Raw genomic sequence first — 230,244 nt, forward strand, 5'->3', positions numbered from 1 at the left:
CCTCTAACCTCCTTCTAAGCGCAAGCTGTATCGATGTCGAAGAAGGGCACTACGATTCAGTCAAATGTTTGCAAAAAAGGCTACCTTTGATTTCTATAACTTGCTTCAGGATTTTTATATTGTTTACAATTCGTTTACTAAATATAATGCTATAGTTATTTTACTGAACATTCGGCTAATTTCAGTGTAGAATCTACAAAATAAGGTGCCAGAAAACTCAACAAAGTGCTCGAAGAGAACATCGATCGGATGCGAGATGAATTTACAGAAAGACACACTATCAGTAATTTTGTATGTATGAAACCACTCTCAGTTATACATTAACATATTCCATGGGTATGTATATTAACAAATGCACATTGGTTCTAAAACTATACACGATTTCACCATGTATATTCAAAGCAAGGGAAGAACCATGTCGGTTCGCATCGTCACCCCTTATTTTATGGTATATTGGTTATCTAATATGTTTATTTTGTCATTTTATTTACTAATGTAACTTCATGTTTTAAACTTACTATTATTATTGTTTCGTTCAACAGGGTATTATCTGCCGAATGCCATACGCGGCTGGATTTCTAGACGGAATACAATACTGGGGTGACGATTAGGGATGGCAGTGGGGCCGGGCGGGGCGGGGGACAAGGTTTCCACCCCCGCCCCGCCTCAAAATTTATCCTCCACCCCTGCCCCGCCTCCGCGGCGGGGATGGATTTGATCCTCCACCCTCGCCTCCATCCCCGTTTCATACCCTTCATCCCCGGTCCAAACGAGGATGAGGCGGGGCGGGGATATTGCGGGGAAAAGTGGTTGGGGTAGGGTTGGGGCGGGGATTAGGCGCGGATCGTGGCGGGGACGGGGCGGGGCAGGGAAAAGTGCATGTCCACCCCGCCCCGCCTCCGCGGCGGGGATGGATTTTATCCTCCACCCCCGCCTCCATCCCCGTTTCATACCCTTCATCCCTGGTCCAAACAGGACGAGGCAGGGTGGGGCTCCGCTTTCCCCCGGTCCACTGCCATCCCTAGTGACGATGACCAAATGACAAACTTTTTTTCAAGTGAAAAGGTTTGTGACCATATCGATTTATAAGATGTTAAATCTATTTAAGATCCTATTTTGATTATTAATATCGATTTTAAGCTATCAATAGAAATTTGCATATTGATTTAATATATTGTTTTGATTTTTAATATCGATTTCTATGGTGATTCTAAATATCAATTTTTAAGATATTGTTTAGATTCTTAATATCGATTTCTATGTTGATTCTTAATATCGATTTAGGATATTGTTTTGATTCTCAATATTGATTTAAGATATTGCTCTGAATCTTAATATTGATTTCTATGTTGATTCTTAATATCGATTTAAGATATTATTTTGATTCTTAATATTGATTTCTCTACTGATTCTTAATATCTATTTTTAAGCTATCAATAGGAATTTTCATAGCAATTTAAGAATCTGTTCTGATTCAATGTTGTTTTCTAATATCAATTTTAGATATTGGTTTGATTCTTAATATTGATTTATATGTTGATTCTTAACATCGATTTTTATGGTATCAGTATGCATTTCTATATCCATTTTTTAAGATATTTTATAATCGATTTGCAGATATTGATTCCTATATTATGACAATCGGAAAAGCATTGGGTCTTATATGTGTTGGATATACGAGAACAAAAATTATGGCTATACAACTCCTTGGACTATGACATTGGTGTAGACCGTGACATTGTGCATTTGGTAAGTTTTTATCTTTAAGATTACCGTATCTTATACCGTGGCCTAGAATTTACTTGCTTTTGCATAAACCACAGGTTGGATTTTTCAAAGACATGTTGGGTGTCGACATTGGCCCGTGGAGGCTTCACATCGCAGAGGATGCTCCTTTACAAAATAATGGCGTCGATTGTGGTGTTTTTGTAATGAAGTATATTGAAGCAATATACTATGGACGAGCACCAAAATTCACCGTTGTATGTTGTACACTTAAACATTATTTATTAACCTATATTATTGATTACTACATTTTTATATTGTTCTCATTTTCGTTTTTTTTTATGATGATATATCTAGATTCCACAAAGAACTATGCGAGGAATTAAAAGATTTTCTAGTTGAGGATGATACGAAAACCTAGACTGCAAGATTACCTAGAAAGCTATGAAGGATGCGAGGCCTCCAGGAGTAAGAGGAAGTCATTTTAAACGTCTACCTGTTCTCAAGGATAACATGAAGATGGTTACGTTCTATTGTTGAGAGAGAGAGCAATTTTTGGTTCAACTTTCAATTTCCAAATTTTTTATGTATAAACATTTATAACAAATTTTGTAAGACTGTGTACAAAATTCACATTGATCCATAAACCAAAATCACGAACCTGGCACACGTGTGTTGAACACGCAAATCGCCACCTCAAGTGCCCAAATCACAATAATGTAAATTCCGCAACAATTTAAGATATTATATCGATTTTTGTGAGATATTGTTTTGTTTGTCAATATCGATTTGTAATATATTATGTTGAATTACCGTATATAGATTTGTAAGATATTATGTATTTTCTAGTGTCGATTTGTGAAATATTGTTTGTTTGTTAATATCGATCTGTAATATATTATGTTCAATTGCTGTATATCGATGTGTAAGATATTATGTATTTTATAGTGTCGATTTTTATGATATTTGTAGTATGATTTCTATTATAGAATTACGAAGAATTATAACATTACAACACAGAATTATCGATTTACAACAAAGAATTATAGAATTACAACAAAGAATTATCGATTTACAACAAAGAATTATCGATTTACAACAAAGAATTATAAAATGCTAAATATTACAACGATTTGTAAGATATGAAAGTTAAATGCTACAACTATTTTGAACCTGAAAAATCCACACGTGATTCCTGTGTTGCGTTGCTCACTTTTGAATTGAACAGTGCATGTCATGAAACATAACAATATCAGACACTACATTAAGTTCAACAAGAAATGCTAATATCCTCCCAAATTTGCTATATACCAAAAGACTTGTCATACTCATGCCATCGTTCCACTCAAACAGATCGGGTGGATTGCAGGTTATAACATTATAGTGCACGTCTGTATGGTATTGCTGCATGTTGGAAATTACACAAGTAAGATATTGATAGGTTGCACGTAATATAATTTACATGGGAACCAATATACTGTATTACATACCTGTTCATGCGAAGTGCTTGGTTGCTTAGGGGTTGGTTGTTTCTTAGACATTTTCTTGCCAACCAATTCAAGTGCACCCTTTATTCTCCGACGACAGCAATCAGAGACATGTTTCCTTTTGATACCCTTCGCTAGGTGAATATTTCCATCATAATCTACAACATTTACTCCTGACTTGTCGAAGATGATGTTTACGCTTCGGTGCAACTTCTCACAAGAGTCAGAGGAAGCATGATTTTTACCTACGTTGTTTGATCCTGTTTTCCTAAATTAGTCTTCACGAGTTGCAATTGACTCATGGTAAATTAATTGCACTTTTTCAAGTAATTCTCTTGACACTTTTCTTATACATACATAGGCTTCTTCGCTTTTCGATGTCAAATCTACAACATGCATAAGTGACCTACATAGTTGTTAGTAACGAGAGACTATCTGACACTTCTCATCAATACTAGATGGACTGACATTATTTGTCTCTAGCAGTTCAATATTTGCTTGTCTCGTCCATCTTCGCATTATATATGACTCAAGTATTTCTTGTATCTTCTCTTGATTAAGTGTCTTTAATGTATGATGACATAAAATACCTTTGAATTCAAACATTTTGTACGTACATTCAATTGTTCTGTTGTCAACATTGTACGTAACATGTGCTTCTTGCCTTTTTGGATACTCTTCACCATCCTATACAACATGGTATTTGTGCACATTTTCATATTGCATACGTCCTTCTATGTTGTAATTCATGACCTGTATAACCTCCTTCTTAATCTATTCAAATACAGTTAGTGTATACAGATTTGCAGGTGGCGTCAATATTTTCATGCCCAAAGTTACAGGGTGGGTGTTGAAGCATTTCACATCTTGTTCAAGCTCATTCTGTCTAAGATCGTCTACAAATAATTCATACTGTTCCATGAAATAAAACATTACTAAACATGAATACAATGCTTTTTTTAGTGTGGCGTGCATAGATTCAACTCTTAGTGTGCTTATCATACCTGCACAAAAGTATTGTCTTCCATATGCCAATGCCCACTTCTCTTTGTCTGCATATAAATGTTGTAACCACACACAGTCTTAAAGGTCGTACATCTGAATCATTTGCTCCTAATCAGACATAAAGATGACCTCGTCTATGCTCTCAAATACACACTGTCTAAACTTTTTATCAAACCCTGTCTTCTGATTAAAAATGTGTCCTATGTTCTTTGCTGTATTTTGAAAGATATGCGACAAACATAGGCGATGATGTGCATATAACTGTACATGAGACACTGCATCTGCAATTGCATGATCACCATATGTAAGTACAACTCCATGGTGCTTCCCATTCATTGCCTGTGTAAATACTCTGAACAACCACTCAAAGGTTTCCTTAGTCTGGTCATACAAAAAAAGCGTCACCTAATATACAACTCCGTGAGTGATGGGTCACTCTGACAAACTGCGCAAATGGCCACTATTATGTATTAATGTTCACTGTCGTATAAAAAATAAGCACATTATTGAAGCATTCATAATCCACTCTTGACTTTGAATCTACCCAAAACATATTCACAACATACTCATCTTCATCCAGTTACATTGTACTAAAGAAACGAGGGTCAATATTTGATTTTTTCTATAGGTAATCAACCAAAGAACATATTCCTCCATTCTTCATGTTTTCTGACATCTTCCTTCTCAAGTGGTTTTGTAGATCCATAGGTGTGAATGATACATTCTCGCGACCACCATCTACGTGTACACATGAATTGTATGTCTTCCTTGGTGCAATGCTAGTGGTATCAACTATTTCAGCAATTACAGCATGCACTTCAGTTACTTTACAACGTGACCTTAATATAGGAGTCATAAATGAAGCGGCTAATTCATGGTTATGATCATTGATTAAAGTACGAACTATATATTTCTCATTCGAAAGTCTTCTTAACACCATTATCGCTGGACGACCGCATCTTGAATCTCGCTTGCTCCTTGTTGGATTTTCACTTGACTTCTTCCAACCTTTCTTGGAACAAACATATGCCTTTTTCACCACGACACCCTGTGCATTTTTTGCCCAAGAATACCTTCTAACACTGAAGCCAAGTTTTAAGGCATAATCATTATAAAATTTGTATGCAGTTTCCTCATTATTAAACTGCATTCCCTCTACGGGAACAGAGTCAAGTGTACTACCATGTAAACTTGAGGTGCCTACACCTTTGTCAAGTGCTCTGTCATGATCGTCTACCTCATTATCGATTTGCATTTCGTCTGCTGGAATATTCAAGTCAAGAGTGACTCCAATGCCTGCACCTTTCTTATCATGTGCATCATAAGTGCACATATTCAATTCTTCAGGTGCATCAATAGTACGGATGTTTGTTGCTCCATGTCTTCCCAATGATTGAGATACATCATCTTCACTGCAACTAGCTGATATGCTCAACACTGTCATGTGCAAAATATCAATTTGCGTTAGCCAGCGCATACGTTTACTACGATTTATTCAAGATACATATAACAATGACTACTGATTAGTTAAGCATAATAGCTTACAAATCGATATTAACAAACAACACCATATCTAACAAATCGATACTTGAAAACACATAATATCTTACAAATCGATATACGATAATTCAGCATAATATATTACAAATCGATAGTAACAAACAAAACAATATCTCACAAATTGACAGTAGAAAACACATAATATCTTACAAATCAATTTACGACAATTCAGCATAATATATTTCAAATCGATATTAACAAACAAAACAATATCTCACAAATCGACAATAGAAAACACATAATATCTTACAAATCGATATACGACAATTCAGCATAATATATTACAAATCGATATACGACAATTCAGCATAATATATTACAAATCGATATTAACAAACAAAACAATATCTCATAAATCGACAATAGAAAACACATAATATTTTATAAATCGATATACGATAATTCAACATAATATATTACAAATCGATATTAACAAACAAAACAATATCTCACAAATCGTCACTATAAAACACATAATAGCTTACAAATTGATATACGACAATTCAACATAATATTACAAATCGATATCAACAAACAAAACAATATTTCACAAATTGAAACTAGAGAACACATAATATCTTACAAATCGATATACAAAAATTCAACATAATATATTAGAAATGAAACAATATCTCACAAAACAATATACATGTTACTACAACCGCAATTTATGCTACATTGCATATACTGAGTGAATAGACGATACCAGATGGGGTAGAGGCCCTTGCTCGCATCTATAACCAAGCATTCTTGTCAACAGGTCCCAGCGTCTTACAAATGTCTTCAAGTTTTCAACCGTTGAAACGATAAAATCTAACTGGAATAACAAAATGCCTTAATGACACTCATGATGACATACGTTCTTCAACAATAGCACGATGACATGGAAAGGTACTCATGACGCTTTAATGGCACTTGTTGGAATGTTTGTGCTTTATTATTTTTTTCCATATTACCTAACGAAAATGAAGAAAAAGAGAAGACTGTAAAAAGAGATGGCCGACAAATCCTCCTTGACGCCCACCAATGATCGAACCAGTCGTTCGATTTATAGTTATCTCCACGAGGTAGGAACGAACGAAAAAAAGTTTTCTATAGGAACGAACTAGGAAAAGTTTTATATCTAACAAGTGCCTTTCTTTGCTTCTCCCTCTCCTCCTCCTCTTTCTTTTGCCATTGTTTTTAGCTTGTGCTACAACAAAGGCGGAACATGCAAATGTATATACGGGGAGCGGGAGGACATTTTCGTTCAACACATATCTATCTTATGGAAGGACATTTTTGTCAAAAGCATATCTACCTTTTTTATATGTTATTTTATTATAAAGTCATCGTGGGCAACATTGGCATATGAATTATCGCGGGTCCCAAGATATTCCTCCGTACACACAGGAACACACGAATTTGTGTTTCGGGAAGAACACACAACACCCTCACAGGACTTATCCTCAAACTCCCCTTTCTATGTTTTTTCACGTACGCTCTCATTTTTTCCTATGTTTTTTTGAAGAATTACTTTTAAGCCCTTGTCTTGTGGAGGCTTCGTTTGACTCAACTTACAAGTAAAATTGACAAACCACCTGCAGTTTCCCATGGTGAAGGTTAGGGTGTCAACCGGTCGGGTTTGGTTCGGACCCAGGTAGAAGCATACTTGGACCAGCTTTTCGGGTGTGGTATGGGTTCAGACTCGAGTTTAATCAGGTTCACATAAAAAAAACCATTCCCGGACCCAATAAGAACTACATGAACCAAACCCAGACCGTATCCGGTAAAACCATATTTTTTTTATCATTTTTACATTAAAAATTTATGGGTCTTAATCGAAACTCGGATCAGGGGCCTGGTATAAAATTTCACAAACTATGCCTGGGTCCATGTTTTAATTGGATCTTTCAGGTTCAGACCCGAGTCTTAATCGGCATACCCGGACCCTATAGGGTTTGGTTTGGGTAAATCAGGCCCGTTGACACCCCTAGTGAAGGTTCCTGCTAGGTGCGTAAGTAGGCTGTCAGCATGGTTTGAATCCTTAGGATGGTCAAATCTTGACTAAAAGGTTGAAGGTTAGGACCAATCTTAGTTTACAGCTCCCCAGAACCTTCGGGCTAGCTTGGATCAATCATGAGTCATAGGGATGCCAATGAATCAGATTTTATCCCATATTCTACCAAACTCAATTCCGTTTAGTTGCATTCGATAAGTGAGAACCAAATCCAATTATAATCGGACGAGTGTTGTTTTGATTTTTAGCTATTGAATCCTAAAAAACCAGCTTGGATCAATCATGAGTCATAGGGATGTCAATGAATCATATTTTTTCCAATATTTAACCAAATTCAATTCCCTTTAGTTGCATTTGATAAGTGAGAACCATATTCAATTATAATCGGATGAGGATGTGGATTTGATTTTTTGCTACTGAATCTGAAAATCATCCGAATTTGGTGAATATCCCAATCTGTTTAATGAGCTTTTTCACTATCAGCTTCGATTTCAAATCCATTTAGCCAATATTCGATTAGTCCGATACGGTATTGGTAATATCCGACCATTTACATCCTTAATGTGCCATCTAGTGCAACTGTGAAATGGAACCTGATTTTTGCAGTTTTGCACCACTAGTTGGTTGGATATTAGTTGGTCTGATACATTTGCGAGACCGCTACCTGTGTGTTTATTGGGTGTCTTCGTAGCTTAATATCTTTACTAGAACACAAAGTGTCCAAAAAGTTTGTCTATTTTTGTGTGGGTTTGCATGATTTATACACAACACCAATCAGATGCACGCGAGCGAGCACACATACTGCAATTTTACTTAATGGTGTGCGTTTGAATTATCAGCTGGATCGGAATTTAAGCAAAAGGCCTGACCTTTTCTCCTAACCATATTTGTGGCATCATTCTAAAGTCTGTTTGCTTTTTATAACATACATTCTCAATTACCAACTTGTTTGTCTTTCAAGTCCAATGGATAGGCCTCACCTTTTTCTTCTAATCAAATTTGGAATGCATATTACTAATACTTGCTCATTATTTTATTGTATCAATAATTGTAATTATATTTAATAGCTCTTCAATAATTAATTTTAAAGGCCACCCACTTGTTAAGAAAAAAAAACGAAGAGGGAGATCAGCGTGAAAAATATCGCAAGATTTATGAAAATATCATGATAATATCGCAAGAAATTGCCTCAAAGTTTAAAACGGCAATTTCTCGCAAGATTTACAAAATATAGCAAGATTTATGAAAAAACATAAAGTACTGTGATTTAAACACGATATTTATGGTTTTAACGGCTATTTATCACAAAAAAAATCATGTATTTTTATTTTTAATTAAATTTTTATTAATATTTTCTTAAAAAGTATTTTTATTGCTTTTTTAATTAGTTTTTTAATTATTTTTAAATTATTTTTTTATTGCCAAAATTTTGCCAAAAAATGCGAGATTTATGGTTTTTTTTCAATTTCTCACGAGTTTTTGAATAACGAGAAATTGCCGATAAATACGTTTGTCACTGTGAGGGTGATATATAAGCTTCAAACGTACATACCCACAATGAGTAGTTTCTATGTTTTTTCTCCACAGTTTCCCAATCTGTTGGAGCACATGAGATGATGGCATTTGCCTTTATGACACATGGCTTGGAAGTAAATTAAATATTCATACTCCTTCAAAGTTATGTCGTCAGTATCGATCCGTAACTATTGTATCGGCAGAAAATCGATTGCATCAGTCTTGAATCAGCTATTTTTTAATAAATATAAAAATTACTTAAAATTATTTTTAATATTTTTTTATTAACTTTAACACGTGTAACGTTATGATTGATAATTGATACACAATATTTTTTAAATTTATCTTTTGACCGATTCAAAACATTCACTTGAGTATCCGTATCGGCAGATTCACCTTGGCCAAACGATACAGAGCCGATACTGATACTGACAACATTGCAAACACTAGAATAACAGGGAAATACGCGTGACAAGTAGGGATGGGCATCAGGCCGGCCGGCCCGTTAATGAACCAAGTCGTTGGCCGGGTCAGTCCGGCCTGTTAATGGACCGGGTCATTTGACCCGGTTCTTAACAGGCTCGGGTTTGAAGAGAAGCCTGTGGCCCCGCCCATTAGCTCAACCGGCCAATGTGAAGCGGGTCCGGTTGGGTCTATTTGGGCATGATTCAAACCCATTTATAGGTTATTTTTTAATAAAATTAATACATTAATTCTTAGAATACCAAAAAACATGAATTATGTGAAAAAACATAAAATTAATAACTAGTAATAGTTATTCATTCTTAAAATTAACAAAAAATGAATTAAAAGTAATAGTTAATTTTATAAAAAAATATATTATTAAAAAATTTAATAAATAACTCAGGCCCATTGGGCCGACCCGGTAGCCCGTGGGCCAGGCCCGGCCCACTTATATAATGGGTTGGGTTTTGGCTCAGTACCTAACGGGCCCAAGCCTAAAATCATGGCCCAAACCCGACCCATGACAGGATGGGTCAGCGTGGCCCATCGGGTCGGCTGGGCCAGTTGCCCACCCCTAGTGACAAAAAACACTGACTCAATGCATGAACATGTTAGAGAAAGAGAGAGAAGTTCAAGTAACTAAAGTTTTAAGTCTTGGTATCGCATGTGGTAAGCGGGGTCTTGTGCAAAACTGAAGGCCCAGGTTCTAATCCCTCTACCACATAGGGCTTAAGAGACATCTGGTAGGGTCTGCCTAACCCAAGCTTGCCTTTCAAAAAAAAAAAAGTTTCGAGTCTTTAGACGAAGGGTCAGTCTATGAACATTGTTCTTCATTTGGAAGTGGTTGTGGAAGTCAAAGTTGGTGGTTATAAAAGTTTGAAGAAAATAAAAACATTTTGTTGTTAGACAGAACTAGAAAAGTTGGTGGTTATAATGGGGATGACTGAAGTTGATAATTCCTGGGCACCTTTTGCAACTCTTTTCCCACAAAGCAAAGCAGACGCCCCGATCAAAAATGGTGATGCTTACCAAATACGCATAGGCCATCCTGAAGCTCTTAACCATCTAGGCATACTGGCTTTCCCTTGGGAGGCTTCAGCCTCTGTGACCACAACAAAGCTATCTAGAACCAATGGTGGGCTCTCCTTGTCTGGTAGGAGCAGTATTGTTTCTAGCAAAATCAAACATCCACTATGTCATCCCTATATATCTTCATAAACCTTCTTTGGGATTTCATTGATGCAAGTTGTTTTGATCAAATCCAACTCTACAAATGTGATCTACATAATTCATTTAATGAAAATCAACATGTAACTGGCAAAAATGGGACATGTGCAGCATTTTTTGACGATTAAAATATAGATAGACGGTTGACAAAAAGCAAAATTTTGTGATTTAAAAAATCATATTTTTTGTTGAAAAAATAAGATCTAAATCGACCATGCTGAATTCATCTAGGTCAGATTTGATCAAAACGACTTGCACCATAAGATTTAATAGGGGTACGAAGATGAAGGATGACATAGGGGATGAGTAAAAACGAAATTGTAAGATAAGGGTTTGGTAATAAAAAAAGATGCCCTACTAACCTCTTGCTCAGATTCACAGGGTCCGATTAGCATATCAAACATGGTATGCTTTATGAAATTTCGTATCAGACTGGGTCAGACCGTGTTCTGATTAACATCAGCATTTTCTTAATTTAAAACCATAAAAAATATTATTTTGTTTGGTCTATGTTATCATTATATATGTTTTTTCTTGTGGTATGTCCAGTTGGACCCTAAACCTGTACCAACGCCTCATAATTGGATTGGAGTTCTGAAGCGCCTGGCCCACTGATGGTCCAGCCCCTTGACACATGGTAGGTTAAGCATGGTACTTACTTAAGGTGTCAAGATTTAAGAAGAGCATTGATGGCATCTTTGAAATTATTAACAACATAAAAAGCACAGGTACTTTTAAAATATATGTAGTGTTTGGGAAAATTTACTTTCATTTTCCAAATAAAATGCACAAACCTTTTTCTGTTACATTTTTAAAATTTCAAAACAAATGACTTAATACCCTCAACTGCATATTTTGAAAAAGGATAATGCTTTTGATGGTATTTTGGTTGTTTCTTTCCGTTAGAACTTGGAATACTCCTAACATATTAATATAAAAGGTTTAAAAATAGATCAACTTTGAGCTCGCACACACACACACACAAGACATATATGAGTAATGTATATGTTCCATATCATTTGTATCTGGAAAGAGCAGTAACCCCAATCCTCCTCCCTCTAGAACCCCAACCCTTCCGGGGATTTTCGTAAAAGTTGTTCGTTTCACCTCGTGTAAGTATCCTTCTCCTCCACTTCTCGGGTTAGTTATTAAGGTGAGTTACATACAATATATCTATTATTTTTTTTATTTTTTTTTGTTTCTTTACAACATAGTTTCTTCTTCTTTTTGTTTTGATGTTGTTGTGAACTTATTAAATATATTTTAGTGTTGTGGATGTTACCTTATGTAAACATATAATATTTGTCACCAGATTTACCGTTTAGGATTTATGATTTTTAGGAATTTTTGCATATAGTTATTTATTTTTATCTGGTGTCTATCAACATTAGCATATAAAAATGAAGGCTATATGATTGATATCACTTGCAAAAGTCAGCACCAATATGTATAATGGAGTTTGTCTTTAAGTAGCATGTTGTCACATAAAGAGAGGCACAATGAAGATATTGGCATGTTAATTCTTCATTTGAATAATCTTTCCTGAAATTTGACTATGAATCTTTTTCATGAATGACAATTTTTTTTTTTTGTAGTTGATTATGCATGGATTCCTAGAGCTTGCAACTAGGATATTATTTTCATGCTAATACATATGCATGATCTTTAAATTAAGCATGAGTTCATCTGCTTGCAGCAGATAACAATTTTTGCTACCAGTCCATTTTACTTTCTAGTTCATAGTTTATTGAATGTATCAAATTCAATTATTCCTAAGAAAACTATGCATGTCCATAATTTAGGTTGTTATTATGACGCCCAAAAAAATTGGAAGATTTTTTTTAAAGATATTAAACCTTTGAAAACCGCAAAAGTCTTTTCGAATATTTCAAAAAATAATTTTCAAACTCGACTGCGACATAGATATAAAATCAAACCGTTCAAAACATTTATAATACACACTTAATTCTATTTTTATTTATTTCATAAATGAAATTCAGAGTTACAAAAACAACCAAACTTATACAGAAGAAGTCAAATCCAGTTCATCCTAAAAATTGAAATCATCGTACTCCAACAATCCTCCGTCTATGCACATGGTTTGAAAATATAAAGAAACTGGGTGTGAGACACATCATGTCTCTGTATAATTCTGTAGACTCTTATCAGGTCCTTAGAATGTCAATCTCATTATTATAAAATCACAATAGGTTACTTACCTCCTTACGTAACCATGAATCATCATACGATAATTCAAAATGTAATACATATATTTTTATATATAGACTTCAGCACACAAATTGCATATACCTATATACGTGATCACACAAACTCTATTTGTATTTTATATGTAGATCAAAGGACACAATACAAGCATACATTAATAAATATATATCAAACAACTCATGTGTACGGGTAGCCTGTGCATACTCTTACATACAATCAATCAAGAATACAATGATGCAATTTATCTGATTCAGACATGCATTCATATAATTATTGAATTTAGGCATAGAATTATAATAACACTCATTTCAACATACAATTACACTCATATAGAATTTAAGCACACAACCATGCTCACATTAAATTCAATATGCATTTATGCATAAAATGAAATTCAATTTTGCAATAATGACTTACCGCATGACCACATTTCTTTTATCTTTTAATTACATTGATTTTGTCTTATATGTTGCAACCATTTCATATTAATTTCATCTCGTTACCTCAGAGCACTACTCCTGGCAGACTATTGGCACTCAAGCCTTGCAAGGGAGTGTTCATTCAACGGTCACATCTGTCTAATGTTGGTACTGCAATTTGTAAGAGATTCCTTCACAAGTGGTCATTTCTACTCCATGACATTGTAAAAGATTATATGTTTGTTTTCAAAGGTGTGATCTTTATACTCTGGTCTACAACAACAAAATAGGAGTTTCTCGTATACCAGTTGCTATCTGTTGGAGATCAATGGGAAAAATCTTATTTAGGAAAAGTTTTGTTTTTTTTCCTCTTGTTTTCATTAACAATTAAGTTTTTAGATTGCTTGTAATGTATGCTCAATGATGGGAGCTAGGGCTTTAGAGTGGATTCTTCATTGAGTTAGTTCTCATTCAAATTTGTTTTATGGGGAACTTAATTGCACCCCAGTGCTAGAATCTTTTGTTAGTTGCCAATTAAGAAAGTATTTCTTTATCTCTCTAACCATTTCTTTTAATCCAATTTTATTTATTTATTTACTTATTTCATAGAGACCTTTTCTTTGATGGCTTGGGAGGAAGAAAAAGGTAAGTAATACTAAGAAAAATCTTAAATCTATTGAATCCTTGATTGTAAATTTTGAAGTGTGAAGGTTGAAAAAGTTCCTGGGTAAATAGATCGAGTACGTAGAATTATCAATCTTGGTGTATCCGGTTATCATTAACCTCAAAGAGTATAAGAGGATCGCACCAGAGTATGAGACATGTCATCACATCATCCCTTGAAGTGACAAATGGTAGTGCACTACTAAAGTATACAACTGTCACTCAAACCCTGCCATGTGTATCAGAGTGTAAGGTCTCCTTAAACCGCTGTGGAAGAGGAAAGTTTCACATGTGACCCTTTAGGACTGCCTAAGTCCAAGTTTGTCAGGAACGACTTACAACTATGTTTGTTAATTCCCACGAGGTCGGTGCAGTGCAGGTTCACATTTGACCCACTTGCTCGACCTCAATAGTATGAGTCAATGTCACCCTATCTTCCTGGCGTGACTATTAAGTGCAACTTTTCTTATTTTTTTAGAACATTTTCTCAATGATGAGATTTAACAAAGTAACATGCATGCTAGGCATTATCAAAACAATAGTTACACTCGGGTCAATACCTTTAAATTTCATGCTATTTAATAATGCATCTCATGCATATCATATTGCCACAATTGCAATTTAAGTACAAATATAAAAAATCTAAAGTTTCAATACTGAATGAGCATATTAGGTCAATACCCATCAATTCATTATATTTAATCATGCACATCACAATTTAGGCATATTTGTCTTACGTACAAGCTTTAAAAATACAAATAGCGAACCTCGCATTCAAAACAATCATTTGAGTCAATACCCATCACTTATGCTTTTGAAAGTGTACATTGCACAAAATAACATGAATTGTGAGATCTTCACACTCAAAACAATCATTTGGGTTAACATTCAATACAATCATATCTTTCAAACATGCAACACTTATATGATCCATCATTTGCCACATTTGCAAATGTCTAATACAATTCAAAGTTTCACATATGGAACCATCATAAGGGTCAATACCCATTACGTTCATGAAATTCCAATACATATCATATATATCACACTACATTAGTCCTTTTGACAAATATCAAACATGAATGGCAAATCTTTGTCTTCAGAGAAATTATTTGAGGTCGAGACCCCTTAATTTCACAATAAGCACTCACATAATATTCATAAATATAACATCTACTCATTTTTGCACGACCTATCCTAAGCAAATACCTTCTAATGCATGTAACGTGCCCTATGCAATTAATATCTAATACATGCATCCATACATTTCGTCGCATTTCATACATCATCCCACATTACATACATTTATTTAATCTCATTTCACCCATCCCTGCACACAATCTTATGCAATTACCTTCTAATGCGTGTAAACATTCTTATGCAATTAAAATTCTAATGCATGCACCATACATTTCGTAAAAAAACCCAATAAATCATTCATGCATTAAAATATGCACATGTATGCCAACTGCATACATATGTCTCACATCATATATTTGTTTATGCACATATATCATTGTATACATACTCATCATATTCATATAATCATATATATGCACAATTGCATGTGCACTCATCACATCGGACAAAATAGCCGTACATATACCATAAAGCCATAGGTACCTATCGCATCAAGCATGTGTATGCATGTCTTACTTGCGCGTGTGATGCAAACTCAACATTTTTTTTTTGCAAAAAAACCTTTTAATGATGCTGCTAACAGTTTCAATTTTGCTGGGACCTTTAGCGATGCTTCAAAACGTCACTAAGGCATCCAGCGGGGGCACATTTGGTATTAATATTTTGACTTTTAGCTGTGTTTTGAATTGCCACTAAATGTCTCAACGGAATTGGGACCTTTAGCGGCGCTTCAAAAGCACCGCTGAAAGTGTTTTTTGCACATTTTTACGCAAAAAAAGATGAGCATCCATTGCGCGCGCGATGGATGCTCAACATGGTTGCATTTTCATTAAGCACGGATGGGATTTGGCACCTCTCTCTCTCTCTTTCTCTATATATATATATATGTGCACACACTTATAATATGTACTATATTTACATGCAATCTAGTTGAAAAATCATAGCTAGATGCAAGTTGTATCCACTCAATCTCACCTCATTGGGTGTATTTAGCATGGTTTGTTTTGCATGAAACACACCTTGGATCATATTTCCTTTTTATATAAAAATATTATGTTTGGGCCATGCAATTTTGGTATATCATGGGCTATTGATTTTTAAGTCCTTAAAAAAATGCTTACATGTTGCAATATAAATATATCTGTGTGTGTAGAGAGAGAGAGAAAAATGGTAGCTGCCTACAACCTTCTTAGCGAGACCCGGGCAGATGCATGTCCCGCTCGCTAATTTTTCCTCCCACCCAAATGGTGATCGCAACCACAATTAAAATTCATTTTAACAACTTTTCAATGTGCAACCATCAAATCACTGTCAGTCGCATGCAGCCCATCTTTGTTTAGCTGGGAAGGTATATGTAGCTATCACCTCTCTCTCTCTCTCTCTCTCTCTCTCTCTCTCTCTCTATATATATATATATATATATATATATATATATATATATATATATATATATATATATATATATATATATATATATATATATATATATATATATATATATATATATATGAGAAATTTTCAAATGCCCCCAAACCTTTGGGTCTAATTCATGCGCACACCAAAAGTTTAAGAGTTTGCAAATTCACAACAAAGTTTTTATTTGGGTTAATTGAATTTCCCGAATCATGAATTAAAGTTCTTGAGTTAACACTAACTCATGTTTTAAATTTATCATTTTACCTTAGTAACTCTTGAGATAAATTACTAATTTTCCTCTATTATAGAAGTCTGAACAAAGTTTGTCTATTGAGCTGTCAACAAAATATATTTAATGTAAAAAATCTATTAATTATAATGATACTAGAACTCTTGACCTCCCCAATATATAACATAAACACTAATCACTACACCAATTAAGCATTTATTGAATGTTTTTAGAAAAAATCTATATAACCATGTTTAAATTTCAACAACCCAATCAATCCAATAATAACCCAACTCATTGATAGCATAACCGGGTCCATGTTTGGTATGCATGAAGTTTCTTCCAAACAGGGACTTGGTTGTGCTATCAGTTGGATGGGTGATTGTTATGTTGATTGACTTTAGGGTTAACGGGTCAAATACCCCCACCTATCACGGTATACCCGAATTTGACCAAATAATAAAATTTTGGGTTTAGGTTTTCTGGATCACAAAAATGGAATCCCAAACAATTTCATAAATATATTTTCATTAAAAATACATGTAAAATACTCAGGTCAGGTACCCAAAAAAATCATGTCCCAAACCTGGTATTGCTTACCTTGGGTTCAAATTGACTTGAATATTTTTTGGGTTGGTGATTTTCATGCCCATACCCAAGAATTTGGGTTCGGATTTGGTTGGGTAGCTGATACAAACCCAACCTGTTGACAACCCACAATTGGATGGTTGAAATTTAAATGTGGTTATATAAAAGTTTTGCTAATGATTAGTCATTTGGTGTAGTGTATAGTGTTTTGTTTTATATCGGGGAGGCCAAGAGTTTGAGTATCATTGCAATAGTTGACCTTTTTACAGTAAATACATTTTATTGACCGCCCTACATCAAAATTTGTTTAGACTTCTGAAATAAGGGTAAATTAGTAATTCATCTCATGAGTAATAAGGGTAAAATGGTAAATTTAAAATATGAGTTAGTATTAACCCAAATTAAACCCAATGTTAATTCATGATTGAAAAAATTTGATTAACCAAGTAAAAATTTTGGTGTGAATTTGCAAACTTTTAAACTTTTGGTGTGCGCATGAATTAGACACAAAAGTTTGAAGAGTATTTTAAAATTTCTCTCTCTATATATAAGGTAAATATTGGGTACTAATGAAGGTAAGAAACTAATAAGTAGAAATCACTCTTTTCTTTAAAAAAATCTATTTTTTTTAGATCAAATGCTACAGATATGATTTACATGGTTTGTTTAATGGAAAACTTGTTTTGAATCATGTGATTATGATAAGCAATTTGGTTTTAAAAGGGATCCAAAAACAATGGCCCATAATGTGCCAAAAATTCATAACTCAAAAGAGCACATTTTTACATTAGACAAGCATGATCTAAGGCTTGATCCTTAGCAAACAAACTATGTTGAATACATCTATATGGTTAGATTGAGTTGATACAACTTTCACCTATGATTTGTAGCTCATTAGTTCCTTACCAACATGCATGTTTTGTCTTTCCAAAAATTCTCCTAAGTTTGTAAATATATCATAACTCTAAAACAATGTTGAACAATTTAGTAATTTTGTTCTTTCATATATTCATTTTCTTTGCCTTGTTCTTCTTCTTATTTTCCACAAAGATTTGATGGATTCTAGTCCACTTGATCAAGATAGCATACTTTCATCGAATGATCAACAAAAGAAACAATTTTATTGGTTATATTCTCATGCATAGGGAATCTCATGGTAGTATCAATGTAGAACATTGAATTCTTGAAGGTGAATTGCCTAAAGATCCAATTCCAACAATGGTTTCTATATTAAAAAAGGAACATCCATGATTCTTTACCACTGCCTCCAAAGAGTCACGAGCTTCTTAAAGACAAGAATCAACACATTTCTTGGCTTATTTACACAAGCGAAATACCCAATTTCAAATTTCATCATTCCATCTGATTCACTTATTTCTTAGACTATCTCACACTCTTCTTCTATTTAATGACAAAAGGGCATACTTTTATGATAAAAACCCATTTAAAGACAAGTGCTCGAATGACAATTCTTTGAGAATTGAGTCGTTCGGGTCCTCCATGCGCCCCTGGCAAAAATAAAGTCATAGTTGCCTGGCTACCTTAGTGTGTTGAGTGTGATGGCCTCAATGTGATCTGTCTCAGTGCACTCTGAGCAGTTGCTTTGCTCCACACTCTCTTGATGTTGCCAAAAAAAATCAAGCTTGTGTCTGTTCGGTAATCATCCAAGCATGTTCGGCAATGCTTGCAAACTTCTTTCGACTTGTCATTATTGGAGGGAGGTGGCTGCTCTATTTGGATAACTTTTCTCGGATACCAACCTGTTACACCCTCTATAATCTTTGATGTAGATGGCTTAAAAGAGAAAATGAAAGGTATGTTAGGATTTTCATCAAACGAATATTACAATTTGAGTCTGACAAACTCAAGAAGATTGAACCTACAATTTTTGGATTGTGAGACCTATGAAACATGTATTAGGAGTGTTGAACCCTTGGAGGTTTGTAGCAGGCTGAGATAGAGTCCTCCATGTTCTGGAGCTTGAACACATGATATGCAATTTAAAGACATCAACTAGCTCACCAGAGAAGTAGAATGCATGATACGGGGCATCGAAGGTGCTTGGGCTCTTTCAAAGGATAGATCGACCAACCCTTGGGGGTCTGGTCCTCACACGAACTTGAGATGAACAGAGAAAGAGAGAAGAGAAGATAAACTTATTATTTTCTTAGGTTTTTTGTTGTTATTTATTTATTTTTATTTTTAAACTCCCAAGATTTTTTCAAGATTTATCAATTTTTGAAAATCTATTCAAAAAATTACCTTTAACAATATAAGTGACTAATTTCACGGACATGATAGTGACACTTTATTTGTCATCCATTTTTACAAGGGTGAGAGAGAGAACATGAAAGAACATATAGATATAGAGGACACAAAAACACCATCACTCCACTACAGACTTAAAGTAGAAGCACCACCAATCTAGCACCACCAATGAATCACACAAACACTTGAATTTGAATCTTCAAGTGCAAAACCACGATCACGCAAACATCAACAAGGAGCTTCGCACCACCAAGGTCTGATACCATGTAATGAAATACATGCCTTCACTCATGAACCAAATGTCCATCAAGAAGCCAAATGGACAAATACATATGTGTCACTAAGGACACACTCACAAAACCCACAAAGGGATTCTTTACAAGAAGACAACAAAAAGTAAAAAATATGTTTCCGCTTGAATATGCAAAATACAAGTGTTACAAATGATAAGGGGGTGAACCCCTTTTTATATACAACAAGAGAGGACTAAAGAGCTAGCTCCAACAACTCGATTTGTAGCCATTGGACTAGCTCCAACGGCTAGTCAAACTAGTCAACTTAATGTTCACTAGGCAACAAAATAAAGAAAAACTAAAAAATAAAGAAAAGAAAAGAAAATAAAAGAAAAGAAAAGAAAGAAAGAAAAATATTTATAGTGATTTACAATAAATTCAATTATATATACATATAATAATATATATACACATATGTATATATGTATATAATACATATACATACATATATATTATATATATAGTATATACAATTTAACACTTTTCACATGCTTCATCTATTCTTCTTATATGTTTTTCCATTCTATTTTTATGTTTTTAATGTGTTTCTTCTCACGCTTTTCACTCACTTCCATGTGATTTATCTAAATTGATAGTCATCATTTTTACATTTTGTTAAAAATTTAATTCTTACACTAAAAAATCATGAAATTTAAGAAGTCGCTTTTATTTTAGTTTTTTTTTTCATGTTCCATTTTGATTCCCCGTTAAATTCTTATATTGTTCTTTTATTCCTCATTTCCAGCTTCCTATACATTTTTAAATGCATCGCTTCTCGCTTTTGCTTCACGTATTGTTTCTCGCTTCCGCTTCCTATTATGGCAAGTTCAGCCATTTTTAATAGTCAAACTGAGTTGTAGGAAAACCCGAGTTCAAATACAAAAAAGGGAGTCACTTACTTTTGGGTCTGTATCCAGAAATATCGAATCATTTGTATTATTTAATCTGTTTGAATGATAACTTATCTCTGGTTCACCTTTTGGTTATGCATTTTAGATTTTTTCCTTTGTTTTGTATATTCTACGTCCTCTGAATCTTGTCCTTTTTTTAGGCACGGCTTGCTTTTTGTAAGTTCATGGTAATGCCATCAACTTTGCTTATTTTAGATGAATCAACCAACCATCCTGACATACCATCAAAGGAGATGCTTGAGGTAGACTTATCACACTTTTTACATCAGTTTGTTTTCCTTGCTTGTTTGAGTTTTGTGTATAAATCAACTCTACTTTGAATATATTTGTAATATTTCCATGGTTTCTATAGGAGGCAATAACAGAGTACAAGGTCTCTGCGATTATAGTTTCCCATGATCAGTATTTTACAAAGCAGATAGTTAATAGAGTAATAGAGGTTAAGGATGGAAAACTTGAAGACTATGCAGGGGATTATAATGTAAGTGCAGTCTCACCATTTTCAGCTTTTCATAATTCCAACTTATCATCCAAGATTGTGTTTGTTAATTTGATGTCGTTGCATGGAATAATCAATGTACTCGCATTTGGTGATTTATGTATTTTTATTTAGCAACAATAGCACCACATTCAGAGTATAGATGTGATCATCGTTAATTCCTTTCTTGCTATTAGTTTACAAGACAAACTTATACTAAGATGCATTTGCTTCTAGAGAAACTGAAGCTAACACGTGCTATATTTCATGCATGAAAAAACCATTCCCCTCAAATGAATACTTATGGGGTTTGACCTCCCTAGACAAACTGTTATGCTGGAAGAATCTGAATCATCAGTTGCACACAAGTTTTTGCAACTAAAATGTTGATAATAAATCACAAACGTTTATCTTGACAGTGGTGGAGGAAACTCTTAGAATTGTCAAAATTAGGTTTGAATTAGGAAGTTCTTTTGCACAACCTTCTTCATGCTCTATCTGGTTTTCTGAACAGAAGTGTACGAGGGTTGTAACATAGATCTGGATAAGGAAATTGGAGATACTGTAGTTGCATGGTTCATTATATATATAGTCAACTTGTTTTTTCTCACCACTATGTCTTGTGATTTCTGTGACATGCAACATAATACATATTTGCACCTAGTTTAATTTTTGTTTGCTAAGGTAATCTGGTAGCTACTTTTGCTGTTACAGTATTACTTTGAGAAAAACCTTGAGGCTCAACAAAAGGAACTTGAGCGGGAAGCTGAGCTGGAGGAGAAGTCTCCTAAAGTGAAGACAAAATCTAAAATGTCCAAGGTTACTCTCCGATAGGCTATCTGATAAGTAACAATTTGATGTCATGAAAATATCTGCAGGCTGAAAAAGAAACAAAGAACGATGGCATTCCAGCAAGCAAAAGCCAAATCGAAAGGACTTAAGAATGCAAAACGGTGGAACTAACATATAATCTGATGTCTTCAATATTCAATTGTCATTATAATTATTCACCATTTGCAATTATATGTCCCCGTACGTACATGTTGTAAAGTTGTATGAATAGAAAAATATGAAAATGACTGTACTGTATGACTAATTTGACTCAATTTCCTAAAAATTCTATAAACTTTTATATTTCTCCCGATGTCCAAAATCACAAATATTCAACATCGTTAGGATCTTTTTATCCTTCACAACTGCGAATTGAAGCCTTATTGCGATAAAATTATACCACTCGTCGGTTAGTTTCAACTCTAACTTAAATTCAGATTTGCGTATTTTTTTATGTAGAATTTATGAACTCGTATAAATTTGTTTATGAATTTTTGGTGAAACTAAAACCACCAAAATCGTAAATATCGTACTCTTTTTCATATACGTCAATATTTCACATAAATATATTTATGAAATACCTATCACAAATACTCTATTTTTTTGCATATACTTTCTGAAATGGCATAAATTTATGTGTGAAACTTCACGTAAAGGGAAACAACAAAATCACAAATATTTTACTTAAATCTTTGTGATTTTTTATTATATATATTTTTTCTTAAAATTTGTAGAGTTCTTGAGACATATATATACTTGTTTTTTATGCGAGGATTTTTTCTTTTTCTTTGTATTTACAAAGAACTTCTTTGTACAACCGTTGCAATGATTTCTGTGTAATTTGGGTTTGCATTTCGAGGAGGTTTACAATATCATATTTGTGATCAACTTTCTCATCTATAGGTTCAAAAGGTGAATTTCATACAATATATACATGTGTATCCTCATGTGTATTTTTGTTTAATATGACAACCTATAATCAAGGGTGTGAACGGATTCAGCTCGCGATTATTAAATATTCTCATGCGTATTTGTGTTTGCTTGTTGCTATGGATGTTTCTTGTATATTTTTTTGTGTTGTCATCGACTTTCTCAATCATCGAATTTATCGTTTAGGGTTTATTGTGTTTACATTTTTTCATAGAAATTATATTATTGTAGATGATTTATGATGATTTGCTTGTCCTTTAGTTAGTATTTGTTGTTCTTGTGTTGGTGTAAAGGGATTAGGGTTCATTGTGCACATGCATTAAAAGGGCTAAAGTACATTATCGTGGTTGTTGTCGGCAGTCAATGATGGCATCTTAAAAGGCTAAAGCACACTACCGTAGGTTTGATTACACTAATTGGAAATCTATAGTGGTCTCCAAAAATATTATCATTAAGGAATTTACGGCTTTGATGCCTCATAAAACTGAATATGTGGCAGACTTATTGACCCTTCGGTATAGTTATTCTCCAAACTTAAACCACCAAGAAATATGGATAGATGTTGAGGAGGTGGATGATATCAAATTGATGTTAGTTAGTGATGATGTTTACTTTGAAGTATGCAAAGTTAATCAATGTGTAATTAAACAAAGAGTAGTTGATCAATGGAATGATATGAATCTCGTAGAGAATTTACATGTATCTTAGGCATCATCTATTGAGCTGAGTCCTTTGCTAATTATCCAACTATCCCAAATAGTGGATGATATTGATGGTGTACATGATCAACAAATCACTAGAAAAGATATGAAATCACATGGGTAAAGAAGTGTCAGTGATCTTCATCGCAATAATTTAAATGACATGCAACCTTCCTAGGCATACAACAATGCTAGGTACATGTAATTTTGATGTAATTTATGGTTGAGATGTTGGTGTGATGAATGTGATATTTTGATGGTTAATCTTGAATATTGGAAATGCAGGAATGTTGCATGCATGAAAGCAAATAAAGTGATAGATATGATGAATTTTAATTTAGTTTGTGCAATCGAACAATTAATTAAAGGTAGCAGCGATCACGTTGACAGTGAAGAAGCAGGTGATATCGATGATAATGAGTATACCATGTCAATAAGAGGTGATGAAGGCATTGATGACAGTGAACAAATAATGGCAGGTGAAAGCGATGCACCAATGGCATTTGAGAATGTGATCCCTTGGTTCTCGTTCAATGGGTTCTCATACAATGATATCCAATTGCAAATCATTGAAGCAGAGACATGATTTGTATGAGCAATTATATAATAAAAGGCTTAATGGTTATGAACAATTTCAATGACTAACAACAAACTCAAATGATCTCAAAATTATTTTGGGCAAAAGGTTTAATGGTTTTAGGTCTTATAACAGTTCAATGTACGATGCATAGACCGACATTCCACAGTTCGATGTACGATGCATGAACTGACTTCATTGGCTTTTGTTGTTGTGCTACAATAATTGGAGATAACGTGGGTGTGAATCCCTTCAACATAGTCTTTTTCTTATTGGCCATATTGTATTAATGAATTGATTCAAATTTTCCTACAATAAAAACACAAGGAATATTAAACAAGCATTGCAAAAAACAAATAAACTATTTGTGTTTCAAAAAGCATTTAAAAAAAGGAAAACATTATGCTCATCTGAAATATTGAAAAAGTATTTCATTTAAAAAAAATACAAAACAAAAGGGAACAATGAACCCTATGAAGGGTTGCGGTAGGCCTGTGTATAACTGTTTAGTTATACACTGCCGGTCCCAAGCCCGGATAAAGGAGGAGGGTTGCGGTAGGACTGTGACAGCCAACATAAAAACTTAGTCATACCCTATGAAAATGAACCAATATGAGAATTTCGTTGGGGCGTTTCCTACTGAGTGACACACTGTACTCTCTAGGCCCGGAGGCAGTGATAAATGGGCAAGGGTTGCTAGGTCGTCGCTCAGAAGCGACGCGTCACACCGGCCCCCGGGTGTGGTGTCAAATAGGCAAGGGTTCCCTCACTTTGTTGGACGGGTAGGGGTAAAGAAGTTAGTCCAAGACCATAAAATTAGGTTAGCCACTTGGAACATAGGGTCTTTAACTGGTAAGTTGGTAGAGTTAGTAGATGTTATGTGTAGGAGAAAGATTGATATTTTATGTCTACAAGAGACCAAATGGATAGGTGAGAAAGCAAAAGTGATAGAACCTTGGGGATATAAGATTTGGTATACAGGAATAAATAGGAATATGAATGGAGTAGGGATTGTTATGAGTCGTCAATTTATAGATAATGTAGTTGAGGTCCGTAGGAAGGGTGATAGAATTTTACTTATTAAATTAGTATTAGGTACGGATATTATTAATATTATTAGTGTTTATGCACCTCAAGTAGGTTTAGATGATTCCATTAAGCATCAATTTTGGGAAGATTTAGATGGAGTAGTACAAGGGATATCTTATGAAGAAAAGCTTTTCATCGGCGGTGACCTTAATGGACATGTAGGCATTAGTAGGGATGGATTTGAGAGTATCCATGGAGGCTATGGTAAGGATTTTAGATTTTTGTTTGTCCTATGATATGATCTTAGCAAACACTTGGTTTAGGAAGAGGGAGTCTCACCTAGTAACATTTAAAAGTGGGGTTAATACGAGTCAGATAGATTTTTTCCTACTTAGAAAGAGAGATAGAGGTTGTTGCATCGATTGTAAGGTTATACCGAGAGAAAGTGTAGCTACACAACATAGAGTCTTAATTAGACAATGCTGCAAAAGGGATAGACATAGGATAGATCCTAGAATTAAGTGGTGGGCACTGAAAGGAGCTAAACAAGGAATGTTTGTAGAGCAGGTAGTTAAGGAAGTTGATTGGTGTCTCGAGGAGGATTCAAAATCAATGTGGAATAAGATAGCGGGTGGCATGAGAAAAGTGGCTAAAAAGGTATTGAGTGAGTCTAAAGGCGGTGCACCACTAGGTAAGGATACATCATGGTGGAACGAGGATGTCAAATTAGCTATTAAGGTTAAAAGAGAGTGTTATAGAAATCTAAGTAAGAGTCGTGATAATGAGAATTTGGAGAAGTATATGATAGCAAAGAAGGAAGCTAAAAAAGTAGTTCAAAACGCGAGGGCTAAGGTATATAAGGAGGTTTATGACAAGTTGGATACCAAAGACGGCGAGAAGGATATTTATAGGCTTGCAAAGATGAAAGATAGGAAATCAAGGGATTTGGGTATGGTTAGATGAATCAAAGATGAAACACAAAGGGTTTTAGTCAAAGATGAGGAGATTAAGGAGAGATGGAAAGATTATTTTGATAAGCTATTTAATGATAGTCATGCTCAGGATCTTGGAGACTTCTCCATTCCTTTTCATGAGATAAATCGTGACTTCATGCGCAAGATTCAAAAGAAAGAAATTACAGAGGCTTTGAAGAAAATGAAATCAAGAAGGGCAGTTGGCCCAGATGGTATACCTATCGAGGCTTGGAAATGCTTGGGAGAGAAAGGTTTAGAATGGTTGACAAATCTTTTTAACTTGATTTGGCAAACAAATAAGATGCCTAATGAGTGGAGGAAGAGTACTTTGGTGCCTTTATATAAGAATAAGGGTGATATACAAGATTGCACAAACTATCGTGGTATAAAACTCATGAGTCATACTATGAAACTTTGGGAGAGGGTGATTGAGTCTAGGTTGAGGAAGGTTGTCATGATATCGGAGAATCAATTTGGTTTTATGCCTGAAAGATCAACTATGGAAGCTATACATCTTCTTAGACAACTTATTGAAAGATATAGAGAGAGAAACAAAGATTTGCATATGGTTTTTATTGATTTAGAGAAGGCATACGATAGAGTACCTAGGGACGTTCTCTGATGGACAATGATGAAGAGAGGTATTTCTCTCAAGTACATTAGTATAATTAAAGATATGTATGAAGGAGTAGTAACCAATGTCCGCACTTGTGGAGGGGTGACAACCAATTTTCCGATAACAGTTGGGTTACATCAAGGATCTGCTTTAAGCCCTTTTCTATTTGCGATAGTGATGGATGAGCTTACGAGATCAATTCAAGAAAATGTGTCGTGGTGTATGTTGTTTGCTGATGATATTGTTTTGATTGATGAGTCTAGAGCTGGGGTTAATGCTAAGTTAGAATTATGGAGACAGACATTGGAAGCTAGATGTTTTAAGTTGAGTAAGAGTAAGACTGAATATATGGAATGTCGGTTTAGTAAGCAACAAAGTAGTGATGGGAGTGTAGTGAAGCTTGGTGAGCAAGAAATACCGGTGAATGATTATTTCAAATATTTGGGATCCATCATTCAAAAGTATGGAAAAATTGATGGAGATGTAAATCATAGGATAAAGGTTGGGTGGATGAAATGGAAAAGTGCAACTGGAGTGCTGCGCGATTGTAGAATGCCATTGCGGTTGAAGGGAAAGTTTTATAGGACGACTATTAGGCCCGCTTTACTATATGGTACGGAATGTTGGGCTGCCAAGAGACATCATATTCAAAAAATGAGTGTAGCTGAGATGCGGATGCTTAGATGAATGTGTGGAAATACAATAAAAGATAAGATTCGGAACGTGGAGATACGTAAGAAGGTAGGTGTTGCACCCATTGAAAATAAGATGTGAGAGAATCGTTTACGGTGGTTTGGACATATTCGACGAAGGCCTAATGATGCTCCAGTTAGAAGGTTGGAGAAATGGGAAAATATATTAGTTAAAAGAGGTCGGGGTAGGCCTAGGAAGACTTGGATGGAGATGATAGGAAAGGATATGAATGCTTTGAACCTCACCGAGGACATGGCATTGGATAGAAATGATTGGAGGAAAATGATTCATGTGGAAGACCCAAAATGAATTTCTTTTTTTGGTTCATATCGCTGACCCCAGTTGTTTTGGGATGAAGGCGTAGTAGTAGTTGTTGTTGTTGTTGTTGTAAAAGGGAACAATGTTTTATTCAACCCTTAAACAAAAGGGAACATTGTGCTTACCGAAAAAACACGTCATCGATGGTTCAACAGTGATGAAGTGCCTCCTATAAATAGTTGTCGAAAGAGAGAAAGATTAGGGACCATTGGTTGGGGACAAAAGACAAAAAAACCTTGATTATGCAAAAATAAGCAGGTTGGGGATCACAACAAGTTTATATATGATTCGACAAATCCATAAAAAATAAAAATTATCGTATATTTATAATAATTTTGCAAATATTTAATTATGATAATTGTGATTTAAGGCGATAAATCTCCAAATATTAAGAAAATTGCATATAATAAAAAATTTATAAATATTTAAGTACGATAATTATGATAAAAGGTGATAAATCTGCAAATATTAAGAAAATCGCATATATTAAAAAATTTGCAAATATTTAAGTAGGATATTTGTAATTTTGTTGTTTCCCTTTAAGTGAAGTTTCACACATAAATTTATGCTATTTCGAAACATATATGCGAAAAAGTATGATATTTGCTAGATGTGTTTCACAAATACATTTATGTGAAATATTGATGTATATGTAAAAGAGCATGATATTTGTGATTTTGGTGGTTTTAGTTTCACTGAAAATTTGCAAATAAATTTTTGCGAATTTGTGAGTTTTGTATAAAAAAATATGTGATTCTGAATTTAAGTGGGAGTTGGACCTAGCCGATAAGCAGTACAATTTTATCGCAATAAGGCCTCAATTCGCGGTTGTGAAAGATAAAAGGGTTCTAACGATGTCGGTTATTTGCAATTTTAGACATCGAGAAAATATAAAAAATTGTAGGGTTTTTAAAAAATCAGGTCCAATTGTCCGTGCAGTACGATCATTTTCCATAGAAAAATTAGAAGACAAAGAAATCTTGTTTCATATGGGAGCAAAGAAGTTGGGGGAGGGTTGGGTTGGATCATGAATGAACTTTACTTCCAAATGGCATCCAAGTTTTTGTTCATTTTGTCAAAATTACATCCATATTTTTTATTATCAAAACAGAATATACATAAGCATCAATGTATACTCCCTAGGATTGTCTAGAGATCAGTTAACTTCTTCTCTTCATCAGACACCTCATTGTTTGATGCCCTCTCTTCCTCCCCCTCAGCCATCTCTTTGGCCTACTATAAACAGACTTTCTTATCTCGCATTTATACAATTTTATCATACGCTTTTTGTAAATAGATATATTAATCTTAAAAAAGGTTATTAATAAACAACTAACAATAACTTACATAAAAAATATGACATACAACGTACCTGTCTGAAATTTAATTCTTCACCTAAACCCAAGTATTGCAAGTACATTAGGATGAATATTCTACAACCATACTTGTAACAATCATATACCAAGCCAAGAACAAGTATATATACGAATTAAGTTAACAAACATGTGAAAAGTAATTATGTGTTTGCTTGCTTAGGAATATCTTGCACAACAATGGTCATCCAATCAATGTAAATGTCAAAGCCAAACGAATTTGCAATACAACATTTGACCTGAAGAATACTTGAGAAAAAATATATATTATTGAATAAATAATATTATCATACCATATCTTTAATATTTTGATCAGCAAGATTTGTAGAACCCATGGAATTGTACAACCTAAACTTCTTCACATTCATATATATTTTCCAAATAACCTAATGATAATCGCCCCAGTTGACATGAATCAAGATATGCAACATAAATTGAGTTTAAGGTCATTGTACAGTTGAAAATTTATGTTACTTAAACATAAATGTTAAGTATCTCTTGTCACATTCACATAATGGATATGACAATTGATCTGTCTCAAAGCAATTGCAAGCCCCTTCTCGATGTTTTAGAATTTAGAGCATTTGATATGAATTTCAATGTTTATCAATTAGTTTCTATTAGACGGTAGAAAAACAACAAAAGCATCACTTTCAAGACTCAGAGAAACATGGAGTACAATAAATGGTCTTTGGCAGTCTACATCTTGCTTGCATTTTCTTCATGTAGTACTTTTCGATTCTCTTTATAAATCTTTCTAGGTGCTACATTATTAAAATAAATTATGCATTCATATTAGATTTAAATGAGTCCATATACAAACATAACAAACTACCAAACATGTGATATATTCACTTCACTGACCAACAATGTTTCTTCTCTGAACAAAAGTATTTCACTATATTTTAGTTATTTCATACATTCTTCATTCTCATCACCCTGCTTTTATCGCTAATGAAAATTGAATATCAACATGTACATGTAAGTACCATTGATTGTATACACATATAACTTGGGATGTTAATATCTATAACTCAAATACCTCAATTGTGTCCTTTCTTGAGGGTGACGTTGGGGCTGGTGACTTGATATTGTAGGCCTTTCATGTGTCACATTTATACATTGTACATTTCATAAGATATCTAAGATATATACAACAGACATAAGACATTGAATCAGTTCATTGAAAAACATTATAAATTACAAAGAAGCAATTCATTAAAAATCACTAGCTAAATACTTTCTCAAAGTATGTTGGCTATCTAATTTTGAAGAACACTTATATCAGAGGATCATTGATTTTTTTGTATATTCGATTTTATGAGACATCAATGCTACAAATTCTTTATAGTTGCTCTTTTTAGAAACCAATATAGATCTTTAAATAAGTTGATTGATGCTACAACAAAATATCTCTGCCCTTTTAGAAGTCATCATAATGACCTACACCAACCACACAACTTATCATTCAATTAACAACAACCACACAAAAAACCAACAACCCACAATAGCCCCTGTAACCTCTATTCAATGCTTGTGCACAATCAACCCCAACCACATCTAACTAATTGAATGCTTATGTGCAGTCAACCCTAACCCCAATACACCAAGACAAAACCATCGAATATTAAGTGCATGACAAGCAAATAGACAAACAATTTTTCATGGGGTTACCAAGACCTTGCAAAAGGTAATGAAGGATATGATTCAGCAAGTGAGGGAGCAAGTGATTCTCACTCTTACGCACTTATAAAACCCTCTGGCAACTAGATGGAGGCACCTATGACACTGAGACCCTCTTCTAAGAAGGTGAATAAAGGTTAACATCCAAAGTATCTTCCAAGACAAATGGTATATGGGGTACATGATACACACTTCGACAGGTAATATAGAGAAGCATGTTTTTTTATGATGGATGAATGGTCAGCATGATAAAAAATCCTAAAGAATGAGGGAGTGAAATGAAAAGTTATCGTAGAAACAACTTGAATGGACATCTACCATTGAGTATTATAAGCCTTAGAAGGAAGATATCCAAGAGATGAGTTGTCTATAGATCTGTTACATACTTTGTACAATTTTGATAGGGTTAACATTACCTATATTTGCTGTAAAACTCACTTTTTGATTAAAAACCTAGAAAAATTAGCGAGAGAGGGAATGACTAATATTTGAAAAGATCAACCTCCAAACCGGCACCTATTGTCAGAAGGGTGAGTTTTTATATACAAATCACAGCAGGTATTTTATCAATGAATATGTAGGGGTCTGCCTAACCCCAGTTTGACTATCAAAAAAGAAATCAACAACAAATATATATATATATGCAAAAAAACCTAAACATAGTAAACCCTAAATGGTAAATCTGGTGTCAAATATTAAATAAAACATAGGGTTACATAAATAAAACATTCATAACAGGAAACATACACTATTAACTGCTCATATTTATAGAAAAAAAAGTTCAAAAACAATGGTAATCGCCGGAATGAAGCGAAAAAACTAACCCGAGAAATTGATGAGCATTGGAATGAAGCGAAAAAACTTTCACAAGAATCGCCGCAAAGGTATAAGGAAAAAGGTTAAGGTTACCGCTAATTTCACATACAAACATTAAAAAAAATAGACACAAACGTCTATATATATACAGGTAAATTTGCATGCTAAAACAAAATCTCGCATCACTTAAAGTCCATAAATGTTGTGAACTTTTCATGAATTCCACATCGAAAGTAGACTTTCGCAATCACCAACGCGAAACTCTTTACGATATTTGCGAGAAAGGAATTTTTGCAAGTGTCATGGAATTCATAATTCTGCATGGGGTTGTGAACTAAGCGAGGAGGAATTTTGCATGGGGGGTTGCAAGGCGGAGAAGATTCACACCTTCATTATGTGAATCTACTTTTTTCGATGTAATGTAGTCATTTTTGCAACTTATATTGTGCAAAATTCATGATTTTTGCTGAAATATCGTGTTGATTTCAGTTTTAGTGAGATTTAGCGAGATCGGAAGAGCATTGTGATGTAACACGCAGAAATCGGGAGATCCGCTCATGCTAAGGCTAAAAAGGTCTTAAAAAAGTCGAGAACTTGTGAAATTGGACATCGGGCAGATTTAAAATTTTGTGAGGCAATTGAGAAAACATGTCAAATTTGCCGTACGATCATTTTTTGGGCAAATTATTATCGATGTATGCAGGTTTGGTTCTAGTAAATCAGTTTTATCATCCTGTGTAATGTTTTATAGAATGGGACATAATCGTCACCATCACCACAAGGTGTGAAAACCTCATAAAGAAGGTGGGTTGGTTGTTAGCATATTGATGAAATGAATGGTGCTTTGATTTTTTTTTGTTCAAGGAAAAAAAAAATCAAAGCACTATTGAAAGCTGGCTTGGTAAGTAGCTGCTAAGATATCAAATCCATGGGTGAGTCTGGTTTTGATTAAGAGGGTGGGTACCTTGTGGTTCTATTGGAGACGTGATGGGATGTCGTAGTGATGGAAAAGTGTTCTAAAAGAGTGTTAGTATTTTAGTAGTAGCAGCGAAGTGGGAAAATGGAGATGGAAAGTTGGTAGACCTTTGGTGTGTGCATTATCCACTTATTAAAATTTTGGACGAGCCGTTGAGTATTCCTCTCCTGGAGAAGTTACAGGATGCTAAAGTGGCTAGTCAGGTTTTGTTTAGGACTTCTCATTTCAATAGGTGATAAAGATTGCACCCGTGGTGACTGCACAACCTTGCAACACTAATCAGAAGGATGAGCTTCGATGGACTATGGGAGGGGTCTTTTTCTACCAAGCAAGCTTGGGAAGCTGCCTGTTAGAAGGGAGATGAATTTAGTGTTCATAATTTGATATAGCATAGGCGTCAAATTCCAAGGGCATCCTTAACTCTGTGTTTGTAGTTGAAGATAGATTTCTTACCAGTTGAGTTTTCAAATGCCTAGCAGATGCCCAATGTGTCACACAGGAAGAAACAATTACTCATCTTATGCTTTAATGTCCGCTGCTGTTACTATCTGGAGGAGATCAGTGAGGCATTTTGGTCACAGGAAAATTCCATCTTCCAGTGTTGGGGGGGAAGCTTTGGTTTGGTGGGGCAGTCAAGTTTTCAAAGAAAAGAACAATTATTGTGCTTGGCTGATGATATTTCAAATCATTCATAAAATCTGGGGGATTAAGAATCGTTTGGTGGTCGATGGATGTAAGATGAGACAATATGATGTTATTCCTTTTATTCTTAACGAGATACACACAAACGTTCTCAGAATATGTCAGACAGAATTCAGCCATTCAAAGGAGTTGGCGTCATTCAAAGGAGGTGCACTCTGATGGAAGAATGGTCTATGTTCAGTATTTTTAAAGTCGATTGGCAAGTTGATTTCTCAACTAGAGACCGCCAGGGTGTTCAAATTGCATTAGGTTGGATTGCAAGGAAAGATGAGGTATCTAGAGAATGGGACGATTGCCCTCGATTATGGGCCATATTCCTACATCAGGCGAGGTTAGCATTGAGTCATCTCTTTGAGACATTGTTACTGCCATCAATAGGCTTTTGGAAGGTCGATGTGCCCTGAAGTTGACGAGGGTAAACCATCTGTTTGAGTTCCAACACATTGTGATTTTGTCGAGAAAGCTTGTAATTTTCATGTCTGTAATCTCGCTAGAATGTGTTGTTCAGCACTAGGGTTTGGAAAGATAAGCCTCCAAACTGGCTCCCCAACCAAGAAGACGTGTAAAGTCTTACCTTATGTAGTGTAACTGGTAGAGTTCAGCCTATCCCCAGCTTGCTAATAAAAAAAAAACTAAAGCAGACCTCACCTGCTCACTATTCAATACTAGAAATGTCAAGCCTCACTTGTGTATCTCTACTGCGCACTTTCTAATTTCGATTTACAGTAGATCAAGGCAAAATAAAATGGACGGTTGGCAAACTCAGTCGGTCGTGACTCAGCCGAGTGACCTTGAGTCAGACACCCAGCAAGTCAACAACCAAGCTTGACTCAAATTTTTCCCAACACTACAGGATTTCTACAATCACTCGTTTGGCATCCAGTTAACCCTGGACTTGCAAGCCTAGAAAGGCATAGTAATATCGCACGCGAGAGACAGATTGCATTGATAACTTTAGAAAAATGAATGAAATGATTATACAAATTTTTTTCTTGGGAACGACCATTAACAGAATAGACACATGCTACATCAGACCCAAAAATATCACAAAAAATTGGCCTTACTTTCTATAAATTAGATGACAGGAAACCATCTGAACTATTTCAGTTACAAAAATTAAAGACGACCTTAAAAAGTACTTTTTATGATGATGAGGAAACCTCGACCAGAACTGGCCCACTAAATGGGCCTGCCTCCCTGTGAGGTAAACCTCGGGTGGGGTCACTGAGACCCAAGCTCTTACAAAGCCCACCAGATAAAGGCACTCTCACACCCAGTGGGAGTTGAACCTGGGACGAAGGGCTCATCTTTCTCCTCAGGCCAGCTGCAACTCGGACCACCCAGGCAGGTACCGGCATTTAATTCTCCAGGTTAGTTGCTGTCACCAAAGCCAAATGGTGATCTTCTCCTGCTGCCACCTTCTCCGTATTGCTCATTCCACTTACGCAATTCGTTCATGCTCGTAGCATCATATGCCACTGAAGCTCCAACCTACAAAACCAACAGATTGTACCAGTAAATTTCAAGGGTTTCTTCTCTCAAAATCTAGCATCACCCTGCAGATGAAAACCATTTGCATTGTCCGACAAATTGGGTTGAATCCGTCACCTGGATACTGAGTACGAGTGTCAGAGGCAGAAACAGGAACAAAGTGTCAGACACACTGAACTTTGAAAAACTAGATATTCTGATACGTCTGTGACATATATAATGATCTGTCTACTGGAGCTCTTTTTTAATATTTTGGTTACATCTACAACCCAAATGGAAGCCAAGTGTTTCATGGTTCAAAAATGCAAAATCTTATCTCAATCATCATTTGTCAGGGCTCTTCACAGTAAGCTCCTTCACTTGGGCAGGACATGTTCATGTCACTATCCCGGATCAAGGCATGAGTCAGATGGAAGAGTTTTTTAGATGTAGTATCATATCCCCAAGGACTCAGGTCAATGGAATCTTTATGCCCAAAACCCCAATTCTAGTAGTCATTTATTCAATATATATAGGGAAGGGGGGATCGCCCAACCAAAGAAAGGTCCAAAATCTACAACCAATGATAATAGACTGTTTCTTCTCTAACGATCAACTTTTTCATTGACCGGACTTTACATATTGGATTTTTATCATTCATTTAGTGAGCGGTATGTTTTGGATTATGAATTTTCGATGTTTAGATGCATTTTTGAAAGCGCTAAAAATCAACTGCCCACAATACTTTGTATTGTAAAGTTTTAAATGTATTGTGAGCCATTGATTTTTCACGTTTTGAAAAATATGCCTATATGTAAAGTCTTCGTGTAAAGCATATTTCTTACTAAATAAATTATAAAGAACAAAATATACGAGGTCCGTTCGATGAAATGCTCAAGCATTGAAGGGGAGCTGTCCGATCGTCGTCGGTTGTAGATTTTGAACCTTCCTTTGGTTGGACAGTCCCCCTACTCTATATATACATATATAGCTAGAAAAGTGGTTAGCAGCTACCACCTCTCTCTCTCTCTCTACATTATATATATATATATATATATATATATATATATATATATATAGAGAGAGAGAGAGAGAGAAAGAGAGAGAGAGACCCAATACTTAACACGCTAAGTCAAATATGTCCAGTAATGCAGGATGCTTAAGTTCGAAAATAGCCATGTCTAAGCTATGTCAAGAAGTGTGGATGTCAGTATCCCCGGTGTCAGACATGGCTATGTCTGGACACAGATATGTCAGACCTCTAGGAGTGTCAAGTAACAAAGGGCCAAATGAAGCTTAAATATCCATCATATACCATTCTACTATTAGTAGTGGTACTCAGAAATGGGATTCAAACCTGCCATAACCCATTTTATTCATTTTAGAGTCCAGACAATGTGTGGTTAATAAACGATTAAAAATGTATAATGTCAAGTATATACTTGTCAATTATTCATTATTAATTAACCATACATCTTTCATGTGATTTTACACAGATACACTTGTACATACATACCTACCCCCTTCCCCCAAACATCCACAATATATATATATATATATATATATAGAGAGAGAGAGAGAGAGAGAGAGGAGTAGGTGCCTACCGCAAGATAACGGGGCTTTTCGGAGTGTTTTTCGCAAATCTGACCTTGCAGATGCGTTCATCATGGTCGATTTGCTAGAAAATGACACTTAGATTGTGTTTTCTTCATAAAACATGATTTTTTCAGCATGGATATTTATGAAAATTGTAGAAGGTCGATTTTCAAAACTTATAAAAGCTTACCCACGTGTCTGAATTGGATGATCAAGCATGTAAAAGACGTCTATGGTCAGATTTGAGAAAATATGAAAAGGACCCTTCGGAAGCCCAGTAGGCACGGATCACTGTAGGCAGCTATATATATAAAGTCTTTGGTATGCACGTCCACATTGTGTCTGAGTAGAAACTCATAGGTGACACTTGTTTTGACTTAATCTGTCACCATAGATATGATCTACATGTTTTATTTATTAAGAATCAGCATTTTGATCATGTTTATTTGACAAAAGACTATATACACTTTTTAGCCGAAAAAATTACAGCCTTTGAATATTTGATTTGCTGGAAAAACCTGCTCATACATCAGAATCTAGTGATCTAAGGGCTGATACTAAATAAAACATGTAACTCACATCTACGGTGTCAGGTTGAGTCGAAATAAGTTGCAACTATGAGTTTCGACTCACTGAGACCGTATGGGTGTGCAGTTCCATACCTTCACTAGTACCAAATATAAACCCCAACTATATATATATATATATATATATATAGAGAGAGAGAGAGAGAGAGAGAGTAGGTGGTAGCTGGCCACCACTTTTCGAGCCTACCGTCTACTGGGCTTTTGAAGGGTTTTAGTTTTCCTTAAATATGACGATACAAATGTGTTCTACATGCTTGATTTATAGAAACTGACTCTTGCATTGTCCGATTCCGACATGCAGGTAGGTTTTTATAAGATTTAAAAATCGACAGTTTAAAATTCTCATAAATATTCAAGGCATAAAAAATCATGTTTTTTTATCGAAGAAAACATGATCCAAGTGTCATCTCCTAGCAAATTAACATGCCAAATACATCTACAGGGTTAGATTTGCGAAAAACAACCCAAAAACGCCTGTTTGCAAGTGGTAGGCCAGTAAAGTGGTAGGCAGCTACCATTTGTCTTTATATATATATATATATATATATATATATATATATAGGGGTGGCAAAACCTGACCCGACCTGCCAACCCGCCTCTTAGGCGGGTTCGGGTTGGGCTTAAGCCAACCCGTTTAATAAACGGGTCGACCCGCCTAACCCGTTTATTAAACGGGTCGGGTTCGGGCTGGGGGTATGCCAACCCGCCAACCCGGCTGACCCGTTTAATAAACGGGTTAGGCGGGCTGGTCAACCGCCTGCCAACCCGACCCGCCAACCTGACCCACGAACATGAGAACCCGTTTACCCGACCCAACCCATTTATTAAATGGGTTGGCAGGTCGTGTCGGGTTACCCGTTTATTAAACGGGCCGGGTTCGTGTTTGCCACAGCCGACCCGTTTAATAAACGGGTCAGGTTCGGGTTGAGGTATGCTGACCCACCAACCCGCCAACCCGACACGATTGCCACCCCTATATATATATATATATATTCCCTTGTACCATTGTTTTAGAAATTTTTGTGTCATACCTTTCGCACCCATGTTGTACCCCTTACACCCTACCTATGCGACACAAATAAAACCATGCACAGTTAAATTAAGTAACAAATCTTTTTCTTTACAAATTTATATGAATTTCTATATTTGGATCTTGTCTAGAAACACAAAAACAAGGCCCAGGTCCAACTAGCAGCCTTACCTGGCATGTTTGACCATGTAAGTATATCAAATTTTCTTGGATAAATCTAAAACTGATTGACATTCAGCCAGAATTAGGTCAGAGTGGGTGAAACGGGTCATGTTCAGAGTCCTGCCAAACTGTATCAGTTGCAAACCACATGTGCTCTTGCTGATCGAATATATTTCCCCATATAGTAGAAAATTATAGAAGAGCACAAGCATGCTCTTTCAAACATGCACACATAAATGCACGAGAAAGTGAGAGAGAGAGAGGGTTGTTTTGATTTTCTACCTTTGATTTTGCTTGAATGAAGTCATCCAAGTTGAGTGGCCTTAAAACTGGTGGTATGCTGTTTTTACCACACTGCAAATGAACCATTCAAATGTATCATTCTCGAGAAATGTTAACAAAAGCACATTACTATATCATAATAGCTCATTGGTATGTCTAATGAACATAGGTATCAAACTATGATGAATTTCAGATACATCCACAGGGTGTATTTTACAGCTAGAGCTCCGTATCAGTCACTACAAAGCACAAAGTATAATATGTTTATCACAAAATCTGATTTACCTAGCAGCGAGTTACAAAAACTTGAAAAACATTAGATGGATAGAAAAAAGAAATTCTAGGATTCCGAAAGATATATCGATTACAACTTCATGCAACACTCCACATTAATAGCTCGTGCTAGATAAAATTTTAAATAATACTTCTCTTCAGATAACTCACACCTTCAATTATAATACAAAGTTACAGATGAATAAACAGACTCGACACATACACCTATGTACAACTGTGGAAGCCCATACCTGGCGAGAAACATCACTCACATGCTATATTTGCAAGAAAAAGGTTCACGTGAAGGATAATTGTTGGTTTAAAGATGATCCAAATTAAAACATTGAAGTAAATATTGTTCAAAACAAACACCAGGCAGTTGCTCAAGATCAAAATTCCAATCAAAGACAGCATAGTAACAATCAATCGGGAAGCAAAAAGGATTCTCTTAGTGCTGCACTTGTTGGTCTTAATATCAAGAGAGTGAAGGTTATTGGCACATCGATTCTAGAGCAGCCACTCATACAACAGGTGACGTGGGTAAGTGTCCGAAATTAATTCCATATTTTGGTAGGAATAGTGGTCATTGGAGATGGAGCTCACAAACCAATTCCTCGTGTTGGTAGTGTTTAAATTCTTTTGTCAAATTCTAGATCATTATCATTGTCCAATGTTTTGTGTGTCCCTAACATTAAGAAAAATTTAATTTTTGTTTCTGAATTTGTTGATGATACAAATGCCTATATTGTATTTACTTCATTTTTTGTGTATGTGAAGGATCTTCTTACGAAAAAGACATTCGCATAGGGAAAACGGTGTGGGAACATGTACATCATCAAGGAAGATACTCATCCTTCAGAGTCATCCATTTGTATTCTAGCTTCAAAGCTAGTCTGTCTTGATGTTTCTGTTTTTGATGTTGTAAAATCCTTAGTTGTCAAAAGCACTAGTCGGAGCCTAGGCAGAAGACCCTTAAAAGGACTAGTCGAAGGCTAGGCTAGACTAGTTGGCCTAGGTGAGACCAAAGAAATAAAACACCAAGAAAAATAAAAAATTTACAATAAATAGTTAAATTTAGTAACAAACATATGATTGTAACTATGGATGAAGTGTGTAATTCAGTGTAACATGTCGCAAAATTCATGAAATTACATAATATTAAACATATACCAAAACTTAGGGCACACCATCCGATTACTTTATATACATACATATATATATATATATATATATATATATATATATATATATATATATATATATAGATAGATAGATAGACAGAGAGAAAATGAGGATTATTCTGCACCTGTTTCATTAGGTCACTGTTAGGACCCTCCAAAAAATCATAGTTTTTAGATGTTTTATACTCTATCTTAACCGTTAGATGTGTTTATGATTGTTGCTGAATGGAGAACATGTAATGGATTAAGCATCTTTATGCTCAGAATCATCGGTTGATATCATACTAAAATTTTATGATAAAATGTTATCATTTTTTACATCAAATCAATTTGAAACAAAACCTATGTCACATGGGTGCGGGTGCGGGAATGCGGCACTTCCAAAAAACCCGGGTGCGGGGGTGCGGCAGGGGCAAAAATGTAAATATATATATATATACCCCCGACGCGAGTCCCTTTCCAAACTAGAGAAACTTTTTTCGTAGAGAGTTTTTCTAAAAATAAGTTTTTTGATAAGAAATATTCCTCAACAAGAGTGGAGAGGAATGTTTTCTAACGAGAGAAAATTTATTTTTACGCTCTCCATCACCACCCTCTTCTTCCACTCATTTTTTTCACATTTTCCCACTCCAAATAATACAAAATTTTTAAAATGCACAGAGGATGAAGAAATGAGCCCATTAAAAAAAACTGACGCTAATATCAAAATTAGGGTTCCAAGGATAGTGCAATCGGATTAGATCCAATCAGACGTCTGTTTGCACCCAATGTGTCAGAAACGGATCTCAAACTAAATCCAAATGTGAAATCTTATCATATTCGAACAAATGTATTCACATTTCACACCTTATTTTGGACTTCATTCCATCAGACATTTACACAGATGTTGGCTTAATCTAATCCATTTATAATCCCTACATGACTGCATCTGCATAAAAAATGACTGACTCCAAGCAATCTTACCGGATCTAGTATCATTGTAGAAAATACAGATCCAGACACAACCCTACTGCATCTGCATAAAAAATGACTGACTCCAAGCAATCTTACCGGATCTAGTATCATTGTAGAAAATACAGATCCAGACACAACCCTACTTTATTGGACCTCATTTATATCCGGATCAGATCGATAATCTGATCTGCATTGGACCTGTTTGCGCCCCTCGTGAATAAATGCCCCCACTGGTCCAGAAGCTTCACCTCATTCATTTCTGGAAGAAGCTAAAAGGCTGAAACCCTCAACCCTCTCTCTCTCTCTCTCTCTCTCTCTCTCGTCTTCATTGGATCAAAAGAGAGAAGCCCTAACCCTAACCTCAACCCCTTTCTCTATGGTTTTCCTTCTCCTCCATGTGAGTTGAACCAGAGGAGAATCCTTAACCCTTTCCCTGGGAGACACGTTCATTTGCATTCAGAGAGAAGTTAAGCCCTGATTCCTATCTGTAAGGAGGAGGAGGAGAGATGGCTCTGGCTTTCGACGAGTTCGGGAGGCCGTTCCTGATCATCAAAGTCCAGGATGGGAAGAACCGGTTGAGGGGCCTCGAGGCTCAGAAGGCAAACATTGTTGCAGGCAAGGCGGTCGCCCGCATCCTCCGGACGTCGCTCAGCCCCAAGGAGATGGACAAAATGCTCCAGTCCCCCGACGGAGACGTTACCATCAGTAATGCTTCCCTCCCTCTTCCATGTCTCCTTTAAAAAAAAATCCAAAAAAATGGACCGACATGACCCTGGGTGCGGTCAACGCACCCAGGGTCGGGTTGACCGCACCCGCGTCGAGTCGCGTCGACGCGGGTGCGGCACCCTGCTAGCCGAATCCCTGTGACATAGAACAAAACTTGTTTCAAAATAAATAAGTATTGATAAACACATCTAATGGTTCAAAATGAGCATAAAACACCTAAAACTTTGATATTTGGAGGGTCTTAATGGTGACGTAAAGAAAAAAGGGATAAGATGAACCGCGTTCTCACATATATATGAGTTAATCTAACATTCAACTAGTTGTGTTTAGCATTATATGATTCAACCTTATTAAAATGACTAAAAAACCATTAATTACTTTTATGGGCATTAGAGGTCTTTTGAACTTGCAAAGAACTAATAAGTCAATAACCTTTTCCAAAAAAGTAACTTTATGAGTATCGAAGTTACCTTTTCTATCTCAAAAAGTAACAATATATTTTTAAAAATGCCTTCTTTTAACCCTATATATAAATAGATAGATAGATAACTAAAAAAACAATTATATATACACATGTATGTGTGCCAAAAACACATGCACACATGTAAACAACAAAAATAAAAAGAAAAAGATAAAAAGGGAGAAAAGGGAAGAAAAAAAAATAGTGGAGAGGCGAGATGAGGAAGAAGAATAAAAAAATAAGAAGAAAAAAAGGAAAAAAAAGGGGGAAAAGGAAGAAGAGGAAGAAAAAGAGAAGCTGGAGGGGTGAAAGGAGGAAGAAGAAAAAGAGAAGAAATAAATAAATAAATAAATAAAAAAGTAAAAAATAAAAGCAAAAGAAGAACAGGAGAGAACAAAAAAAGAAAGCTTTTGGGGCAGTTGGAAAAAAAAAGGAGACAAAAAAAAGTAATGACAACCATGTCCTACAGCTTAGGCAGAGACAACCTAAGAAGCCTAGGTCAAAAAACATGGTCCTACCACCTAGACCCATAACCCTAGGCGGTGGCCCTACACCTAGCCGCTTAGGCACAAATTTTGACAACTAAGGTAGAGTCCAATAAAGCTACAATATGGTATTATTATCTTGCCCATTGTACTTGTGGTTTTGCTGAGAGACGGTGTCTGATGGGCTAATTCCCAAATTCAATTTATGTAATAAAGAGTCTATATGTCCTAGTTGTCATATTTGTAAGATTCAAGCTTGTTACTCCTGGATTTATTTCATAAAAAATAAATATGATGTGTTTAATATCTTTCATAAATTCTATGCCTCCATTAAAGTTCATCCACTTCTATTGTTCAATTCCAAACTAATGGTGGAGGTGAGTTTCCATCAACGGAATTCACTAAATTCCTACACGAAAATAGGATTAATCACTAGATGTCTTGCCCACAAAAACGTCAACAAAATGGTTTGTCTAAAAGAAAACATAAGACATATTGAGACTGCATTGTCCATGATCGATATAGTGGATTCCTTATTTTCTAATGGGAAGAGACTTTTCATATTGTTGTACTGTGTGATCAATAGGTTTCCCATGTGTATTCCTAATAATAAGTCTCCCTATTATGTGTTGTTTCGGAAACATTCTGATTACGATTTTTTGAAGGCATATGGCTGCATATATTATGTTCATGTAGATAAAAGTCATAAAAGTAAGTTTGATGATAAGGCCATAGCATGCAGATTTATTAGGTATGCCAATTGTTATGATGTTTACAAATATTATGATCCTTTCAAGAGATGCATTAGTATTTCTAGAAATGTGGTGTTTGATAAGAATTCTTTTCAGAATGTTTCCTTAGATGTAATGCAAGAGAAAGCAGACAAGGTTGAAGTTTACCAACCATGGCTGAGTGCAGAATTGTTTTTTGATGTTCCTTCATCTCTTGATGATCAAGATGTCACCCATAATCAGCATGGCTCCTCAAAGGGACAGCAAGGTGAAGATGAAGTTACAACCTCGGCTATCGACCAACGAGATATAGCACTGCAGGGAGGCTCCAGGTATAGTCAAGTTTATGTAAGGCATGGCAGTAATGTTCGTGATGGACAACAACAAGATGGACATTTAAATCATCAATCAAGTGTTGTTAGTGAGGAACAAAGTTTGAGAAGGTCTTCAAGAGTTCGTCATCTAATTGATATATGGTTTAGTTATGAAAGTTTCAGACTTGATCATCAAGTGTTTATTGCAGAATTTGAAAAACAACAAGAACCAAGGTATTTTGCATAAGCATGTAAGAGTAACAAATGGATAGAAGCCATGAATGCGGAAATGAAAGCTTTGAATGAATGTCAGACATGAAAAAATGTGAGAAGGCCAAAGGACAAAATGTTGTTGGTTCAAAATGGGTATTCAAAAAAAAATACAAACCAGATGAAAGCATTGAAAGATATAAAACATCTCTCATGGCAAAAGGTTTTACTCAAGAAGTATGGATTGAATTTCAAATAAACCTTTAGACTAGTCCCATTATAAAGATGTGAACCATAAAAATTATATCATCCCTTGCTTTAGACTATGGCTGACCTTTGAATCAACTTGAAGTGAAGAATGTCTTTCTTCAAGGGAGCCTTAAAGAAGAAGCATACATGGAGCAATCGTTAGGTTTCAGTGAAAAGGATCCGATGTCACAAGTTTACTGTAACGCCCCAAAATTTCAAACTTGCGAACCTTTCAGAAAACAAGCAAGAGACTAGAAGAAAATCTCTTTCCTTTCTGAGTTTATTTATGCAATCAGCGGAAGACTATTCTTTTGTTAAATTTAGAAAGGCAAGCTGACAACTTTGGGCACGTTAGCTAAAATAACCAAAAAGTATAAAATTCGGATAACCAAAGGAAAACATGTGACAAACCCAAAAACGTCCAAGACGCGAGCTAAGAACAGGAAAAAGAAAATCTTGAAGCCATCTTACCATCGCCCGTGGTGTACCTAATCATCACCTATACCCATAGAATGTGTTAGTTTCGCAAAAAACTAGTAGGTGCATAAGAGAGACTACAGAAAACTGAATTAAGTACATTTAATTCAGTATGCTAAGCAGTTTAAAGCAGATAAACAGTTAAACAGGTAAGTCGTTTCAAACAAGCAGTTCAAAGCAAGTAAGCAGTGCAACTATCAAAACGTAGCATGACGATTCATTTGATCGTAAGTTGTACTACCACGCAACTAGCTTGTTCTCGTTCCTTGAACGAGGTCTTTGTATTTAATCAGGGTGTCGTTTGTCGCTCTCACTACTTCTAACAAACTCTTTGTCCTGAATAACCTTATTCTACTTCCAACTTACAAGGCCTTACGCGGCCAACTGTTACATATTATTACTCACTTAAGGCGTCATACTTTCTCAGAAAAAGCCCACCCTTCTATAGAAGGTCCAAAATATGATCTAAATCAATAAAGATCTGATTCTCACATCTGAGTCCTGCATGTAATCATGCTAAAACAGAAAGCCAAAATTATAGATTCATAACTGGCTATCTCAATCAATCTCAGAAGATCCTCACAGCTCACCATAACTTTTTATGGTAATAAAAAATCACAAGTTCCACGTCGGATCGCTAGGTCTGGGAAAATGTATGACCTCACAAGGAATTATCGCCCTAGATGGTATACCTGGTCTTGGACAACACACTTCCTCACATGAGTTCACCGTCTTTGCGGCTACCCGCTATTGGACAATGTACATCCTCACAGAGATTCTACCGCTCTAGTCGGATCGCCAGATCTTGGACATACATACTCTCACAAAGAATCCCTTGGGAACCCGGTCCTCAACAAATGTCATATTCAATGAAAATTATTATGATACACGCATCAACACAAATGACCGCTCTCAAGGTCGATAGTAACTATTAAAATTAACAAGATCAACGTCGGATCACCTGCTCTGAAAAATGTAAAACCTCACAAGGAATTACCGTCCTAGATGGTATACCTGGTCTTGGACAATACACTTCCTCACAGGAGTTCACCGTCTTTGCGGCTACCCGCTCTTGGATAGTGTACATCCTCACAGAGAATCTACCACTCTAATCGATTACCAGATCTTGATCATACACGCCCTCGCAGATACTCTTTTGGAGATCAGGTCCTCAACAGATACCATACCCAGTGATACATGCATCAATACAATTGACTGCTCCGAATAATTGACCGCTCTTAGGGTCAGTAGCCACCAATATGGGCAAAAACATGTATACCAACAATATGCATCGTATCACTTCACATGGTAAAACAAATCACAAGATCACAGGTTCCTCCAATAAGGTTCCATGAACCATGAACATTTATCGCATGCTTTTAACATTTCTTATCACGTGGCATATCAATCACATTATACAGAAGCATATAATACTACGCATCGTATCATTGCCACAAGGAACATTGCATTCCTCAAATAGGACCTCAAAGCATGCGTAAACAACACATGAGAACATGCAGATTACATAATATGAATCAACTAAACATCAACATATGTAACTCCTACGTAGTTCAATAAATTTACAAAGGATTCAAGTTATATATTCATGTAAGACAATTCAGATCATTGCATCATCATATGCATTCACAATTCTTATCTCAAAGCACATCGCATCCGACCTTTCTAGTGTGTAACTCAAACACATATCTTCAAGACATTTCAATCATGTTACACAGGTATGCTATATTCACTTAGGCAATCAACGCAATTCTCTGCAATAAAACTATGTAGGTGTGATGTATTATTCACCTAAATAGTCTAAACTAATTATACGAATCTCAGAGACACCAAAGTCATACGTAATTTCATTGATAAGCTTTTACTTGACGAAAATACGTATCCAAAACACACGAAAGTCTTATGACCCATCAACCAGTGTAAACAGACTTATGTTTCAATATTACTGGTCTGCGGGTACGCGCAGGCAAAATGTAGAAACAACTGAGACTAGTTCGGGTGTCTGTTATTCTATGTATTTTTAATAACCTGAATAGCTAGTTGAGTCCGCTCTTAAGGGGACGACTTTAGCTAAGAGAGGATTCTCCAAAGGCAGGTAAGCAGTGCCACGTATGCATCCAACTTCTGCAGAAGTGTTGAGCTAACTTTTGTAACCCCTTTCCCCTAACTCTAATGACTGGGGAGGCCGGATCTTTGCCCATAGGGTGGTTGTTAACAACCTGTCCATTGAAGTTTTTGTACTGCTCTGTCCTCTCCCTTGACAGACAACAAGAAGCGAATGAGTGTGTTAGGTGTTGCTTAACTAACGACCCATTCTATGTTGTGGTCTTTAAACCACTCGAGCATCTTGCCAGTGAAGGCGAATAGTCATCATTTTATGTGATTACAACATTGTGCATTTAGCACTATTCGAGGTCGCACGACCATCTCATCCAATCATCGCAGTACTAGTGTGTAGTGCACGACTACAAGTACTTTAGGATGAAAGGGGTATAGTTCATCAATAAGAACCTCAACAAAAGTGTTTCACAAAGCTGTAATGTTTCTCAAACTTTACTTTTGACATTCTGTATCTTTTGAAACAACCAACTGCTTGTGCCAACATTTGGAATGTGATTTTCTAGAATCTCATCCACTATCGGGGTATCTACATGCCTCGCATGACTCGATACCGGCCTCGATAGACGGGATACAGGTTTCTCAACAGAACCCCCGCTAAGAGGTTCGCTCAAGCCCCAATTCGGGGTTACCCGAGATATGTCGAATAGACGAACAAAACCGCCCAAAGCACATTCTTTCAAATACTTTGATTTGGGCACTCTTTGATGCTTTTGCGCAGCTCCCTAAAATCTCAAGTCTACTTTGCAGGACTGCGTACTCAAAGAGCCAGGATCCTTGCGAGGTATCCCTCTCCTTAGACGAGGATGTATCACCAAGCTCTCGACTCAACTCTTATCGCAAGAGGGAGAGGGGTAAATGCTTTTGCATCCTCCACGAGAATGCCTTTATAGCACATGCAAAGAGCAAAAACCTGAGCATCATCTGCAATGACAAGACAATAACAAAACATTTGCAAAAGCAAGAGCCTGGGCGCAAAGCACGACGACAGAGAAAAGATAAGACAGAAAGTAAAGGACAAGGATCGTGAAACCACGACCTTGAGTTAAATGCGTACTCGTATAAATATATATATATATATATATGCATATATATTTATTTAATTGTCCCCTTTAGTTAATTGAACTCAATTCAATTATCCAAGTTCTCCGTGCAATCTTCCCCTACCTTGGGGAGTTGCGAGCTTGTTGACGTCCGCAGGTGTAGGCGATTGACGGCTCGAGCCGCGGAGCGCGAGTGGGATCCGTCGTACGAGCTGCAAAAGCGACAGTCTTAACAAGCTAACAAAAAAAAAAACAAAAGGTCAGGGGCACTGCCGCTGACCTAACGTGAAGAAAACAGAGGCAGGGGCATCGTGCCCTTGTGCACCTGCTATCAGCGCAAGAAGCAGGGGCTGCGATTCCCTGCTGACCTGCTGTCAGCAAACTACGAGGAGGCAGGGGGTTGCACCCCTGCCCTCAGAAAGCGAGGGTAGGCAGGGTTGCACCCCTGCCTAACAAAGTAGAAGAGAGGCAGAGGCAAAGCCCCTGCCTGTCAACAACGAAGGGGAGGCAGGGGGCTTCACCTCTGCCTGACAAACATGCAAAGAGGCAGGGGCTGATGAATACGCAAACAGGTAGGGGGCGAAGCCCCTGCCTGACGCTAGAGAAGAGGGAGGCAGGGGGCCTTGCCCCTGCTTGTCGAAAAACAACGGAGGCAAGGGCGATGCCCCTGCCTAAAGAGAGAAAAGGGCGCAGGGAGGGGGCTCGACCCCTCCCCTGAACAACGAGGGTGCAGGGAGGGGGCTCGACCCCTCCCCTGGCCAATAGAGAGAGCAGGAAGACTGAGGAGAAGGGCTCAACCCCCCCCCCCTCATTGCGATAAGGAGAAACAGGGAGGGGGTCGAGCCCCTCCCTCGTAACCCATACCACAAGGAGACAAAGAGGGGGCTCAGCCCCTCCTTGGCGAAAAAAGTAAGCAGGGAGGGAGCCGAGCCCCTCCCTCGTAACCTGTACAACATGAAGACAGGGAGGGGACTCGACCCTTCCCTGACGAAAAAGGGAAACAGGGAGGGGGTCGAGCCCCTCCCCTTCACCTCGCACCACAGGGAGACAGGGAGGGGGCTCTGGCCCTCCCCGACGAAAAAGGGAAAGAGGGAGGATCGGGGGCAGGGGCTTTGTCCCTACCTACCGAGAAAACTCAGGTGGCAGGGGCAGCCGACCTGCCAAAAAGCGAGGCAGAGGCCAATAAGTCCCTGTCGAAAGCCTTATCACAGGCGACAGGGGGTGTCACCCCTGCCAACCTGCCGGAACATTAAAGGCAGGGGCTAAAACCCCTGCCGACCGACTAAAAGGAGGCGACACCCCTACCGTCCCGCTGAAAGATGTCAGGCAGGGGCTTTATCCCCAGCCGACCGGCCTAATACAGACGGTAGGGGAGCGTCGCCCCTACCGTCCTGCCAAAGAAGAGAAAGGGGAAACGAAGAAGACATCATAGGAGAGTCAGGGGTTACCTGAACCAACCGCAGAAAAGGGGCCACCGCCGGTGGTTTGCTGGCGTACGCAGGGGGAGTGATGGAAGATTGCAAGGAGGCGATGGGGATATCACCGGCGTCGAGCTCCGGCGTACGCAGGAAAGAGGCGGAGAGGGCGAGTGAATGCCCCCGACGTCGGGCTCCGACGACTGTCGTGGATACCGAAGGTGGTCGGCTCTGACGGTGAGGTCCGACGAGAGAGGGGAAAGAAGGTGAGTATCGGGGAGAGAGAACGAGAGAGCAGAGGGGAAATGAGAGGGGGAGCGACGATGGTGGACGCGTGGGGGAGGGGCTCGTCGACTGTCCCTCCCCTTGCGTGTTTTATCTTTAAAACACGCAGGTGGTGGGCAGTGAGGCGGTGCCCGACCGCCTCTCCTTTTAGATCCAGGTCGGGTCCAAATCTGGATCCGACCCGATTCCAACAACAATTTTTTTTTCTCGAGGGTTTTACATTTACAGATTGAAAAGATCCATATATGGGTTGAAACAATCCTCAAGATCTTAGTTTGAAAGTTTCTCTCATGAAATTCAAAGGCATGGTTTCAAAAGGTTAGTGTCAGATTACTCATTGTCTATGTGGATGACATCATAGTCATGGGGAGTTATGAAGCCCATATTCCAGAAATCAAGAATCTCCTTAGCAAAAGATTTTAGATGAAAGATTTAGGGAGATTGAAATATTTTCTTGGTGTAGAGGTTGATTATAAAGGAGACAGACTTATGTTGACGCAACACAAATATACTCTTGATTTATTGGCCAAGATAGAATGATGGACTGTAAGCCTTCACTGACTCTCGATACCCTTAATCAATGGTGTATCGTATTGTATCATACAATATAGTATGATATGTATCGTTACTATTATGTTTTTCAATATAATACACTCTCATATCACGATGCGAGTGTGTATTGTATCTATATCGGATGTATCATACGATAAAGCCCTGTATCGCACCGTATGATACACCTTCAAAGCACTTTAAAAAGGGTTGAATCGTATTTTTTATTTTTTTGGTTTTAAAGACCTCTTGAGAGCTGACTTCCTCATTTGTGTAGAGGCCATTAGAGGAAAACCCATGCACCCTAGGAACCGTGAAAGCGATTTAGGAGCCGATACAAGGGAGAGAGTTTGTGGTTGCTAAAGTAACACTACATTTCCACCCTTTTTCACTCAAGAAAGTGACTTAAGGTAAAAAATCCCTATCATTTGCTTCTTATTGAGTTTTTTAAGAGGAAGATGGCATTGAATGACCCGACATGGCAATGTGGCACTCAAGTAATAAGTGGGAACTAATTGAAAATCGAGTGCAAGTTTTACAATAATACTTTCTCTGGTGGTATCTTTGATTGCAGTATCATTTAGCCGAAACAATAACAATGTTGCCCCATGCACTTCAAGGAATTTGTCGGAGGTCGTGAAATGGCAATGCCACCAGTTGCTTACCACTTTGAGAGAACAAAAAGCAAAACAAGGAGATAAATGAAGAAAAAATGGGGTATACGTAACCATGGGATGATGTTTATGATATAGATGATGAGCTTCGTACAACCCCTAACATAGCATCAAAAGTAGGAAGCTCTGGAGCGAAGGGTTAGTGTGACTGGTGCTAGCAGCAGTGATGTGAGTAGAAAGAGAAGAGGAGGGAGTTCCTCTATAAGAGGTAGAGTTGGAGGCCTTATTCTGAGGTTTTTCTTTCCGAGGTCTGCCCCTGGGTCGCAGCCCGACATTCTCATTGCTATGACCCCAAAATATTTAGTCGGGCAGGTGAGTGTCGCAGTTGAGAGATGGTTTTAGGATACCCGCATTCCTTTCAATGCGGAAATCATTTCATTTTCAAGTCATGGCGGATGCCATAACCAATATCGGGTCTGGATATAAAATGCTTTCATATCATGATTTGAGAGGAAAATTTCTAGATATTAATATGAGTGGAGTGAGAAGTTAAATTATGATGAGATGAAGCAATCATGGCAGATGAGTGGACTGACAGAAAGACAAGAACCATGATAAATTTTCTTGTTTATTGCTTGAAATGAACTATGTTTTTAAAATCTACAGATCTGCTTGATATACCTAAAATAGAAGATGTGTTGTTCAGGGTGTTTGATGAGGTTGTGGAAGAGGTTAAGCCTGAAAATATAGTTCAATTTATCAATGATAATGCAACAAATTATAGGGGTAGTAGATAAAGAATTGACAGAAAATTATGGGACATTCTTTTGGATCCCGTGTTGCCCACTGCCAAGAAATTACAAAGTTTATTTACAATCATGCATAGATTTTGAACATGATGAGAAAGTACATTGATGGTGTTGAGTCGATTTATGGTGCAATTACAAGATTTGCTATAAACTTTTTGGCAGTGCAAAGCCTAGTAAAAAAATAAAAGTGCATTTTAAAAATATTTTCAGCAGCTGAGTGGAATGCATATCCCAATGCAACAAAAAGAAAGTCAAAAGAAATTGTGGATATTGTATTTAGAAGTGAATGATAGGACCAGTGTTATCAAAAATGTGCTTTGAGGTGCAAAAGGCGTGCCTCGCCTTGAGGCGCGGCCCTCTGTGCCTCAAGGTGCAAGCTTGAGGCGCAAATTATTATTTTTTTTTTTTGTAAAACAAAATTTCTAAGACATAATCAACAAGATTTTTGTAGGTTAATCTCATATATTTTTCAGTTATTTCAGTTATGTAATCAGTTTCTTAGTATATTTTAACTTTTGTTGGTTAATCTCATATATTTTTCAGTTATGTAATGAGTTTTTTAGTTACTTTTATATGTAAAACTCATATTTTTTAGAATGATCTCATATATTTTAACTTTTGCAGGTTAAGCTCATATATTTTCCAGTTATTTCAGTTATGTAATCAGTTTCTTAGTATATTTTAACTTTTGTTGGTTAATCTCATATATTTTTCAGTTATGTAATCAGTTTTTAGTTACTTTTATATGTTAATCTCATATTTTTTAGTACTTATTTAAGATTTTCTTCTTATTGGTTGTTATTTCATCAATAAAGCATTTCTTTATTTATTTGTATTTTAGATATTTTTTTAAAGTTTTCAAAAAAAAAATTGAGGCTTATGCTTCGCCTCGATTTTTGGTAGAGCGCCTCGCTACGCCTCAACACTTTTCACAACATTGGATGGGACTCTTGCTTGAAATTGTTGAGAATCATCATACCTTTGGTGAAAGTACTTAGATTGGTTGAAAGTGAAGACAGACCATGGTTTATCTCTATGACGCCATGGATAGGGCAAAAGAGGTCGTTAGAGATAATTTGAATAGGAAGAAAAAACACTACAAATCTATATGACGCATCATAGTCAACCTCTTTATGTTGTAGCATATTATTTAAATCTTGCATTTATATACTCCTCTATATTTAAATTGGACAAGGAAGTGAACAAGGGAATTTTGGATCGCATCGAGAGGTTCATCCTTGGTCATTGCATCCAAGATAAAATTCACTAAAAAATGGATATTACAATGCAATGCATGATATGGGGAGAACTGCAGTAGTGTGAAACCGTTCCACAATGCGTCCAGTTAATTTATTTTGTCCATTTTAATTTTATTTTGTTATTTATTTATAATGTTTTGTTTCTATTATCGTTTTCTCATTTTTTTTTGTATTTTTAGACATGTGGTGGACTAGATCTGGAAGTGATGTTCCACATTTGAGAGCTTTTGCCATTTGCATTCTTATTCAAACATGTAGTGTAAGTAGATGCGAAAGAAACTAAAGTATCTTTGAGCAAATCCATATAAAAAGAAGAAATAGATTATAGCATAAATGACTCAATGACCTCGTCAACGTTCACTACAACTTGCGGCTAAGGCATAAGTATATAAAATTATCAAGTTTATTTATCATTTTCATGTATTTATTTAAAGTTTTTTTCTTGTAATATAAAACCCAACCAGTGTTATTAAAAACGCGCCTCAAGGTGCAAAAAGCGCGCCTCGCATCAAGGCGAGGGCCTTTGTGCCTTGAGGCGCAGGCTTGAAACACAATACCCTTGAGGCGTGCGCCTCATAGGCCTTGAGGCGAGGCGCGCCTCGGACTGAGGCGTACACGCCTCGATTTATTTGGTCAAATGAGGGTCAAAACCCTCATTCGACCAAAAAATTAGGGCTTAAAGAAAGCCCTACGACCCCTTTATGTGTTTTTATTTTTTTTCTCACCCCTATCTCTGTTTTTTTCTCACAGACTTCTCTCCCTCACGGCTCTCACAGGCTCACAACATTCTCTCTCGCATGGTGGAGCCCCGAAACAGGTATGTATTTTTTTTTGCTCTCTCGTTCTCCTCTTCTTCTTCTTGTCTCTTGTCTCGTCTCTCGCGTGATACAAAAAAATGCACAGATTTTGTCTCTCTTTTTGCCGTAGTTCATGCACAGAAAATGCATTCAACTATTCTAATTTATTCTTTTTGTTTTCAGTTAATGTGTTCTGCGTTTTCAATACACCTCTGAATGTGCTCTGCGTTTTCAAGATGCTTCCGAGTATGCTTTGCGTTTTCAATACACATCCAAAGGTGTTCTGCGTTTTCAATACACCTCTGAATGTGCTCGGCATTCTCAATATGCATCTGAAAATAAAAGAAAAACAAAAGATTAGTGCACTTTGCTATGAGGCGTGATTTTATTTATTTTTGTCAGGATGATTCTGTGCCAAATACATTCCATCGTGTATCTGCTAGGGGGTCCTGCATTTTCTTTTATGTACAGAAACATGGTGTTGCATTAAAAAATGTTTGTCTTTTATGTTTCATTAGATGGTTAATTTTTTTGTATGTTAATGGATACGATCACTGTAGCTGCGTGTTTTTGCTTTTGCTGGAAATCTGCAAATACACCTGATATGCATTTCCAGCATTGGGGAAATTTTTGATACGCGTGTTTGACAGTGAAAAAGATATAATATGTTGAAATCGTCGTATCTACGTGTTTTTGTTTTTAATGAAAATCTGCAAATACACCTGATATGAAAATCTGCAAATTTGAGATTTTTTTTTGTTGGTTGCTGCTTCATCAATAAAGCATTTCTTATTTATTTATAATTTTAGATAATTTTTATAGTTTTTTTTAAGTTTTAATAAAAAAATTTTTTTGAGGCTTACGCTTTGCGTCTCGAGGCTTACGCCTCGCCTCAGATTTTGGTGGAGCGCCTCACTACGCCTCAACGCTTTTCACAACACTGAACCCAACTAATTTCAATTTTTTCATGTTATTTTTTAGGCAAATTGATAAAGTATCATCAAGGAGGCATAAAGAGCAATTTGATCCCATCAGTTTAGATCATTTTGATGTATTGAATGCATGGGTTCAAGAAGAACCATTTTAAATGAAGAGGATATTTAGTACACCAACATGGAAGGAGCACGGGAGGTAGATGGTAAAAAGCCTACATATATTGGGGATGATATGAACGTGGATGATGAACAAGGAGGAAGAAAAGCAAAAGAGGAAGATGATGATGATGATGATGATTAAAATCATAAACATTTGCTTCTGTTTATATTTTGGAAAAGCTTGGTTATGTAAAACTTAAATATTCACAAACTTGGTTATTTTGTTTTTTATGTATTATGAAATTATGAGTCGAGTGACATGTTCTTAATTGCATGATATTTCATAGCTTGCATGGTTCTTATAAGATATGCATGCATTATTATCTTTTATTATTTGATCTTTGATGACGTCTTAATATAAATGCTTGATATGTGATTCTATGTTTGTATCATGTGCAATTCATCATTGTTTCATGTGTTATGAATTTTTAAGATTTTCTTGAATTTTTTTATTTTTGATTTTTTATTGAAAATTCTAATTTTTTACGATACAATACTATCCTATTTTGGGCCCGATCAATATGGGCTACGATATGCTTTTTACAACCTTACTCTTAATTGTAAACTAAGCACATATGATGGAGAAATTTATGAGGATCCCACCATGTACAGGAGTATAATAGGAATGCTTCAACTCCTTACTGTTACCAATCCTAATATAGTTTATGCAGTGAATCAAGTCTCTCAATTTATGAACGTAGACAAAACACATGGAGGCGGTTGACAGGAACCTTAAGTATTTGAAGGGGACAATCGAAAATGGGCTGGTTTACATAAGATCTCAAAATGGATATATGATTTTTGTTATGGCATTCTCTGGTGCAAATTGGGCACGAGATCCAAATGAAAGAAAATCAGTTTCTGGTTATTGTGTGTATGTTGGTAGAAATATTGTATCCTGGAGTAGATCTAGCAAAGAGGCTGAATATAGATCTTTGGCTGTAGCCACATCAGAAGTGACATGGATCCGTCATTTGTTGAATGAGATAGGAGAGAATATCAAGATCTATACTATATTGTGATAACCAAAGTGCAATCAAGATTCCGTTGAATCCAGTTCAGCATGGAAAGATAAAACACATTGAGATAAACCAACACTTCCATCAGACAAAAGATAGAGGATGTTGAATTGGAGACGAGATTTGTTGGGATGGAAGATCAAATTGCAGACATCTTTACAATAGGGCTCACCAAGCAAAGATTCTAGTTATTGAAATCCAAGTTGTCCATGCATATAAACCATCTACAACTTGAGAGAGGCAGTTAGATTGGATGTATATTGTTGATAAATGTTGGTGCATGTGTGTTTTACTTTTATTTCATAGTGAATAGTGCAACATAAGTGCTTCCTTGTAATTCTTTATATCGTTTCAACCCCTTATGCTTATTGGAGGTAATGTTGTAATTTCTCATAAAATCATAGTATAGATAGAGGAAATCTAAGGGACGTCCCACATTGGGAAATCGTCTAATTTCTGCCCTAACTCTCTCTTTCATTGTTCTCTATCTTGTGTGGCTGAGCTTTGGGAATACATTGGTTGATATTAAAATCTAAGAATTATCAACTTTGATATGAACAGAACTAAATTGAACCACCATAAACAGAATAAAATTGGTTGTCGACAACCTTCGGGGAGTCCATGGATACCTGGTTTTAGTGAACCAAATGATCAGTTCGATGTAAATTTCAGACCTGGATATCAGCCAGGATCATGTCAAGTTGCTCAAGCACAACATTCTTTTCCATGCCACCAGGTTTCAATAGACAGTAAAATTTTATTGGCTTCAGAAACAATTCCTCAAAAATGAAACTGGCGGCTTACCTTTTTTTCTTCTTCTAAAAGTTCTTGAACAGGCCTATATGCTGCAGCAATGCAAAGGTTCTGCCAAAAAATCATAGCTACAATGTTATGCGCCCATGCCAACATATCAAATACCTTAAAACTATTGCTCCTTACCTTCAAATCACTTCCAGAATAACCTTCAGTGGCGTTGGCAAGTTCATCAAATTTGAAGTTGCTGTCTAAATTTTCTCGAGTAAGAAATATTCTTAGAATTTTCATCCGATTTTCAGCATCTGGTAGATCCACATATATCCTACATGTAGAAATAAGCACATGCCTTCAATGAGAAAAGTACCGAAAAACAAAGTAAACAATCAAGGAAAGAATCTTTGACTCGAACTTTACCTTCTTGGCAAGCGTCGTATTACTGCATCATCAAGGTCAAATGGCCGATTTGTAGCACCTAGAATTAGGATTCTCTGGGTATCTTTGGATCTTAGCCCATCCCAAGCAGCCATAAACTCATTACGCATTCTTCTTGTTGCTTCATGCTCAAAAGCACCACCACGGGCTCCAAGCAGACTATCAACCTACAAAATCAAAATTAAGAAGAGAAATGTCTAAGGAACTGATAAAGACTACAATAACAAAGAACCATGCAAATCTCTTCACCAATGATGGAAACCATGCTAGATACAGAAAAATTAGCAACTAAACCATCCAGTTTACCAATAAACTTGTCTCATTTTACCTCATCCACAAAAATGATGACTGGTGCGAGCCTACTTGCAAATGAGAAAAGGGCCTTTGTGAGCTTTTCAGCATCTCCAAACCACTGTAGAAAGGATTAATTATCATGCATACACTCATACCCACAAACTAACAGGCAGATACAAGAGCTTGCATGCACATGTGCACACACTCAATCTCCGAACAGAGAATCCATGGGATACAATCTGCTTAGAAATATAGGGAAGTTCCAGAGATACAGACGTGACCAAATTACACTATAAGAAAGGAAAATTTGAGAAATCATCTCAAATTGTCAAAGCATAAATTATTTGATGAAAACAATCAACAAGAACAACATATGATTGACAAAATGGCATAGATATCATGGTTTGAAGAAAACTTTAAGCATGTAAAAGGAAATTTAGTTAGGGTTAGGCACTAAACTTGGTTCTTCAACAGCAAATTGTGCTAACTTTCATGCCTCCAAATATGTAACAATACAGTGATTATGTATTTTTAGGAGTTATCATTTTAGTTCATATAATAATAGGAGAAAAAAAACATTTTTCCCAACCATATACACCCAAAACACATATGGTGCTATTTTGAAACATTTATCATTCCTGAAGGACATGCATAACAAACATTTATCATTCCTACATAGGAAATGCAATTACTAGGACACAAGGATCTTGATTGCTATGTACAGGAATCTTAAGTCTCAGAGGCACAAGAATCCTAATTCCCTGATATCATGTTCGGGGGAATGACTGTAAAAGTTCATATTTTTTCCAACAATACTTAAATGAGATGATGGCATAGTTTGTACATTGTAAAATGATAGAGAAGATGCAACCAACTCTACATGAAACATTGAAGCATCTGTAACATCGTCTGAACAGTTTGACTAGGTTCAATTGAATCATTTTTAATTTTAAAAATTGAAAGCTCCCTAAATGATCATATATCAGTGGATACAACACCATGCATGACAACTCATTTATAACAATCATTTATGAGGCATCATTTATGTGAATTTGACGTTCCAAATCAAAACTACACCGTCACATTGAATCTGATACAATGGTCTAAGCTGATGTGAAAGATGTTCCATGTAGAGCTGGTTGTGCAGTCCTCCTTCCCTATATACATATATGTACATATACCATCATAATATGAATCTATTCTGTTACTGCTTCATAAACTTGTCTTTTAGGTGCATGCGTAGAACTACGGAACTCTGCCCAGCTTTCAAGATCTTTGTTTTTATTGTTCAAAAGTGTGATATAATAGATAACTTGTGTTACCAGAAATATTGTATAATGTATGTACTAACTGAATGTATGTATTAATTGTTGCACAACTTTACTTATCATCTAAATTTCCAGTGTCTAAAAGCACACTATTCCTAAATGTCACTGTTACTTGAAGTATTTCATATAAAATTGTTGTTTGAAATGTTATGATAAATGAAGAATTACATGTTATTCTTCTAAATTAAGTCTAGAGATCTAATTCGCTAATATAGTTATTAATTGTGAACCCCATTTTTTAAAACTTCTCTTCTTACCTCCATCAATTTACAGAAATCTTATATGCTTTGCAAATGATGGCAATGTGTCACTTCCTAAATAATTCCCAATAATCAATAACCAATTCTAATTCTTATATTGATTCTTGCTTTTGATTCCCTGGCATACTTAAGAGTATGATCATCAAATGACCTAGTCATCACATATAAATCATATCTTCTTAGCTCCATTTCCATCTAAATGAAGCCTTCCCATGTTTAAGCCATAACTCATCTCACTCCCCTTATTCACATTCATAGCTACTTTACATAGAGAATGAACCCAAAAATGACCTGTCATCATATTCAAATAATATTTCTTCAGATCCATTCCACATTAGTAATGTCTTCTCCATGACTTTCTAAGTTACGCAATAACATCAACATACGTAATTATTATAAAGTATTGCATTGGTTGAGAACCTAATGCATAACTAAGATATCTTCCTTTTTTTTATTCCAAACACTTGATATTTTTCTTACCCACACGTCTACACATTCTTAGTGCACACTAACAATTTTAACATACACAAACAACTTAGGTTACCTTGACATGGATACAAGTGTCAGCATCGAAAACAAGTAAAGAATGTTGAGTGCATTAAGACTTAGAAAACTAGGGCTGTGTTTGGATCTATTTTTATTTATTTTTTACATACATAAAGTTAAGCACATTTTATAAAGAAGAATGTTGCCTTATTTTTAAGTGAATGTTTGGATCATCAACTGTTTAAATTATAATGAAGAAGAAAGGAATAGTGGGTAGTGAATCTGTAATAAACCGAAAAAAAAAATTATTTGACTTGGATTCGGGTCGGATCTGGACCCGACCCGGACCCAACTGAGGCACCACCTCTCTTCTAAAAGACGAGGCCGAAGGGGAGGGGAGGTTCTCGAAGCCCCCTTCCACCCCTTCTGCTCTCGTCTCTCTCTCCTTTTCGTCAGTTGCCTCGACTGCCATCGTCGGCAGGCACAGCCACCGGCAACAGCATCGCCGGACCCCCCCTCGTCGGCGACAATCGCTCCTCTCCCTGTTGTGACCCCCCCCCCCCTCCGACGCTGCCGCCGCCGGCGGCGGCGACCACCAGGTACGCGCCTTCTCCTTTGCTCCCCCTCTTTCGTTCGTCTTTCTCTCTCTCCCTCTTTCCCCCTCGTTTCTTCGTTACGCAGGGAGGGGAGGGTCGAACCATCTCCCTGCCTCCTGTTACGGCAGAGGAGGGGCTCGGCCCCCTCCTCTCTGTGCCCTCTGTCAAGGCAGGGGAGGGGCCGAGCCCTCCTCCCTGCCTCCGATTACGGCAGGGGAGGGGTCGAGCCCCTCCTCTCTGTCCCCTCTGTCACGGCAGGGGAGGGGCCGAACCCCTCCTCCCTGCCTCTTGTTACGGCAGAGGAGGGGCTCGGCCCCCTCCTCTCTGCTCCCTATTAGGCAGGGGAGGGGTTGAGCCCCCTCCTTGCTCTCTGTTATCTTTCGTTCGGTAGGGGAGGGGCTGAGCCCCCTCCCTGCTTCGTGATACGGTAAGGGAGGGGCTGAGCCCTCTCCCTGCTCTTTGTTTTGACAGGGGAGGGGGTTGAGCCCCTCCCTGATTCTTGTTACTGCAGGGGAGGGGTTGAGCCCCCTCCCTGCTCTTTGTTGTGGCAGGGGAGGCGGCCGAGCCCTCCCTGTGCCTCTCTTCTCGTTAGGCAGGGGCATCGCCCCTGCCTTCGCTGTTTTTCGGCAGGCCGGAGCAAGCCCCTTCGCCTCGCTTTTCCCTGGCATCAGGCGGGTCTCCGTTCGTTGTTGAAAGGCAAGGTGCGACCTCCTGCTTCCCCCTTAGTGGCTTGCAGGGAAGGGCCTCACTTCTTTGCTCTTCTGGCAAGCAGGGCGACGCCTCGGCATTCCTCGTGCCTTCATAAGGCAGGGGCGCAACCCTGCCTCCCCGTTGTTTGCTGACAGCATGTCAGCAGGGGCTCGTGGCCTTGTCCCTGCTCTTTGCGCTTATAGCAGGTGTGCATGTGCACGATGCCCCAGCTTCTGCTTCCCTTACGTCAGGACAACGTCAGTGCCCCTGACTTCCTATTTTGGTATTGCTTAATAAGATCGTTACTTTTGATGCTAGTACGACGGATCCCGCTCGCGCTCCGCGACCCGAGCCGCCAATCACGTACATCCGCGGACGACAGAAAGCTTGCAACTCTCAAAGGTAGGGGAAGATTGCACAAAAGACTTGGACAATTGAATTGAGTTCAATTAACTAAAAAGGACAATTAAATAAATATATATGCATATATATCATATATATTTATATGAGTACGCATTTAACTCAAGGATGCGGTTTCGCGATCCTTGTCCTTTACTTTGCCGTCGTGCATTACGCAAAGGTTCTGCGTTGCACTCCTGCTTACGGTCTTTACTTTGCCGTTGCACGTTGTGCCGGGGGTTTGCGTTGCACTTCTGCTTACCACCTTTACTTTGCCGTCGCGCTTTGTGCCTAGGCTCTTGCCTTTGCATATGTGTTGGTATTGCCTTGCTATTGCAGATGACGTACAGGTTCTTGCTCTTTGCGTATGCCTTAAAGGCACTCGTGGAGGATACAAGGGGCATTTACCCCTCTCCCTCTTGCGACAAGAGTTCTGTAAGGAGCGAGCAACACATCCTCGTCTAAGGAGAGGGATACCTCGGAAGGATCCTGGCTCTTCGTGTGTGCAGTCCTGCAGAGTCGACTTGAGATTTCAGGGAGCTGCGCAAAAGCATCAAAGACTGCTCCAAATCGAAGCATTTTGAAGGATGTGACTAGCTGGTTCTGCTCACCTTTTTGGCATATCTCGGGTGATCCCGAATTGAGGGTTCGAGCGAACTTCTTAGCGGGTGCTTTGTTGAGAAACCTGTATCCCGTCTATCGAGGCCGGTATCGAGTCATGCAAGACATGTAGATACCCCGATAGCGGATGTGATTCGAGATAATCACATGCATAATGTTGACACAAGGTACTGTTGTTTTAAAAGATAGAGTAAAGTTGATAAACTTTTCATCTTTGTGAAACACTCCTGTTGAGGCTTTTATTGACGAGCTATACCCCCTTCATCCTAGAGTACTTGTAGTCGTGCACGACACGTCTAGTACTGCGATGATCGGATGAGACGGTCGTGCGACCTCGAACAACGCTAAATACAAAATGTTGTAATCACCTAAATGGCCTCACATTCACCTTCACAGGCAAGATGCTTGAGTGGTTTAAATACCACAGCATAGAATGGGTCGTTAGTTAAGCAACCCCTAACGTACCTATTCGCTTCTTTGTGTCTGTCAAGGGAGAGGACAGAGCGGTACAAACTCCAATGGACAGGTTGTTAACAACCACCCTACGGGCAAAGAAGGAAGCTATTAAGGTTAAAAGAGAGTGTTATAGAAATCTAAGTAAGAGTCGAGATAATGAGAATTTGGAGAAGTATATGATAGCAAAGAAGGAAGCTAAAAAAGTAGTTCGAAACGCGAGGGATAAGGTATATAAGGAGGTTTATGACAAGTTGGATACCAAAGAGGGCGAGAAGGATATTTATAGGCTTGCAAAGATGAGAGATAAGAAATCGAGGGATCTGGGTATGGTTAGATGTATCAAAGATGAAACACAAAGGGTTTTAGTCAAAGATGAGGAGATATGAAGAGATTATTTTGATAAGCTATTTAATGGAAGTCATGCTTAGGATCTTGGAGACTTCTCCATTTCTTTTCATGAGATGAATCGTGACTTCAAGCGCAAGATTCAAAAGAAAAATATTGCAGAGGCTTTGAAGAAAATGAAATCAAGAAGGGCAGTTGGCCTAGATGGTATACCTATCGAGGCTTGGAAATGCTTGGGAGAGAAAGGTTTAGAATGGTTGACAAATTTTTTTAACAAGATTTGGCGGACAAATAAGATGCCTAATGAGTGGAGGAAGAGTACTTTGGTGCTTCTGTATAAGAATAAGGGTGATATACAAGATTGCACAAACTATCGTGGTATAAAACTCATGAGTCATACTATGAAACTTTGGGAGAGGGTGATTGAGTCTAGGTTGAGGAAGGTTGTCATGATATCAGAGAATCAATTTGGTTTTATGCCTGGAAGATCAACTATGAAAGCTATACATCTTCTTAGACAACTTATTAAGAGATATAGAGAAAGGAACAAAGATTTGCATATGGTTTTTATTGATTTGGAGAAGGCATACGATAGAGTACCTAGGGACGTTCTCTGGTGGACAATGATGAAGAAAGGTGTTTCTCTCAAGTACATTAGTATAATTAAAGATATGTATAAAGGAGTAGTAACCAATGTCCGCACTTGTGGAGGGGTGACAACCAATTTAACGGTTGGGTTACATCAAGGATTTGTTTTAAGCCATTTCCTATTTGCTATAGTGATGGATGAGCTTACGAGATCAATTCAAGAAAATGTGTCGTGGTGTATGTTGTTTGCTAATGATATTGTTTTGATTGATGAGTCTAGAGTTGGGGTTAATGCTAAGTTAGAATTATGGAGACAGACGTTGGAAGCAAGAGGTTTTAAGTTGAGTAAGAGTAAGACAGAATATATGGAATGTCGGTTTAGTAAGCAATGAAGTAGTGATGGGAGTATAGTGAAGCTTGGTGAGCAAGAAATACTGGTGGATGATTGTTTCAAATATTTGGGATCTATCACATTCAAAAGTATGGAGAAATTGATGGAGATGTAAATCATAGGATAAAGGTTGGGTGGATGAAATGGAAAAGTGCAACCGAAGTGTTGTGCGATCGTAGAATGCCATTGCGGTTGAAAGGAAAGTTTTATAGGACGACTATTAAGCTCGCTTTGCTATATGGTATGGAATGTTAGGCTGCCAAGAGACATCATATTCAAAAAACGAGTGTAGCTGAGATGTGTATGCTTAGATGGATGTGTGGAAATACAATAAAAGATAAGATTCGGAACGAGGAGATACGTAAGAAGGTAGGCGTTGCACCCATTGAAAATAAGATGAGAGAGAATCGTTTACGGTGGTTTGGACATATTCAACGAAGGCCTAATGATGCTCCAGTTAGAAGGATGGAGAAATGGGAAAATATATATAGTTAAAAGAGGTCGGGGTAGGCCTAGGAAGACTTGGATGGAGATGATAGGAAAGGATATAAATGCTTTGAACCTCACCGAGGACATGGCATTTGATAGAAATGATTGGTGGAGAAGGATTCATGTGGAAGACCCAGAATGATTTTCTTTTTTTGTTTATATCGCCGACCCCAATTGTTCTGGGATGAAGGCGTGGTTGTTGTTGTTGTTGTATTATTATTATTATTATTATTATTATTATTATTATTATTATTATATATATATGTTACACTTTACATTTTAACAAGATCTACACCTACATCCTCTCTTGCTAAAATTTTCCATGCCTATAATTCCACTCAAGGTAATCAAGTTGACTCTAACGCATTTCTTAAGAGTTGGATATAGATTCAGGAGCTACAAACCACATTATAGGCGAGAAGAGCCCTTTCATGTATTATATATCCTTTCCCATAAAGTATCCCATAAAACTAATTGATGGCTCCACCACTCCCATGATTGGGAAGGGTAGAATCAAGATACCATCCATTACCTTATCCTTAGTTTTTCATGTGTCATATTTTCCAGTAAATATTCTTTCAGTGAGTTTCCATGACAAAGTCTTTAAATTGTGTTATAACCTATGTCACATGGGTGCGGGTGCGGGTGCGGGGATTCGGCACTTCCAAAAAACCCGGGTGCGGGGGTGCGGCAGGGGCAAAAATGTAATATATATATATATGTATATATATATATATAAGGAGGGTCCGGGGAAAGGGGAAAAAATCTGTATAAAAAACAAAAAGAGGCAAAAGCAAACCCTGAAAGGTTGAGTTTTCCGGTTTTAATGGTCAGATGTGTAAGTATGGTTAAGAAGCTAACATTTAAGCAGTTAAGTTGTTCTTATATATATATATATATATATATATATATATATATATATATATATATATATATATATATATATATATATATATATATATACTAGTTCCAAATCCAGATCTACATCATCAAATCCTTCTGGATTCAAAATCGGATCAACTGTAATCCAATCTGTATCCAACCTACTTTCCCCCCTACTGCAAGGCGTTTTTCAATTGGTGGCCCAGGTCATGGATTGCATGTCAGCATACAGGTTTAAGTTGGATATTGGACTGGTGTGGGTTTGTTTTTTGTTCGGATCTGGCATCTGAGTCAAGATCAGTTACACCATATTGGAGTTGGTTATTTCCCGGATCAGGTGCGAATTGAAACCATAGTGACCCACGACTTGTGAACGGGTCACGTATGAATATGACCCAACACCAACTAAGATCGGATTCAGTAGGGCACAAAAAGATGCAGACTGGCACAGATAGACACTCACATTGGCGTTCACACAAAACCCTGAACCCTCTCTCTCTCTCAGTCTCTCTCTCTCTGAAAATCCATGGCATCCTTCCCAGAAAACCCTGACTAACGGCAAAAATTCGACGAGAACATGGCCGAAAAACGGTCATCTACATTCCTCTTCGTCGTTGCCTTCTTCCTCACCGTCTCGTCTCTTAGATCGACCTCCAGGGCGTCGACAACAGAAAACACAGCGGTCCACACCACACCCCAACCTATCGTCGGCATTCTCCTCCAGATTCCGAAAAGGGAACAACGATACACTCGAGAAGACCTTCGGTCGAGCTCGAATCCCTCCAGAGATCGGAGGTTGTAGAAAACTGGACCGAAATGACCCTGGGTGCGGTCAACGCACCCAGGGTCGGGTTGACCTCACCCGGTGCCGCACCCGCGTTGAGTCGCGTCGACGCAGGTGCGTCACCCTGCTAGCCGAATCCCTGTTACATAGGTTATAACCTTCTTCCCTTATCATTGTGTGTTTCAATACATGAAGACAAAGAAAACATTTGGTCATGGTAATGAGAGAGGAGGCCTCTATATTTTGGATGAACCTAGCGTCTTGATGTTTGTCAAAGGACCAATGTGTCTCATGCCATAGAGGATGTTAGATTGTCGCATAGTAGGTTAGGAAACTTACCTTTGTCAAAAATGAGAATGGTTGTCCTGATGTAATTAGTGTAGGAAGCGACTTAACCTTGGATTGTGATGTATGTCAAAGGGCTAAAGATCATAGGACTTCTTTTCTTCCCAATAGTGAGTATAGGAGTTGTAGACCCTTTGAGGTTTTGCATTCTAATGTATGGGGTCCATCCCCAGTCATGTGTTATGAAGGGCATTGTTGTTTTGTATCTTTTGTCGATGACTATATTAGAATGTCAATCATTTACTTAATGAAAACCAAGGATGAAGTCTCTTCCATTTTTCCCAGTGCATAAATTATTGGAGAGACAATATCATGTTTCTATCAAGACATTACTATCAAACAATGGAGGGGAATATAGCTCTCAATAACTTAGAGACTACCTAATAAAGCATGGTATTGAACCCCAAACAACTTGTCCTTATACCCCTCAACATAATGGGGTAGCTGAAAGGAAGAACCATCATCTCGAGGTGGCTATATCCTTATTGTTTGATAAGAATGTTGCCAAGGACTACCGGGGTGATGCAGTCTTAATGTCTGCCTATGTAATTACCAGGATGCCAAGTGACTCATTAGGAGGAAAATACCCTATAGAGATACTTGATCCCAAGACCAAAAGGTTTCATGTCACATCAAGAATATTTGATGTACTTGATATGTTCATGTTTTGCCCAGCCTAGGGTGAAGTTGGATCCTCGCGCTATTAGATGCATACTTTTGGGTTATTCTCCAATCAAAAATGCAATAAGTGTTATGACCCTCTTAAAAGAAGAAACTATGTTACCATGGATATACCATTTTTTTTAAACCAAGTCCTATTATGATAGAAAGGGGGAGACTAACAAAGAGAAAGTTGAGTGTAGCCCATTCTTAATACTTACTCCCTTAGTTGTTGGAGAAGACCACAAGGAATGTTTAGAAAATGAAAACGCTGTTAGGATGAGGACCTATTCAAGAGGGGAGAGAAATGTTGTGATGCCTGACTCAAATCATTGTCATGATTGAAGAAACTTCTCAGGATTTAAAGCCAAGAGAACATGACATTGAGATTTTGAAACCCGTAACCCTTCATCAAATTTGGACTTACCTACTGCCCTCAGGAAAAGTAAAAGATTGTGCATCTCACATCCTTTGTGCAATTTTGTCACTTATACTATACATCTCAAGCTTACCAAGAGTATGTAGCAAACTCCCAATCTAATCCAATCCCTAAGAATTGTTAAAATGTAAAATTGTAAAAAAAATATATATATATATATAATAATATTATTATATTATTATATATATATAAATAAAATATTTTTCTTTTCCTTTTTTTGTAATTTTATGTTTTTCTTTTAGTCGTCTAGTTCAGTTTGAACTAGACTGACTTTGCTAGTCAAGTTTCAGTCCAGACTTGACTAGCAATAGAGTCGTTGGACACAGTCCAACGGCTCTATTGAGTCCCCTCTCCCTGCAGTGTATATATAGGGGTGCAGCCCCTCTTGTAATGTATTCCCAAATGCTTCTTAAGCATTTAGGTGTTTTCATATCAATAAAGATTATTTTATTTCCTATTTGTTTCCTATTATACCCCTTTTAAGGGTTATGATTTAGTGTCTTTCTAGACACTTTCTTTGTGAATCTAAGTTCGTGATTCGAAGATCCTCATTTCATTTCATGGTATCAAAGCCGCAGAAGTATTAGATCTTGAAGAAAAGCTGCCTCAGTTTCCGTGCCCATTTGCAAAAGTATTCGCCACTTGAAGAGAAGTGTTGTATCACTTCACTGGGGAAGATTTCACATCTTGTTGTTTTGTATTTCTTTCTTTTTACTCATTTCTTTTTTTGTTTCTTTTCTATCCCTACTCTTTCTCTCTCCTTGTAATTGATGGATGACAATGATAAAGTCACCATCGTGCTTATGAAATTAAGCGATACGAACTATGTAACATGGGCTTCAATCATGAAGCACTATATATGGGGAAAAGACCTATGGGGGATTGTGGATGGTTCTGATTCAGAACCTAAACTATCTCTTACTAAAAAGGAGGGAGATAAAGAGGTTCCTCTATCAGAAGAAGAGAAAATTAAGGTTCTTGCCTCTTACGAGAAGAAATGGAAATAATGGAGAATATCTCATGCGAAGATAATGTCATGGCTTATCAATAGCGTTGACATTAAAAAATGCTCAAGTCTTGCCAAGTTTGATCATGCCGATAAGGCATGGGAATACCTTAAGAATATGTATTCCCTTAAAGATATTGCACACTATTAGAATATGAAATATGGATTGGATATGGATCCGGTACCGGATCCATATCCATCCACGAGTTTTACTTTAGTTGTATTATAATGTAACATGTGTTACTTATAAGGGGCAATTTTGTCCCTGTAAATTATAATTGTAACCTATACTAATAAAGGCACGAGTGCAGCAACCGAGACATCAAGGGCTGCCGACTTCTCAAGAAAGGTTCTCTCTCTCTCTCTCTCTCTCTCTCTCTCTCTCTCTCTCTCACGTGTTTTCACATGGTATCAAAGCGCGCTGTATTCCTGGGTGAAAAAGGATCTTCTTCCTCAGCGACGTGAACAACCAAATCTGTCCACGTGCACTAGCCAAGACTGCTGCAGCAAAAGCCGAGTTTTCAGAACTCGTGAATCTGCCTTCCTCAGCAACGTGAATCAGTTCACGTAAATCAGCAAAAGTCGAGTTTTCAGAACTCGTGAATCTGCCTTCCTCAGCAACGTGAATCAGTTCACGTAAATCAGCCACATTCCTGTCATAAGCCTACAAATGGATTCTTCAGGCAGTTCTAGTCTTTTCTCCAACTTCCTGGGGCAACTGGTTTCGGAAAAACTGAATACAAATAACTATCTGACTTGGAAAAGGCAGATTACCCCTTTTATTCGCAGTCAAGATCTTTCAGGTCACTTAGATGGCTCCACCCAAATACCTCCGGAATTTGTCACCACCGAAGAAAAAGGAGATGGAGCAATGTCAAGCACCATCCGCAATCCTGTATTTACTGCTTGGATGAAACGTGATCAGGCTCTCGTCACATATATCACTTTCACACTGTCGCAAGAAGTTTTGGTTTCTATCCCTGATGATTGCACATCTAAAGTATTGTGGGAAACTTTAGCTCAAACCTACTCTCAGATATCAGAGGCTAAGGTGCTATTTCTCAAGCGTGAATTTCAGCTTTTAAAGAAGGGAGCTATGACCATTATTGAATTTTTAAATCAAGTCAAAAGCATCACAGATCAATTAGCCCTTGTTGGATATCCAGTGTCCGATAAAGAAAAGGTGCAACAAACACTGAATGCCCTGGGATCAGAGTATCATGTACTTGTCACTTCTTTATTATGTTTGCCTTCGTTGCCCAGTTTTGAGGAATTACGCGCTAAACTCTTCCAATACGAGATGTCTTTGAAAAGCATAAATGATGCTTCAGCAGGGCAATCATCTATGCATGAGATTCTTGTCACAGGGATGTTCGCTGATCGTACACGGGGAGGGCGTGGCAGAGGCAAGGGAAATCCAATTCAGGGTGGACGTGGGATACTACCTACACCAAATTCTAATGCCAATTTTTCAAAGAATGTTCCCACATGCTATCAGTGCAACAAGCGAGGTCATATCAAGGCCAACTGCTGGTTCAACCCACAAAATCGGAATAGAATGCAAAACACCAGAAATGTTGGTGCATCAGGAACTGCAGGTACGTTCCGAGTCAGTGAGGATGCTAAGGATCTCCTTCTATCTGCTATAGCCAACTTGAATCTGAAGCAAAATGATGATGAAATATGGTATGTTGACTCTTGGGCAGCAACCCATGTCACTGGTAATACAGGTAAGTTCTCTACTATGACTCCCTATTTTGGAAAATCTAATATCGTGACCGGAGATGGGACTCACCACCCTATTTCGAACATAGGCAATGTCATCATTCCTTTGTCTAAGTCATCCATTCCTTTATCTGATGTTGTTCATGCACCAAATATAAAGAAAAATATTGTATCTGTTTACAAGCTTGTTGATTCTACCAATTCTTCTGTGGAATTTACTCATACTTCTGTCTTTGTCAAGGATCTTCAAACGAAGGAGATGTTCGCTAAAGGAGAGCGACGTGGAGACATGTATGTCTTTAATGAAGATCCAGCCTCCAGTGTCCTGAAGCCCCAGCCTGATCTCGTCCTCAAAAGTGTCCTAAGTACATCCAAATGTAATAAGTCAGATCTCTGGCATTCTCTTCTTGGTCATTGTAGTCAAGTCTTTATTGAAAAGTTAGTGTCCAATGGTCTTCTTTCGGAGTCTGTTTCACCTTTATTGAGAAATAAAATATGTCCCAGTTGTCAGGTCTGCAAAAGTCATGTACTTCCCTTTCATCAAATAAATAAAAGAGCTTCTATACCTTTTGAGATAATATGTTCAGATGTTTGGGGCCCAGCTCCTAATCCTTCCTCTTCTGGAAGTAAATATTATGTATCCTTTATTGACAGCTTCTCTCGTTTTACATGGATATTTTTTATGAAACACAAATCAAAGGTTTTTTCCATTTTCCGTCACTTTCATGCCTATGTTAAAAATCAATTCTCTCAAAATATCCAAATTCTCCAATGTGATGGGGGTGGTGAGTATTCCTCTAAAGAATTTTTAGATTTTCTTCAAGATAATGGGATGCATCGTAGAGTTTTTTGCCCGTACACACCACAACAAAATGGAGTCGATGAACGTAAACACAGACATATTGTGGAAAGTGCAATGAGTATGATGCATGAGAGTAACTTACCCATTAGTCTTTGGTCTGAAGCCTTTCACACTGCCACTCATGTGATAAACCGCCTTCCCATGCCTATTCTTGAAAATCAATCTCCCTATTATGTTCTCTTTGGTGCACATCCCGATTATAATGAGTTACGAGTTTTTGGATGCACATGTTATGTTCATATTGACAAATCCATGAGAACTAAATTCCAAGACAAAGCCTCTATATGCCAATTTGTAGGTTATGCAGATGAACAAAAGGGTTACAGATGCTATGATCCTGCCAATAAGAAGATCAGAATTTCCAGAAATGTTGTTTTTGATGAAAATAATTTTCTAGGAAAAGAAACAGGTGCCAATCGTGAACCTACTGGTTCAGTTGCTAATTGGTATGATCCATGGCTTAGTGTTGAACTTATTTCACATGCTGCCGAGCATACTATTCTGCCTCCCGAAAGCATACATGGTGAGACAGTTTCAGATGATGCATCACAAGCAGAGTGTCTAAGATACAAAGGAAATGTGTATACCAGGAGATCTAGAGAGCAAACAAATGTATCTACTGAAGAACACATTGCATTGTCTAATGACAGAGAAACACCAAGAAGATCAGGCAGGATAAGGCATCCTATTGAAAAGTGGGTTAGTTATGACAACTTTTGTATGGACTTTCAGATCTTTCTATCCCAGATTGAAAAACACGATGAACCACTTGGTTTTCATCAAGCTATCCAATCCAACAAATGGATTGAAGCGATGAATGAGGAGATCGAGGCACTTCATGAATGTCGAACATGGGAGATAGTTGGCCGTCCTCCAGATAAAAATGTTGTTGGTTCCAAATGGGTTTATAAAATTAAATATAAACCGGATGGTAGCATTGAACGGTACAAGGCGCGTCTTGTGGCCAAGGGTTTCACTCAAGAATATGGTCAGGATTATGATGAGACATTTAGCCCAGTGGTGAGAATGGGAACTATTCGCATTATACTTGGCCTGGCAATTGAACATGGGTGGATCCTCAGTCAGCTTGATGTTAAGAATGCATTCCTTCATGGGGACTTAAAGGAAGAAGTCTATATGGAGCAGCCTCAAGGTTATGCAGAGGGAAGCCCAAAAGAATATGTATGCAAGTTAACCAGAGCTTTGTATGGATTGAAGCAAGCTTCTAGGTCATGGTTTGAAAGTTTTTCCTTAGAAATCCATAAACATGGTTTCTTTCGTTCCCAACTTGATCATTCTCTGTTCATATATAGGAACGGTACCACTGTGGTTTTCTTACTCATATATGTTGATGATATTGTTATCACTGGTAATGCTCCAGACCACATTCAGCGAATTAAAGTTCTATTGAGTATGCGGTTCAAAATGAAAGACCTTGGGGAGCTGAGATATTTTCTTGGAGTAGAGGTAGATAGACAAGGTGATAAAATGTCATTAACTCAACATAAATACACTCTTGATCTTCTGGCTAAAGCAGGAATGACAGATTGTAAACCTCTACCCACACCCAGTGTTGTTAACCAAAGGCTCAGTATTTGTGATGGTGAGTTATATCCTGATGCAGTCAAGTATCGGAGTTTAGTAGGTATGTTACAATACCTTACCTTCACTAGACCAGACATTGTGTATTCTGTCAATCAAGTATCTCAATTCATGCATGAACCAAAGACTGGTCACATGGATGCTGTCAAACGCATCCTTCGCTATCTCAAAGGAACGGTGGGTGATGGACTCACATACACTCAGTCTTCATGGAAATCACCAAAACGTGACATACTTGCCTATACAGATGCAGACTGGGCAGGGGATCCAGATGAGAGACGGTCTGTTTCAGGATACTGTGTTTTCATTGGGAGAAATCTTGTCTCATGGAGTAACAGAAAACAGAAGGTTGTGGCAAGATCTAGCACAGAGGCAGAGTACAGATCTATGGCAGCTACCACAGCAGAAGTGACCTGGATTAGGCATCTTCTTATAGAGATGGGAGAGGATATCTCAAATTCGACACTTATGTGTGATAATAAAAGTGCTATACAAATTGCATTCAATCCTGTTCATCACAGTCGGACTAAACATATTGAAATCAATCAACATTTCATCAGACAAAAGATAGCCGACAAAGAGATTGAACCAGTTTATGTGCCTTCAGAAGACCAAGTTGCCGATATGTTTACAAAAGGTCTTACAAGTCATCGCTTCTAGTATCTGAAGAACAAGTTGCACATGGTTCAACCCCATGCACAACTTGAGGGAGGGTATTAGAATATGGAATATGGATTGGATATGGATCCGGTACCGGATCCATATCCATCCACGAGTTTTACTTTAGTTGTATTATAATGTAACATGTGTTACTTATAAGGGGCAATTTTGTCCCTGTAAATTATAATTGTAACCCTATACTAATAAAGGCACGAGTGCAGCAACCGAGACATCAAGGGCTGCCGACTTCTCAAGAAAGGTTCTCTTTCTCTCTCTCTCTCTCTCTCACGTGTTTTCACACACACGTATGCAACCTCCAAGAAAAAGATTGAATGATGACCCAAGGAGACAAAACTATTCGTGAATATTACAATGAGTTGTCCGAACTTTGAGAAGAACTTTCACTTTTAGAACCAAAGTGGCATTATGCCGAAAACATCGAGCTTCGTCAGAAACAACTCGATGCTGAGCATTTTTACCAGTTTATAACTGGATTAAGGCCGGAATTTGAAACCACTAAATCGGCCCTCCTTTACCGGGGAAAAATTCCTTCTATTGTTGAAACTATTGAAGAATTAACAATGGAAGAGAACTGCCCCTGGAAAGGCTCTTCTAAAGCTGAAGATGATTCTGTTCTAGCTGTGTCTAGAACAGGGAACCATGTTCGATCTTATAGATCTCCTCACTTTAACCGATAGAATAGTGACTATGATAAGAAGAGGGTTATTTGTCATCATTGTCATGAGCCGGGACACTACAGACCACAATGTCCCAAACTCAAGGAGCTAAGAGAGAAAAGAGCTGCAATTGCTAGATCAGAGTCCAAAGATCAGGATGCACCAGTTTCAATGGCACAACTAATGGAGATTCTTCAGTCTCTCATCAAAGGTGCTTCTTCTTCATCTGAAGCCTCAACCGGCGTTGCAGCCTCATCTTTTTCCGATCCAGGTAACATTTCTTGGCTCCTTGGCTCCTTGACTCCGATGCATCTTTTCACATGACCCCAAATAATCAAAGTCTATCTGAATGTGTTCAAAATAAAACAAGTGTGTCAAAGGTTTTTACAGCCGATGGGACTTCCCTTGAAATAGAAAGAATAAGAAATTTTGAAAAGATTTATAAAACAAAAAATTTTCTATCCCAGAAATTAGATATGTTCCAAAATTAAATTTAAATCTTCTATCTGTGTCTCAAATTTCTGACTATGGATGTAATATTTCATTTTTTTCTCATGGTTGTTGGGTACAGGATCATCAGTCAGGAAAGCTGAGTGGAGAAGGCCATAGAGAAGGAGGACTCTATTACATAGATTTTTTGGAAATGCCGAAGAATGTTTTTGGCTATAATATTCAGAAATTTGAGTTGGAGCTGTGGCATAAGAGACTTGGTCACCCACATATAGCTAAAATCCAATATTTTCCAAATCTAGGAAAATTTTGTAACTCTGAATCATTTAATTGTAAAGATTATATTCTTGGCAAAATGAAAAGATTACCATTTCAGAACAGAACCTTTTTCTCTTCAAGACCACTTGAATTAGTGCATTCGGATGTTTGGGATCCTGCACCCGTGATTTCTAGAGGATTTGCTTACTATGTTATTTTTGTCGATGATTTTTTCCGACATACGTGGATTTACTTTCTTAAACATAAGTCTGAAGTATTTTCACACTTTCAAATTTTTCATAATATGGTCAAAAACAAGTTTCAAAATAATATTTCTATCTTTCGCACAGATTCAGGAGAGTTTTTATCTACTGATTTTAAAAATTATCTTAAATTACATGGCATCACACATCAAAAATCTTGCCCCTATACTCCTCAATAGAATGGACTGGATGAACGAAAACATCGTCATATTATGGAAACCACTAGGACATTATTAATAGCAAATCAAGTCTCGAAAGATTATTGGGCAGAATTTGCCTTAACTGTCACATATCTGTGAGAAATCAGATGTGGGAGTCACCTTACTATCGTAGCAAGAGATAGAGAGAGAGGTAAGAGGGAAGAGAGAAAAAAAAATGTTGGGCGGCAATAATGTCTTCTCCCCTTTCCATTGATATTTATATGTTGTACGAGTGGTACAATACAGTACAATAGTACAATACAGTATGTTGTACAATATAGTACAATACAGTACAATAGTACAATACAGTACAGTATGCTATACAATACAGTACAGTAGTACAATACAGTACAGTATGCTGTACAAGTGGTACAATACAGTACAGAAATATATTCATTTACATATACATATTTAACAGCCTCCCTCAAGTTGAGGATGATCTTCAATCATGCTCAACTTGCCCTTAAGTAACCAAAATTGATGACTAACCAATCCTTTGGTGAAGATGTCTGCTACTTGGTCTTCTGATCTGACATACGAAGCCTTAATTTCTTCTGTTTCAATCTTTTGTCTAACAAAATGTTGATCAATCTCAATGTGCTTCGTGCGACAATGATGAATAGGGTTAAAAGAAATATTAATGGCACTTTGATTATCACATAAAAGCAGAGAGGAAGAGATAGGTTCATTCAACTCTTGAAGAAGATGCCGTACCCAAGTGACATCAGCTGTCCCTGCTGCCATTGCCCTGTACTCTGCCTCAGTGCTGGATTTAGCAATGGCCTTTTGTTTCTTACTACTCCAAGTGACAATATTTGGGCCAATAAAAACACAATATCCTGAAACCGACCTACGCTCATCAGGGTCCCCACCCCAATCTGCATCACAATATGTAAGTAAACGGTGTCCTGTAGTGAAGCTTTCATCTTTGTGATAGAGCAATCCATCTCCAATAGTCCCTTTCAGATATCTGAGAATACGCTTAATACATTCCATATGACAATCAGTGGGAGCATGCATAAACTGAGATGCTTGATTTACAGCATAAGCAATGTCAGGTCTTGTAAATGTAAGATATTGCAACATACCAACAATGCGGCGATATAAAGTGGAATCATGATATAATTGGCCTTCTTTTGCACTAAACTTATGATTTAAGACAGATGGGGTGCTGAGAGGTTTACAATTAATCATACCAGTGGTGTGAAGAATGTCAAGAGTATACTTGTGTTGACTTAGAGTGAGTCGATCATCTTGTCTATCAACTTCAACTCCCAAGAAGTATCGCAATGGGCCTAAGTCCTTCATCTTGAATTTGGCCATGAGTAAAGACTTGACCAAGGCAATATGTGCATCATCACTCCCAGTGATAATGATGTCATCAACATATATAAGAACCCAAGTAGTAACATGATCATTCTTATACATAAATAAAGAATGATCAAGTATACTCTTAGAAAAGCCATGCTGCTGAATTTCCATGGAGAAACTCTCAAACCAAAACCGAGATGCCTGTTTTAAACCATAAAGAGACCTTCTCAATTTACAAACCCATGTAGCCGCATCATGTTCACTATATCCAGGAGGTTGCTCCATATACACCTCTTCCTTCAAGTCCCCATGTAGGAACGCATTCTTGACATCCAACTGGCTAAGAGACCAACCATGCTGAAGTGCCAAAGTGAGGATCACACGAATGGTGCCAATTTTGACAACAGGGCTAAAAGTTTCCTCATAATCTTGCCCATATTGTTGTGTGAATCCGCGTGCAACAAGGCGAGCTTTATATCTTTCAATGCTACCATCTGGTTTACGCTTGATCTTGTAAACCCATTTGGAACCAACAACATTTCTATCAACAGGTCGAGGAACAATATCCCATGTATGACATTCATGAAGTGCTGCCATTTCTTCGTTCATAGCTTCAACCCAAGCTCGAGAATGGGCTGCCTGATGGAAAGTAGACGGCTCTTTCTCTTTGGCCACATTGGTTAGAAACAACTGAAAGTCAAGAGAAAAATTGTTGTAACTAACCCAACGATGGATAGGATGCCTTTCACGTGTGGATCGTCGAAGAGGGGGAGCCTCGTGAGATGGAGTTGAAGGGGCTCCTCGACGGGCATAAACCAAACCTGAAAACCGTGAAGGTGCATCCTGGATGATGGAGTTGTCTGCTTCAAACTGAATTGGTTCATCAACAACAGGATCTCTGATAGAGTCATATAGCAAAGTATCACAAAGTCATGGATCATAAGTAGTTTGCTCATATACCTGAGAAGTATCACAAGTGCTGAAATGGTCATCATCAAAAACAACATTTCTAGACACCTTAATCTTACCCAAAATAGGATCATAACATCTATATCCTTTATACCCATCGGCATATCCCAGAAATCTGCACTGAACTGCTCTGTCCTGAAACTTGTTACGTAAAGAATGATCCACATGGACATAACAAATGCATCCGAAAGCATGCAAATCATCATAAGAAGGGTGAGAACCGTGAAGCAAATAATAAGGAGGCTGATCTCCTAATAATTCCATAGGCAACCTGTTAATGATATGCACTGCAGTGTGAAAGGCCTCAGTCCAAAGAGAGAAAGAAATATCAATATTGTGCATCATACTTAACGCGGTTTCAACAATATGCCGATGCTTACGTTCTGCTACTCCATTCTGTTGTGGAGTGTAAGGACAAGAGGAGTTACGTGTGATGCCATGGTCCTTTAAATATTCACTAAAATCATGAGATATGTATTCTCCACCACCATCACACTGGAAATAAGTGATATTTGAATTGAAAAGGTTCTGAACAAGAGCATGGAATTGTTTGAAAAGTTTGAACACTTCAGATTTAGATTTCATAAAGTAAATCCAAGTGTAACGAGTGAAAGAGTCAAGAAATAACACATAATAACGAGAGCCAGATAGAGATGAAACAGGAGCTGGGCCCCAAACATCAGAGTGAATAATTTCAAATGGCTTGGAAGCTCTTTTATTGATACTTTGAAAGGGAAGTACATGACTCTTGCAGACATTACAACTAGGACACTTATGATCTAATTTGACTTTGGGAATAAAACCCTGAGAAGACAATTTGTCAAGGAACCCTTGACTACAATGACCTAACCGACGATGCCAAGAAACTGGCTTATTACATTGCATAACAGAAGAAGACTGACTCAAATAAGCAGGAAAAGATGGAGACACGGTAGATGACGTCTTCAAAGTCCCGGGGGCTGCTTCGAAGACGTACATGTTTCCGCGTCGTTCACCCTTAGCGAGCATCTTCTTGGTTCGAAGGTCCTTAAGACAAACAGAAGACGGAGTAAATTCCATGGATGAATTTGTTTCATCAACCAATTTAGAAACAGATAAAATGTTTTTCTCAATGGCAGGAGTGAGTAAGACATTTTTCAATGGTAGTGTAGATTGTGACAAAGATAGAGATGCATTTCCAGTATGAGAAATAGGGTGGTGGGAACCATCTCCCGTGACAATAGTGCCAGTGCCAATATAAGGAACCATGTTGGAAAGTTTACCTGCATCAGAAGTAACATGTGCGGCTGCTCCAGAATCAATATACCAAACTCCATCATCATTCTGACGCAAATTCATGTTGTTAAATGCAGTCATCAGAATTTGTTGCACATCATGTGGCAACCCTGCACTCTGTCCCTGATCAGTACCCTGATGTGCTCGAAAATTTCCCTGCGGCTGCCCCTGAAACTGTCTAACATTCATCTGTCCAGCTCTTGGTCCTGGCCTCCCTGCCTTGTTGCGATTCTGTGGGTTGTGCCAACAATCTGCTTTCACATGGCCACGCTTGTTGCAATGGAAGCAAGTAGGGACACGGGTACCTCTAGTGGCAGGTGGAGCAGTAGGAGTAGGAAGGAGTCCTCCACGGCCCATATGAGCAGCAGGTGGACAAAATGAGGTAGACCCAGATGTAAACATGACAGGATGAGGATCATCAATAAGATGATCTTGAGTCAAACTAACTTCATACTGTAGGAGTTTGGCCTGTAAATCCTCAAAGCATGGAAGTGTAGAGGCAACCTGTAATGCAGTGCAAAACATACGATATTGGGGCCCAAGGCTTCCCAATACCTGCTGAACAACATCTCTGTCAGAAACAGGATATCCAATAGCGGCCAACTGATCAATGATAATTTTGATATCCCCTAGAAATTCAGTAATGGTCTTAGTTCCCTTTCGCATAGATTGGAACTGTCATTTCAGTTGAAGTGCACGTGATTCAGAAACCTGTGAATAAGAGTGAGCAAGATGTCTCCATAGTTCTGCAGCAGTAAAATGGTCAGAGATAGTTTGTAATATACGATCAGATAACGTGGCAGTCAAATAGGCAACCACAGATTGGTCCTTCTGAAACCAAACATCATACGCAGGATTTGGAATAGCAATGCAACTCACCTTCCCATCATTACCAGTTACCTCTTGCGTAATAGTCATAGGTGGGGCGGGTGATCCCCCATCCAGATGCCCGGAAAGACCATGACTTCGGATAAACGGCAGAATTTGGCGTTTCCAAAGTAAGTAGTTATCATGAGTTAATTTGTGAGAAACAAGTTGAGAAAGAAATTCGGGGCTGATTTTAAAATCCATAAGGAAGAAGATCAAAGATGAATCAAACAGCACGACAGAAATTTGTAGGTTGTACGGACAGAACCGTACGGACAGAAATTTTTGAGTTTTGGAAATCACGATTTTTTTTTTTTAGTTAATCGTGCAGAATGTACGATTTATCAACTATATTGCAAGAAATAGATAAGAAATCACAAGAAGTTTGAGAAAAGAGGCACTTTTGAGAAATGAGGGTTCCCAAATTTGGGGAAAACAGAAATTAGGGTTAATAAAATTGGGGATAACAGAATATGTAAGAAGGAAAAGATGCACGATATGAGGAAATGAAGAAACGACGTCGAAATATAGTGATTCAACGGAGAAACAACAGAGAAAAGATGAGAAAAAAAAAAACACTTTCCTTGAGAACGCCCAAAAACGCACGTCAAGGTCCTTAGGGGCCTTCCAGATGATCGTGATTACCACGCCCTTTGCTCTGATACCATGTGAGAAATCAGATGTGGGAGTCACCTTACTATCGTAGCAAGAGATAGAGAGAGAGGTAAGAGGGAAGAGAGAAAAAAAAAATGTTGGGCGGCAATAATGTCTTCTCCCCTTTCCATTGATATTTATATGTTGTACGAGTGGTACAATACAGTACAATAGTACAATACAGTACAGTATGTTGTACAATACAGTACAATACAGTACAATACAGCACAATAGTACAATACAGTACAGTATGTTGTACAATACAGTACAATACAGTACAATACAATAGTACAATACAGTACAGTATGTTGTACAAGTGGTACAATACAGTATAGAAATATATTCATTTACATATACATATTTAACACTATCTCATTAATAGGATGCCATCCTCCTCTTTACAAAATATCACTCCCATTGAAAAACTTATGAAAGTCTCTACAGACTACTCTAGACTAAGAATCTTTGGGTGCAAATGTTTCATATTTACCGACAAAAATGATAAACTTTCCCCTCATGCAATTCTATGTGCTTTTCTAGGATATGCTGAAAATCAGAAAGGTTATAAATGTTTTGACTTCAAAAATAATAGACTATATGTGTCTAGAAATGTTTCCTTTCTTGAAAAAGAGAGTTTCTTTGATTTTGAAAAACAGTATTCATTTTTGTTAGATCTAACATCAACACCTGATGAATATGATCTTGACTGTAACTTTGATGATGATCGAAGAATTGTTGATTTTGATCATAATGTTGATGATGAAGAAGTTCATAGGGATACTAGTATTCAATATTTCAGGAGACAAGAGTCTAATGCTCCATGTGCACTTGAAAAGTATTCTAACATTCCAACTAGACGATCATCTTGAGTCTCGAGGCCTCCAGGAAAGTTTGTGTCATACGAGTCCTCACCTACGTATAGGGCAGTTATTGCATTAATTCACTCATATGAATAACCATCCACATATTTCCAAGCAAGAAATGATATCAAATGGATAGAAGTCATCAAAGTTGAATTAGATGCACTAGAAAAGGCTTCTACATGGACTATTCAAGATCTTCCTCCAGAAAAGAAAACTATAGGATGTCGATGGGTCTATAAAATTAAAACCAAGAGTGATGGTACTCTCGAAAGATATAAAGCCCGATTAGTAATCAAAGGTTATGCTCAAGAATATGGCATTGATTATGAAGAAACCTTTGCTCCTGTGGCTCTTATGACAACTGTTAGAACCTTAGTTGTGTTAGTCTCTATTAAGAAATGGTTCATTTTTCAAATGGATGTCAAAAATGCCTTTGTAAATGGAAAGCTAGTTGAAGAAGTATACATGGAACCCCCTACTGGTTTAAGTATTCCTAAAGATAAGGTCCTTCGTTTAGAAAAAGCCCTTTATGGTCTTAAACAAGGGCCAAAGCCTGGTATGATGGGTTTAGTCGTGTTATGATCGATTTTGGTTTTCAATTTTGTTTAACTGACACTGCTTTGTTTGTTAAGAATTTTGATGCAGGAATCATTATGCTTCTTCTTTATATGGATGATATGATCAGCACCGGAAGCGATAAACAGGGAGTTGAAACGATCAAAACACTTCTTAAATCTCATTTTGAAATGACAGATTTAGGCTTATTAAGATGTTTTTTTAGGCATTAAAGTTGCTTATTCTCCTAGAGGATATTTATTATCTTAAACTAAATTTGTTTTTGATATTGTTTCCAGGTCTGGTATTACTGATGATAAGAAAGTTGATACTCTAGAAGTAGTAAATGTTAAAATGAAGATTGATGATGGAGAACTCCTTGCATATCCAACTCTTTACAGACAACTTATCGGGGCATTTTCCTATCTATCCATTACCAGACCAGATATAGCACATGTTGTTTACACAGCAAGTCAATTTCAACATGCCCCCACTTTTGTTCATATGGGAGCAGTCATGCGTATTATCAGATACATCAAGTCCTCCCTTTCACGAGGACTTTTCTTATCATTTTCATCTTCCCTTGATTTAATTGTATATACTGATGCTGATTGGGGAGGAGATCCCAATAACAGACACTCAACCACTGATTTTTGCGTTTTTTTAGGTGAATCGTTGATTTCGTGGAGGTGTAAAAAGCAGCATAAGGTATCTCTCTCATCCACCGAAGATGAATACAGAGTCATAACAACCACGACCATGGAAGTAGTTTGGCTCTGACGACTGTTTGCTGAAATGGGAGCTGAAACAACAAAAGCTTCACAGATGTATTGTGACAACAAAAGTGCGATCTACACTGCTAGTAACCGAACATTTCACGAACGCACCAAAAATATCGAAATGGATTGTCACTACGTCAGAGAGAAATATCTACACAGGACAATTGATCTGCCATATGTTACTTCAGAATATCAGTTAGCAGACTTCTTTACAAAGCCTCTTGCTGCTCCCCGATTCCACTTTCTCTTAGACAAACTTTCGCTCATTATACTGTAAGTTTGAGGAGGAGTGTTAAAATGTAAAATTGTAAATATATATATATATAATATTATTATTATTATATATATAAATAAAATATTTTTTCTTTTCCTTTTTTGTAATTTATGTTTTTCTTTTAGTCGTCTAGTTCAGTTTGAACTAGACTGACTTTGCTAGTCAAGTCTCAGTCCAGACTTGACTAGCAATAGAGTCGTTGGACACGGTCCAACGGCTCTATTTAGAGTCGTTGGACTGTGTCTAACGACTCTATTGAGTCCCCTCTCCCTGCAGTGTGTATATAGGGGTGCATCCCCTCTTGTAATGTATTCCCAAATGCTCTTTAAGCATTTAGGTGTTTTCATATCAATAAAGATTATTTTATTTCCTATTTGTTTCCTATTATACCCTTTTTAAGGGTTATGATTTAGTGTCTTTCTAGACACTTTCTTTGTGAATCTAAGTTCATGATTTGAAGATCCTCATTTCATTTCAAGAATGTGGAAGAGGCAATGAGCTATTCTATGTGGAGAGAGGCCATGTCTCAAGAGATGGATGCATTGGACAAAAACCAAACACAAGAGGTAGTATCATTACCAAAAGGAAGGACCTCAGTTGGATGCAAGTGGGTGTACACACTCAAATATAAGGCAAATGGATCCATTGAGAGGTACAAGGCACGCTTAATAGCTAAAGGGTACAACCAATCCTATGGTGTAGATTATCAAGAAATCTTTGCCCCTATTGCTAAATTGACATCTATTAAAGTTCTAATTAGCTTGACAACTCATAAAGGATGGGAACTACACCAACTTGATGTAAAGAATGCACTCCTTAAGGAATCTTGAATGAAGAGATATATATGAGTTTTCCTCCGGGATTCAGCTTATCCAGCAAAAAGAATGAAGTGTGCAAACTGAAAAAAACCATATATGGACTAAAGCACTCGCCTAAAGCTTGGTTCAAGAGATTTAGTACAACTATCACTCAGTTTGGGTATATTAGAAGTACTTGTGTTCATACTCTTTTTATCAAAGATGAGAAGAAACAGTCAATTTTAACTGTTTATGTTGATGATATTATAATTATAGGAGATGATAAAGAAAATACTCAGAAGCTCAAAAGATACCTGCATGAGGCATTTGACCTTGGCCCCTTGCCTTATTTCTTGGGAATTGAAGTGCCGAGATCTATGTTACTTGGACACTGACACGGATGTCAGTGTTGAACATGGGAAGAAGTGTCGGACGCAGCAAGTCTTAAAAAACTACGTACTTGGAAATGGCTACACACGAGAGAGAGAGAGAGAGAGAGATGAAAACAATATCATAAAATATAAAATGCACATTCCTTTAAATGCAAAAAGTCAAAACAAGGAGTGTGAGATGCTTGATGTGTGATGGATACTTCCTAGGTAAGTATCTTCCAACTCCAAAATACTCAACACTACTTTAACAAGTGTCCACAAAGTTGAACGTCAGTGTCTATGAACGCCTGTGTCACGTGATTAATCTGAAGACCGTGTAGCATATGAGTTGAGTGCTAGACAAGCCTTGAGGAGGAGTGATACGCAAGAGGTGCCAAGAAGCACCAACAAGCAATGCAATCCGAAAGGGATGAAGGCACAATGTCCAAGAAGCAAATTTTATTGAGAGGCAAGCCAAGCAACACCTACAAGATATGGCACAATTGCACAATGGACGGTCTTGAAGAGTGAGTTTTCGAGAAGAGCTCTACCTACCAACTTAGTTGTCAAAAGCGCTAGTCGGAGCCTCAGCGGAAGACCCCTAAAAGGGCTAGTCGAGGCCTAGGCGAATCTAGTCAACCTAGGCAGGACCAGAAAAATAAAACATCAAGAAAAGCAAAAATATTACAATAAATAGTTAAATTTAGTAACAAACATATGATTGTAACTATGGATGAAGTGTGTCATTCAGTGTAACATGTCGCAAAATTCATGAAATTGCATAATATTGAACACACACCAAAACTTTGGGCGCACCATCTAATTACTCTATATATATATATAGATAGATAGATATATAGAGAGAGAATGGGGATTATTTGTTAAAATATGTTATTCTTACATATATATATATATAAAAGTATATATATAATAGGTAATACCCCTCTAGGGTATTTTTGTCTTTTCACTCATACGTAATAGATGTTGCCCATTAGGGGCAGCCTTGCCTTTTTTATTTTTTCCTTTTTTCTCTTTAAATTTGTATGTAAGGGCACTAAGGTCAATGGACCTTAGAGCCCTTGGGAGCTCTCCAACAACTCTATGAGGCCTATTATAGCCTATTTAAACGGCTCCATGGCCCCTCTCCATGTATGTTATTCTTTAGCATTTTAATAAATTATTTGTATTTATTTTGTGCTATTTTGCTCTTTGTGAGTGATTTGTATTAGCCCTTTGTGGCTTATTGTATTTTGCGCATTAGTAGCTTTTGTGTTGGTGCACACTTTGTTCTCTATAGCCCTTTAGTGGCATTGTTTTTGTGGAACATTTTATTTTTATTACATTATCCTTCCCCTGTTTCATTAGGTCACTATTAGGACCCTCCAAAAGTCATAGTTGCTAGATGTCTTATGCTCGATCTAAACCGTTAGATGTGTTTATAATTGTTGTTGAATAGAGAACATGCAATTGATTAGGCATCTTTATGCCTATATGTGTATTTTAAAGAGGTAAAAAAATCATCGGTTGATATCATATTAAAATTTCATGATAAAATGTTCACATTTTTACATCAAATCAATTTGAAACAAAGCGTGTTTCTCAATAAATAAGTATTGATAAACACACGTAATGGTTCGAATTGAGCATAAAACACAAAATACTTTGATATTTGGAGGGTCTTAACAGTGGCGTAAAGAAAACGGGAACAAGATGAACCTCGTTCTCATATATAACAGATTTTATATATGTGTGTGTTAAAAACACATTCAAACATGTAAACAACAAAACTAAAAAAGAAAGAAAAAAGAAAAAAAGGGAAAAAAGGAAGAAGAAAAAATAAGAGATGGGAGGGGTGAGAGGAGGAAGGAAAAAAAAAAGGGGGGTAAAGGAAGAAGAAGAGAAGAAGGAGGGCCGAAAAGAGAAGGAAGAAAAAATAAGAAGGTGAAAAAGAGGAGCAAAAAGAAGAAGAAAAGAGAACAAAAAATAAAGCTTTTAGGGTGAGAAGAAGAAGAAAAAGAAAAACATGGAGACAAAAAAATTAAAAAAGAATAACAACCATGTCCATGCGGCCTAGGCTTGGACAACCTAGGTGTAGCGTAGGTGAAAAAATAGGACTCCACTGCCTAGACCCATAAGCCTAGCTGGTGGCTATGGGCCTAGCTCGCCTAGCCGGTGCTTAGGCACTGCTTTTGATAACTAAGCTTACCAATGAGTTTCCCTCTATAGGTATTAAAGGTGTTACCCCTCCATGAATAAAAGAAACCTGAAAAAACACCAGGGGAACCATAAAAAATTCCAAAGGATGTTCTCCCTCGTCATGGGTGGGAGCATGTACGTTGCAAGTAGCTCATGGGCACCACTTCTCCTCCTAGGCTAATTACAAGGCAAAAATGGCCCATTGAGCCACGCAAGGCTTTCGGTTGACTAATACAAGGGATACAGAAACACAAAATAACCCAGTTACAATGTGCCACGGTTAGGCACTCATGTGCACAACAAAGTGCAGAACTTGAATATATGGTTACGGAACAAGGTATCTATGAAAGTTTGTGGTTAAGATCACTACTTTTAGAGTTGAAATTGAGCTTAATTCACCTAGTTCTTTATTTTGTGACAATAAAGCAGCTATCCAAGTAGCACCAAATCTGGTTTATCATGAGAGTACTAAACATATTGAGATGGATTGTCATTTTATAAGAGAGAAAGTTGAAGCAAAGTTGTTCCCCCTTTGCCACATTCACACTTAATTTCAACTATAAGAAATTTTAACCAAGGGTGTAAATCAAGGCCGTTAGTCAAGGAAGCGGTAGCGGGAAGCGAAAGCAGGAAGCGAGGCACTTCTAAAATTTTAGGAAGCACGGAACAACTTAGAAGCGAATCGAGAATCGTCTCTGAAGCGAGTAGAGAAGTGAACTGAAAGCGAACTAGGAATCGAACCAGAAGCGAACCAGAATTCAAAAAAGAAACGAAAAGGAAAGTGACCTAGGATTTGAGTGGAAAGCGAAAGGGAAGTGAAAATGTAATTATATTTTTTCTAATTTACCAAAATAGAAGATTTATATTATCATTGACAAAATAAAATATGGGAAGATAACATTAAAGTTGATCTATTAATCTCAAAATTGAATTATGTGCAACCATTTAATATATGCATCCTGTTGCAAGCATTTAATAAATAATACATCAAGAAAATTCATATTTCATATTTTTGTTGCAACCATTTAACAAATGCATCACGTTGCAAGCATTTAATAAATAAATTCATCAAGAAAAAATCATAATAAACCCACAGAGGTCGTTGGAGCTTGCTAGAATTCATTGGAAGTCTGGGACTCTAGAACAAGAGAGGTTAGGGTTTGGGAATTGAAAATCCCAAACCATACTCGGTTTTCGTTTTCCATATTTCATGATATTTCAAAATGATCATTTTACCCTTCTAAAAAAACTAAATTTCTTTTATTGTTTGGGTAAAAAAAATTTATTAAAGGTTAACCTAAAATTCTCCAAGCCCCCCAAAAAGGAAGGCTATTGGAAAGTGAGCTTCCCAATAAATAGAAAGCATGCTTCCCCTTTAATGGGAAGTGTGCCTCCCATTTAAAAGGGATGTTTCCCTCCGCGTTTCAGAAGCACTGCACTTCCAAAGAACGTTCTGGGGAGCGTGCTTCCCAAGCCCTATAGGCGCTTTCGATAACCTTGGTGTAAACAAATCATGATTGCAAGATATTAGCAGAAAGTTGGGGATGTTTGATATATTTTCCCCAACTTGAGGGGGAGTGTTTAAGGAGTTATATTTTTATAAAGGGCATAGTTGTCTTTATTTCTAAATTTGTGTAAATTGGGCTTTACTTTTGCTTATAAGGGAATTTTGGTCAAAGCCTTTATACTTTGTAAATGATGTGTATAAGTTGCAAAAGAAATGAATGAAAGGTGCTTTTACCCCTGGTCTTCTCTCTCTTCCTTCATCGCCTCTACTTTCCTCCTCTTCATCTCTACCCATCTCTTTCTTTTACAACATCAGCACCTCAAATAAGCTTAAAGGGGACTAGAATGGTGACATGAGAAGAACCAATAGGTTGTAAGAGTGATGATACTAATGATTATGGCAGCAGTCATAATGGTGGTAGTGATGATGGTAATGGTCTTAGTTGCAACGCTAGGCACAGCCTAGGCGGTGAGCCCCTAAAAAGGCCTAGGTGGTACCCCAAATTAAAAAACATAATAAGAAACATGTATACTGCATAAAATCAATCAACAATAAGCGTAAAATTAATGTTTAAAAAAAACATGGGTCGGATCCGGGTCGGGTTCGAACCCGACCCGGATCCGAACCCGGTACTCGGTCTTCCCCACCCCACCCCCACCCCCACCCCCCGAGCTTTATTTAAAGAGGGCTCGGGTTAGGGTTTCTCAAGAGAAACCCTAACCCCACACCCTTCCTGTCTGCCGTCGCAGCCCCTTCGCCACCTCTCTCCGTCCGACCTCCAGCCGTTGACCGACAACCTTCTGTAATGAAGTATGCGGAAGAATCAAGAATGCAAATGCATTGACAATGTCCAACAATGGACTTGGCGCAAAGGCACACAAAGAGGTAATCCACTAAGGGATAATACGAAGAGGCCTTACAAGAAGGCTACACATAAAAAGACATACTCTTTTTATTAAAGGAGGAGCTCTTAAGAACATACATTAGCACAAGGGGGAGTACCCTTATTTATACACTCAAAGGACCACAAGGGAGCTCCCAATAGAGTCATTGGGAGCCCCCAACGGTCACATTTGTGACCGTTGGGGGCCCCAACGACTCTATGGCGGTGGGCCCTATGTGGCTTAAAATAAAGAAATTAAAAAGGAAAAAAATACATAAAAAAGAAGAAAATACATACCCCTATCAGGTATTATGTGAAAAGACCATAATACCCTTATTGGGTATTATGGTGTACAAAGAGGAATATATATATATATATATATATATATATATATTAACACCCCCCCCCTCAAACTTTACAGGGAGATGACTAAAAGTTTGCCAAGGAGAAACAAGAAGCAGGGAGCAGGAAGCGCTTTAGTAAAAAAGTCTGCAAGCTGATATTCAGATGTGACATATGGCAGTGTAACTGTTCCACGAAGATACTCATCACGAACATAGTGGCAGTCCATTTCTATGTGTTTGGTCCGCTCATGGAATGTGTGATTGCTGGCAATATAGATGGCACTTTTATTGTCACAGAAAAGCTTTGAGGCACCAAAATTTCAACTGCCATATCTTGAAGAAGGCTTTGAAGCCACACAAGTTCCATTGTAGTAGTTGTCATAGCCCAGTACTAAGCCTCAGCAAAAGATAATGAGACTTTCTGTTGTTTCTTGCATCTCCAAGCAATTAGAGAATCACTTAAAAAAACACAAAAACCAATAGTTGAAATTCTATCATTTGGGTTTCCTCTTCAATCAACATCAAGCAAATTTAATGAAGAGTGAGGATAGAAATAACCCTTTAATTAGAGTGTTTTTGATGTAGCGAATGATCCGAAGAACGACACTCATATGCACAGCTGTAGGAGCACGCTAAAATTGGCAAGCATAGTGAACAGCATGAGCGATGTCAGGTCTAGTGATAGTCAAATAGGTGAGAGATCCAATGAGCTGTCTGTAGGGTGTAGGATCTTCCAGTAGAACCCCATCCTCCAATCGTAGTTTAGCATTGATAACCTCTAGAGTCTTCACCTTTTTATCATCCGAAATTCCAGATTTGGAACATATATCTGCAGCAAGCTTCATCTGTGATAATATATACCCTCAGGGAGAGTATGCAACTTCAATGCCAAGGAAATATTTGAGAAAACCTAAATCAGACATATCAAAATTATCTTTTAACATATTTTTAACATTAATAATACCAATTTCATCATTGTCTGTGATGATCATATCATCAACATACAATAAGAGAATTACAATACTACAACCTGCACATTTAACAAAGAGAGCAGTGTCAGTATAACATGAACGAAATCCCAACTTAATCATGATAGCACTAAATCTATCATACCAAGCCTTAGGGGTTTGTTTAAGGCCATATAAAGCTTTTAATAGTTTAAGAGTTTGACCTTATTCAACAGTAATTTTCGGTGGAGAATCCATATATACTTCTTCATTTAATTGGCCATTAAGAAAGGCAATTTTAACATCTGGGGCAAAAGTCTCCTTATAGTCAATGACATATTCTTGTGAGTATCCCTTAGCTACTAATCTTGCTTTAGAGCATTCTAAGGAACCATCACTTTTTGTCTTAACTTTGTAAACCCAACGACATCCAATAGCTTTTTATTTGGAGGAAGTTAAACTATTTCCCAAGTTTTAGCCTTTTTTAAAGCATCTAGTTTTACCCTCATTGCTTCAATCCAATGTGATATATTTTTTGCTTGATTGTAATGCGAGGACTCATAGTAAGAATGTAAGGCTATTAGACAAGCTCTACAATTAGGTGAGAGAGATATGACTCATAGTAAGAATGTAAGGCTATTAGACAAGCTCTACAATTAGGTGAGAGAGATTCATATGAGACAAACATATTAGGTGAAATTGATTCTCTAGAGGATCGCCTAAGGAAAGTTTCTTTTAGAAGTTCGTTAAGTCGCGAGAATTTTTCTAAAGCACTAATAGGTTTCTCTTGCTCACGCCGGGTGTAAACATGGAGATTGTCACTATGAGTTGGTGGTATTTCAGTATTATGTGTATCTTCACCATTATGTGCATTTTCTAATATTTTCGAATGACTTAAAGAGTCATTATTTATATCTTTTAAAAGATCACATATATTTAATTTCATTTTGTTTAATATTTCAAATCCATTCTCATCTTCTAAAAAGGTCACATCTTTTGAGACATATAGCTTATTGTTTTTATAGTCAAAGCATCTATAGCCCTTTTGATTTTCACCATATCCTAAAAATACACATTCAATTGCCTTTGGTGATAATTTATCTCTTTTATGTAAAAGAACAAAGTATTTACATCCAAAAATATGAAGACGATTGGAATCGAGTGTTATTTTAAAAAGTTTTTCATAAGGAGAGATGTTATTTAATTTTGAGGACGACATTCGATTGATTAAGTGGAGGTTAACACGGCTTCGGCCCAAAAAATTTAGGAATATTTTTAGAAATAAGTAATGATCTAGTGGTTTCGAAAATATGCCTATGTTTTCTTTTCGCTAGACGGTTTTGTTGAAGAGTTCTTGAACATGATCTTTGATGACAAATGCCATGTTGTTTTAAATATGTTTGTAATTCATTTGGCAAATATTCTCCACCGGAGTCAGATCTAAGAATGGATATGTGACTTTGAAATTGGTTTTGAATTTTTGCACAAAATTCTTTAAAATAGTTAAAGACTTCTGATTTAAGATTAAGAAAATAGATCCATACATATCTAGTATAATCATCAATAAACGTCACATAGTATGAATAACCACCTTTAGATAGAACCGGAGATGGTCCCCACACATCTGAATGCACCAATTCAAAAGGTCTTGTTGAAATAAAGGTTCTCGTAGGAAATTGAATAAACTTCATTTTTCCAAAATGCAATCTTTGCAATTGATATATTTTTCTTTACAAAATTTGTTTCCAAAAGAAAAAAAATACATTTTAGAATAACTTGCATGTCCAAGTCTTTTATGCTATGTTTCAATACTTTTAACTTGGACATAAGTACAAAAAGAGTTCGTAGGGAGCGTCAAGTGATCCATATAGTAAAGATCTCCCTTTCTATGGCCTTGCCCAATCCGCTTCCAGGACTGGAGATCCTGCACAAAGCACCCTTGAGATGAGAAAGATATTTCACATCCATGGTCGGCAATTAAAAAAACGAAAAAAGGTTGAGATTTAGTTTAGGAACTATTCTTACTTTTGGAACAAAGAAATTTTGAAAAAATTTAGGATCTAAAGTTCCAATGCCATTTATTTTGAGAAAAGTTCCATCGGCCGTAGAGACACAAGATATTTTTGAATTGGTGCATACATTGGTTAAAGCACTTTCACGGAGAGTCATGTGAAAAGAAGCTCTGAAATATAAAATCCAAGAATACGTACCGGGAGGTGACGAAGAAGCAATGGCGGCACCGAAGGTGGAGGAAGTAGCCTTTATGATTTGTTGAAGAGCCATGAATATTTGACCAAGTGTGTCCTTGAGATCCACGTTTTTGCCTTCATCTTCTTTAGTAGAGGATTCCTCAACGAAAACCACCTTAGGCTTGAAAGTCTCATTCAATTTTGGGCATGCAGGTTTGATATGTCTCGGCTCATAACAATGATGACATATAATCATCTTCCTTCCACCATTCCCTTGCTTTCCAAAATGAAGAGGTTTGTAGGTTTTAACATGATTGTCGGGTTTAGATACGGCAAGAACTCCATCCACACTTTTACTCATGCCATGCCGAGTCTCTTCTTGAGTAATTTCGGCAATGGCATCCTCTAATGGAAGAAGAGTGGATCTATGCAGGAGTGAGGATCTTACTTGTTCAAATTCGGGATGAAGCCCAAATAAAAATTGAAACAATCTATCTTATTCCATTTGTTTTTGTCTAAGCTCCACATCCTCCATAGCCACCCATTTAGGCTCTAAAAGAGCCAATTCATCCCACAACGTGTTTAGAGCACTATAGTAATGTTGGATGCTCATATCCCCTTGTTTCGTAGTTCTAACTGTAATGCCCCAAAAATCCAGGACTTGTAACTTTTAGAATAGTTTAGAAAGCTTTGAAATCACACAATTATCAGTCTAAATAGTACTTCAGCGAATAAATGATATTTTTAAAACAACAAGTCGATGGACCTTGAGCGCATTACAGCGTAAACTTTCCTTCACCGAATTCCGCACAACTATTGAAATCAAATGGTTTTAAAATGCAATTTCAATTATTGCGAATTTGGTTGTTGAAACCAAGAAGAAGATTACTAAAACAGTTTTAGTAACTCAAGGTTTAATAAAAAGAGAAATTTTGAAATACACTTTATACCAAATTTACCAATATGTCCTCAGGAGCGAAACGTTAGGGAAAGAGCTCTATCTTGATCTCATCATGCCATCGCAGACTGTAATACCTATCCATTACCTTCCCATAAAATGGGTCAGTTTCACTAAAAACTGGTATGTGCACATACAAGACAATATAGAACATAGTTAAGCAGAATAATTTAATATGTCAAGTAGACAGGCAATTATATAGCAATTTAATTTCAACATATTCATGGAACAACTATCATGAGCACAATGCGAAAATTACTACAAGCATTTCACTGGCACAAGTAGGCTAACTATTACAAGCAAAGAACTGCCTAAGAAATTTAACTAGCAAAATACAATGATACATCAACCACACACACAATTCCATAAGTATTTAACATGTTGCATACTATAACCTTCATACGTGCATAATTCAACAAATTGTGTGATCGAATTTAAATTGTGTTTCGATATTAACTGGCCAAGTGGGTACGCACAAGGCACGACTCTAGAAACAGCCTAAACTGATCCGGGGGTTTATTATGTTGTGTATTTTATGATAACCCGGATAGCTGACTGAGTCCGCGCCTAAGGGGACGGTCAGTGACCAAGAGAGAAATCCCCAAAGCAGCATAAACAATGGATGCATCCCGAACATGGAGAGCTACCACCTAGGATAATTATGGTAGTCCCCTTCCCCTAACTCCGATGACTGAGGAAGCCGAGTCTTTTGCTCGTAACTGTCATTAATGGCTTGTCCATCGAAGTTTTTGTACCTTCTCATCCTCTCTCCAGACAAGAGTCAGCGGTTCGAATGAGTACATCAGGGTTAGTTAACTGAAAACCCATTCTACGTACTCTGGTCTTTTGACCAAACTCGAGTATCTTGTCGGTGAAGGCAAAATCATCACCTATTTAGGTGATCTTAGCATTTTGTTATTTGCACTCGTCGAGGTTGTCATAACCTACTCATCCAATCATCGCAACGTAAGAAGACGTACTTGTCAAAAAGTACGGTCGGACTTGTCAAAAGTACGACTACGATGAAAGGGAAATGGTTCCACAAAAGAAACCCCAACATATATTATTTACAAAAGAATTAATACAACACAGTTGGCCAAGATAAGTCTTGAATTCATTTCAACAATATTTTGCATATTTCATGATGCAAGGTCGTCTCGGATCTCTCGTCCGATCAACAAAGTACTTAACATGCTTTGTATGTCTAAAAGTACACTATACTGAAAAAGGGAGGTGTGTGGGCTTCTCAAAAGGAACACCCAACACACAACTTCATAACGATCCAAAGAATATAAGAGTGCTCATTTGGCACGATTCATCCTTAAAAGCCACAATGCCACATCGAGTCATTCACACAAGGCACATCACTATCAATCTTGCATCCAAAATTTATCTTAATATCGACATGATTTGCACAACACGCGACACTAGGTTTAATAAATGAAGAATGGGTCCCTTCAACAGAACCCCACTCATTCATAGGCTCATGCCCCTGATCGGGGTTATTCGAATTGGGTCGCAATTCAAATTGGGGTTATAAAACATTTCTCCCAAGTGTGGACTTGGGAGAGCCCAAATGTGACTTCGCAATCCTGCGAGACTTTAAAACTTAACTTTGCAAAAGTTGTGCAATTTGAAGAGCACTAGGTTGGCAGAAAGAAACTCGCTTTTAAAGAACTGCAATGCACAAGCACAACTTCTATTGTTTTGAAAACAAGTGATAACAGGATAGGCACAAGACTACATTTATGTAAGTACATATTTACTATAAATGTGAGCATATGCAGGTTATAACATGACAACAAGCAACTCTCGACTTGCGATGTCGCACATCGAGGGAAAAGCACATAAGTAATACACGAGGTACCAAAATCATGCCTTGGCCACTTAGATAGGCAAACCCATAAGGTCATAAGTAATACATGAGACACGAAGTCGTACCTCAGTCAAAGGAAACATGCAGGCAAAAACGTATGCAAGCAAACAAGAGCATAGGTATTGCACGAAGTACGTAACCACACCTCAAACTCATAAGCAACTATGCAAAATAATGATCGAAGAATGAAATTCTACCTCGACCCATGAGCATACAAACAAGATAATACGTAATGCAGAAGCAATATAACTCTAAGCATACTTAGCATGGGCATCTTAATTATTTTAACTTAAATAGGTTCATCTATTGCCCTTTATGCGACTTTACCTTACATCGAAATGTTATGAGGTTGCGTCGCTAAGAGCGTTTGAGAGTATAGGCGATGCGGGGGCTCGGGTCGCGGGGTACGAGTGGAATCTACAGGAAACCCAATGTTAGTATGAAAGTGACCAAAGAAGGGGCAGGGAGTAGGAGGCCAGGCTCGACTCACAGGCCAAGCATATCCTTGATCTTCAAGGAGGCTACGAGGAGTGGTGGGCTCGGCTGTCAGGCCGAGCCCGACACTAGGTTGTAGGGTACCCAATTCAGGGAGGGAGGCAGAAGAGGGAGACAGAGAGGGGCAGAGCATCACCCCTGCCGACCAAGCCAAAGGCGACAGGGGCCTTGCCACTGCCTGCCGATGAAAGACACAAAGGGCAGGGGCGAAGCCCCTGCCGAGAAGGTAAAGGTGGCAGGGGCTTGTCCCCTGCCGATCTATCGAAAAGAGGCGACAGGGCCATCGCCCTGTCGGCCTGTCAGAGAAAACGAAAGGTAGCAGGGGCTCGGCCCCTGCCGAGCTATCGAAAGAAGGGTCCAGGCGACAGGGGTTCGGCCCCTGCCAGCCTGTCGGAGGGCGAATGAAAAAGAAATCGACAGAGGCAAAGCCCCTGCCAGACCAAGGGAAAGCATGGCGTTGGGGTCGCAGCCGTCCGTAGGGAGCCGATGGCATCGGGGGTTGCGAGGTTGGGACGCCAGCGAAAGGGGCTCCGGCGAGCTGCGCAGGACCGAGGGTGAGAACCCAAAGAGAAGGAGCAAAATGAGGGAACGAGAGAGAGAGAGATTGGGTTACCTGAGGGGGATGGCACGGTCGCCGGCAACGGCTTGCCGGAGGGGAGAGGGTTGCGGCTCATGAGGGGGGCAAGGACAGGGAGGCTGTCACCCTAAGCTGGGCGCCGGTGACGGCGATGGTTGGGATGTACCACCGAGAGGGAAGAGACGGTGGCCAACGACAGGTGGTTGCCTGCGTTGGTCTCGGCAAAGAGAAGAAGAGGGTGGAAGGAAAGGAGCATCGACGGAGATGGGGGTTCTCGCGATCGTCAAGGTGTCTGCCAAACACAGGGAGGAAGAAGACAGAGGGGATGGAGGGCGTACCTGGAAGAGGAGTGGCGTCGCTGCCGGTGTCAGGCTTCCTTGTGAGGTCGCCGGGGACGGCGATTGGAAAAAAGGAGGTAGCAGCGTCGGGGCTTGCTGGAAATCGCAATGAGATAGAGAGAGACGTTGGGAGGAGAGGAGGAGGAGGAGAAGAAGGGGGCACGTCCACCCTCCCCTCCTGGGATGCTCTTAAAGAGCTCAGGGGCGATCTTCGGGGAAACCCTAAAGGGGTTTCCTTATCCTGCCGAGGGGGTGGAGCGGCGTGGGCAGGGCGCGGCGCACAGGGGAGGGTTTTATTTTAAAACCCTCACCCTGCATCGGGTTTTAAAACCCTAACGAGGGCGGGCCTGGGTCGGGTCCCGACCCGACCCGGGTCCGAGATTTTTTTTTTTTAACATGGGTTTTACACTAACTTTCTCTTGCAAAAAATCAGCTCTTGCAAGATCTTTTTGGGTATACATACCCTTCATAAAAAACCAAACTTCATTGGCTCAGCGAAATTTAGCAATATTTACACATACCTTGAGTTCAATGTTGTTCATAAACCATGCTAGGATTTTTGCATGGTTGCTTTCCCAATCTTCCATTTGTGGTTGATGGTCTTCAATTGCTTTGAGGAAAGCATCTCCATCAAGAGCTTTTTCTTGACCTCCTTCATTCTTAGTGAGCTCAAGTTGAGGTTTCGGAACGGACCCCATTACATAACCCCAAAGTTTTTTTCCTTTGAGGTTATTCTCCATTGTGGATGCCCACATCATGTAATTTTTGCCATTTAGCTTGAATGACAGGTCGATCTTGGCCTCCATTGCTCCAATAAGAAAGTATGAGAATAAAGAAGAGAGAGAGTCACGACTTCACCTTACAAGAGTCGAGTGGCTCTGATACCATGTAATGAAGTATGCGGAAGAATCAAGAATGCAAATGCATTCACAATGTCCAATAATGGACTTGGCACAAATGCACACAAAGAGGCAATCCACTAAGGGATAATACGAAGAGGCCTTACAAGAAGGCTACACATAAAAAGATATACTCTTTTTATTAAAGGAAGAGCTCTTAAGAACATACATTAGCACAAGGGGGAGTACCCCTATTTATACACTCAAGGGACCACAAGGGGGCTCCCAATAGAGTCGTTGGGGGCCCCAATGACTCTATGGTGGGGCCCCCTATGTGGCTTAAAATAAAGGCATTAAAAAAGAAAAAAAAGAAAAAGAAATACAGAAAAAAGGAAAGAAGAAAATACATACCCCTATCGGGTATTATGGTGTACAAAGAGGAATATATATGTACCGATACATATGTTAACACCTTCACCCCTCTCGCTGCTCCCCCTCTCTCCCGCTTCGGTTCACCGGGCACCCAACCGCCTCCCTTGTCTTCTTTGGTTCGCCGGCGGAGACCCGACGTCGGCGACACCCTCCTCCTTCTGACCACCTCTAAGGTAAACCCTCTCTCTCTGTCTTCCCTCGTTGACTATGTCTTCTTCGTCGTCCTCGACTTCTTCTTCTCCCTGTTTGCACAGTGAAGGGGCCGAGCCCCTCCCTGCCTCCCCGTTCCTTCTGTATGCAGAGGAGGGGTCGAGCCCTCCCCTCTGTGTCTCTTCCCCCTCCCCTCTTCGTCCTCTCCTTCGTTGCCGGCAGGCAGGGCCTGTCGGCCCTCCTTTTTGCGGGACAGGCAGAGGTGAAGCCCTGCCACTGAAGAGGTTCGGCAAGGGCTTGCCCTTGCCCCTCCTTTTCGCATCAGACAGGGGGATCGGCCCCCTGTCTCAAGCCCGGCTCGCAGGGAAGGACCAAACCCCCCCTCCCTGTGCCTCTTATTTGGCAGAGGAGGGGTCGGCCCCTCCTGTGCCTTTTAGTTCGCAGAGGAGGGTTCTGTTTGCTTCGACAGGCGAGGCGGGGCCCGTCCTGTCAGCCAAGCACCTCTTCCCCCCGCCTTCTCTTGTGCCGGCAGGCATGCCTGCCCTCCCGATCGGACAAGGCCTCTTCCCCTATGACAGGCAGGTAGGGCAAGGCGCTGCCTCCTTGCTTTTAGTCCAATAGGGGGCCTCACCCCTGCCACTTGCTCGCTCCAACTCTGACAGGAGCGACGCCCCTGCCAGGTGCTTTATAACCTGGGGAGCAGGTAGGGGTGTTATCCCTGCCGCTCCTTCTCCACGGCAGACAGGGGTTTCCCCTGTCTCTACCACCCTATATCCAAGGTAGGGGTCGGGCCCCCTGCCTTCGCGTCTTCAAGCAGGGGTTGGGCCCCCTGCCTTCGCGCTTTCCGGACATGTCTTCTTCCTTGCCTTTTCGATAATATGTTAACTTGTAACTTTGCAGCTTACGCAACGGAGTCCACTCGTGCCCCATGGCCCGAGAACATCGTCACCTATGCTTGTAGGCGCCCGCAGCCTCGCAACTCCCCAAAGTAGGGAAAAGTCGCGCAAAGGACGATAAAGGACTAAAATAACACAATATGAACTAAAAATCTAAAAATGGAAAAGGACAAATATATATGTATATGTATATGTATATCTATATACGTACGCTTTTAACTCAAGGATGCAGTTTCGCGATCCTTGTCCTTTTACTTTCTTTTCTTTACACTTTCGATCGTTGTCGCGCTTTTACGTGCACAGGCGCCTTTCTGCATTTAAATTCTTGTCATTACTTTCATGTCTTTACGCTTTCTGTCGCCGTCGCGCTTTTATGTGCACAAGCGCCTTCCTGCATTTAAATTCCTGTTGTTACTTTCTTGTTTTTACGCTTTCTGTTGATGTCACGCTTGATGTGCATAGGCTTTACCTTCACACTTTTGTTTTCTGTTGTTTTTTCGTTCCTTGCCGCCGCCGCGCAATTCGTGATCGTGCCCTTGTGGCTCCTTCCGCACATTGCCTCGCAAGGCGTGCAGGAGCACCTACCAACTTTGCTCTTTTCAGTAAAGATACGAAGTTGGGTATAGGTGCTTTAGTCTCGAGAAAAGGGTTCCCGTGCGGGGCTTCGGCTTTTCGAGAGTGTGGATGTTCAAAGCAAAGCTGGAGCACCCTAGCTCCTTGCTCCACTCCGAGTTGATGCACTTCAGAGTGTTTTGTTGGATCCAGAGCGATTCTAAGACTTGCATGATACTTTCTGTTTCGCAATATGTTAAGCATGCTAAAAACTACTTGTTGTACATTATGCTCATGTGAAGCACTGTGTTGGGTTCTCCTTGAGAGACCCATACCCTATCATCGTAATCATCCACTTAGATGGATGATTCTACGATGAGTAGGATGAGAGGTCGTAGAGAACCTCGAATGTGCGGGACGCACTTAATGAAACACATACAGTATGGTTACAATTCGCCTTCACAAGCAAGATACTCGAGTGGGTCTAACAGACGAGAGCATGTAAAATGGGGTGGTGGTTAAGAAACCCCCGTCATGCCCATTTGCCTCCTACAGTTCATTAAGAGAGAGGAATGATGGTACAAAAACTCAGATGGACAGGTCATTCACGACCACCCCACAGGCAAATGACTTGGCTTCCCCAGTCATCAGAGTTAGGAGAAAGGGACCCATGATTATCCTAGGTGGTAGATCCCAGGTAGTTCTACAGAAGTAGGATATATCCATGGCCACGAATGCCCTCGAGGACTTCGCTCTTGGTCACTAACCGTCCTCTTGGGGAGCAGACTCAGTCAGCCATCCGGGTTATCTAAAATACATGGTATAATAAACCCCCGGATCGGTCTCAATTGTTTCTACGTTTCGTGTCTGTGCGTACCCACAGGCTAGCTAATATCGAAACAATAAATATATTGTTCACACTTTTGATCACTTATGAGATGTATGATTTGTTTATGCTTAACTGTAGTAGTTAGTCACTCTTTGCATGCGGAATCAATTATCCATGTTAGTTCATCCCTGCTTATGATATCAATTGATTGTGCTAATATAACTTATTTTCTGTATAGCTAGTTGTTCTTGCTTTCATAGTTGTAAATTATCTTAAACTGCTTATTATATGGTTATTTCAGTTTCTTATTGTCTTACTTGCGTACCTACTAGTTTTTGTTGACTAACCCATTTTATGGGCAGGTGACGATTAAGCAGTCTACTTGACGGCGATGACGCGATGCGAGATTACTCGAGGCCTCACTCTCCTGCTCACAGTTTTTGAGTCTTGGGTCCTTGATAGAGTTTTGGAGTTTTGTCTTGGAAAGAATCCCCAAACTTTTGTACAAATGATAGTTACTAATGAATATATTTTGATCTCACTTTTTGTCTTGTAAAAATGCTTTTGATAGTGGTTTGAGCAAGGATTTTTGTGCTAACGTGTCCAAAGTTGTCAATTTGTTCTATTTTCAAAATAAATCATTTTTGTTGATTCTTTAAAAATAAAAACCCTGAAAAACCTTTTTATTTTCTACGTAGTTTTCAAAGATTTGCAAGTTTGAAATTTTGGGGCGTTATAATAAGCAATAGACAAATAATATGTCAAGCAATTATATTACATAACCTTAACCTGCTCAAACAAATTAAGGATAAATTAACAATTGAATAAACAAATCATACAACTAACAATGTTAATAAACAATACACAAAAAATAAAATCATGTATACAAAAAAAATAAAAACAATAGAGATAATATAAGCAATAGACAAATAATGTCTTATTCTTCTTCTTCTCAACAATAGACATAATACAAGCAATAGACAAATAATGTCTTCTTCTTCTTCTTCTTCTTCTCAACAGAAGACATAATACAATCAATAGACAAATAACATGTTTTTTCCTTCTTCTTCTTGTTCTTCTCGAAAAAGAAGAAAATAAATGATGTCTTCAAAAAAAATCTTCAAAAAAACAAAACTTAAGCGGCCCCAGTCTAGGCGGTGCCTAAGCAATAATATAGGGCCCCACGGCCCAAACTTGGTCGCCCAGTCGATGGGGTTGTGCCGAGGTCGCCTAGGCGGCACCTCCTTTGGTAGTGATAATGGTGATGGTGGAGAAGTGGTGGTGGTGGTGGAGAAGTGATGGTGATGGGGGTGATGGGGCAGAATTGAAGAAAATGCCCCTATTTTTGGAAAAGAGGTTGGAATTTATAAAAAAGCTATTAAAAAAGTAAAAGTAAATGATCCAAACACCAAAACTTGCTATTTAGAATAAGTATGAATGGCAAGGAGCACTTTATGAAGTGATCCAAACAGGAGGTAGGTAATAGTCAAGGCTACATCACACACACACACACATACACACAGAGAGAGAGAGAGAGAGAGAAACATGCTTTTCCTTTGAAGACAGAAAGGATTTCAAGAAACTACAAAACAAGAAGGAAACTTTTCAGACACAGCAGCATTGCAAATGCTTTTGTCAGTAAAAATGCTATCTGAAATATACCCATCATGAAAATTGTTTTAATTGCACAACTGTGTCATTGAATTGATACATAAATACCACGAACCATCTAGAAGCTCAATATAGCCTGGCGATAAAGCCATTAATGCAATCAACAGGAAACATCAAGAAAATAAAAATATAAAAGAAATAAAGTTTTAGCAAGAGATGATAGCTCATCATTTTATGTAACCTTTTCCACTGGAGCTATTTTCTAGCATAACTAGCTAGAATTCCCATTCCCATGTTTTTGTCACATCAGATTGATTTGTTGTTCTATCTATGAATATTTTTGTCCTAATACAACAAAGAGAGTTCAGAAAAGAAACTATGACGCATCAAGACATCTGTATGAATAGCAGAAAATTTGAAACTAGACAAGAAAAATCAATAGCTCAGACCACCAGTCAGAATCCAAGACACTTGCAATAACTTTTTCCCCAAGGAAAATGGAGTTAAACCATGCAAACAAGAGCTCCTTTAAAAGAGAAAACAGAACTTATCCAGATAATGTCGCATTTCAGGAACACTCTCACAACCAATATTAGCTAGTAGGAGCACACTTCAAATAAGGGAATCTAGAAACGCTGGCCATTTTCAATCTGGGAGGAGATCTGTTACACCCCAGATCAATTTGATTTATCAAAGAAGAACCAGTTAAAGTTAGCCAACCTTTGATGTAAGGGTGGAACCAGTTATGCTGATGAAATTTGCTCCTGCTTCAGTGGCAAGTGCCTTTGCAAGAAGAGTTTTCCCCGTACCAGGAGGACCAAAAAGCAATATCCCTTTGCATGGCTGCCAACAATTCCAAACAATTTGAAACCAATCAAGTCATTACAATAAGAGCAGCAGCGAGAAAGAGCAACAGTGACTACCAACAAACAAAAATTACTCGCAAGAGGTTTCCATGTGAAAATAGCTCAGGCCGACGCATTGGAAGGATAACAAGCTCATTTAATGTCTTCTTTACATCTTCAAGTGCACCAATATCATCAAACTTCACTCCAATCTCATCTGCAGGGACCACCGCAGAAATGAAATTGCTCTCATACTCATCCTTCACAAGGTTCTGTCATTGATGCACACATTCTAAACATTAGTGCTGCTAAACTACAACAGCAACTGACAAATCAGCATCCAGTTTACCTTTAAACTTTGTGATGGCTTCCTAGATGCTGATTCTTGCTCTCTGAGTCTTGATACGGCTATATCCAGGCTACAAGAAAAATTAATGTGATTATTTCTAGTTAGTGGAACAGAAGCAAAAGATACAGCATAACACGTAGCTTGCAACCTTATACAAGGTATTGATAGCCTTTCGCCCTTTATAGAAGGAAGCAAGCAGCCTGACAAGTAATGATTTCTAGCCCAGCCAACAACCTTTTCTGCTTCTGCAGGCAGAATGAAACAGCATTACATCTTAAAACAATAACTATCATGCAATGAAGGAATCTTCAAGAGAGCAATATCACAATGCCACTAATGACAAACATACAAAGGCCACTAAGGGAAATACCACAATCCACTAAGAGCACTCACAAAGCAACTAAAGGAAAGTGCTCATAATTAAAATAATTAAAAAAATTTATTAATCATAAAATGCACAAAAATATGCATAATGTACAAGAGGGACTAAGTCCCATATAAATACAAAAGAATGGAGAAGACTAGCCATTAGAGCTTTATAACAGCTAGTACAAATAGCTGTTAGGTAGCTCTAACAAAAGTGCCTCTAGTAGGCAGCAGAACACCAAAAGAAAAATAAAATAAAAATAAAACCAATATACAAAAGAAGAAAACCTATAAAGAAAAAGTCATACAAAAAAAGACATACAAAAGACAAAGAACAAAACAACACAACGACAACAAGACTTGATTAACCCAACATTTTTCTAATATTCTAACAGCACCAGCACCAGCACCAGCACCCACACACAATGCAGTAAAAATTGGCAACTAGGTGCCGACTAGTTGCCTAGTCGCCCTAGGCGTTGGGTCACCACCTAGTCCAAGGCACTTAGGTGCCCTGGACTTAAAAGTTCCTGATTGTTCCGACAAGTCCCCACCTAGGATGCCTAGGCGCAGACTAGTCCACACCTAGGCCTAAACTTGCTTTCCTTTTTTTACCATTTTATATACATATATATATATAGAGAGAGAGAGAGAGTGCTTCAATGGTGGTATTGTATAAGGTTGCCAAACTATGAAGTGGAAGCGAGAAGCGAGGCATTTTAAAATTTATAGGAAGCGGGAAGCGAAGTATCAATTTAAAAGTGAAATATGAATAAAAAATAAAGTAATATGGTAACTAAATAGGAATTGAACAAGAAACAAATAAAAACTAAAATAAAATTGATCATTCTTATATTTCATGATTTTTCAGTAAGAGTTAATTTTTTGTTAAAATCTAACAATGATGGTTACCAATTTAAAGAAAGTACATGGGAAGTGACTGAAAGCGTGAGAGGAAATACATGAAAAATATAAAAAGAAACGTGAGAAAAGTATATAGGAAGCATAGGTCATGCATGTGTGAAGCATAGAAGAAGCATGGGGGAATCTAGATTCTTATGAAGTTTTGGAAGCGAGGAGTATCGTGCTTCCGAAACGAGTTTCCGAGAAGCGAGCTTCCCACCTACCTAAGAAGCTTCTCGTAACTCTGGTACTGTACCACCATAGCTTATGTTCGTACATACTTGATTTACATAGATTTAAGTTCCAAAATCAAAATCTAACCGTAGGATCTAGATCCACCAAACAAGGGAACATGTGTATCCAGAATTATTTTAGTATTTTGTCGCCCCATTGGGATGAATTGGCACTTCTTGAGCCAAAATGAGTGACTCTCAAAGATGTTGAGATTAGAAGAGAGCCAATTTAGAAGGAACACTTTTTTCAATTCCTTCATGGTCTAAGACTGAAATTTGAACAAGTGAGGTCCTCTCTCCTTCATAGAACCGAGGTTATACTTCTTGAAGATGCTTTTGCCGAGGTATGCCAAAAGGAAGCTCGCCTTGGCATGACCAATAAGAATAATGATGTTTTGGTCATTACGAGGCCGGGTTCCAATGTAAGGGCCTATAAGCCCCGTCACTTTGTAAAACAAAATAACTATAATAGCGGATCCAACTATAATAATGGATATAAGAAGGATGATATTTATCACTATTGCAATGAACCGGGACATATTAGACCAGTATGTCCAAAGCTTAAAGGCAAAATCGCTTCCGTTGGAGAACACACCTAAGAAAGAAGAATCAAGCAAAAATGGAGGAGATATTAAAGACACTCTTAGTCAAAATTTGGAGGCACTTCAACAACTTCTCAAATCATCTTTCACTTTGGGTGCCGCCATTGCATCTTTTTTATCTCCTCTAAGTATGTGGATTATTGACTCGAGTGTCTCCTTTCATATGATACCTCGTTAGAATTCTCTCTCCGAAGTTTGTATTAATTTTATTTCATCTTACATTTCAACGGCCGATGGAACTTCTTTGAAAATAAATAGTATTGATACACTTGACTCAAAAAAATCTCAAAAATTTCTTACTCCAAAAATAAGGGATGTTCCAAAATTGAATTTAAATCTTTTTCATCTCTCAAATTTTTAATCATGGTTGCAAAATTTCTTTTTCATCTCAAGATTGCACCATGCAGGATCTCCAGTAAGGTAAGCTGATTGGTCAAGGCCACAAGAGAGGCGATATTTACTTTATGGATTTTTGTATCTCTTTCACCAAAGTCATTTTTCTAATTATGTACAAGACAAAAGTATTGATACTTGGCATAAGAGACTTGGGCACCCTAGTTTTTCGAAGATGTATCTCCATCCTTTTTTGGAAAATATTTGTAATAAAAAAGATATATTTGCAAAGATTGCATATTTTGAAAAAATGAAAGTTATTCCCTTTCCTCATAGAACTTTTATTTTTACTCGACCTTTTGAATTAGTGCATTCAAATATATGGGGCTCTTCACAGGTCATATCAAAAGGAGGTTACTCCTATAATGCTATTTTCGTTGATGATTTCGCTAGATACACATCGATTTATTTTCTAAATCTTAAATCTGAGGTGTTCTCTTTTTTTAAAGAGTTTCATATAATGGTTAAAAATCAATTTCTTAGCAACATATCCATAGATCGGATTCGGGAGGGGAGTATATGTCAAATTATTTTCAAAGGTACTTGAAACAAAATGAAATTTGTCATCAAAGATATTGTCCTAGAACTCCGCAATAAAATGGGTTAGCGAAAAGAAAGCATATACATATAATAGAAACCACTAGAACTCTTCTAATTTCAAGGGACATTCTAAAAAAAATTGGGCCAAAGCCGTTTTAACCTCAACTTACTTAATAAATAGAACTTTTTCGTCTTCGTTGCAAAATGTCTCCCCATTTGAAAAGCTCTTTAAAATGACTCAGTTTTAAAAGACTAAGAATCTTTGGTTGTAAGCGTTATATGCTTACTCATAAAAATGATAAACTATCTCCAAAAGTCATTGAATGTGTTTTCTTGGGCTATGGTGAAAATAAAAAGGGTATTGATGTTTTGATCCAATAAATAACAAGCTCTATGTTTCTAAAGATGTCACCTTTCTTGAAAATGAAAATGGGTTTGATAGCAAAGGACCTAAAGAAGAAATTTTCCAATTAGATGTTAAAAATGTTTTTTTAAATGAAGAACTTGGCGAGGAAGTTTACATGGACTGCCCTCCATGTTACTTTCAATGAAAAAAAAATTTAAACTTAAAAAGACCTTGTATGGTCTTAAACAAGCCCCTAAGGCTTGGTATAATAAATTTAGTATGTTTTGATTAATTTGGGATTTATCACTTGTTATACTAACATTGCTCTCTTTGTCAAGAAAACAGGTACTACAATTGTGATTCTTCTTCTATATGTTGATGATATGATCATCACAAAAAATGACAAAGAATAAATTATTGAAATTAATTTGTTTTAAAGAAAAAATTTGATATGTCTGACTTTGGGTTTTTGAGATATTTTATAGGAATTGAGGTTTGCCTACTTTCCTAAAGGATATATCCTCTCCCAAATGAAATTGGTGGATGACATATGTGCTAGGTAAGGAGTTTCAGATGAAAAAAATGGAGACCCCATAAATGCAAAATTAAGACTTGAACATGGTGTATTGCTTGAAGATCCTACTCTATATCGCCAATTGATTGGATCTCTCACCTACCACTCTATCACCTGACTTGATATCGCTCATGTCGTTCATTGAGCAAGTCAGTTTCAGTATGCTCCCACCACACCACAGTGGATTGTGTGATTCATTAAAAAACAATCTCAAAAGGGTTTTTTTTATCCTCTTACTCATCTTTAGATTTAACTGTTTATATGAAAGCTGACTGGAGTGGTAACCCAAATGATAGAATCTCAACTATTGGTTCTTGTGTTTTTTTAGGAGATTCTTTGATTTCTTGGAAGCGTAAAAAACAGCAAAAGGTCTTATTATCTTTAACTGAGGCAGAATATCGAGCAATGACAACAACAACAATAACAACAACAACAATGAAGCTTGTTTGGCTCAGGACTCTCCTCCAAGACATTCCATCTCCAAATCTTCGAAAATGTGTTGTGATAACGAAAGTTCAATCTATATAGCAAACAATCACACATTCCATGAAAGAACCAAACACATTGAGATAGACTGTCATTATATTCGGGATGAATATTTAAAATGAACTATTGAGTTGTGGTATGTCACATTAAAGTATCAACTTGTTGACTTCTTCACCAAAGCCCTTCCTACCCCTTGTTTTATTTTTCTACTTAACAAACTTTCGATGATCTCACTGTAATTTTGAGGGGGGGTGTTAAATGTGTGTATATATATAGTTGTAAATTGATATAACCCTCATGGGTATTTTTATCATTTTTGTCATATGTAATTCGCAGAGTCCACTAGGGACTTCTTACTTTCTTATTTTCTTTTTTATTTTATCTCTTCTTTATTTTGTTTGACCAAGGACAGATTTGTCCTTTCACTGAATTGTTGGGATCCTCCCCAACGGTCACAAATGTGACCGTTGGGGAGCTCCCCCTTGGTTCTCTTTTGTGTATAAATAGGGGACTTTGTCCTCTCTTTATTCTTAAGCTTTTTAGAGCTTTCTTCAATAAAAGATATTATTTATTTTTATGCTCTTTGTGCTCTTGTGCTTAAGCACTTTGTGGTTCTATGTGTCTTGCCCATTAGTGGCCTTATTATTGTGTGTTTAGAGATATCTCTTGTGATCACCCATTTCATTACAAGCAGACTTTTCTTCCTCACTTTGCAGACTTAAACAGTTTCAAAAGACTTTCTTCCTTATACTTTTTAAATATTATGAAGGAGCATAGGCAAATACCAGTGGGATATAGCAATCCCTATGTCACATAGGTGCAGGTGCGGGTGCGACACTTTAAAAAAAAAATGGGTGCGGGGGTGCGGGGAGGGTATATATATATATATATATATAACAGTTTTAAGTTAACACTTAGAATGTCAGTGCATTTATGTATTTACATATATAATATAGATAAAAATGGACTTGATTAGGGTTAACTAAATCTACTTTTGGATAGAAATGGACCTCAATGTGGTTGACTTCACCTAACACAAAGGAAGTTGTGTTAAGTGTCGCACCCGCATGGGTGCGGGTGTGACACGGGTGTGGTGCCCTGTTAGAAGAGTCTGTGTGACATAGAGCAATCCATATTGAATTGCAGATACATCAAAGGTAGAATCATTTATGGTTCTTATTGAACCAAACGCTAGTTTCTTATAGCAAGCACTTCTTTCTGATACCCAGTACTAAACTCGTGACACGAGTTTAGGAGCCTTTCGCATCGCAGCATGTCTCAAGGCAAAATCCAATTGATTTCGTTCAAAAACTAAATCAAATGGTGGTTGTTTGAAAAACTATTGTGGGGATTCTTTGAAATTGGAAGTATTTACAGATTAGTGTTTTAAATTTTAATAAAACACTCAGTATATTTAAATAATTGACAGGCTCTAGAATCATGTATAAATGCTTTGATTTGTGGATGGTTTTAGAAAAACAAAAGAATAAGCTTTGTCATGCACCTAGAGTCGCGAGTTTAGTACTGGGGTATCAGAAAGAAGTGCTTGTTCTTATTTTTTACCCAGTATTAAACTCGTAATACCAGTATCATGATAATATCAGCAGGCACTTCTTTCTGATACCCCAGTACTAAACTCATGACTCTAGGTGCATGACAAAGCTTATTCTTTTGTTTTTCTAAAACCATCCACAAATCAAAGCATTTATACATGATTCTAGAGCCTGTCAATTATACGAAATCAATTGGGTTTTGCCTTTTAGACATGCTGCGCAAAAGACCTACCTGCGCAAAAGACCTCACAATTTATAAGCACCAACCATAAGGAACTTGAACAAGTACTTTGGATGAAAGGATCGAGACTACTAATGTTTGGTCATCCTTTACCAAATCTAAAATCGTTGAACTAGGGCACAAGACTGTACCATTGTCCCCTTCTCATCTGTTTCTTCACATCATAGGTGAAGTTATGATAGAACCTTTTAACTGGTCCATCAAAACCAAGCTACGAATGAAAGGAGAGAGTCAATCATTCCAACTGATGAAATTAGTGGAATTTATCATTTGATAACAAGGTGAGATAAGAAGGATGGAGTGATGGATGCCATGAGAAGCCGGGATTATTAAGAAAAGTAGAGATCTCAACAATGAAGAGAAATCGAAACAGTCGGCTGCAACCCCCATCATTTTTTTTCTTTTTTCTCCTTTTTTCTAAAACAATTTTTCTGTCCTTTTTTTAAGGAACAATCTAAAAGGTTTTAGAACTAGAGATTGCTGACATCAGGTCAGACAATAATATTGATGTTAACAGATTGTACAGCTGACAATACCTACCACCACCAAAAAAATAATCTTTTTCTTTGCAAGAATAATCAGATCGGACCAATAGGATAAGAAAGAAAAAGGAAACAAGTTTAGAAAGAGAGAAAAGAAAAAAAATCGTAGAGAAGGAACAAATGAAAAATTAAGTAGAAAGAAGGAAATCTTGGAAAGTTTTGGGAAAATAAGTGTAATCTGAAGAGAGAGAGTGAGAGATGCAGGAAGGTAAAGAAAAGAAGAAGAAAGGAGAGAACAAGAAAGGAAAAAGGAGATGAGAGAATAGATAGGATTTGATATAAAAGAGAAAGGGTTTGATGGCACCTGGTCCTAAAGAGCCTTCTGCTCTCCTATTTGTAGATGCAGCGAAATCACAAGAATATCGAAGTAAATAAGAGGAGATGAGAAGAGGAGAAGGTCAGAGAGAGAGAGAGAGAGATGAGGAAAATCCCAAAAACTGAATGTTTTTGGGGCGTCTAACTTCATTACAATACCTTCTCATAGCTGCCTGTAGGGTGTTTGACGATAGTATCCTTGAAACAAATAGTAAATTACATCCAATCACAATAATACAAAATTTTACAGATCTATGGAAAAACTATATATTGCAAATATGATTATCTCTCACAAATAGCACATATTTACAAGACCACATAAAAGTCATAGCAAGTATCCTATCAAATGTACAGTGAGACCATCAGGGAAGTCTTATATGGAAGTATACTTAGCATAACTCAATCAAGACAATGTGCAATCACTTAAACAAACAGAAGGTTCAATATTAAACCATGTCAATCATCAAGCACTACAAGATTCAACTCAAATCTTCTACACAATGAAGACCGATGCTTGAAGAAACTTTAAGCAATATTTAAAGGCATTGCTGTTCCTTACTTTGCTTTGTAAGTGTCACACCATCAGTTTTCACAAGCAAAAGTTCTGGGCAAGATAGGTCATGCTCCTCTAGCACCTGAAATATCAAAACCATGAGAAAATTACCCATGAGATCAAGAAAAGCATTTGAAGAAGAATGATTCACATAAAACTTAGAACAAGAAAAGAATAAAATAATGAATGATTTGAAATGTTTTGTATGAAATATGATAAAAACCATTTTCCATCAGTCTCTTACTTTATATAGTTCCCGTAAGTTGCTCCTGGATATAGAAATTTTTCTGTCAACTTCAACTTGTTTGTTAAATATTCCGTGCAGCTCCTCCTCCTACAAAGTATAAAAATCAATCAGCAATGACATGGAGCCACTCAAACCCGGTAAGTGAATCCAATCCGAAATCAATCCCAAGCCGCCTTCATTATTAACATCCCTCTTTCTCATTAAAGAATCTATTTTTCAACACAAATGCTACTCACATAAATTTACTGGGAAAGGATTGCAAACATTAAGTAGTAATTGCTACAACAAACAAAGGATTAGATTATGGAATCATGGTTCATGGGAAATCAAGTAATGTATTTAAGCCCATCAAGACCAGACAACCAAGATATAGGAGTATGTGTGTAACGCCCCAAAATTTTGAACCTTATAAATTCCTTGAAATAGTTGGAAAATACCTTTTCTTTACAGAGTTTATTTCTAAATCAGCGGAAACGATTTCTTTTAAAAGAAAAAGGACGGGTTTGACAACCTTGGGCACGTTAGTGAGAAAAACAAAGATTTACCATGGACGATCTGCAATAATACTTAGGAAACCATTCCTTCTATTTGGAGAGAGTATCAAGTTTGTACAAAATTTGGGTTTCCTCAAGGGAAAACCGTATCAAAAACCAAAAATGTCAAGGAGAAGCACTACGAGCAGAAACAGTGGATCCTTAAATCATCTCGCAGTCGCGCCATCGCCTGATGCACCTAATCGTCACCCGTGCCCATGAAATTGGTTAGTTTTGCGAAAAACTAGCAGGAGAGTACAAAGACAGAAAGAACTAAATTAGGCATAGATAATTTATGCAGCAGGTAGTAACGAGCGAACTAAGCAGATAGACTGGAGGAATAAGCTAAGTACAACAAACTGAAAAGGTGTGCATGCTCAATTTAGTTATTACTTGATAACCGGCCATGCGGGTACATACATGGCACGTGAGTCGAAACAGTCGAGTCCAAACCGAGTGTTCATTATGTTAAGTATTTTAATATATCTCGGTTGTCTGACTGAATCCTATTCCTATGGAGACGACCGATGGTCGAGAGAGTAAGTCCCCAAGGCCTGATAGGGATGCATCCAACTTCTGCAGAAGTGTTAGGCTAACTTATGTAGCCCCTATCCCTCCCCCTATCCTCCGATGACTGGGGAAAAACGGGTCTTTTGCCCTTTTTGAAAGCCATAAATGGACTGTCCATCGGAGTTGGTACCCTTCGTCCTCTCTCTTGACGAAGCAAGGTTGAATTGAGCGCGACGGGGTTTCTTAGCCGTTGCCTCATTCTTCATGCTCTGGTCCATTAGACCGAAACGAGCATCTTGCCTATGAAGGCGATCCCACTCTTATATGTGTTTGCAACAACCTGCACTAAGCATTAATCGAGATCATAAGACTCTCTCATCCAATCGTCGTAGTACTAACATGTCTCGCATGTTTTAGAAGTACGCTTACGAGAAAAGGGACACAGGTCCTTAATAGGAGCCTCGGGAGTGTGTTTCGCAAAGATATAATGTTTTTTTTTAAAATCTATTTTAACATATCAAACGTTTCAAAACCACACACAATCTTGCCAACATAAGGCATGTGATTTTCTCGAATCTGACATCCGATGATGCAGTGTCTGGGTGCTATGTAAGTCACGACACTGGTTTTGGTAAATGGGTTTCACAAAGGAACTTATCACCCAACAACTTGGTCTTGCTCCAGATCAAGGGTTTTCCCAAAACGTATCGGGTGAAAAGAGGAATAGGTATTCCTCTCGAATACTCTGAGTCTATGGCAAGGAAAAGAAACAAAAGATAATAATGCGAAAAGGAAGTGCCTGGGAGCGAAGCGCGACGGCAAACAGGAACTGCGAAAGCAAGGGACAAGGATAACGAAACCGCGTCCTTGAATTAAAAGACAGTAAATAGTAACTATGAAAGCAAAAGCCTGGGCGCAAAGCGCGACGGCAACAGAAACAGAAAGTGCGTAAGCAAAGGACAAGGACCGCGAAACCACGTCCTTGAATTAAAAGACAATAAGCAGTAAATACGAAAGTAAAAAGCCTGGGCGCAAAGCGCGACGGCAAACTGAAATGCGAAAGCAAAGGACAAGGATCTCGAAACCGCGTCCTTGATTTAAAAGTGTACTTATATACATATAAGTATATAAATATATCATTAAGTCCTTTCGATTATCAATTATTTAAGCTTGATTTAATTATTTAAGTCCTTGTGCAACTTCTCCTACCTTGGAGTATTACGAGGATGGAGTCTTCTACGAACGTAAGTGATTGTCGGTTTAGTTCGCGGGGCGCGAACGGGCTCCGTTGCGTAAACTGCAAAAATACGTAGTTTAGCATGCATAAAATGAATATAGGTAGGGAGAAAGCTCGGTTTCTCCGCAACTCAATGCAGGGGTCATCGGCCCCTACCGTTGCGAAAGAGAACGGGGTAGGGTCCAATGACCCATTCCGTTAAAGGAGATGGGTGCAGAGGCCAAATGGCCTTTGTCGAGTTTTGCTCGACAAGAAAATGGGACAGGGGCCAGAGGCCCCTGTCGGTCTAGAGAGGGGAAGGGGCCATTGGCCCTTGCTGGGTTTCAAGGAAAAGAGGGGGAGTGCAGGGGCCAAAGCCCCCCCCACCCCTGCGGCTAATCAGGAGAGGTGGCAGGGGCCAATGGCCCCTGTCGAGCCTCTGCTCGACAGGAAAGAGAGACAGGGGCCAGAGGCCCCTGTCGGTTAAGGGAGGGGCAGGGGCCATCGGCCCCTGCTGGGTTTCCAAGAGGTGAGGCAGGGGCCATGGCCCCTGCCAGAATATTAAAAAGGGCAGGGGGGCTCCGCCCCCTGCCTGCTAAGAAGATGAGGGCAAGGGGGGCGGAGCCCCCTTGCCTGTCGAAAAAAGAGGAAGGCAAGGGGGCGGAGCCCCTTGCCTGTCGAGAAAGAGGAAGGCAAGGGGGCGGAGCCCCTTGCCTGTCGAAAAAGAGGAGGAGGAAGGCTCGGCAGGGGCTGCCGGCCTTCCGGCGAGCCAACGGAAGAAGAGAGGGGGAGTTGTGTTTACCTGGGCTGCCGAGGAGAAAGGAGGTTGTCGGGGAGGGGCTCGCCGGCGAGTGGATGCCGTGAAGGGGAGGGGTTGGCCTGCGTCGGCAAAAAGGGAGAGGGAGATGGAGTCGGGGGAAGAGAGAGCATAGGGGAGAGAGACGAGAGATGAGAGAGAGAGTCGGGGGGTCGGGGGAGGCTCGTAGGCCCTCCCCTCTCCCCTCTCGTCTTTTAAATAGGGAGGGGGCGCACACAGGGCCCGCCCCCTGTGTCACCGGAGAGGCCCCCCGCCGTGGGCTGCCAGTCCCCTCGAAAAGGGTTTTCGAGGGGCTGGCACAGGTTGGATCCGGGTCGGGTCTGGACCCGACCCGGGTCCGATCTTTAATTAATTTTTTTTTTTTACTGGTTTTACATCCAACCCTCCTTAAAATAATTTCGTCCTTGAAATTAAATTGAACTTAACGATCAAGGTACAAGTAAGGGTATTTCTCCCTAATAGCAGAGTCAGGCTCCCAAGTACATTCCTCTATTCCATGGTGCTTCCAACGGACCTTTACAAGAGATATTGTCTTAGATCGAAGCACTTGATCTCGACGATCAACGATCTCGACTGGTCTTTCCTCAAAAGACAAATCCTTCTGAATGTCTACATCATCATAATGGATGATGTGTGATGGGTCGTGAACGTATTTCCGAAGTATGGATACGTGAAAAACGTTATGGATCTGAGCGTACTGAGGAGGTAAAGCCACACGATAAGCTGCTTCAACAATCCGTTCTAGGATCTCGAACGGTCCGACAAATCTAGGGCTTAGCTTTCCCTTTTTCCCAAAACGAAAAACGCTCTTTGTGGGAGATACCTTAACAAAAACCATATCTCCTATCGAGAAGGTGAGCTCTCGACGACGACGATCTGCGTAACTTTTCTGCCGACTCTGTGCAGTACGGAGTCGCTCTCGAATCATATGCACCTGCTGAGTGTAGTGTTGTAGCACTACAGGAGATTTCATCCTTCGCTCGCCAACCTCGTCCTAGTAGAGGGGCGAACGACAGGGCTTTCCATACAAGGCCTCGTAAGGGGCCATCCCGATGCTAGCGTGGTAACTGTTGTTGTACGCGAATTCGGCCAGACTGGTATGAGAATCCCATTCTCCCTTCCAGTCCATTATGCACGCACGCAGCATGTCCTCCAAAGTCTGAATTGTGCGTTCAGACTGTCCGTCAGTCTGAGGGTGAAATGCGGTACTAAACTTTAAATTCGTACCCAACGCGATTTGAAGTTGTCCCCAAAACCTCGAGGTAAACCTCGGATCACGATCGGAGATGATAGATACCGGAACACCGTGCAACCTCACAATCTCACGAATGTAGAGATCCGCAAAACTGTCTAAGGACTGACTAATATGGATAGGAAGGAAATGAGCCGATTTGGTGAGCCGATCAACGATCACCCAAATCGCATCGTTCTTTCTTCGCGTCTTTGGCAAACCGACGATAAAGTCCATAGTGATGTCTTCCCACTTCCATTGTGGGATCTTCATTTGTTGCATCACTCCGCCAGGTCGTTGATGCTCGATCTTAATCTGCTGGCAAGTCAAACACTTAGAGATGTATTCGGCCACGTCTCGCTTCATTCCGCTCCACCAATATCTGTGTTGCAAGTCTTTGAACATCTTCGTGCCTCCCGGGTGAATCGTATATTTGGATTTATGGGCCTCTACGAGAATTTCGTCTCTCAAAACGGGATTATTTGGGACCCAAAGACGATTTTTGAGCCAAATGCTTCCATCGTCCTTAAGTCGGAAAGGAGTATCGGTCTGTTGTGTACGAGCCTTCAACTTCTCGTACTGCGCATCAGTCTTTTGCCTAGCAAGGATCTTGGCTAACAGCTCAGGTTGAGCTATCAGATTAGAAAGACTGATAGAATTTGATGAGACTGCAAACGGTTTCCAGGAAACCAAATCCTCAATCAACTTCCAACCAACATATAAAAGGTTGACGGAAATGCTAGAAGCCTTACGGCTGAGAGCATCAGCTACCACGTTCGCCTTTCCTGGATGGTAGGAAAGGGTGAAATCGTAATCCTTGAGAAATTCTAGCCACCGTCGTTGCCTCATATTAAGCTCCTTCTGTGAAAACAAGTACTTGAGGCTCTTATGATCCGTAAAAGCCTCGAATTGTTCCCCGTACAAGTAGTGTCGCCAAATCTTTAATGCGAAAACCACAGCCGCTAATTCCAAGTCATGAGTCGGATAATTCTTCTCATGAATCTTAAGTTGACGCGATGCGTAGGCGATTACCTTACCATTCTGCATTAGGACGCAGCCCAAGCCTGTCCCGGAAGCGTCAGTATAAATTACGAAGCCGCCTTGTCCCGAAGGCAAGGCTAAGATAGGAGCGGTAGTAAGTTGTTCCTTCAGCAACAGAAAACTGTTTTCGCACGAATCGTCCCACACGAACTTAGCCTCCTTCTTTAGCAGCTTTGTCATAGGCAGAGAGATTTTGGAAAAGTCTTGGATAAATCTTCGATAATATCCAGCTAATCCAAGGAAACTTCTGATGTCACGAACATTCCTCGGTTGCTGCCAGCTTAGTACGGCCTCCACCTTTGCAGGATCTACGGATACGCCTTTCTCGGATATAACATGTCCCAAAAACATAACCTCCTTGAGCCAAAACTCGCTTTTAGAGAATTTAGCAAACAAACGCTCCTTCCGCAAGGTTTCCAAAATGATGATCAGGTGTTCGCGATGTTGATCCCAGGTCTCTGAGTACACCAGGATGTCATCAATGAACACGATGACGAAGGTGTCTAAAAAAGGTTTAAACACACGGTTCATGAGGTCCATGAAGGCTGCAGGAGCGTTGGTGAGTCCGAAAGGCATGACAGTAAACTCGAAATGCCCATACCTGGTTCGAAAAGCCGTCTTGGAGATGTCATCTCCCTTAATTCTGAGTTGATGGTATCCTGACCTAAGGTCGATCTTTGAGAAAATCTTGGCATTCCGTAGTTGATCGAATAGATCTTCGATACGCGGTAACGGATATTTATTCTTTATCGTGGCCTGGTTGAGCATTCGATAGTCGATGCACAACCGCAATGATCCATCTTTCTTTTTAACGAATAAAACAGGAGCTCCCCAAGGCGAGACACTGGGGCGAATGAATCCTAGATCCATCAATTCCTGTAGCTGCTTCTTGAGTTCCTCGAGCTCGGCTGACGCCATACGGTATGGAGCTTTAGAAATTGGCGCAGTACCTGGTAGCAACTCGATGTTGAATTCAACCTCTCGTGGTGGGGGAAGTCCTGGCAGCTCCTCTGGGAAGATGTCTGGAAAATCTCGAACCACCTCCAGATCTCTAATCGAAACTAATGTCGGTTCGGACTGGACGACACTGACTAAAAAGGAAGTGCATCCCCTTTTCAGGTAATGTTGTGCCTTTAGCGAAGAAATCATCTTGCTTGCACGGACCGCCTTCACGAACTTGAATTCCACCTTAGGCATCCCTGGTGGAGATAACACAATTTTGCTTTCATGGCAAAAGATCTTGGCATGGTACTTGTGCAGCCAATCCATGCCTAGGATGACGTCAAATTCGGTCATATCTAGAAGGATAGTGCAGGCCGGATAATGTCGATCTGCCAAGACTACGTCCAAAGCTGGCACGTAGGTCGCACAAATAGTGTTCTTCCCAATCGGGTTATAGACGTTGAGAGCATTATCTAACGAACTTACAGGTACGTGCAAGAGTTCAGCAAATTTTACAGAAACAAAAGAATGAGTGGCACCGCAATCAAAGAGTACGAAAGCTGCTTGGTTAGCAATCAAGATGGTACCTTGCACAAGCTCGCCTTTGGTCAGCTGTTCGACCGTGGCAGTGTAAACGCGTCCTGGTGCTTTCTTCTGGCCGCTGGACTGTGGTTGTTGCGCCTGGTAAGAAAGTTGATGTTGTTGTTGTTGCGGCGGTGGTCGGGGGAGCAGAGGTGCTCCATTATTCCTTCTGAGGTCGTCAGCCGCCTTCTTGCGGCACTCGCGTGCAAAGTGGCCCATCTTGCCACAGTACAGGCATCCGCCTGTAAGAAGAGGGCATGCTTGCCCGGGGTGAGGTCGTCCGCATTTGGGGCAGACATCGCCCGCCTGCTGCCGGGCGGGAGGGTTGCCCTGAGGACGCTGACGTTTGGAAGGAGGATATGGCTTTCTTCCACCTTCCTTGTTTACGAAAAAGGGCGGTCGCTTGGTTTGACCGCCAGAGGGATATTTCTTTTTATCGTTACCCGCAACGGGTGGCTTCTTGCTTTGGGTGCTCTTAGAGCGTTCCCAATCCTCGGTCAGGAGAGTAGCTGCAGCAACAGCTGCGGAGAGAGTTGATGGCATGCTGTTTAGGACCCTTGGTCGGAGTCCTTCCTTTAATCCGCGGATGAATTTACCCGCCCGCTCCCGATCATCTGCAAATAAGTTGGGGCAATGACGCTCCAACTCCTGGAACCTGGAGATGTAGTCCACCAGACTTGACGAGCCTTGGCAAAGTTCCAAGAACTCAACCTTTTTCCTCTCCCTAGCATGAGGAGGAAAATAGTTCTCCAAGAAAGCCTTCTTGAAAGCCTCCCAAGGAATAAACGAGTCTGTCGGGAACTGTATGTTCCGAGTCGTGTCCCACCAATGGCGGGCGGCACCCAAAAGTCTGAAACTACCATAAAGGGTCTTCTTGTCTTCTGGGACTGTCAAAACTTGGAAAACTCGTTCTATTTCCAAAATCCAGTTTTCAGCTGCATCGGGGTCGGGCTTGCCTGCGAAGGTTGGAGGATCGAGCTTTAAGAACTTTTCATATGATACTGTCGCAGGGTGGCTTGGTTCTGGGGTAGGTACTTGGCTGTGCGCTTGATTTCGCATGGCGCTAGCCAATGCGCTCAAGGAATCCATGATGAATCCCCGTTGATCTGACCATTCGTCAGATGAACCTTCGTTCGACCCTCGAACCATCCTTAAAATACCCAGATGATACATAAGTCAATACTTGAAAGAGAAGAGTAATATCAAAAAGTTTATCATATTTCCGAGTAATAGAGATTACAAAAGCCCAGCAGTGCTGGTATAGGAGGGCAGTTACAAAAAGTTAAAACAAAAATTGTCCACGGTACAAAAACCAACGAGTTTATATCCTTTAGGGATGATGAGAGTACTTCCTCAAGTACTCTCTTGCGATACCCGTGCGCCTTAACCCGCGTAGAGGGGGAAAAGGATGCAAATCCTCATTCGGGACTCCTTGCCCGTGAAGAGGAGTAGTAGGGGAGTAATGTGGTGAGGCATCCGGTGCATAGGGTGGCGAAGCCGGAGTGTACACCGGAGAATCCGGTATGTACAGTGGTGGAGCTGGTGTGTATACCGGGGAATCCGATATGTATAGCGGTGAAGCCGGAGTGTTTACCGGAGTATCCGATATATACTGTGGCGAGTCTGGGGATGGTGTGTAAATTGGTGAGTTGGGGGAAGGCATATGAGTGGGTGGAGCGATGTCCTGAGCACTCTCTAGGGGTAATATTTGTCCATCACACGATGGTGTGTCATAAGTACCCTGGACAGAGGATGCTGTGTCTTCCAGACCTTGTGTTGCAGTCCCCCTTCTATCGTATGCTTCCCTGAGTTGACAATTATCCATCGTATGTCCTTCTTCGCCGCAAAAATTGCATCCCATCTGGGCTTGCCAGGGGGATTCTGCTTCAGAGGATTCCCGAGAAGTGTGTCGATTAACTAAAACATGATTTGGCACACGACTTCCTTCCCGAAAGTGCACTGCTGCCCATGTCGCGGCTAGCGGTGCCTGGTAGGTATCCGGAAGCGTAAAGCCCCAAGAATCCGCAAAAGTGAGAGGGGGCGGCCCGCTGGTCCAATGATCTGAACCGATAGAAGAACGCTCAAGTCTTCCTACCACAGAGCTTCTGCCCCTCACAGAACGACAGCGCGTTCTTCTTGCGCCCCTTCTGCGTCCCAATCTTTCACCATCCGGAGGGTTCATTTTCTTTGGACAAGAAAAATCTCAAATACTCATGTAAGGTATACTCTAGTCTAATAGTATAGAAAAAGAGAAATTAAATTACTTACAGCGCGATGCGGATGCTCGATGACCAAGAATCACTGTTTCGATCTGCTCTGATACCAAGTTGTAACGCCCCAAAATTTCGAACCTTATAAATTCCTTGAAATAGTTGGAAAATATCTTTTCTTTACAGAGTTTATTTCTGAATCAGCGGAAACGATTTCTTTTAAAAGAAAAAAGGACGGGTTTGACAACCTTGGGCACGTTAGCGAGAAAAACAAAGATTTACCATGGACGATCTGCAATAATACTTAGGAAACCATTCCTTCTATTTGGAGAGAGTATCAAGTTTGTACAAAATTTGGGTTTCCTCAAGGGAAAACCGTATCAAAAACCAAAAATGTCAAGGAGAAGCACTACGAGCAGAAACAGTGGATCCTTAAATCATCTCGCAGTCGCGCCATCGCCTGATGCACCTAATCGTCACCCGTGCCCATGAAATTGGTTAGTTTTGCGAAAAACTAGCAGGAGAGTACAAAGACAGAAAGAACTAAATTAGGCATAGATAATTTATGCAGCAGGTAGTAACGAGCGAACTAAGCAGATAGACTGGAGGAATAAGCTAAGTACAACAAACTGAAAAGGTGTGCATGCTCAATTTAGTTATTACTTGATAACCGGCCATGCGGGTACATACATGGCACGTTAGTCGAAACAGTCGAGTCCAAACCGAGTGTTCATTATGTTAAGTATTTTAATATACCTCGGTTGTCTGACTGAATCCTATTCCTATGGAGACGACCGATGGTCGAGAGAGTAAGTCCCCAAGGCCTGATAGGGATGCATCCAACTTCTGCAGAAGTGTTAGGCTAACTTATGTAGCCCCTATCCCTCCCCCTATCCTCCGATGACTGGGGAAAAACGGGTCTTTTGCCCTTTTTGAAAGCCATAAATGGACTGTCCATCGGAGTTGGTACCCTTCGTCCTCTCTCTTGACGAAGCAAGGTTGAATTGAGCGCGACGGGGTTTCTTAGCCGTTGCCTCATTCTTCATGCTCTGGTCCATTAGACCGAAACGAGCATCTTGCCTATGAAGGCGATCCCACTCTTATATGTGTTTTCAACAACCTGCACTAAGCATTAATCGAGGTCATAAGACTCTCTCATCCAATCGTCGTAGTACTAACATGTCTCGCATGTTTTAGAAGTACGTTTACGAGAAAAGGGACACAGGTCCTTAATAGGAGCCTCGGGAGTGTGTTTCGCAAAGATATAATGTTTTTTTTTAAATCTATTTTAACATATCAAACCTTTCGAAACCACACACAATCTTGCCAACATAAGGCATGTGATTTTCTCGAATCTGACATCCGATGATGCAGTGTCTGGGTGCTATGTAAGTCACGACACTGGTTTTGGTAAATGGGTTTCACAAAGGAACTTATCACCCAACAACTTGGTCTTGCTCCAGATCAAGGGTTTTCCCAAAACGTATCGGGTGAAAAGAGGAATAGGTATTCCTCTCGAATACTCTGAGTCTATGGCAAGGAAAAGAAACAAAAGATAATAATGCGAAAAGGAAGTGCCTGGGCGCGAAGCTCGACGGCAAACAGGAACTGCGAAAGCAAGGGACAAGGATCGCGAAACCGCGTCCTTGAATTAAAAGACAGTAAATAGTAACTATGAAAGCAAAAGCCTGGGCGCAAAGCGCGACGGCAACAGAAACAGAAAGTGCGTAAGCAAAGGACAAGGACCGCGAAACCGCGTCCTTGAATTAAAAGACAATAAGCAGTAAATACGAAAGTAAAAAGCCTGGGTGCAAAGCGCGACGGCAAACTGAAATGCGAAAGCAAAGGACAAGGATCGCGAAACCGCGTCCTTGATTTAAAAGTGTACTTATATACATATAAGTATATAAATATATCATTAAGTCCTTTCTATTATCAATTATTTAAGCTTGATTTAATTATTTAAGTCCTTGTGCAACTTCTCCTACCTTGGAGTATTACGAGGATGGAGTCTTCTACGAACGTAAGTGATTGCCGGTTTAGTTCGCGGGGCGCGAACGGGCTCCGTTGCGTAAACTGCAAAAATACGTAGTTTAGCATTCATAAAATGAATATAGGTAGGGAGAAAACTCGGTTTCTCCGCAACTCAATGCAGGGGTCATCAGCCCCTACCGTTGCGAAAGAGAACGTGGTAGGGTCCAATGACCCATGCCGTTAAAGGAGATGGGTGCAGAGGCCAAATGGCCTTTGTCGAGTTTTGCTCGACAAGAAAATGGGACAGGGGCCAGAGGCCCCTGTCGGTCTAGAGAGGGGCAGGGGCCATTGGCCCTTGCTGGGTTTCAAGGAAAAGAGGGGGAGTGCAGGGGCCAAAGCCCCCCCCCTGCGGCTAATCAGGAGAGGTGGCAGGGGCCAATGGCCCCTGTCGAGCCTCTGCTCGACAGGAAAGAGAGACAGGGGCCAGAGGCCCCTGTCGGTTAAGGGAGGGCAGGGGCCATCGGCCCCTGCTGGGTTTCCAAGAGGTGAGGCAGGGGCCGAAGGCCCCTGCTTCCTTTCTTAAGGAAATGGTAGGGGCCATCGGCCCCTACACGAAGGGAAGGGAAGGGGCCATGGCCCCTGCCAAAATATTAAAAAGGGCAGGGGGGCTCCGCCCCCTGCCTGCTAAGAAGATGAGGGCAAGGGGGGCGGAGCCCCCTTGCCTGTCTAAAAAAGAGGAAGGCAAGGGGGCGGAGCCCCTTGCCTGTCGAAAAAGAGGAGGAGGAAGGCTCGGCAGGGGCTGCCGGCCTTCCGGCGAGCCAACGGAAGAAGAGAGGGGGAGTTGTGTTTACCTGGGCTGCCGAGGAGAAAGGAGGTTGTCGGGGAGGGGCTCGCCGGCGAGTGGATGCCGTGAAGGGGAGGGGTTGGCCTGCGTCGGCAAAAAGGGAGAGGGAGATGGAGTCGGGGGAAGAGAGAGCATAGGGGAGAGAGACGAGAGATGAGAGAGAGAGTCGGGGGGGTCGGGGGAGGCTCGTAGGCCCTCCCCTCTCCCCTCTCGTCTTTTAAATAGGGAGGGGGCGCACACAGGGCCCGCCCCCTGTGTCGCCGGAGAGGCCCCCCTCCGTGGGCTGCCAGTCCCCTCGAAAAGGGTTTTCGAGGGGCTGGCACAGGTTGGATCCGGGTCGGGTCTGGACCCGACCCGGGTCCGATCTTTAATTAATTTTTTTTTTTTACTGGTTTTACAATGTGAGTCTTGTTAAAATAATGTGTATAGATCAGGGATATTTTAGGGGTATTTTAGACATTTCTTTGCACAGTCCATTACCGACTGAAATACTTTTTTTTTGTTGTTTTTTGTTTATTTATTTTATGCTTCTTAAATGTAAGATGTAACCTTTTTTTGACTGTTGGAGTGTCAGTCCAACTAGTCCTTGGACTGCACTCCAACGGTCATAAATATGACCGTTGGAGGCAGTCCAACAACTGTTGGACTGCCTCCCTCAATGCCTTGTGAGGCTCTATAAATAGAGCCTCACCCCATATGTAATCTCAAGCTTTTCTAAAGCTTTTTGTGAGTAAATACACTTCCCTTTTATTCTTATGAGTTGTGTGCCTCTTGTTCTATTGTGAAGGTTATATTTTGTCTCTTTTGTGAGATTGTTGTTGGTCCATTAGAGACCATTGTATATTTGTGCACTTGTGTAGCCTCTCATTGCAATTGTAATTGTGCAGTATCGTTTCATTACATGGTATCAGAGCTAAGCTATTGGAAAAGTAGAAGCTATCTTGGGATCCTACTTGTGGTGGTACTCTTCAACTCGTGGTCATCTTCCAACTGCTCTACTCAAAACTCGTAGTTATCTTCCAACTCCTCTACCAAAAAATTCTTGTAACCATTATGGGAGAAAGAGATTTTGCTTCTGTCATCTTCTACAAGCTCAATGAGAACAATTATTTAATGTGGGCAACGGAAATGGAGAATCACATCAAAGGAAAAAAACTATGGGGCTTTGATAGTGGTACCATTGATGAACCGCAACTCAAATTGATTAGAAGAAAAGGAGATCAAGTCAAAGTTTTGTCGGAAGAAGAAAAAGAAAAGCTTTGCAAGAATATCAAAACAAATTGAAGGACTAGGAAACGAGTAATGCTTAAATTTTCTCATGGTTTATAAATACCATGGAGTTCAAAATCGCCACCAACATAATCAAGTTTAAGAAGGCATGTGATGCATGGACCTTTTTAAAGAGTACTTTCATCCAAAAAGATATGGCTAGGCTATATTATCTTCAAGATAAGGTACGTAATGTAAAATAAAGAGATAAAAGTATAAGAGACTTTTACGAGATTTTATCTCCTATTTGGGATGAACTAGCCATGTTAGAACCAAAATAGAAAGGTTTGGCTATCGAAACGAGAAGATCACAAATAAAAAGAGAAAATCTTTTTTCTTTCTTTATGGCATCCGGCCAGAATTTGAGCAAGTTAACTCCTATTTGCTTCACAGGACCTCAACACCTTCTATAAGTGAAGCTCTTGCTCAAATTTGTCAAGAGGAAACAAGACTTGGAATGCACAAGTCTAATGATGAGGTCATAGCCATGGCAAGACCCAAAATTTTTGTAAAAACATATAAACCACTTCACTTTGAGAGGAAATTCAATGGGAAAGGACATTGTAAAACCCATAATTTTTAAGGATTATTAATAAATAAAGAACTCATTTTTTTTATCTCAAAATTAGAAATGTGTTTCTAGCTTTTAAATTTTATTTATTTATTTATTACGTATTCATTTGTTCATTCAAGCCAATCAGGGTATAATTTGCATTTATAGAACTATTTTGGGCTATAAATCACTTTATATATATTATATTTAAATATATTTTTGATGGAGTTTCTAAATTATTGGAGTGTATTTGTGTGTTATTTGGCTCTTGGTAATGATTTATAGGGTAATTTGCTATTTTTGGCTAATCTTGTTATAATTGACATTTTTTGAGTTTTTGGCATTTGTGATCGCACACGAAGGGTTCGTTGTATTGCTTGGGTAGCGGTCTTTACGGACTTCGAAACTCCTCGGTCTTTTGAGTTTTGATTCATTGTTCTTCACGTTATTAAGATAAGATACCTTAACTGAACTTATAGAGAGCATGTTTAGGCACTAATTGTGTAAGCATGATGTTGCACTGAATATCTAAATGAATTGTAAATACAAGTTATGCTCACACACTTCACTTAGTTGTGGATATCTAGGACTCTTGTGATTGTAGTTCGGAGATCATGCTTGTCATGATTATAGTTAGCGGAATATGGAGTGTGTTTGCTGCAGGTACACCTGTGTGTGGGTTTGAATGCCTGTGCACTTATGAATGTATAATATGTACACAATGTGTGTCATCATACTTTGGTTTGCGCATACTATGTTGCTTTGTGTGTTTGTATGAATTTGATACATGGTGCACATATAACTACTATGGATATGTATAAGTCGTGTTCGATGCATATTGTGAATGTTATATATATTGTCTTGTCATATGATGGACTCATTTATTCTTGTATAGAAAAATGCATGCGAATGTTATAAATTGTTTTGAACTTGTATGTCTTGTTTGCTTGAGAAGTATATGTGTATGATGTACGGTAGGATGGTCAATGAGATTTTGACCAACCCTTACACAATTATATCTAAGGTGATATATCGATTCATGTGGTGAAAAATGCATATGACTTTTATCGTGTGTGCAAATCTCGAACTACGTATGAATTATGTATATTGAGGTTTAGTTGCTTCGTATTATGAAATATGCATGTTCATGTATGCATGCATAGAACTCAAGTTTTGTTTACGCATGCTTCCAGGTTCAATTTACGAAGTGCAATGTTCTTTGTGACGATGATATGATGCGTAGGATAATGTGCTTATGTATGATATGCTTTAAATGCTACGTGAAATGAAATTATGAATGCATGCGATAAATGCTTAAGTTCAATAGTGAACTTTGGTTCATGAAGCCTTATTGGTTAAATGTGCGATTTTATAATTTTAATGCCATATAAAGTGATGTATGATGTGATGCTTTGTTTATATACATGCTTATGCCCGTGTTGATGGCTATCGACCCTGAGAGTGGTCAATTGTATTGATGCATGTATCACAATAGTTTTTACTGGATATAGTACCCGTTGAGGAACTGTTCCCAAAGGATTCTTTGTGAGGGTGTGCATGACCAGATCAGGTAATCCGGCTAGACCGGTAAGTCTCTGTGAGGAAGTGCATTGTCCAAGAGCGGGTAGCCCGCGAAGACGGTATATTGCTGTGAGGAAGTGCATTGTCCAAGACCAAACAGACCATCTGTCTAGGGCGGTAACTCCTTATGAGGTTGTACATTTCCCAGACCAGGTGATCCGGCGTAGATTTTGTAAATCTTTATTATGAATAAATGAAATGTTATGATGAATTGTGATGATCTTCTGAGTTGATTGAGATAGCCAATTATAAATCTATACATTTGGCTTTTCTATTATAGTATGATTATATATTGAACTCAGATATGATAATCAGATCCTTATTGATTTTAGATCTTGATATGAGGTTATGATTGTGACGCTTATGTTAGTATATAGATGAATGGCACATCACGCCTACAAATGACTAGTTTTGACTTATTAGGTGAATGATACAACACGCCTACATAGTTTCATTGCAAATGATTGCATTATGATTGTCTGAGTAAATATATCACACCTATGTATCATGATTGATGTGTATCATGAATATCTAACTAAATTACTTATAAGGTATGTGCGTGTGTTTCACATTGGATGGTCAAATGTGATTTAACTTATTGTTTATAAGAATTATGAATGCATATGAAAATGATGCAATGATCTTAATGTCTTAAATGCATATATATATATATATATATATATATATATATATATATATATATATATGCGATAACTTGTATGACTTGAATGCATATAGATTATGATTTATTACGTGAGTTAAGGTTGAATAGAATATTAAGTGATGAAATGCTTTTGAATGCTTTATGTTCGAATGCTTGAAATGAATGACTCATAGGACGTTGTTCCCTTGTCTATCACTTGACGATGGATGAATAATATACCTTTACATTTAAATGATTGATATGTTTTATTTAAGTTTGAGTTTGGGTTGTTTTACCAGACTTTAGCGAGTCTGACCCCGTTTTATGGGGGACAGGTAATGCAGGTAAAGTATGATAAGTAGTTTGAACGAAGGGTTGGTCGAGCTGCATCCTCGAGGGTCCACTCTTACCTTCCGATCCTGGTATTCATGATCTTTTTGTTTTAAGTACTTGATCATGTAAAGACTGAAGTATTATTTTCATACTCTGATTTGAAATAAAATTAAAACTCTTCATATTTCAGTCTTATATTGTACGTGGTTTGAAATGTGTATATCCCGTACATTTTGATTTGATTGTTATCTTTAGTGTAACCGCGTCCAAAGTCTTAGCCGTTTTTAAAAATCGTTTCTGCATTATAAGATCTGATTTACTTATACTTATCAAAAAAAATTGGTCTCGAAATTTCAATATTTGAACTATAATTGAGGATAAAAAAATTTGGGTGTTACAGACATAATGGAGGAGGATATAAGTGATCATTGCAAAAAAATTTCTTTCTTCCTTTTTAGGGAAAAGAGAAAAATTCTCGCAAGGTCTCGCTTGACCTTTTGAAAATAGATTTTTGAAATAACTCGCCTCCGTTTTAGAAAAATTGCGGGAAAATAGAGAGACGGGATTCGCTCGTCGGTACGAGGTTCAACCGTTCCTGACGCCTTTACCAGGGGTAATTGAACCAAGGATCGAATTTAGGCTTTTGCTTTGCCTAGATTTATCTAAGAAATTATTTTAAGTCCTAAATGGACATAGAATCATGCTTATGCTATGATTTTGAACTTGAAAATATGTATGCTTTTGGAAATGCTTTGAAGGTTTGGATTTTTCCAAGTGATTTTGAAATGGACTTGAAAATATCCTTTTAGAAATGACTTTAAAGTTCAAAAATCGATTTTGAAATTGAAATTTAAAATGAATTTGAGTTAAAAGTTTGAAATTGAAGGTTTTGAAATTGAATTCAAAGTTAAGAAATTTGAAATCTGAATTGATGGAAAATTGAATTTGGAGTTGATTTTTGAATTTAGAATTAAATTCAGAATCAAACTTGGAATTTTGAAATTGCTTTTTAGAATTGAAATTAAAAATCAAAAATAGATTTGAAGTTGGAAATTAAAATTGAACTTTGAATTTAAAATTGAAGAGTTAAAATCTGAAATTGAAAATGTAATTGAATTTGAAGATTAAGTTGGGAATTAGAAATTGAAATTGAAAAATTAGAATTTAGAATTGGAAATTCAAAATGAAATTTGAAATTTAATTAAAAATATAATTTGAAATAAAATTTGAGAATTGAAATGAAATCAAGAATTGAAATTTGAAAAATAGAAGATTTTGAAATTGACATTTGAATTTGAAAATGAAATTCGAATTTTAGAATTTGAGATTTGAATGAAATAGAAGATTGAAATTGAAATTGAAAATGGAATTCGAAATTTAGAATTGGAAATTTGAAGGAAAATAGAAAATTGAAATTGAAATTGAAATTGAAATTGAAATTGAAATTGAAATTGAAATTTGAAATTTGGGATTTGAAAAATAGAACATTAGAAATAAAAATCGAAAATTGGAAATTGAAGATGAATATCTGAAATAGGATTTGAAATTGAATAAAATAGCAAATAAGAATTGAAAAATAACTTTGAATTTGTGAAAATAAAAGATGACTTTGAAATTTTAAATGAAAATTGTTTTTAAAAATCATTTCAAAAATCATTTGGAAACTTGAAAATAACTTTAAATAATTAAAAAAAATGATGCAATTCTATCTTCAATGATGAATGCATTAAAAGAATTTATTTGAAATTGAATTTAAAAAGCAAATTTCATTCTTTAATAGAATTAAAACAAGATTAAAACTTTAATATATTCATGACTATGGTCACAAACATATTCTAATTTAATCTTTATTTAAATTCTAATAAAGAATGAAATAAATTTTTTTGCCCTTGTAAAATTAAAATAAGATTAAATTTTCATATATTTATGACTATGGCTACGAATATACTTTGATTTAATCTTTATTTTAGATTCTAATAAAGGAAAAAATGTATTTGAAATATAATGATTTTTTAAAATGAATTGTATTTTAATAAAGAATAATAATTCTAAGTATTGATCATATTCCGACTGTGGCCGTAAATATGAACTTTACTTAGTTTTATTTATCCTTTATTAAATGGTGCACGTGCCATTCGTGTTTCATCATAGTGCCTTTTTCAAAAATAAAATAAAAAATGCAACAATTAATTGCGAAAATTAAAATGCAACTATATGCTCATCCATTCTAATCTAAACAGTAAATAGAAGTTCTCATTAAATAAAATTATTACAATCTCAAATTTAAACTGAATATTGAAATTTTCAAATATAAAAACGAAACCAAGGTCTTCTGCGCTTCCCTACAAAACACGAACACACAGCAGCAAAAGTAAGAAATACGGAAACGCAAAGTAAAAAGACGCGAGAAAGTAAATGTGGAATCTAAATGGACACAAATCCAAATGCATTTAAATGAAAAAGAGTTACGTTATAAAATTGGAAGTACAATAATAGGGATGCATATATGATACAGGAAGAACAAGAAACTAAATGTTAATTTACAAAGGGAAATCACTAAACTCAAATTGCACAAAATATAAAGAAAATGCAAAACTAAAACACATGATGCACCAAAAAGTAAAATCACAAATATGTAGAATATACAAAGTGCATATGCACAAGGATTGAATGTAAATGCAATAATTAAATCATTCGCAGACTTAAACACTAAATACAAACATTCTCAGAATTGAGATGATATATGAAAAGGGGGGAAATTGCGATTAAGAAATATTGATTGCGAGGAATAAAAGAATAAATGGAGTTACAGAACAATAAAAAGAAACATCCATATTGAAATGACAAGATATTATGAAATCGAAACAATGAATTACAATGAAATGAAAGCGAAAAAGATGTCATGCATAGGAATGAAAGAAATGTAGAATGGATAACATGCAAAACGCAGAGGATGAAATGCATATACTGCTGAGGATAAAATGTATATGCATATGCTGAAATGCAGAGAATGGAATGCATATGCATATACTGAAATGCATAGAATGAAATGTATCTACATATGCTTGAATGCAGAAATTGGAAAAGCATATGCCTACACTGGAATGCATAGAATGGAATGTATCAGCATATGCTTGAATGCAGAAATTAAAATTAACAAATAGTTGTAACAAATGAAATCAACAATCGGATCATACATAGAGAACAGAGATCATATCAAACGAATGAAATTAAACAATGAAATGAATAGGAGAGATGTAACAAATGAAATGAATTGATGAAATCAGTCGACGCAGATGACTCAACATATATATGGGTAATCAGATCAAAATGTCGATGGAAAGGTATAGGAAATTCTACAGTAATAGTGTTGTACATTGAATCAAATACAGTTGGTGACCAGAAGCGCAGCATAGTTAATGTGATGTAGAGCAGATAATCAAGAACAGAGAGAGATGTAAAGTAAGCTATATGCAAATTTCGGATGTTGTTATGAAGATCAGATCGGACAAATCTATTTTGCGGTAACAGATGAAATGACAACGTGAATACAACGAATATGATATAGTAAAATGAACACAATGAATGTAACAATGTGAATGTGATTTTCGAATATCAGATCTAACATCATACTATGCAATAACGGATAAATGACAATGACAATGACAAATGACAAATCTATTAAGATGCAACAGATCAATGAGATGCAACGATGAAATGATGCTGATGGAATGAGATCTTTATACAGGTCTGAAGCTAAAGAGATTGCAGATCTGATGCTAATGAAATGTCGGGATGACAATCAAATGATTGGCAAGTAAAGATAGAATGCATTTAATATAAATCGGTGGAAAATAAGTTTGCAAAGATGGAATCGCTGCAGCGAGATGCACGTTAATATATAAAAAAAAAATAGACATGCAGAGATTAAAGAGCAGATGAAAATGGGAATGAAATGCAATGAGAATGACGAATGTGAAATCTAATGAACGACTAATGCAGGGGTAAATGAATGTGCAATCCTGTGCATCATATGCATGATGCTAATGTAATGTATTGTGGTGCTCAGCAATGAAGAAAATGAAAAGGGAAAATACAAAACGAGACAGATGCTAATGGACGTTGCAGACTGAACTGCAATGTTGATGAAATGGAAATGCTGAATATGATATGCAAAAGCATAAACAGAGATCGAATGCACATAAGCAGTGAAAACTTAGCAATGAATTGTAAAAGAAAATGTTGGAGCATAAGCAATATACAAATGAAGATGAAATGAAAAGAAAGAAAATGATATGATGTTGCAATATACAGATCGATGTTGCAAAATATGCTTCTGATGAACAGTGAAGAATGAAAGAAGAAAAGAAAAAAAATGATGTGGTGCTGTGAGATGCAGATTGATACTGTTGAGAATAAGTGGTTTTAAGTAAAGTAATTTTATAGTAAGATGCTTTTTGCAATTTTACGTTTATAATGGGGCTTTCTTGTAATTATGTTTTAAGCCTCTCTCTATTTAACATAGAGAGAGGCCCTAATAACATTACGATGCTCTCGATTTTCTGTGCAGCTCTCTCTCTCTCTCTCTCTCTCTCTCTCTCTCTCTCTCTCTCTCTCTCTCTCTCTCTCTCTCTTCTCGTCTCCCTCTAGGGCTCGGTCCATCTTCTACATGGTATCAAAGCTTGGCCGATCGTGGAAGCGTGATCGACTGTGACGTTGGTATCGACTGTGACGTGGGTGCGTGATCGAGTGAGATCAAAGCACAGTCGATCGTGGAGGCTTTCTTGAGCGTGATCAAACCTCGATCCAATGTGTAGTTTTTCTAATCAGGTCAGCGATTTAAATTATTTTTTTTAAAGATCTGATGACAGATCTGGGCATGCTGCTGGTCGTGGATGCCTGCTGTGGATTTTGTATCGTTGGTAGTTCCTGCCGTGATTCTGGTAACTACCCACGCTGGGAGTTTGATTGATGTTAGGCGTGTGCTTGCTGTTGGTGATTCTACATATAGTTGGGGCCTTGTTGTTTTTTCTTTCGTGAAGATCTTGATATCGTGGATGATTGTTGTTGGGAGTTTTCCTGCTGTTGGTGGTTCTACATATGGTTGGGGCCCTATTTTTTTAATTTGCGTGAGATCTTGATATCGTGGACATCGGTACAGTGTGCACTGACCCACGTCAGTTTCTGTGGGTTACTATCTTTGCCTTCTAACCTGCTGAGAATGTTTAAAAGAAATCAGTGCTTCTATCTCAGCCGTGATACCCTGATTTTTGGGTCCTGAGTGTTTTTTTTGTGGTGTCATGTCATGACTTCTTTTTTTTTGTTTTGGAAACAGCACTCCAACACGTAGTGGTGTTATGAAGTTATGTTAGTCGTGATTCACTGATGTGCTGAAATTTTGTTTTCTGTTTGTGGGCTGCTGCTCACTACTGTCGTGGGGTTTGTTTTGTTTTGTTCGTGTGGGAACAGTTGCTGATTGTATTATCAGTTGGTGTGTGAGTGTAACACACGGTTATCCCTGTTTCTGATTGGAGGCTGTCTATTTGTTTTGAAATTAGAAGTATGGCTGAAACTTCGAAATGTGATTCAAAATTGGAAAATATTGGAGAATATAAGGCATTTGCCAATCCATTTTCGTACGGCTCGTCTGTTAGGTTGAATGAGACTAACTATGCCAGGTGGTCCAGAACATTTATGATGTCGGTATCTGGACATCGTCGAAAACATATCTTGTTGGAAGTGGAACCCACTGAAAAGGTGGGAAAATATGTTACCTGGGATGAAGATAATGACATAGTTATGTCATGGATTATGAATAGTGTCGAACCCCATATTGCAGATGGTTTAATTTACTATAATACAGCTAAACAGATGTGGGACAATCTCCGAGATACATACTCACAAGAAACTAATGTGAGTCGTATCCTACAAGTCGAACAAGAAATATATAATTTACAGCAGGGAGATCAAACCTTGGCCCAGTACTATGCCTCTGTAAAAGCTGCGTTTGAAAGACTTAATGCTCACAGACCCCTCTTTTGTTCGAAACAAAAGGATCATCAAGAACAAACTATGGTTGCCAGGTTTCTTACAGGTTTATCTTCAGATTTCTCTGTTGCCAAAGTCCAAATGCTGACTGGTTCGGATGTACCTACTCTTGCTGAGGCATATAATCGTCTGAGCAGACTTGCGATATCTCTTCCACATTCTCAGCCTGTGACTCAGTCATCTGCCTTGGTTGTCTCATCTGGTTATGGACGTGGAAATCTTCAGAACATCAGAGGACGAGGTCGTGGACGAGGTATGGGCGGCAGAGGAAAGCTTCAATGTACATTCTGTGGAAAATCTGGACATTTAGAAGATCGTTGCTGGGATAAGCATGGTCGACCAACCTCCTCTTCATCAAAGTCATATGCTCCTAAAGCACATGTTACTACTCTCGAGGCAACAAAGGCACAGGAAAATATCTCTGCAAGTGACAGTAGTATCACCCTCAGTCGTGCTGAGTACGATGAGCTGATAGCTCTTCGTCCTTTGAGTTCTACCTCTCCTATTGCTGGTGTTGCCTATTCAACCGGAAATCTTCTTCATCCGACTGACAGTAAGTGGATTATTGATTCTGGTGCATCCAGACATTTGTGTGGAAATTCACTTGTCTTTTCAGAACTAAAGGGTATTAAGGCCCAGCTTGGAGTCTCATTAGCCGATGGGAGCACCTCCCCGGTTGTTGGTCAGGGAAATATTTCTATATCCTCCTCATTACAGTTGAAAAATGCTCTTCATGCTCCAAAATTTCCTCAAAGTTTACTTTCTGTTAGCTGCCTTGTAAAAGAACAAAACTGTAGAGTAATATTTGATCCAATGGGTTGTCATTTTCAGGATTTGCTGACGGGGAAGAAGATTGGTGGAGGCTATGAAGAAAATGGAATTTACTACCTACATCATCCAATGGGTACTGTTCATGCTGTGGAACATTCATTCAGTCCTGCTCAGTGGCATCGTCGTCTTGGTCATCCTTCATTGTCAAAGCTCCGTTTGGTCTTTCCTAAGATTTCTTCCACCACATCCTTCCAGTGTGAAGCATGTCAGCTGGGCAAGCATCATCGAAGTTCGTTTCCTTCGAGTCAGAGTCAGTCTAGTAATAAAGTCTTTGAACTTCTTCATGCAGATGTATGGGGTCCTAGTAAGATTCCTACTAGGACTCAGTGTCGATACTATTTAGTTATTGTTGATGATTTCTCTAAGTTGTCATGGGTGTTTTTACTAAAGGAACGATCTGAAGTTCCCAGTATTATCAAATCTTTAATTCTTGAAATAAAAACTCAGTTTGAATCTAGTGTCAAGATTGTTCGCACTGATAATGCTCTCGAGTTTAAATCACACAATTTGTTACAGTTTTACCAAGATAATGGCATCCAACCACAAACTTCTTGTGCCTATTCATCTCAACAGAATGGGGTGGCTGAGCGAAAACATCGTCACCTACTTGATGTTGCCAGGACCATTATGATTCAATCCAATGTTCCTGCGTTATACTGGGGAGATGCAATTACAACTGCTTGCTATCTGATCAACCGCATGCCTTCCTCTTCTGTGAGTGATCAAATTCCAATTCATATCCTAAAACCCAATACCCCCCCTCTTCTCCCTCTCGCCCAAAGTATTTGGATGTGTTTGTTTTGTACACAAACTTGGTCCTGACCGTGATAAATTAGCTGCTCAAGCTACAAAATGCATATTTATCGGTTATCCCAAAAATCAAAAGGGATATCGATGTTATGATCCTACTTCTCGCCCAGAGTATGTTAGTGCGGATGTATCTTTCTTGGAATCCACTCCATATTACTCTAGTACTGGTTCCCCGCTGCAGGTTGATCACACTGAATCTTGTCCATTACCTATACCTCCTTTTCCTTTGGAATCTGTGCCCTCATTCCCGAACCACACTTCATCCTCTTCCCGATTTCATAATCCTCCATTGGTATATGTGCGTAGAGTTCCACCTCCACAAGCGCCTCCATCTTCTTCTTCCCTTGAGGTACGTTCTACTGACAATAGTGATCTTCATGATGATAACAGGCCGATTGCTCTACGAAAGGGGATACGACAATGTACATTATATCCCATTTCTCAGTTTGTCTCCGAAGCTAGAATTGGAAATCAGATGAAATCTTTTATTTCAGCTTTATCTGCTGAAACTATTCCTTTGAACTATCAGCAGGCAGAGCTTGATTCTCGATGGAAGCTGGCTATGCAAGAAGAAATGGATGTCTTACTATCTCAGCATACATGGGATCTAGTTGATTCCCCAGCGGATGCTGACATTGTTGGATGTAAATGGGTATATACTATCAAATACAAATCGGATGGTTCACTTGAAAGGTACAAGGCCAGATTAGTAGCCAAAGGTTATACTCAGACATATGGTATTGATTTCTTTGAAACCTTTTCTCCGGTTGCACGGATGGGTACCATTCGTCTTGTTCTCTCAGTAGTTGTTCAGCATGGTTGGAGCTTGTCCCAATTAGATGTGAAAAATGCATTTCTATATGGGGACTTATCTGAGACTGTCTACATGCAACAACCTCCAGGATTCGAGGTTGAGGGGGAGTGTCAGAAGGTGTGTAGATTGAAAAAGGCGATTTATGGCTTGAAACAAAGTCCCCGTGCATGGTTTCAAAAATTGTTTGAAGTGATGTCACGTTTTGGCTTTAATAGGTCAGCAGCGGATCATACACTATTTATAAAGAAAACTAGCTCTGGCATAGTTGTTATGGTGGTATATGTGGATGACATCATTCTTACAGGCGATGATGTGAAAGCTATTGAAGCCACAAAGGCTCATCTTCAAAAACACTTTGTTACAAAAGATCTTGGTTCACTCAGGTATTTTCTGGGTATAGAAGTTGCCAGGAGCCGTGAAGGGATGGTTTTGTCTCAACAGAAGTATGTTCTTGACTTATTAAAGGAAACAGGAATGTTGGGAGCTAAACCAGCAAATATTCCCATGGACCATAAAGTTCAGTTGTTTGAAGAAGGGTCAAAACTAGTTGATAGCAAAAGCTATCGCTCCCTAGTAGGGAAACTACTGTATGTAACTGTGACCAGGCCGGATATTGCTTTAGCAATAAGTAAAGTTAGTCAGTTTATGGACAAACCAACTGAGGTACACTGGAATGCAGCTATTATGATTTTCAGATATCTAAAATCTTCCCCTGGAAAGGGGTTATTGTTCAGGAAAGGTGGACCTCTAGAGATAGTGGCCTATTCTGATGCTGACTATGCAGGATCTGTAGTGGATAGAAAATCTACCACAGGATTTTGTGTGTTCTTGGGAGACAACTTGATCTCTTGGAGAAGTAAGAAACAAAATGTGGTTTCTAGGTCGAGTGCAGAATCAGAATATCGGGCTATGGCCCAAACAGCTGCTGAATTGATGTGGGTTCGTACTGTTCTTCTTGATCTTCAGGTGAAGGTTTCCTCTCCCATGACCATGATGTGCGATAACAAAGCTGCAACATATATAGCGAACAATCCTGTATTTCATGAGAGAACAAAGCACATTGAAGTTGATTGTCACTATGTAAGGGATATGGTTCAAGCTGGTCATATCACTACCAAGTATCTAAAGTCGGAAGACCAAGTTGCAGATATGTTCACAAAACCTCTTGCCAGACCAAATTTCTCAAAATGTTGTGACAAGCTGAGCATGATTGATATCTATGCTCCAGCTTGAGGGGGAGTGTTGAGAATAAGTGGTTTTAAGTAAAGTAATTTTATAGTAAGATGCTTTTTGCAATTTTACGTTTATAATGGGGCTTTCTTGTAATTATGTTTTAAGCCTCTCTCTATGTTGTAATTAAATAGAGAGAGGCCCTAATAACATTACGATGCTCTCGATTTTCTGTGCAGCTTTCTCTCTCTCTCTCTCTCCCTCTCTCTCTCTCTCTTCTCGTCTCCCTCTAGGGCTCGGTCCATCTTCTACAGATACGATATGCATTGTAGTGATGAAATCAACGCAGTGACATTAATGAAAACAAGATTATAGAAACAGAATGAATTGAAACTCATAGAAGCATAATATTAACCAGAAAACGGAAAAGAAAAGAAATACAGAACTTACAGAACCAAAGCAAACACTTCGATTGATGATACATTCCTTTTTTTTATCGATCGATCAATAAACTAATCCGGGATTTGAAAAGATCAGAGAGGAACTTACCACGGTTGGGAGTGATTGAGGAATGAGCAGGACGGCTTCTCAGCGTTCTCCGGTGAAGAGGGGCACACCCAAAGCCTCGGGTGAAGAAGAAGGAAGGAGAAGGCAAGAGGAAGAAGGAAGGAAAAGAAGAAAGAGGGAGAAGGAAGGGGAGAAGAAAAATCAGAAAGGGAGAGAGAGGAGCTTGGTTTTTTCTTCTTTTTGAAAGATCCCTCCTCCCCTCTCCTTTACATGAGTTTATAAACGAGAGGGTGGTTATGTTTTTTTCAAAAACGCCCCTTCCAAGTTTTAAAATTTTTAAAAAGGGCTTTAGTTGCGAAAATTTTCCGAAAACCCTTTTTATTTAACCTAAAACCACTTTTATAAAAAAATTTGAAACTTTGCTCTCTCTCTCTCTCTCTCTTTCGAAATTAATCCAAGAAAATGCCATAAGAAGTACAAGCGACTCAGGAGGCGGGACCCAGAGTCAAAAAGGTAATTTTGGAAAATTTGGGGTGCTTACAATATAAAAGAGGATACAAAGGCAAAATCATTTGTCATCATTGCAAAGAACCGGGGCATATAAGAGCGGATTGTCCCAAATTTAAAAAAGTGACCGTTGTAAGTGAAGAATCCAAGAAAAGAGGCAAATTCAATGTTTTGACAATTGCCCAAATAGTATAGGCCGTTTCACAGATTCTTAAAGCCACTTCTTCTACATCCGGCGCATTCATTTCCTCATCTTCTCCTCCGGGTAAGTCTTCTTGGATTTTGGATTCGGGAGCTTCTTTTCAAATGACTTATAATGAGTCTCTATTATCCGATTGCACTAATTTATACTTTTCATGTGTATCAACCACCGATGGTACTTCTTTAAAAGTCAAAAGTATAGGAAGCCTCAACAATATTTCAAAAAACTTTTTTGTTCCAAATGTGAGGGTTATTCCAAAATTAGACTTAAATCTTTTTTCAATTTTTCAAATTTTCGATTATGGGTGTAAAGTCTTCTTCTCATCTAAGGCTTGTTGGGTGCAGGATCTCCAGTCAGGGAAGCTGATTGGGCACGGCCATAGAAGAGGAGATCTTTACTATCCGGATTTCTTATGTTTACTCAAAAACTCATTTTGTAATCATGTTAAAGACATTAATTTAGATCACTAGCATAAAAAATTAGGACACCCAAGTATATCCAAATTATCTCATTTTTCATTTTTGGAAAAATTTTGTAAAGATAAGATTTTGTATGGGAAGATTATATACTTGGAAAAATGCAAATGACCCCTTTTGGATCTAGAACCTCTATGTCTAATGAAATTTTTGAATTAGTGCATTCGGATGTATGGGGTCCCGCTCCCGTTATGTCAAAAGGTGAATATTCATATTATGTTACATTCATAGATAATTTTAGCAGACATACTTGGATTTACTTCCTCAAACTCAAATCCAAAGTCTTTTCGTGTTTTAAAAATTTCCATAATTTTGTTAAAAATCAATTCGACACAAATATTAAAGTCTTCTGCTCCGACTCAAGGGAAAAGTTTCTTTCCAATGAATTTCAATCATATTTAAAAACTCATGGTATTGTACACCAACGATCTTGCCCTAGGACCCCTCAACAAAATGGGGTTTCCGAAAGAAAGCGCCATCACATTATTGAAACTACTAGGACTCTACTTATATCAAAAGAAGTTCCAAAAAAAATTTGGGCCGAAGCCGCCCTCACCGCAGTATATCTAATAAATAGAATACCTTCTCCAATTTTGGAAAACAAATCTCCTATTGAAAAACTTTTTAAATTTTCTCTCGACTTGAAAAGGCTAAGGGTATTTGGATGTAAATTTTTTGTGCTTCTTGAAAAATATAAAAAACTCTCCTAAAGCTATAAAATATGTTTTCTTTGGATATTCTGAAAATCAAAAAGGCTATCGATGTTATGATCAAACAAATGATAAACTTTATGTTTCTACAAATGTTACTTTTCTTGAAAATGAAAATGGGTTTGATTTTGAAAAACCTAAAGAAGAATTCGAGTATGCCTTATTTGATTTGTTACATGAATCAAATAATTAAATTGTTGATGAAAATGACATTGGTTATTTCGAGTCTATTAATGACTCTAGTGAAGAAAGAGAACCATCTCATAATCTCTTACAATACTCTAGATGAGATAACGGGGGGCATCCATGTGCCTCTGAAAGATATAATCAATCAACAAATAATGAAGAAACTAGAGTTAGAAGATCAGAAAGAATAAATAGGCCTCCAACTAGATTTGTCTCTTATGAATCCTTTTCTCCAAACTATAGGACTTGCCTTCTAGCTATTCATTCATACCATGAACCATCTAACTACATTGAAGCTAAAAACATAAAAAAAAATGGTTGAAGTTATGAAAATAGAATTAGATGCATTACACAAGGCTCATACCTAGGCAAATAAACATTTCTCAAAGGAAAAGAAAGACTATAGGGTGTAGATGGGCCTTTAAAATCAAAACAAAAAGTGACGGGTCCCTAGAAAGATATAAAGCAATATTAGTTGCAAAATGATACTCTCATGAATATGGAATAGATTATAAGGAAACATTTGCCCCAGTAGCCCGTATGACCACAGTTAGGGCTCTAGTTGCAGTAACATCCATTAGAAAATAGCCTATATATCAGTTAGACGTTAAGAATGCATTCTTAAATAAAAATTTAAATAAATAAGTGTACATGGATCCTCCTCCTGGTTTGACTATTGAAAATGGTATGGTTCTTCGTCTTCAAAAGGCTTTATAAGGGCTTAAACAAGCTCCTAAAGCATGGTATGAGCGGTTTAGTGGTATTGTTTTGAACCTTGGTTTTAAATCTTGTTACACTGACACTGCTCTTTTTGTAAGATCTACAGGTACCTCACTTATTATTATTCTTTCGTATGTTGATGATATGATCATCATCGGGAATGATCAGAAGGAAATTGAAGAAATCAAAATTATGCTTAAAAAAACTTTTGATATGACTGACCTTAGTTTTTTGAGATATTTCTTAGGAATTGATGTAGCCTACTCGCCAAGATGGTACATTTTGTCCCAAATCAAGTTTGCAGTTGATATTGTTGAGCGTCCGGGAATGACTGACAAAGTATTCTGATATTCTTGAAGTGATAAATGCAAAAATGAGAGCTGAAAATGGAGTATTATTAGATTATCCAACTCCTTATAGGCAACTTATCGGATCATTAATGTATCTATCTATTACCAGGCCAGACATTGTGCATGCAGTACACAATGCAAGTCAATTTCAACATGCGCCCACATCGGTTCACATGAGTGTAGTATTAAAAATAGTTTGATACATCAAGAAAACTATATCTAAAGGGTTATTCTTATCATCTTCATCATCTTTAAATCTTATTGCTTATACTAATTCTAACTGGGGAGGAGATCCCAATAACCGTCACTCAAATATTGATTTTTGGGTGTTTGTAGGTGATTCCCTCATCTCTTAACGATATAAAAAACAACAAAAAATGTCCTTATCATCCACGAAAACTGAGTATAGAGTGATGGCTACAACAACCACCGAGGTCGTGTGGATGAGAGCACTACTTTCAGATATGGGTGTTGATGTTTCAGAACCTTCAAAACTATGCTGCGATAACAAAAGTGTCATATATATAGCCAGCAATCACACATTTCATGAGCGAACAAAACATATTGAGATGGATTGTCACTAAGTTTGCGAAGAATATTTGAAGGGGACGATTATTTTTCCCTATGTTCAGTCCGAGTTTCAGATTGCGGACTTTTTCACCAAAGTTCTTCCTCTACTAAGATTTTTGTATCTTCTTAGCAAACTTTCGATGATTTCACCGTCAGTTTGAAGGGGAGTGTTAAAATATTGTGTATAGATCAAGGGTATTTTAGACATTTTTTGTACTGTCCATTAGAGACTGAAATACTTTTTTTTGTTGTTTTTTGTTGTTTTTTGTTTATTTATTTTATGCTTCTTAAATGTAAGATGTAACTTTTTTGACTGTTGAAGTGTCAGTCCAACTAATCATTGGACTGCATTCCAACAGTCATAAATATGACCGTTGGAGGTAGTTCAACGGCGGTTGGACCGCATCCCTTAATGCCTTGTGACACTCTATAAATAGAGCCTCACCCCATATGTAATCTCAAGCTTTTCTAAAGCTTTTTGTGAGTAAATACAATTCCCTTTTATTCTTATGGGTTGTGTGCCTCTTATTTATTGTGAAGGTTATATTTTGTCTCTTTTGTGAGATTGTTGTTGGTCCATTAGAGACCATTGTGTATTTGTGCACTTGTGTAGCCTCTCATTGGCATTGTAATTGTGCACTATCATTTCATTACAAGTCTCGTATCACAAATTGAGTAAAAACCTTAAAACACAATACAATAGCATGATATGCTCTACAAAAAATAAAGTAATATGAATAGAATGATGTGTTATTGGGAGACACTAATAATGATGCTAGTATTGTTATGACATCTACATTTCTAATTATATGAATAGTATAATGTTAATTTTTGCAACATTAAACAAGTACAGCCATGTAGGTAAATGAGGGAGTTACTCCCACTTTCAATTACACTAATTAATATTGAATCAAGTTCAAGCAATAACTTGGAAAGAATTTTTTTGCCAAAGCAACATGGGTTACTAGAAGGCAAAAATACAAAATAACTAGGCAGAGAAACTGTTCGGAATGCTTAACCAAAGGGTTGAAAGGAGAGAACTTTGACTACAAATGAGAAAGGTACCGCAACCCAGCGAGAACAAAATATGCACACAAAAAATGGTCATATTTAACATGTTTGATTCTACCACCAAGGAAACTAAAAATTAGCTCCATTGAGAACAAAATATCAACTTAAACCATGCCTTTGGAGGAGGGAAGTCCACCAATAAGGGAACTAAAAAATAGCTCCACTGAGAACAAAGTTTCAGCAAATTGAAATCATACCTTTGGAGGAGGAATTGTCAAAATATTTGTAAAAAATCTGTTCACATCTCCATCTTTTGCTGCCTTTGTTTCTCTTAGTCCCTCTGTAAGACGCTTCAATGGCACAGGCTGTCAATGTGAATAAGATACAATCAGGTGGAGTAACAGAAAACAGCTAACATGTCTAGAGATCAGGTAAAATTAGTGACACTAGTTGCTTTAAGCACCAAACAAATTGAAGAGAAGTTTTCTTCCCAAATGAAAAATGATGTGTCTAATAGGCAGCATGAGTGTTGTGCTAGAAGAAGGGTTATTTTGCATGACAGAACAACTAAAGGATAATTATGTCACCAGAGAACAAGAGGGAAAGAAAAGAGTAGCGAAAACAAATAAATGGAATAGACGTGAATGATCAAATTAAAATGATAGGAAAAACACTACACATTTTGACACAACCATGTGAAACAAGAGGTTATTTGGTTACACCATTCGGATAAAACATGAATGAATCTTGGATAGAAAATAGATTTGTAATTTTCTGCCCACCCACATTTTACCACCAAACTCATCAATTCACACGTGATGTGGCAAAAACTAACTTGTGAAACACGGAAAGTTATACAACTGTTCTATCCAAAATGCATTTTAAGGATCCAAAAAACACCCCCCAACAAGGAAAACCAGTCGAAAATCCTATAAAAGGAAATATAATATCAACATCAAAAAAATCAACCAAGGGGAAACAAGTTAAAACTTGTAGACAAATTGCTCATAATACTCATACCACAAAGTCATGGAACACTGAGCCAAAACAAATCTTCATGGGCAGATCATAAGGTTATGTCCGCTCAACAGGACCCTAGAACAAAAGCAAATCCAAATACAAGAGAGGAGAGATAATGACTTGCTGAAGCATCAGGCATGATAATTCAGCTCTACTCTTTTGCAATATTGTCAGTATCATATCATATTGTATGTTATGACACATTGTATCACATATCAGGCATGAATCGATACAATACATCTTCTGTATCGGTAGATAAAAGATTATCAACCTGTATCAGATCATATCATACGATACAGGAGGTGCATTGTACTATATCATACGATACACCCTGTATTCTACAAGTTGATGCCTTTTTCTTTTACTTTTCAAGGCCGGAAAAGTGGTGACCAGCCATTATCATTTATTATGGAGAGAGAAAATCCATGACGAAAAAGGTTTTGGTTGGTTGAAGCATAAAGACTTCAAAAGGCTCTTGAATTTTGGTTTTAATTTTTGAGGAAGATGGATCACCATTTCCAAGTTAACAGTATGTTTTCCAACATTGTGAATTAATTGTTTGGAGGCAGGAATAGCATGGGATGCCAACAAAGCTCGTCAGATGTTGTGGACACAAGTGCCCCTTTATAAAACAAGAGCAGCAGCAGCAAGCAGCTTGCAGCCCATTTCGTAGGGCAAAATTTTTTTTAAAAAAAAAAATCCAAACAAAAACGGACCGAAATGAACCTAGGTGCGGTCAACGCACCCAGGATCGGGTTGACCGCACCCGCGTCGAGTCGCGTAGACGCGGGTGCGCCACCCTGCTAGCCGAATCCCTGTGACATAGCTTATTAAGTAAGATTATTTTCAAATTAATGACTTGTTTAATTTCTTGGTATATGCCTCAATTAATTTTTATGAGTATTAAGCATGGCTTCTTATCATATACTCGAATGCATATTTTAAAATATTAAATGTGTTTCTCTATTGTGGGTTGTATCCTTCTCTTAGTGGATTATTGTGTTTATGGTTTCTCTTGAGCATTGTTAAAACTCATTTTTTCCTCTATACTTATCATTTAGTCCTTAATGGCTTTATGTGTTTTTTGGTGATTTATTGATTTGGGTATGTGTGCACTCCTGCAACTCCTAGTGGTTACTCTCTACCGCTTTGATACTTTATATCATGCTTCTTAGAAATTTCATACTTGTTGTATGACATATGTGAGTTCGTGATTAAAGAAAATTATGTACTAAACTTCTACATAAAAGATCTTCATGAATCTCTACATATGTGCCTTCATTGTCTCACAGCAGACTTATGATTTAGATTAAGCTTCTTTAAACTATTATTTTTGTCTCCTTTTATTGGATTTTTGTGCCTTGGTGCATATGTCCCGTGATTAGCAAATTTATGGAAAACAAACAACAACTACGCCTTCATCCCAAAACAATTGGGGTCGGCGATATGAACCAAAAAAGAAAATCATTTTGGGTCTTCCACATGAATCCTTCTCCTCCAATCATTTATATCCAATGTCATGTCCTCGGTGAGGTTCAAAGCATTCATATCCTTTCCTATCACCTCCATCCATGTCTTCCTAGGCCGACCCCGACCTCTTTTAACTAATATATTTTTCCATTTCTCCATCCTTCTAACTAAAGCATCATTAGGCCTTCGCCGAATATGTCCAAACCACCGTAAACGATTCTCTCTCATCTTATTTTCAATGGGTGCAACACCTACCACCTTCTTACGTATCTCCTCGTTCTGAATCTTATCTTTTATTGTATTTCCACACATCCATCTCAGCATACGCATCTCAGCTACACTCATTTTTTGAATATGATGTCTCTTGGCAGCCCAACATTCCGTACCATATAGTAAAGCGGGCCTAATAGTCGTCCTATAAAACTTTCCCGTCAACCGCAATGGCATTCTACGATCGCACAACACTCCAGTTGCACTTTTTCATTTCATCGACCCAACCTTTAACCTATGATTTACATCTCCATCAATTTCTCCATACTTTTGAATGATAGATCCCAAATAATTGAAACAATCATCCACCGGTATTTCTTGCTCACCAAGCTTCACTACACTCTCATCACTACTTCATTGCTTACTAAACCGACATTCCATGTATTCTGTCTTACTCTTACTCAACTTAAAACCTCTTGCTTCCAATGTCTGTCTCCATAATTCTAACTTAGCATTAACCCCAGCTCTAGACTCATCAATCAAAACAATATCATCAGCAAACAACATACACCACGGCACATTTTCTTGAATTGATCTCGTAAGCTCATCCATCACTATAGCAAATAGGAAAAGGGCTTAAAGCAGATCCTTGATGTAACCCAACCGTTATAGGAAAAATGGTTGTTACCCCTCCACAAGTGCGGACATTGGTTATTACTCCTTCATACATATCTTTAATTATACTAATGTACTTAAGAGAAACACCTTTTTTCATCATTGTCCACCAGAGAACGTCCCTAGGTACTCTATCGTATGCCTTCTCCAAATCAATAAAAACCATATGCAAATCTTTGTTCCTCTCTCTATTTCTCTCAATAAGTTGTCTAAGAAGATGTATAGCTTCCATAGTTGATATTCCAGGCATAAAACCAAATTGATTCTCCGATATCATGACAACCTTCCTCAACCTAGACTCAATCACCCTCTCCCAAAGTTTCATAGTATGACTCATGAGTTTTATACCACGATAGTTTGTGCAATCTTGTATATCACCCTTATTCTTATATAGAGGCACCAAAGTACTCTTCCTCCACTCCTTAGGCAACTTATTTGTCCGCCAAATCTTGTTAAAAAGATTTGTCAATCATTCTAAACCTTTCTCTCCCAAGCATTTCCAAGCCTCGATAGGTATACACCATCCGGGCCAACTATCTCCTTCTTGATTTCATTTTCTTCAAAGCCTCTGCAATTTCTTTCTTTTGAATCTTGCGCATGAAGTCACGATTCATCTCATGAGAAGAAATGGACAAGTCTCCAAGATCCTGAGCATGCCTTTCATTAAATAGCTTATCAAAATAATCTTTCTATCTCTCCTTAATCTCCTCATCTTTGACTAAAACCCTTTGTGTTTCATTTTTTATACATCTAACCATACCCAGATCCCTCAATTTCCTATCTCTCATCTTTGCAAGCCTATAAATATCCTTCTCGCCCTCTTTGGTATCCAACTTATCATAAACCTCCTTATATACCTTATCCCTCGCGTTCCGAACTACTTTTTTAGCTTCCTTCTTTGCTATTATATACTTCTCCAAATTCTCATTATCACGACTCTTAGATTTCTATAACACTCTCTTTTAACCTTAATAGCTAATTTGACATCCTCGTTCCACCACGATGTATCCTTACCTAGCGGTGCACCGCCTTTAGACTCACCTAATACCTCATTAGCCACCTTTCTCATGCCACCCGCTATCTGATTCCACATTGATTATGAATCCTCCTCGAGACACCAATCAACTTCCTTAACTACCCGCTCTACAAACATTCCTTGTTTAGCTCCTTTCAGTGCCCACCACTTAATTCTAGGATCTATCCTATGTCTATCCCTTTTGCGGCCTTGTCTAATTCTAAGATCTAAAATTAAGACTCTATGTTGTGTAGCTAAACTTTCTCCCGGTATAACCTTACAATCGATGCAACAACCCCTATCTCTCTTTCTAAGTAGGAAAAAATCTATCTGACTCGTATTAACCCCACTTTTAAATGTTACTATGTTAATTTATGGAAAGTAATTTAAAAAATTTATCTTCTATGTTAATTGCTTGCTTGTTCAAATTTGTGAAAAGTGGTCATCATGTATTGCATATAATTGCATCAATTGATATATTGTTGTTCATATTCATGCTAAGGTTTTCATCTACCTTTATTGAATTTGATTTGAAACTTGTTTTTTCGAATAGGTTATTTGATATGAATTCACTTATTTGAAAATTGAATTTCGTATGTATTGCCTTCTTATGGCATTGATTTTGTCCATCACAAAATTTTATGTGATGCATCATCCCTCTTGGCCTTGTTGTTGGGTCAAGGTTAGCCGTTGAGATGAGTTATATGTGCACCTCATGTCATCTTATCAATCTAGATTCTCAAGGGTTATGAGTGATGTGTTGTCACTTGCCTTGAGTTAGATTGATGGTTGATTGGCTTCTTAACTCATTATTATTGGTGTTTCGAGTTAGCCATTGAGGTGAGTTAAGTGTGCATCTCAAATCATCTTATTAGTCTGCAATTATCAAAGTTTATGAGTGTCGTGTTGACACTAGTCTTTGATCTGATTGATAGTTGATTGGCCTCGGAATTTGAATATATTGTATTACTCATTTGTTGTATGGTCATTGTTATTATAGATGCTTCCAACTCTGTTTATCTGTGATGGCTATCTATTTTTTAAACCATTGTTTTTCGAAAGATGGTTAAAATTGATATTCTTATTGATAACATTAGTTTATTTTCATTACAAGCTTTCTTACCTAGAGTGTCTTCTTCTTTTTATACCTCTTATCTAAGTATCATTATATGTAGACAAGAAATGTTTGTTCACACCATCGTGTGTGTTTTTAGCCCATTGTTGGCGTTGAGATTATACTCTTGATCTAGTTGCAGATACACTTGCTTTTTTAGTGTCATTATATATAGACAAGAGATGTTTATTCACACATTTGTGTGTAATTTTAGCCCATCATTGACTTTGTGATTATATTATTGTTTTAGTCGTTGATACACTTGTTTTGAGTGTCATTGTATGTAAACAAGAGATGTTTATGCACCTTCGTGTGTGTCTTTAGCCCTTTAGTGGCATTATGTTTGTGCTATTGTTCTAGTCACTGATACACTTGATTTTTTATGATTGGAGATCTAGTGAGATGATTTTTTGGTCAAACTAGTGTTTTAATTTGTAAAATTCAATCATTATGATGTATAAGATTTTTAAAATCTCTTTGTAATTTTTCTAATCTCATTTGCTCTTTTATGATAAATGGTTGTTGAAATATTTTCATGCATTTTGCATTGTATATGCTTTAGTTGCATGAGTTACTCCATGATTAATTATCTTGCATAAGGTTATGTTTTTTCAAGAATATATTCAATAAACAAATATATGTTTTTTTTATTCCCTTTGTTGGCTCTTAGTTTGTATTGTCCCATAGTGGACTTGTGCTTATGCACTTTTGAAATTGTATTGTATATTCGTGTCTTTATGTTGTTCATGCTTGGACTTGTATGTGCTTTTGCACTTTGTTTTTGTAATTTTGCATATTTCATTATATGTTTTTCCAAGTATTTCATTAGTGAAATCTCTTATGTGTATGCCTATAGTGGCTATTGTGTGTATTTGACACTTGGTATTATCTTTTCACAAATTAATGTTTCTTTAACATTCTTGTCTTTTATGTCTTCCGATGTTCAAAATGGTCTTGTGATTTTAACTCCTTTGTGAGTTCTTTCCTTAATAATCATGTCTTTTATATGAGAAATATATGTGTATTCACTTTAAATAATGTATGTTCTCATGAATGATTAAAGTGATAAAAAGTTTATTGTATGATTTGTTCACGTTAAATGATGTTAAATTAACTTTATATATTGTATGTGTGTTTGACCATCCTCTCTCCATAATATATAATTAAAAATCTTCTTTAAAATCTTTTATAATACATATATATATATGTGTATAGTTGGTCCATTTTGTGAGCTTCTATTTCACATTCTCAAGCCTTGATGATATTGGAAACCTTATGCAAGATAATTAATCATGGAGTAACTCATGCAACTAAAGCATATACAATGCAAAATGCATGAAAATATTTCAACAACCATTTATCATAAAAGAGCAAATGAGATTAGAAAAATTACAAAGAGATTTTTAAAATCTTATACATCATAATGATTGAATTTTATAAATTAAAACAATAGTTTGACCAAAAAATCATCTCACTAGATCTCCAATCATAAAAAATCAAGTGTATCAGTGACTAGAACAATAGCACAAACATAATGCCACTAAAGGGCTAAAGACACACACGAAGGTGCATAAACATCTCTTGTCTACATACAATGACACTCAAAACAAGTGTATCAACGACTAAAACAATAATATAATCACAAAGCCAATGATGGGCTAAAATTACACACAAATGTGTGAATAAACATATCTTGTCTATATATAATGACAATAAAAAAGCAAGTGTATCTGCAACTAGATCAAGAGTATAATCTCAATGCCAACATTGGGTTAAAAACACACACGATGGTGTGAACAAACATTTCTTGTCTACATATAATGACACTTAGATAAGAGGTATAAAAAGGAGAAGACACTCTAGGTAAGAAAGCTTGTAATGGAAATAAACTAATGTTATCAATAAGAATATCAATTTTAACCATCTTTTGAAAGACAATGGTTTAAAAAATAGATAGCCATCACAGATAAACAGAGTTGGAAGCATCCATAATAACAATGACCATACAACAAATGAGTAATACAATATATTCAAATTCCGAGGCCAATCAACTATCAATCAGATCAAAGACTAGTGTCAATACGACACTCATAAACTTTGATAATTGCAGACTAATAAGATGATTTGATATGCACACTTAACTCACCTCAATGGCTAACTCGAAACACCAATAATAATGAGTTAAGAAACCAATCAACCATCAATCTAACTCAAGACAAGTGACAACACATCACTCATAACCCTTGAGAATTTAGATTGATAAGATGACATGAGGTGCACATATAACTCACCTCAACGGCTAACCTTGACCCAACAACAAGGCCAACACATAAAATTCTGTGATGGACAAAATCAATGCCATAAGAAGGCAATACATACTTACGAAATTCAATTTTCAAATAAGTGAATTCATATCAAATAACCTATTCGAAAAAACAAGTTTCAAATCAAATTCAATAAAGGTAGATGAAAACCTTAGCATGAATATGAACAACAATATATCAATTGATGCAATTATATGCAATACATGACCACTTTTCACAAATTTGAACAAGCAAGCAATTAACATAGAAGATAAATTTTTTAGATTACTTTCCATAAATTTGCTAATCACGGGACATATGCACCAAGGCACAAAAATCCAATAAAAGGAGACAAAAATAATAGTTTTAAGAAGCTTAATCTAAATCATAAGTCTACTGTGAGACAATGAAGGCACATATGTAGAGATTCATGAAGATCTTTTATGTAGAAGTTTAGTACATAATTTTCTTTAATCACGAACTCACATATGTCATACAACAAGTATGAAATTTCTAAGAAGCATGATATAAAGTATCAAAGCGGAAGAGAGTAACCACTAGGAGTTGCAGGAGTGCACACATACCCAAATCAATAAATCACCAAAAAACACATAAAGCCATTAAGGACTAAATGATAAGTATAGAGGAAACAATGAGTTTTAACAATGCTCAAGAGAAACCATAAACACAATAATCCACTAAGAGAAGGATACAACCCACACTAGAGAAACACATTTAATATTTTAAAATATGCATTCGAGTATATGATAAGAAGCCATGCTTAATACTCATAAAAATTAATTGAGGCATATACCAAGAAATTAAACAAGTCATTAATTTGAAAATAATCTTACTTAATAAGCTATGTCACAGGGATTCGGCTAGCAGGGTGCCACACCCGCGTCTACGCGACTCGACGCGGGTGCGGTCAACCCGATCCTGGGTGCGTTGACCGCACCCAGGGTCATTTCGATCCATTTTTGTTTGGATTTTTTTTTTTAAAAAAAAATTGTCCTACGAAATGGGCTGCAGAATTTAAAAAAAAAAAAATTGAACAGCGGCTTGCTGCTGCTGCTCTTGTTTTATAAAGGGGCACTTGTGTCCACAACATCTGACGAGCTTTGTTGGCATCCCATGCTATTCCTGCCTCCAAACAAATAATTCACAGCGTTGGAAAAAAACATACTGTTAACTTGGAAATGATGATCCATCTTCCTCAAAAATTAAAACCAAAATTCAAGAGCCTTTTGAAGTCTTTATGCTTCAACCAACCAAAACCTTTTTCGTCAAGGATTTTCTCTCTCCATAATAAATGATAATGGTGGTGGTAGAGTAGAGCCTTGGTGGCTATTAGTATTCACTTTTCTCCCGACGAGATGGGTGCTCTAGCCGTAGCCTTGTGTAGACCTCTCTTTTCCACATGTCAAATCCAATAAATTTCTTTTAGTTGTCATCTGTGTGCAATTGTATATAAAATGAAATTTGAAGAACCCTAGGCAGTGGCGTCGTAGGCCTCGTGAAGGCTCTCTCTCCAACAAACCACGTCAAACCTTTCGCTTATATTTTTTTTCGTGAAGACCAGGGAGTTTCAGACATGATTGAATCATGACAGTCAGCAGAACGAAGCAGGCTGGGTCGATCAGATTGTCAATCCTTTTGGTTCATCAATTTTGTCCCGTTGAGCTAAAGTACACAACATGCAGAACGTGGGTAACAAGTCTTCAAACAAACACACCAGCAAAAAAACTGAACCCCGTCCCGCGTCGGGGGAACCCCCGACCCCCTTCTATATATATAAATATATATATATATATATATTCATTTTTTCCCCTGCCGCACCCCCGCACCCGGGTTTTTTGGAAGTGCCGAATCCCCGCACCAGCACCCGCACCCGCACCCGCACCCATGTGACATAGGTGGAAAGTCAAAACTTTTTGTCTTGTAGTGTGGCTAGGGAGGTCAACTCCTTTAAATGTTGTAACCTCTCTTTTTCTTTTAATGAAGCTTGATGTGTTCTTCCCTCATTTTCTCCTCTCTCTTATGGTGCTTGCCCTAATGTTATGAGCTTGTATGGAGATGATCCCACTTAACAAAATCAAAAGCCTTAGCCAAATCCACCTTTAAGAGGTAAGCCAACTAAAGGAAGCTTCTAACAACATGAATATCCTCGTTGAGAGCAATCTGAATTCCATGATTCTCCTTGCAACGAAAGAACATTTAATCAGCAAGAACAACTTTATCCATAACTGTCTTGAGCATTAAAGGCAAACTCTTGGCCATCAGCTTGTATAAACAGCGCAAGAATGAGATGGGGGAAAACGGTCAATGTCCTATGCATCCAAACAATTGTTCTTAAAGATTACTGATGTTTTATTGAGGATTGAGCTGGTTCCCCGCCATGAAACTCTTTCATGAAAGCTAGGATGTCCTTATGGTAATCATTCCAAATCCATTTAAAATAAAAAGGTGGAAATACATTCAAATTTAGGCATTTCCCTTGGCCAACAACCACAATGTTGGCTATTTTTCTTTCTCGCAAAAGTTTAGTTCCAGTTATGTGCATCTCATAGTTGATTTTGGTAAGTGGTCAGTCAATTTGCCTGCTAGTCATATTATAGTTTGTGGTGAACTTACCTTTGAAGAACTGCATTAGCTCCCTTAACATATCTCTCTCATCCACCAAACTGTCTCCAATTCTCACAGCAGCTACTCTATTCATCCTTCTATTAGACATTGACTCAAAAAAATTTGATGTTCAAGTCTCCACTTTCTTGGCCAAACGATACAGGACTGCAATTTGAGTTCTTCCATTCACAAATAAACTCAATTTGTTCTTTGATCCTGAGCAGGTTGCCTTCATACTACAGCTCCACACCCTAATTCTAAGACTTGTCAATATCCAAGAGCTCCTTTTCCCAAGATTCAACCTCTCTAAATTGGTTCCTGCCCCTACCTCCTTTTATTTCCAATATGACACTGCTCCATGTTGCAACTTTTCTAAAGATTCAAAATGCCACCCGTTTGACTTGCACATGTGAATTCCACTTTAGAGACTAAGCTCCAAATTTCTAAAACCCTTGTCTACCATCTTAATACCTCTGACGCTCCACCCATCAACAAACTCTTGGAACAGTCGCATACTCCTGGTAAAAGACTAAAGCTTTTGTTTCCTTCTAAAAAGAGGGTTAAGTTGAAATCTTTAGCAATACACTAAGGATGCTTCCATAGCTGTCTAACATAATCCAACTCTGCTCAGAATGATATTTTGCATGAACTAGTTACGAAACCATATACGATAGTAAGTACAAAAGGGTTTTCTAGGAGGCGTTTACAAAAGGTGATACAACAACAACAACTACGCCTTCATCCCAAAACAATTGGGGTCGGCGATATGAACCAAAAAAGAAAATCATTTTGGGTCTTCCACATGAATCCTTCTCCACCAATCATTTCTATCCAATGTCATGTCCTCGGTGAGGTTCAAAGCATTCATATCCTTTCCTATCATCTTCATCCACGTCTTCTTAGGCCTACCCTGACCTCTTTTAACTAATATATTTTCTCATTTCTCCATTTTTCTAACTGGAGCATCATTAGGCCTTCGCCGAATATGTCCAAACCACCGTAAACGATTCTCTCTCATCTTATTTTCAATGGATGCAACGCCTACCTTCTTACGCATCTCCTTGTTTCGAATCTTATCTTTTATTGTATTTCCACACATCCATCTAAGCATACGCATCTCAGCTACACTCATTTTTTGAATATGATGTCTCTTGGCAGCCCAACATTCCGTACCATGTAGTAAAGCGGGCCTAATTGTCGTCCTATAAAACTTTTCCTTCAACCGCAATGGCATTCTACGATCGCACAACACTTCAGTTGTACTTTTCCATTTCATCCACCCAACCTTTATCCTATGATTTGAAAAGAAGTCGTCATTATGTATATGCAGGACCCGACCCGATCTATATACTGGATCGGGTCCAGACCCGATCAATGTATAATGTAAATTACAATGTTATTAAGGGGTATTTTTGTACCCTAGAATTACATACTCAATATATTAATAGACTGAAAGGCGCAGCCACAAGGGTCTCTCTCTCTCTCTCTCTCTCTCTCTCTCTCTCTCTCTCTCTCTCTCTCTCTCTCTCTCTCGGTGACAGGTCTGTGTAGAGATCAAGGACCCCTTTCTCACATGGTATCAGAGCAGCGTGACGTCTGGGAGTGAAGAGTTGCCTCGTTTTCATCCTATCAACGTGAAAGTCGGCAGGCGCGTGGATCTGACCAAGTCTGGGTGTGAAAAGCTCGATCTTGGTTTCACGGTGACAGACCTCGATTTTGGTTTCACAATGACAGGCACGTGAATCTGTGAAAAACTCGACCTCCTGTGTTTCTCGGTCACAGCCACGTGAAATTGATCCAACACGTGAACTTGTTTCTCCTGCTTTTCTGTTAGCCGAAGTCCAGCCACATGCTTCTACTATCTGTTAGCCGAGTGCTCTGTTAGTCGAGTGCTCTGTTAGCCGAATCTAGCCACATGAAATTGATTACCTTTCTGTTAGCGAAGTCTAGCCACGTGATTTTGATCAAACACGTGAAGCTGATTAGCCGAGCCCTCTATTTTGTCTCTCATACCTAAGTGTCAGTTCAGGTTTTCTCTCAAATGGATTTCACTCATGCGCAGTCATGTCTGTCCTCCAGCTTTCTCGGTCAACTAGTCTCTGAAAAACTGAATAACTCAAATTTCTTAACATGGAAAAGACAGATCATCCCATTTATAAAGAGTCAGGACCTCTCTGGTCATCTGGATGGATCAGTTTCACCGCCTCCAGAATTCATTTCGCAGAAAAAAGCGGACGATAAAGGAGAACAATCTATTGTTCTTCACAAGAATCCAGAATATGTTGCTTGGATTAAGAGGGATCAATCGCTAGTGGCATACATCACTTCAACTCTCTTACAGGAGGTCCTTGTTGCCCTTCTTGATGATTGTTCGGCCAAAGAACTGTGGGACAAGTTAGTTCAAACATATTCATAAATTTCTGAGGCAAGAATTATGTTTCTTAAGCGAGAGTTTTAAATGCTGAAGAAAGATTTCATGTCTATTATGGAATACCTGAACAAAATGAAAGGCATCACAGACCAGCTGGCTATTGTTGGGTGTCTTGTCAGTGAAAAAGATAAAGTGCAACAAACCTTGAGTGGATTGGGGTCAGACTATCATGTTATGACGACAACCTTACTATGTTTACCAGAACTTCTTAAGTTTGAAGATCTTCGTGTGAAATTATTGCAATATGAAATGACTCTGAAAGGATCTTCTGAAGATTCTCATGGACATTCAGGAACCCAAGATGTGCTAGCTACGGGAATAAGTTATGGTCGAGGACGAGGAAGTTTCTTTCGAAGAAAGGGAGGCCAAGGGAGAAATACCTATGGAGGTCGTGGTATACTTCCAACACCCAATATACAAGGACAAAGACCCATTCCCACATGTTTTCTATGCAACAAGAAAGGGCACATTAAAGCAAATTGTTGGTTTAATCCTCAAAACAAAGGGAAAGCCCCACAAGCAGAGGCTAGGAAGGATGGAGAAGTAAAGGAGTTGTTGTTAGCAGTCTTGGCAGAATTGAATATGAAGCAAAATGACAAAGGCATTTGGTATGTCGACTCCGGAGCAGCTACTCATGTCAGGGGTGATGTAGGTAAACTCTTGACTCTTACTCCTTATGTTGGTAAGAATAGTATAGTCACAGGAGATGGATCTCATCACTCTATCTCACATATTGGAAATGCCATTATACCCATGTCAAAGTCCTCTCTTAATCTTCCAAGTGTCATCCATGCATCTAATATTCAAAAGAACATTGTTTCTGTCTCAAAACTTGTTGATGATGTTAATGCTTCAGTTGAATTTACTCCCTCTTCCGTTTATGTCAAGGATCTTCGCACGATGAAGACATTCGCTGAAGGAAAACGATGGGGCAACATGTATATCTTTCAAAAAGATCCTTCCTCTGTTCATTCCGACTATTCATCCTTGAAGCCTCACCAACGTCAATTTTTTTATCCTGATTTTATGTTTACTATTTCTGAATGTAATAAGCCAAGACTTTGGCATAGACGTCTTGGCCATTGTGGTCACCATTTTATTGAAAAACTTGTCTTGAATAATCTCATTCCTAAGTCCAGTCTGAGTTCAGAGGTCATTGATACAAAGTGTTCTAGTTATCATTTATGTAAGAGTCATGTTTTACCATTCGCTTCCATTAATAAAAGAGCTTCAAGGCCATTTGAGGTCATTTGTTCAGATGTCTGGGGTCCTGCCCCAATTACTTCTCTTTCTGGCAGTAAATATTATCTTATTTTCATTGATAGTTATTCGCGTTATACTTGGATATTTTTTATGAAGCACAAATCAGAAGTCTTTGGATTGTTCCAGAGATTTCATTCTTTTGTTCAAAATCATTTCTCTACCAACATTCTCAATTTCCAGTGTGATGAAGGGGATGAATTCTCCTCGAGTGACTTTGTTAGTTTCCTTCAACATAATGGGATAAAGAGAAGAGTGTCTTGCCCGCATACACCTCAACAAAATGGGATTGCTGAGAGGAAGCATCGACATATTGTTGAGACTGCAATGAGCATGATGTACGGGAGCAATCTCCCTGTATCATTATGGACTGAGGCTTTTCACTCCACAGTTCATGTGATAAATCGACTGCCCATGAGTATCTTAGAAAATAAGTCATCATATTTCTCTTTATTTGGCATACAACCTGATTATCATGAATTACGTGTGTTTGGGTCTGTTTGCTATGTTCACATTAACAGCTCACTAAGGCACAAGTTCCAAGATAAAGCCTTAAAATGCAGGTTTATAGGATATGCAGAAGACTACAAAGGGTACAGGTGCTATGATCCCTGAGTAAGCGTGTCAAAATATTGAGAAATGTAGTTTTCGATGAAATGAACTTTGATGATCAGCCTGCTAATTCAAGCCTTCATGCTGATAACTCAAGCCCCAGCGTTGAGGTATACTACCCATGGTTAAATGCAGAACTCTTTTCCAATGGTAAAGCAAACTGTTCAGCAAACTGCAGTCAGAAGGAGACACATGAGGAATCAGCCAATGAAACTCAAACGGAATAGACTGTTACACAGGACTTGGAGCCAACAAGGTATAAGGGTGTTGTGTACACCCGGCGAGAGAAAGAGCCCTCATTCATTCCTTGTACAAGTACGGATCCATCTGATCCCGCTTCACAGATGATGGATATCAGAAGATCCTCACGGATTCGACATCCGCTTGACAGGTGGGTAAGTTATAAAAAAATTTCATTGGATTTTCAGTTATTCTTGACATCCATAAGTAAAGAGGATGAGCCCCTCATGTTCTATCAAACTGCGAGCTCTAGAAGATGGGTAGAAGCAATGAATGAAGAAATAGAGGCCTTACATGAATGTGGGACATGGGAGATTGTCCCTAGACCACTAAACAGAAATGTTGTTGGGTCAAAATGGGTGTACAAGATAAAGTAAAAACCAGATGGGAGCATCGAAAGGTACAAGGCTAGACTTGTAGCCAAGGGATTCACACAAGAGGAAGGACAAGACTTTGATGAAACTTTTAGTCCTGTAGTTAAAATGGGGACCATTCGCATCGTGTTGAGTCTAGCCATTGAACATGGATGGACATTGAGCCAGCTGGATGTAAAAAATGCATTTCTGCACGGGGATTTAAAAGAGGAGGTCTACATGGAACAACCCACTGAATATGCAGAACGAGACGCCAAAAAATATGTATCAAGTTAAAAAGAGCACTCTATAGTTTGAAACAAGTTTCTCGTTCCTGGTTCGACAGTTTTTCTCTAGAGATACAAAAGCATGGCTTCTCTCGGTCCCTTCTGGATCACTCATTATTTATTCACAATGAACAAGGCGTCACTACTCTTCTATTGATATATGTAGATGACATCATCATCACAGGGAACTGTAAAAGTCACATTGAGCAGGTGAAGAAGTTATTAAATCAGAGATTTAAGACGAAAGATTTGGGAGAGCTGCCATATTTTCTTGGGGTAGTAGTTGATAAAAGAAGTGATACACTCACACTTACTCAACACAAATATACGTTGGACATTCTCAGCAGAGCAGGCATGACAGATTGTAAGCCGTTAACAACTCCAAGTGTCATTCAACAGAAACTGAGTTCAAAGGAAGGGAATATATATGGAGATCCCACTAAGTATCGCAGCTTAGTTGGCATGTTGCAATACCTGACTTTTACTAGACCTGATATAGTGTACTCGGTTAATCAGGTGTCCCAGTTTATGCATGAACCTCGTATGTCACATATGGAGGCAGTCAAACGAATACTTCGTTACCTGAAGGGTACAGTTGGTGATGGGCTGGTATACAAGAAAAGAGAATTAGATCCAGGCGAGGGCCATGAGATCGTCATTTATGCTGATGCTGATTGGGAGGGTGATCCAGATGAACGACGATCAATATCCGGTTATTGCAGCTTCATTGGATCAAACTTGGTATCCTGGAGCAGTAGAAAACAAAAGGTGGTTGCTAGGTCAAGCACTGAGGCTGAATACAGATCAACGGCTACTGCCACGGCTGAGGCTACATGGATAAGACATCTCCTGACAGAAATGGGAGAATCGATTGCTCGGTCACTACTATTGTGTGACAATCAAAGTGCCATCAACATGTCCTTCAATCCCATCCATCATAGTCGAGCAAAGCATATTGAAATAGATCAACATTTTATTAGGAAAAAGGTTGAAGATAAAGAGATTGCGCCCATGTATGTGCCAACTGAAGAACAAGTTGCTGACATTCTCACTAAAGGATTGACAAAGGACAGATTTTGGTTTCTGAGAGGCAAGTTGTTCATGGTTCAGGACCATGCACAACTTGAGGGAGGCTGAAAAGAAGTCGTCATTGTGTATATGCAGGACCCGACCCGATCTATATACTGGATCGGGTCCAGACCCAATCAATGTATAATGTAAATTACAATGTTATTAAGGGGTATTTCTCTACCCTAGAATTACATACTCAACATATTAATAGACTGAAAGGCGCAGCCACAAGGGTCTAACGCCCTTTCTCAGGAAACTCTCTCTCTCTCTCTCTCTCTCTCTCTCGGTAACAGGTCCGTGTAGAGATCAAGGACCCCTTTCTCACATGATTTACATCTCCATCAATTTCTCCATACTTTTGAATGATAGATCCCAAATATTTGAAACAGTCATCTACAAGTATTTCTTGCTTACCAAGCTTTACTACACTCTCATCACTACTTCGTTGCCTACTAAACCGACATTCCATATATTGTCTTACTCTTACTCAACTTAAAACCTCTTGCTTCCAATGTCTGTCTCCATAATTCTAACTTAGCATTAACCCGAGCTCTAGACTCATCAATCAAAACAATATCATCAACAAACAACATACACCACCATACATTTTCTTGAATTGATCTCGTAAGCTCATCCATCACTATAGCAAATAGGAAAGGGCTTAATGCAGATCCTTGATGTAACCCAACCGCTATAGGAAAATTGGTTGTCACCCCTCCACAAGTGCGGACATTGGTTACTACTCATTCGTACATATCTTTAATTATACTAATGTACTTGAGAGAAACACCTTTCTTCATCATTGTCCACCAGAGAACATCCCTAGGTACTCTATTGTATGCCTTCTCCAAATCAATAAAAACCATATGCAAATCTTTGTTCCTCTCCCTATATCTCTCAATAAGTTGTCTAAGAAGATGTGTAGCTTACATAGTTGATCGTCCAGGCATAAAACCAAATTGATTCTCCAAAATCATGACAATCTTTCTCAACCTATACTCAATCACCCTCTCCCAAAGTTTAATAGTATGACTCATGAGTTTTATACCACGATAGTTTGTGCAATCTTGTATATCACCCTTATTCTTATACAGAAGCACCAAAGTACTCTTCCTCCACTCATTAGGCATCATATTTGTCTATCAAATCTTGTTAAAAAAATTTGTCAACAATTCTAAACATTTCTCACCCAAGCATTTACAAGCCTTGATAGGTATACCATCTAGGCCAACTGCCCTTTTTTATTTTATTTTCTTCAAAGCCTCTGCAATTTCTTTCTTTTGAATCTTGCGCATGAAGTCACGATTCATCTCATGAAAAGAAATGGAGAAGTCTCCAAGATCCTAAGCATGACTTCCATTAAATAGCTTATCAAAATAATCTCTCCATCTCTCCTTAATCTCCTCATCTTTGACTAAAACCCTTTGTGTTTCATCTTTGATACATCTAATCATACCCAGATCCCTCGATTTCCTATCTCTCATCTTTGCAAGCCTATAAATATCCTTCTCGCCCTCTTTGGTATCCAACTTGTCATAAACCTCCTTATATACCTTATCCCTCGCGTTTCGAACTACTTTTTTGGCTTCCTTCTTTGTTATCATATACTTCTCCAAATTCTCATTATCACGACTCTTAGATTTCTATAACACTCTCTTTTAACCTTAATAGCTAATTTGACATCTTCGTTCCACCATGATGTATCCTTACCTAGCGGTGCACCGCCTTTAGACTCACCCAATACCTCCTTCGCCACCTTTCGCATGCAACCCGCTATCTTATTCCACATTGATTCTGCATCCTCCTCGAGACACCAATTAGTTTCCTTAGCTACCTGCTCTACAAACATTCCTTGTTTAGCTCCTTTTAGTGCCTACCACTTAATTATAGGATCTATCTTATGTTTATCCCTTTTACGGTATTTTCTAATTCTAAGATCTAAAATTAAGACTCTATGTTGTGTAGCTACACTTTCTCCCGGTATAACCTTACAATTGATGCAACAGCCCCTATCTCTCTTTCTAAGTAAGAAAAAATATATCTGACTCTTATTAACCCCACTTTTAAATGTTACTAGGTGAGACTCCCTCTTCCTAAACCACGTGTTGGCTAAGATCAAATCATAGGACAAACCAAAATCTAAAATCCTTTCTCCACTTTTGTTTCTTTCTACTATACCATAGCCTTCATGGATACTCTCAAATCCATCCCTACTAATGCTTACATGTTCATTAAGGTCACCGCCGATGAAAAGCTTTTCTCCATAAGATATCCCTTGTACTACTCCATCTAAATCTTCCCAAAATTGAAGCTTAATGGAATCATCTAAACCTACTTGAGGTGCATAAACACTAATAATATTAATAATATTCGTACCTAATACTAATTTAATAAGTAAAATCCTATCCCCCTTCCTACGGACCTCAACTACATTATTTATAAACTCACGACTAATAACAATCCCTACTCCATTCCTATTCCTATTTATTCATGTATACCAAATCTTATATCCCCAAGGTTCTATCACTTTTGCTTTCTCACCTACCCATTTGGTCTCTTGTAGACATAAAATATTCATCTTTCTCCTACACATAACATCTACTAACTCTACCAACTTACAAGTTAAAGACCCTACGTTCCAAGTGGCTAACCTAATTTTATGGTCTTGAACTATCTTCTTTACCCCCACCCGTCCAACAAAGTGAGGGAACCCTTGCCTATTTGACACCACACCCAGGCGCCGGTATGAGTTTACAAAAGGTGATAGATATAGAAAAATCTCCTACAAAGTGACAGCTTCCTTCCCATTTATGGTTAAAAGAGGAATCTCCTGCAAAGAGATAGGACAGTTTTGCCCCTAATGGGCAGATCCTATTACAAGGGTCAAATTACCAAAATACCCTTAAAGGGTATTTACCTATTACAAACACTTAAAATACATAAATATGTATATAGATATACATATACATACATATATATATATATGTAAAATATTACAATAATCTTTTAACACTATTGTTTAACAAAAGAAATCAAGGGAGTAACATGAATAAGCTTGTGTGCATTACACAGCACATGACAAGATTACATAAATGTGTATGATCAAACTGGACATGACAAATGTCCCATAGACGTAACATCACTAGAAGGCAATTCCTAAGAGCAATAACCATGATAAAGTAATAGCATGCCAAAGAAATTCATATTTAGCCTTCATCTTGTTGTTAAAAGTAGATTTTCACTTGAGTGTGAACAATCTGCAAGCTAGAAAGATCAGAAAAGCTGCAGCAGTATTGAAGATTTGATGCATCCTTTATGTGCCAAAGCCAAGTTGAGAATCGATCTAGTGTATTTGTATCAACATTTTGTGGATACTTGAGCTTAGCATGAAAATGAACACATGAAGCTGACTTTGCAAAGATGAAAGGAGTACTTCCTTGCTTGAAAGTAGAATAGTAAGGTATCGGCAATCACCAGAAACAAGAATCGCCCAAAAGCTCCCTCTTGGGCGGAAAATGGTTCCAGAAGGGGAGAGGTGCAATGCATGTTTCAGTTGAAACCCCATGTTGCAGAAGAGAACAGGTGGGCCCCAATCACTCTTTCCCACCTGGTGTTCGTTTCAATCCAGGCAGAAAGAATGCTACTTTTATGTGACAGGGAACTTTCACATGAAAGTGGGTGTGAAACAAACAACCCCGAACAATATAGGAAACTAATATTGCCCACTGATGTATGAATTACAATTGGTTGTGCAAACATGCAACTATTTGTCACTATTTCAACTTTAACACCCACAGACAATTTGTTGTAGCTGTAACTATTTGTTAGTATTCTAAGACCCACAGACAAAGACAAATGTTCTGTATCACATTTTGATGTTAAATGACAACAATAAATTATCATCATTTGTCATGTAAATAACAATGTTGAAGACATGTCGTTTATATCATGTGAAAGAATTTTCGTAAAAGAAAATAGAACAACTGCTCCAGACTCCCAATGACAGAGAAATTAAGCAGCCGAAAGTCTGAACTGTCTAAAATTTCTCCTCCGTTTGACATCATGACCACCACATGTATGAGTTGGCATATTTTCATCCTTAATGTTCTATATATAGGAAACTAAGATGCTTACCAGCCTTCCAATGCGACCGAAATGAGGCAATACCATTGTCTGTTTGATATGAGAAAAATATGGTTAATTCAGGGAAGAAAAGAATGCTCTATTTAACAATGAATTTTTACAATTAAAAAATTTGAATTAAATTTCAACTGAATTTGTTCACATCTGCAAAAACTGGAAAGTAACAAACTCACCAGTTTTTGTTTCTCCTTTGGACCATTCTCCACTTTATTCTGGCCACATATCAAAATAATGGATCCTGAAAAGCTGTTAAATGTTTCCTCTACCTTGCGTAGAAAATCTTTCCTATTTGACTTAGGTACTTTCCTTGACAACCATTGGTGAGAGTCTGGAAAGTACACAATCACTGGCTGCAACGATGGCAACAGCTGCGAAAAAAAAGAGTGAACTCACCATGATCCAAAGTCACTTCAAATGTGAAAAAAAGGGGAAAAAGAAGTACCCAACGAATATGTAACAGAAATGAAAATCATCAATGACAAACAGTACATGCAAGCAAAGATCTAGAATTCAACTAGCGGAGTATCTTGAATTTGGTATTAATATACAAGAAATTATTATAATACTGCATTTTAAATTAAGTGGGAGAATACCTCACAAAGTGCTTCGATGGCAATGTGCCAGTCCTCTGCCTGAGTATCAAGATCATGCTCAATGTATTGAACTGGAAAAATCAAGATAATTAGGTGACATTCATAAATGCACACATGAATGATCTTGTACCTTGATCGACTAAGGTACAGCACAATATCACTTAAGATTTGCAGAATATCATATTTATGTTCAAAAAAATATAAAAGGCAAGCAAAAGTAAGAATCAATGGTATCAAACAAGGAATATGTGATGGGAAACCCTGCAATAGAGGAAAAAAAGATGTCTTCCTGCACACGGAAAACTACCTGCAGAGGACCTGTCCAACAAATGGCTTTCAACCACTAAAAAACAAAGAGATAACTTATGGGAAAAAATCATGATTATGAGGTAAATACAGTTTAGCGTTCCTAAAAGCAGAGATGTCAAAGATAGACGTCCACTTCAGGCATATGGAAGGGCTGGAGTGCTGCTTTTGATGATATCAAAGAAGGGACAGAGATCAAGCTGGCTATCGTAGGCAGATTCAGTTCTGGAAAGAAATATGGGCAGGTCAAAATTCTCTTGAGTTGAGATCTCTTTGTATAAATCCTGGCATTTAAAAAAAATACTTCTGCTGCAGATAGCTGATTAAGAGCTGGTGTTTGGCACATTATTCTGAGAAGAAATCTGACTTTGAAAGATAGTCAACTTCTGAGGAGGCAGACAAACTGGTTTGCAGGTGCCAAAATCTCTGGAAACTTCCTATTCAGATCCTCCAATTTCTCTTGATTCAGACCTCTGAGCTTCTTTTCCCTAAGAAGCCAATATGGAGCCCAGGTCCTATTAATACACTGTTTCTCTTTATGTGGCTGACTTCTATGGATCAAGTCCCTGTTCAAGTTAACTTGGAAAGAGAGGGTTTTCCTCAGAGAGTGGCCTTTACATCGGCTCCACAAAGAGCATCCATGGCACTCGTGTCGGTCTTGCTCCTTCAAAAGGCTGCTCTGAGTTGCCAGGTTAGTTGTTAAAAGAAAGGGACATATCAAGACAGCACTTGCACCATGGATTTGAAAGGGGGGAAAATGGAAGCTGCTTTGGAAGTGGTGGCCCTCCCTTTATTATTGCATTCTAAATAGAAGAAATAAAAAGGACTTCTTCAAGATAAGAAATGGGGTACAATACTCATTCAATTTCTCAGTTAGTGTTAATCCTTGACAATCATACATCCGTAACATACATCAGTTCTCTATAATATCTTCTTTAGCTGATTGCTAATAGTAATCCAAATCAGGGGTTCATCACATGTCCAGGATTCCTCTTATGTTGATGGCATAAGAGAAACAAGAATATATTTATCTTTCCATCACTAAAGCAGAACATGGTACCATGGCCTTGACTGCCGCTGATGCAGATGTCATTCTCTAATGTCTACAATCCCATTGTGTGCAGTTGCACTAACAATGAGAAGCATGTGTACAGCTTTACAAAGAGCATATTATGCTTCACTGTCACTATGAAGTACCTTGATGGAGCCAGTCTTCCAATAAGTTTGCTATGTTCTCTTCCATCTCATGCACATTCACTTCTACAGAATCTTTTCTTATCTCTTACAGTACATTCTTAGTATGACATCACAGAAAAAGCTTGAGACGTGGTACTCAAATTATGAAATTAGCTATATGTTGCAATCCCTAGAGCATTACATTTTTCCTTGCCCATTGAACATTTTGCATTGGATATTCCAGTAAACTAGAGTAGTTATAGTTCATCCCCTGGTATGGTGTCAAAGGTAACCTGCTAAAGTGGCATGTCTAACAAATTATTCAGATAATTCAACCACTCAACACACATATCCAGTAATTTCATTCAACCAGTCAAGACACATATCCAGTAATTTTACAATGAGGAAAGACTATAGAAGTCAATTGCTACCAGATGACACAACTAACTCTATTATTTCAAAAAGAACATGTGATATCATTACAACTGATGTGTTCTTTCATTAAACAATTTTATCAACTTAAAAAGCAAACTTATGTTTCCCATTTTTGCTATTTTTCCTTTTTTGTGCTTTTCAATTTGATATTCCTGTTTTCAATGTAATAATAACATAATTTGATTTTCACGAAAGAGAACAAGGATGGCATACCAACATTGTACGGATCCACATGCAAACTGCAAATAAACTTGTATGTATGTATATGTAGGAAACTAAAGGTTGTCTGTAACCTAGGAAAGTTCAACATAGCAGGCATCTTTGGAATCGAAAAACACCATGCACCAAATTCTAAAATCTATGAATGACTGCCTAAAATTTTCTCTGCTGCCCATGTTGCATGTATCTGTTTCTTTACATATCGACCAATTATACCAGAAAACAAATGGAAGTTTTCTTTCTTTCTTTGTGCTACGACTACAGTGTTGGCACATACAATGAAATTTAAAAATTGACAACTGCTTCTGGAATTGGGATAAGACAGGAGCAACCTCTTTGTTTCTTTGCACTAACAGCTTTCTAGAGAACTTGAGACTGAATGAAAGAAAGAAAAAGAGACAAAGAAATAAACAAACAAACAAGATTAATAGAGGAAGAAACAGCTATAACATACTGTCAATCCAATAGACAGATGGTTTTGCAGCCTTGGTGTTGCCTTTCTCAGCATTGTGTTCTTCCTTGGTTTTCTTGCTGCTATCGTCCAAGATAACAGCAACTTGATCTCCATTTACCTCATAAACTTCACCACGCTGACCACTGGATAATGGCCTGCAACACCACCAATTCTTTTATATCTAAAAAGGTGCATACAAGGCTTACAAGCACAGAAAATGGCCTAGGATGTGAAAATCTAAGCATATAAGCAGAAAAAATGTTGTATCCCATGGAAATGCAAAATGTTTTTTTGATAGAAGGAAATGCAAAACATTGAAAGAACTAAAATTCAATCTCTTAATTGAAATAATATGATTATTTCACATGTGACTGTTGAATAGAAACTGTCAATGAGGAGACAAGTAAAACAGCTATTAAAGAGTCCCCACATAACAACCTACGAATTTGTAACAACATTAACTGATGAGCCAGATGATTTTGAGATCAATTTCAGTACTATGCACTGTTCTCAAAAAAAATTCTACACCGCTTACACTTGTTTGTAGATAGTCTATATCAAATGGCACCAAAAAGAAACAGGCACTCCCATATATCAAGTCTAAGCATCTTTCTAACTAGCAGAACAGAAAGTATCAACATGAAAATCATAGAGAAAGGCAAAATTAATAAAATTAAAAGAATGTGGATAAATAAATCTATATGCTTGTGTGAATGTGGACACTCTTAGATAAGTGTACGAGTACAAGATAAACATACAAAGGTATGACAAACCATATGCCAAGTTTGCTGCCTTGGAATGCCTAAGCAGTACACACACTGAGTTACAAGAATAAGGAGGGGCTTAGAATTGAGTGGACTCCTACCAACTTTAACAAGTAGATTGCTAAATGACAGTAACCTGACCAGCTCTTGAGACAGGGTGGAAGTGGAACTTAGACTCCACCTAGTGTCTGGACACAGATCTGGCTTAAAGGCATCTTACCAGGTTCAGGTCCCAACCTTGCCTAAGTGGGAACAGCTCATCATTGGACAAACTGAAGGCCAGAAGCCTCTCGTTTCAAAAATTTGAGATATGAGCAGACCATGCATACATTCAAGACAGATCTACGTCTTGTTCAGAAACACATAAAGCAGGTCCAGCTCAGCTGACACAGACACTTGAGGATAAATCTGATAAGAAACCTATCAGATCTACTTGGGTGGGTCTATGTCTGATTAAAATCAAGATAAAATTGGGGCAAGTCAGGTAAGACCTGACAAATTTAACAGCCCTATAACACTGAATTGGCTCAACTTGGCAAGTAGATTTTGTAGCTTTGATGAACACTTGGCGGCCTGGACCAAGACCATGTTGGCTTGCCAAACAGAAGCTTCTAGTACTGGTTACTGGATAAAAAGGTTGTGTAGGATAGTCACCCAAGACACGAGTCAACAAATCACCAATCATACACCACAATCTTAGTAAACCATGTACAATCTTTCTAGGACACTGAATTTGGAAACAGATTGTCTGCAAACATGGTATGACACAGATAACAAGGCCCAGTCGAAATACATCAAACTAAAGGACATCTTTTGCAATGTTGACATGATTTGTTCTCAACTAAACCAACTGCCCAGTGCATGCACATTTATCTGAGATTAGTCGATGTAGATATCCCAGCAAAAGTAAGCTAAGACCAAAAAGAGAAAGCACATAAACATAATGTATTTCAAATCCTCAAAAAATATCGCCCATATGTCCAGACAGATAATTCTCATGCAGCTTAATTTTATACTGAGTGGATGGAGAGCCTCATTCAATTTCGAAAATTTTATGCATAAAATAAAACAGGTACGCCAACTTTTCCCATATAATACAACAAGAAGTCAGCTGCTTTGCAATAATGTTAACTCGATATTATCCCACATTAAGATTTGGAGAGTCATATTTACAGAAATGATTTATATGCAGAAAGAGGAAGGAATTCCTCTCAAGGATATGCAGATTAGGACAGTTATATATTGTGTGCATACAAATACACAACCCAAGGATTGATACTTATCAAGAAAGCATATATAAGAAAATGAGTACGTTAGAAGAAAATATAACTCAATGATGTTCAAACAGCACACCCTCAAGAGTCTGGATTTAACCAGATCCAGATGTATCTAAACTTAAGGCAGACTTACCAACCCACCTTCCACTGATAAATGCAAAAGAATTAGTTGGGCCATGACATGTTGGTATTTTCCCCAGAATAATCCTGTGACGCAATATACGGACCAACCATTAGGTATTGATAAACAAGTAACTCAGAATGGCGGTTGAGATAGGAGGTTTGAATAGATATACTGGAAATTTTTCAGAACTTGATCACAGTCTATGTTGACATATATGTTGGTGAAAAAAATTGAATTTCTTCCCCTCCTGAATCTTTTTGCAAGATTTACAACAGAAAATAGCATGCTACTAACAATGAAAAAATGCTAAAAAATTATGAAGTCTACATATGCCTCTCAAAAAGATTATTTTGCAAGTTTCAAGAAGGCGAAAAGTAGATTTGATCTCTGAAATTATTAGATTTTCACCAGAATAAATTGAAAGAAGATCAAGGGACTATTTCATTCTCCAGTGATCCATCTGTATTGTAAATCATGTGGTAGCATTTTGAGGAAGCCATCCCAGTAGAAGAAACAGACACAGACACCATGCACTTGAGAGGCACATCAGTGGTAGATGAGAATATGGCTGGACAGCATGGCAGAGTTCACACAAGGAAGAAACTGAAGCAAAGATATCTTTTCATATACCAGTTTTCAGTAAGCAACATATTGATCCTATTATGCCACTAGAAAATGCATAACACAAATGTAGATTATCTCATCAAAAGTCAAGGATAAGCATTTAAGTGCCATTCCAGGTGATGCAAAAGGCCTACTTAGAATTACATAACTAGATAGCCTCTTATTATCTATATGGATCACTCCTAAGGATCTTCTTGAACTTTCATAGACTTTCACATCCATACTCCATATGTCTGTTCCTTGTCCATGTACAGGCAACAACCTTGACCTGCAAGTCCTGCATCTTATCTCACACAGGTAAGGGTGTGGGCATGGGGTATGACACGAGTATGAAGAATATGACAAAAAAATTTAAAAAGATGGGTATGTAGGTCTGTATGCAAACACACACATGCACATGCATGAGTGCGCATTCAAAAATGCACATTATATTATATTTTGCATTGTTTTCTTGTGCAGCTTAAGATTTTAGTTTAGGGCATTTTTGGAGCTTAGGAACACATGTTTGAAAATTGCAAGTGAACTAGAGCTTAGAAAAATATTAACCCCAATAAGTATAGGCCTCATTTTGTGTGAAATTCTTGATTGCATAGCGAGTGCCCCCTTTGTGTTAAATCTCTTATTCTTTAGGATTGTGATTGAAACCTGTTCTTTTCTTGTGTGAATTTTCAAAAACCAATTCTTTTTCCAACTTTTTGATATTTGGATGCATTACCATGGGCGTTGACGATGCTATTGTGGAGCCTGGTCCACTGATAAGTACCAGGAGTATTATCTTGGGTATATGGGTAGTTGACATAGAAGGGAACCTTAGAACAATAGAACCTGGAAGAAACCTCACAAGGAGTATGGAGCTACTCGAATTGATCTAGGATAAACCTTGTTTTTCAGAAATCTTGATCGTGTCCAGGGTGAAATTTTGTGTGCATTTGTGACATGCCTAATGGTGAATGAGGGCAAGAAGAGTTTTTAAGTCGATGAGCTTCAAAACCCCACTCATAAGAAACTAGGCTCTAACCTTTTTAACCAGATCCAAGGAATGCTGAAGAGTCCACCAACCAAACCTAATCTGGGGTGCCTAATGGATCCAAAAAAACTAGTGAGGTTTAGATCTGAGAACCTGGGGAGCATCTCGCCCATGGAGAGCAAGGAGGAAAAAGTATTTAATCTATTGGATCTTAAAGGGAAAATTAATATCCAGTATGAAGGAAAAGAATCCAATGAAAAAGAAGGAGTATATGAGAATGCTTGTTTCATGGTGGTACAGCATGAAAATAAAGATAAGACCTAGAAACAATTGAGGAGGGCTCCATAATGGAGCAGCACTCAGGAGAGGAAACAAATTAGGACTCAAAAAGCATGGGGTGTTCACCCTTATCTTCGCGCTCCACATGGTGAAAATTTGTCGAGGCCAGGAAACCGAAAGGCAAATGTCAAAGAAAATTGGGTAATGATGATAAAACCCGTAAGGTATAGGATACCCCAGATATTAAAATGGTTGGACTGACAATTGGCAAGATGGCCAAAACAATTAGACTGATGGTCGGGTGAATGCCCGAGGTACCCATAATGGATCGACTGATGACCGGCTGAAGGCCAAGGACAATGGCCAGAATGGCTGGACTGAAAGTGGGGAGAATAATAATGGCATCCTCATAATGCATGGGCCGATGGCTGGGTCGTCATTGGTGAGAATGCTCAAGATTAGTTCTAGATACGCCAACAAAGGTGAAACGATGCTTGGATAGATGAACCCAATGCATAGGACTAGGAAAGATATGTTGCATACATATACAAACGCACACACATGGCACACACAGATATATATATATATATATATATATATATGAGAGGAGCCCTATGGTGGTTCTAAACCATGATATCATACCAGCAGTACACACACTTGTTTGCATCAATCTTGCCACCAAATGTCAGACCTAACCATACAAATGTGTTCAGCACAGTTGTTTTACCATATTAATGGGTTTAATCATCCCTACCAAGGTTGTTAAATGCGATGAGGCGAAGCGAGGCGTTGAGCCTGCGCTTCGCCTCTCACAACTGGTATGGAAGTGAAGCGGTGGGAGGGGAGGCAGGGAGCGGCGGAGGAGCAGTTGGCCGGCACGTGACGGTGGATCCACCGGCACTTGGGGTTAGCACAGCAGACGAATCGGGCGGAGGAGGAAGACTTGGGGATGAAGGAGGGGGTTCTGGAGGTTAATGAGGGTCTATTTGCGCATCACAGCACGCCTCAGTACCTTGAGCGTGCGCCTCGCCTCTGAGGCGTACGCTTCAGGTACTGAGGCGTACGCCTCTCACAACACTGATCCCTACTAACTCATTAAACTCATTTTTAGGGTAGTAAAAAATCAATGTCACAATTCACACACACTGTAAATGAGTGCATGAGTAGGAAAATCTGTAGCTATTAAACATTTTTTATGTCCTACACGTCCTAAACACTTTAAGAACTTTTAGATGCCATGTATAATAAATTCACTCTCTCAAAAAATGTATAATAACTTCACAGCCAATCTGTTCAAAATATAAGGAAACTCAAAATTTTCCATAATTTTGTAGAGAATATTATTTATGAGATGCATGCAAGGGTCAAACCGTGTTTATAGTTACAGAAATAATTCATGATAAACACGCATATGCATGCTATGTAACAGGGATACTAATCCCAAGCACCTAAACAAGTGTCATACCCGTACTGGTATTTGATACTCGAGGGTATGGTTAATCTATGTTTCAAACTTAACCAACCAAGTGTAGCATGCACGCAACATCAAAGCACCTACTATTGACTATATATTAGTGAATTTGCAGTTAAGCTTTTGACTTAGTTTGTTGACAATCCATAACTTTATATCTAGATAATATTGTGGGTGTTAGATTTTATGAAATCCAAAGTTTCACCATGCGAGAAGAATGAAGGAACAGAGAGAGAATGAGCTGTTGAGAAACCCACAATCCCCCAATGCAGGAATCAGCAGTCACTATTCTCAATATATGTTTTCTCTAATACAAAGTTTAGGGTACTAAAATACTCTTTTACAACATAAAATAATTACAGATATGCCATTAATGAAATGCGTCAGCTTGTATAATACATGGACACGAGTCTGGACCCTGACCCGATTTCGACTCAGATACACATATACATGTCTTTTCACCCTCCCTCAAGTTGTGCATGGACAACTTGCCTTTCAGCACCCAAAACCTGTCTTTGGTCAATACCTTGGTGAATATATCAGCCACTTGATCAGTAGTTCGTACAAATTCAAGCTCAAACTCCTTCTCTTCTACCTTTTGTTTCACAAAATATTGATCTATTTTGATGTGTTTGGCACGGCTGTGATAAATGGGATTGAAGGACATCTTGATGGCACTTTGATTATCACATAAGAGAAGGGATCGTGAGATACATTCCCCCACCTCTGTCAGTAAGTGCCTAATCCATGTAGCTTCAGCAATGACGGCTGCCATTGACCTATATTCGGCCTCTGTACTTGACCTAGCAATTGCCTTTTGTTTCTTACTACTCCAGGATACCAGATTCATCCCAACAAAAACACAATAGCCTGATACCGATCTGCGTTTGTCTGGATCTCCCGCCCAGTCTGCATCAGTGTAAACAATAAGTTCATGTACATCCTGCCCATTTATCCTTTTTCTATATAAAAGACCATCGCCAACAATTCCCTTCAAGTACCAAAGTATTCGTTTAAGTGCTTACATACCCACACGCAACCCATGCATGAACCGAGATACTTGATTTACTGAGTAAACAATATCAGGTTGAGTGAAAATAAGATATTGCAACATCTCGACTATACTGCGATATTTTGTAGGATCCTCATATAGATCTCTATCTCGGGAACTGAGTTTCTGATGGACACTAGGGGTTTCCAAGGGTTTGCACTCTTTCATACCTGCATTATTGAGAATGTTGATAGTGTACTTATATTGGGTAAGAGTCATTCCTTCAGAGGTACTGTCAACTTCAACTCCAAGGAAGTATCGCAGTTTCCCAAGATCCTTCATTTTGAATCTCTAATTCAAGAGCTGCTTGACCTCCTCAATATGAACTTTGAAGTTACCTATGATGATAATATCATTTGCATATATCAATAACAGAGTAACTATATCTTGGTTCTTGAATATAAACAAGGAGTGATCAAGAAGAGATCGGCTAAAGCCATATTTTTGCATTTCAAGAGAGAAACTATCAAACCAAGAACGAGATGCTTGCTTCAACCCGTATATCGCCCTTTTTAATTTGCACACATATTTGGTAGGATTTCCTTCTGCGTATCCAATAGGTTGCTTCATGTACACTTCCTCTTTCATGATCTCCAAGTAGAAAAGCATTTTTGACATCAAGTTAACTAATTATCCACTGATGTTCAATAGCTAAGGATAATATGACTTTAATTGTTTTCATTTTCACAACTGGACTAAAAGTCTCATCATAATCTTGTCCTTACTCCTGTGTAAATCCTTTTGCAACAAGTCTCGTCTTGTAATGTTTGATAGTGTCATCTGGTTTGTACTTTATTTTGTACACCCACTTTGACCCAACTACATTTCTATCAGGTGGTCTGAGAACATCTCAAGTACCACATTCATGAAGGGCCTCTATTTCTTTATTCATCGCTTCAACCCATTTTCTAGAATTTGTTGCCTGAGAGAATGTTGTTGGCTCATCTTCCTTGCCCAAAACAGTTAGAAAAAGTTGAAAATCCAGTGAAAAGTTTTCATAACTGACCCATCTTTGGATCGGATGACGAGCGAGTAGATCTTCTAACATCGAAAGTAGGAGCAGAAGTAGAGGGTGTATCCATCTCCTGATTAAAAATGGAGGGCGCCTCTCTTCCTCATCGAGTATAAACAAGACCTTTATACCTTTCTAGTTCCAAGGGTAGTTATATACTCTTCTGTGCAATCAACCTATCAGCAGGCATAGTTCCCCTATCCTTTTGATCATAATCTGAAGAACATAAATCATTAGTACTAGAGAAAAGCTCGGAATTCAACCAAGGATGATAGACCTCAACTCTGGAATTTGATTCAGAAGAAGTGATAGGTTGGTGATCAAAATTCAGTTCATCGAAGATAACATTTCTTGATATTTTAATGTGCTTGCTCATGGGATCATAGCACCTATATCCTTTATAGTTATCTGCATATCTCACAAACCTACACTTCAAAGCCTTGGCCTAAAACTTATGCCCCATTGAATTGTCAATATGAACGTAACATACACAACCAAACACGCGCAAATCATGATAGTTGGGATGGACTCCAAACAGGGAAAAGTAAGGAGATTTGTTCTCCAAAATAATCATGGGCAATCGATTTATCACATGAGTTGTTGAATGAAAGGCTTTTGTCCATAGAGTAATGAGAATATTACTATCATGTATTATACTCATTACACTATCAACAATATAGCGATACTTCCTTTTAATAATCCCATTTTGCTGAGGTGTATGAGGGCAAGACACCCTTCTCCTTATTCCATTACTTAAGAGAAAAGTAATAAAGTCACTTAAAGAGAATTCACCTCCTCCGTCACATTGAAAGCAAAGAATGTTTTCAGAAAATTGATTTTTGACAAAAGAGTGAAAGTTTTGGAACTTAAAGGTTTCGGACTTGTGTTTTATAAAAGAAAATCCAAGTGTAACGAGAATAACTATCAACAAATATAAGATAATATCTAATTCCAAATACAGAAGCAACTGGGGCAGGCCCCCAAACATCAAAATAGATAATCTCAAAAGGTCGTGAAGCTCTTTTATTAATAGAATGAAAAGGTAAAACAAGAATCATACATACGAGACAACTAGAACATTTGTTGTCATTGACATTTATTCCTAAACTAGACTTGAGAATGAAATTATTTGAGACAAGCTTATCAATGAAATTACTACTGCAATGACCTAAACGACCATGCAAAAGATTTGGCTTATTAGATTCAGAGACACTAAAAACACATTTAGGAATCACTGAAGATGACGATAAGGAGAGCTTCAAGTTGGGGTCAACAGGGCGAACACGAGTAGAAGGATCTTCCTGAAAAACATACATATTGCTCTGTCATTTTCTTTCAACGAACGTCTCCCTCGTGCAAAGATCCTTGACAAGAACAGAAGAGGGAGTAAATTCAACTGAAGCATTTATATCATCAACAAGCTTAGAAACAGAAACAATGTTTTTCTTGATATTAGGAGCATAAAGGACTTTTGAAAGACTAAGAGAAGACTTTGACATAGGGATAACGGAGTTTCCAATGTGAGAGATAGAATGGTGAGATCCATCTTCAGTGACTATGTTATTTCTACCAATATAAGGAACAAGATTTAGGAGCTTACCAGCATCACCAGTAACATGAGTCGCTGCCCCGGAGTCAACATAACAAGTACCCTGTTCATTCTGTTTCAGATTTAATCCTGCCAAAGCTGACAACAGCAACTCTTTTACTTCTCCACTGGCCTTTGAACTATTTGTTCCTCTCTTTGCTTCTGTCTGTGTTGATTTTCCTTTATTTTGGGGATTAAACCAACAGTTAGCCTTGATGTGCCCCTTTTTATTACACAGGAAACAAGTGAGAATTGGCCTCTGTCGCTGAGAATTGGGAGGTATGTTTGGTGTAGGCAATAGTCCATGGCCTCCTTGCCCATTTCTTCCTTGTCCTCGTACATAAGCTATTCCTGTGGCAAGAACATCTTGTGTGCCTGTGTGCACATATGATTCTTCATAGAACCCTTTTAAGGTCATTTCATAGTGTAATAGTTTTGCACGCAGATCTTCAAATTTGGGGCAGATCAGGTAAACACAATAAAGAAGTAACAATCATGTGGTAGTCAGGTCCCAATCTACTCAAAGTTTATTGTACCATATCTTTATCACTCACTGCACACCCCACAACTGCTAGTTGATCTGTAATGATCTTCATTTTGTTAAAGTACTCCATGATAGTCATGGAGTCCTTTCTCTGAAATTCTCTTTTAAGAAACACTGTCCTGGCTTGAAAAACCTGTGAATATGTCTGAACTTATCTGTCCTAAAGTTGCATAGCTGAACAGTCATCTGGAATTGCCACAAGCACCTCTTATGACAATGTAGATGTGATATAAGCAACTAACGCCTAGTCCCTTTTCATCCAGGTTATAAATTTTGGGTTTCTGACATATATTATGGTAGATGATCTTTTACTGTCCCTTTCTTCTCGTGATATAAACGCTAGAGGGATTGGAATAGATCCATACAGATGTCCAGAAAGATCCTAACTCCTAATGAAATGAATGATCTGCCTCTTCCAAGTCAGAAAATTAGAATTGTTCAACTTTTCAGACACGAGTTGACTAAGAAAGCTTGAAGAAAGACCAGACTCAGAAGGAAATGAGTCCATGTTTCAAAGTAAGAAGAATATGTCCAGCACACAGGCCGGCAATAGCTAAAGAAATCAGTATATCAAAAGGCAACCTTCAATCTCAAAGAAAATCATGCAACCTTTTCCTTCCCTTTTTTTTCAGGAACAAACTTTAACGTTTTCCTTTTTTTTTTTTTTACATATTGCAAGAAGTCATGCAAAGAACTAAATGTAAACTGAAATTCAATTTCTTTTGTGAAGAGAATATATCAGGCTATGTGAAGGACAATGGATGAAATCACAAATCTAGTATTGATTCAGATCGGATGTTGGGCTCTGATCAGCTCTGATTATTGTCCAGATTTGATCAGATTCAGTGAACGCTAAGAAAGAAAATACAAATCTGAAACAGAAAGGAAAGAAAAAGGCCCAAATCTGATATTGATTCAGACCAGATATCAAGTTTTGATCAGATCTGATTATTATCCAGATTTGATCAAACTAGTTGGTCTGAATAAGTATTGATTCAAATCTGGTAGTTGATCGCGATGAATAATGTGAAATTAAAGGAATATAACGCAGTCAGATCTGCTCAAGAGAGAAAAGAATGAAATTGAGGGGATACGATCACATACGAATCTGATTAGATCATATCAAGAAGGGATCGACGAGGTTAAGAAATAATAAAAACGGGATCAGATCTGACTCCGATCAGATCGGATCATGCAGGGGTTGATGAGGTTAAGAAGCAACAGAAAACGCGATCCGATCTGATCAAGAAGAGGACGCAGAATGAGATTGGGAATCGATTGGATGTATAGATAAATGAACAGAGAGGAAGAATCGATTTTCTGACTTGGGAGACTAAAAGATCTCTCTAGACATACCTAGAGCGTGGCTCTGATACCATGTTAGATTTTATGAAATCCAAAGTTTCACCATGCGAGAAGAACGAAGGAACAGAGAGAGAGAGAAGGAGCTGCTGAGAAACCCACGATTCCCCAATGCAGGAATTGGCAGTCACTATTCTCATTATATGTTTTCTCTAATACAAAGTTTAGAGTACTAAAATACCCCTTTACAACATAGAATAATTACAGATATACCATTAATGAAATGTGTCAGCTTGTATAAGACATGGACACAGGTCTGGACCCTGACCCGATTTGGACTCAGATACACATATACATGTCTTTTCAGTGAGTTCTAGGTCAAACCGACCAAATGAAGCAAAGGACCCCAACTTTATAAAAGCAATAGACTTCACAGAAATCTGATGTTGGGATGATGACTTATGGCCCATGAAATTCAAACTATCTTGAAACTTAGAAAAGAGAAGAACTTTTCTCCTCCATTTCACTGCAGATTCAAGGCCTTCAAGGTGCTTTCAGATCTTGCACTTAAAACAAAGGATGAGGTTTAATGTGTGAGCTTTGAGCAAAAAAAAAATCACAAACAAAAAAAGATGTACAAAACTCAAGATAAGGCCTCCGAAAGACAACCAAGTGCAAAATTTCAAATTAACCACAACACAAATACTACCTATTACAATGCAACAGAGGCCATATGGTTGACGGAGGTCATGTGGTTGCTAACAAATCCAAATTATTGTTAATCTAGTTTTTCATAAACTATTAGAACCAGAGTTACTATAAGCATCTTATGGGAAGTGCGCTTCCCAGAAACTTGCTTCGGAAATGAGATATTCCTCACATCTGAAACTTGATGGAAATCTTGCCACTCACTTCCTTTAATGTACTCTTGCGCTTCATGTTTTTATGTGCTTCCTCTCACGCTTCCCACTCACTTCTTATGTGCTTTCCCTAAATTGATAATCATCATTTTTAGATTTTGATAAAAATCTAATTCTTACACTAAAAATCATGAAATTAAGAATAATCATTTTTATTTTAGTTTTCATTCACTTTTCATATTTGTGCAAACAACCTTCCAAAACCTATAGGGGATGAATTGTAACAACTTACTTAGTGTTCCTTTACCCCAGGATTAGTCAATCACATGCCTCTATTGCATCAATATGGCCAAATTGTTTTTTTTTTAATTCTAACCTCAATTATTTTAGAGTGAAAGGGTGAAAAGATTTCATGCAAATAGTTTTTGGCAATCATGGCAAGACGAGATAAATTGAGGCTTCCAGATTCTAAAAGCTTTGTGTTTACTCGTAAGCTTAAATATTTGCTCTGATCAAGGTTGTCAAACTAGGAAGCAAAGCAAGAAGCGAGAAATGAGGCATTATAAAATTTATAAGATGCGAAAAGTGAGGAATCACTTTAAAAGCAAAATGGAATTCGAAAAAGAAGTGCTATGAAAATTGAATGGGAATCAAACCCATGTGTGGTTCAAAAAGGCAATGAATTGTTAATGACAGCGAAAATCTTTCATGACAAATCAAGAACCATTAACAAATGAGCAACATTAATGACAAAACAAGTCTTTTAATGAAAAGCATGTTTCTTGAGAACAATTTGCTTTGTCATTAAGACATGCCTTACTTGTTTTGGCCATAACTTTTATCTCAATGTTTGGTTCATGTGGTCTTCGTTGCATTGGAAAGCTAACATCTTGTAATTTAATTCTTCATTTAGGTGAAAACCGAAAGCACTGTTTTGGTGGTCAAAGTCACACCTAGATTGAAAAATGTCTCATTCAGGACTTGGAACACCATGCTTAAGGGGAGTGATCGAGAAACCCTACTTTCAAAACTCTTACAGTCAAAATTGGGGTTTCTACACAAGGCTAGTCATTGGCATAAGAATAAATTGCATTTTGTGATGGCACTAACCCTAGAAGTACTTTTGTAACTTGTTAAATAAAAAAGGGAGAATTAAACAGCCCAAGAGATCAAGAAATGTTGAATCATTTATTGACAAATATAAGGTGCAACCCAGGTCAGGCACAATATCTCATTTTGACATGTTCCTTGGTTGAGACTCAACTCCTCAAAGATTCTTACCTTGTCATCTTCAAATTGGCAAGATTTCAAAAAGTTTCAATGGTTGAAAACTAGTTTGATTCGAGAGGATGAAAGGTGATCTGCAAAAGACATGCATGAAGCAGAGAGGGACAAATGGTCTGCCTTGTAAAGGAGTTATTGTGAAGATCCTTCTGTTGGAACTTATATAGTGATTACATGGGGGAACTGTAATCAAGCCCTTGGCGGGTGAGGATGTTTGTAAAAGGTCATTGATTGTTTATGGATTCTTCACCACAAAAACTTGTTATCTTTCTCTTTGGAATTGTGGGATGGTTCGCTTTTTGCCTAACATGATTTGGAGACCAGGTCCATCTCCAAGGGCCACAGCTGTTTGGTGGCAAGTTTAAATCGATGGAGCCTTTACATTAAACATGAAGCAGGTGGTGTTCCACCTTGCAAATCGATGGTGCCTTTAGTTACAAGGATGAGGAGGCTATGCAGCATCTCTTCAGTGGTTACGTCATATTTTAGCAACTTTTAGTTTTGTTTTAGCAGAATATAAAGCATGAGCTTGATGATTCACATGATTTGAGACTGTTGACCCTAGATGACAGTATTAAAGTAAAAGAAAGGAATGGTATGCAGCTTGGGGATGGTATCTGCTCCACACTTGATGGGGATCTGGCTTCAATATGACGAGAATTTCAAGGACACATCTAAGTTGGTTATCTCGATTCAGCTTGTCCTACAGCGTGAGGTTTTAGATTTGGGCCAATATAAATTGGCTTTGATCTGACTTTCTTGGCTTGGTACTCGTTACAATCTAACCAATATTGAGGTCATACCGCAAAGGGAACCAATTGGTCATGCGTCGGGTCTTTTTATCAATTTTAATTGCTATGTCAAACCCAACCGAGTGTGGTTTACACACTAAATATATCCGACCAGCTCTAAAGTCATCTACAGCATCTCAATAGTTGGTTTTGTCAAGCCTTAGGTGTGGTAGCATGCCTACGACCCTAGCCAACTAGCTGCTAGGTGATACGTAAGCTAAGGGCATCTTGGTGGGCTAACTAGAGAGAGAGAGAGATGATTTGGGAAGAAGAGTGTGTGAGCTGTTAAAGTAGAGGGGACAAGATGGTGAGAAAGAGGGGGGAAGAGGAAGATGGTGGTTTAATAAAACAAGAACAAGAACAATAGAGTGCCTCTTATGGGCTAACAAAAACACAATACGAGAACACAATCGACCACTTATGGGTCAAGCACCCATAAGCCACTAAAGGGCAAAGAACACAACTTGAAATATAGAATCTTGTATATTGCTGAAATGCTTAGAAAAGCTTTGAAGAATACAAGGGAAGAACCCTTATTTATAACAACAAGAGAGGAGTGGGGCAGCCCAACTAGTTGTTGGGCTGGCTCCCAACAGTCAAATTTGTGACCGTTGGGAGGAGCTCCAACAGCTAGTTGGAGTTGTCCCATCAAAAACATGTTTCAATAAAAACAAAAATAAAAATAAAAAATACAAAAGAGGACAAAGTCAGTCCCTAATGGACTGACCACTATTGCATTGTGAAATGACTGAAATACCCTTGATGGGTATTTCAGTTTACATACATTTGAATATACAAAAATGATGACTATATATATATATTAATACATACATATATACATATGAATATATATATATATATATTAGATACACATTCTTAACATTCCCCCCCCCCTCAAAATCAAAGTGTAACCACCGAGAGTTTGCCGAAGAAATGAAATCTAGACGATGGGAGCACTTTAGTGAAGAAGTATATCAATTGATACTTAGATGGTACATATGGCAACGTGATGGTTTTCTTCAAAAATTTCTCACGAACGTAGTGGCAATCTATTTCAATGTGTTTGGTCCTTTTATAGAATGTATGATTGCTTGCAATGTATATTGCGCTTTTGTAGTGACAACATAATCTCGAGGGTTCTGTAATGTGAACTCCCAAGTCTTTTAACAATTGTCTCAATCTTACTGATTCAGAAATAGTCGCCTTCATGGCACAGTACTTTGCTTCAGTGGAAGAGAGACATCTTCTATTGCTTCTTGCATTTACATGAAATTAGAGAATCACCTACAAAAACCGATAGTTGAGTGTCTATCATTTACATCTCCTCTCCAATCAGAATCAGAATATACAATAACTTCTAATGGGGAAGAGGATAAAAGAAATAACCTATAATTAATAGAGTTTCTAATATATCTAATAATCCTCATTACAACACTCATATATATTGTATTGGGAGCATGCTAATGGCATGAGAAATATCAAGACAAGTAATAGAGAGAGAAGATAAAGCTTCAATCATTTGTCTATATGGAGTTGGATCCTTCAGAGGTTCTCCATCATCTTTACATTGATGACCTCTAAAGTATCAACGCGTTTTTCATCAGAAAGTCATAACCGTTCTATGGATCGTTGTTGTATACTTAGTTTGTAACAACAAATAACCATGAGGTGAGTAAGCCACTTCTATTCCAATAAAGTATCATAAAAAACGAAGATCCGTCATATAAAAGTTGGCTTTGAGTACATCTTTGGTATGGCTAACTCTCTGCTTATCACCTCCTGTGATAATCATATCATCAATGTAGAGAAGTAATATCATCATTCTTACATTAAAAGACTTAACAAACAATGCAATGTTAATATAACAGCATTTAAAAACGAGTTCTATAATATTTCATTACTTTTGGTTTTAATTTTATATACCCCATCTACATCATTTTTTTTCCTTTAGGTAGTGTTTGAATTTCTCAAATTTCAGCCTTTTCTAAAGCTTCTAATTCACCATTCATTGCACTAATCTATTCCCGGTGACTTTTAGCTTCATTATAAGAGGATGGTTCCACATACGAGTGTATGGTCATTAGACATGTTTTATATTTAGGTTCAAAAGAATCATAGAAAACGAATCTACTAGGAGCTTTTGAAATTCTCATGGATCTTCTAATACTAAATGTATCTATATCTTGATTTTGAAAATATCTTTTTAAAGCACATGGAGGATGGTCTTCTGTACGTTGAGTATATGTTTGAATTTCACTATGAGATTGGTCTATATTATCTAAACCTTCATTCTCATTCCCATGTGCATCACGAGTGTCCTCATTGCCACTCTCATGCACATCATGAACATTATCACAATTTACAATTTTCATCATGTTCATTGACAAGATAAAAAAGAAAAGAATAATCACAATGATCTTGGATATTATTTTTACCAAATGCTTTTTTTTGTTTTCAAGAAAAGTGACATTTCTTGTGATATATAACTTGCCCTTTGAAATTTTATAACATCTATATCCTTTTTTGGTTTTTGGCATATCCCAAGAAAACACAAGGAATGGCTTTAGCGGAAGGTTTGTCATTTTTTTGTAAGAACAAAGCATTTACAACCAAAAATTCTTAACCTATTCTAATCCGAAGATGATTTAAATAATTTTTTCAATGAGAGAAATGCTTTTGATAGTTTTTTAAGGCATTTTATTTATCAAACAAACTGTCGTAAGTGCGGCTTCGGCCCAAAAATTTTTTGAAACATTTCTTGATATAAGAAGTGTTTTAGTAGTCTCAACAATATGCCTATGGGTTCCTTTTGACTAGTCCATTTTGTTGAGGAGTATAAGGACAAGATTTTTGTTGAAAAATCTCATGCAAATCAAGGCAGTTTTTGAAATCTTTTGATACAAATTTACCTCAGGAATCGGATCTAAAGATTTTTAATGTTGGCCTTAAATTGAGTTTTTACATAACAATAAATTTTTTTAAAACATTCAAATACTTCGGATTTGTGTTTAAGAAAATATATCCAAGAGTGTCTACTATAGTCATCCACAAAAATAACATAATATGATACTCATTCTTTGGATATAACTGGAGTCGGCTCCCATACATCCGAATGCAGCAACTCAAATGGTTGTTTTGATATAAAAAGACTAGGTCCAAAAGGTAGAGATTTCATTTTACGACAAACTAAATCTTTTTCTTTATAATTTGCAAGAAATGAAAAAAACGTAATTTTGACACACTAGGATGTACTAGTCTCTTCTGCCAATAGTCTATATCTTTCTTTCACACAAAATTACACAAATTATGTTGTGATAACTCAAGATTGTCCATAACATAAAGGTCTCCTCTTCTATGGTCTCACCCAATCGGCTTCTCAAACTGAAGATCCTATATCAAAAAATCATTAGATGAAAAAGATATTTTACACCCCATGATCCACAATTTGAGAAACGGATAAGAGGTTTAAATTTAACTTTAGTACAATTCTAACATTGGGTACATAAAAGGTTTTATGTTTTTGCAAAATTTCAAAACTTTTGATTTTTAAAGAAGTTCATGTTAAGTTGTACATGTATATATATTGACATATATACATATTTGTTTCATATTGTACATATAATATATACATGCATATAATGATGTAATAGGTAAATACCCTCTAGGGGTATTTTTATCATTTTACTCATATAATAGTATTGTTTATTAGGAACACTTTTTCTCTTATTTATTTTTTCTCTTTTATCTTTTTATTTAGTATTATTTTTGTAAAGAGCATGGGCTCTATGGTCAAAAACCATAGAATAAATATGACTGTAGGGAGCTCCCAACGACTCTAATGGGAGCTCCCCAATAGAGCCTCATGCTCTTCCTTTGTGCATAAATAAGGGTTGGACCCTCCCTTGTAACCAATGCTTCTCTTAAGCATTTATGCTCAATAAAGATGAATAATTTTATATTTTGTGTTTTTCTATTTAGTTCCTTAATGTTTTATATGCACTTAGTGCTTGTGTTGTTGCCCCTTGTTTGGTATCGTTTTGTCCTATAGTAGACTTATGCTTGAGAACATTTTGACTGTGATCTTATAAGCCCTTAGTGGCATTAGTTTGTGCTTATGCACTTTTGTTATCGTGATTTTTTGAAGCCCTTAGTGGCATTGTTTTTATATTTTCCTCTATTTCATTAAATGGTATCAGATTCAAGAATTTTTTCTTGGCATTTTGCCTCTTTGGGGTCTTGGGATTCTTTGGTTTGAGTTTGTACTTCGTGAAGAATTCATGATCATTGTGTAGGTTGGATTCAAGGGAAAACTAGACCCGGTATATATCTTATATCTTTAATTATTTCTTGTGTTATCCTTTTCATGCATTATCCATGAGGAAGTACTAATTTTCTTTAATCTTTAAATATATATACATAAGGCTTATAATGTTGTTTCTATTGAACTTATTCTTATAAGGTTTATTTGTTTAGTCTTGTGAAATTATATATACTGATGTTTTTTTGGAAACATGTTTGAATCTTATTTTTTCAGAAAAAAAAAACTTGCTTTATTTGATATATATGTATACAAAGCATTTGTTGCCTTTTGTTCTATTATTGAACTTTGTTTTGTTCTTTCTTGAAAATATGTAAAACCCACGTTAAAAAAAAGGGGTTTTCGAACCCGGGTCGGTGCCGGACCCGACCCGGGCCCGTTAGGGTTATAAAACTCGACGCAGGAGAAAGGGTTTTTAAGAAAAACCCTCTTCCCTGTGCGCCGCACCCCGCCCGTGCCACTCCACCCCCTCGACCGGATAAGGGAAACCCCTGAGGGTTTCCTCGAAGATCGCCCCCCCCCCCCGAGCTCTTTAAGAGCATCGCAGGAGGGGAGGGTGGACGCGCCTCTCTTCTCTCCTCCTCGCTCTCCTCATGTCGGCGCCCCCTTCTCGCGAACCCCGATGCCTCCTCCCTCTGGTCTGATCGACGACGATGCCACCATCGTCAGCGCCCTCTCTCTCTCTCCTCTCCCTCTGTTGTCTCGCTGGGAGGACGGCAGAAAGTCGGCGACCCCTGCCATGCCCTCTCACTCCCTCTGTGCCTACCTGAAGTGTGGCAGGGGACCGACGCCCCCCCCCCCCTGCCGCACCTTCCCTCTTCTTTTCTTTAGGTTGTCGGGAGGTTGGCAGGGGGCGACGGTCCCTGCCATGCTCCCCCCCCCCCTATTCGTCGTTGTTTTGCCAGGCAGGGGCCGAGGCCCCTGCCGTTTGTAACCCATAGTATGTAACCCATACTTTCTCTCAAATATCTTTCTATTTTTCAAATTACTGAAATGGCTATAATGTTAATTTATTTTTTATGACTGAATAGGATCATGACTTTGAAAAGAACTTGTCTTTAGCTATGTGTAGTTGGAAGTGTGCTCTACATGAGCAAGTTTCATGTGCTTGTTATGACTGTGATTCTTGAGCCTATAGTATGGCTGAATTTCTCTTACAAAGCACATTGGATATCCTTCATAGTTTCATCTCAAAAACTATAAGCCTCGGCCCCTCATTCTGTTGTTCAATATTGTCTTTTATTAGATGATTTCCTTGTGAGTCTATTCTGCATAATCAGATACTGTGGCCAATTTTTTCTGGCAGTCATCCTAGTGCAGCTTAAAAGTGTAATTCTATATTGTACATGGTTACTTTTGATATGTGGGCATGTTTCATAAAGCACAAGTCCAATATTTTCTGAGCCAGGATCAAACTCTGATTTTGAAGTGGATTGGGCCTACAAAAGGTAGAACCTGGTGAACTGGCCATTACAACATTTATGAGTTGGTCAGGTCTCATCAACTTCAGTACAGACCAAGCATGGACCATTTTAAAAAGTCCCAACTACAGACATATTTTGCTTAACATGAGCCCCTGTATATGAGTTTATCATCTCTTGTTTACTGAAAAACATGGTTTGAGACAAATTATATATTATTTTCTTTTAAAATCAAAAGTTAACAAAACCCGATCCGAGTCACCGAGTTGACCCGCCGAGTCACGAGTCAATAAAGAACGAGTCAAGTCCCGAGTCACGGGTTTTAAAACCTTGACATTTACAACCCTTATGCCCATCAGGAAAACCCAACAAACAACATTTCACAGGTTGAGAATAAAGTTTACCTCTATAGTGCTCACATAACAAAACAAGACAAGTGCAACCAAATATTTTCAACAATTTATAAGAGGGCACGACACCATACAACTTTTGATAGTGAGAGATACTTTTAAGAACTCTAGATGGTATATGATTGATTTGATAAATACCATACACACAGTATCAACCTAGAACTAGAAGATCTTAGAAACACCACAAGAAAATAAGACAGTTTTGGCAATTTTCAAAATATGTCTATTCTTCCTCTCTACATCTTCATTCTGCTCAGGTGTATATGGACATAATTTTTTATGAACAATACTTTTATATTGCAAGAAACTCTAAAACACAAGTAATATATTCTCCCCCTGAATCTAAGCAAAGAGTTCTCACCTTAGCAAAAAATTAAGACTCAATCATAGCACAAAACTCTTTAACAATCTCAAACAGCTTACTTTTGTTCTTCATAAAGTAGTTCCAAATGAATCTTGTATAATCATCAATGAAAGTGACAAAATAGGCAGAACCCCTTTAAACAAAATTGGTGAGCAAGATCAAAGGCTCTATCAGACTCTCTCTGGATCCAAGAGGTAAGGCATGACTCTTTGCTAGTCTGCAACTCTTATACTATTTCAATGGTGTAACACAGAAACTTTAAACTCAGCTAAACTATCAAAAGACACAAGCTACTATGGTCTGGAACTAGAAATATGATAAAGTGGTTGATGCCACAATATAGACTCATCCAAAAATTGTTGCTCTTAAACCACCTTCAAACTTCTTCTAAGTACTCATATCTAATGAATCTAAGTAATACAAGTCTCCTCTTCAATGACCAATCCTATCCTCCTTCCTAAAAGATGATCATGTACAAAACAATCCAAAGGATAAAAGATCAAATTACAATTATGTATAGTAATTTAGCCAACAGAAATAAAGTTAATAGCTAAAGAAGGGACATGAACAACTTGAGAGATATTCATGTTGTTCCCAAAAAAAGATGTGGGAGTGACATCCAACCTTTGAAACTCGCAGGAAGGAGTAAGGACCCCTATACAGTGTGAAGAAAGTCACTACAAAGATGACAGCTGGAATAAGTTTTGATGCAATCATATGACATGATGCACCTGAGTTTATTAACCACCCTAAGAAAATATTTGAAGCACAATAAAAGTTGTATCAAAAGAGATAAATGAAGAAGAAGAACAAGTTGAAACATCAATTTGAGCAAAAAGTTGTTGAATCTGCTCAAAAATATTAGACTCAGCAGTTGGAATAGGGTCGAAAGAACTTCCTACAGAAGAAATACAATGCACACTGATCACGAGTGACAAAATATCCTTGGGCATTCCAATCTCTCCAATATAAGAATCTATGAAAGCCCCATACTTCTGTTTCTCCAACACAAGGCATGACTTCCTCACATGAACAAACTTTTTACAATAGAAGCAACGAATGAGGCTCATATCACTCTGAATCCTTCATAATCACCTCCTATGAGTGCAGCAGTTCATCCAACTGTTTGTGTCAAGGCCCTGAAATGAGAAAGAATAAAAAGAAAAAAAAGAAACATGAGGAGAAGGAAGAAGAAGATGAAAGAGGAAGAGGAGGAGAAGAAGGAAGAAAGAGGAAGAGGAGGAGAAGAAGGAAGAAGAGGAAGAGGAGAAGGAAAAAGAAGACAAAAGAGGCATAGGAGAAGAGGACAAGGAAGAAGAAGACAAGAGAGAGAAAGAGAGTATACCAGATCCTCCTCCTCCTCTTCTTCTTCTTCTTCTAATCTGCCACATAGAAAGAGAGAGAGAGGGGGATTTTGTGCCCTATGTTTTTATTAAAAAGAGAATTTCATTCCCCCTCCCCCTTATTTTTAAAAATTACAGTCACCCCATTCCCTTACAAGCTTTTTCCTTAATTTCTGATATGGACCTTCCCCTGTCCCTTTTTTTCAAAAAATTACAGTCACCTCCCTTACAGACTTTTTTTTATTATTTTTTATATGGACCTTATTATAGATCCAGACCCAAACTCTCTTTTTTAATACACACACACACATATATATAGATATATATACAGCCGTGTCCCCGTACCCTCATTTTTTGAAATTACCGTGTCATACCAACACCTGTACCCATACTCATGTGACATAGGGTACCATTTAGATATCCAAACCCTTTCACTACTGTCCTCACAACTCAGCCTAATAGAAATAATTAATTCCATCCAACTTCACAGAAATCAATCGGGATGGTTTCTTTCTTCTCCATACCACACTAACCCCCAACAACAATTCAAAAAGCTAAACAAAGACAAGAAGCACAGCATGTATATGCTAGATATGTTGTATATAACAACACAACAGTAAGGACTATGCTTAGAATTCAGGTTGCATACAACCTGACAGAGATTAGATAAGTTATGATTTGGAACCCACAAATTTGAGCCCCATCTCATATGCTGCTCAAGTTGTTTGGTTCCCAATAGTTCAGGAACATGAAGTGCTGACATCTTTGGGGATCAATTAGCAATGCCACAGATCAAATGTAATTTCATGCAACCGTAGCATTCACGTTTTTAGTTGGGCTTGGCTCTATTGGCCTACAAATTATGTTTGTGACACCACCAGTTAACATCATTCATATTTTCCATACTGGTTCTTCTACTGACTCATATTTCTGAGAAAGAAACTTCTCCGTTAAGAATCAAAGACCTCTCTCTATGAAAACCAGATTTTCAAAAACACAAGATCAGGACTCTAATTTTCATGATTCTTTCCTTCTTTAAGATGAAGAATAGAACATAAGTCGCATGCAGTCCAAGGGATGAAACAAATTGGCGTTGAAAGATGGGAATCATGCCTTGATCTACTATAATGAGAAAAAATCGACGGCAGCAATTCATCCAAATATATCACTAGCTTAGCACATATTCTAACAAGAATATAAGGAAATTAGGCCGGCACGAGATATCTACTGATACAAGTTGTCAACCAATCAATAAATAGGACCTGGAAGAAGAAAAAAAAGAGTCAACCCATATAAGCCTGTCAACAGCAATTACAATATCAATATTACTAATGTTTGTCAAACCAAGAAGACCAATAAACTTTGGTTGTGTATTAGATGTTTAAATGCAGGGTATATGTACTCATTTGTTTGTTTTGTCTCTTGGTTTCGTGCAGGAAAACAAGTTAATTATCTGATAGGTAAACCATTGCAAGGACACAAAGATTCATTCTTTTCAGTAAATTTCAACCATAAGTAGTGATGATTGAGACTAAAACGTTGTCACCTTAGCAGAGCAGTTAATTTTTGTGTGGCCTTGATTGATTAAACCCAGCATCATGATTTTGCAATTTGCATATTGAAAACAAGAATACAGCAAAAGGGTAACCACCAAGTTTTTCATGCATAGATATGGCCAACATAGAACCCATAAAACTATTTTAGAATAAAAAAAAGTACCTGTTGTCAACATCAACGTGCACTGATGCCCCGACATACTTAACACGATCTCCTGAACAGAAAATGGCAAAAGGGTGTATATTAGAAAGGAAGAAGAGGAACCATTTGACAAAAGCTCCTGAGCCTAAAAAGCCTTCTCGTTAACTGGAAAAGATTGAAGAAAAAGGAAATGAAATGAAATGAAAGAAAAAGAAAATATTGTAACTAACATACTTCAATCAAGTTCAAGGAACTTTAACAAACCATGCAAATCCTGATAATATCACGAGATTTTCAAAATCACACATATAGTCATGTATACAATGATATATTGCAAATCATTACAATATTATTGTGATTGCCTTTGTTTTTAACAATTTAATATTTTTACTTATTGTCATATTATGAAAATACTATATTTGAAAAACCCAAAAAGCAGTTGTCACGCTGCTTGAACCACACATAAAGCACATATTGCTTCCTTGATCCTTCAACATTCACACAAAATAAATGAGCATAACAGTCAGCACAATCTTGCATTTCCAATATCTTTCAATGAGAAGATGATTATGTCAGTGATGTTTCAGTCACAATTCCATCTCCCAAGGAATTCAGGTAACAATTAATTTATTTATATCTGCAACAAGGTCCATAACTGAAACTTTCATAAAACAGTTCACTGTTTTATACTTTGGAACCAAAAATTCAAGGCAAAAGAATCACACCCTTTTTAAAAGGTCTCTTTGATGGTTGGGTTGATTCAACATCTGATTTTTCTGAGTTGGATGTGCTTGCAGCTTCAACCCCTGAAACCCTCTGTAACATTCAAAAAACAGCAGGCATTCCAGTTAACTGAATAGCAGAACAAATGTCATACAAACTCGGAAAGCCCACATTATAAATTTCTTCAAGCAGCAAAAAAAATTTATGATGAGCAATAACACCAGCTGTGTAAAAATCAATGAAAATTGAACCTCCAAATACATTTTCAGAAACAGACTTTTAGGAGGCTAACAAACTATACTATGATGCTAAGGGATGTGAAAGGGACGGACATGGGTTGGACATCTGACCAAACCCAGATACAATTGGTCTGATTTGGTAAAGCAGGTAGAATCAAATCAATAATCAGATTTGGATTGGGTTTGTAGCTGTGCAGAATCCTGATAAACCCACCTGAGTACATATAAAACACATCTAAATATCTGATCACTTAACTGGATCCGGATTGGTATTACCTTTTCTCGTGTGGTTCTGAATCAGATTAGGCAAGGTCCAATTAAGTTTGATTCAGTAATGCCTAGGTCCAAACCAATTCCGGCCCTTTTACATCCCTAGTGATGCTTTACCAGAAATAGCAAAAAAAAAAAAAGAAAAGGAAATTTAGCAATGATATTGTCAAAAAAACTCATTAAATTTCAAACTATTTCTTGGATAATGTAAAACTTCATAGCTATATTAAAAGCATAACATGCGTTGGAATTAATAAAGAGTTCCGAGAATTAGTGAAAATATGTCTTTCTTTTGGCGTGGTAACAAGGTGGAAGATGAAATACTACTATTAGTATCAGTGTCACCTATATCACCAATATTTTGAAAATACTACTATTATTGTCAGTCGTTATTATCGGCAATATATCACGATATTTTCAAAATATCACCATAAATCAAAATATTGTGATATTATAGCAATAATATCATGATATTTTTAGGAAATTTTCATTTTTTTATACTTTCAATTTACATTTCCTGTTTTTTTGTTTCTTTTATATTTTAAACCTTATAAAACTTGTTTCCTTATAATTTTTTAAGAAAAATAATGCAAAACTTTTTATTTTCTTATCATTTGGTTATTATTTATATTTTTTCAACTTTCTAAACTCCCGAGATTTACCAACTTCTGAAAATCTATCCGAGAAAAACCCTCACCAAGAAATTACCTTAAAAGATATAGGTGACTATGATTAGTATAGAAGGTTTTCATTGTTTGTCAAACTTGTTACATAACATGGTAAAAAAAATGCAGAATCCTGATAAGGATGACTAGGAAACATCACACCATTAACTGGACAGATTGCTTTTTTTACGCTACAAATAGGCCAGTTGAACTTGTAGTCCCACTGTGCTTCGAATATCAGTCTCAACGATATCTCACAGCATTCAAGCAAAACTTATCTCATGGTTTAAAAATAAATAAAACTAAAATTTATTTTAAAAGTGGAGCTTCTTAACAAAAACTGTGAAAAGTTAGCGATGTAGAAAAAATCGAATTGCCAAAAGATCATGTTTGGTCTCCGCTATATCTAAGCAAGGCAATTTCTCACGATAATATAGGTTTAGTTGATAAATTTCGGGAAAAACGCAGAGCTTAAAATTTAAAAATATATATAAAAATATCATAAATAAATAAATAAATGACATGTTTAGATAATAAAATACACACAAAACAAAAGGTATGAGTAAAAAATAAAGGGAAATTTTTTAAACAAACCTAAAGTTTTGGCAATAATCAAAAACATGCCTATGTTTTGGATATTGCCAAAAATGCACCTAAGGTTAGGATTCTATCAATTTAACTTGGGTTATGATAAAACCAAGTTGAATAAATAGGTTTATATTACCAATCAAGACACTCCTTCTTTCTTCCAATACCCACTCTCTTTTGCTCACCAATCATCCTTTCCCGCCCAACCTCTCTCTCTCTCTCTCTCTCTCTCTCTCTCTCTCTCTCTCTCTCTCTCTCTCTCTCTCTCTCTCTCTCTCTCTCTCTCTCTCTCTCAATGTGGTAGTCAAAATTGTCTTCCCATACACACCTACCATTATGAATCTTCAAACCTCTTTTATGAATAAGGTTCTCCCTAAAGATAGAAATTCTTGACCTCAATTCTTCAAGAGCCCAAGCTTACTTGAATATCAAGGGGTGATGGTGATCATGATAGAAATTCTTGACCACGGTGCAGAAATAGGTGAAAATATGATATTTGAATCAAGCAAGCTACATTGTTCCACTAGCTCCCAGGGAAAAATTGGGGTGCTCCAGTGAAAGGGTGAATATCCCTTCAAAAAAACAATGAAAGTGTGAAGATGCCGATTGGATTGCCACCATTAATGTCATTGTTATTCTGCCCTGATAAATGAAACCACATGCATGGGAAAGATTGTTGTTTGAGGGTAAAATGGTAATTAAGATGCACCATTTAACAGCAATCTTGATGGCAAGAAACCATGAACCTTTTAAATTAATCATAGAAATTGTTAGGATCATTTTTAACAATATTCAAAGCATAGGTGTGTTTTTTATTATTGCCAAAACATTAGGCGTGTTTTGAAAATTTCCCAAAAATATAAAAAAAGAAGAAAAATGTAGTTAAGATATAGAAAAGAAGTAAAAAACGTAAAAGGCAACTGATAATATCATGATATATATTTCTAATATTTTCAAAATATCATGATATGTTGCCTTTAATATTATTTTATGAATTTACAGTGATATTATCACTATATTTTCAAAATTTTGCCTATATTTGTGACTATGGTTTAAACTTTAAATCATAGTAGGAAAACTCGTCGAGTTGACTATATGACTCAATCAACTTGACCATTCACTATGTTGACAGTGTGAATAACCCAAATTTGCATGAGACTCGACTGAGTCATAAGCCAAGTCAGCCAAGTTTTCATATGACTAGCCATGAGTCAACTTAGACTCAGCCATATGTATGTGCGTTATATAATGGGTGCTTGTTGAAAAGTGACATAATAAAACATTTACATAAAAAATTTATGTATACATATATTATAAAATTTATACGCACACACATGCACTCACTACAATTTAGTCAAATCACTTTAAAAATATGCATATTTATGTACAATATATACATTTACATAATATATATATATATGTCTGGACACTCATATAATGGTGCATAGTATTGAGCATAATCGTCATCATAGGATTGGGCCTATCAAGTGGAGACTTTCAAACTTGACTCCAAGAGCCAAAAGAAATCCCCAGCCTCGACCACCTAGCCTAGTCATACAATGGCGGTGGCTGAACGAGGGAAGATCTGTATGCAACTTAGCTTTCTGAAATTGGATCGCAAACTCCATTTGCTTGTTGCTCATGCCTCCTGCCTCTCCGGCCATATCACAACATTTTCCCTTTGAGAAATCATTATTGTAATGAGATATAGAAAACACTATGACTCTTTCAGGATATCATCTATGCCCGTGACAATCAATGTTGCACAATTTGTATCATATCATACAATACGGTATGTCAGTCCATCAAAGGACACTATATGCTATTTTGAATCAGTGGACTGGAAGATTAAGATTAAAGACTTGCATTGTATAGTATGATACATGCCTATATTGAACTATATTGTATGATACATGCATTATACAAATCAACTCTTGCAAGGAATTTAAAGTTATCAGACTGTACTGAACATGTCATATCGTATGAGTCAACCAACATAGGGAATTAAAGTTATCGGCTATGGGAGAAGTGGTTTGCCTTGCCACTGCTTTCCTATTTCTTCTTCTTTTTTGGGATTTGCCTTAAAAGAGTTATTTTGACTCCATTATTACATATGAACAAGAAAAAACACCTTTCTTCTATTTTTTTATCAAATTACTTTAGAAAATTGGGGATTTGCCCACAAACAAGCCGTAGAAGATGTTTTTTGATAAATCTGCCCTCATTTGTCTTTAGGCTCCCTTTTCATGCAAGTATACCTAAAAACCGAGTCCTTTACGTGGATTTTGTGAAAGATTTACACTCATCCTCTGCTACAAAGTGTTTCGCCATAAGGAGATCTTAATTTTTAAAGTTGGAGGGCCCTAAACCTGAAAACCTCGAGGCAAGAAGCCTAGACTACACTGTTTCAAAAGGTTTTTCACTTCCTTTTCAAGCTTGTTGAGGCAAGAAGACCAATAAACTTGCTTATTAATGAAGAGAGGAAGAGACCCAACGTGGCATACCACAAACCAGGTGTATTGGAAAAGGGTTTCAAAGAATTACTCAAATGTTGTTTTTGTGAATGTATAGCTCATGGTGGTTTATATAAATTTAGATGTCACTTTGTAAGCCAAAAATTCCTTTATACAATTATGTACCTGTCTGTATATTCAATCTAATGTTCATATTAAGTTTGCAGTTAGTTAAATAAAAGATGAAAAAACTTCATAAGAATCAACCTTGTTGATGTTATTCCAAAATTGAAAATTCCAATAAAATCATCAAACAATTAGCTAAGAAGTCAGATGGCATATAAAAAGTTGATCAAATCAGCAGTTCCTTTCTTCTTCTGAATGTAACATTAATGGAGAAGGAGGCCACACTTCAGTTATTAAATAAATCAGAGAGTTCCTGTTTAGAAACGTTTTCACAACACAAGGAAGTTACCTTCTCAAACTCTTCAATACTGTATGGCATAAGCTTCTTGAGGACTTCTGCAGATGCCTGAATGGCAATCTCATCTTCATCACTGCCCTCTGATTTCACTTCGCTGCTGCTGGCGCACTCATCTTTATTAGTGGCATCATTCTCATCATCATCCTCAGATTCTGTAGTTTCCTCTCCTGTTTCTTCATTTTCATCATCTGTATCAACATCTGAGGCACATTCTCTGCCAATATCCTGAATAATAAGGAAAGGGGCCCACTCATTATTCATGGTAGACTTTATACTCAAAGATCCAAGATACCACCTTTAAAATTCAACCGCATCAACAAGACTGAAGCCAGAAATTGAAAAAAGAAAAATACAGTTTTCAATGATAAACCGTGGAATGTAAACTTGGTGGCATGAGAACAAGGCCTTATCACAAACAACTAGGCAACTGACAGGAAAGCAAGTAGAAAGCATATATATTACATGAAAACATCAACATAGATTTTCAGAGAACCAAAAGATTGTTATATGACTTACTTTGGGAGAAAGGATGCTGCTATCCAGAACTAGCAACGGGACCTGTAAACCGTGAGCAAGTGCTCTCACTATGCGCTCACGGTAGAGTTCAGTTCCTGCAAAGAAAAATTACATAGTTGCTGCCAGCAAATGCATGAGAGGGAGGGGAGGAGGGGGGATGAAGATCAACAGTTTCATATACCTGGTGCACTTTGAAGCAATATTCTACCACTTGAGGAGCTCAACCGAGATCCATAATGGGCAGCAAATTTCTGATGTTTCAAATGTGTTGAAGCGCATTCAATCAAAATGTTTTTTGTAGGTTCGCTGTGTGAACAAACATAAAAAAAAAATAGTGATTAGACCACCAAAGATGAGGTGCTATTTATGTTTCAATAAGAAGGAAAAAAAATAAGAGGAAGGGTACAGAGGAACCAATTCATACTGAATATAATACGGGAAGTTATCCCATGAAACTGAGATCTTCTCCCAGGGTGTCAATCTCCGCAAGAAGTCGTTCTTAAACCTCTCCCGCCTCGACAGAAACGGAGACTCTCTCTTCTTGCTCTCGAATGACAGCCTCTCATTCTTAAGCCACTCCTGCTGATCCTGCTCAGACAGGCGGGCGTGCTCATCGGAATGGCTCGGATCCGTCTTATTCTTCTCGGCACACGATTTCCATACCGAGCTACTCTCGTCCGCCTGGTCGTCCACCTTCTTCACAGGAACCTGCTTGCCTTCACTGCCGTTCCTTCCATCACCTTCCGAGCTGTACGGCCTAACCCCGACACACCTACTACCGTTAACTGATTGCAACGTCCGTGTCCGAGAGAACCCGCCATCAAAATCTCTCAAACAAACAGTTCCACCGAGTCCGAATCGCGAAATTTCGCGGTATTTTCGTTGATAGAATTTCCCAAACTCGTAACCACGAAGCATAACCAAATCTCGCAAGTCCCCAAAACCGGAAGTAGATCGAGAATGCGAAAAGTCGCGATTTTGGTATCGACCAAACTTTCTAAACCCACAATCATGAAACCTAGAAGTATCATCGATGCGACGAAGCAACGAATTGCCAATCCCACATTGGCACTTCAATCTCCTAGCGTACATTGTCGACGTTTTTGCCTTCAAACTCCTAACAGGGGACTAATAATGCACAACTGATCCAATACCCATCAATTCATCGTACCATAAAATCAGAAAAAAAAAACTGATATTCAAGAAAACAATCAATAAATCTCGGTATTTAAACAATGAAAAAAACGTCGAAATTCGGGGAGAAACGCACCCTCCATAGATTTGTTAGAAGAAAAACAAAAACTAAGAACACAAAATCTTAGAAACGAGGAGACTGGGAGAATGAAAGAAGTTTACGTTTGAAAAAAAGGAAAAGAAAATTAGTAAAACATCAAAAAGCAAGAGAAGGGAAACAACGAGCATGAAAGAAAGGAAGATGGTTGTTGGGATATAGAAGGGTGACCTATTTGGGGTATTGAAGCTAAGATGGAAGCTTGTGCACCGGTAGCCTCCTCAACCGTTTGCTTGCAGCCCTTTACTCTACTCGACGTCCGCTCGGACTTCTCAAGGTTGTGGAGGAGAGGTTCTGTGCCCCCTTAACAAACTCTCTGTGTCTCTCCTCTCTCCCGAACGTGGCGGTGACAGTTTTGATCTTGCATACAGCAGCGTGGTAGTAAACTACTGACCGTCCATCTAGCGATCAATGGGTGCAGTTGAGGGCAATGGGTGCAGATGAGGGCATGTTCGATGCGCGGTTCCCAGCTGGATTCGGACTGAAATCCCGCAAGGAACAGCAAAATCAGACAAACGTTGGACGCGGGGATGCTGTTCTGCACGTCCCTCAATAATAGTATGTAATTTTTGATCTACCTCCCCCGTTACAAAAAAAAAAAAAGGAGCAGAGGGGACGAAAATGAAAAAAAAAATGCATCGACAGGTGCGTGGGAAGGGTGGTGTGTGTTCTCCCCAAAACACAAATTTGTTTGTTCATATGCCAATGTTGACTTTATAATAAAATAACATATAAAAAAGGTATATATGCTTTTGACGAAAATGCCCTCCCGTAAGATAGATATGCGTTGGATGAAAATGTTCTCCCGCTCCCCGTAAATAGATTTGCATGTTTTGCCTTTGTTTTTAGCTTATGTTACAATACATGGCCGTCTTCTCGCTCCTGCCACATGAGTTGTAGAACTTTGATTCATAGTTTTTTTCCTTACAAAAAGGGAGTTTGAGGGTTTCCCCCGGCGCGGGTCCTACTGTGCTGACCACAAGCGGGGATCCAGGGGGGGCGTGGGGGGTAGCACCCCCCCCCCCCCCGATTAATTTTTTTGGGGGCTTATGTTTGAGACTCGGTTTCTTATGGTTTAGACCCAACTTGTTTAAGTTCAGGGTTGTCGCCCTTACCTTGTATAAATTCTTTCTTTTCTTTCTCTCTTGTAACTGTTAAAAAGAGCAATAAGATTTATTTCTAAGCGGTTGTATTTTTTTTATTCTCTCTCTGTTGAAAATAGCAATTTACAGTATAAATCAAATCAGATAGTAGCGATTCATAGTATAAATCAGATAAGAGTAGCGATTTACAGTAAAAATCAAATCAGAGAGTAGTGATTTACAATAGAAATCAGATCAGGGAGTAGCGATTTACAGTAAAAATCAGACCAGAGAGTAGCGATTTACAATAAAAATCAGATCAGAGATTAGCGATTTACAATATAAGTCATATTAAAGAGTAGCAATTTACAATAGAAATCAAATCAGAGAATAGCGATTTACAGTAGAAATCAGATCAGAGAGTAGCGATTTACAGTAGAAATCAGATCAGAGATTATCGATTTACAGTAGAAATCAGATCGTCATTCGATTTGCAATATCCTTCAGCAAATCGTTGTTCGATTTGTAGTGTCTTTTAGCAAATCGTTATTTGACTTGCTACTTTCTTTAACAAATCGCTATTTCAATTTATAGTGTCCTTCGATAAATCACCATTGTGATTTGTGGTTCTCTTTAACAAATCGTCATTCGATTTGCGACATTCTTCAATAAATCGCAATTGCGACTTATAGTTTTCTTTAGTAAATCACAATTGCAATTTATAGTCTCTTAGTAAATCATTGTGCGATTTACAATAGTCTTTAGTAAATTGCTATTGTGATTTACAGTGTCTTCGATAAATCGTTATTGCGATTTAGAGTGTCTTTAGTAAATCTCTATTGTGATTTACACTGTCTTAAGCAAATTGCTATTGTGATTTATGATGTTATTCAACAAATCGTTATTCAAATCAGGGCCAACTTGCCGGTGTCGTATCTCCCTAACCGAAGATCGTATTTTCGATCCGTGAATAATGGTATCTTTGTGATTTAATCTAGTTTATTTCTGTTAATTTGCAACAATTTTTATTATTATTTCATGCCCCATTTTGATTAAAAACCTGATCCCTATCATTCTATATTATTTACATTACATAGATTTTAGTCCATTTTTTCAGAGTATATCTCCCCAACGGGAGATCATTTTTCATATATATAAAAAAGGTTGTTTTCCTTTATGTGTCTACTTTATTTCTGCCAATTTTTGTAAATTTTTATATCAATTCGCTATTTTAATTCTCTTAAAAATCAAAACTGCTGACAAAACTTCAGGTTTTGTAATAGGTTCATTTTTTCAAACAGAACGGTGACTTCTCGAAGGCACCATTTCTAAATCAGAACTGGTTTTCTCATTCTTTAACTTGGAAAAGTTAAAGAATCATGTTAGGAAACTTCTCTCACTTTTATACAATTTGAATTCGTATGGCCTCTAAAACATCTAAAATAAATAAGTCTATTTACTTTTACTCACATTCTTGTTTTTGACAAAACGCCTTCAATTTCAATTTTTCCTTCCATGATTTCTCAAAAATCTTTAATCTTAAATGGTTTTAAGATAAGTCCAGAGTCCTCATAACGGCTATGAGCATTTTGATACATCATTTATTTTATTTTGTTTAATTATTCTTATTTTGGAGCTTGAAATGGCTATTTTGGTTAATTTCCTTCAATTTTCCAATATTGAAGGAAAATCCAACTAAGCCTACATTTATTACTAATATGTTTGCTCAATTTTGTAGGTATTTTGTTTTCTTTGTTAATTTTTTTTTCAGTTATTCTATTCAATTTGAGGGTTCTTATTAAATACTCAATGAGAATTTTTACTTTATGCTTAGTTTATGAATGAATGGGCATTAAGGTTAAGCTTAATTTCATTATTACCTTGTTCCATTTCTTTTTATTTTATTTCAAATACACAACGAAAAAACACGAATAACACGTACACCATTTTAATAAGAGGTAAATAACCCTAAGTAAATGATTCACATTTATGATCATAGTCAAAATGAGAACAATACTTAGGATTTTTATCTTTCATGTGACAAAATTTAACCTCCACTTCACGTCCCTTTTTGAAAATCATCATACTTCTCTAAAATAAATTTTCTTTTCTTCCTCTATCAGAATTTAAGATATAAATTAATTTGAGATATATTTATGGCCATAGTTATGAATATATTGAAAAGTATTTTTTTTAAATCCTATAAAGGCCCAAAATTTTATTTTATTATTTGTTAGAATTCAAAAGAAGATTAGACTAAAAGATATTTGTGATCATAGTCATGAATATACTAAAATTTATTATTTGTTTTTAATTCTATTAAAGAATGAAATTTGTTTTTAATTTCAATTTCAAATAAATTATTTTAATGCATTCATCAATTAAGATAGAATTGCATCATTATTTTCCAGATTTTTTAAATTAATTCAAGTTATTTTCAAATTTCTAAGTGATTTTCGAAATAAGTTCTCAAAAGCAATTTTCATTTCTAAATTCAAAGATATTTTTTATTTCTAATTATAAATTCAAATTTATCTTTTTATTTTATTTTCAATTTCATTCAATTTGAAGCCCCTATTGGAAAGGCTTCGCCTTTACGCAAAACTGTTTCTCGTAAGAACTAAGTCACTTGAGCACGACCTGGATATGGCCAAAGGTTTTATCGTACCTTGATAGATGCAAAGTACGCACAACGGTGCGCATCTATTCCCGAGTTAAAGTGTAGCAATTTCTCCATCAAAGAGGGAAAGTACTGTTGGAATTCTGAAAAGATGCTCACTTAGCTTAAAGGAAACACACGCTTCCTCAGATAAAGAGAGAGAGTGCTGCAGAAAATTCTGAAGAAGCCCAACCAAACTCGGAAAGAATGTAGCATGTTACTCCATCATATAGAGGAGGTGTTGCCCATATTTCGTCAAGTACTTTCTACAATGTAAAAAGATTTGACTCACTCTTACTGTCGAAGCAGCGTAAGTACTGTCAAAATGGTTGGGAGAAGAGCTGCCGAAACCAGTTGAATGACAAGATAATGCCATATTATTGGAACGGTGCTAGAATGGCCCGTTTCCATGTTTCGCCTGTAAGGGCACTTTACTCATAAGGGCCGCAGAGCCAGAGTAGTTGTTGTATATTGACTAGGCCACTGCTCGTAAGGGCCGCATAGACAGAGTAGTTGTTGTGCCATGAATAGGCCAACTGCTCGTTGCAGTAATTCACGCAAAGCATCCGATCCGTTGAGATTGAGTCATATGCATGCTTATGGATACTGTTATACAACTAGAATTGTAAGGGTCGTTGTGTCAGAGTACATTATTCACCCAAAAGAGGTGAGGTGCTTGTGATGGTCGTAGTGCTGAGAGCGCAGTTAAGCAAGCATATGAATCAGACTTAAATGTCTCGTAAATCGCGTGGTTGATGGCCATGTTAAAAGGGGTTACTGAATGAGGTCGGTATATATATACTCAGTGTGGGATGCACTGGCTTGTCCGAATGGCAAGAACATATCTGACAAGTAACGGTTAAATCGATGAACCCCTTCAGGACTAACGCTCATTGTGGCAGACGGTGATGGTACAACCCGAGTGACATGTATTTGATTATAAACCTGACAGAGTTTAATGGAACCTCGGTCACTCAAGGAGTTTGAGGTCGCAGTTATCCTTAAGATCTAAGGATTGAACCCACTAAGTAGAGGATGCATCCAAACCGGCATGTTAGGGTTCTCCTGGTACGAGTTTACCGCCCTAATATGGATGGGGTTGTGAACGTTGCAATTTTTTTTTCTTTTTCCCTTTCTTCCTTTTCTTTTTTAGAGGAAAAATCAGAAGAGAGAAGAGAAACTCTTTGCAAGGCCTCACATGACCATTTTGAAAAAAGATTTTTTTAAATTACTCGCCTTCATTTTGAAATTTTGTCAAAAAAAATGAAGATACAGGATTCGTTCATCGGTATGAGGCTCAACCGTTCTTGGCGCCTTTACCAGAGGTAATTGAACTAAGAATCAAATTTATGCCTTCGCTTTGCCTAAATTTATCTAAGTGATTATTCTAAGTCCCAAATGCACATTTAATAAGGCTTGTGCTATGACTTTGAACTTGAAAATATGTATGATTTTGGAAATCCTTCAGAAATTTAGAGTTTTCTAAGTGATTCTAAAATGGATTTGAAAATATCTTTTTTAATAAATGATTTCAGAAATCGATTTTGATTTGAAAAATCAAAACTTGAAATGAATTTGAATTGAAAGTTTGAAATTGAATTCAAAGTTAAGTTTTGGAATTTTGAAATATGAATTGATTTGAAAGAGGAAAAATTAAAACTGGAGTTTGGCTGAGAATTGAATTCAGAAATACGGCTTGGAATTTTGAAACTGTATTTAGAATTTTTAGGATTTTGAAGTTGAAAATCAGAATTGGGTTTGAAATGTGAAATTGAACTTAAACTTCAAACTTAGAATTTGAAGTTTAAAATTTGAATTTAGGAAAGAAATCTTGAATTTTAAAAATTAGAATTGAATTTGAAACTTGAAATCAGAGTTGAAATTGACTGGAAATCAGAATTAAAGTTTAAAAATTGAATTTGAAATTTAGAATTGAAATTGGAATTTAATACTGAATTGAATTCGATTTTTATTTTGAATTTTGAAATTGTTTTGAAAATTGAAGTTTAGAATCTAAAATAAAGAATTAAATGGAATTTTGAATTAAAATTTGAAAATTGAAAATTGAAAATTGAAATGAATTTTTGAAACTGAAACTTGAATTTGAAATAGAATTTGGAATTAATATATAATTTTGAAAAGAAAATTTAGAATTGAAGATGGAATTGAACTTTGAAATTTAAATGGGGAATCAAAAATCGAAATTGAGATTCGAAAATGATATTGATCTTGGAATTTAAAATTTAAAGTGAATTTCGAAACTGAATTTTAGATTTAAATTCAAAATTTAAATTTCAAATTTTAAAGTTGGATTTGATATGAAAATAGAGTTCGAAATATAGAATTTTGAAAGAAATAAAGAATTGAATTTAATATTGGAAATGAAGTTCAAAATTGGAATATGAAATTTGAAAAATGAGAAATTTAGAAATAAAGTCAAATATTTGGAAATTGAAAAAATAGATATTTGAAAAGGGGGTTTAAAATTGAATGAAATTGAAAAATAAAATAAAAACATAAATGTGAATTTATAATTGGAAATTAAAAATTGGCTTTGAATTTAGAAGTGAAAATTGGTTTTGAAAACTTATTTTAAAAACCACTTAGAAATTTGGAAATAACTTGAATTCATTTGAAAAGATGGAAAATAATGATGCAATTGTTGAATGCATTATAAGAATTTATTTGAAATTGGAATTAAAAGCAAATTTTATTCTTTAATAGAATAAAAAACAAAAAAATAATTTTAATATATTCATGACTATGATCACAAATATATTATGGTCTAATCTTCTTTTGAATTCTAACAAAGATTAAAATAAAAATTTGGGCCTTTATAGGATTTAAAACAAAGTTTGTTTTCAATATATTCATAACTATGACCACAAATATATTTCAAATTATTTTATATCTTAAATTCTGAAAAAGGAAGAAAAGGAAATTTATTTTAGATAAGTATGATGGTTTTCAAAAAAGGACCTGAAGTGTAGGTTAAATTTTATCCCATGAAATATAAAAATCCTAAGTATTGTTCACATTTTGACTATGACCATAAATGTGAATCATTTACTTAAGGTTATTTACCTCTTAATAAAATGATGTACGTGCCATTCGTGTTTTTTTATTGTATATTTGAAATAAAATAAAATAAAATGGAACAAGGTATTAATGAAATTAAGCTTAAACTAAATGCTCATTCATTCCTAAACTAAGCATAAAGTAGAAATTTTCAGTGAGTATTTAATAACAACTCTCGAATTGAATAGAATAACTGAAAAGGAAAATAACAAAGGAAATGAAATACCTACAAAATTAAGCAAACATATTAGTAATAAATGTAGGCTTAGATGGATTTTTCCTTCAATATTGAAAAATTGAAGGAAATCAACCAAAACAGGGCATTCAAGCTCCAAAATAAAAATAATTAAGCAAAATAAAATAAATGATGTATCAAAATGCTCATAATCATTATGAAGACTCTAGACTTATCTTAAAACCATTTAAGATTGAAGATTTTTGAGAAATCATGGAAGAAAAAATCAAAATTGAAGGCCTTTTGTAAAAAATAAGAATTTGAGAAAAAGTGATTAGACTTCTATAATTTATATATTTGAGATGCCATACAAATTCAAATTATACCAAATTTATGGAAGAAGTTTCCTAACATGTTTAAAAAACTTTTCCAAGTTACAAAATGGGAAAATCAGTTCTAGTTTAGAAATGGTGACTTCGGAAAGTTACCGTTCTGTTTGAGAAAATGAACCTATTATAGAACATCAAGTTGTGTAACCAATTCTGATTTTTAACAGAATTAAAACAACAAATAGATATCAAAATTTATAAAAATTGGCAAGAGTAAACTAGACACATAAAAGAAGATAACCTTTTTTATAAATCTGGAAAATAATCTTCCGTTGGGGGAGATATGACTCTCGAAAAATGGACTAAAATCTCTGTAATATAAATAATGTAGAATGATAGGGGTCTGATTTTTAATCAAAATAGGGTAAAAAATGACCATATAAATTGCTACAAATTAGCAGAAATAAACTAGATTCAATCACAAAGACATCGCTTTTTACAGATTGAAAATACAATATTCGGTTAGGGAGATACGACACCCGCAAGTTGGCCCTGATTTTAATAACGATTTGCTCAATAACACCATAAATCGTAATAGCGATTTGCTAAAGACACTGTAAATCGCAATAGCGATTTAGTGAAGATACTGTAAATCGTAATAGTGAGTTAGTGAAGTTACTGTAAATTGCAATAGCAATTTACTGAAGACAATTATAAATCGCAGACATTGTAAATCACAATTGCAATTTACTAAAGAAAATTATAAATCGCAATTAAGATTTTTTTGAAGATTGTCGCAAATCAAATGAAGATTTGCTAAAGAGGACTATAAATCGCAATGGTGATTTGTCGAAGGATACTACAAATCGAAATAACAATTTGCTAAAGAAAGTAGCAAGTTAAATGACGATTTGTTAAAAGACACTACAAATCGAACAACGATTTGCTGAAAGATGTTACAAATTGAATGACGATCTGATTTGTACTGTAAATCGCTACTCTCTGATTTGATTTACACTGTAAATCGCTACTCTCTGGTCTAATTTCTACTGTGAATTGCTACTCTCTGATCTGATTTTTATTGTAAATCGCTACTCACTGATCTAATTTCTATTATAAATCGCTACTCTCTGATCTGATTTCTACTTTAAATCGTTATTCTCTGATCTGATTTCTATTGTAAACCACTACTCTCTGATTTGATTTATACTGTAAATCGCTACTCTCTGATGTATTTTTTTATTTTAAATCGTTACTCTCTGATAGAATTTTTATTATATATCGTTACTCTCTGATTTGCTTTCTACTGTAAATCGTAACTCTCTGATCTGATTTCTAGTGTAAATCGCTAGTCTCTTATCTGATTTCTATTATAAATTACAACTCTACTCAGTTTGACGTTGCCACCATTATCTCTGTTGTAAATCGTTATTCTTTGTCTACTCAGTTCGATGCTAGCACCCTGGTATCATGATGAACAATAGAAATAATTCTGTTTTTTTTTTGTAGTTCAACTACTTCTCACGAAGAAGCGACGATAAAAAGTGCTCCGACGATAATAGACGACGACGATGGCAAAATATGCTCCAACGACAGCAAACGATGACAAATAGTGCTTCAACGATAATAGACAGCGACAAAGGGTGCTCTGACGACAGCAGAGGACGACAAAGGGTGCATCTTCAATCGAAGCTCCTATTACCGCAGATGGTGCATAGTCAAAGGGTGATCCAGAACGTTTAGGGCGACATATTGCGAGGAGCTCATGTTAAAGCAGAGGAGTTTACTCCTTAGTGCGAAAATGATGATGATTTTAACCATTTTTGGCGTGAGAACATTTTTGTCATTTCTTTAAAACATTGTTTTATAATGCTAATGGTGGAAAAGGATACTTAAGTCTTTGCAAACGCACCAGACTCCAGTGCTAAGTGATGTCGACATACACAGGGAAATGAGTCCCTCGTGATTACATATGTGACACTCATTCTGACCCGAGAACACGCACCTGCGTGTTCCGAGGGGAACATATAACCTCGAAGCAGGTTATATGTTCCCCCTGGAACACGTAGGTGCGTGTTCTCAAATCTGAATGAGCACCACGTATGTAAGCACATGGGGTTCATTTCACGGTGTGTGTCAGCATCAATTAGCATAAAAGTCTAGTGCAATTGCAAAGACTTAAGTACCCTTTCCCGCCATTAGCGCCATAAAATGATGTTTCGAGTAAAGGATAAAAACACCCTCCTGCCAGAAAGGGTTAAAATCATTATCGTTTTCGCCCTGAGGAGTAAACTCCTATGGTTTAACAGGAGCTCCTCGTAATATGTCACCCTAAACATTTTGGATCACCCTTCGGTGATGCACCATCTGTTGTAACATGAGCTTCGATTGACGACGCACCCTTTGCCATAGTCTGTTGTCGCCGAAGCACCCTTTGTTGTAGTCTGCTGTCGTTGGAGCACTCTTTGTCATTGTTTGCTGCTACCAGAGAACCCTTTGCCATTATCGTCGTATGTTATCGTCGGAGCACCCTTTGTTATTGTTTGTTTATGAGAAATAGTTGAACTACCAGAAAAAAAGCAACATTTTGCCTAATCATGATACGAGGGTGCAAACATCGAACTGAGTAGACAGAGAATATCAATTTACAGTAGAGATAATGATGGCAACGTCAAATTGAGTAGAGTAGCGATTTATAATAAAAATCAGATAAGAGAGTAACGATTTACAATAGAAATCAAATCAGAGAGTAGCGATTTACAGTCAAAATCAGATAAGAGATTAGCGATTTAAAGTAGAAGTCAAATCAGAGAGTAGCGATTTATAATAGAAAACAGATAAGAGCGTAGCGATTTACAGTAGAAATCAGACAAGAGAGTAGCAAATTAGAATAGAAATCGAATCAGAGACTAGCGATTTATAATAAAAATAAGATCAAAGAGTATCAATTTACAATAGAAATCAAATAAGAAAGTAGCGATTTACAATAGAAATTAGTTAAGAGAGTAGCAATTTGTTGTAGAAATCAAATCAGAGACTAGCGATTTATAATAGAAATCAGACAAGAGAGTAGCGATTTACAGTAAAATTCACATTGAAGAGTAGCGATTTACAATAAAAATTAGATAAAAGTGTAGCTATTTACAGTAGAAATCAGATCAGAGAGTAGCGATTTACAGTAGAAATCAAATTAAAGTGTAGCGATTTACAGTAAAAATCAGATGAGAGAGTAGCGATTTACTGTAGAAATCAAATCAAAGAATAACGATTTAGAGTATAAATCTAGTTTTTACTGTAAATCGCTATTCTTTGATTTGATTTCTACTTTAAATCGATACTCTCTGATCTGATTTCTACTGTAAATCGTTACTCTTTGATTTGATTTTTATTGTAAATTGTTACTCTCTGGTTTGATTTCTACTGTAAACCGTTACTCTCTAATCTGATTTTTATTGTAAATCACTACTTTTATATATGCTTTTTACTATAAATCGTTATTCTCTAATTTGATTTCTACTGTAAATCGCTACTCTCTGATTTAATTTCTACTGTAAATCGCTCCTTTCAACAAAGAAAGAATAAAAAAAAAAACGCGTCCGCTCAGAGAGAAATCATATTGTTTTTTTCAACAGTTACAAGAGAGAAAGAAAAGAAAGAATTTATACAAGGCAAGGGCGACAACCCTAAACCTAAACAAGTTGGGTCTGATCCATAAGAAGTTGAGTCTCAAACATAAGCCCCCAAAAAATTCTTCCATGGAGGTGCTGCCCCCCACGAGCCCCCACCCCCCTCCGCTGACCACGCAGCGGGACTTGCGTCGGGGGGAGCGTCGGTCCCCCCTTCTTGCAAGGAAAAAAACTATGAATCCAGCTCTACAACTCATCAGGCAGGAACGAGAAGGCGACCATGTGTTGTAACACAAGCTAAAAACAAAAGCGAAATATGCAAATCTATTTACGAGAAGCGGGAGGACATTTTCATCCAATGCATATCTATCTTATCGGAGGACATTTTTGTCAAAAGCATATCTACCTTTTTTTTATATATTATTTTATTATAAAGTCATCGTGGGCAACATTGGCATATGTATTATCGTAGATCCCAAGATATTCTTCAGTACTCACCGAAACACGCAAATTTGTGTTTTGGGGAGAATACACACCACCCTCCCATATAACCTGCTTCGGTTGATGTGTGTCTCTCTCTCTATGCAAGGGCTCCGCTGGAGCGGCGGGTGGCGGCACCACCACCTCTGGTGCCAAGAGTGGGCATCCCTTCGGCAGCAGAATGGGTGCCTCCTCCTCCTCGTCTGCCACTGACCACAACGATTTTGCCACCCTGTTGACACCCCTCAGCCCCTCCCTCCATGTCCAGAGACTGCTTGGCCCTCTCTTCACCGTGGTGGAGCTCGATCGATGGAGTCCGGCTTCCCAACCCCTCTCTCTCTCTACACCGCAACGGAGCATGCCCGATCGTCTATTCAACGAGTTGGAGCTTGGCTACTCAAGCGTAAAAGAGAGAGGAACTCTGAAGTGAGGAAAACGAGAAAGCACAGTGGTTCTCCTGCTCCTCCTCTTCTGTGAGTGATTTTTTGTATTTGAGTGTTTAGGTCATTTTTTCTATGTTTGAGGGTTTTCTTTATGTGGGTAGAGCACTTGGTAAATAAGCATTGTTGATTTTGTTTTAGGGGTTTCTCTTTTGTAATTTTTTTTTATTTGCTAGATGTACTCGTAGGAACTCCTACGTAGTTAATTTTTTTTTGCTTTGTTTAATTGGAAATTTTCATGTGTTCATTTTAATTGAAAATTTTGTGTTCTGGTTGGGTTTTGTTGTGGTTAGAATCATGTGATTGGTTTTTTCAATTCTCTTTCATCAACCCTGGAAGTTATTTTGATGAAGATTCTTCTGTTACTATGGTTTGCTTGGGTTAAATGGATGTGGGAAGTCCACCCTTCTTACAGCAATAGGCTGCAGAGAGCTTCCAATTCTTGAAGACATGGATATCTATCACCTCAGTAGGAAAATTGAAGCTTCAGATATGTCTGCCCTTGAGTTTAATGGACAGATTTGATACTTTATCTTGGTCATAGGATAGGGTTAAAAATATCAATTTCAATTTTGTGTTGGTGGTAGGACAATGTTGTGAATGGCATTGCAATGAATTGCTGGATACTGTAGGAGTCACTTTTTTAGGATGTATCATTGAAAATAGCAGGATGAGAATGCATAGCTGCCAATAAATTGTCATTGAAATAGCTACTATTTGAGTGTTATTGTTTTGTTTATAAATGGGTGGTGTGGGGAGTTGGTGCTATGGCAAACCTTTGGAAATCGTTTGGGGTTAATAACAACTCTGTTTGATTAGGTTGGTCATTTGTCATTTTTACAGCTGCCAATGAGCCATCATTGAAATAGCTAATATTTGAGTGTTATTGTTTTTATGAATGGGTGGTGTTGGGAGTTGGTACTATGGCAAATCTTTGAAAATCGTTTGGGGTTAATAACAACTATGTTTGATTGGGGAAGTAGTTGTTTACCATTTTTAGTCGATTATCATGCAGAAAGAAATATGAACAATATTCTTGTCTATGAGCATGGTCGGATAGACCCTCTATAATTATGCTATAATAAGACACTTAATTGGATTTTAGCTATAACTTCGTAATTGGATCCATATCCGAGCAAAAAACCATAATAAACTTGTTAAAACATGCTAAATCGTGGACGGATTGGGTCATATGATCCAAAATGAAGTAATTTGACCCATTATCCATGACTGTCCAAGTTATTCACGCATCGTCATCAAACAACGGACATTTGGAACATAGCATTTGAGTATAGTCCAAACAAACATTGGACTTGGAACAGTTATTACGGAACGAACAAGACCAATGTTTTGATCCTTTCTTTTTGTTCATTTCGTCCAGCCTTGGACAAGCCATCAAACATACCCTGAAGGTCTTTCTTGTAGCAATGAATCTGACAGATCTGATGGATAACTAATGAACTTGACCCGAAAAAAACAAACAATGAGTACGTTTGGAGGTAAAAAAGATGCAGGAAAAGTGATGGAAAATTCTTATGAGTTTTTTGAACCTTCCAAATTAGAGAAAATTTCTCTCTTAAAGAGTTTTTTTTAAAGTATACTTTTTGATAAAAAAAATTCATACAAGAATGAAAGAATGTTTCAACATAAAATTTGTGGGTTCTATCTCCATCTCACCACCATTCATCTTTGTCACTACCACCCACATCCATTTACCACCAGCACCCACTATCACCCACATCTCGAGAATTGCCTTCATTACGATGATTTTTCACCATCTACCACCACTTCTACTCACCATCACCCCCGTCTCAAATAAATGTGTCAGAAAAGCTCCACCACCACATCACCACCGCCCATGATGACTTTTCACCACCAACCCCACTACCACCTATCATCACCCACCTCTTGAAAAACTGCTCAAGAAGCTCCACCACCACCACTACGTGATGATTTTTCAGCACTACCACCACCTCTCCTCCTTTCTCTCATTTTCTTTAAAGATTTTTCATTTTATTTTTCTCATGCTACCCAAACATTTAAAAATCTTTCATTTAGAAAAATTATCATATCAAAACTTCTCATAGGGCACGTTTGAAAGCAAGAAAAATGTCAAAAAAGTTATGCAAAATGGAAAATATGTATAAATTTTTTTACCCTTACAAACTAGACAGACTTTTTTGCTGAGAGTTTTTCTAAAAAGTACACTTTTTAATATGAAATATTTCTCTATGGAGGGGGGTGAAAGATTGTTTCCTACCAAGAAAAAAATATTTTTACTCCCCACTACCCATCGCACCACATCTCACCACCACCACTATCACCCACCATCTCATCGTCACCACTACCATTCATCTCACCATCACCCACCACCCTCCTCTCTCTCTCTCGTTTTTTCATATTTTCCCAATCTATTTTTTCTCATGCTACACAAATAAGCAAAAAAAACTTTCATTCGGAAAACTTCTCACATAAAAAAATCTCATAGGCAATTTTTTTTTTCTTACGAGAGTTTTTCTTTCTTCCAAAAGTGATGCAAATTTTATTTTCCTATGAGAGATTTTATTGCTTCCAAACGTTACGACTCATCTCTAGTGGACAAGTTATAATTACTAGTGGATCTAGTCCTCACTGAATTGGTTTAAAGCAGAAGCAAATTTGTTCCAAGATTGGTCAATATGGATTGCTGATTCCCTACAAACGCTGAGAGCATTCATGGATCGGGTCCCGCTTACTTAACACTGGATCGACAATTTTAAAGAGTGTCCAATTCCTGATTCAGGTCTAACTCGGATCTCATAGTAGGAATTTCATATGCCAGTATGATCAGGCACTATTTAAAATTGTTAGAAGCCTCAAGCTTGCAACCTTGGATGTAAGTGAAATTTGAAGGAAAATAAGGAGAATTGGATAGGTATAGGTTAAACGGTTTGATTGAGAGACTTTAGATGGAATAAGATGGATGACTATAATGGAAAGGTAAGTTTGAGACGATGGTCTCTAGATCTTAGCTAGATTTAAACCCTAAAATCTCTTTTACACTAGGTTAGAGCCAATCTTACTCTAGAGAACTATAGTAGCCTTAGAAAACTTAAGAATCATTAATTGTCTAAATGATTACAAAATAAAGGTTGCAAGTCTTATTTATAGACTTTCCAAACTAAGATTTCCTCCAGATGTTACACAAATCATTTTCTGTAAGGCTTTCTCAATGAAGCTCTCTAAAAAACTAAAGTACACTTGCATCCCTTTTACACTCATACCATTGGGTTTTGAACTTGCAACGTCCCAACGCTAGGTGAGGTGGGCTAAGACACTAACTGCTCCTACCAAACAAGTGAAGCCTATAAGGGACCATTTTGCAAAAACAAACAGTCAATATACCATCATCTATTAACAGATCAAGTGGTGGTGGTTCTTGGGGTGGTCGAGTGGGAGCTTTCAACCATAGTCTCGATCTACCAATACCATGGCCCAAGTGGGTCCATGGTATATGATATGTTACACCAGGAGGCTTTCTAACTCATTCTAATGGAAAATCTTATGCAAAAACAGGTAGTAGACACTGTAGTGGGAGAGGGCAATGAATTCCCACCCACAGGGGCTACTCCCTCTCTTTCTTGGGCTGATAAGGTGGCACTATGTACAGATAGAGAGTCGTTGTAACAGAGGGCGGGTTGTGGCGTTAGGAGAAGAGGGGTGAGGGAGGGTTAGGGCATGAGGAGAAGAGGGGTGAAAAGAGGGTTAGGGCAATAGGAGAAGAGGGGTAAGATAATCATTTTGCTATAGGTTATACTATGATTATGATATGACAATGGTTAGGTTGAAGGCATCTTAACATAAGGACTATTTTGCACTAACAGCAGTAAATGCGGGGATCAATTTGCAAAATCTCATAAGGCAAGTACTGATTTGCAAATAGTGGAAGAGGCCTGGACTACTTTGCAAAAAAAAAACTTAATTTTTAATATATTTATTTCTCATTTTCTCATTGTGTGTTTATATTTTTTACTTGTTTCTACAGATAAAAATAAAATGTAAATAATATTAACCAGTTTTATTGGAATTTCTCTATTCAAGTATTTTTCCAGGAGTATTGGGTGGGGCCTTGTCTTCTAGACAACCAGTCAAAGTTCAATTCTCTTGGGAGCGTTGCCCCTCTGCCAAGCCAACGTGTAGCACAGGCTTCAGGGCAAAAGTCTTAGCCTCATAGTTTTACGTTGTCTGCACGATGACCATAGGTATGGCATGTTAAGCTAGCGAAACCAGGTCTTCATGCCAGGTACGGTTTCTTCGAATTATAAAGTCCAAAAAAAGGTGTTTTTTCTACAAATATATATGTTTTTGGTTGAATAGCTATGTTTTATATTTGTTTTTAAATACAGAACAATATTGTTTTTACATGAAAATAGGATTGGTTGAAGCATTTCTTAAGGTGCACGTGATGGACTTATAGACATAGAGCTACATTTTCATCTTTTGCATTGTTATTAATTGTGTTGTTATTTTGATGCAAATCATTGAACAAATTGACTTTTGTAACACCCCGATTTGGGACCTCTCAAGTTTGGTTTCCTGGGTTTTACTTTTCGGAGAAAAATGTATAAAGTGAGTATCTCATAACTAAGGTCATATTAACTATATCGTCAAACTCAAAAGCACATATTTACATAAGGTTCAATAAATAAAGACAGTAAAGTCAAAGTCTTTGCACGACTCCTGGGCCGTCTACAAGCACATGTGAACAGAAGTAGCTACGTTGACCTTTCTCAAGTAGATCTCTGAAAATCTACAGTTGTAATTATTAAGGGGATGAGTCTACAACTCATAAAAGAACAAATATAAATAATTTAAAACTCTAACTTACATTTGTAGTGGCCTCTAAGGCCCTAGTCTTGGTTTAGTTTTCATTACAGAACACACGAGTTTGTTTCTTTTAAATTTTTTTAATTAACTTTTACAAATTCACAAGTTAGCATTCACTTAATGCTAACAACTATACTATAATGGTTATATCGCTAATAGCCTACGATGGGCATAACAACTCATGTAGAAAACCTCAATTCTATAATGTTGGTCAGAATATGAACCACTTTCAGGTGTAATCCATGGATCACGGGGCACTACAATGCAAAAGGACTCATTGGTAGCTAGTCGGGAGTTGGTCTCAATAGAGCTATACCTGCTCCAAGGTTCATGGTTCATGCTATATCCTAACTTTCATAGAGTCCCACTCACTTTGTAACACCCCAGATTTTTTATCTTTTACTAATACAACAACAACAACTACTACTACTACTACGCCTTCATCCCAAAACAATTGGGGTCGGCGATATGAACCAAAAAAGAAAATCATTCTGGGTCTTCCACATGAATCCTTCTCCTCCAATCATTTCTATCCAATGTCATGTCCTTGATGAGGTTCAAAGCATTCATATCCTTTCCTATCACCTCCATCCATGTCTTCCTAGGCCTACCCCGACCTCTTTTAACTAATATATTTTTCCATTTCTCCATCCTTCTAACCGGAGCATCATTAGACCTTCGTTGAATATGTCCAAACCACCGTAAACGATTTTCTCTCGTCTTATTTTCAATGGGTGCAATGCCTACTTTCTTACATATCTCCTCATTCTGAATCTTATCTTTTATTGTATTTCCACACATCCATCTCAGCATACGCATCTCAGTTACACTCATTTTTTGAATATGATGTCTCTTGGCAGCCCAACATTCCGTACCATATAGTAAAGCGGGCCTAATAGTCATCCTATAAAACTTTCCCTTCAACCGCAATGGCATTCTACGATCACACAACACTCCAGCTGCACTTTTCCATTTCATCCACCCAACCTTTATCCTATGATTTATATCTCCATCAATTTTTCCATACTTTTGAATGATGTAAATTAATTTATTGTCTTCAAACCTTTGCTTTAAAGTTTAGCATTTAATATTGGTTCTTCTTTGTATTTGCTTCATAAAATGATCGATATTGGTTTGGATCATATCCAATTCAATTGAGGAGTAAATCATACTTTTTAAGCAAGAGAAATGTATGAAATTTATCAAATAGAATATTATGAGATTTTTTTAAGACCTATTTTATGATTTCTGAGTATATGGTTTGTTCATATCAAAATTTTGAAAAGAACAAACTTCGTTTCGCTCAAATCGGATTTGAAATGAACTTGGAGCATGTCTAACAAGTTTTGAGGACTAACCAACTTATTGGGGCTTTAGGAGTCGACTCATGGGTTAACCCCTTTCTGCAACCTTTGAAAAAATAGGGCATGAGGATTGACCCTCTCTATGGAGAGTCAATCCAAGCTTTTAGAAATCAGTCATATGGGTTAGGATCCGAACCGGATCCAACTCTAACCTACATCCATTCCAAGGCCTCCCAAAACCATACACGGTTTTGGAAGAGGCCCTACATTGTTTTGATTTAAACCTTCCATGGCATCCCTTCTTAAGCCATCTATTAAGCGACTAATCATGACTTTGTTGGGGTTTTATTTACCCCAAACCTTCCCTTAATGTCTATTCTTCTCTTGTTGCCAAATATCATTTTATCCTCTCTCAACTGAACCTCTAGGTGTGTCAATCTCTCTTGTGTCTCTCTCTTGCTCATCTGTACTGTGAGTCATTTTCTCTCCTTCAATAGAGGAGCTGAATTGTAGAGCTGCGGTAGTGAAGCTCTTACTATTGGTGTAGGTTCCATTTGGTAGGTTTGAAGCTTGAAGGATGATCATATACCATAGATTATGCAGTCTTAGATCATTTTTAGTTATGATCTTTTAAATATCATTTTATCCTCTCTCAACCAAACCTCTCGGTGTGTCGATCTCTCTTGTGTCTCTCTCTTGCTCACCTTACTATGAGTCATTTTTCTTCATCAATATAGGAGTTGAATGGTAGAGCTACGGTAGTGGAGCTCTTACTATTGGCATAGGTCCCGTTTGGTAGGTTTGAACCTTGAGGGATGATCATATGCCATAAATTATACATAGTTTTAGATCATTTTCAGGTATGATCTTTTACTTCTTAGTTCCCTTGATAGTATTTTGCATATAGAGGGGGGGGGGGTACCATGCTATGTTTGGGGATTTACGCAAACTACTTGAATTTGTGGATTTTATTGTAAGTTTGGGTTGTTAGCATAATAGATTATGCATAGCACTTAGAGATTATAATATGTCCAAATGAGTTTGCATTCAGGCTTATGCATGTTGCATGCTTATGATTTGTTTCATGGTTCAATTTATATTGATTCAGAAGATGTTCCTCGGTGGATGAATTTATGCTTATATTATGATCTTATAGATATGATGTGTAATTGTGTTTTCGGATCCTTATTGATTTGGGAAATTATGTATATAAGTTGGGACATCCCTAAGAACATTGGGAAAAGAATTTTCAAAGGTTGGGAACAAAGATTTTGGATTCAGTTTTAATAGAGTAGACTTTCGCAGTTCAAGAGTTGACCCTTCTTGCGATGGTTCACTCGGTTGGCCCCGAGGGTCAAGCCTTGTATCTGAGGGGTCGACCTCTGTAGTGTTGTATGAATCTCGACTGATTTTAGCTAGACCCTTGCAGTACCTGAGTCGACCCCTGAGTAGTATGGGTTGACCCTTTTGCTTATGAATGGTTCTTTCATGTTATTTTGAGTTCGGATTAAGGTGTGTGACTTGGAATCCGAGTGATCCAACCTAGCTGTGTTATGAAGTAGTCAGTGAGACCCTTCTTAGCTTAGGTGATTAAGTTCTTTGCTTGGGTTGACCTTAGGATCATAGAGCTGACTCCTCTTATTGTTATTGAATGGATCACCCTTTGAAAAACTATTCTCAAGACAATGAACATGCAAGACTTTACATATTCGAGACTGGATAGTCCAACCTCAATGAGCCTGTAATGATATACAATTCAAGAATAGTAGTTTGGCTGAGACGAACCTCTGAGGATGTACAGGTCCAACACTAATAGTGTGGCTAGGTAATCTCCGTGAGGATATACTCGTCCAATATTAGTTACTCCGACAATCACCAGCTTGTGAGGATATACGTTTCTGGATGAGTAATCAGGCAAAAAACTTGTTTCAAATTACAAAAAATCTCTATGAGGATGATCAAATTGTATGAAATATATGAATATATTCTCCGACCCCTGAGTGGGCGATATTGACTATTTGCTTGTGAAAGGTTCTTCTATGATTGATCAATGCGATTTAGCTTTGGATATGAGAGATATGAGCCAATTGTGATAGGATTGGTAGTACCTTCTCTAGCTGGTATGATCGAGTTTTATGCTTGGGTTGACCCTAGAATCAAAGGGCCGACTCCTATTTATTATTAAATACATCTTCTTCTATTGCTATTGAATGAATGTCTTACTCTTATGATTGAATAATTTTCCTCTTTTTATTATGGCATGATTGGACTCTTTTGAGGGTCGATCCTTGGCAATGTACGGTCAACTTCTCTGTTATGCTTTTGTGTATGGAATCAATCATTATTGAATCATGTGATCTCTTATCTATGTAGGATGGGTTGAGATGTATTGAAACCAAGAAACTTGGTTGTGCAATCGTTTTCATATAATGTAAGAGGTGTTTTGTTACCGGTGAGCATGAGCTCGTATGATCGGGTATTGACCCGTATGTATTTGATTTAATATTGGACATTGATCTATGTTACTAGGCAGAAATTTTGGGTTGACCATTATATTGACTATCATTATGTGTGTCACATCATAGTATTGATCCAAGTACTATTATGGTATTTAGTTGTCTATACTTGAGAGCACGTGCACATTATGTGATTATGGCTCATACCTAGGGGGTATTGGAGGTTTGGCTATAAGAGCGAGTACCAGAGGGTACAATGTTTGTTGGTTGAATGTCATTTGTTTCGTGGTGGTAGTTTTGTCTTGGTGAATATCCTGGCACCGTGGTGGTGTGATACACGAAGTGTTAGCTCAAGTTATCTTAACTTCTAGATTGAAATGCACTGATGAATGTTACTCAATAGTTATGATCTTTAGATAATTTTGTTATGCCATTGAATGTTAGTGAACCAATTTTGGGTGGTTTTGTCTTTGACTATGATAATTTATGCTCGCCTTATGATTGTATGAATTTGAAAGAATATATTAGTGTGGCCCTTAGAATGTGAGTTTCAGCCGTGAGAGGCTTTTCAACCGTGGATGCTTGCATGCTTGTCTAGTGGTGCAGGTTGCATGTTGGATCATGCTGAGACATTGTTGTTTGTTTCACCCCATTACTTCAAATGTTTTTCAGGTGCATAACAGACAAGCAAAGGGTGCAATACTAAGGACTCGTGAAGTTCTGTCAATTAGTCTTGATATTGCTTCTGCTTGTTGTGTTGATTTTTTATTTTGATACTTAGAATAAATAATGTATTCTGCAATTGTTACACTTGAAATGAATGTTTCTTTTGCCAAAACCTTGCATATTGAATAATATTTTGCAAAGAGGTGCAAAATGTTATTTTGTTGAGATTTTGTATTGAATGTAACTTTCTCGAGGTTTTGAACCTAATTTGAAAATGTTTTTTCTATTGTTTATAAATATAAAAATAATTTTTTTAATTTGTATGTATTTTTAAAATGGTTAAAATTTTAGGGGTGTTACACAATGTATGTAAATAATCTCTAGATTATTTAATGCAAATCTTGCTTTCCCCGTGTGAACTATCTCAAGTTCATTTTCCCTCTATCTCAAATAAGTTTCTGAGGATATTTTTAGGGTTATGGTATTTACAAATATCTAAGCATGTATAAGACGTAGCATTTCTACATCAATAAATTGCCAGTGGCCTGCACTTATGGTGGCTCTCACTGCGATGGCTATCAGGCAGTCATTTTCATATGTCACCTCTTTCAGGATTTATGAGGTTAAGTTTAGCATGCTAAGATAACTCATATTTGTAACAAACATAACTGAAAGAAGGGACTCAATGAAATTACTCAAATACTCAGTGATGTTCTCATGCACATAATTCTTTGTTCTTAGGCTCAATATATGTATTTTCTCTAAAATATAATATTTATCTAATCATGCTTATCATATTGAACATAGGAATAATTAAATTATTTTTTGCATGGTAGCTAACTCATATGCATTCATTCTATCTCTCAGAAATGAATAATTTCTAATAATACAACTACATAACATGTAAGGTACAAACTACATTTTTAAATATATGTAATTTCATGCAACTATTTCATACATGCAAATTAATGCATTGTTTATTATTAATTAGACATGCTTATAATATCTCTTACCTCGTATGCAAACATTGAACTCTAACTTGCGGTCAAGTCTTTCATAGTAATACTCAAGTCTTTATATTACACAAAGACTCATTTGATTACTAAAGCAACATTTCTTATATTTTATAAAATTACCAAACTACGCCTTTTAAGAGTGGTCTGCTAGACCTAAATTTTTGTGCTGGGTATTTAGTCTTGATGTTAGGATGGGCAAATTCCTCTTTGTGTCTCAGTTTCAATGAACCAAATTTCACTCAATTCTGAGTTAGGAGTGAGAAGTTATGATCATTTTACTAATCACATGTTATAAGGGTATTTTGATCTTTTTACTATCTTACAAGATCTGACTTGACTCAGTCTATGTTTGAACTGAGCTTGGTCTGGTTTCAGTCTAAACTGAACCTCAAAAGTTAAGTCTATGTCTCCCTCTCTCTTTAGTTAAGTAAACTGGACTTAGTTCGAGTTTGATATAAATTGAACCAAACTCAGTTCGGTCTGGTTTGGGTTTAAACTGGATTAGAGACAAAGACTGGATCTCTATCCCTCTCTCAAGGTTGTAAACTGGATTCAGATTCAATTTAGTTCAACTAGACTAGACCAGGCCAGTTGGTGCAAACTAGACCAGATTTCATCTCAATTTGGTTTGGTCAAAACTGAACTCAGATCCAGTTAGGTTTAGATTTTGTACCACATGGACCTAGACCCAGTTTAACCTGGGTTTGTACCAATTGGATCTAAAAAAAAGATCAAGTCTCTGTTGGTGCAAACTGGACTAGACCCAGTTCAATCTAGGTTTGGTCTAAACTGGACCTGAAATAGAGGGTACAATTTTTGTCTTGCATGATCCATAAAACTGAACCCATATCCAATTTGGTTTGGGTCCTGTTCAGAACATAAGACAAAGAAAGAGGCCTGGTCCCAGTCTCATTTTTTTTTGTTTAACTCTCTGACCAGACTTGGTCTGGGCTGTACCCAGACAGATTCAGTCCTTAGTGTGGTCTGACACGACATGGGTTCGCACCCAGACGAGTTCGAGTTGGAACAACTGGGTCCATTTCAGCCCTAACCGAGTTGGTTGGGCCTTCTTATGGGAACACCAAAATGATTGTTTTTTTTCTTAGCCCAGCCACCATGGCCGAGACAGGCCGCCCGTCTCTCCCCTGCATGTGGTGGCATTGCCGACAACCCTTAGTTGCCAGTGACTATCATTGTCTTTCTCTCAAAATACAAAACGCCTGACAACCTCCTGATTGCAAGCGCGACCAGGTTTTCGTGCCAGGTGCAGTTTCTTCGGGTCATAAATCCAAAAAAAAACTGCATTGACTCAATCAGTCCTCACCAATGTGTTCATGATCCAGTTGCAGTTGTTATGAATGGCATGTTGAACCGTTATTTTTTATCAAAAAACAGTAATTTTGAGTCACGAAGACCAAGTGCTTTTTATGAAAGTGATTTTTGAATCCCTTGGGAAGCATGCTTACTCTTTTCAATTGACCGATCAAAACCCAATTCCTACTAAACAAACCATGTACGTCACATCTATAAAGATAGACTCATAAAAAAAAAAATGATATTATATAATATATAGTATCCTGCTGCCACCTTATGGTTTTTTTTTTCTTAAAAAGCACCGTTGAGACCGCCTAAAGGTGCATTTTTTTGCCCAAAGCCTTCTCAACTTCATGGCCGCTGCTAATATTCTTTTTTTGCTGAAATCCAACATGCAAGGTGCGTCCGATGTTTAATTCGATGCAAAACCCATCCATTATATATATATATATATATATATATATATATATATATATAGAGAGAGAGAGAGAGAGAGAGAGAGAGAGGTCGTGTTAAATGGGTATTTCTGTTTTTTTGGTATTTTTTTTGCAGTTCTGGCCCCATAAATATGTTGGGCATGAAAGATTTACGAGGAATCCACACCTGTATCATGTGTTTTTGATAAAATATGATATTTGGAGCCTCAAAATTTTACAAAGATCACATGAGAATAAAATACTTCAAGAGCCGATTCCTATAAAACCATGTATATAGATCACATCTGTACGGACAGAATTTAAAAATAAAACATGAGTGGGTGATAAAAAAAAAATAAGCAAAGATCAGCAAAATGAAACTCAAAATCATCAGAAGTGCATAAAGAAATCCATCTTATTTGTCAAAAACTAGAAAATGTTCAGGGACTTTGATTGGTGGGGAAGGGTCGCCATCCTACACGATGATGAGGTGGTAGGGCTGGAAGAAGGGTTTGGAGTCCTGAAAAGAGGGGAAGCATTCAAACTGGTAGGTGTGTGACAATAGGGAAGGAAATAGAGATGATATGGTTGGTGGGGACGGCGTCGGAGGTAGTGGGGCGCACCATCAGGATTGAAGTCGACATGGGATTTGTCGACTAGAATGACAGTTCCACAATTTTCATCTTTTTCCTGCATCTCAAACGGAGAGGAAAGATGGGATCCAATCTGGCACCATTATATTTTTTTTTGTGTTTTTTATGCAGTTTTGACATGATCGATTTACGAATCCACAGTTTGATCATGTGTTTTAAAAAATAGTATTTAGAGCCTTGAACAAAGAATTAACCGTTGATTTTTTGAACCTCATAAAAACCCACCCATGTCAGAGTAAAACTCTTCAAAGTGCTTGTCCCTATGAAATAAGTACCACGTCTGTAAGGTCAGAATTTAAAAATAAAATGTTAAAAAGCTGAAAACAGCATTTAGTCATCTCATTTGTTTTTCTGAAAATGATTGCACATCAAGTGCTATAGATATATAAATATTTATTGCTTGTATGATTTTTATGGAAATGATTATATAAGAAATGTATATATGTTGGCGCCTACGCAAAAAGATAAGATGAAAAATACCTGAAGCAGTCATATTCGTCTCATATTGGTCGATGAGTGAACCCGATCTATCATCTCTAAGACATTCGTCTCCTCAGTCGATCACAACCTTTAATGAGCGCAGACCCTCCAGCGATGGTGAGCAAGATCCAAATCCCAAAATAATCAACTATGTTGATTAGCTTCTGTTTCTGCCCTGTGGTCTATCATCAATACCCCTTTTATAGCATTAACCTTTATTAGGAAACAGTTAAGATAATTGTTTCCTCTAAATGGTAAGGTTTATCCGATAAGAACACCTCTAGGAGAGTCCTTATACGTGGGTGACTCCAACATTCTCCCACTTGTCCCAGCGATAAACCCTTAACCGAATACCTTATATGAATGCTTGGTGAATAGATTGGCCTTTAAAATCTATCCTGCATATCCTTAGTTGAATCTCTAATCCTTATGAGATTAACAAAAATGATCATGAGAATCAAAATTGTATGTGATCACTTTATTCATATACATATGTCAAAAAGAGTTTAACCAGTTCATTCTTAATACATGTTTGAAATACAATTCTGGTGCTAGCTCTTTAGTAAGAGGATCAACAACCATCTCTTTGGTACCAATATTAACAATATGCACTAGATGATTCTATATCATTTATTTAACAATAAAGTACTTCAATTTCATATGCTTACATTACTGTTATTCGAAAATGACACTGCAACTCATTATCACAATAGAGCTTCAGTGACTTCTCAATGGAATCAATCACCTTTAACTGTGATATGAAGTTATTCAACCATATGGCATGCGAAGTAGTATCGTACAATACTATAAACTTTGCCTTTATAGTGTGAGCAACAGTGATCGTCTGTTTTCCACTCTATCAAGAGATCGCGCCTCCAGCAAGTAGAAAGACATACCAGTAGTAGACTTTCTACTATAAAAGCACCCTCTTAAGTCTGCATCTGAGTTGCCAATGACCTTGAGGTAATCAACCTTATGATACGTCAACATATAATATTTCGTCCCTTGTAAATACCGCATGATTTTCTTAGCAGCTTTCCAATGGGATATGCCTGGGTTAGACTGAAATCTACCAAGCATCCCTACTGCAAAAGAAATATCTGGACGTGAACAAGTCTACGCGTATTGCAAACTGCCAACAACAGATGCATATGGATAAACATTCATCTATGCTTTGTGAATATCAATCTGTGGACAATTCTTTAAGCTTAATTGATCACCTTTTGATATGGATGATGTACGATGAGAACAATTGTTCATCCCATATCGCTTTAATATCTTATTTATATAGGATCTTGGGGAGAGACCTACAAAATATTTTGCTCTGTCTCGGTAGATCTCTATGCCAAGTACATAAGCAGTCTCACCCATATCTTTCATATCAAAATGTGATCTAAGAAACTATTATGTCTCTGCAAGTAACTTTATATTGTTGGTTGCAAGTAATATATTATCTACGTATAAAATCAATATAATGAACTTATTCACACTTTCTTTAAGATATATACATCAATCAATGATGTTTTCTGTAAACCCGAAAGTCACGATGACATGGAAAAATTTAATATACCACTATCGGGAGGCCTGTTTAAGTCCATATATTGATTTGTTAAGCTTGCAAACTAGACGATCATCTTCAGAGAAACCAAGAGGTTATTCCATGTATGTCTCTTCATTCAGATCCCTGTTGAGGAACGTTGTTTTCACATTCATTTGATGTAGCTCTAAGTCATAATGAGCTACAAGGGCTAAAATTACTCTCATTGACTCCTTAGTTGAGACAGAAGATAATGTCTCATTATAGTCAATGCCCTTCATCTGAGTGAATCATTTAGCAACCAATCTTGACTTATGTCTCTCTATGTCACCTTTAGAGTCCCTTTTGATCTTAAAGACCCATTTACATCCTATGAGTTTTACTCATTTAAGTAACTCGTCAAGATCCCACACTTGATTCTTAGCCATAGAGTCCAACTATTCTTTCATGGCTTTTATCCAGTGCAAAGATTATTTGCTTTCAACAGCTTTCATAAAAGTCAACGGGTCATCATCTATATCTATAAAATCATCAGACTCCTGAAGGTACACCACATAATCAAGATGTATGGCAGATTTTTTAACTCTTGTGGATCTCCAAACAGGTCGATCTACATATTCAGATTGAACATGTTCATCATGTTAGTGTTCTTCTACATTATCCACAATAAGTTTATTTTGGATTTGTCCATCAACAACCAGGTGATCAACCACATCATTATTAAATATAACAATATGGTATCTCTCCCTGTGCTCCTCAACGGGTAGTGAGACTGAATTTTGTATTTTCTCAAAAAACAAAAGTTTGAAGTGCACTTAATCCGACTAAACCATTTTAAGAAATTTTTTCTTATCCGTTTCAACAATCTGTGGTGAGTGAGATGGGCAATAAAACCTGTATCCTTTTGATCTCTCTGGATAACTAATGAAAGATCTGTTGGTTGTTCTTAGATCAAAGGCTTTAATGTGGGGGTTATACAACTTAGCCTCTGCAGGACATCCCCATATGTGCATATATGACAGTGATAGTTTTCTACCTGTCCACAACTCAAAGAAAATTTTAGGCACAGATTTCGTAGGAACCTTATTAAAAATATGCACAACAGTCCTTAAGGATTCACCCCACAACTTGATGAGAAGTGTTGAATAATTCTAACTTGGCTCTCACCATTTCTTTAAGCATACGATTTCTTCTCCCATCTACACTATTTTGGTAGGCACTATCAGGCATGGTATACTGAAACACAATGCCTTTCTCTTTGAGAAATCGCGGCAATAGTCCTTTCTTTTGCCTCATCTCAGTAAACCCACCACAATATTCGCCGCATCTATCAGATCTGGCTATCTTAATAACTTTATCAATGTTTTTCTCTACTTCTTTCTTAAATTCTTTAAACATTTAAAAAAACCAGTTTTTTCATAAATCAAGTAGATATACATATACCGAGAATAGTCATCAATAAAGGTGACAAAATATCTTTTGCCTGCGTAACATGGGGTAAAATGTAAGCATACATTCATATGAACTATTTCTAATATCTAATATCTCACTACTATGTTTGACACCCTCTTCATATGTGATTGTTTGCTTAGCTTTTATACAATCAACAAACAAGTAATTATGAGCAAAATTTACGGACTTCAAAAACCCTTCATTTACGAGTCTCTTTTTTATCTTTTCAGAGATATGACTCAACCTTCGATGTCAAAGCATGTATGACGTATCATTAATCATACTACGTTTATTCTCAACCAATGCGTATTCAAAAGTCAAAGACTCTTGAGTTTGAATCTTCATATTTAATTTGTATAAACCATCATAAACAAAAGCAGAACCAATTTCAATTGAATTTTTATATATGAATAACTTGCAATTTTCAAATTTAAAAAATATCCAAATTTATCCAACCTTAAAATTAAAATTAAATTTCTACTATATGGTGAAACATAAAAAATATCATGAAGATCCAAATCCATATCAATATCTAAAGTGATCATGCAGGTCCCAACACCCTTCACATGCGAACGCATTTTGTTCCTCGAATAGATGCTCTTCTCATGCATTGTCCGTTCGCATCTGTTCAGAAACGACTGCAAACAATTGGCAATATGAATAGTAGCACCAGAATCAATCCATCAACTATTTTCAGAAATATGTAATAAATTACATTCATGATAAACAAATGACAAATTACCTTTCTTTTTTAACTATTTCTTGTACTTTATGCAATCCGCCTTCATGTGTCCCTTCTTCTTGTAAAAGAAGCATTTTATGGGAGCAGAATCGGGTTGCTTGCTCTGAAATGACTTTTCACCTAGTGACTTCTTCTTTGCATTTTTCTTAAATATATATTTTTTTGTCCTACCTTGGATCCATGAGAAGCCATATGTGCACTTTGCACCTTCTCTTCTTTTAATCTCTCTTCTTCTTCAACACACTTGGACATAAGTTCATTGAACGTTCATTCACCATTATGTGTATTGTAAGAGATCTTAAAATGACCATATTCTATAGGTGGGGATGCCAAAATTAAATGCACTAGGAATGAGTCAGAAATGATGAGCTTTATGTCATTCAACCGGGACGCTATGTTTCTCATTTGTAAAATATGCTCGTGAATATTACCCCCTCAAGAATACTTTATAGATATGAGTTTTGACATTAGGGTATTGGCCTTGGCCTTATTCGAACTGACAAATTGTGCTTCAATGTCACTCAGGAATTCCTTCATTGTTCTTAATTGTGGGATAACACTACGAATATTCTTAGCCACCTTAGAATGCAAAAGCAACAAAATAAGTCTATTCGATCACTCTTACTTCTCAAAAGCACTTTTTTTTCAATAGTGCTTTGATCTGTCACGACAGCATGCTCATCATTTCTTAAGCCAAATTCAAATTCATATACCATAATGTGAAAATGATAACTTCTTTCAAACCTCTAAAATTAGATCCATCAAAAAAAAGGATAGTACTCGAGCCATCTAAAATTACAGAACCTGAAACTACATGGCAAAAGACATGTATCAAAAGGAAGCATATACAAGACAAGCATAATGGAAAAATAAATAAATAAAAGGCCATTGATATACTTATTTTTAGGCGAGTATAGGGGACCATCAGAGTCCTACTTTGGTAAGAGCTCTAAGACGCATAATCACTAAGCCTACTGACCATAGTTTGTAAAACTAAAGCTCATGTGAAGCTATATCATCAACACTGTAGCGCCCCAAAAATTTTAAGCTTGCAAACCTTTCAGAAAACAGGCAACAGACTACAAAAAATCTCTTTCTTTTCAGAGTTAGTTTATGAAATCAGCGAAAGACTATTCTTTTGTTAAATTTAGAAAGGCAAGCTGACAACTTTGGGCACGTTAGCTAAAAGAAACAAAAAGTATAAAATTCGGATATCCAAAGGAAAACCCGTGACAAAACCCAAAAACGTTCAGGACGCGAGCTAAGAGCAGGAAAAAAGAAATTTTGAAGTCATCATGCATCGCACCATCGCCCGTGGTGTACCTAATCATCACCTGTACCCATAGAATGAGTTAGTTTCACGAAAAACTAGTAGGTGCACAAGAGAGACTATAGGAAACTGAATTAAGTACATTTAATTTAGCATGCTAAACAGTTTAAAGCAGATCAACAGTTAAACTAGTAAGCAGTCCAAAGCAAGTAAGCAGTTCAAAACTTGATTGAACAAAACGTATGTGTGATTAAACTTTTGTCTTCACAAGAGTTTATACAGAGCCATAAAAAGGGTTTAGTAGAAAACTATAAGAATGCTATCTTCTACTTGATTCGACACCGATGAAGAGACGCAAAGAGACATTGCTCTAGCTTGTTTTCGTTCCTTGAACAACCTTAATTTATTTTCATCTCTCAAGGCCTTACGCGGCCAACTGTTACCTGTTATGACTTACTTAAGGCTTCATAATTTCTTAGAAAAAACTACCCTTTCATAGAAGGTCTAAAACATGATCATGATCTAAAATCAATAAAGATCTGATTCTCACATCTGATTCATGCATGAAATCATGCTAAAACAAAAGGCCTTATTTATAGATTCACAACTGCCTATTTCAATCAATCTCAGAAGATAATCACAGCTCATCATAACTTTTAATGGTAATCTAAAATCACAAGTTTCACGTCAGATGACTTGGTCTGGGAAATGTATGACCTCAAAAGAAATTATCGCCCTAGATGGTATACTTGGTCTTGGACAATACACTTCCTCACAAAAGTTCACCGTCTTTGCGGCTACCCGCTCTTAGACAGTGTACATCCTCACAGAGATTCTACCGCTCTAGCCGATTACTAGATCTTGATCATACATACCCTCATAGAGAATCCTTTGGGAACCCGGTCCTCAACAAATGTCACATCCAATAAAATTATTGTGATACACGCATCAACACAAATGACCACTCTCAGGGTCGATAGCCACTATTATAATTAACAAGATCAATGTCAGATCACCTGGTTTGGAAAATGTACAACCTCACAAGAAATTACCGCCCTAGATAGTATATCTGTTCTTGGACCATACACTTGCTCACAGGAGTTCACCGTCTTTGCGGCTACCCGCTCTTGGATAGTGTACATCCTCAAAGAAAATCTCTCACTCTAGTCGGTTATCATATCTTGATCATACATACCCTCATAGATAATCCTTTGGAGATTAGGTCCTTAATAGATACCATACTCAGTGATACATGCATCAATACAATCGACTACTCCGAACAATTGACCGCTCTTGGGGTCAATAGCCACCAATATGGGCACAAGCTTGTATACCAACAATATACATCGTATCACTTCACATGGTAAAACAAAATCACAAGATCACAGATTCCTCTAATAAGGTTCTATGGACCACGAACATTTATCGCATGCTTTCAACATTTCTTATCATGTGACATTTCAATCACATCATACAAAAGCATATAATACTACGCATTGTATCATTGTCACCAGGAACATTGCATTTCTCAAATAGGACCTCAAAGCATGCATAAACAAAGCATGAGTTTTATACACATGAGAACACGCAGATTACATAATATGAATCGACTAAATCTCAACATAAGTAACTCCTACGCAGTTCAATAAATTTACATAGGATTCGAGTTATATGTGCAAATATTCAAATCATTGCATCATCATATGCATTCATACTTCTTATCTCAAACAACATCGCATTCGACCTTTCTAGCGTGTAACTAATGCATATATCTTCAAGACATTTTAATCAAATATTCATGATACTTATCCATCATGTTATACATGTATGATATATTCACACAAACAGTCATAATGCAATATTCTGCAATACAACTATGTTGGCGCGACATGTCATTTACTTGTATAAGCATCATAATCATAAGAATCTCGAAGACACCAAAGTGATATGTAATTTCATCGATAAGCTTTTACTTGACAAAAAGTATGTATCCAAAACACATGAAAGTCTTATGACCTATCAATTAGTGTGAACATACTTTATGTTTCGATATTATTGGTCTGCGGGTACACGCAGACAAGTCATAGAAACAACTGAGACTAGTTCGGGCGTATGTTATTTTATGTATTTTCAATAACCCGAATAGCTAGTTGAGTCCGCTCCTAAGGGGACAACTTTCAGCCGAGAGAGGATTCCCTAAAGGCAAGTACTTGACAACAGACGCATCCAACTTCTACAGAAGTCTATGGGATCTACCACATAGGATAATGTCTGGTAGTCCCTTCCCCTAACTCCAATGACTGGGGAGGCCGGATCCTTGCCCGTGAGGTGGTTGTTAACAACCTGTCCTTTGGAGTGTATACCGCTCTGACCTCTCCCATGACAAACTACAAGAAGCGAATAGTGTGTCAGGAGTAAATTAACTGACAACTCATTCTATATGCTCAGGTATTTTGATAAAATGAGCATCTTACCTGTGAAGGCGATCTCATTTTTATGTGTTTATAGCATTGTGCATTTAGCATTGTTTGAGGTCGCATGACCGTCTCATCCGATCATCGCAGTACTAGCGTGTAGTGCACGACTACAAGTACTATAGGATAAAATGGGTATAGTTCCTCAATAGGAGCCTCGAAAAAAGTTTTTCACAAAGATGTAATGTTTCTCAACTTTAATTTATCCTTTGAAACAACCAACAACCTGTGCCAACATTTGACATGCATTTTTTTAGAATCTCATTCATTATTCAGGTATCTATATGTCTCACATGACTCGATATTGGTCTCAATAAATAAAATACGAGTTTCTCAATAGAACCCCCGCTAAGAAGTTCACTCAAGCCTAAATTCGGAGTTACCCGAGATATGTCAAATAGACAAACATAACCAGCCAATCACATCCTTCCAAATGCTTCGATTTGGGCAGTCTTTGATATTTTTACGCAGCTCCCTAAACTCTCATGTCTACTTTGCAGAACTGCTCACTCGAAAAGCCAGGATCTTTGCTAGGGATCCCTCTCCTTAAACGATGATGTATTGTTAAGCCCCCGACTAAACTCTATTCGCAAGAGGGAGAGCAGTAAATACCCCTTGCATCCTCTATGAGGATGCCTTTATAGCACATGCAATGTGCGAAAATCTGAGTGTCATCTGCAATGGCAAGGCAATAATGAAATATTTGCAAAAGCATGAACCTGGGCACAAAGCGCAACGACAAAGTAAAGACTGACAAAAAGTAAATGACAAGGATCGCAAAACCGCGTCTTTAAGTTAAATGCGTACTCGTTTAAATATATATGCTATATATATCCATATATATTTATTTAATATCATTTTTAGTTAATTGAACTCAATTCAGTTGTCCAAGTCCTTCGTGAGATCTTCTTCTACCTTGAGAGTTGCAAGCTTGCTGGCGTCTGCGGGTGTAGGCGGTTGACGACTCAGGCCGCAAAGCGTGAGCAAGATCCATCGTATGAGCTGCAAAAGCGACAGTCTTAGCCATGTAACACAAAAAACAAAAGGTCGGGGGCACTGTCGCTGACGTAAGGTGAAGGAAACAGAGGCATGGGCATTATGCCCTTGCGCACCTGCTATAAGCGCAAGAAACAGGGGCAGGAACTGCGAGCCCTACTGTCAGCAAACTACGAGCAGGCAAGGGTTGCACCCCTGCCCTCAAAAAGCGAGGGCAGGCAAGGGTGCGCCTCTGCCTGACAAAGTAGAAGAGAGGTAGGGGCAAAGCCCCTGCTTGTCAACAACGAAGGGGAGGCAGGGCGCTTCGCTCTTGTTTGTCGACCATGCAAGGAGGCAGAGACTTATCCCCTATCTTACGATTATGCAAAGAGGCAGGGGGCGAAGCCCCTGCCTGATCTTCCCC

The 230,244-nt window shown here is 37.6% G+C and overlaps 1 protein-coding gene across 2 annotated transcripts; it reads right to left on the reverse strand.

The window, feature by feature from the left end:
• Window positions 1-34,753: 34,753 nt before the first annotated feature.
• On the reverse strand, window positions 34,754-196,666 carry LOC149846991 (uncharacterized). Of its 2 annotated transcripts, XM_089996728.1 has the most exons (25): window positions 196,502-196,666; window positions 195,464-196,181; window positions 195,221-195,345; window positions 195,040-195,134; window positions 194,515-194,748; window positions 189,827-189,917; window positions 189,123-189,174; window positions 167,792-167,857; window positions 165,610-165,764; window positions 163,020-163,090; window positions 162,600-162,794; window positions 162,418-162,456; window positions 141,855-141,962; window positions 110,404-110,493; window positions 110,166-110,241; window positions 102,661-102,757; window positions 102,513-102,582; window positions 102,259-102,435; window positions 102,039-102,161; window positions 57,557-57,640; window positions 57,211-57,395; window positions 56,980-57,118; window positions 56,845-56,904; window positions 38,961-39,032; window positions 34,754-35,324 (listed from the first exon to the last, which is right to left on the reverse strand). In XM_089996728.1, the coding sequence occupies exons 2-25, from the start codon at window positions 196,129-196,131 to the stop codon at window positions 35,205-35,207; spliced, it is 3,192 nt and encodes a 1,063-aa protein (XP_089852854.1). In that variant the 5' UTR covers window positions 196,132-196,181; window positions 196,502-196,666; the 3' UTR covers window positions 34,754-35,204. The 2 variants fall into 2 exon arrangements, with proteins under 2 accessions (XP_089852854.1, XP_089852855.1); XM_089996729.1 differs by lacking the exon at window positions 167,792-167,857.
• Between the last annotated feature and the right edge of the window lie 33,578 nt (window positions 196,667-230,244).

Source organism: Nuphar pumila, chromosome 2, assembly GCF_984573655.1.
Source record: "Nuphar pumila chromosome 2, dmNupPumi1.hap1.1, whole genome shotgun sequence".
Lineage (NCBI taxonomy): Eukaryota > Viridiplantae > Streptophyta > Magnoliopsida > Nymphaeales > Nymphaeaceae > Nuphar > Nuphar pumila.

Bases quoted from the DNA above. Each gene is read 5' to 3' on its own strand.
- LOC149846991 (XM_089996728.1), bottom strand. From the start codon at position 196,131: ATGTACGCTAGGAGATTGAAGTGCCAATGTGGGATTGGCAATTCGTTG. The intron at 102,758-110,165 runs GTAAGGAACAGC...TTCTGCCTGCAG, and splicing joins TGTGACACTTACAAAGCAAA to AAGCAGAAAAGGTTGTTGGC. The intron at 56,905-56,979 runs GTAAGGAGCAAT...ATTTTTTGGCAG, and splicing joins ATTCTGGAAGTGATTTGAAG to AACCTTTGCATTGCTGCAGC.